Here is a 242,543-nt window from a genome sequence, read left to right on the forward strand (position 1 = left end):
ACAAGATTGAAGAACTTGACAAAACACGAGTTGGACAGTTGTAGGGGAAGGTGTAAGTGTTTCTGTGCAAAAATTGAAACTGACCCAGAGTTTGTTTCAGCCACCAGTGTTGTTGTGATTCCAACTTCAACCACAATCCTTCGCAGGCGTGTGTGTAGACAGTGACCAACTCCAATTTTCCCTGCAAGAAAACTTGATCACACACACTGCCTTTTAAAAACCAACTTTCTCTATTTCTCAAATGTCTGCTTCAATGTGGAATATTCTAGATTAATTCCCAAAGTGTTTCTTTGAGACTTTTTATTTCAAAATCAGCTTTCAAAAGGTGTTCTCTTTACCCGCCAGTGTGTTGTTGGGAATATTAATATCATACACGCTTCCATTTCTGGAAGTAATTTGACTGTATATTATCAATTTTTCTTCATTTTCATTTCGATGATGCTCTTCCTTGCTAATTCATTATTACTGGGGTTGGGAAATAAAAATAATAAAAGTCAATGCATACTGCTTTGAATAATAACCCCAGAATAAAAGCTAAAGGCTGTTGACCTGTCACTCGCCAGCCCTTCGCTGATCACTGGACGGCAGGCTTGCCATGTCGGATGCAGTCCGGTGATTGGAGGAAGAGAAGTGGGGGAGGGATTGATTTGGGTGGGGAGAGGGAAGATTTGAGCAGAGTGTTGTGGAGCACAGCGTCGAAGTGTTTGGAATAAAGCGACGACATCTGGATTGAAAGCCTTGTTGTGTACGTCTTCAGAAGGGATTTTGAACAATTGACGGCATCCTGCCGGGAATTAGCTGTTTGGCTGGAGTAAGCCTATTAGCCGACGCGTAGCATGGACGGAGGCCGAGGACCCACGGTAAAGTTGGAGGAGATGTCTGACGGGGAGGGAGGTAGTGCTTTCGACTGGTCCAAGGAGATGGCTGATCAGTGTGTCAGATCTATGCACGCAGCTAGAGACGATGGTGAGAGATGTTGCAGTGAAATTGGCTTATGAGGCTGGCCTGACGTCATTGTCAGAGATTTGTGCCACTACTCACTGCCCCGCAAGTGACTGACAGGCAGGTAATGACTGAGGTGACGGAGGTGATGGTGTGTCGCATCCGACCATTGTCTCGGCCGTGAAGGTCCCCAAGTTCTCTGGCAGGTCAGATTGGGAAGCTTTCCAAACCCAGTTTGAACTGTCAGTCAATGCAGAGGTGTGGTCAACGTAGAGGTAAGCGCTGCAGCTAGCTATATGTCTCAAGAATGATGCGCTGTCCTGCCTCCTGCTGTTGGACCCAAGTGAGAGGCAGTGGTACAGGAAGTTGGTGGGGGCCCTACAGAAGTGTTTCAGACACTGCGGGTTCCAGGGCTACTGTGTAATGAGCTATGCTATTGGGGCAGGAAGTCTGGCAATCTGCTACAGGTTTTGGTTAGCAAAATAGAGAACGTGACACAGCGAGCCTATGGCCACATGTTATCAAATGAACAGGGGGACCAGTTTAGTAAAGGTTTTCACCCTGCGGGGCGCCCCAGATACCGCAGGCAGCCTATGAGTTGGCTTTGGAGAGGGATATTGTATGGGATGGGGTTGATACCATTGGTCAAGACGAGAACCCCCCTGCCGTATGGACTTCGGTGGCAACCCCCATGGAGGGAGAGACGCCGGTATGGGTTGATGAGGTGTTGAAGGCTGTGGCACTACAGCCGACCCATAGGACATGCCTGGAGCCCAGGGTCTGCCGGGGGTGTGGCACCCCTGAAAATTTGGTCAGAGAGTGTCCCGGCTCACGTCAAGTTCTGGGAAATGGTACGGCCCTCATAGACGAGGACATGTAGACCCTGATGATGGCATTACCCACCACCGCAGAGAGGGGCCCCTGATACTGGTGGACGCCACGCCTACATCCATGATGAGTTAATTGCAGGGAAAAAATTTCCCTACGGGGATCAATAAAGGATAAATTATGAGTCGTCATCTCAGTTGTGAAGGCAATGCTTAGTGACCAGAAGTTTGGATATGAGACAATTCTAACAGTGTCTGAGCTGTCAGTGAAAAGTCTTAAGAGATGGTACCAAATAAACCTGAAGAACAAAGACCATGTACAGCAGCTTTGCACTGACATCATCGCATACCACCGACGGAACCCAGCTTCCAGGAAACCTAAAAGCCTGGTGCTTGCAACTCAGCCTTCTACCGAGGATATTATGGCCTTTTGAAATTTATGAGGTCTCTATTCCAAGGTTGGAGTGACTGGAAAGAGGAGTCACTGGTAACATCAAGAGGTGTCTCACAGTGGCCTCACCACCATAGGCCTCTATGAAGACACCGTCCTTAAGTTGCACATGTTACATATCTAACAAGTCTCACAGAGGAATTCAAGCGATGATACGACAGCACATGATGCTGTTGTTCTCCAGAGATGTAGCGGTGCGGAAAAACATGGCAACATTGAAAACCGGGCGCAAATAGTCAGCGGCAAAAGCAGTAGAGGAAGCTACAGCAGCTCTCAGACTGAGCATGTCCTCTTTCTTGTTGACATTATGGGACATGCTCAGCAAGAAAGAGGATGCTTCAGACTGGCTCCTAAGCGACCAGGCTGGAGCTAGGCCATTGCACCCAAGCTGAGGAAATTTGTGGTCAAGAAAGGAGGTTGTATAGTGGGCCAGGGCAATGTGCCATGGTAAACAGGGAGAGTGGACTCGATTGGACAATGTAGAGAAGAGGAGGATCAGCTGGAAGGACCTCTGGAACATGGAAGTGAGACCTCTAAGCTTTACCATCAGAACTACGTTCTATGTTCTTCCATCTCCAACAAATCTTCACTGGTGGTTTGGTGAAGACCCAGCATGTACCCTTTGGTCCACACAAGCCTCCCTCAAAAAACCAGCCTCACCTAAGGATGCTAAACTTGATGTCACAACCGAGTCCTCAAGGTGCTTACAGCCACCTAGGAAGAGAAGCGACCATCAAGTACTTTGTGCACGAAGGAACTAGGCCGACTGTGCGCGACTCTAATCCAACTGAACAAGGCCAGTTGGGCCAGGCCCCTGATTGGAAAATGAGGCCTGGCATTGGCCACCAGTTGGTGTTTCCTCACGAAATTGCAATCACAACCCCCATACCTGACCCGGTGCTCTGGTCACCTTCTCTGAAGAAAGCATATCTTAGTTTTCAAGCTTACAATAGCATGGGAGGATTCAGTTGAGGAACCTAATGAAAGAACACAGCTGTATCAAGCTGGCAGTCCAAGCACAACACCACGGCTGGAACACTGAAGTGTGTATTCCGGGGCAAAAAGCAGGGCACAGCCATTAAAGAACTGTGGCGTGCAGCAGAGAGGGGAAGCCAACGGCTCTAATTGAAGAGAAAAGTTCCCTGCTGGGCCCCAAAGTGAGGGGCCCAGAGGTATGCAGTTGACATTAATTGACTCAGGGAGGAGGATAACTTTGTCTTGCGTAATCCTGGCAGACATTTTTCGAGTGGGCAACTCCCCTGACCAAATTGAGCATGAGACGCAAGCTCAGGACTGATCACCTGCAGCTGGACACTCTCGGTGAGGATGGCCAAAGGCTAATCTATTTTTATACATCAAAAGCTTTGTTTTTTTATCTGACGCTCATCAGATCCAAGCTACGACCCCCCATCTGCTCGGCACGTTCTGTTCAGGTTCACTCACCCCCCTCAAGCCCACCCAGGCCTCCTAAAGGTGCGTTCCTCACTCTTGCCCCGATTCTTTCATCAGATTCCAGACTCTCACCAAACCTCTCAGAAATGACAGCCTCTGGATGGGTGCCGGTAAATCTGCTTTATCTTGATAAATTCCTCTCTTGCCAAAGGATTTATGGTCTTGCTTCCACTTCTGCAGTCCCACCTCACCATTGAAACCCAGAGGGCCTTGTTACGTTCACTGAGAACCCATCAGTCAAGTGACCCGTGAGAATGTCTAGTTGCCTCCTTAGAGTTCACCAACCTGTTTCTGGTTTGGTTAAGATGAAGTCAGACCATGTCAGAGGGTAAAACAATACTTTTTAGAGCAAAGGGACTTTTCTTTGGCTGGACGGCTGATCCTGTTGACTCTGAAAATAGGAGCAGAAAGTCTTTTGGAACCTCTGGGTCCTTTGTGACTCCTCATTGTTAAGTACCAGGGATCTCCGTGCTGATATGGCCCACTTCTGCACTATCGACTGACAGACCAAAAGATCAACATTGTCCGCCTACTTTGAACACAGAAGAACCTCCCAAAAAACATAGACTCAAACAAAAACCTTTTAAACCCACGTCCTTTTCACAAATGACACATAGAACAGCTTGCTTTTCTCAACTCACACATCAAATTTTGTTGAAGGAGAATAAAGCAAAGATGTCGAACAGCTCTTCCATCATCTTGGTTCCTCAACGGTTCTTTGTCATGTCTTGTTTTTGCAGCTGTATTTTAAAAAAAATGATTGTTAATGGGAAACAGGAGACTGGAAACAGACAGGCTTGCGATGATTGACCAAAAAGGAGCTTTCTACTGGTAAGGTCTGATTTAAATTTGGTCAAATCAGTGATTTCAATCAGCCGTTAAAAAGAGGAAGAAATTCCCTGAATTGTGATGTCAATATCATCCAATATGTCTCCTATATTTTGAATATCAACAAAATGCTAGACTTCTTGAGCCACTGACTTCTTGCCCCTTTGACTGACACTACTCTTATTGATGACCCGTTCAAACTGAAGCAACATCTCGAAAACCCACCACAGTGCCCCTGGCAGGATCACATCTGTGCGCACTCTCATGCGTCGGTTCACTTGCTGCTCCCCGACCCTTCTTGACCAGGATGTGGCCTCAGTTCAGGAGTGCAGAACTATGGCATCCAGACACCCGTTTCCGGTCACCATGTCCAGAAATGAAGGTCCATATCCTGCGAGGAGCTCCTTGAAAATGCTGTCCTTCTCCACTAATTGTCTGTATTTTAAATGTTGTCACAGGTGGCGCCCACAAACTTATATGAGACCTGTTTCACTTCACTTTCATTCTTTAAAGGCTTCAAGGGCTAAAAGGAGTCCATAGTGTTACTCAAGGAATTTACCTGCTGAATTGGTCTGTAACCTTCAATGTGCTAGGATGTGCCTGCTGATGGTTCACATCAGGACACTGCCAAGAACATTTGACAACAGACACCAGTTTATATTGATGACTTATAGTCATTTTGCAATCTGTGAAGACCCTGGTTTCACACGACCTAAATTCCATCTGAGACAAATACTAACAGAACTGCAGGTACAGACAGTACTGGTACATGCGCAGTACAGTGAGATACTTTGGGAGGCTCTCCACAGCTTGAACTTGGCCTTTCTTTAAGATTTCGTTTTTTCTCTGAAGATTAAGTTTTCATTGAAATGTAGCCAAGGCATTAATGAATAATTTTCTGTACATGTCTAATTCTTGACTCGCCTCTTTCAGTTTTGCAATGACAAACCAGCACTGTAGGATATAGATAATCTACTTCCTGTTTTTCCCTCTCCCAGGCCAAAGGGGGGCAAAAGCTGTTGCAGTATCACATCCACATATCATTGTCATTGATCCTGAGGAGGTTAAGAGGCACCAACGGGCCACCATGGGGTTTTGCCGGGCCGGTAGGTTGTCTGTTATTTCCGAGATGCAAAAAAAGAAAAATTGGCACAAATCTCAATGCCATTATTGGTGGTCAAAGGATGCCAGAGGCAAAAATTATTCGGTCAAGGTCAAGTCAAATTTAGAATTAGAAATTTGATGTTCATCTGACAGGGGCAGTACTCATTCTTATCGTTGGCCTGGGTGGATATTTTGCAATTCAAGGAAAGTGCCAAGCATGGTGAAGGTGGGGTCATGGGGGGCAAGGAATGCTTGTTTGTTTGTCTCTGGACTGGGCTCCATCATCCTCTGGGCTGAAGCTGTTGTATAATCTGACCGCATCAGCTGTCAAACTGCAGAAGAAGAAAAAAAGTACAAACATGGATCAACCTGACAGGGAAAGACCGCGGACATGTACATCCTCGGCTTCCAGGCTTTTGATGGAGGAAAAAAAAATAAAGAAGGCGGGGGGGTTGTTTTTCTAGTTTTTCTACCTCCTGCGAGTGAAACTGAAGACCGATGAGGATTTGATGATGGTTGGAGGCACTTTCTGCTGACGCACCTGTTTGTTTGGGGGGAAAAGGGCCTGTGCTTCAAAGCTTTCAGCAGGATTGTTGGTCAGAAAGAATGGCAGACAGGTATTGCTGAGCTGAGCTGAGCTCCACCAAAGCTTAGGTTATGTTACGTTTTTTTTCCAGATTCATTTGTACATTGGCATAACTCGAATTCTGCACTTAGGTCAATGAAATGAGGCAGGAGAGTATCACTTTGTTTCACTTTGGTATGACGCTGGATCCGAAAATTAACCTTTTCACACTTTCCTGTGAATTTCTCGATGGACAGCTCCAAGCAGAAAAAAAAATTCAGGAAACACAGCTCGCAGGTTTCAATTATTTAACTCCACTGTTGTGATTTGGGCTAAAATCCTTCATTCATTAGGATTTTATTTTCTAACAAAGCCACAGAATTGGCATCAGCAAAAGGAAACAATTTTCTGAAATCCCTGAGTCGGTGTCAAGAGATTCATCACTACACAAGTGACCAGAGTTTTGATTGTTTGTTTTTGGTCTGGGTCCCACCGATAGGTGTTTGAAGTCTCTATTGCCATAGAAACTTCTTTGAATCAATCTGACCTGTGGATGAGGAGCAGCAAACTATCTCTCTACATGCTGCTATGAAAAAATTGATAGGTCTGGTCTGAAGAGCAGAGCGATTGACTGTTGACCTCAGATATAATAGACGCATCCCCACCCCTACAGGAGAAAATGTCTTTCACTTGTAGCCAGAAACATAAAAACAAGGCTTAAATCAGAGCAGCACATAACTCACTTTTTTCTGCAAAACAAAAAATAAAAATGAAATAGGTCATAAACTTTATAGATGTGTTGAGCAGCAGATTAAGCCTGTTCATGCTGTAAATTTTTGTTTGGTAAAGGCAGATGTTTTTGTCTCGGTGTCTCTCAGTGTCTCGGTAAAATATTTTTGAACTTTATTTTCAGATTTCACCGGTCTGTGATCAGTTCACCGTGACCTTAAACCTTTTTGATGGGTATTTACTGATTCCGTTTTTTTCTATTCTACACAGTTAAAGTGGGCTTTTCTTTCAAAAAAATAATGACACCTTAAAACAAAAGTAACTTATGCTTCTGATCAGTTCCATGGGATTAGAAGGGGGGTGACTGAGCCTATCCCAGCTGTCATTGGGCGAGAGTTGGGGTACACCCTGGCTTGGTAGCCAGTCAATCCAATTAACCTGCAGGGAGGAACCCCAAGGAAATCCATGCAGACACCGGGAGAACATGCAAACTCCACACAGAAAGGTCCCCTTGTCGGACTCGAACAAGATTCCTTCGTGTGGTGAGGCCGACGCATTTACCACCACACCACATGATACTATTAGTTCTATCTTATTTTATCACAGCACTTTAAAAAAAACATACAATCATATGTTATGTGTGCTTGAGACTTTAACATTGAAAAAAATAATTCCATAAAATATTCCTCCATTTCATCCTTCATCCTCAATTTCTAAATATTCAGATTTGTTCTTTAAACAACTTCTCACATTGGTCATTTAAGTTTTTCTTGATTTAAGACATCCTTATCAAACATTGACCTTTCTGATGATCAATGGACCCCACAATTCTGTCCTAGCCTGTTTAGGCACCCCATCATCTTAACAGCAGTGGACATTTATCGCCCCCTGTCAGTGGCTGCTGGCAGGCGTTATGGCGGGGCCTTGACACGACAAGGCTTCTTCTTCGTTTCCCTCACTCGCCATCCAGCAGCTATAAATCAACCTGAACCTCACCGTTTCCGGCAAGGGCAAGGGACCTCGGCAGGGCATCTGTCCGGCCAGCCGCAACGGCGGGCCGTAGCTTTGGCTCCAACTTCAAAACCTCTTTCAAAACAAAACGTCCGAGGAGAGAATTCAAGTCCCAGATGCTCAGGAGGGAAATCCACCCGCGAGCCGGAGCAAAACACAGCGATCCTGCTTTGAGGAAGGAGGAGCTGGAGGGGGGATTCGGGGCTGGGGGTTGAGCTGGGGGGACAACAGGGCTGGCAAACCAATGAGATCTACCACTGGTCTTGTTCAGGAGCCCCAGCCAACCCCCAACAGGCCCAGGATCCAAGTTTAGTGTTTTAATTGGGTCTGATGTTTCTTCACCAGAACCCTCAACATGAATAAGTATAAAATAGTTTCTATTTATCATGGATTTTAACCAGATTAATATATTTTGGTAATTTTTTTGTGAAATACCTTTTTTACCCTTTTTCCATTTGTTTTTAGAAATCACTTCTTCATATCTTTGTCTGAGAGTTTCTACTAATCAACCAATGATTTTTATAAGTAAGTGATAATCAGTCATTTTTGTCAACAAACTAGGGGGAAGCTGCAGCAGGGAAGGAGTTTCTTCAGAATGTCCTGACAAATTAGATTTGAAACCCACATGAATTTCGTACTGAAACTAGATCACCAACTATTATTCTGGGATGTTTATCAATACTCCTGCTTATGAGACTTGGATGAATTGCACCACTTCAGAGGGCTACATTGATGGACCAATGCCCTGCCAGTAGCTTTGTATTTTCAGGTTGGATATTTCGAGTGATTCTCCTGTTTTTGTTTTCTTTAAATTCCAATTAGACTTACAACATTTATACAGAAAAAAAAATTACATTCAAAGGTTATTATTATTGCTATTATTGATTTCATGATTTTAATGTACATTCTGGCCAGTGGTGCAACATTCCTAGCTATTGGCTGGGAATTGGGCGGTGTTTGATCATGAGGAGAGGAGCCAATCAGCTTATGCGGAGTTGGGGGGGGGGACCATTGTTCTGCACACAATAAGTATGTTAAACAGCTCGAGTTTCACGCCTGTAGGGGCAATAAAAAAACCCTCACAGTTTCCAGGCTGATTAGCAACTTAATAATCTGGCAACCGAGAACACTGATGGCTCAGGTTTCTTGTTCCACGCGCACCTGCTTCTGATTCTCCTGCACATGTCACTTCCCCCATTCCCCCCCCCCCCCCGGATCGTGGTCCAGACCGGAGAACGGCTGGATCCAGTCACGGAAAAAACAGCCAGCCCTTTTTCAGGAATCCGTCAGGCTGCACTTCAAAGATGCACATGATGGAAGAGGCAAAGAATGTATTGCGTTCCAGCATCCACCAACCCTGCCGTGTTGAAGGATCGGACAGTTTGAACTTTGCCCCTAATGTCCTCACATGTGGACATGACATTTACAATCTTCTGTGCAAGCAAAGGAAACAGCAAAGATCAGTTAGAATTGTCATCACATTACTCGAATAATATGCAGAGTTTCGACAAAAGTCATCTACAAATTATCACAATAAACACAAAAATGACAAGAGTTGACTTAAGATGACAAATCTGGATTCAAATATGACACAATTCACGCAAAACTCGGTAGGTAGACATCCGGCAAAACAACAAATAAAAGGATCATAGGGTAGCCTATAAGAGCAGAGGTAGGAACACACAGGTGAACCATATCTTGTATAGACAATGTAATCAGAAGATCAGTGACTGCAAAGTAGTAGTAGATGATCGACAGCATATCCAGACAGCATAGGATGGTGGTTTGTAGGATGACTCAGGTGACAAGAAAGGTGAAGATGAAAAAGGCAAAGTAGAGGACAAAGTGGTGGAAGCTGAAAAAGGAGCATTCGTGAACCCCAGTACGCTCTCATGCTAAGTAAGTATGCTACGGATGCAGTATTTGCCTTAAGAATTTCAATAGAGAAGTACAGAGAAAGTCAAAGGGAGCTACATTGTGCCTTCAGAAAAGGCAAACGACAGGGTGTCGAGAGAGTAACTATGGTACTGCATGAGAAACTGTACCATACTGAAGTATGTAAGAGTTGTGGGGAACAGTGGACTATAAGTTTGAACAGAGGAGTCAGAGGTGGGGATGGAACATAGGGAGGAATCTCCATGGATTATGATGTTTGCACATGTCATTGTGATTCTGTTCTGTATATTTCCTGTGCATCGTGTATTTGCAAGTGTATTTGCAGTCCCTATGTCCTCTATAGTAAGTCGCTTTGGACAAAAGCGTCTGCCAAATGCAATGTAATGTAATGTAATGATAAGAACAGGGAGCAAATGGAGGAAAATGTAGAGCGGTGACGGTATGCCCTGGACAGGAGGGAGGTTAGTTGTAGCAAAACAGTATACATGTCAGAATGAGGGGGACCCAAGGAGGAAGGAGAGGTTACAGGAAGTAAAGATAAAGACGGTGGAGGATTTTAAACATTTTGGGTCAACAGTCCAGAGCAATGGAGAGTGGGGAAAAGAGGGGAAAACACATTCAATCAGAAGGTAAAAGGTAAAGAAAAGCGTCAGGGGTCATGTATAATGAAAGAGTATCAGTCGGAATAAAAACAAATGATTACAAGATGCTGTATGGTTTAGAGCAGGGGTCTCAAACTCGTGGGCCAATTGCGGCCCAGGGAAGAATAGTTTGTTGCCCCCAAACTGTCGTCCCTGGGTCGTAATTGGCCCGCAAGCCACAAGTTTGAGACCCCTGGTTTAGAGGCAGTGGCACTGAGGTAGAGACAGGAAGCAAAGTTGGAGGCAGCAGATATGAAAATGTTGAGGCTCCCTTTGGGAGCTAGGTCCATCGGAGAGACAGCACATGTTAAAGTTTTTGGAGATAAAATCAGAGGCCAGACTGAGGTGGTTTGGACCTGTGCAGAAGAGGGATAGTGAAATATTGATGGACGGATGCTGAGGTTGGAACTGCCAGCCAGTGTGCTAAGAGGAAGATTTATGGAGGGCGTGAAAGAGGACGTGAAGTTAGTTGGTATGAGAGAAGAGGATACAGAGCAGAAGGTTGGATGGAAGCAGATGATTCATTGTGAGGATCCCTGAAAAGAGCAGCTGAAAAGGAAATTAAGATGTTTTAATTATCTTTTTTATTGTTTATTTTTGAAAATGATTTACTTTTCTTTCATATTTTTTGCTATTTTTTTTTTACTTTTTCCAAACTCATATTTTGATCCCTTTAAAAAAATTAGGAATTACATCCTGAATGACAGATTTCAAATCAATGTAACAGGCTAAAAAGAACATGTTGCCGTGGTACCGTGAGGATTTGTCTGCTAACAAACTTGGCATTTTCTCATCCCGCCTCACATCTGATTTTGGAGTGTTTGGAAATTGAAGAGTAGGAGAGATTTAACTCAGAATGTTCCTTTTTGGGTAAAAAAAGATCCTTAAAAAAAATCTGTTTCTTATTTTCAGTCCATGTCCTCAACACAGAAAAAATATCACAATAATCCCAACATTTTGTTCATCTTGTGACCTCCCAAATGTGGCACACTCCTCTCCTCCTCCACGCTCACTGGAATAGAATAGAATAGAATATGCACCTTTAGTTATTAATTGTCCTACAATGGGGGAATTTCAAAAATAGAGGAAAGGAACGACCCACTGACTCACTCAGGTTTAAATTGTTCCTAATCTGTTGGAGAACATCAGCACCGGTCCCTGCCTGGACCTGCAGCCTCCCCATGCCTGCCAGGACAGAACCGGTGTGTGTGTGTGTTTGTGACTCAGCAAACAACCTTGCGGTGAGTGGGCGATATTGGCTTTTCCTTATGGGTGGGCAGGAAACGCCCAACGCCCATTTCTGCATGAGAAACAAAATCTTATTAAACTGTATCAAAAGAAGCAGAAATTGACTGACACCTTTGCTGTTTACTAACAAAACTGGGTAAAAAGTCAGAGACAGCGATTGACGCACCCTGGCCAGTCGTTGAGCCCTGCTACTTGGAGACTCGTAACTATTTGGAGGTCGACCTTTTGAAGAAGATACATATCGAAAGAGTCGAGCGCATTTGTCTTAGAATGACAATTCCCAGTTTGATACCCAAGCTCCCCTCGCCTATCAAACTGTTGCTGAGCACGACACTGAACCCCTAACTGCTCAGGTGTTGCTATTGGCTGCAAACTGCTCAAGGTTCATCCATGACGGGTTAAAAAAAAAGACAAATTTTGCTGATGGTTTCACGTCCTACATTCTTCATCTCAGTTGAGAAAAGAAGAGTAAGTTAATCATGTCCTAAGTAAAACTGTCTGTTCTCTACCAATTTTGTCTTGTTGTATGATATGACATAGTTTTGTTAGAGGTTCAGCTGTGTGTTTTTTTGAAGTATTTCTTGCTTTTCCAGCGAGGGCAGCCACTTTACAAGCCATGGCTAACATAATGGTTTCTCCGAGGTCATGTGGGAGCAAGGCATCAAGGTGGGTGCCAGTGGCTCTCTTTGCAGCCCGAAGGAAGTGGTTTTGGCCATTTGAGGCTCGATCGGCTACTAAGATCACCCTGTCAAATGTCCCCTGTTCATCAGCTATGAGTTTCTGTGCAGGGAGCTGTCCAAACACGGGAATTTTGTGTCAACGGTTGACAGCTCCCTCCTGGATGTACTGTAAGTCTCTACTCTCACCATAGACAACTGTTCATGGTACTCGATGACCACAATGAGGAGTGCAACATCTGCTGATACGTCAAGGTCAATTATTCTGATTATATTTCGTTTACAACCTCCTCACATGAAATACTTTGGTCATTGTGACAAAGCACATGGAGGAACATCACACCAACATCAATCCCTGGATCGACCCATAGAAGGAGGGCTGAACTGAGGGATGTGCGCGCTCCTGTTGTGAGCAATTAGGGTGAGGCATATCTGCCTATGCTGATGATATTGTCTTTTGAATTAAGGATCAGGAATGTTTCGACTCATTGGCAAAACTGACTGAAATGTTTTCTGTTGAGTGGCATGAGCCTCCCTGGTTTTCCCTGGAATCTGCCCTGGAAATGAGATGGGTTGAAATATCTATATCTGTTTCTGTGCCATGATACTGTTGCAGGGAAAAACTTGTAATGCCTTACACAAGGAAGGGGCCATATTCCCAAATGTCATATGCTGTATAGGCAGTGTTGGTTTTAAATTACCTGGTAGCTTATGGAAAGCAATGTGGCATTGGCCAGCTTGTTTGGACCCTCTGTCAGGCCTTTTAACCCAAATTACAGCCCAAAATTGTCAAGTTTTTCTGATAAGGCTTACACTGCGGGCAGTCAATCAAGTCAGATTTCTATTTGGGATGAGGAGCTCACAGCCTTGTCCACCAGGCCTGCAGAACAGCCACATTTGGAGTTTGCTCATTGGCACCTTACAAGACCTCCAGATTTAGTCTAGAGGGGTATAGCAGCTGTATTTTTATGCAGATAAATAGCCTTGGGCTGGTTGCTACCCTCTTTTAAACTGCTTTTATATTGTTAAAGGTCAATAAAGTAATTGGTTGAGGTTTTTATCGGTTACATTAATGGTGTTATACCATGTTCCCATTTGTAAAATAAGCGTTTTGGTTTTTTTTTTAAAAGAATACATTTCTTGTTTTTCTTCCCCTTCTTCTAAAACTTCTGACTACCAAGTGAGAGCTGTCATTTTGCCTAAACTGGTTACCTGTCAGTCACACAGCCACATACAGAGACATCCAACCAGTCAAGATGGTTAAGTTGTCACCTCCAAAAGGTTCAATGTACTAACCCAGTGGGTGACTGGGTTCTGTGTGTTCTCCTCTTGCTTGTGTGGGTTCTCTCTACATCCTCTGTCTTCATTCTGCAGTCCATAAGCTGATCCAAATACAAGGTTCTTAGCGTTTCTTTTGATGATTGAGAATATTCTTGTAGTTCCGAAGTTTGGCCACAAGGATCATAATACACGACGACCCCTTACCCCTTGCATTCAGGTGCACTGATATGGTAGTTCCATTCCCCAATTTGTGAAAATGTGTGAGAAATACTCCAACAGGACCATGGTGGAGAAACAGCAAAAAAAAAGAACCTGGAAAATTCAAGACCTTCAAAGAAGAACTGTTTGCTTTCCCTCAGGGGGGAAACTGTTAGATTGCGTATTCCATATCAACGTGCAAGTGAAAAGTAAACATTTCCACCACAATTATCAGGTATCTTATCAAAGAGCCTAGGCTCATTATGCCACAATTGCAAAAATTATGTTTTAGTCACTTCTGAAATCAAATTAAAGGAAATTATATTTTGACATTACAGTTTGACTGATGTATTTATCTCAAACCAAGAATCTGACATTTTCACTTTGTTGTTATTACTGTGTTGCTACAGCAGAATTGTGGTAATTTTATACAACACACAGTCCTTTGTGTATGTTTTTTCAAAGCACCACCTGGTGGCAGGAACATTTCTTAGACTGCCACGAGGATGATTCTTCTGAAAGATTGTTCAAATTGTTATTATTGTTGAAATTGTAAATTTTATTATCAAATTCTTGAAAAATACGACATTCAAATGTAAGTATTATTTTTTTCTGTTCCTCTGTGAATTTGGGTAGCAGGCCTTTGCCACATCCAGCCTCCCCTCTATATTTATAGTAGATAGATGTCATGTTTGTACTTTGGCGTGAACCCCACCCCCTGACTGGCATATGAGGAAGTGCAGCGCCTCCTAGAGGCAGATGAGAGTGATTCAGAGGCTGCTTCGATTGGCTGTTAAACCCCAAAGGAAATATATCAAGCGGGGATTACCACAAAGTAAAGGTGATGAAAGGAAAGGAGAGGGTGTGTCAGGGCGAGTGTGTGAGTTTCATGCACTTTGCTCTGCAGGTACATGAGTTGGGCTTCCACGTACGCATGTGTGTACCCGTGTGTGTGTGTGTGTGTGTGTGTGTGTGTGTGTGTGTGTGTGTGTGTGTGTGTGTGTGTGTGTGTGTGTGGTGAATAAGCAAGCCCGCCGCCCCCCCAGCCTGTCTCCAGTGGGGTTTTTATGGGATAATAAAGCTGGTCATTTGTGTAAGAGCTATGACGACCCAGCGTTTTTACCTGTGCGGGTAGGGGTGGAGGGGCTGCAAGTTCTTACAGCGCTTAATACTAATTGGTGGTTGGGTTTTATTCCCAAAACAACCGTCCTGGGATGACGCTTGCGTCAGCAGACTTTCCCTTCCTGTCGTGACAGGAAATGATACAGTGGCGCTTCCACCCTAATTTTTTGGTCTGTTTGTTCACCTTTTGGTAGGATTAAGAGCAAAAACTGTTAAGGTGACAGAAGACTAGGCTGAGGAGATGGGGGGCGTCAGCAGGTTAACTGTCCATATTTCAGTCTTGGAACCAGTATTGTTTGGTGCATGAGGGACCCCAATTATGCATGTAAAAAGGATGGGGGTACAGGAGGGGATGGGCATGTGGAGGCTGATTCAAGTGGCCAAATAGTGGAATTACAAGCTCCACATCTTGTCAAACAGAGGACAGGTTCAGTCCTCAGTGGCCATAGAGGAAGAACAACGATACGTCTTGATATCAAAGAAAACCATCAAAGGTCAAAAAAAAAAATCGTGCAATTGAAAAAAATGCAAACAATCCTCAATCTCAGCGTGGGAAAAACGCAAGCTCTGTATGCCCTCCCCCCAGGAGAGGAAAGGTTTGCTGTGTTTGCAAAGGAGCCGAAGGTAAACACTTTCCCGGCCCGTGTTCTGTCTGTTATCACCTCACCTTGAGCTGAGTTCACTTGACAGCAGAACCAACTTTAATTTGACTTTATTTATCCCATGGCGCGATTCATTTGCACAGGGAGTCAAAGTTTCAGCACTTCAGCGTCTCCAATGGTAGACTTGGTTCTCTGTGTGTTCTCACCAGGTTCTCCATCTTCCTCCCACTGTTCAAAAACAGTTGAGAGGTTGATTGAAGATTTATTTGCCCATAGGTTTTAATGAGAAAACAAATGGTTTGGTATCTCTATTTGTGGCTCAGGGACTGATAGGTTCTGCCCATCCCTGCATGGGTCCTCTCAAGGTTAAGACCCCATACAACAGGAGTGCCAAACCCATTTTCACCACCGCAAAAATATAATCCAAAACTAATTATGACAAAAACTTTATTTAAAACCTTTTTTGTCACAATTGAGATAGGCAGAATAACAGAATAAGTACAACCAACAACTGTGAGCTGCTAAGAACTTGTGTAGCAGACGTAGAATTTTACAAAAACAAATGGTAGCACACAACCTTTCTTGGGATCCAGGGCTCGGGGTCTATGTGCATTTCTCTTCACCTCTGTTCTTCACCAGAGAGCCTGATTTGGATGGCAGTCGGGGTCAGCGCACACCTGCGGCTCACCAAGCCTCGACAGGCGGAGGATAAGAGGAGCCTGCTGCCAGCCCTTCAGCTCCAGATTGTTGGTTGGTCCTTGTCCCTGTATTTTAGGCCTCACTAGTTCCTTTGAGCCCAGAAACAACCTGGGCCTGGGCCCTTCTGATGGTCCACTGAGACCAACTCAGCCTTCCTGGATCTAAAGAAGAGGTTCTCCCAAGCACCTGTCGTTATCCAACCCGAACAGCCCGATGCAGTTCTATCACAACACGCAGACTCCGATGGAAAGCATCACCCATGTGCCTTTTTCTCTCGCAGGTTGTCCCCTGCTGAGAGAAATTATGATGTGGGGTATTGGGAACTCCAAGCCATCAAACTTGCTTTGGAGGAGTGGCGGCATTGGTTGAGGGACGCTGAACATCCTGTGCTGGTCTGGACAGATGATGAGAACCTATTGTACCTAAAGTCCGCAAAGCCTCTCAATTCGCGTCAGTCCCGTTGGTCTCTTTTCCCGGTTCAACCTCAATCTCTCACACCCAGGTGCCCAAAACACTAAGCCATATGCTCTGTCCCGCCAGGTCTCTGCAGACAACAACGACAAGACCCCTGGCACCTATCCTGCCTCCTAACTGCACCGTTGGGGCTCTTTCCTGGGACATTGATGATGTCATCAACCAGGCACTGCAGACAGAACCAGACCCTGGCACTGATCCACTAGGCAGGACATGCATCCCAACCTTGATCCACTGTCGTCTCATCCACTGGATCCACTCTTCCAGATTCTCTGCCCATCCTGGTATCCGCTGAACCGTTGCCCTAATATACCACTGCTTCTGGTGGCTGTCAATCCATAAGGACGTTACGGACTACATTCTCACTTGTCCTGTTTGTACACGAAAAAGAGTCCACCCACGCTGCACCCATCTATCCACCTGGGCAGAAGGTCTGGCTCTCATCGCATGACATCCCCTTGAAATCCACCTCCTGGAAGATTCATCCCCCCTAGATTCACCCTTCCTTCCGTGTGTACTAGGTCAAGCTTGTCCTTGCTAGTACCTTGTGCCCTCCTTCTGAGCCCCCTCCTCATCTGATGGATTGCCGATTCCTGTTGGCGGTGGCAATATTTTGTGGATTTGGTGAGCTATGGTCTCGAGGACCACTCTTGGGTGCTTCGTTCCTTCATCTTGGATCCGTCCCTCAAATCTGAATACCGCTCTTCCCTTCCGTCTTGTTTCTCTGGGTCGCCAGGGGGATGGGGATCTATGCATTTCCCTTCACCTCTGTTCTTCACCAGAGAGCCTGGTTTGAATGTCAGCTGGAGGCATGCACATCTGCAGCACGTCAGACGGACAATAAGAAGGCCTGCTGCCACCCTTTCAGTGGCAGATTGTTGGTTGTTCCTCACTAGTTCCTGAGACTCAACGCCTCTCGTCGCAAGATCCTGTAACCCCAGAAACAGCCCAGACTCAGCACAGCTCTCCCTTCATCTTCCCTGTCAAATAAACCCATTAAGATGCCTTACCTCCTGGGCGTCCTTGTGTTTGGGTCAGGCACACCCTCCGAAATTATGACAGCCTTCCAGATTGGATTGCATAAATACACAAACCTGTAAACACTGAATACATCACTACACATAAAGTTGTATATGTAATAAACTCAAATTCAGGGTTGTCTCAATTCACAACCATACTAGTCAAGTTTTTAGATGAAGTTGATGAGGAGATTCTGCCAGTCCTTGAACATACCCCCTCTCCACCTTTCTCATCCATTGATCATGCTATAAAAATAAAACAATCAAGTTCACGGATTTTATGACTGTGGTCAGGATATTCTCCAGCACCTTCCCACACACGGCTTCTTGATTGATAATGCATTGTTAAATAATCAGAGGTGTGTGACAGTTGTTTTTTTTCCATTGTCCCTCATTAGTCAAACCAAGCCCGCTTTTCCTCCACACATTGCCGGTGCACAGTCTTTCGTAAATCCCACCAACTTTTCCCAGGGCGATGCATTTTTATTATGGACTTCTCCACTACATTAAAAATGTCATCAAGAGCTAATGAAAAAGCTATATAGCTGCTCTTCGGCTTGCTGTGTTGCCAGGTTTCCTGCTAGTTCCGTAACTTGGTCCACGATGATGTTTCTTGATAAACTGACATTTTTAGAAGTCTGTATCTGGTCGGGACACACCTTCTCACAGACCTTCAGCATGCATCTGCAAAAGACTTAGAAGCTTGGGCGATTTCTTCAGCCAGAATAAAGCTAGCTTTCACTGCGCCAATGTGTTTGGATGTGGCTTTCGTGAACATATTCTACTGCCATCATAGTTCAGCTTTTAATCCTTGGACTTTTTGTTGTTTTACTGGAAGGCTAACTTTGGCATACTTTGCTCCGTGTCTGTTGTCAAAATGCCGACAGATTGTACTCCTTGACAACTGACACTGCCTCATAACAAAAGACATACCGTTTTTCTCCTTGAAGAACAATCATGTATTTGCCTTCCCATCTTTCTTGAAACACTCCTCCATCTGCATCAGCTTTTCTCTTCTTGGACATTTAGGGATCATGAGTATTTCTTAATTCCACTTGTGGAAAATAGCATTGATGTGGATTCATTACAGTCCAATAGCTGTCACTTCGTGAGTAACACGATTGGCATGGATTGTGGGACATGTAGTTTATGATCAATGCATGCATTTGACTTACTGTCCATATTTTAAGACAATCAGACTTTTTAAGCGGGCCACATAAAACGATGTGGTGGTCCACGTTTGGCCCACAGGCCTTGAGTTCCACACATGCACCAAACAAGGACACTGCATCAGTCGCTCATAAAATCTCCATGACTGCTTGGATTGATACAAGCTGTCACATACCAATTCTAGTAAAACTGCAGTAAAAACCTTCAATTTCCCACCAAAAAATTCTGTCCTTCAGTATTCATCCCATATTCATGTTGTAGAGATCTTGATATTATTGGACATTCATGTCATCATCATCACATCATGATAAACGTGTCCTTTATTTATAGTTTTTAATTTATTTTTCGTCTTTATCTGCCTCTTGTCTGATTCTGTGAAAAATGTAAATGATTTGCAGGTTGAAGGGCAACCGGAGACGTGGCACTCGATGTGAGAACACAGGGGTTATTGCTGAGAAACTGCAGACGCTCTCTTCAGATATTTTTTTCCATATTTGCAGCCTTTCTAACTCTGGCATTGGCTGACAGGCTGCTGCAGGTCAGAGTAAATGCCAGCTATGATTTACTGTTCACTGATTTACTGTGTGTGAGAACGTGGGTGCCGTCATTTTGCAAAATCGGTGCTGAGTAGGATGGAGGAGGTATCCCACACTGGGATAGCATCGGGAGTCCTTGGTAGTTGCTTATAATTGTCAGATTCACCCGCATTGTTTAAAGCTCTCAACAGAAGAGGCCTGTGCTTTCCATTCATCGGGCTGCCGCCGCTGATTACCACTCCCGCTGATTTCGCCACCATTGAGTTATGGTGGGAACCAGTTACATTTCCTCCCTCATACAGACCTGGGTTCCTGTTGATAACGAACAGCCGCACAAAAGCCTCGGTGAGTACATGTTGTGGGAGTGTTGTAATCGGCGGGCGGCGCTATTAATAGATTTGCGAGACATGTAGGCCCCTTATATAAACCAGGAAGTACACATTGGACAAGGGTTCCGCCTTGTGCCACTTTTTTTTTTCTTTTTTTTTGTGATTTGGCCTTAGCTCCTGGCTAGCTTGCTTTAAGCTCACAGTATGCACTCACAGTATGCACGGTATTTACGGCAGGAGAAGGGGATGACACCTTGGGGAAGTAAAGTTGCAGTCTTTGAACACCCAATGCTAATGTTTATCCTAAAAACAAAAAAGTAAATGGTTTTGTTGTCTTTCAAACCTCCATTGGCCTTCTGACACCTCGAGATATTTTTAAGAAAATCAAATTCTGTAATCAATTTAAGAGCCTCATGACGAGCTTCGCAGATTAGCTCAGTATGCAAGTCAGTTTTCCAGCTCTCAGGGTCAGGGCAGAGCCGATCATTTAACCGAACATCCAATCACTCACCCTCTCTTTCACACCTGGGGGCAATTTAGTCTGCCATTGGCCTACCGACTGTTTTTGGGCTGAGAGGAAGACAGAGAACCTGGAGAGAACCCCGGCAGGAGAACATGGAGACAACACACAGTGAGAACCCAGGCAGGCAGCAGGTTGTCAGTTAACCAAGAATCTTCCCAGGGACTTGTACGCTAACTACTGCACTAACATGCCTCCCATTTAAATATGATTCATATAAATATTTGTATGAATAACTCATTAATTTGTCCATTTATTAATACCATCCCTTTCCTGTACAGCTCCAGCAACATTTCCCGTTTTTGGAAGGGCATCTGAAAAACTGGGTGTGCGGCCAATGAGACGGACAGTCTGATTGGCTTTTAAGCCACTCATGATAGAAAGTAGACAACAATCCTATTCCATGGAAAGGGGACTATTTGTTTTCGTTTGTTCCACTGTCAAAAGTGTTGTTAAGTTTTTTTCTTTGTACTATTTTCATATCAGATTTAAAACATTGTGTTGAGAGCCCTTCCTGTTTTACTTTGGTAATTCGTTAATTAGTTTCTTTTGTGCCACCGCCTGTTTTTACTTCCTGTCTTTGTTTGCTTTTCTTCAGCTATTTTTCCCACTTTTTTGTTTACTGTGATCAGCCGTGTCTTGTCAGTTAATCGGTTTTAATCATCCTTGGAGCTACATGGGCTTTACTATATTGTCTTTGACCTTAAGTTTTGTCCATTTAGTCATTTTCCTTTCCTGTTCTCACAGCTTCGTCTTCAGTTCTATTCGGTTCTTAGTGGTGGCTCAATGTTCACAACTCTCAGCTCACAGCAGGGAGGCTCCATTGTCCATTCCAGTTGACTAGGTGCTCTCTGTTTTCAGCTTCTCCTAGTTCCTGCCCAGGTTCTCTCCATTATCTCCATCTTCCTCCCAAAGGCCAAAACCAGTCAATAGTTTCATTGAAGACTGTAGTGCAGATGGTGGGTGATTGCACTTCGCTAGCGAATCTGAATCCTGGCCATCACATCTGCTCTCCTGCACTGGGGTCTTAATCCTACCTTCAAACTAGAAGAGAACAGAGCAGCAAACGATGGATCCTGGCTCCTGCCTCTTCAGATCCAAATCCAGTGTGAGTCATTTATTTTGTATTTTGGTTCAACAGTCTAATGGTGGAAAAAAAGGCACACACTCAGTTGTCAGTTCCTATCTAAAATCAGAACTTTTATATCTCAGTTTATTTGTTGTCAATCAACATAAACCTGGGATCAGAAGGTTGCGTGTCCTCCGGTCACATTTTTAGGTTCCTCTTCGACATTTTGTCCGAAGCTCTAGGCAGCAGTAAAGTCTGATGGAGTGGAAAATTATAGTTCTGGATGTCAGGGGAAGTCCTGAAGGAGCGTAATATAATCTAGCGGACATTCTGCCACTCAGCTCCTCCCTCATCAGGATGCCATCCACCTGTCTTCTCCTACACTGAACTCAATTGCAAAGCAGCCGTGCGTGAAAACAATGTGCGTGGAAACACAATGGGGCACGCTTACACATCATGTGAGCACATTCAAGAGAAAGTTTGGCAATGTCATGACAAAACTGCCACGCCTCCTGCCTGGCAGTTTCAACCTCAGCATGCGCTCTAACGCTCTGGACTTTTGACCCTAAGTACTTAAAATCCACCACCTTCTTCATCTCCACTGCCTGTAACCTCACTTTTCCCCTTCAAATTCAAACACACACACACACACACACGTATATGAATACAATACATATAAAGTTGACCGCTGGGAACTTAATTTTCACTATGATATAAAATGTCATTTTCAAGTCCAGAATCTAAACATCGCTAACATTCCTTTACAATCTTTAAATTTAATGTTATTCTTTTTTATATTTCACATGTATTTAGTGCTCTACATTTATTCTTTAATTCGTTAGCAAAACTACTGGTAGATAACAATGTGGTATTTTTCCAAGGGTACCTCACTCTTATTCTGGACAAATCACTTGCAAGATCCAAACAGAAACACACACACACACACAAACACACACACAGTTTCACATTGGCGCAGGCTGAAAATAGCTCCATCCCATCGGAGTGTGAAGTGTTCGGCACTCTGAGCAAAAAGATGGCGGGTCGCAGAAACAGGTTGGAAGTGCCAGAGTGGGAGGGAATATCCTTTAAAGAAATATTCCAGTGCTATAGCACAGCTCATCCAACCTGCTTCGATGGACTATGGACTCACATAACATATCTATGCTGGGTAAACCTTTCCTTTCATTGTGGCTGATACTCAATTATCACAGCTTACCCATGACACCTTTCTCCACCCATTACAACCTACTTGCATTTGTTTCCTTGCCTCTTTTTCGCGCTCTCCATTGCTCTAGACTCCATCCATCCATCCATCCATCCATCCATCCATCCATCCATCCATCCATCCATCTTCCCTTGCTTATCCGGAGTTGGGTTGGGGGGGGGCTCAGTTGGAGCAGTGAGGCCCAGACCTTTCTCTCCTCCACAACATGGTCCAGCTCCTCTTGGGGGACCCCAAGGTGTTCCCAGGTCAGCCTGGAGACATAGTCTCTCCAGCCTGTCCTGGGTCTTCCCCGTGGTCTCCTCCTAGATGCCTGGAATAGCTCCGGTGGGAGGTGTCCAGGAGGCATCCTGATCAGATGCCCGAGCCACCTCATCTGACACCTGTCTATATGAAGGAGCAGCAGCTCTACTCTGAGCTCCTCCCGGATGACCAAACTTCTCACCCTGTCTCCAAAGGAGAGTCCGACCACACTGTGGAGAAAACTCATTTCAGACGCTTGTTTCCGCGATCTGGTTCTTTCGGTCACTGCCCACAGCTCGTGACCATTGGTGAGAGTGGGAACATAGATCGACTGGTAAAAGGAGACCTTTGCCTACTCTCTCAGCGGGTAGGGGAGGTGGTGGGGAGACTGGCCAGGGGAGTCCCAGTGTCCTTTGCGAGTAATGCTGACTGTTGGGAGCTTCTCGTGGTTATGTGTTAGCAAACTCCATTGTTGAATAGCTGTACAATGTCGTGCTTGATGTGTGACACTAACCTGCACCGTGAGTTGTCGTAAATTGGCAGTGGACCCTCTATCTAACTGTTAGCGCCAAGAAAGAGGCCCCACCTCTCGGATTTCCCTGTTCGAGGACTGATGAATTAAAAACCATCTTCTAAAGAGCATAATCCTGAGAGTCAAGGTATCCTTGACTCTGACTGTTACTTTGCTTAACACCAGTTTGCCACAATATATCAATATATATATATTTAGCGGGGCGGCATCGCGCAGGGGGTAGAGAACTCATCCTTGCGACCAAACATTCCTGGTTCAATCCCGGCCCCTCCTGGCGCGTCGAAGCGTTGGTGAAGGACACTGAACCTCTAACTGCTCCCCTGGTGGATTAAATGCAGACAGGAATTTTCCTGCAAGGGATTAATAAAGCATATATATATATATATATATATATATATATACCAAAGAAAACATAATTTTCTTTACTCTTATGAATGTAATTATCTGATAAATAACAGATCAATAATTGTTATTTATGGTATACACAGAAATAAAAGGATGTGAAAATCGTAGGAAAAGGGTTAAATAACTGTCTCCCCCTCTTCTTGTGATAAATGCAGCTTTTGATGCCATTGCATGCGGACGAATCGGTGTATTTGTGTCACCAAAATTACTTTGTTTTCTCTAAATTTGATTTCATTTATATTTTCATTTCTTTTTCTCTTTAACCTGTTTCTCTGCTCTCACCGTCATCTACCCATGGGCTCCAACATGCACTCAACTCAGCTAATTTCTTATTTATCAGTTTCCTTTCTGCAGGGAGGTATTTCACTGTGACACCTCCCAGCCCCAGTGTCTTGAATGCGCAGACAGGTAAGTTTTGAGTCGGGGTTCGCATGACCTCTCCAATTTATTTCTTTATTCATTATTTTCCAACACTCAAGATTGTTTTTAAACACCATATTTTGGAGCAGAGCGGTAATTAGCCTTCTGCTGGAGTCAGGTTGGAATAGAGATTAAAATTTAGCTTGCTGTTTTGCAAAGTGCAAAGCCCATGGCAAAGCCCACTGTTAAATGCTTGTAGTTGATGTTGAAGTGGGTGACTGACGAATCCTATGTTAAGTCTTCAGGGAGCAAGAACACAATGATCACAATGTAATAAATCTTTAATAGAAGTAACAGGAAACACCCTTAGCCTGAGAAGCTTTTAAACCCTCCCACAATATCAAAGGAAATAGTCAAACACCAATCAAGTGTACTCAATGCGTAAACAATGGGATTATGTATCATCGAAGGAGCCAAAAATACAAATGATTAAAGAATAAAACTACTTGATTTCTGTGCCCAAGGCCAACAGACTGTATAAGAGCAGTCTGGACAGCACACAATTCTGATTGGCCTGGGGTGCATCTGTGCTCACTACCTAACCCCATTCACATGTCATGCCCAAACTCTACTCCCAGCCCGCACGCATCCTGCCTATTTTGGTTTATTTATTTTATTCTTGCCATTGCTATTGTCACTTTATTTATACTGTCGTTTAGTTTTGGTTGTCTATTTTTCACCCTTATAGTTCCATTCTGTTGTCCATTCTTATCCCTGATGTTGTTGTTGTTCTCCCTGCTGTCAATTTATTCACGGTTGTCTTCCATCTTCGCTCTTCTAGCTGTCTCTCTCTATTTATATTTATTGTCATTTTTATGACAAAAGAATTTCCCCTTATCTTGGCAGTTCTTGCAACAAGCGTTGAAGTTATCTTCTGGGACTGGGGAGGTCCAGGTTTGAAGCTTAGGGTCTGTATCCCATTGCTTCCTGTGTGCACTTTTTTATTTCTCCCACTTTGACATCATGTATTCCTAGCTTTTTGACAAAGACAAGGCTTCAATTGTGAGTATACCGTTGGGACGATTTCAATGACAGTAAATGGAATGATGGCATCAAGTGCAGAGGCGGAGCCTCAAAGGGACTTTCCAGTAGCCAAAAACTGCCATAACAAGCCCTGTCTTATCAATGTTATTTGACAGAACTCATGTCAATTAAATATTTGTCTAATTTGACATTATAAGAATAGGAAAAAAAATCCTATCTTAAAATATTAGAATATCATGAAAAAGTTTTTTTTTTTTACTTTTTCACGATATTCTAATATTTTGAGATAGGATTTTGAAAAAGTAATTTTTTAACTTTTTCATGATATTCTAATATTTTGAGATAGGATTTTTGAGTTTTCTTAAGATGTAAGACATAATCAGCAATATTACAATAATAAAATGCTTGCAATATTTCAGTTGATTTGTAATGAATCCAGAATGTATGACATTTTTGTTTTTTTAATTGCATTACAGAAGATAAAGAACTTTATCGCAATATTCTAATTTTCTGAGACAGTCCTGTAGACTGATGCAGAGGTTGGAACTGCCAGCTAGAAGGTTGAGAAGAATATTTATGGAGGGCATGAAGTTAATTATTTCAAATCGTTCGCTCGTAATGATTTTGTGATTACCTGTCACCGATGACGGACAAGCTTTAAATATGGACACGTTGATATGTTTGATAGAATTTAATGTTTTATTCCTTCCTTTCTCTTTTCATTTTACTTACCATTCTTGTTTTCATTCTTTTGATTTTTGTTGCCCACGGACGTACCTACACACATTCACTGATCACACACAGAGAATATAAAGCGCAGAGTGGTTTCTGTACATGTTTGGATGGGACAGTGACAAAAATCAAAGGATGTGATGCATCCCTCCTGGATCCAGGCTTCTCCTCCTTGTCTTTCATGTTCACTACCTCGCCCCGGTCAGATTGACCCCCACCCCACCACCCTTAATGGCTCTGTGTTGTTAACTTATCCTTCCCTGTTCTTAGGCATGTTTTGGTTCTCAAGTGGTGTCTTTTATTTTGAAAGGAGGCGTATACGTTGGCTCACGGCGGAGCTTGGGGGAGAAAAGGAAGAAGGGTGGGAAAAAAAAAAAGAAAAGACAAAATAAAATTGACATAAAGTCAGATAATGTAGTCTCTCCTCACGTTTGAAGCATAATTTCGAGAAAGATATTTAAAAAAACCCGTTACACAAAACCAAATAAAGATGCAAAAGTTTTTTTTTTTTCAAAAACTGTAAACTGAGCTTTGCATCAGAAAGATGCATATGAAAGAAACCGAAAGGTATAAGAGCAAGAGAGAAGAAAGATTTCACTTCATTTGTTTTATTTTTGGCAGATTTTTACTTTAAAAGAATGAAATAGATGCATTAAAGGTTTTCATCAAAATTTATATCCAGAACAGAGAAACCTTTTTTAAACTGGGTAATTAATCAAAAACATGGAACATGAAATTTACTTCTGACCTGAATAACTCTTTTTTGGCAAATAAAATCAATTGAGTTGACTCTGATTTCCCAGCACTCCCAGATAAACACACAGACACACACACAGACACACACACACACACACACACACACACATTCACTTACAATTGGTGTCCTTATTGATCACTCGAGCCTCTGAACAGCAGAATAATTTCATCATCATTCTTCACAAATGTACATATCCATAGACAAGTTACTAAGTAGGTGTTTAAGTCCCTTTCTGTTAACCGTGAGAGTGTGTGTGAGGGTGAGCATGTGTGTGTGTGTGCGCGCGCGTCCGTGCCTGCATGCATGCATTCATGAGTGTCCGTGTGCTTGTTCATTAAACACACGAATTCACACAGGCGCTCAGCACAGCGTGTGAAGCAGCCCAACGTCTGACGTCTTCATGCAGGCCGTCTGGGTTTTATTGCCCCTCTGAGTGACCCTTGGGGTAGTTCGTAGGGGGTGGGGGTGTCTTAGGCTATCATTAGCTTGACCTTCAACCCTCTCCGTCACTCCGCTGACTCTCATTAGTTCATTACCTGCCACTGGTGTTTTTGCCCATATCTTATCAAGGATACCATGTTAACCCCCCCCCCCCATACACACACACACACACACACACACACACACACACACACATACAGGCCAAGCCCTTAATCTGCCTAATGTGTGAGTAAACATGGCCCCTGCGTCCAGATAGCAGTTGTTTTAGCATCAAACGAGCGCCGACCCTGAGAACCTGCTCATTAATTACCAGCTGATTCACAGTCTTGTCTCGCCACCGCTCTGTCATTAAGACTTTCCCAGACTTCCCATCCTGGCCGCTCCCAGCACTCCCAGATAAACACACACACACACACACACACACACACACATACACATGTGTGCGCACATGTACGCACACGTGCATACATTTGTGCTGCGTCCCAGAAACACATACAGTAGTGAACAATGAATTTTTTTATGGGTAATTTTAGAATTTTAATTCATTTTGTTTCATTTAGTTTTCTTATGATTTTTAATTGTAATTTATGTAATACGTAAATTCATAATATGTAATCTATTTACAGTATTTCTTTCTCCAATTCTGAAAGAAATAGGAAATATTTCAGTTGAAAAGGAGGAAAGAACAGTGTTGATTAAAAAGTGTCCTTGTTTAATATCAGCAACAAAAGCAGTAAAACGGGGTAAATAAAGATTTTTACATGATATTTTGTTATTTTTGTTTTGATATGAAATCAAGAGTGAGAAGAGTGCATATTAACCACCTGAGTCAGAAAAACAAATGAAAATGAAGCAATAGAAATATGTTTATTCAAACAGAAAAATTAATTCGTTTGGGTGATTTTTTTTACTTGGTTTTTGTTTTTTCTTTTTAATTATAATCAGGATATCTCTGATTTCATCACTTATTGCACCACACAATGCCATGTGGTGGGATTGAGTGTGCTCTGATGGGTTGACGCTGACGCCGGGTTGATTATGCGAATTACTTCTAAATCTCAGAAAAAAAAAAGCGTGTCAGTACATGCCAGCCCTTTAAATGAACAAACACCTGTGAGAAATATAAACAGCATGTGTCTGAGGAACAGAAACAAAAAGGAGTTTCGGTCTTTACATTCCAACTTTCAACCTTCATGTAAAAAGAGTTTTTTCTGTATTTCGTCTGTACAGGAATTCTTGAGGTTTCAGACGACCAGCTGCCATTCGGCAAGGCCACCGCCGCCGTCGTCTGATTTACAACTGCAGTTGCTGCGTCACTGGGGTTCCTGTAACAGGCGTGGAATGGAAGACGGGGGATGCCAAACTTCTTTAATGCACTTCCATTTGATTTTAATCTAAGATCCTCTTTGGACTCATGAGTCTAACCCAAACTTAAGTAATTATAATACCACTAAATAACATCAATAAGTCAATAAGACATCACGAAAAAGTTTTTTTGATTCATTGGCTTTATCAAAAAAGTCTGTTTCATTGTTTTAAATGGAAATAGATTAAAGTGAACGGTTTAATGTCTGTATATTTGGCCCTGTCATAAACAGATGACCTGTCCGAGCGATACCCCACCCATCGCCCTAGAAACAGCTGGGCTCTGTCCTTATTGGCACAATAGGAGATAATGAATGAATAAATGCTATTATAGATTCATAGACTTTTGCTGAAAAATAAGAAGGAAAAAAATGGAAACAAAAAAAAAAGAATCATTTTGAAAAATTCATAAAACTGATGATTATTTTGCTATATTCTTGGGAAAAAAACACAAAACATTACAAAAAGAAAAGTAGCAAAAACCTTTTTGATGAACATTGTAATGATATTATTTTATATGTATAAGAATATATATATTATATATTATTTGCATAATATTGTCTAAAAAGATAAGATCAGATCCAAGATGCATGGCACTTTGAAGGGGTTGAAGTTGTAAATAAAATTGGAATTCCTCATGTTGCTGAGGAACAGCCTCCTGGAAGTACCCCGTGGCCCCCAGTCGGGCCACAGATGACGGATTGGGAAACTTTCTGTCTCACTGAGAGAGGCCACTTTCAGGTCCTCTGCTGCTACTATTTGGTAAAAAACAGACAAAAACTACAGCTGTCTGTTCTGCTTTGATCCAAAACCAAAAATACCGATTCTTGCGGCTTTTAATTCGTCATAGGAACATTTTCTGGCCTCAATGAACTTCCGTAGATTTTTTTAGTTAGTGTGTTTTCATCCTGAATATTGTGAGCAATGGCATTTTTTTTTTTCTTGGTGTATTGCTTCAACTGCCTGACTGTAGCCTGCAGTATACAAACAAACACACACAAAAGGGTTTTTACAGCATTGACACACGCATACACATCTGCTTCTTCTTCTCCTTTGGCTTTTCCTGTCAGATGTCGCCACAGTGAACCTTCTCCATCTAACCCTATTCTCTGTATCCTCCTCTCACACCAACTCTCTTCATATCTCCTCTCATTACGTCCATAAATCTTCTCTTTGGTCTTCCTCGAGACCTCCTGCCTGGCAGCTCCAATTCCAGCATCCGTCTACCATATATTCACTATCCCTCCTCTGTACATGACCGAACTATCTCAGTCTGTCTTCTCTGACATTCTCTCAAAAACATATGTGCTGACGTGTGCTGTCTCCATAGACTCATTTGTACACATGCATACACAAATTCAGGGAGATCCACAGACAAACACAAGCATAAAATTGACATAATGAACACTTTGGTCATGTGACAAACACCTTTCAATAAACCATTTGTATTTCATTTCATTTATTGGAAATAGGGAAATGTGATTAGGGATATGGGACACTATGCTGTGATTAGAACAACAGGAAATTCATTGTAAATATTGAACTGATCCTCTCTTTTACAGAGTTCTTGCTCATTATACAGGAATGTTTGACCTGGGGATTCCCCTGTGTCCAATTTTGATTTTTATTTCCTTTTTTTCCAATGAGAAAAACAATTACGCAAACTGAAAAGGAGATTTTTTAAAAAAAAATGACTTTCAGTATTAACACTATTGCCACTAAAAGTTGAAAAGTTGATTAATCACCAGTTAATGCACACACACACACACAGGAAACACAGAAAATTAGAATATTTTGATAAGGTTCTTTATCTTCTCTAATGCAATTACAAAGACAAAAATGTCATACATTTTGGATTTACTACGTATCAACTGAAATATTGCAAGCCTTTTATTATTTTAATATTGCTGATTATGGCTTACATCTTAAGAAAACTCAAAAATCCTATCTCAAAATATTAGAATATCATGAAAAAGTAATTTTTGTTTTTTTAATTGCATTTCAGAAGATAAAGAACTTTATCACAATATTCTAATTTTTTGAGACAGTCCTGTATATCTTCTTCTCCCCCAGTATTTTTAGGTGTCTATGGGATTTTTGTGTGATGAAGTGCTTGTTGTCATATATACAGTCCGGAAACTTGTTTCCCTGTACAATCACAGTCCTTACCGTCCACAGTGCAGCCAGTTAGGCAGAAAAAAAATGTGTATTAAGCATTTTATCGCAAAAAAGGTAAACAGTACCAAACGGATGAGCAAGTTGAAAGAAAAAGTGAAAACTGAAATATTAAACAGTTGTGTTCACAGGATGTGCACGTTGAGAAAGTGCAGATTGACATCTTAAAAGTTGAGTGCAGCTTGAGTGTTAAGGTCATCTTTTCTGAAGTGCACACAGGAATTTTACAAGAACCTCGGCAAACCTATTTCCAAACAGAACCCCTCTCCATTTTCACCGAAAACCCATGGACATCAAAGAGCACTTCTGAAAACATTTGAAAAGAAAAAACAGATTTTCATTCTATATTTGCAGAAACGAGTAATGTTGGCATTTCGTACTCTTTAATAAAAAACAATTGGTCTAGTGTTTTGTAGTTTCCTGCTAATTATGATTTTTATTGAAGAATAAATTGATTTCTTGCTGATTTTATTTGCATGTTAGAGTATTTTTTCCCTGGTTAACAGACGTTTTGAAAAGTCTTTGTCATTAGTTTTATGAAACTTCCTCATTTAAAGAAAACTATGTCAATGAAAAATAAATAAAAGTCAGAGGAAAAGGAGAAGGCAAAGAAACAGATTGGAGAGAAATAGTCGTAAAAAAAGTTTGTTTGGTTTTAGGACGCCGGGCTGCTCCCCCTCAGCCTTTTTTCCTTTTTTCATTTTTTGTCTGTTTTGTTTTTTGTCCCACTGTCCTCGCCTGCACCTGCCGGCTGCGTTTCCCCCGGCGACGCCACTAATCACTGCCTGGAGGGGTAGATGTAAACACACATTTGCTCTCTGGGCTGGAAGTATGAGGCGGAGGCTGGATGTATGGACTCGACCTCCACCAGTGGACACCAGCCCGCTTGGACCACCTCCTAGTGGACGGGTAAAGTACTGAAGTCAAAACAGTAATTGAGAAACAGCTAAAAACTACAGAAAAGTGTTTTGATGGCCATCAATCATTAAAAAAAAATGCTCAGATTAAATATCTTTAACTTGATAGTTTAAAGAATTTGAAAAATGGAAATTAAAGTGTATTTGCTGCCTAGGCTGCTGCAATTGTGGTCTCAACAGCGAGTCAAAGGTCATGTGACCGGGGTCGGGGGAGTATTTGACCTCTGACAGGGTTGTTGCAGACGGTCGCCTGTTCCCTTCTCTTCCATCACCGTTTCCTCAGTTTTGCCAAGGAGACGGCAACGTCGAGGTGCATAACTCATGGAAAATCCTACTTTATTCGGTTAGTAGTTACATGAGTGCTGTCTGTGTGTGTGTGGCTTGATTGATGATCGTGACCCCCTCTCCCCCCCCCCACACGCACACACACATGCAGGCACCCAGTCCGACCGGAGAGTTGTTTGCGCCTCTGGTTTTACCTTTTACCCTGTCGGGGGTCAGGCTGCATGTCGGGCCTCCGGAGATGAACCCTTAGGGTTGCTATAGCTGCCACAGGAGTGATCTTTAATGAAGACATCTGCAACAGTGTGTGTCTGTGAGAGAGTTTTTGTGTGCATTCATGTTTGAATGACATGCCTTATTTAACCCATTTGCAGCTGCACTTCTGTGTGTGAGCATATTTATTGTTTTTTCTTTTTTTTAACTCGACACCTCTGGTCCTCGTTTGATTTGCATTTGCCGAAACCCAAGCGTGTCTATGAATGCGTGCACGCATGTGTGTGTGGAGAGGGTGCATGATGTTCTGTTTGGAAGTTGCCCATTGAATCACTGAGCAATTAAAAGAAAATATTAACAAAAAGCTTTAGTCACCCAGAACCTAAGTGTTTCTTCCATCAGAGTGACGTTGCTAGTTCGCTATTGAAACAGCGCCATCTTCGTTCATGTTACTACCAAAAACGTAAGCGAGGCAGGTTGAAGTTGGAAAACCATCTGCTGGTGAAGCAGGATAAAACCCAATGAGCTGGTGTTTAAAAGTCGATTTGTGGAGACCCCGCCCCCAGCTGCCTCCCCGCTGACAGAACGTTGCGGTGAAACGTTTTACTTTGATAGCTTCCTGTGTGCTGCATTCAGATCTATTTCCTGTCTTTGTTTGCTTTCACTCTCATGGGTTTTTCCGTCCTCCTTCCTTTGCTGTAACTTCCTGCTTCTTGCGAACCCCTCAACTGACCCCTCCCATGTTTTCCCCCCCAGTCTGCCAGGTTTTCTCCAGGTTCTTTGTCTTCCTCCCACAGTCCAAGAACTATCGGGAGGAGAAGATTCTTAATTGTCCAAAGGGGTGAATGAGAGGATGAAAGGCTGGATGTCTCTCCATGTCCCCCCCCCGAGATTTGACGACCGACCCGTCCACGTCTATCCCCGCCCCTTGCCCCAGTGACAACCGGGATTGGCTCCAGAGTTGAATTTGAAATGTTTATCGGAGGCTCCGGGAGCAAAGGAAACAGAAAAGCGACCACTGTGATGAGGAAACAGTAAATATAGACCACGTCCAGACTCCTTTTAGACCATTCTAATTTTAAATGGATTCCGTTTTCCTTTTTTTTCAAAGGTAAATGGCGTCGTACTCCATTTGCTTCCAGTCCAACCGTGAAATTGCCAGCTTGTTTGTTTTGGGAAATCCAGCGAGGAGCGTTGTTGTCCGGAGCCAAACACACCGCCGCTCCGTCTCTTTCACAATTTTTTCTTTCTCCTTTTTTTCAGAGGTGCAGACGTACAATGAGAATGAAACACACAAACACACACACACACACACACAGCCAAGGATCCGCCAAATGTCTGCTGGCTCTGATGGACTGTTCCCGTTGGTCTGTGAGGCCACAGATTAGACATTGCAGATGATGACAGCTAACAACTGCTCCTCCCACACACACACACACACACACACACACACATACTGACAAACAAACACATGTACCCTTTCACACACACACACACACACTATCCCAAAGACATACACACACTCAGTGTATAGGAATTCAACAACCTTGGCTCACACAAACTAACTCAGGCACAAATGCATGTACACACTCACACATATTCGTGGATGGCAGTTTAACAGTGGCATATATACTCTCTCTCTCTCACACACACACACACACACACACACACACACACACGCACACGAGTGACACCCTTTGACTTGCCCTGACCTCCACATGCTTGAACTCAGGGACCTCTCCGGCCTCTGTTCGGCCCCATTTCCACGACAGCACGACACCATTCCCCCCACCACCACCACCACAACCCACTGCGCACACACACACACACACACACACACACACACACACACACACACACACTGCCAGCAGCCATAATGATGACTGCGGCCTGACGGCTCAGCGCTGTGAGCTCACAGAGGCTTGTGTGGTATAATGGGCTAATCACAGTAAAACAAACACGCTGACTGACTCAAATTCACCACTGCAGACCGTAACCCCCCCCCTCCCCGGTGTGATTCAGGAGGCTGGTGGTCTAGTGTCTCTCTGAATCCAGACGGTGGGCCCTCGGGGTTCTTCCGAAAAACAATTCAAATGTTAATTAAAAGTCAGAGAAAAGTGGGAGCAGCAAAGAAACAGTGCAGCAGTTTTGTACAGCAGTTTGAAATCTGCTGCACAAAAATGAGAAAGTGGAGGAAAAAATTAAAATGGTATTTAGAAACAGGGGCTCTCCCCGGGTCAGACCGCCAGCATCTCCTGCTTATGTGCCGGTGCTTCCCTCATGTGGTCAGACTTGGTCACCGCGCCTCGGCGCAGGAGAGGCGCTCTTCCAAAACTGCAGGAACAGAAGTTCGAACTACCGAGAAAGATATATTTTCGTCACGGTGTGTTTTTGTATTTTTTCGACCCCCTATCTTGACACTGTCAGCTCTTACTCTTTTCCTCGAAGTAGATTTTGAGGATTCATTCCTGGAAGAGTTTTTTTTTTTTTTACAATACATTTTTAAAATGTATATAATATTATAATATATATATAATATAATATTATATTATAATATAATATAATATTATATAATATTTTATCATATATTATTTAATATTGTTATATAATATCATATTATATAATATATAATATAATATAATATGATATAATATAATATAATATTTTCTACGGAGAAACTTTGGTTTAAATCACAACAATAATCTGTTGCGGATCAGTAATGAATATCTGATACATTTCTTGGTCTATTTTTTCATTTATTCTTTTGTAAAAAGAAATATCTAGTATTTTCCCCGTGACATTTCAAACACATTTTCCGACCCATTTTGGTTTTTGTAAACATTTGGATTTAGACTTAAATCTTTGGTCATTTTTGTGACCAGGAAAAAAAAAAACGTCTGAATATCATTCAGGATTGTTTAAATTTGTCTGAATATCAATTGATTTCAATATGAAGAAAGTTGTAAGTTGGTTCACAAGACGATGGATGGATGGATGGATGGGTGGATAATTTGATCCAATAATTTTTGGTTTATAACGTGTTTATAGAAGTCGATATAATACCAAAGAATTATGGAAAACTCAAAACACTGCCAGTACTTCCGGGTTGAGCCACGAGGGGACGCACTGATCATCCAGTAGCATAATGTAATAGCGCTTAAAATCGGATGAGAAACACGTGTATGAAATATTCCTGATTTATTTATTTTTTTAATCTTTTTGATAAATCAGTTTGTAATTCGGCCATATGTGTATTTTATATTGTATTTAAATTTCAAGAAATGAAATATTTATATCTATATTTATATTACAAATATATATTGTGGAATTCTTGTTAGTAGTGATTACATGTTTGGCATAATTCAAACATAGATACAGCATATGGGCAGAGAAGTAAAGGAATACATTTAAAATCCATTTAAAATTACCTGCAGCAGTTCTAATTTTTATTTTTTTAAATTATTAATTAAAAAAAAAAAACGACAGCGTAATTTGCCCACAGACACCCATAGATGTAGCTTTTTTTTTGTAAATTAAACAAAAATAATCAACTAGCTGAGAAAAATATGGCTGATATTTTTAACATGATCCTGCAATGCAGCACCAGGATATCAATAGTTTAAAAGACCTCATTGTTGCACCAAATCTCACAAACAATAAAAGAATGTAAATTATTCATTGTTCCTCACAAGATGGCAGTGCAGTGCCAAATTATTAGCTCCATGTGGCGTCAACCTTACATTCTCAACTAGTTAACGGACCCTGTGGCCAACCCACCCGTTGGCTGAAGGCTGCAAAACGTGAACATTTTAATGCCATAATTGGAATCCGTGAGTCGATAAAGGAAGTTGTCATGTTCAAAGTGAACCTCATGAACGGCTGTCATGGGAAGACTTTGCGTCGGTCAAGAAGAGAAATGACACGATAAAGACAATAACTGCAACTCAGGCTTTAAAAAACAAGTTACTCTAGAAAGTTAGCGCCGCCTTATGTGAAACAGGAAACTCCTTTTTCCCTAAAATGGATGATTCATAATCTAAGGAGTGTTGTTGTTGGAATTCACCGACCCTTGATCCATCGCGGAATCGAAAACTCCCCATTAACAGCAAATCACATCCCCTTATCAAAGGGAAACCATTGTGAATCTGTGTTGGGTGGGGTTGGGGGGAGGGGGGGTGAAAGAGGACTTCTCCCTTATTCATTTACCCCCCCCTCCCTTCCACCCAGCCTTTTGCCGTGCACACGACTGTATTCCACGATTTTACCCTGGATTTCATTTCCCTTCACAACTGCACGTCCTTTGTGAAGCAGTGACAACAGAGATGAAAGAACGCCTGATGGCTGAGTGAAAGAAATAGAGTGAGTCTGAGCCTTCATCTGATGGACTAATGCCAGTACCAAACTTATATTAGCACCAAACCAACCCCTCAAATAGTCTGAGCCACGCAGCACCAAAAAAAAAAAAAAAAAGGGAAAAAAGAAAACGCCAGAGCTGAACAGTGTCATTTCTTTGGTGAGGCGTTCAGGAGCCCCCCTCATGGAACATTAAAGTGTCTGTCAGCTCAGACGGGAGACAGCAATTTGGAGAGAAAAAAGAAAGATGTCTCGTAAAAAACAAAGCGCCGATGGACAGGAAAAAGGAAACCTTATCCTTTAGAACGGGAGGTAAAGCCGTTAAAGCCACGGTCGGGTGAAGGGGAATTGGCTTTGGACTCGCTCGCATGAATATTCAAACGGCGTCTCTCCTCATCTCCCCCTGCAGAACCCTCAGGGTTTTAAAAGAACGTTTATTAAAAAGTGAGCACACAGCGTTCTCGAGTTACAGATCTCCACTGTAATAAAACTGTGTTTACCGTATGGTTTCCACATATAATGAGACTAATTGGTTGGGGATATGCGTGGAAAAAAAATTGCAGAAGTTCTCTGACTCAATTTCATGCAGATATCAAGGTGGCATAGTGGCGTACAAGTTAGCACTTCCACCTCACAACAAGGACTCAAAAGACCCCGTAGGAGACGAAGCAGCTTGGAGTTTGCACGTTCTCCCTGTGTCTGCATGGGTTTCCTCCGATTTGCAATAGCCTCCCCCTGTGGCCCCTGAGTGCAGGTGAAACAGGAGAGATAATGGATGGATGGATGTTTGCTCCTCATTCAAGCCTTCCTTGGTTCTGACTAAATATGGGGAATATCAGGAAATTAATCCTTATGGAAGAACCATGTGATCCCTGAACTCAGTGCCAGGTGGGTCACCTGACTGAGGATTTGTATGGCAGAGCTTGTTGATCCACCCCTTCATCATGTGATTCGTTAGGGCCACCTGAGTCTGAGGGAAACCAGGTAGATCTGCCTCCGGAACACTGGAAGAACCAAAATTTCACCAGGGAAGGTGATGTCAGAAAACATTTTCTGTCTGTGCAGTACTTTTACCTCCTGGTGAACCATCTGCTCCCTCTGAGCAGGACTGAAACACTCCAATCTTTGAACTTTGATGGTGATGGAATCCTGGGATCTGACTTAAAGTACTGGTTCTCCTCTTTGGTTTGGTTCCCCTGATGTTACATGTCAACGTGACAGCTTTCGGATGGTGTAGTCCACTTTTCCAACTTGCGTCTCGGTGTTCTATCTCAGTGAACAAGCTTCTGTCTCCATGCTGCAGCAGCTGGTTCCAGGGCTGGACGTGCAAAGGGATGTAGTGGTTCTTGAAGTTTCTCCTTGTCTTTTGTTTCTTTTTTCATTTATGATAAAGGCCTGATGGAGATAACTTCAGGGTTTAGTGCGTTTCCTAGTGTGTATTTGTACAATTTTCCCGCAGATCTTGTAGGGACAGTCTGTGCCCAATAGTGGAGCATTCACCCCACCCTTGCTTGTGTTCTATAGAGGCCTGACCTATGTGTGGGTTCCTGTAAATATCTGTGTTGGGACTCAAATGACAGAGTTAAAGAAGGCCAACCCGTTCCCCCTAATTCCCAGATTTTTATCTTTAGCCACAAATACACACCAGGAGAGCAGCGGTCGGGAACCTCTGGCTCGTGAGCCATATATGATTCTTCTGGTGACGGCATATGGCTTCAGACAATTTTGAGTTGAAAAAGAAAAAATCAATTTGGAACTGATTTTAATATACTTGTGATATTTCTTTGTAATACTGTGTCATTTTAAAGTGCACAGAAATTCATTTTTAAGACATATTTCATGGGTCACCCGTCAGTCGGGTCGGGAACCATTGGGTTCATATCATGTCCGGGTCATTGTGAAGGTGAGGAAATTAATTCTATCAGATAGCCAACTAGTTTTTCCGCGTCAACCCTCATAACGGAAAGAAGGCGAAAAGAAAAATAGACGATGATTGAGTGGACAGAGGATTCCATTTGGATCTGCGGTATGTCTAATATGCTATGATTAAATTGCATCGATGAGATGGTCAAATATAAAGCGGCACTTCGAACAAATCCATGTAGCAACAGAGGTCGCATTAAAAGTAAGACATATTTGATTTATTATATGTTAAAAATACTATATGGCTCTAGATGAAATATATTCAGAAATATTTGGCTTTTATGACTCTCCAAGTAAAAAGCTTCCCAACCCCTGCAGCAGAGGGAGGTTGGTTACTGTAGGTCACAGTCATGAGCCCATCCTGCAATCTGGAGGACGTTACTAATTGATCCAGAAGTTGGTTCCAGGGATTGGTTCTTAACCATTGCCACAGCCTCTTGGGTAGGAGTGCACGTTAAAAGCAATGGCTCGACAGAAGAAGTAATTTGTTGGCATAATCCTGTGATTGTTTGCACCTTGTGTGAGGTTCCTGCCAGAGGGTTGCAGAATTTCCCCAAATAAAGTCATTTTCATAATCCATATGGGCATAATTGCACATTTAGGATAATGTTTTGACAAAAAGATCATGATTTTAAAAGATTGAGTTTATGTTGAAATTCCAGGTCATGGCGTGAAAACACAGGACCGCCAGAAAACACCAAGTGAGCAAGATTTCATCAAGCTCATTGGTCACATTCTCAGGACTCAATTTGTCCCTTCATCTTCAAATTCCACACAAATAGAAAGTGGTAATTTTCAGTTGCAATGCCGCTTTTTATCAAAAAGAGAGTAACTTTGCTCCTCTGGAGTGCTGGAGGCTAATGTTCCTGGTGGCGTTAGCCTGCGCCGCCAGCCCAAATTCCTGCTTCCCATCTGATGAAAAGCTTTTTATGAGGAAGGAGACGCGAATTCGATCTGTGTATCAGGACAAGCCGCTGCCGCCATGTCGCAGTGAAGAGCTGCAGCTGCGCCTTCATCCCGCCTGTTAATGTTCCCCGGGTTCTCTCAGTTCCACATGATTCATTACTTTATTTTCGTGTGTCCGCCTAAAGTCACAGAGGGACGTGTGTTTTTTCGACGAGGTTCTGTGGAACAGAATTTAAAATCATCAATGAAAATTGACCGGAGGATAAAGAAAACCTATCAAACCGAAAAAAAAGATGAAACTACATTTTGATGAATATCTTAAAAAAAAAAATTCTAAGAGGAAAATCAACGTAAATGTGTGAAGAAAAATCTTGAAAATTAGCAAAATAGACCAGCAGCACTTTTAAAAAATATTGTTTAATATATCAAATGCAAAATTAGTGTCCAAAATTCATGATAAACTATTTCCCAGATTTGCACGACTCTTCCCAATGACGCCTCAAAGAGATTGTCCCCCATAAACATACTGGTTCCTTCTCTTCCCAACAGAACCTCCCATTTGAACCAGCCAGCGGCATCGGCGGCCAACTCGGAACTCGAAAGTGTCTGGAGTATGGTCTCCTCCAGCAGCGGGGCGCCATGGTCCCAGGGTCGAGGCCCTGCGGGAGCTCATGTCCTGCCAGGGAATTTGGTGAAATTCTTAAATTTCCAAGGAAGGATTTCCAGTGGAGTTCAAGGTAACCCGTCCCGACGCTCCCACTCACTCCCAGGCCGGACAGGAAGCAGTGGTTCCAGCACTTCCTTCCTGCCGGGGAGTCGCCTGGAGACGTAGGACCAACACGTGCATGGAAGCAGCAGCGTCACACATGACAAACAACTTTATAATTACAATTATTTCATTGCAGCTTCACCGTGTGATCTCATAGCGACACATTCATTTACACTGACTTCTCCATATTTCTGAAGAGCAATTGCAGTAAATCCTTTTTTTCAAAGGGAAAAAGGTACAGGTGCTAAATATCATAATGAAATTCAGAGCCGTTTGTTTCTCTGCAGTCTGATCTTTATTAATTTATTAATTGCGTGTTTTGGGGATTTTTATCAAATGATTTCATTTGTCTTTGTTACAAACAGCCTTGCCTTGGTAGTTTGAAGTCTGTCTTTCATTATCATTAACATTGTTTTTTTTTTTTTTTTTTGGATGAATCCAAATAGTCACATAGATTATATTCTAAACTGGATAAAAAAAATATGTCCTGTGAAAAAAATTCTGCATTTTTCAGCCAGCTGTTACATATACTGTAGAGGCATCCAGCCATTCACCCTTCCATTGACAAAAATGGACAACTTAATCTTCAATGGACCTACTGACTGTTTTTGACTGAAGGGAGAAGTTGTAGAACCTGGAGAGAACTCACAGAGAGAGCTCAGTGGAACAGGACCAGAGATCTTCTTGATGCAAGATAAAATGTTAGCTGAATGCAAATCCCTATTTTGAAAAAAAACAAAAAACAAAAACAAAAAAAAACATTACAATCACTGCAGAACATTCTTATGGGCGCCCTGCGAGACCAACACAGACGATTTTTAAAGGTGTCTAGACGGTTTGATTTTTAACGTGATCCTTTATTGGATCGCATCAGGTCCCCTTAAATAAACAAAATACAATCTAACTGGTTTCAGTTCTGGATCACCCCCCCCACACACACACACACACACACACACACACACACACACAAAGCCTGATGTCTCTGCATCCAGGTCCGTGCCTTAGACGGTGCACCGATACCGATGACCCAATCGGACCCCTGTCTCCTGACCCGCCTGCTTCTCAACGGCAGAGAATATTGGCTCTATTAGCAGAGTAATAGGAAGCTCGGGGGCCACGGCAGTGACCGCAGCCTGATTAGAGAGAAGAAGAAGTAGAAGAAGAAAAAAATACAGGCAAAGGATGAATCTGTAAAGAATTTGGACGAAGCAAGTCCACGTCGGTTTGAGGAGGTGGGGGAGGGCGGCAACCAGAGCGGGAGTCTCTGTGTGTGTATGTTGGGGGGGGCTTGAGAGGGAACACAGAGTTCCTTCCTCCCCCTTGGTATTTCTGGAGAGGAAATAAAGTCTGCTGGCTCACAAAACCCCTCATATGGAAAATAGAATTATCAGAAAATAATTGAAGAGGCCAGAAGAGAGTCCATCAATCAGAGCAGGTACCTGAGTTCCCAACCCATGAATCAGAGCACAGCCGACCCACTGAGATGGATCCTTAAAAAAAGAACAACAAAAAAAGAAAAGAAACAACCCGTCCTTCTCCTCCTCTGTCTCCTGTTTCCTGTGAAGTAAAAAAAAAATTGAAACTTTGCACAAACATAAACAAATGCGGCACGGCTCTGGTGGATGGTCAATTTTGAGTTCTTTCGCGGGAAAGACCATTTTCTCTGTGGCAAACAATAGCTAATGAGGCAGAGCTTATTAGCATATTGATTAGCTGGCCAAACCAAAAGGATTAGCAGCAGACAGGTAGCTGATGGAAAGATTTAGTTGGCTTGTTTCATAAAGAGCGCAATTTCTTTATATTTAGGCTTTTCTCCTGCATTGTTTCATCCCGTTGTTGTGTTACTGTTGAAAATTTTAAGAAATGAAGGCTTCCTTGGAACTAACCCCGGAGCAATGGCTAGCTGCTTGTGTCAAGACATTTCAACTCATTAAGGCATAGAAAATGTAAATTTCAGCAGCTCCCAATTTTTATTTTCTGGCACAAATGTTTAAAAATTCTAATCTATGCCGTTAGCTGAGCAGAACTTACAATGTAGATACTGTACACCCTGTACTGTGCAGAAGAAAACACAAGTTCACATCACTGCCTGTCTCAGCAGAATAGAACACTAGCTCATTCAAGCTAAACAACTGAGCAGAAAACCAAAGTGCAACGTTGCTAGTTGACTGAATGAAAAAGTAGTTATCACAACTCAATGCTAATGTAAAAATAAAAGAAAGTAAAAGTATCTGTTTGAGCAAAATGAAAGATACGCTCTAGTTTGATCAAGGTAGCCTGCTTACTTAACAGTGAGCATCATTTCCAAGGTTGCTAGTAAACTGTGGATAGTTTAGCGCTAATTTGACAGTGCACAAAATTAGGTCAAATAGCTATAGGTCAGCTGAGCAGAAGCATTATTAAAATTAGTCAAATTACATAACATAAACATTAATTCTCATGCAATTTCTGTCCAAGTAATAAATATTCATTTTGTTTTTATTTCTTGCCAAATTTTTTTTGTTTTGTTTTTCATTTCTGCCTATCGTCAGGTACTTTGTTACTGATTTTCTAAATGATTCCTTGTTTAGCATTTTAAATTAGCAAAATGATTTTCAGTTGATTTTGCTGCTAATTTAGGGGATAATTTCTCGCTTTATTATTTTACCTTGTTTCCTGCTGATTCTCTTTTGATATCTCACTAGTTTTCATGTTTGCTAAGGTTCACCTCTTGTCACTGTAAGGTTTATTCTTGTTCATTTTTAAACTATTTCTCACAGAATTTTGCTGAGTTCTTGCTGATAGTCAGGTGATGTTTTTATTAAAAAAATCCTTTGGCTTTTTGTAAACTAAGTTTGCTAGTGGGCAAAACTGCCTGGTTTCTTGTCTCTGTAAAACCCTTGGTCTCAGTCATTATTGAATTTCAACACCAAATAAAACTGGTAAATCGTCCAGATTCACCTCCATGGCCTCTTCTCAGACAAAGTCAGACACTTTTTCTTTCAACTCATAAAACTGATTCCATTTTAGATTAATCTTCCTGACGGCTAACAGTTTGATCAATGAAAAATATACAGATTAGATATCTGAAAACGAGCGGGGGGACCATTTATTGGACAGCTCCTCGGTTCATGTTCAGGTTCAAAATTTCCAAATTTGCCCCAGTCACACATACATTTTATATATGGACCATTCTACTGAAATTGGTTAGAATTTAAAGTTGGAATCTGATTAAAATGTGGTTGGCTTTTCATCCATCCATCCATCCATCCATCCCTCCATCCATCCAAAATTTCTCATTAAAAATATCGAGTTCCATTCAGAATAGAAATCATTGTTTTACCTTTGCATATTTTGCTTTATCCCCTGCTATACATTCTTTTTTCTCAAATTACATGTAAAAAGATTTCACAGAAAAGTGTATTTGAATTATGTTTGCTCAGATGTTTAATGTTACATTGTTATGTTACATGGTTATCTTCATCTATGCAGAATCTGATTATGTCCCCTTCAGATTTGTTGATTATTGAAATTAGACATTCACCTAAACAATGATTATCATAAAAAGTCAGAGATATTTTATTTTTGACAAAATAATCTATGTTTCAGCAGTACCTGCACTATTTTGGTTGTGACCACTAATGCAGTAGAGGCCATCATTTTCTGATAGACAGGTTATATTACCGTACCTCAATTAATTTTGCTACATTTTTATCTCATCACATAATCTGTTTGAAATTCAATGAAAAATGGGAACCTTTATATCAGTCAAATAAAATACACTATTACTTATGGCATAACCACCTGATTCAACTTCCATTTCCTTTGATTAAGATGGACAAAAAAAGAAGCATCACTAAAAACGTTCAATAAAAACATTTGAGTGGACATATAAATTATTCTATCATGATTTGTTTTTCTTTCATATTTCAGACCCTTGGTATTTTATTGAGTTATTTTTTCTTTCCTATTTCCTTCCTATTTCAAATAGTTATCGTATTGGGTTATTTCTGGTTATTTTCAAGGGTGGTGAAGAGCTCAGAGAGGGGAGCATCTGATGAAGATCCCCCTGGGTTCTGCATGGTTCTACTGTGTTCTGTCAAGTTCCGTCATCCTTTTCAGGTGAATTCAAACCATGGCTGCAACATGCCGAAGCTTGTCGCTCCTGTAACTCCCACAACTTTCTGCTATTTCTGCCACTCAAATTGCCTCTCGGGGACAAATGAAGTTTCTCTGAATCTGATTCTGAAACATTAACTCTTGGTTTTATCATTATTGTTCTCACGGAAATTCTGTGAGTATTTTCTCTCTGGTTCTCCTCCATCTGTCATTGTTTTTGTCCACAAGAAATGTAAAGGCAGGAATAGCATTTTTAATGAAAAATGAGAAATATCAATGACTAAAACCAAAAAAGAAAAAAAAAGTGCTGTAGAAAGAAATATCTGGGAGACAGATGAGCCTTTATTTATAATTATTACAAACTATTACATTGCGGAAGCGAACGGTAGGGGGAAGTATGAAAAGGTGAGGCCATTGGGTAAGGGGTCAAAGGAGACACTTCTTTCAAACATTAATCAGAATCAGAATCAGAATAGCCTTTATTGTCATTGCAGGCAACAGATTTGAATACAATCTAAACCTTTTGGTTCAGAAAAGTGAAAGCAAGAAAAAGCACAGCAATGTACAACACTGTATAATAAATAATGAGGGAAATTGTATGAGAAAATACAGTGAAATGTGCTTTGAAAAGGAATGCTTTTATAGGCAGGCTGAGGTAGATAGATTGCACTTAAATTACATAACACTTGGAGAAAGTATGTAAATATAGATAAAATGTAAATAAAATATTCTTGATTCCCTGGGAGTTATAACACTTGAATAACACTCAACTAAGAACGACAGCATCATCCTCCTACTGGAAAAGTTTACTGATTGATTTCCAAGAAACAAAATAATCCAATTAAATAAACACTAAAGAATCAGCAAGTTTTGAATGAGGTAAAACGAGAGTGAATTAATGAAATCAAATCAAATAAAATAATAGACGAACTGTGCATTGAAATAAAATGTGATCAGAAATGTCCCCAAAGGTTTAATGATGAAGTTGCTAAAAAAAAGCCAAAACATTACAATCAAGAATAATACAAAGATACCCTCGAAAATCAGGCCTGAATGAACCGGAAAGTTTGTGGGAAAATGCCTTCAAATCATCTTGAAGTTTCTCGAAGATCAGGAAATCAATTAGTTCAGTAATTTGCACAATCAAGAGTATAAAATCTTAATAAATCTTGATAATGTTTTTTTTCTTTTGTTCCGGTTTCGAAGGTCAATCCGGTGACGTCATATCAGATAAATTTTGAATTAGCCGGCGTAAAGTCCTCCCCCTCTCCCCTCTGCGGGGGCGGGGCTCATGACGTCATCACAGTTAAAGCTTAAACCTGTACTTGGAGGAGGGGAACGACGCGGGTGCGCGCACGCGCACGGTAGGTGTGTGTGTTTTGGGGGGTGGGGGGGGGGTTGTAAAGAAAAGGAGAAGTTCTGTGCGGGATTTTAACGCAGAGGAATTATACTCGAACCTGTGCGGTTTCGCGTCCACACGCACCGGTTCCTCCGCCGCCGGTGTGACTGCGGGAACGGGGAGGAGGAAGGGACTCGGTGAACTCCGGTGGAGTCGGCGGATCTTCTGCGGGACCCGCGGCAGGTTTGTGTGACATTTGTAGTTTGCAACAAAATATCAAGACCGTTTATTATTCAGAAATGATTTGCCGGACTGGAAGTAAGAAATTCGTTGCAGAAAAAGACATTTTGTAAGAACAATACCTGGAAAAAAAAAAGTTGGTGAAATTTTCCTCAAAAACAAACAAACCAACAAGCAACAATCTTAGACAGCAGAGATCTGACTGCAATGTGAAATCACCTAAAAATCAGCTGGAGAGTAAAATAAAAGATAAAATTGACATCTGAACTACTTTACAAATCACCTGATAAATGTCTGTCGACTTTATATAGAAAAATAGAAACTTTATAAATTACTCTTAAACCAAAGAAAAATTCTCTCAAAAGCGTTCAGGAAAATGAACCCCATTATTTCCAAGAAATAACGGGAAAGTAAAACTTTGACATTCCGGGTTCCGGTGGAGCCTGGCGGGAGCTTTCTCTCAGGAATGAAAACAATTCCAGTTATCGGGTTTTGAAGCTTTTCTTTTTTTCGTCTCCTGATGGTTTGCGGTCAAAGAGATGTGAATATAAGTTAAAGCCAATCTCATGTCCTTGTATGAGGACACCGGCCTCATTTAATTCAATTAATATCGCATTTAACATTGAGCCTTATTGGTCCATTTTGTGTGTTTCCAGGAGGGGGTAGGGTCTGTAAATGAGGCCCCTGATTTGAATGAAGTAAAATTTAGTGCGTTGAAAATTAGGGTAACACCGCCTGGAATATTCTGGAGGGTGGGAGCTGGGTATAAAAAAGTTGAACATCATTGAACATTTCTGTTCTTGGCAAAGTGTGTGAAAAATAAATTTGAGTGAGAGATAGTCGGCACATTAACTCCCATGAACTACTAATTGCCTTTAAACCAGTCGCAGCATTTGCTCTAAAAAGTGTCCTCATATGTGGACAGTGTGTGTTGTGTTTTTTTTTTTTTTTTTTGTAAAACTTACACCCAAAAAAAAGTGTTTAACAAGACCTCTGGAGCTTTGCGTGTGGCCTGCTGGGTCTTCGATAGTCGAGGGTGGAAGGTCAAATGTCCCCATTTCCTGAAACGAATACTTCTTAAGTAAGTCATGTCAGAACAGCGTATGCCAGATTTATTTGGTGGGCTTCTTTAGTACATTATTTAAGCAAAACTTTTTTTTTTTTCTCGACCTCCTTAGTTACACCCTTAGTTTGGGATCACAGGTTTGACCTGAAGAAGTCCCGCTGTTCTCAAACGCCGTTGTGTGTTTTTGAAAATTTTCAAATGCGGACGTGAGAGCAACACGTTATTATTACTGAGAACAACGCACAGGGTACAACAGCAGGAACATCCTTGTACGACGAAAAAGGATCACAAGAGTTTCACATCATCAAATTTTTTTTATTTGAGAAATAATGGAGAAATACTGAAAGAAGGGGCACTGGCTTTATTTTACTGAATAACAGTTACGCAAATACTGCAAAAGTATTATTGTTTTTTTTACCTCAGTTGGGCTTCTCAAACAGATACATCCTGACGAACAGTGCGGTAGTTTGATTCAGTTGTCGACATTTCCCCATAATTCCTGGTTAGATTGCAAATGTGTGGCAGAGTGAACTGTAAGTGAATATGAAATATGGAATGAGCTCGGACGTGGACACGGGTCTTCCCAGTTTTATGGACCATGTCGAATATGAGTTAATCAATGAAGCTGATAAGTCATTTTTAAGTGCAAGGGAAATTTGAGACAAAAAAATAGATTCATTTTCACTGAATTATTAATCTTGTCAATTTCCCCTTCCTCGTAACCCGCAGATTTTTTCGTATATTAATTATTACTATTTTCAAATTATCATTACTTTTATTATTTACATTTTCTAGTTGTAGATTCTTAAATGTGAACAAATTCTCTGCTCATTTTTCACCTTGTTTTTGCCTTTATTCTGTCAAAATCTACTTTTCACAATTTTCACTGAGAGAAAAAGGTCGCCCCCCCTTCCCCCATGTGCTCATCTGTACATATGAAACTCTTCTTTATTTCTGGGATGTTTATTGCACTCTCCGCCGCACTGAATATAAAATATAAAGCCGAAGGTTTTTCATTTTAATCTTTACGATGCTGATAGTTTTATCCGTTTCCCAGCTGAGAAGATGCCCCCCCCCACGCCCCACCCAGCCTTGAACGCGATCTAACTGTGCAAATAATAACGCGCCTGTTGCTGTAAGTCCCAGTATCCTCCGTCCGGGGCGGCGGGGGAGTCGACGGTGGGGGCGGGCTGGTGGGGGGGATCCTGCCGTCGCTTCCACAAATAACTTGACTTTTCTGTTATCCGGCTTTTTTTCCTCGCTGAGCTTCAAGTCGGCGCCAAAAGAAATCCCTTCAAGGTCACGCCGTTCGACGGGTGCAGCTCCCCCCCCCGACTCCCACGGGCTGTCCGTCACCCGCGGGCCAATGTGACTACACCCTGGAGGTGTGTGACTACAGCCTGGGGGGTTCTTTTTGCCCCGTTCATGTGTTTTCTGTTTTTATGTGATTCATTGTAATTTTGCTCTTTATTTTGTTTTTTGTTTTTTTTTTTCCCTTTTATGGACATTTTTTCAGCTGATTTTTAATAAATCTGTCGTTTTTTTTTTGTTTTTTTTTTCCCAGAAAATTCCTTTTAAAATTTATGATTAGATCTATTTATTTTTATATTTGAGTTGAAAATCTTTCCATGCTTGGAATCTGACCAGAATTCCCATCAACACCCCCTTTTAACTTGTTGAACTGTGAAATAGAAGATTCTGAAATCTTTCTTTTTACAAAATTTAATTTTTGTGTCTCTTTCAAAATGTTGTTCTTTTTTTTTTCATCATTTCAATTTGAAATCTTAGTGTTAAAAACAACATTGGGTCTTATTAGCCTGCGTTTGGTTTCTGACCTTAAGAATGAGTAAATGAAAGTGGGATAGAACCTCTGGTCAAGAGTTCCACTCTCAGGGAACCAGCCATGAATGAAATGAATCCAGAACTTGAAAAATAAATCAGTAGGTGAAATCCTTAAATTAGAAGAAATTGCTTTAAAGAATAAAGCAGATTTTTTAAAATTTTCCACTATTTTCGAATGTACCTTTTAGAAAAAAATTCCTTTGAAAAATTTATGGAAATTAAGCAAAAAAATTTGCGTTAAATGACCTGGAATCTTCAAAAATCCCAAGAACTTAAGAATCTCAAAGAACTAGGCAAGAACTGGTGTTGGTACTCAAACAAAAGCAGCTCCAACTGCCCTTATTCCAGTTTCCTTTTTATTTTCTTTTGGCTCGACCTTGAATCCTTGATGTTTTACACACTCGAGTCACTCTGGAATTCAGGCGAGTGAAGCTCGGGGTAACGGCAATGTTCCGTCTTTGTCAGAGGTCGGGTTTTTGCTTTTTCCCCAAATGTGGAATAACTGGTAGGAATCTTCAGTCCCCTATGATCTTTGATAAAACAACGGCACGTTAAACTTGAGGCTTTTAGCGAATTTTGACTTTGGGAGTCATTCCTGCTGTTCAAAGGAATCGTATTTATGTCTGGTGGCAGGGGTCAAACTGGTATCTCTTCCTCGCCTCACACGACAGTTGTGTTCACATTGTTCATGAACGTAACATGAGAAACCCTTTCTCAGTAGGTTAGACCGATCAGGGGTAGCAGACCTTGAATAATTCGATATCTAGTCTCCAGGATCAAGGGGGGGGGGGCTTCCTGTGAGGAGATGCTTTCTGCCGTCCACACCAAAGATTAATTTTAAAGAGCCAGAATGAACCATTGACAAATTTAGTGCACAGGGGGGATGAGATCCATTCAAAATAATGTGATATGGACTGTAGTTGGATGTTCCACCTTCAAGTAGGAGCTTTTTTATGGCCTGTAAACCAAAGAGTCATTCAAAAGACCTTGATCATTCATGAAAATAACTTTGTTGTTGAAAATCCTGGTTCCCGAAATGAATCTTTAAGAATCAAGGGATTTATACCAAATGTTTTACTGCCCTGCCTTTCGAACTAAAGACCCGTTCAAAAAACGACTGGTGACTCTACTTATTCAGCGAGTTGAACTCTTTTGAATCGCCCTTTGCTTGGAGTCTGCACGAGGGCTTCTCCAATCGGATCTGTCACACCAAAGAGCTTTTCCAAAGAATCACTCCATAACAGAACTACTAGCCTGCCCTGATGCAGATGGTTCACCTTTAGGAGTCTGTTCCTGCTGTTTCACCCAAAGGGTGAAAGTCTGAAATCCAATCATTCCTAAAGGTTCTGCAGGTGCTAAATACCCTGTTTCACCAGGCAAATGATCAGGAATCACCAAATATCAGAATCATACAGCCTGATAGTCAGCAAGATGCTCTCGGTATCCGACTCTCAACAGCATCACTGTGCCATAAGGTGAAATTATCACGTTTGCCTATCATATGGAACTTTTGTGCCCAAACAAGGCATAAAGTGAGGTCAAACCAACAAACTCAAACGGCTGTAGTTTCCTGTTTGGTCCATCATTCTCCACAAATTTTATGTTTCTCTTATCAATACATTTGGAATTTATTTGCTATTTATTTGTTTCAGTCATTTTTTTCTCAGTGTGGATTGTTAGAATTAAATGTAAATCAGATGAGCAGCCATTGAATCTGGCATTTCTTAGAGTTCTGTTTTCTTTCAAGAGGAAATCTAAAATGAGGTTGATAAACAGTTGAAGGGGAAAATAACTAGAAAACAAAAGGAAAAAGTACAATCCAAGATAGACGAAGAAGAGACAAACTGAACCACCGAAAACGTTTTCTCTTTTTTTTTTTTTTTTTTTTTTTTTTCTTCCCCATCTTGAAAAATAAATCAGTCAATGAGCCAAATAAGGACTCTGCATAATAAAAATACAGGCATAAAACCACAGGGAACAGGAAACATTAAAAATAATAATATAATGAGAAAAAACCCCAGTAGAATTGAAACACTTGAAAGGGACAAAGATAAAAAACAGATTTTTATATTCATTTCAAATGATAACGAAAATCAAATAACATCATAGTATGGAATTAAAATACTGCAAAATAAAAGCAATTTCATATAAAGGCAGCCTCATTTGTCTCAGTTAAACAGTGAACCATCAGAATAAAATCATTTACACAGGAAAACCTAAATAATTGTCATGAGTTTTGTAGTAGGAAAAAAATCAGTGAGAGGCTTCCTCGTCCTGTTCAAGTGGGAATTAACTGTGTTCTCCTTCTTCCTCTGTCAGTCAGTTCACTGACGACTAACTAGTCTATAGGAGGGAATGCAAGAGAATGGCTGGATGATTGACAGGTGACCTGTCCATGTTACACCCCACCTCTCAGTTCAGTGACAGTTGTGATTTGCCCCGAGGGATGTGTTTAATGAATGAGTGTAATATCTTTTAACAGTCAAACAGAAAGTTAAGACAGAAAACTTTGATAAACTCTTTCAGGCTTCAGCCTAAGGATCTCCTGGTGGTCAGGTGGTCATTGCAGGTACATTTTCTATTGTCAGGAGAAATAGACAGGAAAGGAGATTAAAGAAAGATTTAGTCATCACATTATTTCAGAATGTGTTTCATCTGCAAATTCATTCTGCAAATGGTAGACTAAAGAAATACATGATTTTTTTTGTATCATTAAATGATTATTTATTTTAATGGTTGAGTTTAAACCGTTAAAGTCCTACTTCCCTGTCACTTTCGACATTTGATCGATTGACAGACCAGAGGAACTCCGGCCTCCTCCGTCACCATATCAGTGATCGATAAATTTACTCAGCCCATCACGTCATCCTTCTACGCTTACTCATGTCCTCTTTCACCTGTTGAAGCTGGCTCATCTCCCCCTCTTCCTCGTAATCTACTTCCACCTCATTTTCCTCACGTTTTTTCTTTTCCTTCTCTTCTTCTGCCTCGTCCTCTATCTTTCTCTCTCCCCCTCATCCTTCTGCTCTGTTTCCTCCTCATGTTCCACCTTCTCATTCTTCCCCTCCTCCTCTACCTCACCTCCCTCACTCTCCCAACGCCGCACACTCCCTCCTGGTCTCCTCATTCTTGTCTTCTCTCTCCTCCTCCTCCTCCTCTAACTGGTTTCTTGCCAGTCCTTGATCTCCTTTTCCTTCTATGCCTTTTTTTGCTTGTTGTCACCCTGGATATACTCATCTCTTCCTCCATCTCCTCCTCATTCTTGTGCTCCTCTTCCTCTTCCTCCTTTTGCCCCCCTCCATCTCATTCTTCCTTCTCAGACTCTTGGCTTTGTGTCAGTGAGTGAATGGGTGAAGGGGGGGAGGGTTTGTAATGGTTTCCTTGAGGATCTTTGTGGAACGGTACATTGCACTGGCTGGGAGCTGGCAGGGCCTCCTTTATAACACAGTATTAAAACAAACTTTTTTTTTTTTTTGTGATTCACTGCCGTTTTGAAAACCAAAGAGTTTTTTTTTTTTTTTTTTCCATTTTATTTTCAACCCTGTCTGGTTGTTGTTGTTGTTTTTGTTGTTATTGGAATCTTTCAGAAGAGGCTACAACCTCATGTTCCGACCCAGAACTGTGAGAAACACACAATTTCTTTAGAGGCTTGATTTAAAAAAAAAGAAAAGGAAAAAAAATAATTTGAGCATAGACTGACTGGTAGATTTATAAACAAGTAGGCCTGTTAATGTGATTTACATCATATAAAACATAAAGACAAGAGAGAAATGAATTTTAAATCTCTTTGAGGTCTGGTGTTAAAAAGAATAATTCTTTCATTAATTTTGTATTATCTATACTGCTTATCTCAATTTGAGTTGAACTATGTTCAAAAATATATACATTTTGATTGTTCATGGCTGAAGTATTTCTCTGATTTTCTTTCTTTACATATATATATTCATTTTTTTTAATTTGACCTCACATTTTTTAATTTGTGTTTACATTCCCATTTTTCGAATCACAAATTTAAAATTGAGTGATATTAAAAAATGATTTTTTGGCTTTTCAAACCTATTTTTCTTAAATATTGTCCTTTAATTTATTTAAAACCATACTTTTTCAAAGTTATTGCTTCCCCTTTTCATTCAACCAATTATATTTAATTTTTTTTCTTTTTTGTTCTCTGGAGATGAAAAGGTGCCACAGCCAGTGGAGAAGTACCATACTTCTTTACGTTCTATCAAGATGTTCCTTTTTCCAAAACAAAATAAAGTTTTAATTCCTCTTTCAATAAAACCAGGGAAAGAAAAACAGGATAGATGACTTATTGATCTCCAGACATCCTGCCTCCATCCCACAGTCTTCCTCAGGTGTTTGGGGTTTACACCTGGATGGGGGTCACATGACTCGCCAACTTAACAGGTGACCTTAACTTCTGTTCAAGCATTCAGTCATGTGACCCAGCCTGCTACGGCAGATGTTCACCGTGAGCTCAAATGTCCTGAGGACGGTGACATGGCTCCTCAGGCTCTACCCCTTCAGGCTAAAACTGTGAGGACTGAGCAATACTCCGGAAGGAAGGTGAAACGTTCTCAGGAGTCGAATGTGATCGGGTGAGAACCGCAAACTTGATAAGCGGGAACCCTACGAAGAAATCAGTCCCAGCTGTCACCGGTATGAGGGGCATGGCTTAACCTGGATGGTTCAGCTGTCAGTCATTCCACCATTTAGTCTGTCATTCATACCTACAGAGTAAGAGGACAATGAATATACTGCCTGTTTTTTGAATGTGGGAGAAAGACAGAGAACCTGGAGAGAACCAAGGCTGAAAAACATGGAGAGAACACACACAGAGAATCCTTTGACCTTTTTTTTTTTTTTCCCCTCTCAAAAAAATTATTCTATGATAGAATCTAAAAAAAATATGTATGTGATCCCTGGCTGAATTTAGGAGAATAAATACTTCGATGATAATTATGATAATTAAAAAAATATATATAATATATTAAAAATATATAAATATATAGATCCTTATACCATGTTTGGTGGAACATAAACGTTAAATGGCTATCTGTTTTCCTAAACAGTCAACTGACTTCTTTTACTTTATGTAAAAATGAATGGTCAGTGAACTCAACCCCCCAACCCCTCCAGTTAGAAGAAAACTGAGCTGAGCTGTGCCAGAGCTGCGACCTTTGACCCTGCCGCGTTTGCGCCGGTTTGCCGTGGACGCCTGCCATCACTGCCAGTCCGGCCAAAGCTCAAACTTCGGCAGTGACGGTTCGAACAAAACAGCTGCAGTCGGCCGGCGGCTTGGAGTCCAGACGTAAGTCTTCGCTCGCTGCTGCCTCTGAACCCCCTGCAGCTGCTTTCGCACCAGGATTTTCTGAATCGCGGCGATGGATGGCGTGCATGTTGGAGAAAAGTCCCGCAATTTTAGGCGAGAGACGGAAAGTTAGTCTGGCTTATTTCAACAATTTTACCGTCAAGTATAAAAACTGTCTGACATTGAAGTCCTTTGTTTATTTCCTCTGCTTGAGATGACTGATTTGATTGTTAACCCTCCGGATCTCACAGCTAAAAATATCCAGCTGGCCTTGGTTTTTTGGGTCGCCCCCTATTGACTTTTACATGAAATGCAGGCAGAGATTTATATCTTTAGTCGGGGAAAGTCATATGCGGCCCTGCGATTGACTGGCGACCAATCCAGGGTGCACCTTGCCTCTCACTCGATGACAGCTGGGAGAGTCTCCAGCATCCCCTGAGATCCTGAGTGCAGGATGGATAGATGGATGGATAGATGGATGGATGGATGGGGGTGTTCATTTCTGTCTCATTTAGTTTTATATGGACTCCTTTTTTTGTTGAGTTTTAAGTGCTCATTTTTTGGTAACTTTTTATTCATTTATTTCTCATTTTTTATGTATTTTGTATTTGTTTCCTGCCCTTTAGATATTGTCCTATTGGCTGTCATTACATTTCTAAAATTTTGAACAGATTTTTTTTTTTCTTTGCCGATTTACTAACAAATAACTTGCAAATGTCTCTGTTCGATGCCAATCGATATTGAGATGTCTGGTTTTACTTTTGTTGCCTGCTCATTTCTGGTTTCTCCTCACTGTTGCTAGTGATTTTCATTTCAGTCCACCTGGTGATTGTTGATGCTAAAGGCTAGATATACCTTTCCAATCACAACGCTATATGTTCTTATTTTGGTGGCTATACTTCTCATTTCAGATACTCGGTGAGGGAAAAACTTCTGAGCAACACTTAGGGTTGATGGGTTTATAACATGGTTCCTTTCAGAGAAACCAAACCTGTGCACTTGTTTTACAGCCTGGCAACCAGATCAGCAGCTCTGTTAATAACAAGCCAATGAATAACTCAATATCACAGGGGGAGCACCAAACACTGATGCCTAATGCAATATTCGCGTTTCACCGGTCTGTCTGACGACTTTGCCTGATTTAATTCGAAAGATGAACAAAATCCCGCCACAATTGTGTTTTGTTATGAAGAAAATGAAAGTTCTTTTGACATTCAGAATCGGCAGCAGACCACTTTTTTGCTCTGCCTCCTGTTGGTTATAGCTTTCATTATTTGTTTCCTCTATTGAAGGCGCCACTGTCAGTTGCTATAGCAGTGTTTGGTCTTTAGGTTCTGAGAGACCAGGTTATATCCAGATGACCAAAGGTCTCGGCAGCCAAATAGCATCAAACCATGAATGGTTATTTGTCTCGACCTCGACTTTGGTCCCGTTGTCGTCTGACTTTAATTGAAAAACTGCGAAACAAAGCTTGTAATTATCTGACCGCCTCCAGTGGGTTAGAGGTCAGCACTGTCACCTCACAAGGAGTAGCTTCCTGCTCCTGATTTAGTGGTCAGCAGGGTTAAAATCAGGTCTCCCATGTTCTCGTACCTGGATTCTCTGTAGGTTCTCTGTTATTCCCACTGTCAGTAGATTGGTTGAAGAGTCTAAATTGTCAGTGGTGTGAATCAGAGGGAATGGTGGGATGTCTCCGAATGTGACCTTGTGACTGACAGCCGACCCATCCCAGTTTAACCCTGCCTCTCACTGCAGCGTCAGCTGGGATTGGCTTGCCACCCCGACCCTTTGAGCAGGATATGTGGTACAGATGGCTGAGTGAATGAATGAGTATTTGCGGACTAAAATCTTGACTTCTTTATTTGTAGAATCAGGTTTGTTTAATTCTCCATTTTCGTGTTAACTTAGACGCTTTATCGGAACTTCTTCCCGTCACATGATCCTTTATCGAAAACCAGTGCGGGAGTCAAGACTCGGGTATTGAAAAGAACCAGAGGAGATGAAGCGTCGCGCTCATCCGGGCCATCAAACTGGCTGGTCAAGGTGCTTCCGGATGGTCCATCCTGGCAGAGACCGGAATGATTGATGCGCCCACTGGTTTCTAAGCTGGGAATTTAAAATGAAACCAGTTCCAGGAAACCTTAGTTTACAGTACAAACACTTATTGTTTACCGTTTACACATGATGGGGAAGTAGAAAGAAACAAAATGTGGTGTAAAACACATCTAAGTCCGCTAGTTGAAAGATATCGGAAATAATATTTCCAATATTTCGGTCAACTAATATGTTTTGATTACAAAATTGATTCAATTCGTGTGATAATTTTTTTTTTTTTTTTTTTTTTTTCGAAGGCAATTGCAGAGTGTAATATTTATTTAATTTGCCAACATGGATGATGACATGATCAGCTGCTTTGAAATCTCTTACTTCCTGAATGGGAAGGGCTTTTCAAGGAGAAAAAGACCCCCTGTCTGTCGTCCAGAAGTCCGTGAGCTGGCAGGAAGAGGCTTCACTAAAGGCCGCTTCGACCTGACCTGTGAGAGGCTTATTGACTGTTCATGTGATTGACCCTCCGACTGTTTGCGATGGACATTCTGTGACAGCTGGGGTTCAAACCTCGGTCTAAACTGGCTGCTGGTTTACTAAAGTCCAGCTTGGTCCGGGCCGTGTCGGCAGACTTCAGGAAAAGTAAATGCAGAAGCGCTGGATAATCGATGAAGCAAGCAATGCCACAGGAGCCGGAGTCAGATACTTCTTATTGTAATTTTAAAATTGAAATCTTTAGTGTCTTTTCCTACTTGAACTAAACTAATCTATTATTCGATAAATACAAACTAGGCTAATCAAGATTTTCTTGATTGATTTGAGCTAACCTGCCTTTGTTTTCTTGCTTAAACTCAGTGATGGCAACTCAGAATTCTTGCTAAGATCTCAATTATAGAAAGTGACTTTGATTTAAACTTAACTTAACTAGACCAGGCATTTGCTATATCCTCCAATAAGCTAGTTCACTTTTTTTTCTCTAAAAACTGAGCTAAGCTCACTGTAATCAAATAAATATGTTGGTTGAATTCAGCACCATTTTATACCATAATTTTAGCATTACGTTGCTGAATTTACTTAATTGAACGTTTGCAGTCACAGAATTTTATACAGCGTATTATTATCTATATAATATTATATATATATATATATATATATGTGTGTGTGTGTGTTAAATAGTGTATTATTATACTTATACTGAACTAGTTATTCTATTTGCAGAAGACAAAACATCAAGACAGACAGAGAGAGCTGATGATATAATTGTTAAAAGTAAATCAAACTATATATCATTAGATATAAGGTTTTGTCCATGACTCTGAAGAAACATTTCAGTAGTGTGTGTGTGTGTGTATGTGTTGTGCATTTTACATGTTAGTTGTATGAATTATACACACATTTTGTGTACTTAACATTGTATGCATGCGGTATATGTGTCTGTGTACACTGTGTGTGCACATATATGAATTTATCATTCATTTATAACAGGTGTTTGTATGTGTACAGCTCACACAGGTGTGTGTGTGTGTGTGTCATACATACTGCAGTGAGTCAGGAATGTTGGGGTTTATGTTGATGCTTGTTTTCTGTGTGATTTTGGGGGTGTGATGTGGGAGAGGTTTGGGGTGCAATGAATTCTGTTTTTTTTTTTTTTTACTGGAATTGAGCAGGAACAGTTAGTTGTATTGCAGGCTCTTGAGGCGTGGCTGTGGCCAACGACAGCTATTGCTCATTAAACAGACGTTTTACCGTCACCCAGGTGTTTCTTTGACCAAAAGGCTACAGTATATATAGCAATATATACATATTTTTACTTGTACTGATTAGTGTTTTTGTTCTCTTTTGCAGGGCAGTAAAGGGTTGAAGTTTTTTTCCTTTGAACTGATAGCGGCCTCCTCGCCCAGACACTTAATGGCAGCTGCTGTTAATTCTGCCACTCATTAACCAGCTACTCCTGGTAGAACACGTTCCTGGTCATGTGGGGGTTGGTGTTATTTTTGTCTGCTGTCTGACACGCAGCGTGAATGTCCAAGGGTAGAACTCTTGTGTACAACAGAACAGGACCTTTCTGACAGGAACTTACGATTACTTTGTCTGAGTGGCGACTTCTCTCCATTCCATGGTGATGGCACGGAGGTTAAGAACTGTCAGCTCTCAGCTGGTAGGTTCCATGTTCTAATTTGGCCAGCCTAGGTTCTCTATGGGTTCTCTGCCACCTATCAACAAGAAGATTCCAGGTTGTTATCCATTGGTGGACCACACTCTTTCTTTGGGTTCTCTGCAGGTTCTCTGTCTTCCTTCCACAGTCCAAAAACATTCAGTAGGTATATTGAAGGTGTCTGAAGTTGTGAATAAGTTCTCGGATGTCTGTTTGTGAGGTGAAGTGATTGACAAGTGATCCTGTGATTAATCCCACCTCTTGCCACAGTGACAGCTTGGATTGGCTCTCAACACCCAAAGAACTAACTCCATTCTTCATGTTATCAACATTCAAAGAACTATATCATGCAATGCAATGCAGGTGTTATTGTGTGCTAAAGACACATTTTATTGGCCTTTCAGTATTTTTCTAAATGTGTGCTTTTTTTAAAAGTACTATAATATTACTATAATATTAATTTGTTGTTAAACAGTAACAGTCATCTTTTTGCCATGATAATGAAACGGACCAAAATTGTATTTCTGATATTAAAAAAAAAAAAAAAAAAGGGGTCAAAATGACACCAAAGGACAACAAAAGGCTCAGAAATAATCAGCTCCTTTTTACTCTGTAAATTAAATTATTCAGTACTTATTTGTGGGAAGAAACAACAGGAATTCAAAAGATTTTTTAGGCCTTCTTGAGACCAGGATCTGAAATGCAGGTAATTTTCTATCCCTTGTGTTGGGGAAGTCTCAGCAGCGGGTTTTTCTCCTCTGACTACGAGAGAAAAAAAGTCAACCCTTTATCTGCTATTTTCTCTGTTGCTTCATGATTGACCTTGGAGGGTAATAATAATGGAATGGCAGCAGCTACACCGCCCTCATCAGATGTCAGCAGAGTTGTCCAGATGTCTCCAAGAAATGATGCATTTAAATAAGGCACAACCATTAGTTTCTGTAGGCTAAAGAACTTTTACAAGTTTAGTCCCTGCCTCCTTAAAGGCATGAGCTCATCAAGGAAGTAGTCATGGTCAGGTGACCGACCGCGTAAATGATGAACCACCAAAAAATATCAACAGAGCCACCATGCAATGTTCAAAGGTCCAACTGTGAAGGAAACATGAACATCCACAGAGTGATCACGTTTGCAATAAACAAAATCTCACACCTCTATCTTGTTTTTTCTGATGCCAGTCAATAGGATCTGCTTTAGAAAATCGGTGTCAATCACTGACACAATCGGATAAACAGAGACATTCTTTTCCAAACGGGAATCTGTGAATGGGAAATCACAGCTGTCATTGTAGCGCGGGGCAGGGTCTAGCCTGGACTCAGCCAGCTGTCAATCATAGGTATATCCAATCTCTCATCCACTCTTTTGGGCAATTTATAGTCTTTTTAATGAAATTGTAGACTGTTTTTGGACTTTGGGAGGACGACTGAGAACCTGGAGAAAACCCAGGCAGACATGGGGAGACCGTGAAGAACCCCTCAGCTTCAGAACAATGCAGAATAGATTTTGTTCCATGATATTCAGACTTATTGGAATCATACTCAGAGAGACGTTACAACGTGTATCCACATTTTTCGATCTCATAAATGAGAAAAATCTAATAAATGAGAAATATCTAATATGGTAAAAAGGTTTTGTATAATGACACCTGATGTTAGCACTTCGCAAAGTGATGCATATCGGCTTTGCAGCCACATGGACTGTATGGTTCAAGCAGCACCATATCTGACATTCAATTCTGGGAACCTTTATCACGACAGGGCAAAAACATTTTATCGCCTTCTGTATGCTATACAAACATGCTTTGTAAAGTCTTTCTGAGCTGTAGTCTTGATCTGTAAAGCACAATGGCCACGGTTGCCATGGTTTAATTAGGGATCATTGAACGTAATTGTGTGTCTTTTTGACACCTCATGGTGAAGTATTAGCTATTTTTTGGTTGAATGTTTCAAAAAACAACAGTGTTGTTGAACATCTTTTTTGTTCTGATATTCTAGTAACGCATGTAGTCTCATCTCTCACACTTAGCTTGTTGGAGGAAACGTGTGTGGAAGACAAAACTCAAAAAAAAACAAGCAAAAAAAGAGGTGCGGAAGAAAGAAAATGCTTGATAACTAATGGATAGGTTTAATTCCTTTTTCTATTTTTAGACATAAGACGTCACCAGTGGAACATGTGTTGGACCATCTGATTCCTCACTGCTACCGCCACTGCACAGGAGATAGCCTTGAGATGTCCTCATCCCCCAGGATGGACCTCGCCCCCATGCCAATGCTCCAGCTCCAGGAGGTGGACTCCATCAAGGCCTCCGAGAGACTGAGTCTGCCGGGCCTCGTACCAAGCGTGTACAGCCCCCCCCCGGGTGTGGACACTCATGCTATTTGCATCACCTCCCCCTACACGGACAATAGCCAAGATTTTGGACACGGGCCCCTTGCCTTCTTTGGCCCCTCTGTGCTGAGCTACACCCGCCCGGCCATCAATGACAGCCCTTCTTCTCTGTGCCCGTCTCTGAGCCCCTCGACCTTCTGGCCATCCCACGGTCACCCTGCTGAGCCACCTCCCCTGTCCCTGCGCTGCCCCCAGCCTCTGGTCTACAATGAGCCCAGCCCTCACGCCCCGTGGCTGGAGGCCAAACCCCACGCCAGCAGGTACGTGCCAGGTGACAACCCGACGAACACCCTGAAAGGGCAAAGCATGTTACCTTCCAACACCTCCAGATTTTCGAATACCGAATATAGCCGACTCCTTCTCAGGGCACATGAAATTTTGGTTTGGTCAACCCTTCTCTGCTCTAATTGAAATAGAATTAAGGTACTTTGAAATTTGACCATTTATAAGTTGCATTTCAAACATGTGTAGGTAACATTTTATGGACCCTGAAGTATCTAGGGCATAAATCAGATGTTGGCTGGGGGAAGTTTACAGTGTCCCTGGTCAATGAACAAACAATGTGGAAAACTGAACATGAATGTCTACAGTTTTCTGTATCATGTGCCACTGAGCTGATTTTAAGAAACATAAATTTGAAGCCATATCCATCTCCGCAGCAGTGATGTGAGGTGAGGTTCATGGCTGGTGAGGCACTGTCATCATCACAGTCAGATTTACAAACATATGAACCCTACAGAGTAGCTAGCTTATTCACAATTTATTGGCAGCAGTTGACGTGTTTTTTTAAAATATCAGCATTCTTTACATATACAAACTGTAGCATAGAAAAAAAGCACATTTAAAAAAAACGTTATTATCCCTTACCTTTACTTATAAATGAAGTCCATGTGCCGCTCCTTCTGAAGACAAGTATCGATAACTTGCTCGTAGAAGTCTGCCTTATCTTTCTTCAGTTTTAAAAGTCTTTGTCTTAATGGAAATCATTGCCAGTGAAGACAGTCGTCCTTGATCGGTCCTGTTCCGACTGCATATTTTAAGACTTTTCAGTCCTGAGAATGAGCGCTCCACCGATGCTGTCGTAGCTGGAACGGTGACCACCAGCCGGAGCAACTTTTTCGCCTCAGGAACAGTTTGAATGAGATCCTTCTGAGCCAAAAAGTTGAGAAGCTGCCCAGGAGATTTACATTCATCCCTCACCGTTTGTGACCTATACAGCCCGCTGAGATCGGCAAAAATAACTGGATAGCTGCATTGGACTTGCTAGCTGTTTACTGTAGCTTGCTATTGCTTATTCTATTATTCTGTAGCCGGGTAGTAAGAAGGATCCTTGGGCTCACAATTGCCCCCTACCGTGAGGCACCGTCACTGCGTGCCTCACTTCATGTCTCTTTGTCGTCAATGATTACGAGAAACACGTTACAGTTGTTGACGAAAAACATTAGACACATCAGCTAGGCTATAGAAATTTAGTGCATGTATTGAAGTGTTTTTTTAATAGTGACATCCAAAGAGACAGCAATACGGTCTCAGCGCATAGCATGGCAGCACAGTTAGCGGAATCATTGCGCAATCCACAGTGGGTTCAGCTGGTTGCCTTGTCACCGCACGTCTCTTCTTCATATTTGAACGGTACATGTGAATTGTTTTTTCAGCGATTTTGAAAAAAATAACTAAAAATGGTGAAGGTAAGTGGAAAATAACTTTATAGAATAAATCACTGAATAAATATAACCATTTAATTTATTTTTTCATTTTGCATTTTTTTTCTTTCCATGATGACAGGGGAGGCCCGGCCTCCCCTGCCTCTACTAACTGCACGTCACTGCTCTGCCGCCAGCTCTAATTATTTAGAACTTTACTGTAGCTAAAGCTAAAAGCTTTACTTTTTCGAACAAGAACTGAACTTTTCAAGTTTATTCTTTTGTCAAGAAAACTTAAAATAAGAGAGGTACTCTGCCCTTCAACAAGTCATGTTTAATGCTAGTCGCTTATTGTAACGTTGTGAGCAGTGAGTGACAGTCGACATGATGCACAAGACCGTTATCTCTGGATCTCTGTTCAAATTTCACTCGTCCCTTTCGAGGGTTGAACTACCGAAGAATGACAGATTGAAAAATCCCGAATGTCACACCGTTCTTTTTCCCTTGCTGTCCCTGTCACCTCCCACAGCTCCATCATCAGCTGTAACAAGCTAACAGGGAAGAGATCAGAGGAAAGGGTTGAGGGCGGAGTCAATCCCCCCTGTCTGTCTGCCGCCGGTAAATCCGACATGCACTTCTGTGCTGTTTGCCATGACTACGCCTCAGGGTATCACTATGGCGTCTGGTCCTGTGAGGGTTGCAAGGCATTCTTCAAAAGGAGCATCCAAGGTATGAGATGTTTCTGACTTTTTTTTTTTTTTTTTAAGTTCTCGTCCTCCATCAACACGGTTGTTTTCCTTTACTTGCCAGGACACAATGACTACATCTGCCCTGCTACCAATCAGTGCACAATAGATAAGAACCGGCGCAAAAGCTGCCAAGCCTGCCGCCTACGCAAATGCTATGAAGTCGGGATGATGAAGTGTGGTGAGTCCTTACTGTAAATATTCTGTAAAACACTTAATGATAAAGGTCTGGGTCACTGTTACAAGCTAACGGTACCTTGATTGGTTTTTGATGCAGATGCAGATCTACCTTAATGAGTTTTTCAATTATTTTAACATGGAAATCTTCTAAGTTTGCTCCATTCAAGGATGGAAAACCCCCCAGTGTCACGTGCTACCACATTAGTTCCAGGAGAGTAGTTAGCTGAACAGTGGAAACGCTGTATAGAAAAACGTACTGCCTTTTTAGGAACCGTCTTCAAACATATATTTATTCATTCACTATCTATAGCACAATATTGCACTCAGGGTCATAGGGGCCCATCCCAGCTGTCACTGGCAGGGTTCACCTTGGACCAGTCCCAAGTCGATCACAGGGCCGCATCAAGAAACAACCATTAACTCTTTCACTCGAAACTGGAGGAAATCCACGCAGACGTGGGATGAACCTGGAGATTCTGCACAGTTTTAAACCAGGGGCCTTCTTGGTGTGAGGTGGAACCGCTAAGCATTGTGCCACTGTGTCACCTAGTCTGCAAACTTGTTTCAACTATTTATTTCATCACAGTATTATCATTAGAATAGGTTTTGCTTGCAGCATTTCACAGATTGACCCTGTTGGTTTTGTTGAATTACCTGAATTGGATTATCTTTTTGAATGACTGTCCGTCACAATAACAATGATTTGGCACTAATCTGGGTGTAAAAAGGGTTAGCTGAGGCCTTGGAGCTAATAGCAACTAATTAATGGTCAGTCTCAGTATATTCACAGTATTAATATTCAGAACATCAGTTTATACCCCAAGAACATTCCTGAGTGTCTTGTTTTGGTTTCCACTTTTGTCAAATATTTTGTCAGCTTGTGTCAAACTTTCAATAACTTTTCTTATTGAAAGCCTTCAGTCTGCATTCACCTTAAGGAGAGAGACTAAAATAGATGTTAAACACTATCAGTGTTTACCAAAATCCAATCAGAGCAGATGAATCGATCCATTCACCTTAAAGGGGTCATTTCAAGAGTCTTTGATAGTCCTTTATAGTCTTTTATAGTCCTCACTTCAATATGATTTGAAAGGGTAAACCCAGTGACAGAAGCCTTAGTCACAATTGCAGTGTTGGAACTTTATTAACTCAAGATTGTCAGGAAATGTTGCTCTGGGCTGGGTCCCTGCCCCGAGAAAGGGGAAAGAAAGGGGTATTTCGAGGGTATTTATGCTTCTTTTCAAAGTTAATCCAGGGTTTTCAGTCGATGGTAGAAAACCAGTGTTTACAGATTTACTTCCTAGAAGGCTGGTTTGTGTATGAAGCCTGGCCTTGACTGTGTCTTGTTGCCTGATGGGTTGTAGTTACCAGGTTCATGTACCAGGCAATGCAAGAGGCATTTTGGAACAAAGATGCTCAGTAATTTGTGGGTAAGTGACAGATCTCTGATTCTTTTTTCCAAATCGGAAAACTAGTGTTTGTGAGCTGAGCCTGTATTCATTCATTCATTCATTCATTCATTCATTCATTCATTTACTTGACTACAGGAAATGTGCAGTTCACTTTGGGTTAAAAACCAAGAGCTTGTTTTCAATCCCAAGACCAAACATGCAGAAATTTGAGCAAAAACCAAATAAAATACCGATATGTTGGTTCCTGGAGTCAGATCTGAATTTTATAAATGCACATCAATATTAAATCTGTCAAATCCCCTTAAGACAGTCATGTCTGCTGTAGAACACCCCGTTGAACAAATGTCTGATGACACCAGCTTGACCCGAAAGGAAAGCAGGTCAAGTGTCTTTCCTTGAATAGCAAGAATGAAACTGACATTTCAAACCGTCTTATCCAGTCTGTCGTACAGGATCCAAGGTTTTGCTAGTGGGATCGTACAAGTTTCAAGCTGCTGGATTTTTTTTAAGGGACATGGACATAAACAATATTTTCTTAACTAGGACGATCTGCTCCATTTTGTCATTCTGCATTCTGTCATTCTGGGAACCAGGGACTTTGCCAGTCCTGCCAGGAGGGTTAGTGGTTCGGGAGTGGGGGGTGTCAGTCTTTTGTGTTGAAAGAGCCTTCACCGTATTGAAGAGGAATCTAACAGCCACTAGGGAAGTCCTTCTGGGTTTGTAGAAAAAACTGAAGGAGCTCAGTCCAGTTTATTTACTTTTTAGAAATATATTTATCTACGTCTTTTATATCTTAACATTTTAAAATGCAACTGCTTTTTCATATCTTGGGTTATTTATTTTACCTGATTTTACCTAAAAAAAAAAAAAAATCTCAAAACTTTCAGCTCCATTCTGGGAGCTGTAGGTGGTACCAAGTGAGGAAGAACAATGGGATGATTCATGTTTAATGTTGCGTTTATAAAAATTGGTCTTTACTGACATGGTCTTTATTCAGTTTCCATCTGCCTGATTTTAAATGTATTTTCAAATATCTGACGTTTTTTTCACATCCGGAGGGGGTATTCAAGTTTGATAAAGAAAAGTGCAGTGGAAAGAAACTCAGAGTAAGGCTGATGACTCCGAGAGTGGCAGTCTTTTCCTCTCTTTCCCTGGTGATGGGAAAAATGGTTCCCGATGACACCTGGCGATATCAGTGTCGATGGAGAGACGGTGCCCAAAATTCCTCCAAGACACAAATGGAAAGGCTGTTTTGGATGGAATTGAATCACATAGTTGTCATATATACTATATACATATACTATATACTATATACATATATACATATATACAGTACTGCTTGTACTGATGAACAACAGTGTAACTGTAGAAAAAGAAATTCTATATAATATTTTGCTGTATGTATAGATAGAAACCCATTGTTCTTTTTCGTCAAACAGGTGTCAGGCGTGAACGCCGCAGTTACCGCGGAGCCCGCCACCATCGCCAGGGTGGACTCCAGTCTCGAGACTCCACGGGAAGGGGTTTGGTTCGGCTGGGTTTGGGCTCCCGGGCCCAGCGGCACCTGCACCTGGAGGCGCCCTTGGCTCCGCTCTCGCAGGCCGACCAAGTCCACCCGTCGGCAATGAGCGCCGAGGAGTTCATCTCCCGCATCATGGAGGCGGAGCCGCCAGAGATCTACCTCATGGAGGATCTAAAGAAACCCTTCACCGAGGCCAGCATGATGATGTCGCTTACCAACCTCGCCGACAAGGAGCTGGTCCTCATGATCAGTTGGGCCAAGAAGATTCCAGGTGAGGCCAGGACTGATGATAAACGCCTTACGTGCAGTTCTACATCTTTGCGCAAAATATCCCTCTTGGTCATTTTACTCTAAAGTTATATGTGAATGTACATGACATTTCAAAGGTAGCCTTATTTCATTAAAACGCAGTGCACAGAAAAAGCCGACTGGACCCGAAAGATCTAGAGGCAAATTTGCAGTTTCACGGTTTCGATGTGAATTTGCATGTTCTCCCGCCTCCAGGCTAGTTTCTCTGTGCATTCTCACCAGGTTCTTCATCTTCCTCCGACAGTCCAAAAACAGTCAGTAGATTCATGGAAGTAGGTGTAAATGAGGGAGTGAATGGCTGAATGATTGACAGCTGAATTGTTCATGTAAAAGCCCATCTCTCAGCTCAGCGACAGCTGAGATTGGCTTCAGTCCCGTTGTGACCCTCTGTGCAGCATAGGCAGTGGAAACAATAAAGGATTTTTTTATTTATTTTAGGAACTGATTCTAGACAAATGTATTCATTATCTTGAAATTTTTTTTTTTTTTCCAAAATTTAAAAATGAAAAAAGCGATTTCTCGCATTCATTTCTTCTCAGCAAGGGGTTAACTCTCGCCACTTGCTTAGCAGAGATCTATCGGCATATCTACATTATTTATTCAAAACAGTGACTACTTCTGGGTGAAAGAACCATTCCAAGGTGAAGGCCAGGATAAACATTCCTCGCTGGCGGATTCGAGGAAACGCACAACTGGCATCAAAGTCACGTTTGCCAACGGAAATGGACAGAAGGTTGAAGGCAGGACCGCGTCCGCCAGTCTTTGAAGGCGCTGTCTGCCTTGCACTCAGGTCCGTCGTGTCTGGAAAAACAAACCCCGAAAAGAAACAGTGACAGAATGAATGAAGTGGAGAAACCTCGGTGAGAGGGGTTCACGTCCCAAATAATAACCCGCCCTCCTGTGGCGTTCCCCTTACTTTCGTTTCTCCTTTTCATGCGGCTCCTTCCCTCTTCTCTCCTCCTCTTCCTCACCACGGGGGCCTTGTTCGGCCCAGCAGGTAACTTATCAGGAGAGGTGTTAAAGGGAGAGGGCTCACAAAGACTCGCTGTTTTGAAGTAGCCCAAAAAAAAGACCATTATCCATCTTTTTCTGCGCTCAGGCAGGTGAAAATGAACGCGCGTTGTATGATTTCCATGAGCACCGACAGTCGAGCGAAGAGCCTGGCAACAGCAAGATATACTATCTCCACATCGACATATTGAAAGTAAACCAGAACTTTTATTACAAAGTTATTGTACTATAATTACTTCACATGGTAGGTTTCTCACCATCCGAGAAAATTTGGATGTTACGACCTTCAATATGATTGTTTTTTTTGTATCATACCTTTAATTGCACTTAGCTACACTCAGTTAGTTATCTAATATCACTCATATCTGTATGACTTCAGCACAGTTAAAGAATAAACTTGGATTTGGCTGGTAGCTTGCTGTAATTTAATCAAAATTGTGATTAAATATCAATCAATAGTCAACTTAAACTACCTGGCGGAACTAATTTGCTGCCTTAAACCGCAAGTTATATATACCGGACAAATAGGAAGGAAGAGCCATCGAACCGTCTAAGAAACATGAGCCCTATATCTTTTTTGATTTGACCTCAACTTGTTGAATGCAGCAGGATTCAGTGCCAACAATGCTGCGATTTTTGGCTCGTGTTTTGACTGGAATGAGGCAGAAACAAGAATTTATAGCCTAATATGATACACTAAGTAAAATAAATTTATATTTTACTAAATTTAATTTTCTTATCCATACATTTTATTTAAGGTTTGTATAGAATTAGTTTTTTTTTCTGTGCTAATCTATGCAGATGATATCATTTTCATAATGCCCTTGATTTCTTGAAAAAAAATGCCTTTTTTTTTTTTCCTCTTGTGAGCATATTAACTTTTGCCAAACATGCAGTGTATCACAAAACATTCAATAAGTAGCCAATGTTGCACATCGGGCTCTAAGGTGCCGTGTTCCCTCAGGCTTTGTGGAGCTGAGCCTGGCTGACCAGATCCACCTGTTGAAATGCTGCTGGCTGGAGATACTGATGCTGGGCTTGATGTGGAGGTCCGTCGACCACCCGGGAAAACTCATCTTCTCCCCAGACTTCAAGCTCAACCGGTGAGGAGGACCTATACACACTATCACACCCACCCAGATGTTTTACAAAAAAAATTAAAATCAAGTAACAAATAAAAAGTTTGCCTTATTTTAAAGAGCCTCAGAATCCACCTGAAATGAGTTCTTTAAGATCCAAACATCCACCACCTCAAATTTCACTATTTCATGTTTTCACGCATCCAAAAAGGTAATTTTTTTATTTCAGAAAATGAGGGTTTGATGATGAAGAATGGCTGCAGATTAAAAAAAAAAAAAAAAGACATTAAAATGAACGAACTCTGTGTCGGAACTAATGTCTTTTACATGGATAAAATGCCTGGAAAAAAGTTAGAAATGACAGAGAAAGGTGTATCACAATATACATAATAATAATAATAAGAAGAAGAAGAAGAAGAAAAAGAACTTAGACTTTGATTCTTTGATTAATTTACCTTTAAATTGGGCTAATGTATATTGAAATGAACCTAAATGACCTCAAATTAGCATGAAAATATAGAGTATTTAAGGAACTGAATTCTAGATAGTTTGAAGGAAAATAAATTTTAATATTCTGATCAATTAATCCCGAATTATCTTTTGAAAAATCTCATAAAATCATTGTTATATGAGGAAACAAGTTGTAATATTTGGCAGTGAATATTTCCAAATTTTAAGATAATATAGTAAAAAGCAGACGTAAAAATTCACCTCAATATTTTGATTATAATGTGAGGCATTATCTTGAAAATTATGTCTCAGTAATGGGAAAAATATATAATAACATGATGATAAAGTTGTCATCACACAAGTAAAGTTATAAAGTAAATAATGTCATTTTATTTTAGGATTTCACATGATTTTTACTTCAAATTTTCTTGCTCAAATGAGAATTTTTTCCAAGTAATTTTTCCAGTATATTTTGTTTTTTTAAAAAAAAAGCAGCTTTTTCTTTTCCTTTCTTTTTTTATTGTAAATCAACAAAGCACCAGCAGCTGCTTCTTCCTGTCGACCTGCCAGTCGGGCAGGCTGACAGCAGCGTTTCTCAGCTTCCATAACAGTGGAAACCGTCATGATGCACTGAACTCAGCCTTGTCCATTAGCCGGTCAGCTCTTTTCTCCTTGGACACACCAGGAAAACATCCTGTGGGTGACTTTGGGAGATTAACGGGGGACAAATCCCAACCGTACGACAATTCAGTTCACTAATCTGAGTAGCAGAACCTGAGGGGGAACCGGATCTTTCCTGAATGGTTGTTACAAACCCGCTGGACACAATACTATGAACCAGTAATGATTCTAAAAAAATAACCCAAAATCATTGAAAATTTTGCTTAAGAATTGTCCTGTATTAACATGGAAATAAACAGAACATCTAGTACAAAATTTCAGACAATATTTAAGAGCGGTGACGGGAAAGTCATTAAAAAAAAAAAAACTACTTAAGATTGAGAGAAAAATACTCCACAGCATGGAGGTGCAGTGGTAAGTGCTGCCGTCTCACAGCACGAAGGTCCCCTGGTTCGATTCCCGACGGGGAGGCCTTTCTGCGTGCGGTTCGCATGTTCCGTTTCCATGCAGGTTTTCTCCAGTTTCCTCCTACAGTCCAAAAACGTGCTGGAGGTTAAGTGGAGTACATTGATGTGCTCAGATGTGTGAATGGTTGTTTGTCTATATATGGTCCTGCGATTGACTGGCGAGCGGCGCAGGGTGTACCCTGCCTCTGGCACGATGACCCCTGGGATAGGCTCCAGCACTCCTGTGACACTAACTGTAGGATCTGTAGGATAGGTGCTAGATGATGGATGGATGTTTCTTATTATTCACCACCCCTCATTTTTCTGATCAGTGTCATTTGAGACCACTAGCAAGCGCCCGTAGTCAGTGAAGTGGCAGAGGAGCTGTTTTCTTCCGGGAGCAGGCTTTATGTGTGTGTGTGTGTGTGTGTGTATAAAAAAAAAGTTTGTTTATATGTACTGTTTTTAAATAAATGTGTGATAAAAGAGTATCAGCCAGAATGAAAGGAAAGGTGGTGAGACCAGTGATGTTGTATGGTTTAGAGACTGTGGCATCGAGGAAAGGACAGGAAGCAGAGCTGTGGAGGGAGCAGACATGAACATGGTGAGGTTTTCTTTGGGAGTGTGGAGCAGGGATAGGATCAGGAATGAGTCCATCAGAGGGACAGCATATGTTAGATGTTCTGGAGAGAAGGTCAGAGCTGAGATGGTTTGATAGTTTGGTAATGTACAGGTATATATTGGTAGAAGGATGCTGAGCTGTGTGTGTGTGTTTGTGTGTGTGTGTGTGTGTGTGTAATCTGCAGGGAGGAGGGTCAGTGTGTTGAGGGTATCATGGAGATCTTTGACATGCTGCTCGCCGCCACGTCTCGATTCAGGGAGCTGAAGCTGCAGAGAGAGGAGTACGTCTGTCTGAAGGCCATGATTCTGCTCAACTCCAGTGAGAGACACACACACACACTCACACACACACACACACTCACTCTAGTGTAGAATCAGCAACTTTAAGGACAAACTTGGTTTTATTATGTATTAGAATAATTAAGGAATAGGTAGAGGGAGTCAATACGACACTGATGAATATTTGAATAAATACACGACTACATGATAAACATAATTTTGAATTGAAGATAAAAATCTGTTATTGACGTTTTGCCACCTCACGTTAACACAAGAGGGAGTAGATTGAGGGGTAGATGGGGGGCTTCATTCAAGACATTTTACAAAATTTTACTTATATATTTTCACTATTCGAACAGTGAAATTACATTAAAAAATGATATAAAACAAGGATCATGTTCAGGCTGATTTTCAGTTCCATCATGTTTGTAGGTTTTTTTTTTTTTTGCATTTTTTTTTGGTTTCTTTACTGGCCGTTCTGTGTACTTAAGGCCGGGGTAAATCCCACTGCCCTGACCGTTGACCTTTAGCCTCCACCTAGAGGGGGGGAACATCCACACGGCTTCATCGTCTCAATTGATTTTAAATCCAATAAAAACCCAATGTCGTTTTGCTAATTCAAAGATATGTTCGTTTCAAGAACACAGAGCGCCTCCTGCAGGAAGCAGATGGATACTACCTGCTTTTCAGGAATTTTCTCTTAGGTAGCTTGTTGTGGAATTTGTTCGCAATTTTATGTCAATTCCTTTTAATTTTTGGGGGGGTAGTGATATAAATCTATTATCTTGCACCATATTATTTCAAATATGTATTTGATAATTTTCAAATACGTTAAAAACATTTTTTTCATTTTAAGTTACTAGCATTTCTGTATTTTTTTCTGATATTCTTATTCCAATTTGTATTTACTTTCTTGTAATATTTAGGTAGGTCATTTATTTCTATTAATTGATTATTACGTTTTTCATCCAAAGTATAATTAGTTTTAGGAAATGTATTCAACTGTTTTTATTTCATCCCAATTTTTTTTTTCTTCAAAGGATTACAAGCCGTTTATTAAAAATATTATTTAGACTTTTATAATAATTCTATATAACTCCATTGTAAAAATCTGCAATTTTTTACGGGCTATACATGTTTCAATTTAATTGATTTTCAATTTTGTATGTAATTTCTTTCATTTTTTGTGTCACTGTGTTAAGTTTTTCCCAAAATTTGAGAAACAATTTGGGGAAAATTTTGAGGAATTTAATCTGTTGATTTCTGCCTAATGTTTAATTTACAACCCTTTCTTAGTGGGGAAAAATGATCATTTCTTCTGAATTTTTTTCACATTTTTGTTTTGGTCTTCTTTTCCTTTTTAATAGAGATAACTTCATTTTTATACCATATTTCTACATTTTGTTGTGATTTCTTTCGTTTTTGTTAATTCATTTTTAATTTCTATGTTTTTTTCACATTTCCTCAACTATAGATTAATCACTTTACTTTTGGGGGATTTTCTTTTAAGATTTTGATTATCAGGTTGCTGTTTTTGATTTTGATGCATTTCTTTCAAAATCAATTTTAAACCTGTTTTAGAGGTCTTCCTTATTTGGAAGGCAATTTTTTCCTATCAAGTATCCTTGATTAGTTTTATATAATTCTAGAAATAATCAGTTCTTATTTCAAATTTTCAGTTTTTTCATGAGATGTATTGTTTTTCTTCATCAATCTTTTAAATATCAGATTTTTTTTTTTTTTTACATTTACTTCGTTATTAATCCATTTCCATTTTCAGACCGTTTTTCAGCTGATAACACTCAGCGCTGGAAACACACAACCCCGCCTGATTTCGCTCATCTGCAGTGAAAAAGTCCAAATTGCGCAAGACATGATAGCAGAGAATCCAGAAAAGACTGGAAGTAAATTTATGATTCTGTTCTGTGGGACAGAACTGTGGACTCCCTCCCCCTCCACCAGCTCCAGGATTAGATGTTCCTCATCGGGTCCAGACCAGATGTCTGACTCCGGCAGGTTTAATAAAGCCGTATTTGACTGGAGCAAATGTCAAGGCATCAATTTGCCTTTCAGGCAGAGAGAAGAAAAAAAAAACAAAACAAACAAAATGAAATTAGAAGAGTGCTAATTCTTCTTCCCTTTATGCTCGTTTCCCCAGTAAGAGAGGTTCTCATGCAGATTCTTTGCTGTTTATTGTAAAATCTAGTTGTAAGAACGACACCTCTTCATTTAAAAATAACACAATAAGCGGACAAGTCTGGTTGTCACGGTAATAAGTACAACGACCAACGACGCCTGAAAAACTTTGCTGTGGAACATTTTGTGTGTCAGATCTGTGCAGCAGCTCCCCGCAGACGGCCGAGCAGCTGGAGAGCAGGAACAAGCTGCTGCGCCTCCTGGACTCTGTGATCGATGCGCTGGTCTGGGCCATTTCCAAGATGGGCCTGTCCAGCCAGCAGCAGACTCTGCGACTCGGTCACCTGACCATGCTGCTGTCGCACATCCGCCATGTAAGGTAGGTCTGATAGAGGTCTGCAGAAGATCCTTGTTGACATCAGGGCAACATCAAACAAGTCAAGAGAAGCAGATCCAGCATTCTGTCTAGATCTTATGGACAAAGGATTTCCTTCAGAAGCTTGGAAGCACAGGAACACCAGAGTACAGTTTTTTATTGTAAACTTAAAACAAAAGGCCAGAGATTCATTTTCATTCTGCTTCTTTTTCTCATTCGATGTTGACAGCGGCTCTCTGAAGACGCTTCCTTTAGCAGAACATTCCCAGGGGAATGGATGGGCAAAAAAACCTTTTTTTTGTTTTTTTTTATTTCTCTGGCAGCAACAAGGGCATGGACCACCTGTCCACCATGAAGAGGAAGAACGTGGTGCTTGTCTATGACCTCCTGCTGGAGATGCTGGACGCTAACACGTCGGCCAGCAGCCACGCCGCCTCCTCCTCGCCGGGCTCCGACTCCTACTGTGACCAGTACCAGTTCCCCTCTCAGCCCCCGGACCAGGACGCCGGCCCTGCCCAGGCCTTAATCTTGGACCGACAGCTGCAGATGTTGCCCCACCGCTGCACACCGCCGACGCAGGGTCTCGCCGCTGCTCAGCCGCCCACAGAAACCGCTGAGTGAGTCTTAGTAATGCATTTCCTGTTTCAGAGGTCATCTCTCGTAAATTAAGTTTTCTCATCAGAATAATTTTCGCGGAAAAAAACAACTTATTTATTCATTTCTAAATTCAATAAAAATGACCTTCAATTTTCTCCTGCAACCATCCTTTCAAAAGAAATTACTCCTATTCCTGCTATTGATTTTCTCCAATGTTCTCCCCCCGCAGCTTCATCCATCCAGAGAATTGGTCACTCGATCCGACTGAACCAAACGACTTCATCCTCCCAGGGCGGGTCATCATGGAAACCCCTCTGGAGGGCCGAGTGGACTGAAACTTGACGCTTTCCTCTTCACCCAACGATTCAAAATCAAAAAGACAAAAAAAGAGAACGGTGCCGTCCCTGTCAAACCTTCCTATCGTCTCTTGTTGAGATGTTTCCGATGTTTTTCTTGGATTTACAAAAACAACTTTTGGATCAGAATGTATATTTTATTGTGCATCAATTGGTATTTCTTTGTAAATGTGCACTACAGCCGGCGCCAGTGAGGTTCACCACCGCCCGTCCGCTTGGTTTTGATATAGTGTTTGTTTTTGTTTTTTGTTTTTCACCTGGATGTAAAAGATCTGGATCAAAAATTGTTCTCTATTAAGGAAGACTGACGAAGGTAATAATACACCTTCAAAAAAAAAAAAAAAAAAAAAAAAAGGTAAAAGAAAAAGGCAGTTTCTTGTCACGTTGTTTTCTCTGCTCGGTTGTAGCTCCAGTGTTTTGACCTGTTTGTCCGGGACTTTTCATATTTCTACTCTTTGTACAAACCACCAGGTGGCAGCATTGAGGTCACATTTTCTCACAACACAACAAAAAAGAATCTCTGAATTCGCTAATTCTTCTGTCCTGTCTGGCCACACTGAGGCTGCCGTTACATGGAAAAATGAGGCGCTTGGAGAGTTTTTGATTTCGGACACATCGGAAGTGTTGAATTAGCATTCACGAAAAAGCGAATGCTAAAATTCAAACTGTGAAAACACTTTTTTTTTTTTTTTTTTTTACATTTTCAACACTTAATTTATATTAGCATCCTGATAGCCCAGATGGGTTGTTTGCAAGTGTACGCAGCAAGCTGATGCTAGTTTGATTGTGTTAAGTATATCATTTGCACATGTTAGCAACATACTAAACTAACAAAATGGACCGGACGCCAGTCCTAATGCATTAACAAGTGCAGGAAGAAATACTGGAAAAAAACATCTGCCACTTTATGCTTCCCAAGTCAAACTGAGTTATTGCACACGTCGTTAAATGTACTAACCTAGCCAGTTCACCAAATTTAACAATTTTTGGGACGTGTAAAAAGTGAGTTGTCAACGACTGTCAGTATTACCAGTTTGGCCGGTTGCGAATTCACAGCTCAAGATAATGGAAGAGAAAAGTGTACCCCCTTTTTGGATAAAGAAAATCTGTCAGTTCATGTGACTTGTTCCCAGCAGTAGAAGTAAAGGGCTAAAAAAAAAAAATTCAGTGTAAAAGCTTAACAATTTGCATTCATGCGAAAACCTGGAAAATAGAGCCCAGTAATTGTACGAGCACTGAGGCTGTAATTTTTAAAACTTGGGAAAATTAAGAGCATCGTTTTTCTTTTGCCCTTGAAACAGACTGTGTGTTGGACTAATACTGTTAAAAATCTATCGGCAATTTTTTATTTTTTATTTTTTTATTTTGTTTTTGCTATTTCAAGCTGTTTTTTAATTCGCTGCATAACTTCATGTGCAGCACTTTCCATCATCTCTTGGGTTTTTCTAGGCACGATGAGATTTTCATGAGTTCTTCTGCGCTTGGATGGTCTTGGTTTTTTGACAGAGCTTCATTTCTATCGATGTTAAAAAAAAAAAAAAAAAAAAAAAAAAACGCTGATGGAAAACTAACAGACACACACATTTGCCTCCTGATATGTCCATCCTCCTGTGTGGTGGACAAGTTACTTCAAATTGTCCTTCTATTGGTTTTGAACCCCTTCCCGGCCAGAGCAGGACTTTCTTCATTTTATTCCCGAGTGTAAAAGCAGCCTCTGAGCCAGGCAACACTAATGCTGATAGCGGACAGATATATGTTCACAGTTCTCCTTCCTGAACTCTGAGGTTTTGTGCATGCCTAAACACCCACCCACCCACCCACACACACACACACACACACACACAAACACATTTTTTTAAAATATGCATGTAAAAGCCAATGTCTGGTTTGTTTTGTTTTCTCTCTGTATCGCAGCAACAGAAAAACATAACGATGGCAAACTGATGGTAAAAATGCTGTTTATTGTCAGTCCGAAAAAAAAAGACAATCGCTACATCCCATAAATACATGTTCACAAAAATAAATCAAACTTTACACGCTCTTGCTGTGTGGTTTTGTTTTCTGTCAGGTCTCAGGACAGACGGCGGAGAACCAGAGCTTTATTTACAGGGTTTGCAGCGCTGCTACGCTGACTGATTGTGCATGTCGACATACATTCATTGCCCGTAGGATTTCTCACATTCATGTTCGATTCTCTGAATTGGTCCTTTGCCTTTTATTGTTAATTCTTCATGGTAACTGCAAGTGGAAAGAGCATTTCAAAGCAGCAGTTAGGGTAAAAAAATCAACACTTCATGTGACAAGTGACAACAATACTTTTAGAATATACTTTTTAAACCTCTATGACAACTCTTGACAATAGTTAAAAAGTTAGGTCTAAGGAAAGAAAGATCTTTAAAAAAGTCCGCAAAGGATAAATTCGTTGTTGAGTACTAGACGCTGGAGTGAAAATGGCTTCTGAACATAAAAGCTCCTTTCCATGTTATTTTTTTTTTAAAAAATACTGCACTGAGTAGAAAGTTGTGAAAGGTTGATTTTAAATTGATCCCAGCAGCTTCTGAGCCCCCGAGGTTTGGTTCTGACTTAAAATGCCCAGTGCCACCTGTCAAATCACTGCTAGCTGGTTTAGCCAATCAGTTTGAGCTGACTGTCGCGTTCGGGTTTAAGAACCTCGAACTCATTTCAGCAGAAGACACTGTAAGCAGCGGGCGATGAAGACGACCAACGTCAGAGGCCAGGTGGAGCAGAGAGGACGATGTTCACTACATGATATATAAACTATATATTTTCCTAACGTTAGCTATGTTGAAATGATACACTTGATGTTGCAGAGAAGAGGTTTGGTCCGAAGGCCAAATCACATTGACCATCCATTTGAGGAGAGCGAAAAATTCAACTTAAAAGAAGGCAGGAAAACATTTGCACCAAGGCCTGATGGATAAACTTTTATGCTAGATTTTTTTTGTGTCATAACTTCATGACTGTCATCCTGGAGAATGCGAATGGTGATGAAGTAACAGTCTAAAACTTCACAAAAGCTAAAGTACCAAAACAGATTCATTACGTTTATGGATTGTTGGCTTTATGGATGGATGATACTCTAGTTAGGGAGGTCAAAATATTGAGGTCTGCTGTCTGTCATGTATTTGCACATTTTGGCCACTAGGGCACATAATCTCACAAATCTCTCTGGTTTTACATTTTACACGGTCTGTGTAAAATGTGACACGGATCAGACAAAAATGTCTGTTTTGGTTTGGAACACTGTTAAAACTCTTTGAAAAAAAAAACAAGCCAAACATTTTGACAAGAAAAAAATGTGACTAAAAACAAACATAGCTTCAAACAACTCGTGCAGTGAAAAGATAAAAGTTGAAATAAATCTTTTTTTTTGGCGTTATGTTTCCACGATCACTATTAGAAAACACACCGGTCGGTGGAGGAAGAAGCCCGGGAGCGACCAGGTGTCACAGGTTTCACACAAAATTCATTAAAAAAAACTTATATAATAACAATAAGCTTTGCCTAGGCTCTGAGGATTCAATATTATGTACAAAATTCAATAAAATCATTTTAAAAAGTTAAGGGTCATCTGATATTGTTGTGAACCAACAAGGTGTGCCTGCAAACTCCCGCCACTGAATAACAAAACAATGTCAGATCTTAGAAAATTTTGAGAAAATTTTCAATTTCAATTTTTTTTTTTTTTTAATTTTAAAATCACAACTAAGAGCCAGAAAAGAAAAACACACGCACATCCGCTGCCCAGTTAGGGATGGGTGTGTGTTTTTCTTTTGGCTGGATTTTGTGCTGGATAAAAAAAAATAATAAAAAAAATCGACTTAGTTGAGTTTTGAAAATATCCGCACACAAAAATGCACATTTCTCCGGTAAGCATCTGAGGAAGAGTCTAGTCTTTGCTCGAAACATCATGCATGCGAGATAAAGTTTTTTGTGTTTTGTGTAAAATAAATCATCTTTTCCTTTTGGAGCGTTTTTGATGTGCAGATTTTTTTTAACACAACAACAAACCCAAAGTGTGATCTTTGCTGTGTAGGAAACATGCAGCAGACAACGACCCCAGCCCCTCGCCACCCAGAGAACAGAACCAGGTAGAAAATAGCCACCGGTTCTCTCCTTGGGATATGTTTTGGTAATCACTGGCAGCTGCAGGTTCTAACTGCCTTGAAAGCACTGTAAAAAAAATTAGGAAACGTCAAGTCGGTAATAAAAAAAAAAATCCTCAGCATTCCTCCTTCAGGCAGACGGGGTCACCATGTGTCCAGGTTGGTTTGAAAAGATAAATTAAAGAATCCAAACTGGTTGCATATGGCTTTCTGAGCTCCTGAAGAATAAATAAATACCTTAAATTACAAAAATCAAAAAAAAAAAAAAAAAAAAAAAAAAAAAAAGAAAAATTGTCTTCAGATAGGAAGGGTGGTGGTTCTTCAGGTGGAAGCCTCCAACCTCGTCACCGAGGCAACGCTCACGTGGGTGGGGGTCCATTGGTGTAATGCAACATGGGGTAGAAGGAGCGGGCGAAGTTGTTGGACAGAGTGCAGCTGGAGTCGTCCTCTGCGAACGGGACCAGGCAGGCCAGGACGAGCAGCAGCAAGAACAGCAGGTGGAGGGGAAACGCCGCCCTCAGGAGCCGGTACAGGAAGGGACGGCGCGGGGCCGAATCCCGCCGCTCCTCCCTGGCCGGGGGGGGGGAGAAGATCAGGTTGGTTGAGCGTTTATGTTGTTACAAAAGGCATTTCATGGAAGTGGTTAATGGAAAAGATGTTCCAGTACTCATTCATTCATGTATTAGAGGCAGAGCTTAACCTGGCCAGGTCAACCATAAGGACACCAACTGCCTGCTCTCTCCTTCACACCCGCGGACAACATATAATCTTCCTTAAAAGCCCCGATGTCTGTTTTGGACTGGAGGAGGAAGATGGCGTGCCTGGAGAACCCAGTCAACCACTAGCTGAGAACCTTCCTGCTGTGAGGCTTCGGTTCTAACTTCTTTTGCTTTGATAAATAAGAGCCCCGTGTTTCTTTGAGGGTTTTTGTACTGCATATTTTCAATAACGTCCACATCTTTTGAGGTCTCCTGTCTTGCATGCGTCACTGCGAAGGAATGTGCCAGAATATCCAAACCTTACTCGGCACGACTCGCTCTTTCTCCCGGGTTCTACATTTCGTACTGTGCCTGGGGTTTCCAGCGCCGCCTCTCAGTGAATATCAGAGGAGACGCACAATCTAGAAACTTAATATTCAAGAAAATTTTTTTAGGGGATTTTGGGGTCGAGACTTTCCTGAAAATGAAATATAACATTTTTTGTGGTGATTGTGAAAAAAAAAGACACGCAGCTAGAAACGCTGCAAGTAGAACGACTGAGGGAGTCTGAGGTGGAAGACCTGTGTCCCCTCATGAGCAACTCTATGAAAAACTTTATTTCTAACTTATCAAACTGAGACATTAAGAAGAAAAAAATGCATAAAGGTTTAAGACAATTTCAAGTGGGATACAGTTCTGTTTGAGTTTGGATGAAGAATAAAGGTTATTAAAAACTTTTAAATTAAGGGATGAAACGTACCTTCCGCTCACTGGTGGTCTAATGGCGGCTGCTCGTCTGCTGGAGGTCTGAAGGGGTAGAGATGATATTAACATCAAAACACACCTCCTCCCAATTTTGTTTCAACAAAAGCAAACTTCTTGATTATTGAGGCCAGAATGAATCTTAAGTACATAAATTTCAGGGTGTGTTTTCTGAACCCTTCACAGGGGAAGTAAAGACTTCATAATAGCCTTTATGGTTCTGGGTGTCGACGTTCCAGTGTGAAGTCACCTTGCAACATTCCAAAGGGGAGCTTACAGATTCAGGTCCAATGTTCTCCAAGCCACTCAGCCGAGGTTCCTGGGAAAACAGTAAAGAAACGAACCCTCAGATTAAACTGGCCGGGATCAATTCAGCTCCCAGGACAAATATATCAAACAAAAAAATTCAAAATCAAAAAAACAGCTCCCACAATCAATGACCTTCATGTTAGAACACCAGACTGAATACCTGTCCACGGCTGGAGTGAACCAGCCAACCACGTCACAGCATATCAGTGCCTAAACATGGTCGTTCTCAGTTCTACAGTGAATCGTGGTTATGAATCTTACCCTTTGCTCAGATCATATGTTCTTCATGTTAAAAAAAAAAAAAAAGCTAGTTTCCTCATCCTTGGAGATAAATGCTAATGTGCTTGCTATACCAATGAAACGCTCACCAGCGTTCGAAGCCCGTGTAGGTGTGACGCCACCTGTCGCAGCAGGAGGCGCAGTTTGTTGCCAATGACGTGGACTTTCTCCTTGGCCTCTATGCTGTCCTCCATGTTGGCCTCCATTAGCAGGTGGGCAGAGATTTCCTGCAGTGAAGATACCTGGTGCTGGCGGGCCAGCAGCTCCTCCTGCAGCGCCTGCAGCGAGAGGGTGGTAGAGAGCTCAGGGCTGTTGTTTAGAAATAACAGTATACACTTCATCAGAGCAGGCTGAACATCCAATAATTCCCAAGGACAAAATCCTAGATCTCAACATCTCAATTGAGGTGGGATTTTGAAGTCACAGTTTTACTGTGCTGCTTCCCGGAACCGGAACCTGTGAGAACTAAAGATAAGCATTTGTAAATGTCCTTGAGAGAGGTTGCAGAGATGAAGATGTTGAGGTTCTCTTTGGGAGTGACCAGGATGGATAGGATCAGGAATGAGTCTATCAGAGGGACGGCACATGTTCGATGTTTTGGAGAGAAGGTCAGAGAAGCCAGACTGAGATGGTTCGGGCATGTACAGAGAAGGGATAGTGAATATATTGGTAGACGGATGCTGGAATTGGAGCTGCCAGGCAAGAGATCTCGAGGAAGACCAAAGAGAAGATTTATGGACGTTGCGAGAGAGGACATGAAGGTTGTTGGTGTGAGAGAGGAAGATACAGAGAATAGGGTTAGATGGAGAAAGTTGACTCGCTATGGCGACCCCTGACGGGAAAAGCCGAAAGAAGAAGAAGAGGAAGAAGAAATGTCCTTGAGAAAAATCCAATTTTGGATTCAAACTGAATCCAGCATCTACAAAACATTAAAATGAGCTGACCGTTACATGCCGTCGATCCGGATTCTGCTAAAACAGAAGGGTCACCTGACAAGCAACAAAAAAAAAAAAAAAGCAGTGCACTTGAAGAATTGGACAATGGTTTATACTCTTAATTATCCTCTTTGTGACCCCTGCCCTCACATGAGGATATTTTCATTTGCTGCACCTAAAGGCTCGTCCTTCCCAGCTATGACTTGTTCTCTTTCTATAAAGTGATTTTTAAGATGAGATATTTTGACTGTTCTATCGGGCTGTTCTCCAATCTGACTCAGTCCCGAGTCCTTACATGGCCATGTTACGCCTTTGGGTTCTTGGCTCTCTGCTCGGCTCTTTGCTCTCCCTACCCGCAAACCTGATGCTACGAGCGCCTCCTGTTGACAGCAAAGGCTAGTGAGGAAACCATAGCGACGGTTGTGCCGCAGATCTCGTGGCTAGCATGGGCTGGGCTAGGTAATGACTGTATGTATATCTAGATTTGAAGAACAGCAGGTTATGACGCTGGTATTCAGCAGAGCGTCAAGTCTTTACAGAACCAGGGCAACATCAGCCTCGAACCATTGACCAAATACAGGGCGATCCTCACTTAAAGACGAGGTTACGTTACAAGGGGTCTGTCGTTATGCGAGTTCGTTGTCAGGCGAAACACCATTTCTAACATACTACTGTACAGTATTTCCATACATATTGGCCATTTGTAACGCGCTATTTTACCTTTTCTTTTCCTTTTAATGTTTACATTTGCATGAATATAGGCCCATTATAAGAGCATACAATACAAACTCACTTGCAACTCCACTGCCAGTGCTTATTTTAATATCATCGCAAAGCCCGTCGTAACTCCAAGTTGTCGTTAACCGAGTATGTCGTTTTATGAGGACCACCTGTAAAACGTTCCTCACTTGGCGGCCCACCAAAATAAGGTTTGATTTTTCAAAATATCTATTAATCTAACTAATTTCTCTAGAGATGAAAAAAAAAACTGACCAAACCAAAATTCTGTTAAAGACGTTTCATCCATCCATCCATCCATCCATCCATCCATCCATCCATCCATCCATCATTTGTCACTTATCCTGAGGGTTGTGGGAGATGCTGGGGGAGCCTATCCCAGCTGTCATTGGACGAGAGGCGGGGTACACCCTGGACTGGTCGCAAGTCAATCGCAGTGCCACATATACAGACAGACACCCATTCGCTCACTCATTCGGGGCAATTTTCCCATTTTTTTTCGATAAACCTGCTGCATGTTTTTGGACTGTGAGAGGAACCGGGAGGACCCGAACGTAACCCACACAGACACAGGGAGAACATGCGAGCTCCACACAGAAAGGTCCCCCTCGTCGGAATCGACCCCCCCACCCACCCCGACTCTCCTCCCGCTGTCGCTTATCGCGGTTCAGAAATTTCCGTCGTCCCGCGAATCCAAAGCGTGGATTCTGGAGAGCGATATACGGCATCGGCCATGTCCTCACCGTCAGCACCTTCTGGTGCTCCAGCAGAGCGGACGGCGATGTTGACAGATGGCTGACGGCGACAGCCCGCAGTCTGTTCTCAGCCTGGGCGAGCCACAGCAGCAGGGAGTGGAGCGTCTCCTGGAATTCCTACAGAAAATTATCATTTGAGGGGAAAATAAAAAAAGGTCAGAAGTAATTTCCCTCTCGGCGCAAAGTCGTTTTGGAAGGAGATCATGTGTAATTTACAACATTGGTTGTGTATGACCATTAGAGTGTCTGGGCAGAAACCAAGCCAGAACTCGATAAAATCACTGACTTATTTATCAACTTTTACAACAAGTCAGCGATTTTTATTTTTTTTTAGTTATGATTTTCTTACCCCTTAACCCTTTCATTCACTTTTATCTACAGCAGCTGTTTTGATGTTCGTCGATTCATTCAGCTCTCAGGGTTATGTGAGGCTGGAGCCAATCTCAGCTGGCTTTAGGTGAAAGGGGCGGGTTTAACCGGGAAAGATCAGCTGTCAATCACAGACACTAGTCACTCTCTCATTCACACGACGGACAATTTCAAGCGTTCAATGAGCTCTGCTGACTGTTTTGAACTGCGCAGAACCTGGAGAGAACCACGTCGGGAGAACAGGGAGAGAACACACTGAGGGAACCTAGTTGGAAATGAACCAGACACCTTTTTGCAGCACGGATACGATAAGACACCAGACGAGAAGATCCTGCAAGACAGGCCGAGCTACATTCTTGAGGCTACCTGGCACTGCATCAGCGTGGAACGCAGTCTCCTCTCCCAGCCCTCCAGGCCACTGCAGGCCTGCGTCCAGCTGTGATTGGCCGAGCTCAGGGCCTCGTGCAGCTCCCGCAGCTCGGTGCTGTCACCCCGCAGGAAGTTACGGCTGCTCAGGTTGACGGAGATCATCAAACACTTGTAGCTGTTGAATGTGTGCTGAATCTCCTGGACAGGGTTGTGGGAGCCATGACAACCAAGATACTTCAGGATAAAGTACTGTATTTCACAGTAAAGTAAGATATGAAACAAAAATACTACAAGTCAAAAGTATAAAACGGATGATTCAATATAATGAGGTACTTTTGGAAAAGACATGACAGGTTAATAAACCAATGATACATGTACAGGGTTATTGCGATGCAACAAGATGTGTCACAGTTTTACATTCAACCAGCTTGGAACTTCGCTACCTGGATTTAAATCAAATTCAAATTTGCTTTTCAATGATTCCCTTTTACAACAGCACCTGTTAAAAGTTTTCATTATTTCATGTTAGTTCTCTCTGTTGGGCGCCCAGGTTCTAGGAGGAGCTGCAGTCGGACGATGATACGAGGCAATACACTTTATCTTCCAAAGTCATATTGATTACTTCCATTCTTTAGCTTACCTTGAGCGACCGGATGTTGGCCTCGATGTCCAAGATGCCGGCAGTCGGAACGACCCGCTGCTGCCTCTCCAGCTCAGGCAGTACCCTACCCAGCCAGGAGGTGATATGGCAGAGGTCAGCATTCAGCTTCTGCCACTGCTCCAGGTCCTGGCTAACGTCCGCCTCCTTGTCCAGGCCCTGTGCCCGCAACAACTCCCAGCGCTCGATCACACCTGCGGAGAGGAAACTGCTGTCTGAAAAAGATTTGATTTGTCATCGCTAATGATGCACTAGGTTGCTCCTTAAGTGGCTCTGTACTCTACCTATGCTGGTCTGCTTGTCGACAGTGCTGCTGGTTAGACCCGGTCCATCCAGCTCCACCTCGTCGTTCAGGATCAGCTTCACCCGCTTGATGCTCTCAGCGCCGTCAGCACACTCTGACATTAGCTTCACCTAGAGAATCACCAACGGCTTCAGTTTTTCCATGCAATGTTTGCGCCGGAAATGGAAAAACATAAACACTTGGTGTTCCTTACATATCCCTGCAGGTGGAAGGGGGTGCTGGCACCACGTGATTGACCCTGCTTCCTCTCCGGCGATACTGGCTGGTGCCAGCTGGGAGGGTCGGTCACAGACTTGACTGGGGAGAACACAAGAGGAAGATATAATCTCATACCTACAAACAACAGATGGATGATGGAAACAACATTTGACAGCGTCAAATGACGACGGTCAAGCGGAAGTAAAAATATACGCTGTTAAATTCAGGCAGCAGCGGGGGCTACAGTGCCGCCTGCAGAAGAAGGGAGGTGCTACCTGACAGAGCACTGAAGAAGCTGGCATCCTCATCGTCCTCATGTGAGGACGACCCTCCCACATCCACCGTGTGGTCCCACTCCAGCGGGATAGAGTCCACGCTGACCGGGGTCTCCCTTCCGGACCTCTCCAGGGGGGGCGCCAGCAGGTGGCACACGGCTTGCCGCCCCATCAACCCCCCGACGGCCACTGGAGCTTCCTCTTCCTCCTTCTTGTAGCTCTCCCTCCACGAAGCCCCGACCACCAGCTCCGGGGAGTTGTCCAGGTCCGGCGGTTGCTGGTCCTCCTCTTCCAGAATCTGGACCCCAGAGAGGAGAGGAGAGCAGAACAGCTGAGTGTCACAAAAAAAAAAAAAAAAAATCTCTGAGAATAAACTCTTTATTTTGGAAAAGTAGGTAGGATCAGTTTGAAGATTGCGACTTGTGAAGAAAAAGAGAAATGCAGCCAGAAGCCTTATTTTGACACTGGAATAGATTTATCAAGTGCCTCTTACATTTTTTTCATTTTTCAATCGGTTAATTCTCATAGTGAAACTAATTTTAAAATTGAAACATTTTTGTATATTTCCATTTATTCTCTTTTATTTTCCTTAGTCTCTTTTATTTTTCAATATTTATTCTGCTTTTGTTTGGTTTTATCTTCAACTGCGCTGTTAAGCATTGAAAGCTCCAGGTGCAATGCCAGTCTTTAGGATAAATGAATTACATACTTATATACTTACATGCATATATACATCCTTTCATAATAATCCCAATTTTTTCAGACATCAGGGATCATCAGAGTTAGAAAAAATTAAAGTAAAATGGAAGAAAGAACATTTTAATTTAGTCTAGCAGTCCCCTCAACACCTACAAGCAAATGTTCACCTTCAGTTCCTGCTATTATCATGTGTTATTATGATTACGTTATTAGTTGGCGTGAGAGAGGAGGACACAGAGAATAGGGTTAGACGGAGAAAGTTGACTCGCTGTGGCGACCCCTGACGGGAAAAGCCGAAAGAAGAAGAAGAAGAAGAATTGTGATTACGTTATTACAACACTGACCTGCACTGATCTTGCAGCACTGATCGGTCGTCTGTTGACCAGGCGGTGGTGGAAGCGGGCCACCCTGCCAAAGACCTCTTGGCAGTACGAGTGCAGCTCCTCCAGTTCATCCTCGATCAGCACGGCGTCCAGCGGCGAGCTCTTCTGGATCAGGTTCTCCCCGAAGACAATTAGTGCATCGATCTTGTTGGCATTTAGGGTGATTTCCTGCTGAAAGGCCTGAGGGAGGAGACACACATTATCTGACCACTAGGTTTAGGCATTAATTTTGGAAATAATTCTCAGTTTCTGAGAATCCTCATCTTTGTGTTTTTATATCAAATATTAGCAGCAGTGTGAGTAGCGAAGTCGAGAGAAAGACCGACTGAGCTGCACCGTGCTTTTGTAGATCTGGAAAAAGCATACGATAAAATACATGTGAGTGAATGAGAAGGACCCAAGTGAAGCAGTGAGGTTATAGAGAGTGGAGACAAAGAAGGTGGAGGATTTTAAGAACCTGTGTTCAACTGTCCAGAGCTGTAGAATTTGGGAAAAGGGGTGAAGAAACATGTGCAAGTAGGTCGGGATGGGCGGAGAAAAGTGTCAAGTGTGAGTAGCCAGAAAGAAAGGAAAGGTGGAATAGACGATGGTGAGACCAGTAATGTGAAGGTTTAGTGGCAGTGGCACTACGGAAAAGACAGGGTGTTGAGCTGGAGGTAGCTGAGATTTTTCTTAATGTACAAGACAAATAATATTCTATAAGGAACAGTATCGATCAATGTTAATCATTATTGTATTATCTTATACTTAATAAATATTAATAATCTCTTTTGTCATAACAGGCACAGAAGAATTACACTGATTCTTGAATTATATTTTGAATTGTTCATAATATAATAAAAAAAATTTATACTTTGTTAATCCCCCATGGTGAAATTCCTTCTCTGCATTTAACCCATCATGGATGAATCATGAGCAGTAGGCTGCCGTCCATCAGCGCCAGGGGAGCAGTTAGTGGTTCAGTGTCTTGCTCAACAACACATCGACACACTAGAAGGAGCCGGGAACCAGGAATGGTTGTTCCAAGGACGATCACTCCTGTGCCATGCAGGCGCCCGATATGTCATTTCTGATTACCACATTACATGCAAACCAATCTTTTAATTCTTGAAAGGTAGGCTCACAGTAAATATAATGATTGTAGTAATGATATAAAAGCAATTTTTTTTAACTATCTGAAACTAGAAGGAAAAGATAAATAGATAAATACAAATTCAACACGTACTTTATAGTGCAATTCTCATGTGCAAACTATGTTAAATTAGAGCACGGACAGGTTTTTGACAAAAACTGTGTTTATTATTGATCCTTGTTATCCCTGTTCTCTCTTGTTATTATTAGTGGTCAAAACTGAAATTCTGTTCTGATTTTTACATACCAATTCTTGCATATTACTGTGTATGTGTCAGTTTGTATCGTAAAAGCGAAGACGGTCACCTTTAGCTGTCTCATCTTGTCCTCAGCGTCACTCTCAGAGAAGTGTTCCACGTTGGTAAGCTGGAGGTCCATCTCCGTCAGCCAGACCAGGATCCCCTCACGGGTCCCCTCGAAGTCCTCCCGCTGGGAGGTGAAGTGCTGCGGGGGGGGGGGGGGGGGGGGGGGTCGGATAACAGGATCTCATTAGTGTCAGACGCACACAAATGCACGCTCACTCTCTTACTCACTCAATCACGCACCCTTGGACTCAACCCAGAAGGTGCATGGAAATCTAGATATGGGTTCTTTCCATTTCGTTCAGGAGCGAGACCATTTACAACACAGCTATTGCCTTTTGTAAATGAAAAATAAATGAATGAATAAATGCAGTTGCCCAAAAATGTTTCTTTGTGTATTTGTATTTCCTTTCAAATACATAGAAAAAAAACTGGCTTCAATTTATGAAGATGAAATTCTAATACTATGATGTCATTAAAAAACAAAATTGTCCACATTTTTTCACATTTTAAAATTGTGATGTATTTCCAGTAAAGATTAATTTCAAACTTTTTCAATTTTCCTGGAATGTGAGATGATATACTGGAATATCCTAAGGAAAACATATACAGGGAAAAGGTTAATCTTTGTATTATAAAAAGATAAATTCATTAAAAGGAAATTGTAAAAAATGAAAACATGGATGAATCAATAAAAAAAAAAAAAATCACTTCAACAAGGGAGCGTAAAATCCATTCAGATCAATATTTTGTATTTGTTTTTTCATAAAATGATGAAAACAATGCAAAGTAGACTTTCAGGAAACTGTTAAAAGCAACAATAAAACACACTGGGTCACGATTTTTACCCATCAGGACCAGGGAAAATGTTCCTGGCAACGGCAAGCATGAGGTCTAAGCTTTGTTACTGTGTAATATCTTGTAATAACCATATCCAGTGGCTGTTTTCAGACACTGATGGAACACCTCTGACCCTTCCCGGATGACAAGGACCCAGATTATATGGATGGAGCAGGCGGAGGACAGGCGATGCTGGCAAGAGTTCATAGATTACAGCAGCGCAGCAATGCAGACATCCCCCATCTACTCGCTGTAACATGCCGCCACGTGCCGATACCCTCGCCTCATGCCTCGTCACCGTCTGACCGGCGACCTTAATCTCTGGGTTTAAAGGGGGCGGGGTCCCAGGATACGAGGTCAGGGGGGCGGAGACATTCTGGGGGAGTTCAGCGGGAGGGGGGGGGGGCAGCGAGATGGACAGTGACGTTTGATACCTGGATCAAAATGTTAAACCGAACATCTAACGGCACATTTTCTCAAAGAAAATTAACCAGGCAGTTTTAATACCAACCGGGTAGTTAAGCAAATGAAATGAAACAAATGAAAAGGTAGATTTAATATCCACTAACCAGGTAGTTTTATCACAACCTAACCAGGAAATTTAACACCTCCAACTAACAGTAAATTTACAAGATAGGTAGTTTTATTCCCAATAACGGTATGTTTGATCACTAACCAGGGAGTTTTATCACTTTTGAGAAACTAGGAAGTATTGAGGCGTTGCTGTGTGATGACAAGTTATCTGTATTGACCTCAACTAACCAGGTAGTTTATTAATGTCAACTAACCATATGGTTAACAGCATCACCCACAAGCTTCCTCCACTATTCTGCACTTTGCATGATTGCTTTTTTTGCATGGTTACAGTACAATCCGTCAGGCTGCTTTTGTGTTATATACTACTGTATATACAGACTTTTTTATGCCTTTAAATCCGCTTCATTTCCCCACCTGCTATCGTCATGCTGCTATTGTATGGTATTACTTACTGCCTGGTTTTTGCTACTCTCTACATTGAAATTACATATATTTATACATTTCAGGTTTTGTGCTGTTAAATCTCTGCCATCCTTCACCTCAGTACCTGTACACTGCATCTGCATGCACTGTATACTTTACACTTTAATATTGCACTTTTAATAGTTCACTTTATTATTGTTAGGTTGTTTTCAATCATTTCATGTCATCGTGGGAAAATGAGAAACGTCTTCGTCTCCCCTGTATGTCTAGTACATGTGGAGAAATTGACAATAAAGGTGACTAACCAAGTAGCTTTACCGCACTCACCAGGTAGGTTTATTACCAATGAAACAGGCAGTTTGCACCTGCAATTGACAAAGTAGGTTTATATAAACACACTAGGCTGTCACATGACCCCCCAAAAATGGTTGATTTATAATGTGAAATTAACAAGGTAATTCTACCACCACCAAACCAGTAAGTTTATGACCTGTGACCAACCAGATACTTCCATCAACAAGTAACCATGCAGGATTACCACTTTCAACAAACTAGAAAATTTTGTGTCATTGCCTTGTCTGAGCGTGGGGTTCATCTCACCAGGTAGATTATCAATGTCTATTTCAAATTTAAAGTAAAATGACGCAGTGGTTTCCTGAAGTGCATGCGGTATCACAAATGCTGAGCCAATCGATGCTCTCTTGGGGCAGGTATTTCGCTCGTCCATTCATGGTTAGCCAGGCCCGGTGGCAACAGCTGCCAGGAATGAGGTGGTGGCTCTTACCTTGAGGCGGCGTAGAATGGCAGCGACCCGGCGCTGTAGGCTGTCCCATCGCTGGTTCCCCTCGGACACCATCGTCCGCAGTCGGCTGGCGGCGTCGGTCCGATTCTCGCGGGCCAGGCGGCGGTACTGCTTGTTGACCAGCTCCAGCTGAGTCAGACGCTCGTGGACCTGCCGCTGAAAGGCCTGGGAGATAAATACATTAAAATGGTTGTAAATTCACTGCAGGATAAGTGGTACTCCACATTGTTTATGTTCATCGTTGTGTACTCCTGTTATAACTCTTTTTTGAGATTTTTTCAGTTAGTTAGCCCTCACTAAAATAGTTAAAAGTGCTAATGATAATGGTGTTAAGAAGAAGTTAAGAATTACAGTCGATCTCTAGTGGGACGTAATAGCTAAACGTGAGAGTGATGATCGTGTTACAGAGCACATCTGGATTAATGAAAGCCAGCCTGCTGAAGATAGCATTAGCGAGGGTCTCATATGCGAGAGGGCCTCATTTTTCGATGCTGATTTAGTGAAGGAAACGCTGAGTAAAAGTGCTGGCAAAAAGAGAAAGAATGCAGTAATAATTAAAGTCGTCTTTAATTCCTTTTTATATTTTTGCAACAAATAAACCCATAATAAATTAAAAAAGAGTACAGTGCTCATTTTGGAGCTGGAGAACGCATCAATGGGATTTAAAATGAATTCAGTGGGAAACATTGATTCACTTCGCGAATATTTTGGTTTGCAAACGGACACAAAAAATTTATTAAATTTGTAAACCGTGGCTGTACTGTATTTAGTCGTAGCAAGACAGAGTATATGTGTGTGAATGAGAGGAACTCAGGTGGCACGGTGAGGCTACAGGAAGTGGAGATCAAGCAGTTGGAGGATTTCAGGTACTCAGGGTCAACAGTACAGAGCAACAGAGAGTGTGGAAAAGAGATGAAGAGACGGGTTCGAGCAGGTTGGAATGGATGGAGAAAAGTGTCAGGGGTACTGTGTGATAGAGGACTATTGGCCAGAATGAAAGGAAAGGTGTACAAGACAGTGGTGAGACCAGCGATGCTGTATGGCCTAGAAATAGTTACAATGACGAAAAAACAGGAGAGATGAAGATGCTAAGCTTCTCTTTGGGAGTGACCGGGATGGATAGGATCAGGAATGAGTCCATCAGAGGAACGGCACATGTTAGATGTTTTGGCGAGAAGGTCAGAAAAGCCAGACTGAGATGGTTTGGTCAGGTACAGAAGAGGGATAGTGAATATATTGGTAGACAGATGCTGGGATTGGAGCTGCTAAGAAGGAGGTCTAGAGGAAGACCAAAATGAAGATTTATGGATGTAGTGAGAGAAGATATGAAGGTAGTTGGTGTGCGAGAGGAGGATACAGAAGGCTGATGAAGGCTGATTCGCTGTGGTGAACCCTGAAGAGAAAAGCCAAAAGGAGACGAAAGAAAGAAGAATTTCTACTGTATTTATTTCTTTAATAGATTTTTTTGTATTTTTATATATTTACAAATAAAAGTTTTGTTTTTGTTTATTTCAATTTTTTTTACCTATTCTTTTCTTTGTACCTATTCTTTTCTTTTCTTTATTTAAAAAACCCTCCTGCTTTGTGAGGGAAATTAATGTCCAGAAGTGCTGGTAAATTGATTGGCTTTACAAAATCTAAACCCCCAAAGAAGAAATGTCTTTTTTGAAATTGTTTAACTTGCTTTTGAACGGCTTTTTATTTCTGTGACATTCTTTTAGTTTTGGGGTAAAGGGTGAAGATATTCTCAATATTCCACTCGTCACTGGACAAAATCGATGAGTGGCCCTTGGTTATTCACTTTAATCCAGCAGCCGCGAGGATTAACAAACTTTTCCAGTTAAGAAGTCAGAATACCCTCAGCATGAGATGGCTCACGCCACCCCCTCCTAACCCAGCCCGCCAACAGTATGTAGGTCACTGGTCACCAGTTCAGACATCGACTCCCACCAGTGACCAGCAGAGTCACAGATTACCATCTAATAATCTGAGACTAATCCTGGGACGCATCAGTGGTTCACTGATGGTTTTTCACAGATCATTAGGACGAAGCATGCAGTAGTTAAGCACCACGTTGCTCTTTATCACAATTATAACTATTCTGTGTTGTTATTAAAATCTCTGCGTGGTTGAGAGCTTGCACACACATACATACATACAAACATACATACATACATACATGCATACATGCATACATACATACATACATACATGCATGCATACATACATACATACATACATACATACATACATGTGTGTGTGTGTAGGTGTGTTATCATGCTAACCCATTCTCAAGCTTTCTAGTCACTCAAATCATGCTAACTTTATTAATGTTCCTCTGGATTAAAACGATTGTTGTAATAAGAATGTAATTACATATCCAATTTAAGACAACAACTTTAAACAATTTTGTTATTTGTAATAACAATTGTAATAATTTTGGTGTTTGGAAATAGTAAAATAGTGGTTTCTAAAAATACGATGACTATGAAATAACGATTTTCTAAAATTAAAAAAAAAAAAATCAGAAATTCTTTGTGAAATAAAAATAACGGCCTTCTCGTGGCCTAGTTTGCTTTTCGAGTTACCTGTATTTTCCGGATTTAATGAAAAACCCTGTCTTGTCATAACAACTTAAATATTATGTAATTTGTTGACAACGATTTGAATTCTTTTCATAACAGATTTACTACTCTTTCATTTCTAGGCAACAGAGTTTGTAGTCTCATATTAACTGCAAACTTATTTTGGGGCAACAGAGTGTCCGGGTTCTACCTCGAACTTCTTCAGCGCCTCTTTGGCGCACGTGTACAGGATGTCTGCCGAGTCTGGGTTGGCGGCAGTGACCTCGGCAGTCTTCAGCCAGTCCTCGAAGCGGGAGTAATCGTCCAGGAACTTACACCAGAGTCGCCAGGTCTCCTCGATCCTGGAATGGGGTGACGGGGGGCAGTACAAGTTGTCACGACCGAACTTTATAAAGTTGAAGAAATTTTCAAAACGCTCGCTGATCCACAGGCAGTGATGTCCCACTTCATGACATGAAGAGTTTAGAGGCTGAGCGGTTATGGCTAAGGGCCAAAAGCACCAGCCCATTGACTCCGAGGTGAAAAAGCTGCGTTCAGGGTCCCAGATAATGAAGCAATGGCTGATGAAGCTAGACTTAAGAAAATTGATTTAACCCCAGTGAGATGGTAATCAGACACATATACTCCCTGCTCACCTCATGCGTCTCTCCATGGACATGGCGCAGATGTTCCTCCAGCGCCGGTCAAGGCTACGGGTTGTCTGCTGGATGGAGTCACTCTCCAAGTCACTACTGCAGGCATCGGCGTCATGTAGCAACACATCACACAGCGTCAGCACGGACGCCACACCCTCCGAGTGCTGCTCGATGTCCCGCTGAAGATCCTGCAGGGGTCAAACAAACACGGGTCACAGAGGGGTCAAACTCAGGTCGATCAGAGGTCACACAGGTTACTCTGAGATCAGATCATTGTTTCCATTCACTTCAGAGAATCTTTGTATAATTTGCAGCCGCTCCAAATTCCACCAGAAAGGAAGTGTAGTGTAACTACAACTGGAGAGTCTCTCAGTCACAACATAAATGAAAGAATTAAAATAAGAATGTTTTTCTTTAATATCTTCAAAATATTTTTGAAGCATATTCGCCTAAACAATGCTACTTTTTCAAACCTGTATTTGGAACTACAACCCCCCCGAAACGTCTACCTGGCCAAGTATCTGCTAAAAGTTGGTATTTTCCCAAATTGCCACGGTGACACGCAAAAATGTCAAAACCCCTCAATGCAGGAGTCATAGCTATGCCTCAATTCACAAATGGACATCCCCGCTGCCTCACCCCCTGCCCCCATCCTTCTTTGCTCGTTTCCCTCCCTTACCTTTCTATCATCCGGCCCTGCGTCACATGTTCCAAACCTCCTTCAAGCAAAACCGTGTGGGTCATTTTCAAATTTTCTTGGTTTGTTCTGTGGGCCTCACACTCGGTCAGAAGCCAACCCTACAGGCCTCCTGCCAGGGAGGTTACAGGTTCTAATCCAGCAACGGATTTGGTTCTACTTCTGTGTGTTCCCCACGTTCTCATGAAAAAGGAGTACTGGGAACGAACCACATGTTAAATCAGAATAATCAGTTACCGGCCCCCGCACTCCCCCCGCGCCTCTCTCTGTACCTCAATTATTACCCTCTTATTCCTAAGAGGCCCACCTCTTCGTACATGTGGCAGCTCTCAGCCCAGCTGGGGGTGCCACTAGAACTCTTTTTCATTCCAACCCTTTTTCTTTGTCTCCTCTGAGGAGACAAAGAGCCTTTCTGCCTGAAAAGTTCTCCCAGGTATCTGCTGGGTTCTACCAATTTTGCGATGGGGCTTGGATGCTGTTGCTATGGAGACGAGACAAGCTCACAGGTACGCCAGTCTATGACCTCTGGGGCAGTTTCTCCTCATCTCCTGCAGACGTTCAAGGTGGAACGCTGCTGGACACCATCATCAGCACGAGAACACGCTGCTGAACAAGCCGTGGGACTGCCAAATTACACACACACAATCTCATATTCTCTGAAAAACACACTCGCACATGAACAAACATACACACACTTACAAGTACACAGAGACACACCCATACTCTCTCATACACAACCATATTCAAACACATAAATGGGTAAGGAAACTGACACACAACCTTTATCTCTACTCTCCCTCTCATGCAGACTCATATACTGAGACACAAACACACACACACTCAGACTTAGACACAAAGACGAACACACTCACCATCTTTCTAAATCATACACAGACAGACACCTACAGATTTTAACAAATAAAGGTTCTCACACACACACACACACACACACACACACACATTCAGTAAGAGTATTAAGAGAGTAGTTTCATTCATTCAGAGGTCATAGTTTTGGCCTTGGTTGTTTGTTGTTGTAGTTTTCATTTTGACCACATGGCTATGTTTTCTGTCACGGAGACTGAAAGGAGAGTCTGTCAGTTAGTTGAAGGGATAAAAGGGGTCAGAGGTCACCTGCTGCTCAGCCAGCTTCCTGTGGATCTCCTCAGCGTGGCAGATGCCGTAGACCAGCGGCTTGGCGAGCTCCGCCTCCACTCGTGACAACCACGTCCTCAGGTTGCTCATGTTCTTATCCAGCTGCTGCACCGTCACCAGAGTCTCCTTCAGCTTCCTCACCCTGGTCAGAGGGGATCAAAAAGCAGCAACTTATCAAATACACCTGTATATAATCTGCCAATGTTTCAATGGATAAAGTTTGACTTTATTTAAAAGACTAAAACCTCACCGATGTGCTTTATTGCCTTTGTAAATTAATTAAATAATGTAACAGAATATCATCCATCAATTTTTAGATAACTAAAAATCCCCCTCCGTGAGCTGCCACCTTACCGTGGTAGAGGGATTTTCGTGTCCCAGTGATCCTGGGAGCTATGTTATCGCGGGCTTTATGCCCCTGGAAGGGTCACCCAAGGAAAACAAGTCCCAGGTGAGGGACCAGACAAAGTGTGGCCCAGAATACTTCCCATGAAGACAATCTTTGGACCCAGTTTTCCCTTTCCCAGACAAGGGTCACCTCAACGCAAGACGTTGTAGATAAGTGGCCGGAATACCTCCGAGACCTCCTGACCCAGTTGAAACACCTTCCAATGAGGAAGCAGAGCCAGGGGACTCTGGAGCGGACACGCCCATTTCCGGGGCTGAAGTTGCTGAGGCAGTCAAAAAGCTCTTTGGTAGCGGGGCCCCGGGCTGGATGAGGTCCGCCCTGGGTTCCTCGAGGCTCTGGATGCTGTAGGGCTGTCCTGGCTGACACGCCTCTGCCACATTGCATGGATGTCGGGGACAGTGCCGCTGGACTGGCAGACCAGGTTGGTGATCCCCCTTTTTAAAAAGGGGGATTGGAGGTTGCGCCCCAACTACAGGGTATCGCACTCCTAAGCCTCCCTGGTAAGGTCTATTCAGTGGTGCTGGAGAGGAGGGCTCGCTGGGTCGTTAAACTTCGGATTCAGGAGGAGCCGTGTTGTTTTCGTCCTGGTCGTGGAACAGTGGACCAGCTCTGTACCCTTGGCAGGGTCCTCGAGAAGGCATGGGAGTTTGCCAAACCAGTTTACATTTGTTTTGTGGACCTGGAGAAGGCATTCAAATGTGTCCTGCAGGCAATCCTGTGAGGGATGCTTTGGGCATATGGGGTACCGGAGCTTGGTCTGCATTGCCAGTTGTAAGTCGGATCCATTTCCAGTGAGAGCTGGACTCCGCCAGGGCTGCCCTTTGTCCCCGATTCTGTATCTAACTTTTATGGCGCAGCCAAGGCGTCATGGGGATCCGGTTTGGTGGCCACAGGATTGAGTCTCTGCATTTTGCGCAAGTGGTGATGTGGTTCTGTTGGCTTCATCAGGCCATGATCTCCAGCTCTCACCTGAGCATTTTGCAGCCGGTGTGAAGCGGCCAGAATGAGAATCAGCTCCTCCAAATACGAAACCATGATGCCCAACTGGAAACGGGTGGAATGCCAACTCCAGGTCGGCGAATGAGTTCAAGTATCTCGGGGTCTTCTTCACGGGTGAGGGGTGATGGCACAGGAGATCGACAGGTGGATTGGTGTGACGTCTGCGGCAATGTGGACTCTGTACCGGTCTGTTGCGGTAAAGAAGGAGCTAGCCAAAAGGCGAAGCCATCAATTTACCGGTCGATCCACGTTCCCGCCCTCACCTACGGTCATAAGCTGTGGGTAGTGACCGCGAATACAGGCGGCCAAAATGAGTTTCCTCCACAGGATGGCCGGACTCTCCCTTGGAGAGTCCTTCCACCCAGATGATGCCACGGTTTCGACTTGCATCACAGCCTGCCTCTCCGAACTGTCATCATCAACAAACTTCCAGAAGCAACAAGACAAGCATCATCTATCTCAACCTTCAAGAAACAGGTAAAAACTGTTCTCTTTCAGGACTTTTTACCGCGCTGATGCCCCAGATCAGGTTAGGCAGCAAGTTAGGCTATGCATAGTGTGTGTGTACATTTGTGTATGTCTTTGTCAAAAAAAAAAAAAAACAACTCACTAACCCAAGCTTACTGTTCTGTATATTTCCTGTGCATCGTGTATTTGCAAGTGTATTTGCAATCCCTATGTCCTCTATTGTAAGTCGCTTTGGATAAAAGCGTCTGCCAAATGCAATGTAATGTAATGTAATGTAATATAGGGTGGGAAGTTCGGTCATCCAGGAGAAGCTCGGAGTAGAGCCACTGCTCCTCCGCATAGAGAAGAGTCAGAGGAGGTGGCTTGGGCATCTGGCCAGGATGCCTCCTGGACACCTCCCAGGGGAGGTATTCTAGGCATGTCCATCTGGGAGGAGACCACAGGGAAGACCCAGGACACGCTGGAGAGGCTATGTCTCCAGGCTGGCCTGGGAAGTCCTCAGGGTACCCCCACAGGAGCTGAACCATGAGGCGGGGGGAGAGGTAGGTCTGGGCCTCACTGCTCCGGCTGCTGCCCCTGCGACCCGACTACAGATAAGTGGGAGAAGATGGATGGATGGATGGATGGATGGATGGATGGATGGATGGATGGATGGATGGATGGATGGATGGATGGATGGATGGATAAAAAAACGACTGCAGAAGTAGCATCTGATGATGAAAGATCGGACATCTGCACGATCACAAAAGGCGCTGACGACTAGTCACCCGGTCAGTCAGCACAGCGGTCCGGAAGTATACAGTGAACAGAGGACAATAAAAAATGGAGCATCACAACACTGTTGCCACACCAGCGACCTTTGCCACCTCCTGCCTCTTCATAATTGTTCATCTTCATTTTGAAACTCATTATGACTTCTGTCTTCAGCGTTCAGCAAGTTCAAATGGTAAGGATTGCCGAGATGACATATTTTTCAACCATAGGGTAAAATCATTGTGACAAGCCCATCTCATCACAGCACTACCCTCCCTAACAGTATTGCAATGTAAACAACAATGGTGGTCTATGAGTGAAAATTATTTTTAACAATTTAATACAAACTAAGATATGTTAACATTTATTATTATAATGTTTAAGGAGCCGGTACAATTTTTGATTCAATAATACAATTGCTTGGGAACTGGGATATCTATAACTCTTGAATCAAGTAGATGAGTCCTTGGAAATAGAAATAGGTTTCCAAAAAAAACATGAAAATAAACCACTTTGTGTGTATGTGTGTGTGTGTGTGTTTGCGGCGTGTACAGCATCAGCTTGATGACGTGGAGGCAGATGGCAGAGTGAGAACACATGGCAGCCATGATGGAAGGACACAAGACACACACGTACACACACACACACAAATGCACTCATACACACACATATAAACATGTTCGCATGTGGTTGCTCTCTGTTCACCTCCGCGTCTAAATACAGCGGCACACCGCCACACAATGATGCTTTCATTCTGTTGACTCACAATGAGCTGCTGCTCACAGCCCAGAGCACCCCCCCACTCCTTCCTCCAGCAAAATAAAACATGCGACCTGCATGCAACCCCCCCCCCCCCCAACTCACCAATGTGGGCCAGCTGGTGGGGGGGGGGCTGGACCCGACGGGTTACTTCAGAGAGGAGGCGAGTCCTCGCCGATCCATTAGCAATCGCTACCCCAGCCCCCCCATACCCCTCCAGATCTTCATCCTCTGCTTCCCCCACCACTCTGCCCCCTTCCTTGTCCTCCTCTTCTGCTTCCTCTGCCACTCTGCCCCCTCCCTCTTTCCTCCTCCTCCTCCTAGAGAGGAAACATCGCCCCTCCCCATCATATCCAACATTCACGTTCAATTGCTAATGAAAATGCATGATCAATATCAATACAGATCTGCATATCAGAAGTGCTGCAGCCCGGAAATTGACTTGAGCTGCCTACGACTTTGAGGAGAACCAATGTTCAAATGCTGACAATTGTTTACACTTTTTGTCATGATGTCATCCAGTACTGCACGTCAGTACCAGGGCAATTAGTATTACAATTACCCACAAGTGAAGCCATACTGAATCATTCAGGTTACTGGGCCAGCTGGCCATCTACTGGGGTTAAAGGCTGAGCAGAGCCCTGATGAGACAATGGATGAGGGGTTGGAGAACCTTTATGAAAAGAGTCGGAAAGAGACAAAATTATGTTGCAATTCTATCTTGTTGTTATTGTGTAGACATTAATCGTCTTCAATGTCTCCTTTTTTTGTTTCAAGGTGCTTCACAGTTTCATTCGGGCAACAGCCATTAAAGTCACATGACCTATGACACTTGACTCCTGAATAGCAGCCAGAATGTGGTGGTTGACTGGTGGATTTTAGCTAATTTGCTAAATCTTACAATTCATCCAAAATAAACAAAATTTATTCTGATTCTGATCTATGATTAAATGCATTTATTCATAATTTGGGGATGATCTTGAATTTACTTCTGCTTGGAGATTATTGAAAGATTTCTAGTGATTCTAGATTTTTTTTGGCCCGAGTTATTTTTGGATACAATTTTAGGAGTTACGTTTTTAGACACAATACATCAAAAATCATTAAGTGAACATTAACTGTCAGAGGAATCGCGTTAAAGCTGCATCGTTTAATCACGGGATACTCTGCTGGACCCTTCTTTGTGAAAGTCTCTTTTAACGCGGCACAGATAAATACTAAGTGACGGCAAAGGCACCACAGGTATAAGGAGCTGGTCTTTGTGGAACAAACATTTGCCTCACTGCATCTTCGTCTTCAGTCTAAAATGAGGAACCCCACTCCTCCCCCACCCAAACTTCCCCCGTCTGACAACCTCCCTCAAGGCCCAAAGGGAAAACTCCCCACCAAGCCCCTGGAGGCCACAATAGCCAGCAGGCAGTAGCTGCTGGGCCCAGTGACGAAGCACCCGGTTTGTTTAGGGGGGGACAAAGGCAAGTGTCAACACATCTATTCCACTCCCCAAACACACGCGCATGCACATCTAACAAAGACGGCTGGCAGTCGTCTGTCGGGACGTAGCGAGGCGTGGTTGGCTGCAGTCTCATCCCTCAAACCGCTGACCTGTGTCACAGCTGTCTTATCATGTGACACCAGTCCGTCTCCTGCAGCCAATGAAAACTATGCAGTGCAATCTGGAGGACAGTTTTCTAGATGCCAAAATAAACATAAATCATTCTGAAATGTTGTGAAACTTGTAAAAATTAACAAAAAGTGTGTCAGTTCTGGAGAGGGGTCATCCGACATTTTGATGACATCACCCGACATATGATTTTAAAAGATGTCATGCTACATCTTGTAAAACTCTCAAGACACGCAAGACATTTGCTGGATCTCTAGAAAAATGTCATGAGACGTTTGCTGAGTTGGTTCCAGTATAACGTAATCGATATTCCCCGTTAACTTTTTCTCAAGTCTTTACGAAACTCTTGTCCGATCTCATGAAACTTCTGCGAAGCCCCAGCTAGTTGTGCTATGAGACCTTTGAAGAAGTTTAATTTCTAAAGGGGCGATGTCCAATAGTGGTTTTAGAGCAGTGATGTCATTTTGATGTTACAAACGGCCAAATGGAAACAAATCTATCAGTGCATTTTGATTCTTCATTCCTAAACCTCTGCATCCAAACCTGAGAAAACTGTCTTATCGGCTCCCTTAGCTGGTGGGGGCGTTTCCTCAGACGGCGTGCGAAGCCTGTTTGGATTAGCTTCTCCCCCCATCCCTCGGGAAGGTTAAATAAGTCCTGAGGCTACTTTTAGCTGCTGTTCGGTCTGTGTCTTGCCCTCCAATGTGCCTGATGCTACCCTGTCTGAGCTCACATCCAAGGGGGGCAGTGGGGAAGGGTGGCACTGGTTCACACCATGAGCCAGGAAGATTCTGGAGGTTTAGAAGTTTGCCTGGACATCAAACATCACACCTGAGACTTGAATGAGGTCATGAGTGAGATACAATGAGCTCTGACTACCATGAGGATCTCCTGAGAGGTTTTAAGGAGCTTTTGAAAAACAGCACCATCAGACCCCCCCCCCTTCCATGGGTCTTTATCTGATTAGCAGTCATTTAACTCCCTGGACAGTGTCTGAGCTACAAAATACTGTAGGTCTGAAAACTCCAAGCAGATCATGTTAGCTGTCTGATGCTACTTTGGTCAAATCTGAATTAGATAGTCTTATATTTGACTTCAAGCTGCTGTATTTCCTGAACTTCGTCTCGACCCCTCCCCCACACCATGCCCTAAGCACAGGGAGGATACAGTGGATGTTTAGGCCCAGAATCTGGCACAAAATTTCACAAATAGAAATATAATCCAGGAGTGAATAAGAAAATGCAATGGCAAAACAATAGAAAAAAAAAGAAAACCATGGGGAAACTCAAAGATCTTGCCGTTTTCAGTATTTTGCTATAGTGTTTAAAATTATTGAGATATTGTTCTCAACATTTGGGTTGTTGCAGCAACAAGACACAGCAGATATAACTCAGACAACAGACAAGCATCTGCTAATTTTTGAGCCCCAACGAGATGATTGAACATTGCTGAGTAAAGGGATCATTGTTTGCCCACTGACAGCAAACTCAGAGACGATCAAAGTGTAAATTTACTTTGACATTAAAGTTTAAGGAAGAAACACGATTGGTTGGTTTCTCTTCCCTCGCTATCTTATAAAGGATTGGTTCAGCAGGTGACAAGACTGGATAAGCAAAGGAATGACCGGAGGGCTAACACCAAGCAACAATGATGACATAAAAATATGTGACAGCTAGTCATACAATCTTTGACCATGATGATGCATTCAGGTGTCCTTGAATAGTTTGACATCACTGGGTATAGATTACTTTTGCATGTTTTAGCATAAGAAGCTATGTATTATGGGTCTCAGAACTTTGGATCATTAACAATAGCTTGGTTATGCTGGTCAGTCTGGAGGGGGGGGGGGGTCTCCACTCCTGCTGCCCCTCCTCCCCTTCTATTATGGAAAATGGAAGCCACGCTGCTGCTCTCAAAACCCAACAGTGAGGACAAAGGGGGGTTTGTGAACCAACTGAACTAATTTAACCGATACTTCTACCATTTCCCCACCCCTGCCCCTTCTTCCACCGAGCGCTGGAGGCTTCTGACACTGGGCGTCCTTGGGTTGTGCCGACGCCCCTTTGACTTTCCGTCACTGCCGCCACATCTAAGCCCACCTTCAAGGTTTCTGAGGTGGCGAATGGCCTGAAAAAAATTGTCTGATTGAACAACTCTAGCCTGAATTCCACGGTTTCACTCACTGTTAGTCAAATGTTTAAAAAATAGTGGTCATTTCCTTTTTGTGCATTGACAGATCAGTGTAATTTTAGTTGAGCCGTTTGTGTTTCTACATCTTCAGGGGTTACAGCTTACAAGGAAACACCACCTATGATTCAGTCTTGTGGGTTCTATCTTGACAGTCGAACAGAACACGAAATGTTTTTGTTTTTGGCCCCTTACTCCAATCAACCTGTGGTGAACAAAACAGTGCAAAGTGCCGTCCATAAAGCACTCGTAAGTTTTTGTTCAAAGAGGAGGCATGAACAACTTGTGTTTCTGCCTCATGAGCCAAGTTCAATTTCAGGTGAACTTGAATCCATCGCTTGTGACTGGATCATTCGTTCCACTTACTACATGTGTAGATTCTGTCATCGGACCAGACTAGTACCACATCGTAGTAAGAAATTAATTGCTAAGAATCAAAACTGGGAAAGGACTTGTTTTGTTAAATTACTTTCATCTCAATTCAAGTAGCTGAAAGATGTTAGCAGAGATTAGCAAAGTTATTATCATCTGAGAAGGCCAGGGGATGTTAGCTGGTATTATCGGGGGGTAAGATTACGTTTGCGCCCACAACTTGAAAGACAAAACCTGGGTAGCAAACCGATGTTTTCCATTTTTTGATTTTAACATCATGTGACCTAAACGCTCTGCCTCCAACAACTCATACAGGATTACATTTTGCATTGATTATCGCAGAACTTGCCTGACGAAGTCACTCTTGAATCAATCTTAGGTCTCCAGAACCTCAAACATGATGATGTGATTGCAGAAAATATCTTGGCTGCTACCAAAAAAATAAAACAAAATGATGTTTTGTTTATGACCAGGAGTAACACAGTCCCACTCTGTAGCCATGGAGACACCACACTGCAACCATGTTATACATGGAGAATAAGTCACTTCAGCTCCACCCCTTGTGGCCAGTTCATTCACCTCAGGGTTCTGTTTCAACTGTGTTCTGCAGCTGTTAGCAACACAGACTTCATGAACCGGCCTCCCACTAATTGAGCAGATAATTATAAGGAACTACAATTTTAGACCCCACCTCCCTGCTGTTGAGAGATTTCCAGAGACTGGATAGTAATTGTTCTGCACTCCAGCACTCATTGTCCTGTGGAGCCAGAGAGTCAAACCGAGAGCAGCCAGAACACAATGTAGGATTGTGATTTACTTTGAGGGATACTTTGGTAATGGTGCTAAGGAAAAAAAAATGTTTATTTCTGGGGTAAAAAAAAAAGAACAAAACATCAAAACCTGTTTCATTTGTGATAGAAATACCAAAGGAAGTCACCAGTTTTTGAAAATTCAAATCAATCATCATAGAAGCCAAAGGAACATATGATTAGAATCAGTAGAATCAGCAGAGCCAACTGCCGAGCAAAAATATCTCTGATCTCTGGAGAGATGCAGAGAATGAAGAGGGTGAATATTCATTCAATTATTCACAGTCCCCGACACATTCTGCTTACAAGGCCAGCGGGGTTGGGGGTTGGGGACAGATGTCACTGGGCTGAGAGGCAGAGTTTGACCTCTTAGCTATCATTTACAAGGCCACATACAGAGACATCCGAAAATTCACTCTCATTCATACCTACCTACTAACTACTGGGAGGAAGATGGAAATGAGGGAGAACATGGTGAACCAACACAAGGAAAGCCCAAACAGGAGGACTATTTCACCTGTTGATTCTTCCACCAACCACAAGAGTGACTCATGGTCGTCTTCTCATTTACATCCACATGGCGAACAGACAGTGAGGCTGCTGGACATGTTGGAGGAGGCACTCGCTCTGAGCGACGCGCCCAGATTTATATGAACGGATTAATAGCATCAGTCAGCTCTTCAAGCGCTAATCCCCTGCGGGGCAACAGCTGGGCCCAAGAGGGAACCTACAAACCTGCAGATAAAGCTGCCGTCGGCTTTAGGACAAGTCAAAGGTCAACATTGAGGATCAGCATCCTCAGTTGCACGCAAAAGCAAGTAGCCACAGCAGCCAGGCAACTACTATGCCCATTTACCAATAGTCAAGAAAACACGTGTTTAATCGCAGACATTCCTGGGTCACATGACTTCACCAACATCCTAATGCGACAAAATGTATTACAACTGCTGTTTTCTCCAAAATGTTCACTGACCACTTTGTCACTTTGCTCCTGTCATCGCTAAGCAGTTTATCTATTTTTATTTTTCTACTGTTGCTGTCTATGTCTTTTTAAATGCCTCTATTTGCATTTAATGCTATTGTTTAATGTCCTTTGTTACCTGCCCTGTGCTGCTGCCACACCCAAACTTCCCTTATGGGGATTAATAAAGTATTATCTTAGCTCTTATCTTGACCAAAGGAAAAGACCTAGAGTGGGTTCTATGCTGTGTTCCACAATCTATCAGATTCCCAATCTGGCAGTTTTTATTCTAGTTTATTTGTGAGGGGGAGCATGAAATTTCCCAAAACAATCAATCAGCCAACTGTGACAAACAACTCACTTCATTGTCCTTGTGCCAAAAATGACTTAACACCTGCCCATTTAAGGGCAAAGTTTTTCCTTTCATTCTCAGAGCTGATGAGTTCAAGTTTTGCCCTCAAGGTTCGTCTCACCCGAGAGTCAATGGCAGAAGACCTCAAATTGAGGCACCCCTCCCAGCCCCCACCCAGTTGAATCTGTGCCATTGCAGTGATGACATCACTCCCCTCCATTGACTGAAACAGGTCAAACTCCTCAACCGTCGAACAAAATATTGCATTTCTGATGAGAGATGGGGCGTAAATAATGAGCTGGGAGTGAGAGATGAGCAAAGATAAGGGTAAGAGAAAGAGGAGTAAAACAGTAAACTACAATTAGAAATATTAATAATCATAAAAGAAAGAAATCTGAGTAAGAGGAGGGATGAAAAAAGAGAGGAAACAAAATCAGCAAATTCTAATGCTAGTTTTATGATGTGGTGAAGGAGGCCCCTGATGTGGACCCAGAGGTAAATTTGTCTGGATGTTGTAGAAAGCGGTTATTGAAATCTGCAGCTTTCGAAATGTGCTAAAAGCACGGCCTGCAGCCTACCTGGCCTCGATGTGGTCGAATAGATGCCGCCAGCGCTCATTGACGTCCTTCAGCTTGTCGTTGATCTCTGCCTCTTTGGTCTTGTTGCTGGCGGTGATCAGCTGCTCCCCCAGCTGTTTCAGGTGAGTCTTGTTCTCGCTGAACAAGTTGATCTCCTCCATGCAGTCCTGGAGGGGGGTAAAAAGAAAGAGAACGACTATTCAGTGGCTAAACATTAAAATATGTAAAAAGAAAGGTCATATAGATAGTTGACACACTTACAAAATAATAACAAAGTGAAAAATTCACTTTGTTTCCATTGTTTTAAATGTTTGTGAAAGACTTCTACCAAAATAAACTCTGGGGAAAAATGTAAATATCAAAGACAAATAAAACTCTGCAAAAATCCTTTATTTGTATTTAAGGTTCCGTCTGACGGCGTTTCTGCAGTTGATGGTCACAGAAGGCGATGGAGGCATAAAACCCGTTTTATCAGAATGAAGATCACTCTGGATGTTCACCAGACAGCAAAGAGGGGCCAGCGCAATTTGCACACGCATGCACGCACACACACAAATACACGAAAAAAATATGCACACATATACACATACACACACCGGGACAAATGCTGGGCCTAAAACAGCTGGAAGCTCCCGAACAACCAAAGAATTGACCCGTTCCTCTACACTTTTGTTCCTCTTGCTCCATCAAATACTCCCTCAATAGGACTCTTCTTCCCCCAAAATGTTCCTCCTCACATGCTATACTCTCATCTTGAATGTCCTATTCGCAAAACCGTTCCTCCATCCACATAGTACCCTCCAACTGACTTCATTTATCTGATCTTCCATCCAATAATTCCAATGATCTATGGTCTCTCCACTTAACCGACCATCCAGATATCACTCCACCAAACTGTTACTCTTTGCCAACAACACTTCCTCCACCCTGATCATCAAAATCTAAGACAGACGGCGAATGCCTCTCCCACCTTCTTCAGCTTCTCCACCATCTCCTCGATGTTGAGGTCGGAGTTGTGCGCCACCTTGTTCTCCATCTGCGTCAGCCACTCGCACAGCTCCTTGTTCTTCTCGTTGAAGATGATCCAGGCGTTGAGGCGGTCGGCGATCTCCTGTTTCCGAAGAGACACCTGAGCGGGAGGGTGGGTGGCAGGGAGGGGGCGGTGACAGAGAGAAAAACAGAAGTCATCTTTTAAGACACCCAATAGGTTAGCTTGAATGTCTCTGATAGGATGATTGAATTGACGGATTGAATGGCAACTGCGGAGCAGAGAACGTGTGTGTGTGTTTTTGCGGATGTGTGTGTGTGTGTGGTGAGGGTTAAACCTTGCGTGTACCTCCAGATTACATTTGATGAGATTTACTTTACTTAACCCCATCTAGGATTTTGGCTGTGGCTCTGATTGACAGCTCCAACAAGACGATCGGCATCAATACAAATAAATATATTTACAGATGCTCTTTTATCATTCTCTGTGTATCACATTGAAAATGAAGACATTCATTCATTCAATCTCAGCTTCCTTTGGGGTGGGAGGCAGGATTTCATCTGGACAGGTAGAATGGTTTGACTATATGTGGCATTGTAATTGACAGGTCACCAGTCCAGGTTAAACCTAGCCTCTCACCCCAGCGTCTGCTAGTATTAGACCCCCTGCCTCCTTATGGGAAGGACAAGCAGAGGAGATAAACAAATAAATTGAAATTCCACATCGAACCAAAATTTGACTCCTTAAATAATCTTGTTTGACCTGACTGGCCAGTTTGTGCAGGAATATAGAGGCTTTAAATAAATGAACAAGAAATAAATGAGTCCCAGGCCATTTGGCTGCCAGGGAAAATAAAGCCAATCCAGGATTCTGATTGGCCTGTTGATTCCTGTTATAGATGGCCAGCACCAACACAAGATTCAAAACAAAGTAAAACTACCGATCAAATCTTGCAGTAGGTGGGACTTTGGTATCTCTACTTCATGAGATATAACTTTGAACTTCAAGTGAAAAGTTGAGAAACAAGCACCACAAGCTATACAACTGTAATAGCACAGTTGGCTGGCCTGCTGCTTGAAAGCAAATGTGACGTCATATTCGTGCTGAATGTTCAAAATGGTGATGCCATCTTGTGAGGTCATGTAACAGCTGGCTGAGGGATGGGACTTTGGTTTTGCAATCCTGGGAAGTGTCTCTGATGTTAGATGTTCCCCTGCAACTATACCATTCTGGCAGAAAAACACATTCTGACAATTCCTTTTCAGTCTCGTGAATTTTCTACCCCTAGTCACCACTGGCAATAGAATGAACTGGTGACGATATTACTGTAATTTAGGTGTAACAACAATGTTAGACACCGCCGAACTTTGTACTCAGACGGTAATTAAGGAGCAGCAGGAAATGCAGTACTTTACTGCAAACTGCCTGTCCAACCCGACCACTGACTGAGACAAGTCACTGCCTAGCGACTCTAGCCACTGTCTGGATGGAGGGAGCTGAGCAGTAGCAGGAAGTGAAAGTTTGCTCCCCTCATTTAAATATAAAAGCTCTCCTTCTTGAAGCTCATTTCAGCTGTTCTCTCTGACACCATCTGTTCACTCCATCCCCCACCATCATAACCCCCTCCACCCCCCTTGCGTCCCCCACTCCAGACCTGTTGGTCTCTTTAGCCTCTTTATGGACCCCTCAGATTATCCAATGCCATTGCACATTAGAGGCCCAGAGTTTTAAGACTGGTGACAAAAAAAAATAAAAAATAGTCCCCAAGCTGGACGGCAGCCTGCTGTGAACCTCCAACGCATCAGGTGACCCTTGGACACAAAAGCACCAAAACCATGACCAATAAACTCCCTTGATTCAAAAGACTAAAAAAGGAGGTTCTTTCTCTTAGTCGCGCAGCTGTAAAGTCATACAGCTAGCCACAAGGCAGAGGCAAGCGAGCATGCTCTCTCTCTCTCTCTCTCTCACACACACACACACACACACACACACACACACACACAACAAAAGACAAAAACACAACCCAATGAGCCACCTCCTCTCTGTGAGATGTGTCCCTCTGCACTCGCAACAATGGGGGGGAAGGCAATTTCACAGACAGAGCAGCTGAATATTGACCCCCCCACCCCACCCCCAACACACCCACCACCACCTCAACCATAAAATGAAAATCTTGGAAGCGTTTTCATGATGATTTGTGTATTCAGCCCAAGGATAAATAAAATCTAAACAAATCTTGAGAGTCAAATTTGTATATTTCACAGAAAACACTTTGTACTACCAGTTATGTTAATATTATTATTAATACTATTACTATCACCACTACTACTACTGATAATTATTATTATTATTTCTATTAACATTTTGAAAGCAGGTCTTATCATCAGATAATCCATAATTTTCGGACAGCAAGTGAAAGCAGGGCCAACTCAACTGTTCATATATATTACATTTATAGATATATTATTTATATAAAGTTAATGTTTGTGACGTTAGTTGTTTCACTTATTTATTTATTCATTCATTTGGATTTTACATCATTTAAAACCTGCAGTGGAGACATTTTTAAAACCTCCCCGCTGTTTCCACGGAAGAACTTCACACGGACGGGCTGTGAGTGGAAATAATAATAATAATCAGGGCAGCAGCGGCGAAGAGAGAGGATCGCTTGTGTGCCTGTGCGTGGGGTTAGAAAGTTTAAAAAACTACAGCGTTGGTTTTGTTTTTAAACGAAGTCACAGTAAAGTCACTTCTCGCGAGGTTTTAAAAAACAGGTAATGTGACTTCCATCCAGGTTGGACAATAAAACGAGATAAGACACCGGCCGACTCAGCGGAGCGCATCCTCTCGTGGCCCGGGGAAAACACGTACATGCACGGCGGTTCCGGTTCCGGTTCTGGTTCTGACCTTCAAGCAGAGTTCGTCCCACTGGCCGTGCAGGTGCTCGGCCTGCTCCCGCAGCAGCAGCGCGTCGTCCGCCATGATGTACTGGGAGAGGTCGGTCCTCAGGCCGCGCAGCGCCGCCAGGCCACCGGCCCAGTCCTCCAGAGCGCGCTCGTCCCCCTGCATACCAGAACACTGCGGGTCAGCCGGGCAGCGCAACTTCCTCCTCCTCCTCCCCCCCCTCCCCTACACCCGGATCCCGGGTCCGCGATCTGACCGCCGTCGGCCTCGTCCCGCCCCGAGGGAAGGGGGTGGGCCGGCCGATTAAGGGCCGCCAGGTCGCAGAGCCCGGTGACCGGAGAGAGGAGGGGCCTCAGAGGAGAGGACGAGTCAAATGTTACTTCCACTGTTTCCTCCCCTGGAGAGATCCAGCTGATATTTATGTGACACTTTGCTTCTGTTTAGATCGCGTTTATTAGATTTCTTATTCGTATTTAGGTCACTTTTCTAATATAATTATGCATTTATTTATTCATTAATAATCTATTCCACCTATCCTGCACTCAGATTACAGGGGGGTCACCTTGGATCAGCCCATCACAGGGCCACATATAGAGACAAATAACCACAAATTCTCACAGTCAGACTGCAACATGTTTTTTGGACTGTCGGAGGAAACACATGCAGACACGGAGTATCCAAACCATCGACACAGAAAGGCCCAGTGTCAGAATCAAATCAGGGACCTTCTTGCCAGGACCCCCATATCGCCCTGAAATAGTAATTTTAACTGTCCTTTTTTGAAAATGTTGAATGAAGTTCCACCTGATTTACTTTTTTACTATGACAATTAGTTTTACTTTTATAAAAATCCTTTGAATTTTCTCTTTTTTTGTCAGGCTAAGGCTTCTGTGACTGGCTAACTATTAAGTGACAAATAGCCAATGTTTAGACATTTGTGCTCATTCTTTTTCTTCTCCTTTTGGCTTTTCCATCCAGGGGTCACCACAGCAAATCACCTGCCTCCATCTAACCCTTTCCTCTGCATCCTTATCTCTCACACCAGCTAACTTCATGTCCTCTTTCACTCTATGCATAATTCTCCACTTTGGTCTTCCCCTAGGCCACTCTTATCTTCATTATTCAGGTGAAATCTAGTGGTTGGCAAAGTGACTACCCACTACATGACTTTCTGCCATATGACATAAATCATGTGATGTTGAGCTACTCCTAAATGTAGTTGACTTTTAAGTGACATTGTCATGACTCGAAGCTAACTTTTGGATTTATTGCTAATGTCATGGCTTTTTTTTTTCCCCCTGATTTTTTTTGAAAATATGGTGACAGAAGAGCCGGGTGTTGATGCAAATGTTCTTTGTCTGTAAACAAATGGGGGAACTGCAACTTTACTGTTTTGACCCCAAAAAGATTTCCCCTTTGTACATTTGCCACCCCATATCTGGAAAATGAAACTACGAGGTTAGTTTGATTTTTTTGTTCCGCTATCATTTTGATAGAGAAGATACATCTGATTAAATTATTTCAAAACCATCGGCGTGATTGACAGCTAAAACCGCTGACTCGGTATCCTCTCCTATTTATACATCCATTTATTTAGGGAAGGTGAATACTGTGCCAGAGGCTTTTAATCCAAAGAGAACTTTGTCACATAGCAAAGAGAGTCCTCAATCTTTTGGATCCCACAGTTTGGGTACGAGCCGCTGGGATTCTTACTCCCTCCAGGACTCTTAGCGAAGGAGCCTTTTAGGGTAGATGGCATTAGTTTCGAAGATTCCAGCCACCCTACCTCGCAGTAGCTCTGCGCGTCTGACAGCTCATCGTCGCTCTCCGGCATAGAGCGGTTGAGTCTGGTCTTAACCTCCTTCAGCTGCAGCACGCCATCGGCCAGGCCAGCCTCGTAGCGCTCCAAGTCCTGGCAGGTGGGAGACAGACCCTTGGTCAAGGTGGAGTGGAAGCGTGAGAACCAAGGGCGGTAGGGAGGCAAGAAAACCGAGGACGGCGTCATCAATCAGCGCAGATTGGATTAGCAGGCATGTCTCGGGACAGATGGAGGAGGAAGGATCAAGACGTCGGTCCAGGAGGAATAAACAAACCCCAGACTGCCAGTCACAAGACACACCTCTCTGATCCAATCAGAACACTCACATACGTTTCTGATCCAATCAGAATGTTTCTGTGTCAGTTTCTGTTTTTTAGTTTTCTGTAATTTTTTTTCAATTTCACATCACTCCTCTGTGCAGATCAGATCTTAAGGGAATTTTCTTACTGATATTTCCATCATTTCTATCTATCTATCTATCTATCTATCTATCTATCTATCTATCTATCTATCTATCTATCTATCTATCTATCTATCTATGAATTATTGTTGAATTTTAACTATTGTTTTTCCTTTGTGCATTTCTTTCGTAAATATTAAGTTTTATTAAGTATCTAAGTTTTAATATTTCATTCTCAGATCATTGTGTGACGTTTAAAATGTTTATGAGTAGTTGTTTTAGAGTCTTTATTTGCTCCTGACCTTTGAGGAGATTCAAAGAGAAGCAATCATGAATGTTCTGACAAAGAACAAGAGACAGATCCATAACCAAATCACCCCTTTTTCTGTAATTCTAAATAAATAGAGGAGATCAATGGATTTTGAAGGAAAGAGGGGGGAAAAAAATCCAGTAAAATTTCTTCTTAACCTCAGATGAAAATTGCATCCAATTTTTGCAAGAAAATATTTTATGATAGGAAATTTTCTAGAAAATAATTATATTTAACTTGGTGAAAAAAAACACAGTTCTCCAGGAAATGAGCCCAAAGACAGGAAACTACAGATGTGTATTTTCAATGGGCCCACAATGAGCCCACTATGGTGGGCTGGTTACCTTAATGATGACCTGGGTCAGGTCCAGACGTCGGCCCAGAAGGCTGTGAAGCTGCTCCCACTCCTCCTGCAGTGTCCCCAGCTCCTCCTGCAGCTGGACCTGGGCCTCCTGCTCCGACATGGAGAAGAGTTGGCGGCCGATCTCCAGGGTGTGGATAAAGCTGCTCTGGTACCTCTGGAAAAGCAGTTTGGTGCGCTGGAGCAGGAGGTGGAAGAGGAGGGTTTGATCAGAGAGGTTAGTGACGCCATCGTGTCTTTTCCTTCCTCCCCCCCTTTTGATGGTTGACAGTTAATCTGCGACCAAACGTAATTGAGCATGAAAACAACATTTCAAGGGACTATTCAGGGAAAGGACTTGGAAATCAGTATAAAATCATCAAATAAATGCTAGAAATTAAATGAAAGAGTAAAAAGAATTCCTGTTCACAAAGAAAGGTTTCAAAGGAAAGGTTTTAAAACGAGGGAGAAATCAGTTCAAACAGCAAGAACCAATCAGAGGAGCAAAGAAATTACCAGTTGGCCGAGGAGGACAGAGGAATCAAATCAATTTAAATGAAACAAACAAATCTCTCCTTATATTTGAAAAAGCCAAGGAATCAGGTGGGATGAAGTTAATGCTCCTCCTGAAAAATTGTGGAAAAAGCAATTAGAAAGTATTAGATAACAGTGATTTCTCATCAGTATCCAGAACTGGCGGGATTCTCACTGAAGTCCCTTGTGGCTGTGGAAGGAGACGCAAATTGATGTGGAAAAAAGAAAAAGGAAAAAGTGCAATGTAAAAGAAAGAAGAAAAATAACTTGTAAAATTTGGCTTTAACTTGAGATGAAAATTGTATTTTCAAAGAAACAATTTCATGAAATAAGGATGAATCAACTCAGAAATCAAAGGGTCAAACAACACTTAAAAACTGTGAGGAAATGACCTTGAGATAAGAACAACATTGATTGAATCAGCAGGAAAATCACCTTAAAACTTAGCAAGATATAAGAATGGAATTAGACTGAGACATCAAGAAAAATAAGTAAAAGTAATAAAAAAGAAAAAAAAATGCAAAAGGTATCCATTTAAGAATTGCAAAAAAAATGAAAAATGTGAGAATTAATTAAGATAATTAATTAAAAATATATACAAAACTGATTACTCAATTTTAATAGAAATATAAATAAAACATAAAAAATACATATGCAAAAAAAAAAGAAATACATTTGAAGTATCTTTCCTGGACTTTACTGTAACTGCCGGCAAAAATCCCTTTAAATCAGGAACAAGAAAACCCCCACTTCAAATTCGACCCTGTCAGAAATTGCAACAGGACAATTCTAGAAAAATAGAAAGGAAAGGTTCTCCACATCTGACGATTCCTTCTCTCCTTTGTTGTCAGATACAATCAGCTACTTCCTCTCCATCCACCTTAAATCCCATCATCCGCCTGATAGACTTCCAATAACCTTCATCAGGCTTCTCAGGTGTGAATAAAAAGAACAAAAATAGCAGATTGAAAACTTTTCCAGGTAAATTCTACAATTTATCACCGCACAGAGGAAGTGACATCAAGTTAACGCTTAATTGTGCTGTTATTACCATGTTATTAATATGCCGCCCGTTTTTTTTTTAATTCTTCACTGGATCAAGGCGTGCGAAAAATTAAGGAAAATTTGACGAAACCAATAACCAACCAATAAAAATGTTAAGAGAAATGACATGCCTACTCCACCAAAAGTTGAGCTGAAAAGGTCGGCAGTCATTTGATTGAAATTCTAGCAACAGAGATTGTTAAAAAGCAGTGATGGGCCGTCAGGTCCTGCAAGGCCTTCTCTGCTGGCCTAAAAAATATTTGAATCACAGACTGATTTGAATGACATTTTGTCAATGAATACTTATTGAATAATTCCAAATGGTCCATCTACTTCCTTTCATAGCTTTTTCTCTGGCTGTGCTGCTTCTAGACATGTATTTTCATATCAAAGCATTGAACCAATCACATTTCAGCCATTATTTGTTGCCAGACAGGGTCAAAGAACTCTGCAAGGAGGCCTGCTGAATCAGATTCACAGGCGCTCTTGCAAAGTGTCAATGAAACTGTTGCTTCAACCAATCAGATCTTGAGTTGCAACAGCAAGGCCTTCTCGAAGGGTACAGTAACATCAGCGTGTCAAACACAATCTGATTGGATAGTCAGAGAGTGTACTGGCAAGAGCTAGCTGGCTGCATCTGTAACGTGCAGCACAAACACAAATATCGGTATAATAGCTATTGATATACAGTAATAGCTATTTGTCAACCCAACACAGAATAAATTGATGTGGTTGAAAATTTATAAACAAAGCCATTTTCCAGACGGACTTTTCAAGCTAGAAGGCCTGTTACAGCGGGAACATGATGAAAGTGCTGGATCACGAATTACTTCGGTGATGTAACTTCTCTTTAAACTGCATTTCTGCATAAGATAGTTTATATAGCCATAAAACACTTTTTGAGGGGTGGATTGATAAATAGAGCAGTACTGTTGGCCAAGGCTTGATATGCACGACCTACCACTGTTAAAAAGTCATGAAAATGAAAGGGAAAAAAGCTGAAATTTAAAAAGAAAGGTATTCACCCAAAGATACAAGAGGAAATCTAGGAGTATAAAATATTGAACAATGAACGACTGACGAATCACCAAGAATTGTCTTGCAATGTCTTTTTTTTCATGTAGGGAAAAGAAGAGTGGATTGACGTGATTGAGGGGGCCGAAAGATTGCAGTACCTGGAGATCCTGTAGGGAGCGCTGCAGTTGCAGCAGGCTGCCCCTGGGCGGGCCGGCAGGGGGCAGCAAGTCTTGGGTGTCTGACAAGAAGCGTTGCAGTTTCCTGAGGCTGCGGTGGTAGAGGTGCCAGCGTCTAACCAGGCCATCCACCAGGGAGCGCTGCTGGTCTGCACGCTGCACGGCACCCTGCCAGCACTCCTGCAGCTGGGATAGCGTTAGGATGAAGTCGCTCCTGGCAATAGAACAGGAAATCACAAGAACATATTTCTACTATTTATCTCTTAGTGTGAAGAAACTTGGGTAGTTTTCCGATAAAATCTGAAAACTGCAAAATAAAGGATTTTCGCAACACAGTGTCCTCATGTGAGACCTCTAGTTCTTTTTCATTTACTTTGACAACATTCAAACCAATTGTCCCCATATGAGGACAGATGTTCTTTTTCTTTTGTTTGCAGAGCTACTTTTTGGTCTAGAGTTATTGGAGCTATGCTTCCTAACTTCCTCTGCGTTCTGATCTTGTGTGAACAATATAAGATGTCTATAATGATTGAGCTATGAGCAATTCTTCAAGAACAAAAAGAGAATTGACTTGGAAGGACACGTAACCAATTTATGTTTCCATGATGACACGGGGCATCATGAGAGGAAAATGAACTAATAAACTATCATCAGTTTGTCATCAAACTTAAAAAGGAAAGTTCTCTTTATCTCTCCATTTTTCATCACCGATGATGAGTATGGAGAGGGCGAGTGGATTTAGGAACACATGAAAACATAATTATGGTCTGATTCATTTTATGTGTCTTTTATTTTGAAAGATATTTGGTATGGTTAAATGTTTTCAACACGATTAGCATCACTGATTTGAACCAGAACGACAAATAAAATAGAACAGAAAAAATAAAATCACACGTATTTTCAGAATAAAATGATGCATCACCTGTCCTCCACCTCCCCCCTCTGCAGCAGGTGCAGCGCCTCCCTCACCACCGAATGCAGGATCTGGTGTCCTGCCGCTAGCTCGGCCTGGAAGCGCTACAAAACACCCAGGAATCAGAAACCCAACCACGTGTGTGTGAGAGAGAGTGCGCGTTTGGGCACATACCTTGTGCGTGCACAACTGCTGCCTGAGGCCAGAGTAACTTCCTGCCAGGTCAACGATGAGACTCTCCTCCATCCTCTGCAGAAAGGACATCCAGCTCTGGCACTGCTGCTGGAAGTCCTGCTGCCGCAATGCCTCAGCCTGCCGCTCGCTGCCATGGCAATAGAACACCCCCAGTCCAACCACCAAAATTAAATCACTATAGACCCATGACGCCACTCCACAATGGCAAAGAGATATTTCTAAATCCAAGAAAAGTTGTAATTTTTTTTTGACTCTTCATGTTCGTTTGTTTTCCTGATCATAAAATGTCTGGTTATTTTTAGATAAAGTTTTTTTTAAACCGATCACAGAGCCACATGTAGAGACATCAAACCATTCACTTTCTTACTCCCACCTATGGACGAGTCTTCAATTAACCTATTGAATATTTTTGGACTGTAGGAGAAAGACGAAGATCCTTGAGAGAATCCAGGTGAACCCAGTGAGAACCCCATCTACCACAGGATTAGAACTAGAACCATTCCGCTGTGACAGCTCTGACCCCTCTTGCTTAAGTCCGTAATCATGTAATATTTACTCCAGTATTGTAATCACACCCACACCCACACACACACACACATGTAAACACACACCTGCAGATCTCCTCTGCCCTGGCGGAGGCGGCGGCCCAACGGAGGTTGAGACGCTGCAATCGGCCAGCCCGCACGTCACCTAGCGCCACGCAACAGCTCAACTCGTTCAGGATGTCCAGGTCAGCAGACAGGGCGGCGCCTTGATGCAGGTCGGACTGACCGCAGGAGGGCAGAAGATCAGACACACGCATGCACACAAATACAAACACATGCGTTGAGTTTATGCTCTCAGGCGGGAGATTTTAGTCACTCAATGGTTGAGGAAATTCAATTTGTTATCTTTAACATACATTGCTTTTTAAAATTCAAATGCTAAATTCAAAACCACATTGTTACCTCTCTTTGTGTTTTTAATTTGAATCAAACTCATATTTTTTAAAGGACTCTCCTGGAAAACTGTATGAAAAAAGTCCTTCAATATAATTTTTACCCATGTCATACTTTCATGTTTTGTTCATGATATATAAAATTAATATAAATAAACCAAATGATTGTAATTTTTCACAATTTTGATCGTAATTAAAATAGCAATGCAAAAGAAATACAAAAACATGTTGCAAGACAAATACCTCCAGACCATACATATTTGCTGAAAGCAAAGAAAAAAATCTGGACAAAGTAAAAAAAAAAAAGGAAAATCTCAACAAACAACCAGCATGTCAAACCAGGAAATTTATTTACACAAGCTGTCAATCTATAGAATATTGATGAACTGACCTGCTCTTCAATGGGAGCCTCCAGACACTCCAGACAGTGATCCAGACTGGACTCCAGGGCCTCCAGGAGTCTGCTTACCTCCTGCAGACACTTGAGCTCCTCCTACACACACACGTTCACGCACATGCACACACGCACGCACAGGAACATATGTCTGTTAATTAGTAGGTCAGTGTGTCGCTGGCAGTGGAAACAAACAAGATGATGAAGAGGAAAAATCTAAAAATAAACACTAACCTGTGGCTATCTCTAAAGACACTCTCATCTGTGCTGATGAATGATTACATTGTGAACCATGTGTTGTAAATGTGTTCCAAAAAAAAAGAACACAAAATCAAAACCTTTAGTTTTTATTGTGGTGTTTTTATACCTGCAGGCGACGCCGCCTGGCCGACAGCCCATCAGTTAGTTGTGTGAGGTGGCATGCCATCATCCTGCTATGTGACTGGACCAGACTGGACGCCAGGGGATCCAGGAGGGCTGTCAGCTCCTTGGAGGCGTCCAGTACTCCCAGCATGTCGGACTGCAGATTATCAGCTTGTTCCAAGAGGCTCTGAAGACGACGGGGAAAACACACACGTACACACGTGCATGTGCCAACACACTTTGCAGATTAATTTCTTGACTTTTATTCTTTTATTCCAAATTTTTGGCCTGCAAATATTGATATGGATTTTTTGATGTGTAGGTTGATTTTTCTTTTTTTTTCAGTCTTTTTGTCCCTTATTCTTTCATTCTTCTTCTTTCATTCTGGTATTTCTGCAAATTTTATCCAATGTCACTCAATTTTAGCTCAATTTCTTCCTTCCAGATATCTAAAATATGTTCTGAAATAATTCTGATGTAATTTCTCGCTAATTTTCTGAATCACTCTTTCCTGTTTAGTTTCTTGATAATTGTGATTCAAAAAATTCACACAAATTAAAAGAAGAATATAATTCTTCATCTTCCTCCATGAACCCGATTTGTTTATCCTTGTCATGGGTTACATTGTTTTTACTCAAATGTACTCTGTACATACTATGTAAATAAAACCTTTTCGCGGGCTGTTTTTGAATGATGGTTTTTGGCGTCTTTGAGTCTCCGCATGTGAGGGGATGACTTCGGGTTCTCACCTTGATTCGCCGGATCCTGACCTCTGTCTGCAGCTCAGGGTCAACTGGCTCGCCACCCTGGTCCTGGTCCTTGTCCTGGTCCGGGTCGGAGTCGATGTCATCCTGCAGCTCCTGCAGCCTGTGAGAGAACAATGCCTCCCGATGGCCGAAGACATCCCATACTGCCAGGACGGTTCCACTCCGATGGAGCAGCAGCTTCAGTGCAGAGGTCACCTGGGCCCACCTGCAGGATGGAGCCAGGGGTCTGCTTATTGGCCCATGTGTGTTTGTGTGCGTGTGTGTGTGTGTGTGTGTGTGTGTGTGTGTGTGTGTGTGTGTGCCCTGCCTCTCTGTCTCACCTGCCTCTCTGTCCATCACATTGCTCAGTAAGGAGCCCAGCGGCATGAGGGCTAATGGCATCCCCCAGGGACATGAGGGTTTGGTCCAAGTCGGCCCAGTCAGCTTCCAAAGGCTCCACCTCCTTATGGAGAAGCTGAAACACAAGTCATGGCTTGTTTTCCGAAGATCAACCCTGGAAACTGATAATTTTTTGAAGATCGGTTGGGAATTATTGGAAATTCTTGTCAGTTCTTTAGAAAATTTAATAGTTTTCAAATTATCTCAAGGGATTCAAGGGGATTGAAAGTTTTTTTAATGTCATTCTACCCTAGGAGAATGGAATGAAATCGGTTTCAAGATGCCTGGTAGACAGCCAGTAGCAGTGATACAGATATAGTGCAATAGATATGTGTAAGATTTGCACAGTATATGGAATAAATGATAAGTTATAAAATTATAAAAATAAGACAAAATTAAAAAAAAAAAAATCTGTATTTTTTTGGTAATTTTTTGTTGTATAAAATACCTGTGACCATAGTACTCCTTGTATGCGGCTTTGTGTACGGTGTCCTTGAGTGTAAAGGAAAGCGCCTTCAAATAAAACGCATTATTATTATTATTATTATTATTATTGTTATGCAGTCAAGTGTACTTCCAGTTGTGGGCACTAGGGGACTCTTTCCGTTTCTTAGGCCGACAAAAGCATTCCAAGTGAGACTGAATATTCCAAGAAAGAAGGGTTGCTCTTTCCACACCTGCAGGTGGCGGTGCCGCTCTCTGTGTGCGGTCAGGGACAGGCAGGGGCCGGCCAGGATATCCAGGGACCCAGAAGTTCGGACCGTGGCAGTTGCCAGGCGCTTCAGATTATTGTTGGCGTGACGCCACAGCTGCCGTATCTCTGCCAGATGCCGCTTCACGGATTGAGCCTGAAAGAAATTAGAACTCTGTTCTCAGATCCTGGAGAACAGGTGCCCTCTGGAGGCCCCAGTGAACTTGAAGGAAAACGTGATCCGAGATGTCCACTGTGATTATTATGCATCCATCCATCTTCTGCCGCTTATCCTACATTCAGGGTTGCAGGGGATGCTGGAGCCTACCCCAGCTGGCAAGAGGCAAGTACACCCTGGACTGGTCGCCACATACAAATACAGACAACATGCACCCACTCACTCATTCAGGGCAATTTTCCCCAATTAACCTGCTGCATGTTTTTGGAAATGTGGGAGGCAACTGGAGAAGCCGCAGAGAACACGCAGAACCCATGCAAACTCCACATAGACAGGTCCCCTTGTCGGAATCAAAACAGGGCCCTTTGTGCTGCGAGGCCAAAGGGCTAACCACTTTGCCACAGCGCCGTCCTGTGATTAGTATTATTGTTATTATTGTTGTATTTATATATACAGAGCAAATATGTCTTCATGCATATGTACAAACATTTATTTCTAATGCTGTTTTTTGTGTGTTTTGCCTTCTGTAGGTACTTGTATGGTTTTGTGAAAGAAACAATGTATTTTGTAAACACTGGAGCATTTTTATTGGAGTGAAGTGGAGTGAATCTTCATTCCTACCAGAGTTCTCCTCACGACCAACATTGGTGTCTGCAGAGATAAAGAGTGAGGTAAGCGCCAGTTTTTTTCACTCACCTGAAGGTGGACTTCCGAGAATGTCTGCAGAGATTCTTCAATGCGCGGGGCAAATCCATCTCCTCCCTCAGTACCATGCTTTCCTTGGAACCCCTGAAGAACTTCAAATTTCAGCTGAAGCTTCTCCTCCAGCTCCTGGTCGACAAAAATACAACTCAGAGTTAAACCATTGGTTGTTCTTCAGTCAAACAGTCCATCTGAATATCAGGTCCATAAATACATCCATCTACCCATTCCTACATCCTTGCTTCCTTCCATCCCTGTACTACCCCCCACGGACCTGACATCTGATGATGTTACTTTCCAGCTCCAACAGACTCCTGGGTCGCTGAGTCGACTCCATCCAGACCTTCTTGTCTGAGATCCAGTGCAGGAGCTGCTCCAGCTGGATGTCTTTCTCTGTCCTGATCTTGAGCAGCTCCTCCACCTGTTGGATCTGAACAGGAGCGCATGAGCATAAACACACACACACCAGACAACCTTGTCAGACACACATAAAGGAGATCTTTATCTTCATGTGCATTAGAATTGTCATCAGACACGACTACCATTTTGTATCACAATCCTTCGAGAGGAATTTCTTTTGCTTTTGTAACCAACCTCTTGAAGTTAGGCAGGTGTTTCCCTTAGCTTCACATGTGACAATCAATCAATCAATCAATCCATCTACAAAGTCTATCCCAAGTATCCACTGGCATTAGCATTAGCGTGGGTAACAGTATCAATGATGTCACACGATGTCACACCTCTAACTGACCTGTGAGCTGAGAGCACCTTCCAAATGCAGCCAGGAGTGGTTGATCTGCCCCTGCTGCTCTGCAAACTGGTTATGCTCACAGCGCTCCTTGTGGTCCCAATTGGCAGTGCAAGCCTGCAGTGGCTGGTTGACGTAGTCCAGTGTGGGGTGGCGAGAGGACAGCTCTGTCTGATGCTCCTGGGATGGAAAAACAAATTGAGATAAGATGACAAAAAGATTGAATTATGAAGTGTGTCAAATTGCAAAGACGGAATCAAGAAGATCTTAAAGTCGAAAGACATTGAAAAAAAGTTTTCAAATAACTTAACTCCTCAAAATGCTGACACCACTGTAGCTGGCTGACACAGCAAGAAGGCTGACAAATGATTTCAAGTGATATTGAAATTCTTTCATGGGATCATTTTGCATCTGTTAAATTGGTACATCTCATAGTATAATATTCAATTTGTGAGAAGTCCATATATGATCGTGAAAATATTCTCCTAGAACCAGAATTTCCCGCCGACCCCCTACCATGAGTTGGCGATTAGCAAAGTGTGACACATAGCCTTGGTAGGGGGCAGCCAATTGACTTGCCAGCTCTGTGCTGAAGGTTAAAACACTGCTACTGCAAAATGGAGAGCACAGAGTCAAATAACTAATATGATAGGATTGATCAAATACTGTATATTATCCTGTTAAGTCCAGCAGCTACAGAGTCAAGAAAAAAATATAAATAATACAGTCAAATTTAAATTTGAAAATAGATTATTGGAACAGGAACAGGAGGTCACCTGGCAGTGTTTCCGTAGCAGCGCCAGCTCATTGCTTGTGGGCAGCACCTGACTGCTGACATCAGGCTGCTCTTCCAGCTGTGACTCAGTTTCTGTGAGCAAAACCCGGAGTTCATTCAGTGTCTCCTGCTGGCTGACGGCCTCCATCCAGCGCTAGAGGGGAGAATGGAAGTCAAAACAAAGGTCTTGACCAGAGCTCAAGTGTAGAAGAAGAATGCACCGAGACAAGCAGAGAGAGCAGTGGCTGCCCTGTGGGACTAATATTTTTAGATGCTGGTGAAATTCCCTATGATCTAAATGCTCCTGAACTAATCACTTGAAAAACAGGCCACCTCTGGAACATCCTGGATTTCATGGAGAACTTCCTCACCTGATGCAGATTGTGTTGGAGATTGGGAACCTTGGCCAGTATATCTGTCCAGTCTAGCTCCAGCTGTCTGATCTGTGTCTGGACTGAATCCAGATCCAGTTTCCCAGGTTCTCCTTCCACCTCTTGGAGCTGGACCAGCTGCCAACCAGCACCCATCACAGAAACCTTCAGACTAGTTTTGTCCTCCAGCTGTTTCATGAACGTCTGAAAAGAGTGACGATACGGTTTAAGTTTTTCGTCTGACATCAAACACACAACAGATTTCCGGCTGAAGCGCACGCACTCAAACACGCACACACAAACTATGGAGTAGCTGTGTTTCACAGCCACCAGACATTTGCTTTTTAGAATGCATTTTTCATGTCTTCTAGCTATTTGGGCATGTGTCCTTACATGGGGACAATGGGATGTCTTTTAATTTATGATCATACCACCAACCTGTCAAAATGTTTATATTGAACCTACTATTAGGTTCAAATGTGCTCAAATGGTTACTCCATTGTTAGTAGCACTTTTTAAGTAATTACTTGCTAAATCTTAAGTAACTCGATGCCAATTTCGGTCCAAACCCAGTTCACAGACTCTACTGTTGTCCTCCTGGGTTTGTGAACTCACCACAAAGTTGGAGTAGTTCTCTCGTCTCTGCTCACGATCTGGTACCTCTTCATCGGCAGGGTTTGAGAGGAGGCTCAATTTGTCGATCACCTCTCTGGCTCCACCCATCCAGTCAGTCAGGACGGTAAAGTCCCTAGCAAATCTGGTTATTTATGAAAATAATTTTTAAACGTTTCAAAAATCCCCCAAAATGCATTAAAAAATGACCTGTATTTAAAATCTTACAATGATTGTTATCCCGTGCTTTTAATTTGGCTGTATTATTTCAAGCCAACATTTGTTCGTTGAATTATCTGTTTCAAACATCTTGAAACTATAATAAATAGCATTTAGTACATGTAAAAAAATATCTAAATCTGATTGTAAAAATATCCTTAAAAAGACAAAATTTTACAAAAGTATAATCAAACCACCGCGAGATTAAAAGTTTTAAACATAGAATATTAGTATTTGAAATTTCCATCACCTTTTCTGCAGCTTCCTTTTCTTTTCCACATTACTTCGTTCTTCTTTTACCCTCTGCTGCAGACTTTTCCAACGCATCTCTAGCTTGCCACTGGCATCAACCGCCTCTCCACAGCCCGCCCTCTGCAGTTGAAGGCCCGTCTCCAGCAGCCGACCAGCCCTTGCGGTACTCGACTCAAGAATGTCAAACTGCTCCTGAAAAAAGGCAAAACACAACTTCAAAACAACACAGCATTGTGTTTATTCAGCTAAATATCTTTAGTGTGTGTAGAAATGATGCAACGTCAAAGACTAGCAACCTGTAATGATACAGGACACTCAGGTGGTAACCGGATCTAGTTAAAGTAGAAACATCCATTTTTAAACACTATTGGAACATGCAGAAATAACCTGTCTTCACAAGCTAGCTAGCTGCCAGCAAAATAATTTAGAACTGACCTTTAGCTTTCTGAAATATTACAAAACGGTCGTGCCATGAGATGGATAGCAGCAAGCAGGATATTTTGTAATACACGCTAATATCTTGTAAAGTCTTAAATAAAAGTTTTTACACTTCAATCAAATATGCATGTTTGCTCAGTAAAATTAGCTGTCAATTAAGCTAACAACCTTCGTTAACTCAACTGGTACTAGCTGGAAAAAAATGATAATTTCTCAACAGCGTCATGGTCATAAAACCACGTGAACATAATCACAGTTCAAACTCTTTATATAGGATTTTTTGGAAATCATATTCAATTTTATCATTCGATAATAGTTGCCACAGACTAAGCAAGTATATGAGGATGGTAGGCAACTGCTAACTGCTAACAACATAATTGTAAATAGATTGAAATCTTACATCGAATCAAAACGTGTAAATCTTTACAAATAAACAGGCTGGTTAATATATACACATCAGATGAACGTAAATTAAAAGTGTAATCCTATGCTAATAACAGGGTAATTTTCAAACTACGACATTTTTTATAGATAAGATATTAAGATATTTCTCAAGCCACACAAATCAAAAGACTGCAACTGAAACTATCAATTTTTATTTCTCTGTTTTTTTTTTTTTGCAGATAAATTAAGGCATATTTCCAGCTAGCATTGCAGTAAAAATCAGATAATCAATGTTTCAGGCAGAATGCTTGAAAAATGTAAAAAAAAAAAGTTGGACCACCCAAGATGTTTTTTACGCTCTGTCCTACTCCTTCTCCTCTCCATTACGCCAATTTAGTTAAGCACCACCTTTTCAATAAGAGACAGACTTCAGTCCCACGGCAGTGACGTTGGGAAGCCCAAATGAGCTATGAGCTGTAGCTAATAACCGCTGAAAAACCCCAGGTACATCATGTACCCCGATGGAGAACAACCTTTTGGCTCCCGTGTAATTGAAACAATTATGTTTTGAGTGGAATAGACAGAGTAGAACACAGAGTGAACTGCTAATGGTCCAGTATGAATGAGAGGAACAGAGCGTCAGAAATGTTTAATATTCCTTTGACAGCGGGACGGGACATACACATTAATAGGACTTACCTGGTAGATTGAGAGGCTCTTCAAAAACAGTGGTTCTGGATCCTGTCCCGGTTTAGGAAGAGAGGCTTCGACGCCTCTGAGGAGGGAGTCGAACCAGTTCCTGTCGTCGTCCCACTGCATCCACATCTAAAGAAGCGAAAGCGGAGGGCGCAGATCACGGAGTTAAAGGAAGGTCTTCTAATTTGTAAAGTCTACCTCCATCTGAGATTCAACCAAAGGTTTTGTAGATTCTCCTCAAATGTTCCAAGCCTGAAGGAGGTGGAACAGAATTGGTATCAAGCATTTTAGGATCTGTCTTTAAGTTTAGCACGAATTTACTAAAAACAGCAAGACCTTGTTCAAGGGGGTCCTTTGCCCCTGACAGTCTTAACCAAGGTTTGACAGTTTTGGATTCCTGCAGCACCTATGGGGTGACAGTCCTCAGTCAAGTTGCCAACAAGTGCTGCAGTTCTCTGTATCTGAGGTCTGTTCTACTCAGAATTCAACAATTTATCCTTTTAAACTGGGAGTGTCGAAGTCTAATACACAGCAGGCCAAAATAAAAAAAAAAAAAATGGTCCAAGTCGAGGGCCTGACAAGATCATTTCAATACGTTTTCAATAACCATCTAACCATTAGATATTTATTGAAAATGTATTGAAATTCTCTTGTTGCACATATTGAATCTGGAACTTGCAGAACCTATTATCTAATGTCTATAAAACAATATTAATCATCAAAGACATGATGGAAAAAATGAAACAAATAAAATTAGTTGTATTTATTTCCTATGGCTCTATCTCTATTCATGATTAGCTGGCGAAAAATACTGGGAGCACATTGTGGGATTTAGTAGTATTATGGTCGTGCGGGCAATTTACTGGTGGGCCACCTCTAATAGTAATTAGACACTATCATGCAGGCCAAAGATGATTAATTCACAGGGCATATCCCATGGGCCTTGAGTTTGACACATGTGATTTTTTTACCCTTTTTTGTTTACCTTAATTGATTTGAATTTTGAGGTGATCATTTTGCTAAATTCAGGTGATCTTTGGGGACAAATAGATGTTAATCAATGCTAAATTACAACACTGTTTTTAATTGTAAATGGACCTCAGCTGCCTTTTTCACCTTCCAAACTGTTGCTGGACTTTTCACCAGGAAATCTTACTTGGATCAGCCTTTGGCTAGTTGGACAGATAGAGGTATCACTTCAGAACAGAGCACAAGCTCACTTCACTTACCTGTAAAGTTTCTTCCATCTGGCATCTCTTCTCCAGAGCACATGTCTGTAGTTGGACCTCCTTGTCCTGAAGGGTCTGCATTTCAGCTTCCCAGCTTTGCGGGGCACTGTCTGGGGCTCTGCTGGTCAAATACTGCAAGATGTGGAAGTGCTGGCCAAGGAACTGGAAGAACTTCTGCAAAGACATTTTGAGATAACATTTAGGAAATGCCTACCACCACCAAGGCCCAGGAGGTCAGGGGTCAGTATTGATCCTGATCACATGTCCCACTGACCGTGTGACTGGCGAGCTGCTCATGCAGGTGCATCCTGCTCCGAAGCGCGGGGGGTCGAGAGAGAATCTCAGATCCCAGGCTGATTAGCTCCTGTATGCTGAGGATGAGGTGCTGGTATCGACACAGCTGCTCCTCACTGCTCTTCAGCTCCTGGCAGCGGGAGCGGACACCATGGAGGGTCTCGTCCAGCTCACCCTGCAGACAACAGGAGTCTCTAATGTGTGCACAGTCCAGAAATCTTAACTAATATTTGAATATCCTGGTTCCTATGAGTCCCCAGTTGATTACCAGCATACCTGCAGTTGTGTGGCCTGCTGGATGAGGGATGTGGGCAGGTCACATTGCTTCGCTTCTTCCAGCAGGGAGTTCACAACGTCGGCCTGCTGCTGTAGGGCGTCCTGCATTGGCACCACAAACTGAAACATTTTCATTAAAGTAACAGATATTAAAACTTAGATAAGATAAGATAAGATAAGATAAGATAAGATAAGATAAGATAAGATAAGATAAGAACCAAAAATGGTTGGATACAACATCTTTGGTTATTTTTTACTTTAAGTTCTTGTCACTAAGTACATTTTCCAGTTTCAGTAAAAATAGACTTTAAGTTTATCAAGCCCTGGAAAATAACAAACTATAGATATCAAGAGACACTCGAAAGAACTAATACTAGAAAAATACAAGGTATTTATTTTCTTTCTACACATCCTGCTCATCACATCACAGGATCAATGTGTCCTGGAGCCAATTACGGCTGTCACTTAGATGACGGGCGGGGCTTAACCTGGATGGGTCAGCTGTCAATCATCCAACCGTTCACTTTCTCATTCTCATCTAAAAACAATTTAGAGTCTAACCATTTTGAATTGTGGGCGAAAGATGAGGAACCTGGAGAGAAACCAGGAAGGAGAACGTGAAGAACATACTAAACCCACACACAGATCCCAGTCAACCAACAGGTGAGTGTGCTGACACGCTTGAATATGATATTAAGATTGGGGTCATGTGACAAACAGGCAGAACATCTCATAGATGGGTACCTGCAGCCGCTGGCTCGGATTGGAGGCTCCTGCCAGACGGCATGTTAACATCCGGAGGGCAGTCTGGTTAGAGGTGAAGGCTGCATGCAGCTCTGAGATCAGTCTCTGTCAGGTTAGAGTGACAAACAGTGACCCGACGCCATGCAGCCACACCAAGGGAAGACCAAAGGAATAGGTGAAGATCAGAATAATAGAAAAAAAGATTGAAATGAAAAAGAAATAAATTCAGAATTTGTTTTAAAATGTTAGCTCAAAATTTGTAAACATATCATTGGAAAACCTGCAAAAAACTCCTCAGAGGTTAAAATAAGCTAAAAAGCTAAATTGGAAATATAGGAGTATTTACCGGTTTACTTTTTAGAAAACACAATAAAATACAAACTCATAAGTAATAACAACAAAGAAATGTTTCAAAAATAAACCAGCAATCACCAATACAAATGTGCAACAGCATTATTGTAAAATAACAGAAAAGACCAGGAAATAAATCCTCAAGTGCCTGGTCTGACTGGTTATGCTACCTGTTATTGTCTTTAAAATCGTTATTTTGATGCTGAACCCTCATGGAGCACGGGTCACAGGACTCACCTGCTGCCTGGATGCTTCCTTCTGCTGCTGACGGAGCTGCTCCTCCCAGCTCTTAACCGCTGCCTGCACCACCGGCAGGATCTTGATGGTTGCATCCATGCAGGACCTGCTGCCTGCCGACCCCAGCGCGGCGCTGATGTCTGACCCACGAGCCTCCAGCTCTTCTTGGAGGGCAGATGCTTCCATCCACACGGTCTGGAGGTTTTTTAAAAATGCAGTGAAGCTGCAATGAATCCTTCGGGCCTCAACTGAGATAAACAAGGTCAGGAGATTCGGGTGGTTCTATTGATGGGGGCGTAGTCTGCTCATGCTCATATTTCATAGCTTCATGAATGTTTTGACTCAACAAAACGATCCTCAAACAAAACACAGATCTGACCAGATTAAAAAAAAAGGAAAACAAGGAAGCGCTAAAATAAATCATTTAAAAAACAATATGTAGAAAATGAATGTATTAATTATTTAATTAATGATTTATTTCCTGAAAAACTATGAAAGTTTTAAAAAATATGCAGGAAAACCAGAAAGCCAGATAGCAAAAAGAAAGACAGAAAAATCCTGTACTAAAGTTTGACAATTTAACATGATGGTTTAACAGTTTTGAAGAATTTGAAAAATAGATGGACATTTTGACAATTCGGTGGCAATTTTTGACAGACTGATAACTTCAATGTTTAATATTTTGACATTGTAAGGTTTTGATCATTTAACTATCAGTCATTTACAAAAGTTGACGGTTTGAAAGTTTAAAAAGTTGAAACGTAAATATCGTATTGAGAGTTTAATGGTTGTACAATTTGACTTTTTGACAAGTTGACAGTTATAGATGATTAATTTTAAAGAAGTTGAGAGGTTAATAGTTCCTCTCACCTGCAGCAGTGACATAGTCAGGGCATCATCCTCGGGCGTGTTCCCACCAGCCGAGTGCACCAGTGTGCCAACATCATTAAGGAACACACAGAATTGGCTCAGCGCATGGAACCACAGCTCGTCCAGCGCCCCAGGGTCCTGAGAAGTCGACAAAGGTGGTTGTGAAAAGGAGTTGTGATGTCACAGAAACCTGAGTGCAATTTCATCGGTCCTATCCCCGTGAGGGACGACATACTTTTCCTACTTGCTGCTATGTGATGTCAAAATGAAAATTGCTGCAACAAGAAAAGACAGTGGCAGCCATGAAGCTTCTGAGTCAGAAAATAATTAATTTAGACCTTAATTGTCACTCTCAAGGATTTGGTCCATCTTTCTCACCATAAAAGGGGGACCTGAGGATTCAAAGACTCTCTTCTCTTCTCTTCTCTTATGAAATAAAACCGTTGACACAAATCAAATCGATCTGTTCCAGTAACTTTGCTTTTTCTGCAAAGTAGCGGCTGAACAGATCAAAAACGGGGAGGGAATTAAATGAGATAAAATTTGATAAAATGTTTCTGTTAATCAAAAAACCGTTTCTGGCCAAAAATGAATTTAGAAAGATAGAAATACGCATTTTCTGTCAAAACTGAACAAACTCATTTTTAATTGATGAGGACAGGTGTCTGTTCTAGTTGAGTGTTCAAGAGATACTCCAGTTAGCCAAAGCTTCATGTCTGGTTAGCTGAAACACTACAGTAATTTCATGTCACTTGTGTTAGCTAAAGATAAATGCAGAGGGTTGCGTCAGGAAGGGCATCCGGTGTCAAACTTTTGCCTAAACCAATATGCGAATCAAACCTAATAACCAGATCATACCGGATTGGTCAAGGCCCAGATTAACAATGACCGTCATTGGTACCGATGACCTACAGGGAACCAATGAAAACTGGGCTACAGCAGGTCAAAGAACGAGAGGAGGAAGGCGTGTTCTGAAGCAGAGAGAGAAGAGGAAAGGAAAGCGTCTGGGACTGAGAGTAGGGACTTTGATTATTTGGACTATGACAGGAAAAGGTAGAGTGTTGGTCGATATGATGCAGAGAAGGAAAGTGGATGTACTCTGTGTCCAGGAGACCAGGTGGAAAGGTAGTAAGGCTAGAAGCTTAGGAGCAGGCCTTAAGTTGTACTATCATGGTACTGACAAGAAGAGAAATGGAGTAGAGCTAACTTAAAGGAGGAGTTTGTGAGGAATGTTCTGGGGGTGAAAAGAATGTCAGATAGACTTATGAGTCCTAAACTGGAAATTGAAAGCATGATGCTCAATGTTGTTTGTGGCTATGCCCCACAGGTGGGATACGAGTTAGAGGAGGAGAAATTCTAGAAGATGTTAGATGAAGCGATGCAGAATATACTCAGAGATGAGAGAGAGTGGCAATTGGCACAGACTTCAATTGTCATGTTGGTACAGGCAAAGAGATGATGAAAAAGTGATGGGCAAGTTTGGCATCCCGGATAGGAACGCAGAAGGACAGATGGTGGTAGATTTTGCAAAAAGGATGGAAATTGCTGTAGTTTGCACTTTTTTCCAGAAAAGACAGGAAGATAGGGTAACTTAAAAGAGTGGAGGTAGGAGCATGCAGGTAGACTACATCTTGTATAGACGAGGTAACCTGAAAGAGATCAGTGACTGCAAAGTAGTTGTAGGTGAGAGTGTAACCAAATAGTATAAGATGGTGGTTTGTAGGATGACTCTGGTGACAAGGAAGATCAAGGGGACAAAGTCAGAGCAGTGGACGAAGTGGTGGAAGCTGAAAAGGGAGGTGTATTGTATGGTTTTCAAGGAGGAGTTGAGAAAGGCTCTGGGTGGTCAGGGAGAGCTTCCAGATGATCGGACAACTACAGCTCGTGCTATCAGGGAGACAGGTAGGAGAGTACTTGGTGTGTCATCTTGAAGGAAAGTAGATAAGGAGACTTGGTGGTGGAATGAGGAAGTGCAGGAGTGTATACAGAGAAAGTGGTTAGCAAAAAAGAAGTGGGATGAGTACAAACAGGAGTACAGGGAGATACAATATAAGTTAAAGATAGAGGTGGCAAAGGCAAAACAAAGGGCGTACGATGACTTAGATGCTCAGTTGGATAGTAAGGAGGGTGAGAATGATCTATACAGGTTGGCAAAGCAGAAGAATAATGATGGAAAGGATGTACAACAGGTCTGGGTGATTAAGGATAGAGAGGGAAATGTATTGACAGATGCTAGAAGAGTGATGGGAAGATGGAAAGAGTACTTTGAAGAGCTGATGAAAATGAGAGAGGCAAGGAAAGACGCGACAATTGTTGACCTCGAAGTAGCAGAGATTGATAAACGTGAGGTGACGAAAGCAGTGAAGACGATGCAGAGTGGAATGGCAGTTGGTCCTGATGATACACCTATGGAGGTGTAGAAGTGTCTAGGAGAGGCAGCAGTAGGGTTTCTGACTAGATTATTCAAGGATTCAGGATCTTAGGGAGAGAGAAGATGCCTGAATGGTGTGATGGTGGCAATTTTTTAAGAATAAGGGGAATATGCAGAATTGCAGCAACTATAGAGGGATAAAGTTGATGAGCCATACACTGATGTTATGGGAAAGAGTAGAGGAAAGTAGACTGAGAGCAGAAGTCAGCATTTGTGGACAGTAGAATGGCTTCATGTCTAGAAAGAGTACTACAGATGCAGTATTTGCTTTGAGGATGTTAATAGAGAATTACAGAGAAGGCCAGAGGGAGCTGCATTGTGTTTTTGTAGACCTGGAAAAAGCATATGACAGGGTGCCAAGAGAGGAGCTCTGGTATTGTATGGGGAAGTCTTGAGTGGCAGAGAAGTATATTAGACTGGTGCAGGACACGTATGGTAGCTGTGAGACAGTGGTGCGGTGTGCTGTAGGGGTAACAGAGAAGTTCAAGGTGGAGATGTGACTCAATCAGGGATCAGCTTTGAGCCCCTTCATGTTTACAGTGGTGATGGACAAGCTGACAGATGAGGTCAGACAGGAATCCCCATGAACCATGATGTTTGCAGATGACATTGTGGTCTGTAGTGAGAGCACAGAGCAGGCTGAGGAAAATCTTGAGAGGTGGAGGTATGCTTTTGAAAAGAGAGGAATGAAAGTTAGTTGCAGCAAGAAAGAGTATATGTGCGTGAATGAGAGGAACCCAGTTGGAATGGTGAGGCTACAGGGAGTGGAGATCAAGAAGTTGAGAATTTCAGGTACTCGGGGTCAACAGTCCCGACCAGTAGAGAGTGTGGAAAAGAGGCGAAGAGACGGGTACAAGCAAGTTGGAATGGGTGGAGAAAAGTGTCTGGGGCACTATGTGATAGAAGACTATCAGCCAAAATGAAAAGTGTACAAGACAGTGGCGAGACCAGCAATGCTGTATGGCCAAGAAACATTTACAATGAAGAAAAGACAGGAGGCAAAGCTAGAGGTTGCAGAGATGAAGACGCTACGGTTCTCTTTGGGAGTGACCAGGGTGAATAGGATCAGGAATGAGTCTATCAGAGGAACAGGAAACGTTAGATGTTTTGGAGAGAAGGTCAGAGAAGCCAGACTGAGATGGTTCGGTCATACACAGAGGAGGAAAAGTGAATATATTGGTAGACAGATGCTGGAATTGGAGCTGCCAGGTAGGAGGTCTAGAGGAAGACCAAAGAGAAGATTTATTGACATAGCGAGAGAGGATATGAAGGTAATTGGTGTGAGAGAGGAGGATACAGAGAATAGGGTTAGATGGCGACGATTGATTCAAAGGTCGATTTGGTGTGGCAACCCCTGAAGGGAAAGCCGTAAGGAGAAGAAGAGGAGTAAGAAGTGAGTAGCGTGAGAGGAAAGAGGATACAGAGAAGGGGATGAGATGGAGGACGTCGATTCACTGTGGCGAACAAGAAGAAGAGGAAGAAGGCGACAAAGACGTTGTGTTTCATGGCGGGAAGACTGCTTCACAGAAACTACGCATTATGTCTAGTGGAGTTTGACGCTTCTCCGTGGTTTTTCGTTCCCTTCGTGTGGAACTGGCGCCCACAGCTGGCCGCTCACCTGAACAGCGCTCAGCCTCCCAACCAGGCTCCGAAGCTCCATCAGGCTCCGGCTGTCAATCAAACGTCCGGCGGTCCCCCCCCGCCGTTGTGTCGCCTTGGAAGAAGAAAGAGACGACGAAAAATACAACATGAGAGGGAGATGCTGAGGGGGGAAAGGGGGTGCCATCGCGGTGAGGAGGCGTCAGAATGGCCGCCGCTCAGGAGGAGGTGATAATCAACCGAAGCGGAGACTCTTTTTTTCTATTAGAAGGTGAAAATCAAGCACTCCAGTCGTTACCTTGGAAGGAGGGAGCAGCCACTTCTCCTCCTCCGCCTGCAGTCGAGCGCGGAGGCGCTCCCACCTCCCTCCAGCCCTCGCAGGAGGCCGCCTGGAAGAATTAACACTTCCATTATCAACCTTTTTACAGCTTTTTCCTCTTCCCTCCCTCCCTCCCTCCCTCCTCCTTTCTCTCTTTGATTCACTTTCTTTCCTGAACTTCTGAACTTTACCTAAATAAAAAAAAGCAAAAAATACTAAAAACTAAACCTGAAAAAAGAAAAAAAAATATGTATATACGAATTTGAAATAGAATATAATTAAAAGTAAAACATTCAATTTGATGCAACATGTACGTTACGAAGGCTAATTTCGTTCAATAAAAATGCATATGACAAGTTGTAAAAATTTGATTTAAAATTTCAATTTTACTGTATTTCCCGTAAGAATCAGAATTGCTTTCATTGCCAAGAAATATTTCAACTGCAAGGAATTTACTGTGGTAAATAGTGTTAAACAGACAACATGTAACAGTCATTAAATTAAGAGTGAAATCAGGGCGATTGTGGTCGGTGGTGCAAAGTGGCAAGTTGTGCAAAGTTGTGCAATTGAAGGGTTGGGACAGTGTCATTGGGGGCCGATTGATGAGACAGGCTACACATGGGAAGAATTTTCTTTAATTAATTACTGACGTTATTCCTACTGAATCTCAATTAACTGAAAGTGTTATCAAAAAATCAGACGTCCCACAGACGTTTTCTGAAGGTGCCCTAATTTTCTAAAATCTGTTAAGAAAACAAGACAAACTAATTTGAAGAAAATGTGAAAAAAATGATAACCAGGTTGGTCATAAATCCCAGACAACCAGCAAAAACTTAAAAACATGAAAGAAATGTAAATAGCAAAAAAAAAGAAATATACTTCAAATTAAGAAACCAACTTAGCAACATATCATTTTTTTATAAATAAATAAATAAATAAAAATATAAAATCAATAAGAAATATTACTAATTAACAGAAAGTTAATAAAAAAAATGAAATAATCAAGTTTATCCCCAAATATGGGTGAAAGGTTGGGACAATGGAGGAGGCAAAATATAAAATGACTTGTGCTCAAACAAATATAACCCATAATATCAGTGAGGCGGCGGTATTACTGTGTGGATAGTGAGCTGCGGCTGCTATTGGGCTCCTGGCTGGGAGGACAATGCCCGCCACCCTGCTTGGCAATGGCCTGGATCAAACTCCTCTGCTCCTCCAGGTGCTCCTCCAGCTCCTGCAAAGAAGACACCATTGGCCTTTTGAGCCTTAATATGAACTTGAGGTTTTCTAAATGTTTCAGAGTTTTTAGGGGAAGGTTCCTCTTCACCTTCTGCTGCTGGAGGCTGCTCTGCCTCAGCAGCTTGTTCCTCTGGGAGGAGAAAATCTCCCGGACGCAGCTGCGGGCCTCCCCCTTTTGTCCCGCATCCCCTTCCCTGCCCCGCTGCTCCTGCAGGAGCTCCTGGAAGGAGAGCAGGCTGGATTTCAGCAGCTCCAGCCTGGAGGAGAGCAGCTCTGCCTCCTCCAGCCCAGCCGGCTCTGATAGGCCTGAGACCTTTTGCTCGATTTCCTGGAACATTTCCTGCAAGGTACACAAACGCGCACACAAACACACACACACACACACACACACACACACACACACACACACACACACAAAATATATGATCTGCTTATCAGTAGTCTGTGTGAAAACCACATTAAATGATATTAACCAAAAATAGTATTTACAAAAAACACAGCAAAACATTTTTTCTGGAGAAAATTGGTGTCACAATTGCATCCGGTCCCCTGACCAGAGTCACAAAGGCAGTTTACTTTAATAAGCTGAAAATGGATAACAGACTGAATAAGCTGTACATGGAGCAAGACTAACACAGTCTTGAACCCGTTATGTATTTCAAATGTATTTCAAATGTTATGTAAATATCAAAGAAAAAAAACATAACTATCTTGAAAAAATATCCACAAAAAATGAATGCAGATCATATAAAACTCAAGAAATATCAGCGAGATAAAACGTTGATTGTATACAAGGCTTTGAATTGGCTAATTCTGTGTTTGTATGTATGAGTGTGTGTTTCTTCCTCTTCCAAGGAACCCCGTTGCCTCAAACGTTTGACTTGTAGTCAGAATTTGAAAAGGCTCTGCGGTTCCTCCTGTACTCGCCTCGAACCCCGCCCCCCCAGACAAACACTTGCAGTGTGCAAGTCAAGCATGTCCAGGTGTGACCGGTGGGCAGGGCTTACCTGGCAGACCGCCAGCTGCCGCTCTACGTCGTCTACCATGTTGGACCCGAGGCTGCTCCGGGCCTCCTGTAGGCGCCGCTCCAGCAGAGCCACGTCCTCCGGTCGCACATGGAGGATCTGGTCCTGGTCCTGGTCTGGCTGTGGCCCCCCAAAAGCCTGAAATGGAAACACAACACCAAGGCCACCTGCTGCAGGTTAACAAGGAGGTCCTCAACCCAAGGAGGATTTACTGAACTGACGGCCCCTCTGTCTCCCTTGACTCTGCTGCCCCCTAAGCTCCACCCCCTTCTGTGACAAACACCACTTCCTGGAGAGACGGCAGGTTCTGGTGACACCTTTGTTGCAGCGAGAGAGAGAAAGAGAGAGCATATGACAGCCTGAGGCTGCAGGTGGAGGTGAGTCATAAGGGTGTGGCTAAAGAAAACACTTACCTGCTGCTTCCTTACACAGACAAACTGTCAATCATCCACCTGTCTGGCTTCACCTGTAAAGTGGCGTTTTTTTTTTTTTTTTCCTTTTGTTTTCACTTTGTTGTCGGTCCATAAGTGACCCCCTCAGGTCACATGACCTGAGGAGTCGACCCAGTAACCGATTACCAGTGCATCGGTGAGAAATGATTGAAAATGAGCTTCAGGAAGCCATAAAATATTAAGAAATTTGTGAAAATATTTAAAAATATCAAAATCAAGCAAAAAAATGTCTACATTTTTTTGCAAAAGATTAATGTCCTCATACAGGGGACAATGGGCCTATTTTACTGTTTTTAGTTTGTTATAGGTCTCAACTCTCTTGTGTCACATGGGGATTGTGGGGGGGATTCAAAATTAAAACCAAGCATCCACAAACAGGTACTGCCTAAATAAGCATTACCATAGTGTCTTTTTGAAATTGCTCATTAGAACTTATGATTTATCATTTCATCTTATCTTATTTATACTGTTTCAGTTGCTCGTCCTTCAGAGGGAGCTCAAAGGAGCTCGATGTAATACTGATATAGTAATGAATAGTAAACAGTAAATATATAAAATTGTAGAAAAAATTGGTTTGGAAAACTCAACGTCCTTATATGAGGACAGTGGGCCCCAAAAGTTGAATTATTCTATAACTTAGTTGTACATTAGTCTGTAAGACTTACTGTAAATTCACTGTGACCAACACTGGCGCCCAAGGGAAAGCTGCAGTTGCTACATTTTATTTTGACATATGTTTGGACAACAAAAAAATAGCAACAATGTGTTTTTCTTAATTTCTTTGTATAAATGTTGTGTCAATACATGTGCTTGCACGGATGCACTCTGGACTTTTTTCCAGTTTTACTGCGATTAGACTTTGTCAAGCTGTATACCTGCACTGCAGCTTGACTTCTGAAGTACTTCCTGCCTGTGTTCTATTTGTAAAATGGTGGTACATAAGACCATTCTGTAGTTGTTCAAGTTCAACTTGCACACAAGTTTTTTGGTACACTGAAATATTCCTTTGAAGATAGGATTAGAGGCCCAAATAAGATCTTTATTAATTTTATCTGTGAAAGCCTCAGTATAAACACGAAATTTAATTTAGAAGTACTTGGAAGGTAAACAGTGCATTTTCTCTGATTAGTGCACCATAGCACACTTTAATTAAAGTGTGCATGACTGTGTGTGTGTGTCTGTGTGTGTAGATGAGTGGCGTTTACAATCCTGTAATAACCTTTAAATGAAAGTTTCATTCCCACTGAACGAGTTGACGAACCTGCTTTTAATTTGATGCTTCGCTCTGCATTTGCTGTCATTCACGTTCCTCTTCCATTAATAGAATTGCAAGTAAAATCCATTCTTTTACAAGCAATTTTATTTTTATTTCAATGTCTTTTTTTTATTAAGAAAAACACCTGCCTGGATTTTTGCGCTTGTAGTTTTTAGTGTCTTGACCCCTCTAAATAATATAATAATGATAATAAAATATTCTCAAATTAAATAACGAGTTATTTTTTGTGCAACTTTCCTGTGAGACGTTAACTTCCTGTGGAAGAACAAGAATATATCAGGGACAATTACAGTTTGTGGGGACATTAAAACTGGGTAGTTCAGTTCTCCTTCCTGGCTGGATTTGATTATGAATGAGTGAACTTTGTCAAGCTGGGATTATATCAGAGTGTAAATGAATAAATTAATTGGAAATTAGGCTGGACGAGAGTGGCCTCAGTCCAGCTGTGAGTTATGTGAGTCACTGACACTGCATCCAGGGACTCTGGGACAGTTTTTTTTTCAGGACATGTGGCCACTTTGTAAACTTCCCACAAGTACCGCTGTTTGCATTGACATGGCAATGCAATCACTGATGTTTTCGTCACGGTAACCGTGTTGTCGTTTTCCCTCTGTTTCGTGGCAAATTAAAGCAGGCAAAAATCAAACCTAAAACAGCCCAAATAACCCAAAAGTAACGCATATCCAGATGTAGCACCGATCAGAACACTGGTCCTAGAACCACGGTCCTGAAACGGCAGCAATCTAACACTGTCCCGTCCTACAGGTTAGAGGGTTAGATGGAGAACATTGCTCTCGCTTCATGCAAGAGATCCCAGATCTTCATTGACGCTCGGTCTTACCGGGGCACCTGTGGGTGGGGGGCGCTCAGTGAGGTCCCGGCGCCAGGGCCCAGGTGAGGAGGCGGGGGCTGGGGGAGGCTCCGAGGCCTCAGCTCCTGCACTGACTGCTCCTTCCAGGTCGGCTGACTCGGCCTCCCCTAACCTTCCCTCTCCAGACCGAACCTGCCTTTGCAACAAGCGCCCGTCGACGTTCGGTGCCTCGCCGCCACCTGCACTAGCACCCCTACACTGCTCCTCGACCCATGTGTGCTCTCTAAGCGCGGCGTGAGTCTTCGGCCCCTCCAGCCGGCCGCCATCCCCCCGCCATGCAAGCCCCCTCTGTCCCATCATGAGATCCTGACACAGAAAGAAGAGAGACGGAAGGGGTTGGATCACCGATGTGGGTTTATTTGTATTTTAGTATTTTGTTGTTTTTAATAATGTGCTCATTTTGAAGACAGAACAGGAAAAAAAAGACACTAAAAAAAAAGGTGAAACAACGTTCAAGTACAGCACATGCCGTAAGACATCTCAGTACAGCTGCGTTTGGGTGAAAACCGCCTAAACAAAAGCTTATTTTGAATCAATCTATTTTTTTTAAGCATATTAAGTCGAGTGGAGCAAAAATACAGTGCAATTTAAAAGGTGCATACATTTTTCTTTTCCTAAATCTGGAGTCCAGTGGTGTTCACCCATTGTCAGCTGAGTTAATTGGTAACCAGGTCAAAGCAGTGCAGTTTCATTGCCTTCCATCAACAATCTTATTTCTATTTTTAGTAGAAATTTGTTTCCAGGTTCCAGACCCAATTATACGTCAGTTCTCCAGACGTTCTATTATCGTTAGCTTACCGGACAACGGGTTTGGCACAGGATGCACATTAGCAAGCAGACAAGGGATCGGGGGACAGAGAAACTGATTGGCATCTCTCAGCCAATGTTGATACAATGCAGAACACAATATCTGTCTATTTGTACATTTAATGTACATTTAGAACGAGCAACAAACGACCGGCTTTTGATCTAGAAAAGAAAAAGAAACAGAAGAAAAAACAAAACTAAACTAAAGCATCAGGAGTCTGCGTGAGAACCGCCCGAGAGCTGTCCAGCAGAACGGAGCTATGAAACCCTGTTCTGCTTGCTCAGGCACCCAAAGTTCTTCATGTAAACGTCGGAGTAGAAAAAACAGATAATTGGTGGATGCTTTAATACTTTGGCAGATACTTCAAATACTTTGTCATAGCAAAAATACATCTTAAACAAAGAGGCAGTAATTGGAAAAAAATGCTATTTAAATGCTCCGAGGATTAGAGGTTGCAGAAGATCTCAGGAGATCTTGTTTGAATATGTCTGTCGATCGAGACTTGGCTCTGAGAGGAAAAGAGAATTCTGGGATAGGTTTGGAGAAGAAGTATGCTCAAAAAGAACTGCTGGTTCTGGAAAGAGTTTTAAGGGTCGTCTTTAAGATTTTAGAGCAGGACTTTCAGAGTAAAATATCCAGTCTGTGTTGTAATTCAGAACAAGTTGATGTCAAAAGGTTTGGTATGGAGAAAAAAAAATCATGCACCACTGCTACACTACTGCATTCTAGATCTAGGTGAAAGAAGTAGAGATAATGAATTTTGTTTGAGAGAAATCTCGGGGCTCAATTATTAAGGCGCTTGAGAGTCCTGTAGGACGAAGTTTTAAAAAAGAGAAAAGGAACTGATCTAAAAGTCAGACAACATCTTTCTGTCTTTCATGAAAATATCAATGATGCTCCAAATCAAGAGTCCTTGCTCGAGATCCAGGACCAAATACTGAGCTTCAATGCACTGGAGGGGATAATCATTGCTCAACACGGTTCCTGTATAGCACGATTACTTCTTAGGCACGTCTACAACTAGTAGCAGAAGCTCATTATCTGGGGTTGGCTCCAGCAGAAGGTGAACATTTTAAGGATTGATTTAGAAAATAAAATCTACCACAGTTATTGAGGAGTTCCAGGATTCTGGAATGGCAAATAGCTTTATAATGGAGAACACAGAGCTTTTTGGTTGGTTTTGGATGTCAGTTGACATTCCACAATTGTAAGAAAATGACAAGTCCCAAATTGCACTCTGGAGGAGCTCTTGCTCACAGGGGCATCCCTATACCTGGCTCTAGACAACACTGGAGGTCCTAGCTGGAGAAGAAGCCAAAGGTTCTGTGTAAACTAGCTCTAGATCTAGGATACTACGCATCTCTGCTGCGGCCCGGTGGCGGGCGAGGAGGCGGGGGAGGCAGCGTTTACCGCGTTCTCGGGCGGAACCTGAGTCCTGACTGTGGCCAGGGGTTCTGAAAAAGCCTCGGAGGAACCGGCCCCAGTGGTTCCAGAGATGCCCTGAATATCCTGAAGGAAACAGGGTTAGAGAGATCAGTCAGGTCAGTTGGTTAAACACGCACTCCTCTTGAACCCTCCTCCGTGTTTGAGTCTCTGACATTTGCAGTTACACAAAAACATCTGAAGTGTATTTCATGTCAAACACACACACTTTACAAGAACAATGCAGACATGCCGTACCAATTCAGACTCAAATACTGTGAAGTAAAAGTAGAGCAACCCCCAACGCAGTCCAATTAACAGTGATTGTGTTTGACTAGTGTTTTCACAAAATAAAACCCACATTTTTTGAATGGAAGCAATCAATCAATTACCGATAATAATGATTTGAATTTCCAGGGTTTTGATCAAATCATTTTGATTGTGATTAAGGTGGAATTTTATTAAAAGCAGTGATTTATACATAAATGTTCTGAATGTTCATCCATGTATTTATCGTTATCACTATTACCTAATACTATACCATTATACGATTACAAAATGTTTTCATTCAGGAGTTTTGAAAATGCAATCCCTGCCACACAACAAACTAATCACTACTAAAACTACATTTGTATTAAGGACGGTTCACCGTAGAACATCTTCAATTTGTGATCCAGTTGAGCACAGGTGTCCAACTCATTTTAGCTCATTGGCCACATGGAGGAAAATCTATTCTCATGTGGGTCGGACGTTAAAAATCACGACATATCAATTACTGTTCGATTCACACCTGAAGCCTCATATCTTTTAGCTTTGCAAGCCAGATTAAACTTGTTTGTTGCCCCGATCTGACCGACGGGCCTCGAGTTTGACACCCCTGCAGTAAAGCATCTTGAATTTGTGATCAAATTTGCGTGGCTTAAACTACAGTGAATCCCAAGATGTTCCCTCTGTAGAACTCAAGAGATCCTTGCTCTCCATGCTCACATCTGTGGTCATGTGACCCCTGGAATTACCTCTGTCTCCTCCACGGGCTGTTGTTCGGACTCCTCACTGCTGAAATCGCTGGCTGACTCTGTCGCACTGGTGACAATGATTGATGGAACCTGATGGCAGCAGCAAAACAGCTGGAGTAAGTCTGAAGGCAAAATGGACTGGAGAACATGTTCTCAGGCAAAACCTTGTTCCACACTGCCCCCTACGGGGAGAAGACAAGTACAGCAAAGGTACGAGGGAAAGGAGACAGATGGATTCGGGGAGCAGAGAAGGGGGTTTAAGGACGAGGAGGATGGTAGATGAAGGGATGAAGGTGAGAACAGAGGGACCCGGGCTCAGGAGGTCAGATTTTAGTCAGCGAGCCCGGACTGGATTAATGGGATTAATGACAGCAAGATTATTAGTTATGGTCTCAGGTGTTTAACTCAATTTAACTAAGTCTTGTTCAAATTCTTTCTCATAATGTGTTCTGAAAAAATGAAATCCCTCCGCTCTTCAAAAAGAAAGAGATTTCTGTCTCAGCTCTGCGAAGAACAATTATTAATCCATATCTTTTCTATTTTTCTTTTCGGATCATGCAGTTGTCAACTACTTTGATCAAAAATTGTCAGCTCTCAGTCAAATGAAAAAAAAGAATGAAGCTTGAGGACAAAACTCTTTTGACCTTTGCCCTTTCTATGAAAGGAAATTGAATATTGTGTCATTACAAAAAGGTATCATTGTTCATTTCCCCGCTGCTTTCGGACAATTTATAAAGCAACCAACTCATCGAATAAAAGGAACATGAACTGGTGATTATTGGGCTATTGGAGCTGTGCTGCTTGCTTCTGGTATTTGCAAATGGTACGTGGCATCAGACGACGCTACCTCAGCAGTCAAGTGGAACTAAAGGAAGAAATTTGTATCAGGAGCCAAGGTGTTTGATTCCGTCTGTCCCGGATGTGGGATAATCCATTCCTGCGGGTGTCCCCCGTCATTTCCAACATTTGTCAAAAATAAGTCTGTCTCTTCCTATATTCAATGGTCAGATAAAATCTACCATTTCCAATTCCAGAATTATGTTTTAATAGTGATAATTTAGCATGACGTGACTGATCACTGAGTCAATCCCGAACCGAAACAGCAAAATCTGTGGCTGAAAAGACGGAAAGCGTTGTGTTGGCCCAGAGACGATCATTACCTCTGGAGAAATGCCCAGGAAAGCATCCCAGAGCCACTGGAAAACACCTCCTCCAGCCACTTCCTGTTTCACATCACTGGCCCCCAACAGGCCCTTTTTGGCCCTGGGCATGGCATCATGCCCCTGCTGCTGACACGAAGACACGAAGGTCAAGTGGCCTTTAATACTTCGCTATCAATGTGCACTGAGGATTTTCACCTTGAAGGAGCTCTGTTCAGCCTTTCATGAGATATTAAAATTGGCTTTGGGTTAAAGAGTGTTTTGTCTAGTATTAGCAGTAACCTTTGGCGATCGATACTCTTTTGGAACATCCAAGAGCCTGAGACAAATATTTGTTTTAAATTTAATAAAATCCCTTTCAATATTCCATTTCATTATCGTAATAGCATGGAAAATATCTGCCCACTTAAATATCAGAACCCTAAACAATCCTGGTCTATTCCCTGTACAGGTACTCTCTATCGTAAAGTCGTAAAGTTAACTTGATATTTGACACACTAAATCTTGAATCTCATTTTAAATTTGTGTCAAATTTCAATGCCTTCCTTCAATAGATACCAAAAATGCACTCTTTCATGTAAACTCCAAGACAACGTCTTTGAGTCCAAGTGAAAGTAGTCTTTAGTCTGAATTTTTAGACAGATGACATGAGAAGACTATCCCATTGCCTGAAGTTTTTTTTTTTTTTAAGTTGTTTTTCCTAAAAAATGCAGCATTTCCCCTCTGCAGCCCAGGCTCTACCAGCCAGGAACTTTTTTCTTAAGCCAGGGTGGTAGATTTTGTTCAATTTTGCCAAGAAATAGTCCTACCCTTCTCTCCTCACACAAACAAACAAAGAACCTGGCAGGGAAATTATTAGTATCAAGCATGTGTTAGAACACAAAAGACAATGTTAGATGATAATTAATAATCAGTTAATGACGCATGTCCAAGGGATGTCATTCACAGTCTGGAATTAAGAACAAGGTAACAAACATTGGTTCCATCTCTGGATTTCATATTCAAATACAGAGACGCTTAATTTGCAGTGAAGACAGACAAACTCCACCTTCCTTTGGCATCCAGTCCCATCCAGCCTGGGTACTGATACGCCTGTCCTCACCTGGATGACCCCGAGGGTCGATGGCAGTTGCGGCTCGGAGGGGGAAAGCCCCTCTGTTTGCATGGAGGCCGCGGTTTCGGTCAGGACGCCTTCCTTGACGTGTGCAATCTCGATCCGAACCCGCTCCTCTCCCTCCTAGCGAAACGCAGTCATTATACACAGACTCGATGGAGGGAGGACTGATGGATAGAACTAAGTTGTGTGTCTGCAACAAAAATACTGCATTTTGTACATAGCACTTCACTTCTACTCCATGGTCCTGAAAGGTCAGGAGGTGGCGTTTTAGATGACAGAATCCCACAGTTCCCTCAGAGGACCTGTCTGAGGATGCTCTAAGATGACTCAAACACTGCTGGAAGGGGCGGGGCTTCACTAATCTCCACTGAAGCCAAGTTGAGATGAGCATAGATTCCTAGACTGCACCTCTGACAAAAAAGTAAGCGGCCCCTCAAGCTCTCACCTGGGGTTTCTTTGCTGCAGAGGTCAGAGATGGTGGTTCAGGGGTCACCTGCTGAGACGGTTCCACCTGGACGGTGGTCGGCGGCTGCTGGACAAAGAGTGCCGGGACCGTCTGCAGTGACAAACTGTGCATGAAGTACCTGATCGGTTATTGATTGTTATGAATGCTTATCGATTCTCAGACCTTTTCCAGCCCCAATAGAAGATTCTGGATCTCGGTGATGATGCTGAAGACGGTCAAACTCTCCTCAGCGTTCTCAGGCAAACGGAGGTTGGCTTTTCTGCTCTGGACCTCAGTGATGGTTGTCCTGATAGAGCAGATTTTCTTCTCCAGTGTCTGGATATGTACAGAATGGGCAGCAGTGAGACTACGTTACTCTGTGAGATGTTCAGAACCACCAAAGCGTGCTGTGAGTGTTTTACGTGTAAAGTATGAACTCCTGGAACTACCCAGCACCATACCCCCTGACCTGTTTGACGGCCACATCTGGCCCATGTACTTAAAACACAAGTAGATCGTGTTTTTGATCACATGTAAAGAATGTTTTCAGGACACCTATACAAGTATAGGTAAATAGATAAATATACAGATACGTAAGTGAATCAGAGCAATTAAATTATCATATGTAATTAAAAAAAAATAACCAGAAGCTCAGCACCTTCAGGAGTTCGCTCTTTGAGCTGGAGACGCCCTCTGGAGAACACAGGAAGTTTCTGATCTCTCCCACATCGCTCTCCATCCTACGGACCTCACGTTCAATGACCTCCACTTCCTGCAGGGAGCAGAGGTGAGCGGGCATATCTGTCCACTTTGTATTTACATATATTTACACTTTTTCATTTGACTGGAAAATCAATTTACACTTAAGAACCCTCCTTTAGGCATGGGCGTTTGCCCAACCAGTCTACATGTGTTTTGTGGATCTGGAGAAGGCATTCGACCATGTCCTGCAGGCAATCCCAAGGGGGGTGCTCTGGGAGTATGGTGTACCGAACCCCGTTATACGGGCTGTTCGGTCCCTGTATGATGGGTGTTGGAGCTTGGACCACATTGCCAGTTGTAAGTTAGACCCGTTTTCAGTGAGAGTCGGACTTCGCCGGGGCTGCCCTTTTCACCGATTGTGTTCAGAACTTTTGTGGACAGAATATCCAGGTGCAGCCAGGGTATCGAGGGGATCCGGTTCGGTGGATCGAGTCTGCTTTTGGAAGATGATGTGGTTCTTTTCGCTTCATCAGGCCATGAATTCCAGCTCTCACTGGAGCGGTTCGCAGCCAAGTGTGAAGCAGCCAGGATGAGGATCAGCACCTCCAAGTCCAAGACCATGGTGCTCAACCAGAGAGAGGAGGAGTGCCCCCAGGGAAGAGGTCCTGCCCCAAGTAGAGGAGTTCAAGTATCTCAAGGCCTTGTTCACAAGTGAGGGATGGAGGAAGGATGGAGCGGGAGATCGACAGGCGGATCGGTGCAGTGTCTGCAGTGTTGCAGTCTGTTGTGGTGAAGGGCGAGCTGAGGCAGAAGATGAAGTTCTCAATTTACTGGTCGATCAACTTTCCCACTCCCACTTATGGTCACGAACTGTGGGTAGTGACCGAAAGAACAAGATCGCGGATACAAGTGGCCAAAATGAGTTTTCTCTGCAGGGTGGCCGGACTCTCCCTTGGAGATAGGGTGAGAAGTTCGGGCATCTGGTCAGGATGCCTCCTGGATGCCGTCAATGGGAGGTATTACGAGCACGTTAATCTGGGAAGAGACCACGGGGAAGACACAGGATATGCTGGAGAGACAATGTCTCCAGGCTGGCCTGGGAACGCCTTGGGGTCCCCCAGAATAGGTAGAGCATGCGGCAGGGGAGAGGGCGGTCTGGGCCTCACTGCTCCGGCTGCAGCCCCCGTGAGCCAACTCCAGATAAGCGGGGGAAGATGGATGGATGGATGGATGGATGCCTCCTTTTTCATTCACTTCATTGAACTTCATTAAATATATATATTTTTTTATATTCTTATTTGGAATTTTATAATGGTAATTTCATTCATTTCAATTTACTCTGAGTACATTTCCGAATTTCTCTTAATTTTTCCCCTCTGCCTTACAAAATCAAGCATGAGTAATATTAAATAAAGGATTTACAGAATTTTTTTACTGTTGAGGATTTTAAAAGAGGCCAGCGGGTGTCAGACTCACGGCTGCAACATGCTCCAGCTGTGACAGAGGGGCGGTGAAGTTGTCCTGCACCATCGCCACCTGCTGGTCAGCATCAGCTAGCTGCTCCCGCAGGGCTGTCACGTCGCAGACCTGCGACATTTGGTCCAAGACGGAGCTGAAGCCCTGCAGGGTGACCCGGATCTGAGCCGAGTCGCCCAGAACCGTCTGAAGTGACAACGGAAAAAGAAATAATGACTAAGTGATTGACTGACTGACTGACTGGTAAGTTTAAATCTTCCCTTCCCTGTAAATGTGTGCATTTTCCGGTTAGAAACAACGCAATGTTTTATTGAGGCGTCTATTTTTTCCAAAATAGATCAGTAACATGAATCTTTAAATAAAGTTGTGGAGTTAAAAAAAGAAATTAAAAAAAAAATCTGTTAATTACAGAAAACAATTTAAGCAATAACAAAATGGTATTATTTTTAATAACAAGACTAATAAAATTCAAATGACAAAAAAATATTGTGGAGGATTTTCGATTTTTCGAGTTCCTTGGATCAGTGAACACACCTGCAGTGCTTGGACGTGGTTACTGAGGCACTTGGCAGTCTTGTAGGTGCAGGGAGCCGCCAGCCACGACTGGGCTTCTGACATCCAGCTCCTGGAGCTGTCAATCATCTCCCGGTGCTCCTGGAGCCACGTCTGGATCTGAGGGAGCAGGAAGTGAGGAGATTAGTTAACCAACACTGAAACAACTGAAAGACTCCCAATTTATAAAAGCTGACCTTGTTATAAATGTAAATCTATCATATTTGAACTAACTCATGGTTGTAGGAGTTTAAACCTCGAAGAACATTTATTTTCAACCAGCATCTCAAAGGAAGGCGCAGTTTAGCACAGAGGCAGGAAGGGGAGGGCCCCAATGCTAGTGCTATATATCAAGTCTCCTTAAAACCCAAAGGATTTGATTTATGTAACTGTAAAAAGGTTTGGCTGCCTGAGTTATATTTGACTTAATTTCCAAAGTCTTAAGTGCTGTTCATGGTGGTTACTTCTTTTCCTTAGTTTACTGAGTTACTTTAATTTAGCTCCTTCTGTTATCAAAAAGTTTCATTCCCTTCACATTTAGCTTATATAATTCCCTAACTTTAAAGTTCCCTAACTATTTATTTTACTTATCTCCATTAAAATTCAGTTAATTTTTTTACCTAAATGTCTAATTCCCTCTATCTAGTTTCTCTTTTGATTAGTTTACTCAGGTCTCTAATGTTAGTTTCCTTGCTTCACCGGATATTCAGTTCTCTGGGTTCCTTGATTGATTTGTTTATTCCTTAATGTTTAGTTTACTAAGTTCACTTGATGTCAACCATACCTTGTTACTCTCCCAAGTTGAGTAAACATATACTCTCTTTAATATAGTAAAGTACATGTTTAGTTTACTTCATTCCCCAGATATTGGGTTCCCTGACCTTGCTGAGGAGGGTGGTTCTCTGCTCCGCCTGCTTGGACAGCTGGGAGTGGAGCTGCTGCACCTCTACAAGCCTCTCTGTCACCGACAGCGCCTCCTCTGGCTTCTCCAAGTCGTGCACTTCTCCCTCCAACGCAGCCAGACGTGAGTGCCACATGTCCAGCTCGTCCCAAGTAAACTTTATGCACAGCAACACACACACTTTTATTTCTTTTAACTGACTTATATTCCCCAGACGGCAAAAAGTACAAAGTAGTATCTGGCTTCATTTAGGGAAAAATCAGTAGAATTATATTGAGTAGGAATTTTATTGGTTTAAAATAAATAGTAAAATATAGTCAAATATTTTGAATGTGCTCCCCGACATTACAACGCAAGTCACTTTAAATTGCTATAAAACCGGTTGTTTGAGTTTTCTTTGCATAATGTTAAAAAGGAATTATTTACATTAATTCATTCAGAAATTCATAGATTTTTTTGCCGACCTTCTGAGTGAACTTAGCCTCGGTCACGGTTGGACTCCTCTGCTTTAGTTGCTTCTGGAGGGAGGTCAGGCCAGTCTGGATCTCGGATAGTCTGGCTCCGAGCCTATGGATGGGACCGCTGCTCTCAACAGCCTCATTCACCTGACCCAGGTGGACCAATGGGGCACAAAGACATCAACAGAGGAGCTTTTGAGTGTCAGAGATGGATACCCAACCCAGAGATAGTTTGAAAAGACACCAGGCCCCAAAGGAGTCTGGATAAAGAACCAGAGCAGTGATGCAGTAACATGGGAGGGGACAGCCCTACTGAAGCAGCAAGAAAAGGGTTAAACCCTCAGGTCACCACATTCCATTAAAAGACAATCCAGAAACCCTGAAATCACCCCGGCTTGTATAAATAGAGCAGGATGAAGCTTAAATTTAACGTATTCCCCAAAGAGTGGAACTAAAATAAATTGAGGTAGCTGTTCAGAGAAAAAACAGAAAACATCTTTTCCGTCAGATAGCATTTTTTTTTTTTTTTTCGAAAATTTATGAAAAGTCCTTCAGAGTCACAAATCGATCCATGACGTTTTGAAAGTCTACAAGTTCTGCATTATTAAATCGTATTATCCCCTGCTAACTGAAGGGCTAATTTAACCCTGTATCACTACGCAGGTTAACTGCAATGAGCCAGGCTTCACCTCTAACTCTGTATCCAGTTCTCTTTATAGAGAATGGATAGAAAAGGCAGCAAAAACGTTGAAAGACGGTATTCACAGACCGTTATCCTATTTATTTTTATAAGCTCATCCATGAAACCTCGTGAAGACCAATATTCAAACACCATGGCCGGATTGAGTTCCTGTAGATCCATGTGCACTGACGGAAGGTGCATCTGGCTTACGTTATGAGTAAGAAGGGCAAGAAATTCTTTTGATCAATGGTGTAATTAAGAAGTGAACCGCAAAAAAAAGCAAAAATGCGGCAATGGTGAGGTGACAGTTTGCCCCAGTTTCCATGTAAACAATTTTTTTTAGGTTTTCTAATCTATGCAATTTCAGTTCCATGCTGGAAGCGAACAGGGTTTTACCTTGTGTTCCACCTGCTGCAGGGCCTGTTGAACCTCCTCAAACTGGCCCTCCCACTCAGCCAGCACCGCGTCCGAGTACTTGGACTTCAGGCTCTCCATGACACGCTGGAGAAGAGACTTCTGGATGCAGAGCTGCCTGTGAACTTCCTGTAAGCCCCCGGAGGAGAAGAAGACACAATTTGAATAACTTGAGGTGGTTGGTCAATTTGATTAGTGACCGAACCCTCTGATCAAGAACTAGAATCAGTGCCTAAATTCAACCAAATAAAACATTCTGAGAAAAGAAAAACAGGTGAGCAAGAGGAAGGGAGGATACCTGAGTCACAGAAGAGCTGTGAAAGAGGGAGGAGCATCTATATCTGAAACTGAGCCTTTGTGTGTGTGTGTGTGTGTGTGTGTGTGTGTCTTCCTGAGAAAAGAGATTTGCGTTGTGGAGCCTACTGCTCATGGCTCAATCATGATGGGTTAATTGCAGAGAACAAATTTCCCCATGAGGGATTGATAAAGGATAAATTATTATTATTAAAAATCACTTGAAGCGAGACTATCTGGAAGCAAATCACCTTAAGAGACCGAGGAGGATTTTCAAACAAAAGCCCCCCAAACGCACTGAGCACTGCCATTAAATCCATCTGCAGTAGCTTCAGTTGTTTCAGGTTGTACGAGGAAAATGAACTGCTTTTATATTTTTCTTATCGTGTCTAACAGATACACACGATAGAAATGATGGGTACAAAAAAAAATCAAATTTTTTTTTTTTTTTAATCTTGTGTGGGGTTTATCTATCATTATGCTTTTCATTCTTTATTTTTAGTATTTGTTCTCTGAAAATGCAGTAGAGTGCAATGCAAACAATATGTGCACTTTGTATTTCTTGGATGACAATAACCTTTTTGAACCTTGAATCTCTTGAATCTTCTTGAATTTTTGGATTATTTTCTCACAAAGTTTTGAAATGTTTTCCTAAAGAGAAAATCAATGTGAAAACAGGATCAAGAACAAAACCCTTTCAGCTACAGGGCCGCAGTTTGGAGACCAGTGTTTGACTACATACCGATGGTAACTTTGGCGAATAAGGTAAGAGTTGATAAGTTTACCAACAGCACAATTCGTCACCACAAACTGATCATGTTTCCTTACAACTCTGGGAAAGTGTTCCACAAACCACTTGTCGAAATCTTCTCATTGTGGCAACTGGACTTGCAATTCAAGTTTCTAGTATGTGTGTGCGTGTGTGTGTGATAATAACTGAAGTCCCCTGGAAGATCTACTTACAGCCAGAAACAAAGGTGTCCGGTCTAAGGGGAGAGAAGGAGACATGTGGAGCCACTGGGGGAGTGGAAGTCTTTCAGAAATAATAGACTCTCGGCATGGGGAAAGGTGAGTGAGTGTGTGTGTGTGTGTGTGTGTGTGTGTGTACAGCTCAGGTTCCAGGACAAAGGCCAGAGTGATTCTCTAATAGCCTCTGAGCCAGAGGCCAATCTAATAGACTGGTTCAGATACTTCGTATTCAAACAGACCCAGGAATGAGCATGACGGGATGAAAACATGTGTCAGTCTTAGAACCAAAGAAGTAGTTAGGTGGAGAGACCAAATCTATTTTAAAAAAGGTTTTGCAGCACTCAAGTTTCAGACTCCCTTGGTTTCCTTATTTTTACCAAAAGACTCCTAAATGGTCATTCCCAGAGTGTATGTGTGTGAGAAATTTGGTGGATGAAGTATCTTAATTCCCCCAAACATATATGAAACCAACGCAAAACCATCCCAAGAATACATGCAATTGGTCTATTCGGCGCCCTCCCCCACCTGGAGCCCCTGGTGTCCACCGCTCTGTTTCAGCTCCAACATAAGGGAATCAGCAGCCGTCACCCAAACCCCTACTCCCTGCAGCTCCTGGCGCATCCTTTCCCTCTCCTCAAGCTCCAGCTTGATCGCCTCCAGACCCTCCCTGCTCCTCTTCTTCACGCTGGGGAAGAAAATTCATACATTCATTTGTTTTGAGATTTGATGGAACTACAGCAAATCCCAACTATCATTGGTCAAAAAGCGTGGTTTGACCTTGACAGGTCACCTGTCAATGATCTCGAGACATCGGAAGCTGACTCACCTACTGTAGCTGCCCTGCATGGCCTGGAGCTCCTGACAGAGTGGAGTGGGTGGAGCCTTCTCCAGGTGGGCAGGGATGCCCAGCAGCCGGGCAGCACGGAGTTCAAGTGCAGAAAGAGAGCGGTGCTCGCAGTCTAGCCTGTCCTGGTACTGCTCCCAGGTCTGTTGCAGGTCCTGGAGCTCCTCCATGGACATGCTAGACCCAGAGCTGACAGGAAGCTCAGCCTCCACCAGCCTCAGCACATCTGAAGCCTTCTCCACCTGCATGTGCACGGACACAGAGTCAACATGTTTTCAAATCGGATACTTTTATCTAGATAAAGACAGAACCACCCACGCTGCAGGCGATATCGATCCACTCCACGGTTTTCTGCTTGCTGCGATTCATCAGCTGCTCGGTGCAGTGGCGAAGCCTCGCCACACGTCTCCAGACAGCTGCCACCGCTGTCTCCCGGCTGCCGCGGCACCGCTGCTCTGAGCACCACTCCTTCAGGTTGCCCAGCTGCCGCCACAAGACCTCCACATCTTCAGATAGAGCCTGGATCAGAGTGACAGAGATTAGCCATCTGGATGAGGTTCTGCTAAACCCAGAGTAAAGGTGTTGACTCTTTTCCAATTCACCCTCAGCTTCTCCTGCTGGTTCCTGCAGTCCGACTGACATGTGACCTTGTGCAAGATCAGGTGCGAGAGGCTGCTACCGGCACCTGTCAGACTCTGCGCCACGTCTTCCTGGCAGGCAGTGACGTTCTTGTGATGCTCCGCACACCTGATCAACATAGCAGGAGAAGAATTTAGAGTAATAACACAAGAGGCCATATGCATATCAATCTAAAGTACTACTTTATGTTCTGTTCCTACAAGCTATCATAGGTTCTTGAAATGGTTGGTTACTGTGAAGGGTTGCAACTGGAACCCAAGGTGGACCTGAATTTGCTGCGGACCTAAACCTTTTCTTCAATAAGTTTGACAGGCCAGTGAGCTCTGGGCTCCCATATCCCTCCTCCTTCTCACCCCCGACACCTCTACTGTACGCTGTGCCCCCCCCCCCCCCCCCCATCAACACCTTTCCAACACCCCCTCCTCCAGCCCACCAGCAGCACCTCCTAAGGAAAGTCCCCCGCACCCCGCCTCCCCATCTCTTCTAACCCAGACACAACCACTACCTGCCCCCCTCCCCCTGCCTACCGGCACCTGCCATCGACACCCCCCCTCCTCCACCCCACCATTCCACCCCACTGAGTACAGACATGGTTACCCGCCGCCCAACCGGAAGCTTCCACAGACAGCCCCCCCCAAACGGCCTCTACATCCATGGGAACATTGACGAACACGCAACCAACGCTTTCCCACCTCCCCACCGTCCATCAGTAGTAAAACTGTTAAGCTGCTATGACAAAAGAATTTCCCCTATGGGGATCAATGAAGTTTATCTTATCGCATCCTAACGTTCAAATACACCATTAGATTCACCCAATCCTGCATACCCCTCTTTTAAAATGTTGATTTTTGTTCTTTAATTTTCTCTCATGGAGTGAGTGGTTTTTTTGAATGTTCATGTTAATCAATATCAAATCATAAAATCCCATTTTCCTCGTACCTCTTGAGAGACTCCACTTGTGACTGGGCCTTGGTTTGAATCACAGACATCTTCTCCAGGAGCCGGGCCAGGATATTCTCCTGTAGTTGTTCTACCTCCTGAGGGGAGAAGTAAGGGTGCAGAGGAACCATTCCCTTCAACTGGTCCACGTGGGTCAGGAAGTTCTCCTCTAATGAGGCTGAGACCCGCTGCATCTCTTGGAGCTTGTCACAGCAGAGGACAGACGAGCCCTGAGGAGACATCAGAGAGACCTCCGCGTCCCTCAGGAACTGCGCTGCTGCTCCCACAACCGAAATGTAGCTCCTCAAAGAACTTCTCGCCTGACTGATGTTCTCCTGAAACACAGTGGGTGACTGCTGTTGAATCACTTCAAGGACAGACCTTTCGCATGTAGTAACAAATGGTGTACATAACATTATTCATCCCGGGGAAGATGTTCTGTCATTTATGACGCAAAAGCTCTTCATCATTGATGAGATTTTCCAGTAACCTTTGTTTCACCAAAACAAAACAGTGGCTACAGATATTCAGTCAAAGTAGCTGCCATTTGTGTCACATGTACAGACAGCTGATGTAGTCGGCTGTTTTCATGAATTCCTGTTTGTGGTTTGATTAGAAGTACTAACATGTTCAGTGACCAAAGAGCTCATTGGAAAAAAAAGTGCATTTAGCCACTAAGGCGTGTCTTCAATTCTAAGTAACAAGGAAGTCCAAGGTGACGAGTGAGAAATCCCAAAAAGCAACATCAGTGATCAGTTTAACTAAAGATCCCAAAAAGGCTAAATATCTGGTTCTGAGGTCAAGACCGTCTAGGATTAGAGGCAAATCTTCAAGAATCTACCCTGAAAAGCTCCTCAAATCAGCTGTCTGAAAACACAAAAGAGGTGACTTACCGTTTTTGATTCACATTCACTGAGGACTGCCTTCTTCAAGTCCACCAGGTCTTGGGATCCATGGGCTTTCTTTTGCTCCAGAATCTCCCATCCTCTTATCCGCGATTTAATCATCCAATTAAAAGTCATTATTCTCTGAAATGTTTTTTCAATGGATGCTTCTTTTGGTTCCAGCAGTGGAAGCCCCTGAAGCTCCTGCAGAGTCTCGCCGAGGAAAGTTTGAACTGATCTCCTTTCCATGTCCAGGTCTAGATCCTTGAGAACATCCCATTCAATGATGCTGAGGTTATTGTAGATGGTTATCTCAGAGGTTTGAAGACTGCCTTCATTCTGCTTGAGTCTCTTTTGTTCAGCTGTGAGCTGTGAAGGGGAGAGGTCAGCAGAGATCATCTGGAGTTGGGAGCTGGCCTCCTCACAAAGGTGCCTTATCAGCGGGAACTGGAGAAGGAGCTTATGACAGATTTTAAACTTCTCTTCCACACTTCTGCTATCATCTTTGGTGTGACAAATTCTCTTTTGGAGACCCTCCTTGAGGTCCTCCAGACCCTGCCTCGTGTCTAGGTATTTCTTATGTTCTTGGGCCTTCAGGTATAAGGTATCCATCTTTCTGTGAATTTCAGAAATGACTAAATACAACTCCCTGGACTTGTCAGCTGTGATCCAGGGTTGGAGTTGGTCCACTCTGGATTGGTGCTCCAAAATCATGTGCTTCAAAGGGTTCAATGCTCGTAGGGATTCAGTCAGTATGGGGAATGGGCGTTTGCTCAGATCTACTAGCATCTGCCTCATGCTCTTTTCAATAGCAACCACATCCCTTTGGCTTGAATTAATGGACTTCATGAAATCATCCAGTTCCTTTTTCTTGACCTTTTCCCAGTTGCTGACAGCCTCGATGTCATTCTGCAGCCCGGTGAGTTTGTCGAAGAGGTGGCAGTTCTCTTTGACACTGAGCTCTGAAATAAAATCTTTACTTGTCAGTATAAGGGTCTCGCACATAGTGGCCAGCTTCTCGGCCTCAGCCAGCGTTTCCTGAATTTGACGGTCTCTTCGATCTGGTTCACCTGTTTCCACCTCAGAACACCTTGAGGCCTCCCGGTGCACGTGAGCCTCTACCCAGGAGTCCAATTCAGCAAGCTGCTCAGACAGCTTTTCTCTGGTCTGCAGCCTTGATTCAGTCTCTCTCACAGCCTTGGAAAGCATCTCTGTGGTGGACTTTGACAATTCTTCTAGAGATTCTAGAGAGGACCGCACCACAGGCACCTCCTCGTCCTGGTCCATCTGTGGGAGGAGCTCAGTCACCTCCTCTACTAATAATTCCAGCTGGCCCTGTTTGACAATGACCTCAGACTGGAGTTTCTTCAGATCTCTAAGATGTTGGTGAACATCCTCTGGGAGGAGAGCCACCCTTTGCTTCCTGCCGTCGATATCGCTCTCTGTCTGTTTTGCCCAGGCAAGGCCATCCTTTGTTACCATGATGAATTTGTCCATTAAGGGATTACTACTCTTCTGGGCTTCATTAGACATAAGTTGCTCCATTTGACTAAGCTTATCTTTGACTTTTTGCAGACCCTGCTGTATCTCTTTGGTTTCTTTCCACCTGGGACTGAGGACTTCTGACATTTCCTGAAGCTGCTGGTATTTCTTCCGAGCAGCTTTGGACTCAGCGTTCGCCATCATCCACTGCTGTGCTTTTTTGCAGCTCCACTTTGAGACATCAGAAGACATAGCTTCAAAGTCTTTGCTGATGGAATCTAACTGTCCCTGAAGACTTGAAATCCCTGACAGGAGGTGGCTGATCTCATGAAAATGAACTTCATTGCAATGCAGTGCATTCTCCACAGCGTGCACCAGCTCTTGCCACTTCCCCTGAAGAGCTTGCAGATCACTGTTTGCTGTAGTTTGCTGACTGTAACTCAAGTGAGAGCAGAGCTTAACATGAGTACCAAGCAACTCATCGAGTTTTGTCCTGCTCTCTTTTATATCATTCCGCATGGAGGACAGTCGCTCTGCCTCCGTGCAGCTGCTTTCTGCTGGAGAACTGAAAGAAAAACAATGAAGTAGACATGTTGAAGTTGGTGAAAGAAAAAGTACACAATTTCGGAGATTGCCCAAATAGTAAAAGGATGGGGAGAGACTTGCAGAAGCCACGTGTCTGACAGAGCATCTGCAGCAGCACGTAAACTGATGATACAAACAGTACATGTTGTTGCCACAATGGACCATCCTTGGTCTTGACGACCGGTTGGATTGTGAAGCTAATGGTATTACGGTGGGCTAGCAACCCTGCTGTGGCTTTAAAACCCACTGCATTCACAATTAAAAGGAAAAATCAAGCGAACATGAAACTACAGTAGTTCCTCGGATTTCTTGCGACCAACATCCATTAGTGAGCTCTGGCCCTGCAGTCTGATCTACAGACACAGACATGAATAATCAACGTGGCTAAGGCATTGATACTTCATATTTTCCGTTCTGTTGCCTGTTCAACAGAAACCGGACGAGAGCTCACATTCTCAGGGTGTCCAGTTCTGCGGTCAGTTCTCTCAGCATCGTCTGCACCACTGCAGTCTGCTGACAGAAGTCTGTCACCAGCTGTAACTGAGCTTCTTTGCTCAGAACAAGAGCAGCCGCATCCTGAGCCACAGCGTTCCACTGGTCCTCTGCTAACTCTAGAGCTTCAGGCTTCTCCACTTCAGAGACCCTCATTTGGGCAACCTGGCTCTGGGCCATCTCCTGGCACTCCTGTGGAGAGTTTTCTTGATTCAAACCCTTGATTTTTCATACATGTTCCCCTCACCAAGCTTTATCATGAGTAATCAATCATGAGTGAGTTATTTGTTGCTGTGTTTTTGTTATTAGCCAAATATAAGTCTTGGCTACAAAGTTCAACCCTATTTTTTTTTTTTTAAAAATAATCCATTTGAAGTCTCACCTGGGCTTCTTTCACCTGCTGGACCATGAGTTCAACGTCGAGTTCAGGCGGCCGACTCTTGCAGCTCAGGAGTTTAGAGACCAGTTCTCTCAGATGATCTTCCAGATCCACAGTAGATATGATCAGAGCCGCTGAGCAACCCCCGAGAGCTTTGTCCTATATCCGAAAATAAGATGTATTTCTCAAGAAATTCAGAGGTAAAATTCTTCAATTAAATCCCATTAAAGAAAGAGATCCTCGTACCTCGATGAGATGACCTATGGGTTCCAACCCTGCCAGTATCTCAGAGAAGATGTTTTTCATTGGAGACTCTTTTGGTTCTGCAAGAACCATTGTTACAGTTTCTACGGCACTCAATTCTTTGGCCTGTTTCTCCTCAAAGGCCAGTTCTCCCTCTGCAGCTTCCTCATCCAGTAGGTTTGCAGACTGGCCGGGGTCGTGTGCCAGTGGCTGCCATTGACCGAAAACATCACAGTTAGCAGAAAATTCATGTTCAGTGCTCACTTAAAGAGCAGGACCAAAATAACATCATCAGTTCTTAAAACTCTCAAGTACATTTGAGATATTGCTCGCTTGTCTGATAACCTTGATGATAAACAAATAGAATTTTTGCCTGGTCACAGATGCCTGAAAAGGACAAATATTTATATATTAAATTTACTATGTTATTCCAGAATCTTGTTTTTTTTTTTCCTCGGGATGTCAAGTATTGAAATTATGATAACGGTGGTTTCCAAAAAGAGATAGAAGGATAATTAACTTGTCATCAGAGGAAAGCTGAGTGTGTTAGCTCAAGTTCTGCCCCCAGGAACTGAAACCTTGCATTCTCCATTTTGCATTTGTATGTCACCGAAAGTAAAGTAATAACTGACAGGATGCAGCCTTTGTGGACGTTTTAAATCCACTCATGCACGTGTGAATGTGACTTGTTGGACAGCAGGACACATCAGGGCCCCAAATGAAACATAATATTTATCCACCTCTGCCTCTGAGGGTTCTTTTGCCCTCAACCTGGCTCCAGTATGTAATATTATCTTTACATTCTTTTGGGAAACCAGAAAATAGAACAGACTGGGTTGGCAGTTTTCGCGTTTCCGAGACACGGGGCTAATTTGCTAATTTTTGTGTACATTAACCTTATGGGTCAAATTTTGTTGAAATGCAATGACAAAAGATTTGTACTATTTCTGAGAGACAGGAAAGGATTTTGCTTGACTACTACAAAACCTTATAATTTGACAGTTAATTGATATTTGAGTGGACTTGACTCTGCTCTTACCTGTGACAAATCCACAGCGCATGGTCCTGCCCCCATGCTCATTCCATCTGTGGTTCTGTGTTGTTGAATTTTGTTTATAGCGGGCTCTCTATCTTCTTGAAGTGCATTATTTTCTTTCTCATTGTCTGGGATCTGAGTGGAGTCGCATCCTACCACATTCTGTCTCACTTCCATGGTTGTAACTTGCTTGTTCTGATGTTCCTCCAGACAAGGTGTTGAATCTGGTCTTTCCTCTGCTGTTTCCAACAGCCCTTTCATGGAAACAGTCTGGTCCATCTCTTTCATGTCGTGCGTCTGTAAGTTAATCTCTATAAATTCCATTTCGTCTGGCTGCAATTTTGTGGTAACTACAGAGCAGGGCTCAGCTGAGTCTCCTGGAGCTGGATTTTCATGGCATTCAGTCTTAACCATCTCTTCCAAAGCAGTCCCATCTTTGCTTCCAGAAACGGATTCACTCTGAACCCTTGTTTGAATGATATCTATCCTTGAGTCTTTTGCCACCACAAAGGACAGTATCCCTTCCTTTACATCTTCCTCTTGATTCTGAATGATGATTTGTAAGTCACACACCTCTTCTGTTCCCTTTTCAACCCTGTCTTTTCGTACAACCATTTCCTCTCCGATCCTCAATGCATCATCCTCCACATCACAATCTCGGACCTTTTCCCCTTTTTCCACTGTGGTTTCCTGATGCTCCACCTGAGACTGGGCTGGCTCCACGTTGTCCTTTTTAGATAAGCTAATTTCTATTAAAGCTTCCGCATCATGCGGCTGAATGGCAGCAAAAACAGCAAAGGCAGGTTGGGTGGAATCAGTGGACATGGCTTGACTTTCAACCTCATTTTCTTGCATTTCAAATCTGCTTTCTGGCACTTTCACTGTGGTCATCTCCACCGTGACTGCCTCTGGCAGAACATCAGGGACATCCATGCTTTGTGGTTCTGCATCAGTTTGTCTACAGGACCAGTAAGGATTCATCTTCACCACCTTTTGGATTGTTTGAATTTTGGCAGGGGCCTCTACTGTGTCATGTTGTTTGTGAGCAGGTTCCTGTGTATCATCCTCGAAGTCTTCAGTAGCTCTTGCCTCTGTGGATTTTAAGAGCATGAATTCATCAGCTGTTTGACTTGATTTCCTTTTGTCTGTCTCACATGATCTAAAATCTGCCTGTGAGCCTGTATTTGGTTTGTGTTGATGGGCGTGCTCAGACACACATTCTGCTTGGTCTCGGTTTATCGTCGCACCTGTCTCAGGGATGTCAAGGACCAGATACCTCTTCTGTTTTTCTGTTTTGTTGGTCACTAAACTTTCCATGTATCCTGGCCTATCAAGCTTGTCAGTTTTTCCTGAAGGTTCTTCAAAGTCAGGACCTTTTGACTTCCTCCTGACCAGTACAGCCTTCGTCACCTCAGTTTGCTCTCTTGATTCAGATGACACCAGTATGTTGGGCTCTTGGTTTGTTCTTGGCGTTTCCTTGGCAGCAAGTTCCGGAGAAGGTGATCTATCCTCAAACTTTGTTTTTGCTGCGGACAACTTCGGACTGTCACCTTCTTTCTTTGTTTTTTTAGGTTCCTTTTTAGAAAGATCTGGAGCAATTTTTGTATTCTTTGATGTTCTTTTGGGTGGGGAAACTTTGCCTTCATTCCCAGTAGCCATTCCAGAATGTCCTTTGGCCATATCTGGAGGCTTTGGACTGCCAGGTTCTTTATCCATCCCTTCCACTCCTTTTACAGGAAATTGTGGTCTAGTTTTTGAACTCTTTGGCTTCCTTTTGGGTGGGGAAATTTTTCCCTCCTCAACAACAACAGCCTCAGTACTTCCTGGTTCTATTTGCACAGGAGAAGGGGCTTCCACACCTTCAGTGTCTTGCATTACTACCTTAGATTTAGAATCAATGTTTCCATCAATGAAGCCCTCAGACTTGCTTGAGGATGGAATTTGAAGTGTTACTTCCATGGCACTTTCTTCAGGTTCATCTCTAGAATCATACGCCTTCTGACTGCCAGCAGAAAGTTCTGGGAAAAGAGTAAGATCTTCTGCCTTTCTATTGGTCAGCGAGGGCAAGTCTTCTTCATTAGTTCCTCTGGGCGTTTCTGAAGTTGAAGGCCTCTGCTTGTCAGGGTCTTCCATTTGCGTTAGATCTTGAGAAACCGATGTGCTCTTTGACTTTCTTTTTGGAAGTGACAGTTTACGTCCAGGACCCGAACCTGAAATTGGAGAGGTCTTCTGAGCAGCAGGTTGCCTCAACATACCGGCCGTTCCCCTCTTAGGAACATTGGGAGAATCCTTGGACGTCTTTGACACTCTTTTGGCCGGTGAAGTCTTACCGTCCTCCTTGAAAACAGCTGCAGGTTCTCTTGTGACAACCTCTGTGGTTGAAGACGCTGTACCACTTTGCGACATAGATGCAGGCTCAGGTAAATCCAGTACAATTGTTGATATATTCTTCATTTCTTCCAAAGAAAGATTATTTTTAGATGTTTCATGCTCCACTTTGGTCTCGATATCAATGGAGGAACTCCTGGACCTTCTCCTGGAAGGTACCGGTGTAGTTTCTTGGACAACAGCAGTAAGAGACTCCTCGATCACTTTTTGGACAATGTCCTTAGCAGTTGGTATAATATGTTCTACTGAGTCCACAATTTCAGACACATCATCAGAGTTAAACGGTTCTGATACATTCATGGTAACTGTTACATTCTTCATTTCATTCACAGAAACAATTCTTGTCTGCTTGGGTGACCTTGTTTTAAGATTACCTTTTGCTATTTCTGTCTCCCTCTTTTTCTGGACAGGTTCTGTATTTCCGGGAGAGCCCATGGACCCCCCCCTGGATTGTAATGGTGGTTGTTCTTGATTAACAATAGAAATAGAGTCCTGAATGACTGTTTCGATCAATGCTTCCACAGCAGGCTCAATATGCTCAGCCAAATCATCAGACATGAGTGGTTCTGATATATCTAAAATAATTGTAGATATATTCTTTGGTTCTTCCAGGGAAACGTTTTTTCTCTTTGTGGGTGACCCTTTTTTAAGAATACTTTTTGCTACTACAGGTTCGCCGTTAACTTGAGCAGGTTCTGTATCCGTGCATGGACCCTTGGACTTTCTCCGACAAGGTACCGGCATAGTTTCTTGACTTACAATGGAAACGGACTCTTCCATGACTTTTTGGATCAGTCCCTCAGCTGCTGCAGATTCTAAGTCAGACACAGTTGCAGAAACAATTGGTTTTGATACGTCGAGAACAATTGTTGATTCGGGCTCATTTTTTTCCATAGAAATGGCTCTTGTATTTTTGGGCGATGCACTCTTAAGAATTCCTTTTGCTATTTCGGGCTCTGTATCAGTGGTTGAACCCCGGATCTTTCTCCTGGATGGAACAGGTGTAGTTTCTTGACTAACAACAGAAACAGACTCCTCAATGACTCTTTGGACCAGTTCTTCAGCAGCAGGTTGAACCAGCTCAGTGGAATTAAGCTCTGATTTCCTTCTTTCAGCCATGTTTTCAGGTGGGACCTGCATTGATACATCTAAGATAATTGTTTTTGTGTTTTTTGTTTCTTCCATAGAAACAGCTCTTGTCTGACTGGGTGACCCTTTTTTGAGAGTACCTTTTACTACTTCATGTTCCAACGGAGTTTGAACAGGTTCTGTATCAGTGGAGGAACCGCTGGACCTTCTCCTAGATGGTACTGATGTGGTGTCTTGGCCGACAAAAGAAATAGACTCCTCGATGACCCTCTGAATAATTTCCTCCGTGACAGGCTCAATGAGCTCGGCAGAGTGTGTAAGGAGACTGGTAAGCTGAGCTTCTTCAGAAGTTAAATCTCCCAGAAGTTTTGTTGGACTCCCAGATTTAGTTTTTGCTGGTTCTGGGTTTTCATCCTCATTGAATGGAGGTTTTATGATCGAGGGAAATGATCCCTGGACTTCAACTGATTTTTTCTCAGTCAAGCGCTTATTTTTGCGTGGAGGGGCTACCAGAGGCGTCTTGGACTCCCCTAGATGACCAGGTTTGAGATCAACGGAAGATTTTTCTGTAGATATTTGTTTGCTCCTCTCATTTAATTCCTATAATAAAAGCATAAAGGTAATTATACCAGCCGTATGACAAAGAAACTTTTAGATTTAACCTTATAGAAGGAACCCACGCATTGAAGAATCATTAATAAAGGTTATGATTTGTTCTGATTTCTCCTTTTTGACAAACTTATCCTCCCATTTGTAATACTTGGTCTCACTGGACTGCATGAATTTCCAAAGGAAACATGGGAATTTTCATCATTTTGTATCCAAATATTTGAACATTTATTAAGTTCTCAGGTGGTTTCAAAGGTCCTTGTCTTTTCAGATCAGGTCTAAAAGAACCCCCAGTCCAGGTGTTCCCCAGTCTAGGTGTTTTCTGGGTCAGTCCAAACATGTCTGATTTAAATACCTCCAAAGTCCCGCTGAGAGATGTCTTCTGTGCCTCTGCATCTTTGAGCGCATCTGAACCGTCTCTTGTCAGTTTGTCCAACATGTTCACCGTCAGGCAATCAGACAGAAACTGATGGTCAGACAGTGCCTCCTGGAGGGCTACCTGCAGCCTGTTGCCCTCATCCAGTGTCACCTACAATATCAGCCGGGGAGAACCAAGTGTGGGAAACTTCACATTCAACAGTGTGTTGGCAGGTGCCTGACAAACAAAATGAGAAATCAAACCTGCACAGACTCTACAGGGCCTGAAGGGTTTACATGGTTCCACTCCTGCATAGCCTGCAGCAGGTTGGCCAAACAATGGGTCACATCCATGGAACAGGCTGCCTGGTGCTCAATCAGCCTGGATTTCAAGCTGTAGGAGGAATCACCACACATTCACTATTTATTCACATGTTTATAGCGCATTGGGGGGTAATGCTGTGACAGTCGTGTTTGAAGTTCCTCAGAGTCCAGTGGTAACGTTTAAAATTGTATTACACTGTATGTGAACATTTCCAAACTCAGATAAAGAAAAGCAATCTGACATGAAACCCATATCGTGGTACTTAACGAAAATTAATAAATATTTTGACTCAAGTTTCCTTGGTGCATTTTTGTTTTAAAAGAAAACACAGATGCAGAATTTCAAAGAAAACCAAACCTCTAAGTTGCAAAACTTTTATTTTTCTTACGGGATGTGATTGAATTTTTTAATCACACTTTTATTTATCAGAGAAAAGTGAATAAAAAAAAACTATAAGAAATGAGTGGGTGTCACCTGTCATGCTGCTGCTGCAGAGCGTCAACTGCAACAATGATTTCAGCAGGAAGTTCCCAGGTGGCGGCTATTGATGTCACTTCCTCTTGGAGCTGCTGGACCTTGGATCCCAGATCCCCAAGGGTCTTTTCACATGTCTGGTAGATGAAGAAAGACAAGGTTTGACAGCCATCTGTTCATTACCAAATAGAAAGGCCGTGTTCATCGTTCTCAGATGAGGCTGACAAACTCCACAGTGGCAAGGAGTCGAACCATTCAACAGAATCAGTAGCAGACAAGTTTTTAAAACCTGTCATCATGGAGATCTGCATAACCACCGTACTTTTATCGAAAAGGTGAGGAAGAAGTATGGAGGAACCAGCTCGCATTTCCAGTCCTACCCTCAGGCTGTTCCAGTGTGGCCGCAGCTGGGCCATGTTGTTCCGCAACTCACAGTAAGTGAGCGCCTGGTCCAGAGACCGGAGCTCCCACTGCAGCACTGCCACACGCTCCTTCAGGTCCGCTGCCCGCTTGGCTTGTTGCTGCTCCACCTCCTCCAGCCGGGCCTCGCAGGCAGCCAGCTGCTCCCTGGCATCGCTCCCGGAGGTGGAGCAGAGGTTGTGCAAATGGCTGATACCTAGGGTCAGGGTGTCTTGCCCCCCAGGGGTGCAGAGGGGGAGCAGCTCATCCTTAGCAGCGTCCAGCTCCGTCATCTCTCGCTGCTCGCGGTTGACCGTCAGCAGCAGAGCCTGGAGGGAACAGACCCATCAGAACCGCCTCAGAGCTTCAGTGTGTTCCTTTGTGAAATTCTGATCAGATCATAGTAAAAACTTCAATGCTGCAGTTTAGGGCAAAAAAGGCTGGTCTTAAATAAAAGCCTGGTATGGTTTAGTTTATGAGATTATTTTGGCCTGTAGAAACGCAGCTGAATACACTCTGGTTAGCAAAAACAGCTCCCTATCATTCATTATTACATTACTGCATGGTTATAACTCAGAATATCTTCAAATAATAGAATATTGACTGTATTATTCATGCATACGTGTTCCCACTCTCTGGTCCCAAATAGACATCTGTCAGCCTCAAAGCAAACCAAAAGCCAGAGCCAAGTTTTAACATTATTTAATTGCGCTATTCAGTTTAATTATTATTTTGACCTACAAAGTGTGGCTTCCTAACTTTGTGTAACAATGCAAATAAAAGCATTGGGGTTTTTCTGATGTGACAAGCTTTTTCACACCTTCAGCGTATTGATGACCCCTTGCAGACCTTGGTGGTCTTCGGGTGGAGGCCCGAGGCCTTTGAGCTGCTCCCTCAGCCAATCCTGAGCCATCTCATGTTGTTCCATCAGCTGGGTGAAAGTCCGCTCCACCAGGATTCCCCGGTCCAGGCGTGACACAGAGTCCTGAGGGACAGTGAACGCCTCATCACATTCAGACACCATAAATCACATGACACTGGATATTTGTCGGAATCACACGATCAAACATTTTCAGTATGGGATGCTGGGCTTGTTTTCAAAATATTGATTTATTTTCATATTTGTCCAATTATTGGTCTTGTAGATTTTACATATTAAAAAAACAATGCATATAAATAAATATGTTCCCAAATCTAAATAAGCAACAAATGTTAAAAGGTATTAAAAAAAAAGTTATAATCAAATAATGAGTTAGATTAAAACCAATTAAATTCTTCTTCTCCTTCTGGCTTTTCCCCTCAGGGGTCGCCACAGCGAATCAACCTTCTCCACCTAACACTATTCTCTGTGTCCTCCTCTCTCACACCAACTACCATCATATCCTCTCTCACTATGTCCATAAATCTTCTCTACGGTCGTCCTCTAGACCTCCTGCCTGGAAGCTCCAATTCCAGCAGTACAACACACAGAAAGGTCCCCTTGTTGGATTCAAGCGTCCTTCAAGCTGTAAGGACAAAGCGCTAACCACTGCGCCACCGTGATTGCATTTAGTTTTTCGTAAAGTATCTAAAAACACTGTTGTCTATTAACATTAAATAAATTTGTTTTGATTTGAAACCTTCCATGGGAGTGATTTTAGTTTGACAAAATACAAACATGCCTGTCAGCCAATCGCTTCTATAAATCAATGATCAACGATAAACAATGTTTCAAAAAAACAACAACAAAAAAATTTGTTGTGAACTTACTGTCAGTTCACTGAGAAGAACAGGGATGGCGTCCTCCCTGCCACGCCAGGAAGAATCTGACCAGCAGGGGTCCTCAGTGGTCTGAAAGAGCTCCTCAGCCTGCAGGTGAGAATTAAAACATAATAATAATAATAATGATGATACATACATATGACATATACGATATGGCACGATATGGTAACAGGATTTTCACCTTGAGTAGGAACTCACGTACAGGCAAGAAGTTGAAGGGCAAAACGTTTCCAAAAAAATAACACAAACCAACTAGGGGTGGCATGGCGCAGGAGGTGCTGATGGACGGCAGCCTAATGCTCATAGTTTATCCATGATGGGTTAATTGCAGGGAATGAATTTCCCCACGAGGTATTAATAAAGGATTATCATTAAAACTAAAGTATCAAAATCCAATATGGCCTACAACCGGCGATTGTAAACAAAGCTCCACTCATCAACTAGTTCCCACAAAAAAAAGTTTTAACTTCGCAAACACCATACGTCGGAACAATGGAGCAGCTCAAAATCCTAGAAGACCTCTGGCGCCCCCACCTGTTTGCGGAGGCGTGTCAGGGTGGGGCTGAGGGCGGCGGCCTGCTCTCGCAGATCTTGGGCTTCCTCTAGCGTCTGTCTGCGTTCCCCCAGGCCAGGCCAGGGGAAAAGCTGCGGCAGAGCGGAGGCCCGGCTCTGAAGCTCTGCCAGGTGGGCATCGGCCAGAACCTGCTGCTGGTGACAGGAGGACAGTTGTTCCAGGATGCCCTGCAGACAACTGGTGAGGGCGAGGGGCAGGAGGGTCGGGGGCATGGATGACATGAAGACTCATGTATACACTGTAAACTTGTTTGTGTGTGTTAATTTGTGTACCTGTGTGTGTCCTCAGCAGACTGCAGCAATCCCCTCCACTGCTCCTCTGTCTGTCGCAGCTTCATCTCTACCTCCAGTCTCTGATCCTGGTCCAAATCATGGTCAAAGTCCTGGTTCTGGAACAGGATCTGGGCACGTCTCTGCAGCTCCGTCAGCCGGGACTCGCCAGAGGACTTGCAGTTCAGGATGTTCTGTCGACAGGAAAGCCCCCACGGTTACAAACCATCTGGCACTGAATATGCACATCTTTTTTTATTTCTATCCACATAGCGATAAGTATAATGTAATTAGTAGATACAGATATCAAAGAGAAAGAAGTGGAAGGAAAGACAATATTTGTACGAATTTTACGTGAGATAAGGCAAAAATCTCCACATGTATTTTCAATCTTGGTGACAAGGGGATCCCTGTGAGCCACTTGCAAGCTCCACCTTTGTTTTGAAAATTCCTTTGAAGAACATGTTTCTTTTTATGAAAAATAAATCCAGATTCTTGAATGACAGACCTCAAATCACAGGGAATTTAAAAAAACCTGGAGCATCAGTGGCGTGATACCTGGGCAGTGTGAAACCGGTCCTTTATCTCATCCCAGCTGCCTCGACTTCCTGTCCCCTTGGAGTCCAGCTGCTCCCTCAGCTCCTCCACCCAGCTCTTGACACTCGCCTCCTGTGCGCCGAACAACTCCATCTCCCTGCTGAGTGAATACCGGACCTCGGCTCTCTCCAGGGCGTCCTCGGCTCCCTGTAGGATCCTCCCCCACTGTTTCTCCAGGTCCGCCTCCGTCAGCTGGGAAGCTGCATGCTCCTGCTCCTGCTCCTGCTCCTGGTCCATCCGGCTCATGCTTTGGTTCTGGCTCCTGAGCTTGGCCAGCCGGGAGTCGCCTTCAGGCCTGCAGCTCAGGATTGCCTTCACAGAAATAGAATATAGTCACATCTTTGTTCCACCGTTCTCCAGCAGAATGGGGGCTTTGTGGAACTGTGATGGCTCCAACAACTGATACTTTGACGATTGATCGATCAGCTGATGGAGTAGGAGGGTTTGGAAAAGCTGGCATGAAGGCCGCGAAATGAGCCTGACGTCTCACAGCTGCCGGTTATCTGATCATTTCCATCTGATGTCTTCGGCTAACACTCGGAAAACGTCAGCAAGAATTCATGGTTACTTGTAGAAACCAGTAAATCGTGATTCGGTTTTATGAGTAACTCTCAATATAAATGATTAATGGAGTTCTTTAAAAGAAAAATGTGCGGGTGTGTATGGGTGGGCAGTGTTCTATGAGCATGTTTGAAACACAAATCTGTCCCAGATGCCCTTGCATAACAGACCTTGTAAATCCTCTGATGGAGAGTAGGTAACGTAAGCAAAGAGAGAACCAAAGTATAACTAATATCATTAGGAAAAATTCTGAATTTTGAATGATGAAGTCAAGAGAGGGGTTGTGACTACGATTGACCAGAAATAATAGCAAAACAGAAAAAAAATGAAAGAAAATAAATATGTCATTAATGAAGAAAACACTGATGGAATATTTATGCCGTGTCACATTTTTTGAAATCGAAAATTATGTAAAAGGCTTTCTCATGCAACAAGTTTGATATGTTTGTAATCAAGATGTATTACACTTGTTAGAATTCCTCTTTTTGTGTGATAACCACCCATATGACACACACTCTTTGGAACATCAATTTTTTTAGTATTTTTTTTTTTAGCCAAACACTCCAGCTGAATCTTTGAATTCATTTGTAGTTTCCCTCAGATGAAGGGATTCATTTACTCAGGTTAAGGGATTAACCAGCTGTTTTACCTTCAGGTCATCAAACCGCAATCAAACGGACCTGTGCCACTTCTATTATCATCTCCGAGTCTTTCTGATGGTCCAGAGAGTCCAGGAGCTGCTGCTTCTCTTCCATCCAGGCACTGGTGCTTTCCCTCAAGGCTTCATGATCCCTTAGAAGAACCTCCAGAACCAACTGCTTCTCTGTCTTCTCCAAAGCCTCCTTAGCATCCTGAAACTTCTTTCCCAGCTGCTCCTCTGCATTCTGCACCTTCTCCTGGAATTCGTCCTTCTTGTGCTGCTGGAGGTTCAAGTCTGACAGACGGCGTGTTCGTGTCTTCAGCTCCCTCAGCCTAGACTCCCCCTCGGGCCTTGAGCTCAAAATATCCTGGAGATAGAGGGACAACTGTGTCCAACAGCTCTGCACATGGAGAACCATTCTCTGGGTTTTTCTGCCTCTGACCTATGGCCTCACCTGAGGTTGTTATCACAGAACTGTTGCTACGGTTGCTTTCTACCTACTGCAGTGTACATGCATGATTACGGCATCTAGTAATTTTATTCTTATGAGAACCTCCGTCCCACCTCTGTTTTTATTTTCGTTATACACCTCATGCATGTACAAATCAGAATATCAGACATGCTCATCAGCTAGCATGCTAATAAGCAATCAGTTTCTTTTATTGGGTTGCCAATGTTAATACTTTGGCAAATTCAATTCAACTGGCAAAAAAACAGGAAAAAAACGCTCTGCAACACATGCAACATGAGCCTAACCTGAATCCATAAGGAAATGCATTTCCTCATGCTCTTCAGAAGAGTGCGACATCTGCATAGCTCTTCGAGTTATGGACGCCACACGTGCAACATGGGTCCTTGTAGCTTAGTCCAAGTACACGAGGCACATCAAGATAAATGCTCTCCTACCAGACTCCATGATCTCTGGCGGGTGTACTAGCAAATCAGGTTAATGGGCTACTTTCTTCGGTTGTTCGTGACGGGTTCAAGTTTCCAAATAGAACACATTTGCCTCCAAGCGATGAAGTCAGATGCTCAGATTGATCCTCAACAACATGCAGTTATCTGTGTTGAACACTGGAGGGTGGGATCACATCGAATATATCACATTTTTGCTTTGTGTACTCGTTCATATACCTGGATTTCATGATGATGTTATGACTTTGCTGGCAAAGAAAGTTGTGAAATTGCAAACAGTGTTTACATTTCACATCAAAAAACAGCCTCTCCATTGTGGTTTCAGGTGGCATTTTGGCTCATCCGTAAAGAAATACTCTTTCTTGCATATCATGGGATTTTGAGACATATGTTGTGTTTCTTTGCGGCTGTGTTACAGAATGTGAATGGGACATCCACTCAGTCCTTTTGGAACCTCCGTCACTTGCTGATGAAACTCCACGATTCTTCATGCTAATCTGTTAGCATTCTAAGATATATGTGCAGAGCTTCCTAGCAAAAATGAGTGGCAGAACCACAACCAGGCTATTTCCGTAATGATTGAGCAAATTAAGGGAATCAAGACAAATTTCACCCGGACTCCAGGCACCTCCAGATCCACCCATTAAGAAGTGCATCTGCTTGTGTTGGATGCTAGAGGACTCGAGTCTGGAGCTGATTTGTTGCTGTTGTTTGTATTTTGGAGGAAAGTTTGTGTCTGAAAGTTAGCAGATTACTCAATCTGACTTCAAGCTGAGAGAGAATGCTGTGCTTCACTGACAAACCCAAACTAATTGTTGCAATAAAAATGTGGTTAGCTTGTTAGTACTTGTTAGGGCCCATCCCATGAGTTGGGCACTCTGGCTCACCTGGGCAGCCTGCAGCCTCTCCTGGGCTTCGGGCTGGTCGGCCAATGAGTCTAGTCGCAGCTGGAGATCCGAGAGCCAGAGGCTGGTTTCGTGCAGAAGCTTGTCAAACTCTTTCAGCTGGAGGGGAAAAAAAAGGAGGTGCATCCTCAGACTTGAACGAATGGGAATTGTCCTTGTCTAAAAGGTGTAGGTGACACAGGTGCTGTATGCTTGCAGACTTAGTTCTCCTCCATTGCCTTAGAATAAGATAATTAAAAAAAGAAATTGCCGCCTCCTGAAAATAAATGTTCAGATTCTGACAAAAAAAGAACATTGGAGAAATAATGCTAATAAAGTAGCCTTGATTGAAGGAAAAAATATTCTAGAAAAAAATGTAAAAAGTAAATAAAAAGAGAAAAAAATGTCAATAGCATACCAGTAATTCCAAAAAACATGTTTACAATACATCAAATGAAAATGTGCATAGATTTACGTCTCATTTTGCAATTTTAGTCCAAAACAATCCAGAACTTTAAAGTGAGGGCATTTGTAAAAAACTATGATGATATAAGTCTTTTTTAATTACATAATTTCAAAATATTAAAAAAGCACAGCACGATGGTGTTGCTATTAGCGCTTTGACCTCACAGCACGTGCAGTTTATATGTTCTACCTGCTTCTGCATGGGTTTCCTCCAGGTTTTCTGGTTTCCTCCCTCAGTCAAACACATGCAGCAGGTTAATTGGGGAAAAACTTGGAAAAATTGCCCGAATGAGAGAGTGATTCAACTGCTGTTTGTCTGTATACAGTATGTGGCCCTGCGATTGACTGGTAACCAGTCCATGATGTACCCCGCCTCTCGCTCGATGACAGCTGGGATAGGCTCCAGCTTCCCTGAGTGCTGATATCCTGAGTGCAGGATAAGCAGCAGACGATGGATGGATGGACTATTTATTGAAAAATCTAAAAAATATATTACTGAGAATCTACTGATTTTCAAAGTCAAATTTAAATCCCTAAGCTGGAAACTCAGACTAATATTGACCGGTTTGATAAAAAGCTTTTTCACTGACGTTTTCAGAAACAACCCTAGATATCTCACCTCCGCTGCCCCCCTCTCCGCCTCCTGGACTACCTGGGCCTCCGCAGCCTCCTCCATCCTCAGCGCCTCCTGTACGACTCTCCTCCACTGCTCCTCCATGTCTTTGACCTGCTGTTGTACCCTGACCTTCCGGGCTTCGTCCACATCAACCCTGTCACACAAGCTCTGGCCTCGCCGCCGCAGGTTGTTCACCTGGCAGTCGCCGTCAGGTTTGGAGCTCAGGACAGTCTGAAGAACAAAGAAAACAAAATGGACCTTAAAGAAGAGGAGGGAACGTCACTGTATACTGACATAAAAATGGAAATAAACCAATCTAGACTTTAGGAAAATGCCTTATAACGTGATTAATGTCTGTTAAAATCTTTGACATTATGAGAAGTAGTATGTTGACCTCCTTCAATCAGACCCAATTCACTTGCGATGAAATATCTTAAATAATTAACTTAGAAAACTCAATTAAAATTTGAAAACTGTTACAAAAAACCAATAGCTCAGCCAGAAATTGCCCTCAAGATCCTAGAAATTGTTTCAGTGATTCTAGTTGCTCCGCAGCCTTCCGGCCTAAACATGAGTTTGAGGAACATTGATTTCAATGTATTATGAAATATTTCAAGATGAAGTTTAGAAACCTCAGAGTCATTTTCCTGACTCAAGAACAGACCTGGGCGGCTGCTTGTCTTTCCTCCGGGGGAACCAAGGACCCGACCGCTTGAAGCTGCTGCAGCTGGTTCCTGATCCAGATTCCGGTGTTTGCGTTCTGGGTGTCGAAGTCGTCGGACAGACTTTTGACTTCTGCCTGCACGCAAGCCTGCAGGACAGCCATCCACTGATGCTCCATCTCCTCCAGCTGTCCTTGGACTTGCAGCCTCCTGCCTTCATCCAGCTGACCTCCCAGACGTTTGGCTCGGGTCTTCAGCTCCAGACACCGGGCCTCACATTCGGGCTTCAGTGACATCACTGCCTGAAGTTAGAGGCAGACAAGTTAAGTCTGTATGAAAAAAAACAAGATACTTTCCTGTTTGTTGCAGTCAGTGTCGTTGTCTGGTTCCATCGCAGGGAAAGATGACCCCAAAAAACAACAGACTACGTGGAAGCTGTAGAATTCTAGTGTGAACCAACATAAAATAAGTTTTGTTTACAATGATTCACATGTTTGCTGATGACTTTCTGCCATGGAATTTCCCTTTTGTGGGACTAAAAAAAGAGATATCTTATCTGATCTCATCTTATCTTATCTTCCCATATTTCCAAATTCTCACCTTAGATCTACATGGTTTGCTTTCTCACCTGTATGATTAGCAGCCTCTCATCATAGGTCATATGACTCCCAAGCGACAGCAGCTCCTTCCTCTTCTCCCTGATCCAGGTCTGTGTCTGCTCGCTCTGCTCTTTAAAGGCAATGAGTTCTGTCTCCGCAGCATCCTCATCATTGGCTCTGGCGAGCACCTCCCGAGAGGCCTCCATCACCCCTTCCCACTGCCGCTCAGTGATGCCCAACGCTTCCTTGAACTCTCGCCTCAGTGTCTCACCAAGGTTTTGGTTGTCACAGAGGGACATGCATTGTGCCCTCAGCTCCTGAAGCTTCGACTCCCCGCTGGGCCTGGAGCTCAGAAGCACCTGGGAACATCAAGCAGGTAAATATAGACCTCAGGTTTCCGTTATTCATAAACGACCACAGTACGTCTCACTCACTTGTGCGATTTGTCGTTTTTCCGCCGCCTCCATGTGACCCTTGATAGCCTGGAGGCTCTGGTCCAAGCCCCTGATCCAGGACTGGGCACTTTCACTCTGGGCTCTGAAGGCGTCCACTTCCTGGTCCAGACAGGCTTGCATCTCCGCCTCACTGAGAACATCCTGCGCCTCCTTCAGGGCCCCGCGCCACTGGATCTCCACCTCCCGGACCAATCGCTCGACTTCTTGCCTCTGCTCCTGGTCCAGGTACTCCCGCTCCCTCAATGTCCTGCCCTCTCGCCGCAGGTCGCCCACCCTTGAGTCACCCTCGGTTCTGGAGCTCAGAATTGACTGGTGGATAAGAAGGAGGTCAAAAAAACTTTGGAAAGATTTGGGTTTTCTGTTACTAACAGACAATTGAGTTCTATAGAGGGCTTATAACTAGTTTCACAAACATAAAGAATAGAATCGAAACAACACTATTTCTTTCTGTTCATGTTCATAACAGGTTGAGAACCTTTTTTAAATCAAAGAGAATTATTTTAGATTTTTGTCAGTTAAGAACTTTATGTCAGTCTAAATTTCTCAGGCGTTCAAGTTTTGATATTTTATGCTTTTATGTTTTTATGCTTTATTTGTTTGGTTTTGAAATCTATTTTTTGGGTTGATACAGGTTTAAGTAAGAGCTGTTTAAGAGCAAAGGAGTTTTGATTTACTGGATTTTGTCATGAATGTTTGTTGTATTGATTGTCTCCACCTGTTCCCCATTCCACTGTAGCTCTCAATATATTGAGCATCCCTCTCATGAATGTTTTTTTGTACTGGTTCACTGGTTTCATATTTGTTTCTTAATTGTCACTGGTTTATTTGTTCCCATGCTATGAAGCTAATGTTCTTGTTTTCAAATTCTTATCATAATTCTGGTCCGTTCTTATCATACTTCTAGCCATCTTCTGGCTAGCAACAGAAGATGGTGCTAGCCAGCTGTTAGCTACGCTGGAACTCCAATGCAAAATTTCGGGCCTGAAGGTCTCTTTGCTCTGGATTTGGAAACTGACCTGCGATTTTAGCGTCACTTTTTCAATTGCGGTGTCTTGCCCTGAGGATGAAAGCGGCTGCAGAAGCTCAGTGATCCAGCTCCTGATGCCCTCAACTTGGATTCTGAACTGGTCCAGCTCCCCCTCCAGAACATTTCGGGCTGCCGCTTGGTCCTGCAAGCGGACCAGCATGTTCCGATGTCGCTGCAACAGGATGTCCCCGTCCTTTAGGATCTCATCGGCTCGGACCCCCTGCTGACGGACGGACAGCAGCAGCTCTCCAAGGGTCTCTGCTCTTTGACTGGGACATAGGTGACCAAGACAATGTGTTATGCTTTAATGAGATTGACCAAAATGGTCACGTAGTTTATACCACTTTGATCATTTAATGAAAACACTTGCATTTAAAAAAAAAAAAAAAAAAGGAAAAAAAAAACCCAGGTGCAGAACATCTGAGGTCACCTTTCTTCCTGAAGTTCCTTAAGAAGACGCTGGACTTGGCTGGGTTCTGCTGACAGCTTCTCCTTGCTCTGCAGCCAATCACGGAAGCTGTCGTGATGCTTCTGGAGACTACAGAAGTCAAGGAAAATGTAAGAAACATATTTACGGTAATTTCAGGATTATTAACTGCTATTTTTTTCACCTGCTTTGAACACTGCAGCTTGAACAATGATATGATAATTTATGGATTTTTACGGACTTACGAGATTCATGGCGCCAAAATATTTAGCCTCATCACATCAGAGCAATTATATGACATATGGACACTGCAGAACACACACGTGTGGTTTACACAAGTGATATTGTGAGCGACAACGAAAGAGAGACTAAGGAAGTGTGTGATGGAGGAGTTCTGAGGCTGCTTAATTACGACACTGAAGAAGACAACTTTAGTGGTTTTAGTGTGCATGATAAGGGTGAAGATAGCGATCAATGACTTTTCCTGGTAGCCTGCGGTGTTATTTAGTTTTTTAACCAGACGATTTACAGGCGCTGCTCGGAAAAAAAGCATTTATGCTGGGTATTTGATTCAAAAGAAGTTCAAATTTTTTTTCTTTGTGCCACATCTTTCTGTGTAAATATCTCATACTATAAATGGACACTTGAGGCTTATAGACAAGTGCGGCCGATATATGTACAATTTTTTTTTCTTTTCAAATTTAGCAGGTGCAGCTTTAGTCGGGTGTGGTCAAATTACAGTAAATTCTCCAAATTTGAAAAGATCAAGTGCTGGTTCTTCACCGATACGTGTTGCTGATATAAACCATCCTAACACAACATCGGTGAAAGCAAATGACAGTTTAAGGTTTGTTTAAATGGTTTGCTGGGCTGTCGGAACACGTGTTGCTTGCTTTCCATTCAGTTTGTATAAGTGGTTGCGTTACTGTGAAAAAGGAACATGCTAACCTCACTAGAAAAACCCAGGTTGGCTTCTAAACTGGTTTGCTGAAAAAATGACACAGAGGGGGTCAAACCACCGAGGAATCGTTTACTCTGCCTCACTGTTCCAATCCACAAAACTCAGGTGATCATTTTCACTTTTCTTCATGATGTACAGTTTTTTTAATAACTTTTTTCTCAATACTGGTTCTTTAAATATTGGCTTCTTGACTTCTTCGTGTTTAATAATGATTTTTTTGTCCCATAGGCTCAATGAATCCTGCTGTAACAGTTATGAGATTATTTATCATTGGACTGCCAGCACAGATGGGGTGGTCTGACCTCGTCCTTCTCTGAGGAATATGATTAAATTTTTGTGAACAAGAACAGGTGGATCATTGGCACAAAATTGCAACCATTAAAAGAGCAAGGGATTCCTCGCCTGTCGAGGTCGCTGAGGAGACTTTCCATCTGGGTCTGCCTGTTGAGGCAGTGGGTCCTGAAGGTTGCCATCTCCTCCTGCTGCTCCCTCAGCCAATCAGAGAGCTCCAACAGCTGCTGGGCACCGACCTGCAGGCCGCCTCGCTCCAGCTGGACATGCAGCTGCTCCAGGCGCCGCTCCACGTCGTTTGACTTCAGAAAACCCTTTTGGGTAGACAAGAAGATCTGCATGAGTTCGTCAAAGCAAAATGTGCGAGTCTAGTTGCGGCGAATGCCCTCTTACAGCAAGTCTCTGCAGAGACGTTTCAACATCCAGTCTGCTCTCTGGATTTTCAAAACACTCGTTGACCAGCAGCTGCAGGTCCTGGAACCAGTCCTGGAATGACTGCTTTTCATCTGCAGGAACACAGAAAGTAACAGGGCCATCAATCACTCTCAGCAGATTTCTGTCTAAAGCATAGGAAAGACTGTTACATCCCACCATCCATTATGGCTGTGTGACCTCTGACCTCTGAGGACCTCCAGCAGCCCCCTGTCCCGCTCCTCTCTCTTCAGGTGGAACATGTCCCTTGTGCGGGTGATGGCGTCTCTCAGCCGGTTGCAGTCCAGCTCGAGCGCCTCCAGCACCTGGGGGTTGGCCACGCTGGACACCAGACCCATCTCCCTCAATATCGCCTCTGCCTGCTCCTCCTGCGCTTCTAGGTCTTCACACAGTTCCTGTTGGCGATGGGTTCGGGCGTGAAACCAGACAGTTAGTGAACTAAAAGAAGACTCGAGGAAAGGCCGGAGTTCGAGATTCAGTGTGTAATTTCTCCCATGGGTCTATCTTACTTAAACTGTAAAATTCATGGGTGAGGTATGTAGTCATACCTGAATGCGAGTCTCCACCTCTGGCTCAGAAATCTCCACCTGGCTGACTGACGTCTGGATGTTCTCCACAGCAACTTGACACTCCTGAATCTTTTCGGCAAGGTGTTTCTTGACAGCCATCAGCTCTTCAAACACATCGGTGCAGTCTGTGAAGAGTTCCATCACCTGTTCCATCCTCTTCTTCAGCTGGGTCTTCATCACCTGATAGTGTCAGATGATGCTACCGTCATTTGATGATCCATTCATTTGTTACCACAGGCACAGGGAAAGGATTGGAACTTGAGCCAACGCTAGCTGCATTTGAAGTGAGGGTCAGCGTTTAACCCGGGTGGGTCGGTGTCAGATACAGACCATTCACTCTGATTCACACCCATAAATAATTCAGTCTTCAATTAACCTAGTGATTGTTTTGGTACTCTGGGAAGAAGAAGAAGATGGGAGCATGGGAATAATCCTAGCAGGAGAACATGGAGAGTAAACTCAGAGAGAACCACTGGGCGGAATCTTGCCATCATGGATTAGTTATGACCTCTGACCCCTTGTGACGCCCTTGTTTTACATATATTACCAATGTAGAAAAAGTCACAGAAGTAAAAGAAGAAAAATATTTTTGATTCTTTTAGAGTAAGATTCAGTGTAGATTAATAATGACATTATAATATGAGATGCACCGCAAATTTAATGAAAAAAACTCAAGTTGTACTGAATTTAGATATTTTCGTTCAGAGACGATGACTTAGTTATCGCATTTGATCCCACAAATTAAAAACAGGGCCAGAGAAAACAACCCCAAATAGGATTAAATCATCCTTTAGAAGGCTAAAAGAAAACCAGTGAGTCGCCTACACTCAGTAAAGACTTGAGAATGAAGAAAGCACACAGGATTTGTCACAGATAAAAACAAATTTGCTGCAATAACACCCTGTGACATCCTCCACTGCAGGTCACCAATCTGATCCCCCAGTGGGTGGACTGTCCCTGAAGTATGCCTGTCCATACACACACAGCTCTGTCACACAAGCTGCCTCTGTTTATAGCATTCATATGGTTTATTTGGAGAGACTTTTTTTTCCCATGTTTTGCAGTGTTAATTTCACTTTGATGTTGTCTGTCAGAGCGGCCAGTTTATGGCTTTAAATCTAGGTCTCAGGTGGAGATCAGGTAGAGCATCTGTGGGGTTCGGTCCGTTACGGTTTTGTTGTTGGATCCACACACAGACACAAGACTCATCACCAGAGCAGATAGTGCTCAATGAAGGCAAGTTGACTATGAGTCTGGTTGCAAAGGAATATTACTGACAAAAGGAATTGGCAACAGGAGAACTCCAACTGAGGTTGCGGCTGTAGGCGAACCGATGGGCTGAGCTGCTCGGAGAACTGGTGAGCAGCTGGATGCTGAGCTGCGGCATCGGTTTTGGGAGGACTCTGGCCTCCACTGAGGTTCCAGCAACAGGGGAACTGCTGTGTCCCCTTGCGGATGATAGTCCGTGAGGAGGAGGGTCACTGGGTCTGTGTGGGACCGGGTCATTCTGTTTCGCAATTTGCTCCTCCCCCACACTCTCCGTCTCTTGTATCACTCTTGCTCTTGTCTTTTCTGTTGGTCCTCACGGATGACTATGTCATCGCTCGCCCTTGTTTCTGTTTACTGTGCCATCTCAACCCTTACGTGGGTTCTGTTTCATCTCTCACAACTGGCACACAACTCAGTGAGTGCACCTGTGCTGCTTCCACAATTCCACAATCTCATCCATACCCCATTCACTTCCTCACCCATTCATGTCATGTCCTATCACTGCTGTCTCTCTTGTCCTTGTTGGTCCCAGCCCGGAGACATCCTGCTTATTTTTGTTTCAGTGTTTTATCCATTTCTATTTATTTTGACACTCTATTTATATTGCTTCTTAGTTCTAGTTGTGTATTTTTCACCTTCACTGTTCCTTGATGTTGCCCATTGTCATCCCTGATGTTGTTGTTGTTGCTGTCTGCTGTCTATTTATCTGCTGCTATGTATTTGTGGATTTTTGTCTTGCTATCTTTTGTCCTCCGCTTGCTATTTATATTCATATTCATATTCATCTCATATTTTTCATAAATGTTACACTACTGTACAGAAATTTCCACTATCAGGATCAATAACGTTTCTTATCTTATCTTATTTAATACCAACAGTGCTTCTATACGACATTTGGGAGCGTAGTCACTTCGACTTTGCCAATTTTTTTTTAATCAATTTTCCATGCCCCAATAACAGGCCAAGATATTTCAATAAATCTTGCTTTGAGGGCAGTTTCCAAAGGACAACAAGGAGGCCTCTATTGCACTCACCAACAGCAAGCACTTCACTTTTGTCCCTGCTGATCTTGGCAAAGGACACAATAGAAAACATTTCGGTCATTCTTGCTAATGAGTCAACATCTTCCTGATCCTTAAGTCAAATATCTGCATCTTCAGCCTAGGCAGATAAAATAATAAATCCATAACCTATCTTTCACTGTATGATGCAACCTCAGCACCTCATTCTACTAGTTCTGTCTCAGATTACAAGCTTCATTCACCTGTTTTGTCTCATCAAACCCAGTCTCACCTTTATTGCTTCTTGTCATCCACAATGGGAGATAAACACCAACAACTCAGAAGCTGTTGTGTTTGGCGAAAGTGGAGACTTTTAATAGTGGAGACTTACATCCAGAAATGACTTTCCAAATTGGTGTCACCACCCAAACGTGTCTAGACAGCTCTCTACAAAGAAATTCTTCAATAATGAATGAGTGCACATCAACTGGGTGATCTTACTCGCCGGATGACTAGGCAGTAGTACCGGCACTATTGTTTGATTCACCAAAATCCCAAACTCCACCAGTCAGTGAGCCTGCTCCACTTTCTCCAAAAGCAAAACCACAGCACTATTTACATACGCATCAGATTTGACTGATCCGTGGCCAATTAGGTTTCCCATGGCAAAAGCCACTTCTTCCACACTGCACAGAGATCCATCAGCTCCCACCCCGATGGTGTGTTTCCAAGTCAATGTGAAGGCCAACTTATTGCTAGCTATGCCATCTGAAGATGACGACTGTCCAGACAACATTTGACCGGCAGAGAAAGTAAAAACCAAGAACCCCCCCCCCCCCCCCAAAAAAAAAAAAACACAGTACTAAACTGTTGACGTAACCATGTCATATCACACAACAAGCATTCACCCAAGCTAAGGTTCACTCAAGCTAAGGCAGGAGGAGGAGGAGAAGGAAGAGGGATGGGTGTTACAACTGACCTGCAGCTCCAACGGCGCTTCGAGACTTTGCAGCAACTCCTGGATCTCAGCACACTTCCTCTGGAAATGGTGCAGGTTCTCCTCATGGGCCTGGATCTCGTCCTATAAAACACCAGGATGTTCGCCTCCGTCAAACACTCCTTTTCAGCAGTTCCAAAAACTATCCGGGGGCCCTCTGACTCCAGCGTCAAATTCAGGGAAACAAAATTGCTGAACTTAATTATATTTATTCATGAGATATCCATCCATCCATCTTCTCCCGCTTATCCTGCACTCAGGGTGGCGTGGGATGCTGGAGCCTATCCCAGCTGTCATTGGGCGAGAGGAGGGGTTCACCCTGGACCAGTCGCCAGTCAATTGCAGGGCCAAATACAGTTGACAGACAACATTCACTCACTCAATCATTTGGGGCAATTTTCCCAATTTTTTTCCAATTAACCTGCCACATGTTTTTGGACTTTGTCAGGAAATGGGTTCTCCTATTTCCTCCCATAGTGCTGTGAGACCGAAGCGCTAACCACTGCGCCACCGTGCCGCCAATACATGACATATAAATATATCTATAATGTACAAATAAATATGTCACCTAGATAAGACCTCAAAATATTCCTGTGCTCGACTCAAGTTGCTGAAATAAGTTGGATGTCCTAATCAACATCCTGTCTTTTTTTATCCAGGCAATTTCCCATGGATTTGTTCTAATGACAGCAAACAGACTCTGTTGGTCAGTCAACCCAGCAGTTGCTCCAGGCTGCCTGTGTCTCACCCTCATTGCGAGGACCTGCTGCTCATTGTGAAAAGGGTGACCCTCAGCAAACAGCGCCAGTTTGGCTGTCACCCAGCCCTCCATCTCGATGCCCAGCATCAGCTGCTTCTCCCACAACTCCAGCGCCACCCGCAGGTTGTCCGCGTAGGCATCTGTCTTCTCTGTTACCTGGGAGTCCAGACATAGGGACAGGGTCAGCAGCTGCCATTTAGTTCAGCTCCCCGCTGCAGCTTGGACCTCCTCTCTTGCTGTGTGCTGAATGGTTACTCACATCCAGCCAGCTGTCCATCAGTGTATCAGCCTCGGCTTCGAAAGGTGAGTTGCTGCAGTCGGGGAAGGCCTTCAGCTGGGACTGAAGCTGCCTGCAGACCCCCCTGAAGTCCTCCATCCTCTGACCAAGACCCCCTAGCTCTTCCTTGATGTCATGGACCTGAACACAAATTCACAAACACATATAAAGTTATGGGTCATAAAATTACATTTTCTATCCATTATATCAGGGGTCAGGGACCTTTTTGACTGTGAGAGCCGTAAAAGCCAAATATTTCTAAATATATTTCACTGAAAGCCATACAGTATTTTTAATGTATAATAAATTAAATATGTATTTTAATGCAACCTCTGGTGCTGCATGGATTTTTTCGAAGTGCCGCTTGATATTTGACCATTTCATCGATGCAATTTTATTATTATTATTATTATTATTATAGTCATACAGCAGATCCAAATGCAAATTCCTCTGTCCACACAGCCTGGAATGCACTGTAATCATCGTATTTTTTTTTCTTTTCGCCATCTTTTCCGTTACAAGGGTTGAGGCAGATAAACTAATTTGCTATCTGATAAAATTGATTTCTTCACCTTTACAACGACCCGGACATGCTCGGAAGCCATTGGTTCCCGACCCGACCGACGGGTGACCTGTGAAATTTATCTTCAAAACTAATTTCTGTTTACTTTAAAATGACACAGTATTATGAAGAAATATCAAAAGTATTTTAAAATCAGTTCCAAACTGATTTTTTTTTTTTTTTAACTCAAAATTGTCTGGGAGCCATATACGGTCACCGGAAAAGCCATATACGGCATTAGATCAATCCTGCAGGGTGACGGAACCAGATATGAGAACCTCCTAGTTCATAATCTAACAGAAGCAGGAAGAGAAATAGCAGGTGGAGTAGGAACAGGAGGAGTGGAAGGAGGAGCAGCAGCAAGAACAGTAGGTGTAGGGGTAGAATTTGGATTAGGAGAAGGAGTGACTCATCTTGCCAAAGCTCCTCTGCAGGTTCTTCTTGCCCAGGAGGAAGGTGAGGGATGGGAAAGGTAGGAAGAGATGAAAAAGGAGAAGAAGCAACAGTGAAGTGAGGAGAAGGAAGAGGTGTCCCACCTTGCTAATGCTCCTCTGTAGATTCTCCTTGCCCATGTAGGAGGCCCGGTCTCCAATTGTCTGTTCTGCTCGCTGCAAGATGGCGCCTAATTGGCTGCGACCGCTCTGGAACCGCTTAAGGAGCTCCAGCAGGTCGCTGCACTGCTGCTTCCTGTCAGGGGAGGAGCAATGTGCTGGGGCTGGGGATGGTGAGGAGACGGTTTCGGCTGCCATGGGATGGAGTGGTTACATACCCGTCAGTCAAAGTTCTTTGCATTGCGTTAAACTGAGCCTCTGCATCCTGCAGGACATCATCACCTCCCTGCTTCCCCTGAAGGTCACATAGGTCCTGGAGCTCAGAGCTCTGGGCCTGCAGTTGCTCCTCCAGGTCTGACAGAGCACGAAGTCTTGGGGACACACAAGGTCCTCACTGAGCAATCTTACAAGCGTACTACACTCATTGAAAGCTCACCACCCAGTGGATTTGTCAGAATCTGGATTCAAGTTTCCTCCCAGGATTTAAACTACATCTCCTCTAGGATTAAAACATCTTCTGTGGGATAATTCACTTTCAAAAATCACATTTTTTCAGGGGTGGGTGCAGGTAATTACCTAACAAAGATATTTGTTTACATTTGTATGAAAACAAACAAGACAAAACAAACAGACCCTGCACAAAGACACCTCCTACCTGTGTTGCAGCGCCGGCATGGTGGGCTCCTTCAGGCCAGTCTTCTCTGTGGCCTCCTGCAGCTTCCTCAGCTCCCCCAGCAGTGCCCTCCTCCTCAGGCCTGCAGACTTGTTCTGGGTTTCCTTCTTCAGGCTCTGCTGCTGCCCTGCCAGCCCGCTGTCTGCCTCCTCCTGCCGCCTCAGGAGGGCACTCACCATGTCCAGGCACGAGGCCGGTACCCCATCCCTGGTGACAGTGAGCCGTGCCCCCTGCAGGAGCAAGTCCAGCTGTGGCGCCTTCTCCTTCAGGCTGTCGATGCTTTGCCTGATCATGCCCAGCTTGGAGCGGCGCTCCTGCAACACTGCCGCCTCGCAGCAGGGGGCACCTTGGACCCCAGAGATGTCCTCGTCCACTGCACGCAGGGACATAAGGAAGCGGTCGAGGGCCCGGGCGGCAGCCTCGCTCTTCCTCACCTGTTGGCGGAGCTGATCGAGGCTTGTTCTGTGCGTCTCCACCTCGCAGGTCAAAGGGAAACAGTCCCGCGGGTCCAGGCTGCTTGAGTCCAGCTCCAAGCGGGACAGCTGGTCAAGCTCGCTCTGGATGTTGTCATCAAGCTCCTGCGATGTAAAATTGTCATGTTTATAGACCAGATTAATCCATGACTGAAAACATCCTTATTTGCATATTACTAAATTTGCTCAAATATGATTTTGATTAATTGATTTTTCAGTAAAAAACAAATCCCTCAGAGAAAAATCACTTCAATTCTTTCAACACGAAGGACAACACCTGGTAAAACAAAATGGAAGTACCAATAAATTTAGAATAAAATAAGCGAATAACCTGGGTAGAAACAGACAAGAACCCACAGGGGGACCTCAGGAGCACTACTGTATTTTAGACAAGTGCGTAGGTGGAAGTAGGGTGTGGCATTCACTGCGCTGCTCTTCTCTTTGGTTTAACCTAGAATGCCAACATTGCCCAAAATGATGCGTGGTCTGACCTTGATGTCCCGCAGGATGTTGGTGTTGGCCAGGCTGAAGGCAGTCACGTCCTTGGGCTGCCTCAGGTACCGGTCCAACCGTTCGGTGAAGTCCACCATGTGGTTCTCTGTCGAATCGATCTGCCGGAGGGCAGCGCCCAGTGAATTTCCCCTCTTCTGGAAACTGGCCTGCTGCTGGTGCCACTGCTCCTGCAGCTCCTGCTTCTGCATCTCCTGCTCCAGGCCAAGTTGGGAGCAGTGGAGGGTGTAGTCCGACCACAAGGACTCTGTCTCCTGCCGCAGGAACTGCAGGGAGAATTTCAAATGATTCACACACTATATATATATATATATATATATATATATATATATATACACACACACACATATATATATATAGGATATATATATATATATACATATATATGTATATATATACATACACACACATATATATATACATATATATATGTATATATGTATACACACACATATATATATATCCTGTATATATAGAGGGTTTTTTGCACTGAGCACGCACAGACACAGTACAGCAGGAAATATGAAGTGCAGCGAAAAAAATCCTCAAACACCCTTGTGGGGATGATAAGAAATGCGGTGAGAGACGGAGATAATGAGACAAACGAAAGTCACCCGAAAGCTGAGATGGGGAATGACAATATGACATGTTGCGTTTGGCTTCATTGTGACGAGGGTGGAAGATGAGGAAAGACTGTGTTTACGGTGTCTAAAAATATTGGTAGTGGACAGCATGAAGCCAAATAAATTAAGGCGTCATATCCCTTACCATATGTGTCCTGTAATAAATACTTTTAAAAATTTATAAATGTAGAAGTGAAAGAAAACACATTTTGGAATAAAATAAAAACATTTTACGTGAATTTTAACAGATTTTGAAATAATCCCAAATCTTATTTTAAATTTAAAAAAATCCGAAATGTAGAGCAAATACTCTGATCAATACACAATTTAAAATATTTTCTAAATTAATTAAATTCAAATAAAACATTTTATCGCCACCCCCAGCCTCCCATCCCCTCCGAGCAACTACAGCCCACCTGTATTTCCTGGAGCCGGCTGTGGAGATCTTTGAGTGAGATAGAATCCGAGGGAACGTCTTTGATGCTCTGTTCATTCTTAGCCAGCTGAGCCTGAAGAGTCTTCCTGCAGTTTTCATATCTAATGATCAGACAAGCAAATGCTCTGAATATTAAAATTAAATTAAAAAAGAGCAACATCACTTTGTTAAAGCAGCGTTTTATCATACCTTTCAAGAGCCTCCTTTTTATTGGCCATATCCTCCACAGGAAACGGTTTCTCAACCTCCTGCCTCTCAACGGTGACAGTTTGTATGGACATTTGCGACACCTGTACAAGGACATTACCATGAAATTAGTCTCCTGGCGCATAGGAGATATGTCATATTTGGAAGAAATTTGGGGGGGGGGGGGGGGGGCACACCTCAGCTGATACCGCAGGTTTGTCACCCGGTCCTGTTGGCTCCTTTTCTGCCATCTTGTCTTCTGCGATGGGAGCCGGAATCCTTGTGAAAACAAATCTAGCCAAGTCAGAATCTAGATCTGGATGAGCAAAAGCACTATTTGAAATTACAGATTGGTTAAAAAAAAAAGAAGCAGGAAAAACAAAAACATGAGGCTTTGTTTCTGTCCTGAGGCATGGGATTCTCCGCAGTTACAGCTGCGTCCCAGAAATAGTCTAGACCATTCTAGGCTGAGTTGGCGGCCTGGACTACTACAAGAGGCAAAATGACAATACCCAAAGCACCAGCACTCCCCTCCACGGTATCGTTACTACTGTGTTCTGCAGCAGGGATAGTACTTTTAAATAACTGACACGAAGTGAAAGGATGATAATGTCACAAACACACTGCCCAGGCATGTGACAATTGATCAGTGACTGTCAGATACTCTAGAAGACAAAAACGGTACCTCGGATCAGCGGGTGCTGCCTCTTGCTCCCCACTGAACTGGCGCTGGATGGCAGCCAGCCTGGTCTCGCACTCCTGGAGCTGGGTCTGGGCCAGGCGATGGGCGTCCTCAGGGCTCAGCATGTCACACAGCTCCCTCAGGGCTTCCAGGTCCCGCCCTGCCTGGGCGAGGCCAGCGTCTGCCGCAAAGCAGGCCTGTTGGGGTCACAGAAGAGAGAGAAAGGGGAGGTTGATGAATCCAATTTGAGCTCTTGCTCTCCCAGCCACCGGCCCATGAACTCTACCGTCTCCATCGGCAGCTGTCAAGCCCATTTATCCCTTCACCCATTCACCAACAGGGAGGTGCGTGCGTGTGCGTGTGTGTGTGTGTATATGTATTTCCACCTTCGGGTGCCGTTCCCTGCTTTGATGCCTTTATTTTCAGAGGTCCTGACAATTCTGCATTTGAGTAGATTTACTAAAAACTAGTGTAATAGCTATACTATCTATAATGTTCTTTTCCGGGTTTTTGTCCGATCTCTTCTTATTTTCATGATTTCACATTTTTCATAAACTTGACATAACTCCACCCTTTGCATTTGGTTGTCTAATGAGCAGTTTATTCAAAACGTTAGCTGAAGGAGGAAAGGCAGAAACCCTTCAGTTCTAAAACATCAAATCACCAACCCTCATACATTGACAATGCTCATAATTGTTGTTTGTCTTTGTCATGGCTGAAGTGTATTATTTGAACCAAAGTTCCCTTTGAGCTGAGATTGTAGGAGATTGGAGGAGAGCAGGTCAAAGCTAACAGGATAGCATGCTAACCTCAGCAGGTGAGGCCAAACCCCCATACATACGTCTAGATGGACAGGACAGCCCCAATCACCAAATGACAGCAGTGAGCAGATTTAATGCATGCAGATGAAAGAGTGCTGTTTCTATTCATTTGTTTTTGACCAGACAATGCCACTGCTTTGGTGTACATTTTTTTATAATGTTTCTGCTGTTTTCAGCTGTTAAAAGTAGAGTGCAGAATAGATTGTACAACAAAACTATTCTGATAAAAACAGCGACCCTCAGAGAAGGAACATCTACTAAAGCACAACTGCCAAGAGCTCTAGGAGAAGAACTACCTCGACTTGATTTTCTAAATGGGACATTAAGTGCATTTCACACCGCAGGGCAGCTGAATTAAAGTGCTTCCTTGTTACTTCAAACTGCAATTGTTGGACAAAGCCTGAGGTCTCAGCTCTTAGGGCCTGAGTGACATAAATATTGGACAAAACACACAAGAAACATTAGAACACAGAACACAGTATGCCTGACATTACAGAGAATGAGGTTTTACACAACCATATTTCAAAAATTCTGACAGACACAATTGATTAACAGGATTTACATTCAGTTTATTTCCTACCTCCCACTGAGACCTGACAGATTGGGTGAAGTACTGCATGTCATGGAGCTGTGATGGAATACAGAAAGCCTCCATGCCTTTGGCCGCTCTCAGAAACTCCTCCAGCAACTCTGGGTCCAGAGTCCTCAGGGTTTCCTTAGGGATTGGGGAGTATTTGATCAGCTGATTAGTTGGCTACAGTTAGCCAACAAGATAAACTAATAAACCGGTATTGGAAGTTACCGATGTGTAAAAATATGAAGTTAATGTGTCAACTAGCCCCAAATTGGAAACTCATATCATTTTTTTTACTGTTACTTAAGGTATAAATGTGATCAGCGATTACATTTACCTCCTTCATTGACACTTGCTCAGATGAAGTACATCTGTCCTTGAAGATGCTGATAGCTTCCAGGATGTGTTCCTGTAAGCAGTGCTTTGCCTCCTCAAACCCATTCCTGGCCAAAGCCTGGGCCTTGGCATAAGCCTCTGAGTAGGCCTGGGGAGGAGCCTGAGCCAGGACCGGCAGGATGTCGGGAGACTCGGCTTGGGATTGAGGTAGCACACTGACCTGGGAGAGAATGGCGATTTGGGTACGTTCAGGTTGTGGAGGCGACTGGGTTTGAGTTTTTTCTTGGCTCCGCACCTTGGTCTGCTGTGACAACTGAATCTGAGACTGTGGCAGCGATTGAGCCTTGGGTTTTGTTGTTGACTCCATCTGGGACTCAGCCAAGGACAGGGGCTCAGATTGAGGGGTTGTCTCACCCTGAGACTTCGGCTGTTCAGATGACTCCACCTCAGGCTTGGCTGATGACAATACCTCTGGCTGAGATGGTAACTTGGGCGGAGGCATGGTTTGTTGAAGCGATTCTGACTTGGATTGAGTTGGCAGCTGATCTTGAAACTGTGGGGGTTGTTGTAGGGACTCAGGTAAAGGTTTGAGCAGTGATTCCGTTTTTTCCTGGGATGGGGATTTGACCTCAGGTTGCGGTGGTAACACAGGTTTCGTTTGTGGCAATGATTCAAGTTTTGGTTGAGTTGGCAATGAATCCTTCAGTTGGACTGGTGAGTTTACCTCAAGCTGTGGTGCTGAAGGCGCCATGGGCTTGGGTTGTTGTGGTGGCTGCTGAATCTGAAGCTTGAGCTGTGGTTGCTGAGGTTCTGCCATCAGACCTGACACAGATGCCTGTGCCAGAATTTGCATTGGAGACTGTGTCTGCACCTGGGGGCGGGGCTGAGGCTGTGAAGGAAACTGAGGACTGATTTGATGTGACTGAGGAATTTGAGGTTGAATTTGAGTCTGACGTTGATCCTGAGTTTGGAGCTGCTGGTCAACCACAGAATACTGCAATGGTTGAGGGTGGGGGTAAGGAAGGGACTGGAGATGAGGGGGTGCCTGTCCCCATGTATGTTGCTGTGCTGGGCTTTGTTGGGTCTGGATATGAACCATTTCGTAAGCTCCTATCTGAGACTGCTGTTGAATGGATCCCTGGGGCCCAATTTCAGATTGTGTTTGAGGCCAGATTTGTGGCTGCATCATGTCAGAATACCCACTGGGGCCCCTTGGCAGGTTTCCTATTTGGTGCCAATGAGGGAGAGCCTGAACTGCAGGACAGCCCTGATTTGGTGAGCTTAGATCTCTTTGCTGAGGGAACGGTTGGGGGATAAGATGCCCCTGGGCGGGAGTGGCTTGATTTTGAAGCTCCTGGTTGGATGTCCATTGTTGAGATGGGGATTTAGCTTGAGTAAAACTCTGGGGGTAAATGTGGGGTTGTGTGATGGCCTGTGGGTGTTGTATGGCCATTGGAGATGAGGTTCTAACTTGACTCCAAGCCTGCAGTTGCTCCTGAGGAACATACCCTGAGTGATGGACCGCTGCCTGAGCAGGCACAGGATATTGTGTCAGAGGATGCCCCTGAGGCTGGACTGGATGAGTTGGATGAGGTTGGGTCTGATGTTGAAGAGAAGCTTGTGGGGGACCTGGCAAGGTTATTTGGTGAACAAGGGTTTGAGTCCGCGGTGCGACCTCACTATTGAACTGCGTTTTAGCTATTTGCTGGGTGTGCATTACTGACGGTCCCATCGGTCCCATATTGTTTTGTGGTTGGACCTGGGGCAGAACTTTCATCTGTGCTTGAGTTGTCAATTTAGCATGGATTAGAGTTTGGGTCTGTGACTGAGATTGTACATGGATTTGGGGCATTTTCTCAGGTTCTATCTGGAATTGGGCCTCTGACTGATGGGGGATCTGTGGCTGCACCATTGACTGATCATAGCTTTGAGTCTGAGACATTACGTGATCTGGTGGTTGATAATGAGTTTGAGGTTGGGACAGAGGACGGGGCGCACCATGTGCAACTGACTGAGGAGTGGTTTGAGACTGGACCAAAGACTTGGGATGGGTTTCAGTCTGGACTATATGTGCAGGTAGGTTGGGAGAAGGTGGCCTCACAGGGGCCCATGACTGTGGATGAGGGCCAAGTTGAAAGTGAGAGGGGACGGGTGCCTGAATTTGGTTTTGCAGAGAAGCCTGCATTGGGGATGATGGTCTGATTTGAGACCAAGCTGGCACATGAGCCACAGCTTGTCCATGTATTACAGTGTGGATATTACTCTGAGACTGAACCACAGTTTGGGTCTCTGACTGGGCTTCAGCCTTCATGGGTGCTAGAGACTGAGTCTCAGTCTGGGGTTTATTCCCACTGCCTGGATCTTCTTGTTTCTGTTGCTGTTTCTGTTTTCTTTGTTGCTGCTGCGGCAGTGATTGTTCCTGCTGTTTGTGCTTCCCTTGCTGCCTCTGCATCTCTATCTTCTGCTGTCCTTGTTTGTGTTGCTGCCTGTTAAGACCCTGAGGTTGTTTGGATTTTTTCTCTTGTTGCTGTTTTAGCTCAGGCTGAGGACTAGCTTGACTGGACGATGCTGTTTCTTTGTCTAGTGGTGGCTTTGTGGCCTGCACTTGCTTTTGAATGGAATCCTCCTTGGGTTTTGAAGATTTCTTCTCACCAGAGCCTTGTTTCTGAAGCCATGGTCGGTTCTTAGCAGCCTGAGCCTTCCTTGTTTTGAGTTCCTGGGAGCTGAGAGTTTTCTTCCCAGCTGGTTGTTGGGGTGAGGCCTGCTCACTGACCTCAGACATCTGTTTGACTTGTTGTGAACGTGTTTGTGTCACCACACACTTCTGATCTTCATTCTGATGCATTTTGACCTGCACTTGCTCCACCTCCCCTTCTCGTTTCTGCTGCTGTCTAAGTTGTTTTGGCTCCAGCTTTTCCACCTCTGCTTGCAATTGCCGTTGGCCTGGTTCTTGTTGTTTCAATGTTCTTGTCAATTGTTTTTGCTGTAGTTGGTGTATAACTACTTGCTCCTTAGTGTCGTGGGCATCCAGCTCTGATGTCAATGTCTGTGCCTGGGCCTCCTCTTGTGGTGGCGACTCCAAGCTTGTCTGCATTACCTCATGTGTGTAGGAATATGACATTTCTGGAGAAGTCATCTTCTCCTCCCTGTATTCCTGTACAATTATCTGTGGCACGACGGCCTTGGAAGATGACTGGGACATTGTCGGTAAGTCTGGAATGAGATGCTTATCTTGGGGCTGTTCTTTAGCAGGGATAAAGAGTTTCGATGGGGGTTCTTCTACGGGGCTTCTGCTCCTGTCTCTCCTCGCTCCCAGGCTGCTAAGAGTGCCGACCACCTCCTGGAATCGCAGTCACAAAAGGGGCAAAGCTTTTAATAATGCATAGCAACCTGGCTGTTAATATGTAATACAGCTTTTCCAGCTTTTCTTTCCTAATGAAAGATAAGTGAATGAACAACACCCAGAAAAAAAAAAACCAACATAATACTTGTGTCTTTGGAAACCTGCATTAGCACGAATTTCCAAGGAAAGTGTGTGTGTGAATCGTAACAATCACCAGCACTGCAAGGATAGAATTTCCCTCTTCTTCCCCGAAACATTATTTACTTGTAATTACGAGATATAAAGCTTAAAAGTCAGTTGCATGTCAGAATAAAGTCACCCCTGACCTGGGACTGAGCGACAGCCGCTCGGACTCGTTCCTGCATGGCAGATACATGGAGGTACTGGATAGGAGAGTTCTTCTGATTGGTCATGACCATCATCTGAAGGTCCTGTTCCTCTGTCACGACCTGACCCTCCAGCTGAAGACCGCGAGAAATCAGGATCTGTGGAGACCAAACTGTTGCTTAATAAAACAATGTGTTTGTAATCAGTCCTTAAGTGTTTCATACTTGTTAACACAGAGACTCACTGTCCCTGTGCCAGGAAAATTTTCCTATCTCACCCGAGCTCGAGGGTCTTGGCCCCGCTGCCGCTGCCGGTCAGCAGCCCTCAGCAGCTGGTATAGCTCCCTGGCCTCGGCCTCCCAGTACAGAAGCTCAGCCAGACGACCATCTAGACCCGACACACTGTGCTGCAGCTCCGCACACACTTGCTCAGCCTCGCCCAGCGTCTGCAGGACCTGAGAACAAATGGTAAACCATGGCTACAGACCGGTGGAGATTCAAGAGACTTACAACAATCAAATACCATAAGAACATTAAACCTCATCGGTCTAAAAATGACATTTTTCAGGACATCATTGTCTTTCAGCAGAGAAGCGCTCACAGACACTAAAGGCACAACTCCAGTCGATTTATTTCTAACATTTCTGTGCTCATCGTTGGTGTAATTGGACATTCTGGTCAAAGGTGCACCCACCTTTGGCGTGGAAATTTCACCCCACTACCAGGAATATTTCCTTCCAACCTGTATTCACTGTGCAATAAACTGGGAAAAAGTCAACTACTGGTAGGAAAAAACTGACTTTCTACATCCCCCTCATTGTATTCCACAGACATTCCATACTGGAATCTTTACTGCTGCTGACCGACTTCCAGCTCCTCAGAGCAGATTGTGACACCTTTAAGGCAAAGTGAAATGTGGCAGTATCCGGTTTTATATCAACAGTGGCTGGTGAACCAAGGTTACAGGAATCTTAAAGTAAGATTATCCAAAGATGATTTTTTTTTTCTCCATGAACTGTAAACCCTTTTCCCCCTTGAGTTTGCCTCATACATTATGATGGTGTTTACATTCCATCACAGTCCAACCTGAGACATGATGCTACGTGCCAAGCAGAAATACCAGGACACCTTAGTTAATGTCCACTATGACTTTTACAAAGGAAACCTTAACCTTGAACTTCCCAAATAGTAATTAAACATCCAATCAGATTGGGGAATATTTTGGATCACTGTTACAACACATGCCACTCCCAATACTTTGCTGGGACACTCTGACCCCATCTTGGTCCAACTGATCCTGCATACAGGCAGAAATAATCGCCCTTTAAACCTGTTGAGAGGACATCAAAAAAGTAAATCCGCGAAGCTGTAGGGGAAATTCATGCATGCTTGGACTGTACTGACTGGAATGTTTCCACATCTGCCATCAGTCATCTGGATGTTAATAGCACTTTTTGTCTGAATTGTACTTCTTGTAAGTTGCTTTGGATAAAACGTCTGCCAAATGACTGTAATGTAATGTAATGTAATGGATGTGTGCACAGAGCCTGTGACATCATGGTTACTAGCAATGACCACAAGGCTAGCAGCGAGATTACCAGACTGTCCCGTTATTTGGGAGAAGTAGCAGTGTTATATCCGAGAAATGTCATAGTGAAGCTGGAAATGCCCTTTTCTATTTTTTTAATATATAGGGGAGTGTTTTGACAGTTTAAAAAGGTTCACTAAAACACTACAAATGAATTAAGGTGCAGCTCAGCCTTTAACTGGGTAATAACAGTTTATACTGCAAGGACAGACAATAGAATGCAGGGTCCTTACTTCGGGAATTGCCTGCTTAAGTCTCTGCAGTTGATCTGCTGGACATTCAGGGGAGGAAACAAGTGCCTCGAGATCCACCTCTTTTATCCTCCTCATGATCAGCTGTCGAAAGAAGTGCACATATCACTGACCCCTCAAAGTAAAGGCATACGTACAAAATGAACACAGACTCAAATCCGTATTATATCTTGACAACTCAAATCCTTGTCTTGACATCAATATTGGCAACAATAACAGAGCTCTTGCTCCTAAGTATTTCAGATGTAATAATACATATTGAATCAGAGATTCATGCGTCAGAATAATTGACTATGAAAGACCAAAACGGCCATGACGAACTCATAAAAAAAACAAAACAAAACAAAACAGATGAAACCAGAAAACAAATACAACATATGAACAGAAATTCAAATGCAAACATACAAGATATAGTTATTTCTGTATTTATTAATTCACAGATTTGAATCCAGACTCTTCAAAACGGTTTGCTTATAATTCTATCTTCACTTTTCATTGTGGCCTTGGTGGTTTTATTCGGTACAGGTGTGCTTTAAAACTGGGTCTTTTGAGCTTAGATTTTTATGAAATTATATTTTTATATTCTAAAAAAGAAAATAAACTAGTATCTAGGGAAACAGATAAAAACTGAAACATAAAAATAATAAAAAAAACACACATTTTGGAAATGATTCACAGGATCAGAACATTGATGAGACAAAGACAAATCAATAAATGTTGATTATATTCATCAGATTAAAAGATTAATACAATGTATTTTTTTGAATATTGATTTTCCCATTTAAGGCCGAATGTACTTGATGTTTTAAGCTTTTTATTGATATATGTCTTTAAAAGAGTTGTAAATGTTAATGTATGTATTTTATTTGTGATGTCAGTTTGACTCCTCTGTATTTGGTTCCTCTTACATTACTTGACTTATCCCTGATTCTCACCTGCAGTCTTTTCCTGTAGATGCGTATAGGGCTGGCCATTGTCTCGAGAGGCTCCTTCAAAATAAGAGTGGCCTCTCTGATAAGAGCCTGGAGGTCCAGAGGTCCAGCCCGCGCCCCAGCACCAGACTCTGCTAGCGTGTCCTGAAATGAGCCGTGGAGGGAAAAAACAAGACGTCAAACCAACAGATCAGCATGTGTTTGTGATGATTTTTGAGTTAAAATAAAAATGGATGTTTTTTCAACCACTTTGTAACTGGCGTACAATATGGTTTGAGTATGCAGCATGCAGAGAACACAAAGCTATATGATGAAACACCTCCAACAAACTTAAAGTTAAAATTTGATCAACATTAAATTGGTAAAAAGTAAAGGCAGGGTCCCGTCAAACTGGAAGACAGGTGGTCCGTCAGACTGATTGTCAGTCAGATGCAACATCCTTCTCTGGGCCTGGAATGACTTACAAAATACATTCCAGCCAAAACCTATTTTGGCCTTCACAAGTTGGTTTTTTCGGTACCATGGAGAACTCAGTACAATCCCTCTTTTCACTTTCTGCTGTCCCAAATTTCCAATGAAAAATATAATCTCTGAATGCCTGGCTGGCTATTTGACCAATAAATTAGTCCCAAACTACTAGGAGTGCAGCATCCTTGTTTGACAGAAGTCCACAAGGTCAAGAGGGTCCATCTTGGTCCACAAAGGTGAGAGGGTTGGTCTAAGTCCACAAAGACTAGAGGGTCTAGGGATGAAAATAGAGTGAAGTAGATGTGGGTATTCAAAGACAAAGTGATCTATTTTTTTGAGGAAGAGCAATGGAGTCTATTGTTGGCAGACAGATACTAGAGGGTAGGTCTTGGTCAACGAACACGAGAGCATGTGTCAAACTCCATTAAACTCCATTATTTGATGATTAATGTTGGTTTACAGGCCATAACTTATAGGCTTTGTTAGTTCCAGGTTCAATATGTGCAATAAGATAATATTCAATATGTTTTCCACAACCATCGGATCAGTCCAGCCCCTAACTTGTACAATTTTTCAAAATTTGGTCCACTGTGTATTTGAGTTTGACTCCCTTGGACAAAAGGGTTCATCTAAATCCACAAAGACCGAGCTGTCGATCTCTCCACAAGTCCATGTCCATGTAGGCGAGAGGGTTGCAACCAAAAAAAAAGGGGAAAAGGTCGATTTGATCACACAAAGCTCTAGGAGTCCATATCAGTGTATCATGACAATATGACTTGGTAGCCCTTCTTTGGACACAAAGACCGAGGAGTCTGGGTGCCCACCGAGCGAGTCCAGACCTTAGAGGCCCGGGACTAACTGTAGCGACTGTCAAAGAAGAGAACACTGAACTTACAAACGAGTTCCTCTTGAGGAACTCGGCCCAGTGTGTGTTGAGCCTTTGCAGCTCCTCAGTCAGAACCTTGCTGGTCTGGGTGTCCATGATCTCAACCAGGAAGTTGCCAAGCTCATTGAGACGGGCCTGCTGGGACCCCCACTCAGCCACCGACTCGGGCGGCTCCTTCAGAACAACATAGAAAAGGAAAACGTTATCCTATATAGGGAACTTTCTAGGGAAAATCTTCAGAAGCCCTTGTTTGTTCTGTGGATGGAACAGCCGAAATCGTTGTTGTTCGTTAATGGGCAATAAAGATTTCGAACATATAAATTACATTTTTCTTGCGTCCTGTCAGCAAAGATGACATCATTTCTTTAAAAACATGCAAGTCAGCCATACGTTGGTTGTTTTGTAGCTGATAAAACTTTTTAGAATTCTATATCCTCATATTGTTTGAACACACCTCTGGTCCGCGGGCATAGCCGTGTGCAGCGGCACCTTGAAGCAGCCAGGCCTGCATGGAGCTCAGCCCATCACTGTAGGAGTCCCAGGCGCTCAAAACTCGGCTCATCGTCGTCTTGGAGGAGGTGACCTCCTCCAGGATCGCAGCAATATCCTCCTCCAGCTGCTTCACCTGCTGACTGACGTGTTGGTAGTCTGTAGCTAAGGGGGCAAAGCACTACTCAGTTATTCTTTGAATGTGGAGGTCTTTGAATGCCATAACAGATGAAGTAAGCTCTTCTGAATCTGACAATGAACAGAAGGTTTTAAAAATATAAAAATACATCAGTTAAACATATTAAGGTATATATAGTTTTTCACAAAATTTCTGATAAATGAGTTCCTCCTTTTTTTCAGTATTTATTGGAAATTATCAATTTATGTGGAGATTTATATTTCCTTTTTTTCAAAATAAATATGTCCAAGGATACCTGGAAAACAAAAATGGAAGCAATAAACTTTCAATGATGGATGAGGACATGATAAGAAATGTCCATGCATACATTGCTATTCATTGAAATGCTCATTAGATTTTTATGAATGATATAATAAATCTGACATATTTCATTTGGACCTTTCTTTCAAGCCCTTTATTGCTTTAGATTTTAGTGAATCAATTTGAATCAGTACTATTTATGTGTTTGTTTTAAATTTTCATATTTATATTCAGTTCTGAAGCTTTCACGCTACGTACCTTTGGGCAGTTTAACCCAACACAGGCATCAAGAAGGTCATTATTAACCACAGGAAACAATTGAGGACATTTTTTTTTGGTTCCTTTTGCTTTCAGTCAAAATCTTGTGAGATGTTAATAAACAGTTAGTAAAGAGTTAATGAAGGGATAATAAATCATGAAGAACTCACCCAGAGCAGATTTGCTAGAATATTTCTCTGAAACCCGCTTCAACTTGTGAAGGGCTGCTTCCAGCATGACAGGCAACTCCTGTGTGTTCACCAGCTCCTGGTGCACAACGACACACACACACACACACACACACCAATAAACCCCCCACGTAATCTTCTATCCTTGCTAAACTCCTGAATTTGCTCCAGCTTCCTAATGTATTTTCTTGAAATATTTTCTAAAATGACATCACTCACGTTCCACTCCTGCAGCAGAACCCGCAAGGCCTCTGGGGAAAGGTACGGCCCCCTCCAGGCCCGCAGTCTGGTTTGTATCTGAGCCAACAGGTCCAGCACAGCATGCCAGTGCTCCTGGTATTCCAGTTTGATGCTGTGGTATTTGGCTGACACTCGCACGCCCGTGAACCTGGTCCACACACATCATATGATGGTGATGAAAAATCTAAAATTTGCTTGTTGAGTTATTTTTTTGAGAAATGCTTTGACTTTCAAATACTTGTCAATTTCAAAACTTTTGCAGCGCTATAAGGGTGCATGAAGGCGACAAGAAAATAACTATAAATAAATAAATGACTTTAAATATCTTGAAAAATGATGTAAATAAATATAAACATATTTATATATGAATTTAAATAGACAGAAAATAAATAAATAAATGAAAAATACATTCATAAAGATAAATTATAAAATTACACTTAAAAAAAGACAAATATGCATTTTGAAATAAGTCAGCAAACATCCTCTTCAACAATCTGATAGTGATTATTTTATACATTTTATTTTTTATATTTTATAAGTGATAATTTTATAAATATGCTAAGTAATTTTCTTAACCTGTGGCTCCTTAGCCACAAGCGGCTCTTTAGTTCATGTTCATGTTTGTGTGTTTTTTACTTGTGCAATCACATGCCGCTCCAGCGTTTTCCGCGCACAGCAAAAAAAAACACAAAAATTGACATGAACGTAACAGCCGCATGTGGCTTGGGAGCCACAGGTTGGACGTAGTGACAGAGGATATGACCGTAGTTGGTGTGAGAGTGGAGGATACAGAGAATAGGGTTAGATGGAGAAGACTGATTCTGTGTGGCAACCCATGAAGGGAAAAGACGAAAGGAAAAGAATGCAAAGTAATTTTCCCATATCATATTTATTTTACTTTGAAGTATTTTTTCCTGACTTTCAGGTAATTCATTTTGAAATATTCAGCTTGTCTCTTTTGTTTTTTGTTTTTGCTGATTACTTGATGTCCAGGTGAACAATTAGGTACAATAAAATCTGATCCACTTCATCCAGGTTATTTTCAAAAAATAATTTTTTTAGCTGTTGACTTAAAAAACAATAGACCTGGCCCTATGGTTGAACCCAGACAGGAAGCCCTTTTTTTTTGTTTTGTGGAAGAATAAACCAGAGGACGCAACCAAGCTACCTTACCTCCTCTTCAATTCCTCCATCTTTTCATTTGGGACCAGTGGGTGTCCATCCTGGTCCAGGTTCTGAAAGGCCTGGAAGGTCCTGAAGTGTTCGGGCATTTCTTCCAGGCAAACCTAGAAACACGGGCAGCTCCGAGCATTAACCCTCTCACTGCTGGACATAATTCAATATTGACAAATCCTATGTTTGGGTCTAATCCTGTCCACAATATTTATCAGAACAATAAAAATATATTTTTACTGTTCTCAACAGTCATAGTTTTTTTTCAAATGATTTAAATTACATTTTTGCTCAATTTATCGGGGTTTATATTTATACAGTGATATAATTACCCTGTCATAGTTCTTTATTTGATATTTAACTGTTCTTAAAGATATTATTAATGTTATTTTAATTAATTCATGCCTTTCATGAAATAATTTCTCTGCATTAAACCTACCATGGAAGAGCAGTCACTTAGCAGTGCCAAAGGAGCAGTTAGGGGTCCAGTGTCTTGTTCAACAACACATCGACAAGCTTTGAGAAGCACGGCAATCGAACCAGGAATGTTTGATTCGAAGGATGACCACTCTAACCCCCAAACCACACCATGCATGATTTTGTTATTCAAATTATATTTCTTGTTTTTCATAGAAATAATGTCCAATATGCCTATCAAGGGGCTTTTTTATATTTCCCATTTTTAGATATTATTATCGTATCTTTTATGTTATTTTCATCCATTCAGATTTTTTAAGGACTTACTTTGAGCAACTCCTGCTTCTCTCTGGCGTTGGCAGCAGCCCCGCCGTGGTCCCCACATCCCCCTCCTTCTTCAGTGAGAATCCCCTCAGCACCCAGCAACCAGCGGGCCACCAAGTCCAGGGGGGCTGGGAGGCCTATGTCCAGTTCCAGACGGTACTCCCTCAGCTGTGGACACAAGCAGGTATTGTGAGACTCAAATACTCACTGAGAGGGATCCCTCAGGGAACGTGGAAGGGAATTCTAAAGTTGATCTTTTAAGTAATCTTTAGAGTGTGGTTAAGGTGATCTCGACAGGGATCATTAAGAGACAAGAAGGGCAATATTCAGCTTCTCTTGGCAATGCTGTGGACAAAACCCAGCCGAGATGGAATCCCTCACTCGATTGATCTTTAATGGAATATTAAAGGTTATCTGTGAGGTGATCTTAAGGGGGATCTTTAACGTTTTCAAGTTGATCTTTGAGCGAAAGGGTCTGTCTCTGCCTGGTACCGCCCCGCCTCCCTACCTTGTTGCTAAGGGCATCCCAGGCCTCCCTCAGGCCCCGCTGCTCCTCACTCAGCATTGCACTCCGCTTCATGGCCGTCAACAGGGGCATGATGGGATGCCGCTGCTCGTTGAAAGAAACCAGGAAGGTCTGGAACACCTGAGAAGAAGCGTTACATTTTTATTAAAATCTCATAAATCATTAACTAACAGCCAAGAAGGCTGTTTTTATCATTTTGTTTGATTTTCAAATTGAGCACAGTAGCTCTGGACTTACATGATATCTCTCTGAATATGTTTCGCCCTCCGTGGAGCTCCAGCCCTCCAGCAGCTCCTCAAATGCCTGAACCAGCCAGCGTGTCACCTCCTGCATCTTCTGGTCCGGCGTTGCCTGTTAAAGAAGAGAGGGGGTCACCCAGAGTCTATTCGCTACAAGGAATGTTTAACTGGGTCGGAGCTCAGCTCAAGATCCCCGATGTTGTGACATCTGTGACATCTGCTTTTTAAAAATATTTTCATCGTTTTTCCGTCATTTCTGTTTAGTTTGAACGCAATTTCTTAATAGTGTATGAAGTCTTTCTTGACCTTTAAGGGGATCTTTGAGAAAATCATAAGCGGGATCTCCAGCCTTCCAAGTGACATCTTGAAATTTTCAATCGTTTATAAGCTATTTAAATTCTTGGAATTTTAGATTAGATTTAAATCATTTTTCGGCATGGGGGTATCACAGCAAGTGGTCAATGATGTCAAAGACCAGTGACATCAAATCAGGTGGTCAGTGATGTTACATCGCATAATCAGTGATGTCTGCACCCTCGATTAGTGACGTCATAGAAGGGGGTTAGTTGTGTTATCACAAGCAGTCAGTGATATCACAGCAGGAGATTAGTGATGTCAAATTACACCACCATGCGTATCACAGCAAGCGGTTGCTGATATCACAGCAGGTGGTCGGTGATATCATGGCTACCTGTCTGAAAGGAGAAGTGGAGATGGCGGGAGTGTAGTGGACAGGAAGTGTGACGGGAAAAGGAGCTTTGGGTGGAGTCATATACTGAGTCTGAGGAAAGAGGGAAGTTCAAGACTGAGAGAAAGAGATGATTTGTTGTTGGTAATTTGGCAGTGATTCAACATGGATGTTAGAAATGGATACGCTGAAACAAACAGTTGGAAAAAAATAACCTTTAAAAATCACATCAAAAATACATTTTAAAATCTGGAAATTCTACATCTTCTGGGACCAGTGGTCACATAACCAGCGCTTGGGAGGGGCGGGATGAAACTACATGGGCAATCAAGGTCGTGAACATGTAAATAACAAATGTCATTTTCAGTGAAGTAGGTTGGTTTTATGGATTAAATGTAATTTTTTGTCATATATTAATAAGCATACTCTGACATTATATGATTTAGTGGGACATTATATAATTGCACTGGACTGGTTTTAGAAAAATACATTGCACAATAGCAGTAGAGCTTGAAGTTTTTAATGATTTTATTGATTCTATTGACAATAAACAAAACTTTGCAGACCCTTTTATGAAGCGGACCATTCACAGCTACTGATGCTTGAGAGTAGCCTAGCGAGAAACTGTTGGTTGGTTTCAAAACTACTTAGAAAGAAAGCAGTGCTTGCAGGCTGACAGCTATACCCCTCTCTTTGGGTAACAAAAGCGGTCCTAGGACCATTTCTTTTTACCCTGCACCAATAATATTGCCCCCAATGTCTCCGATGTGATTCTTATTCTTATGCTGATGATACTGTGGTTTACGGCTCTCCACAGCCCCCACACCCCATATGTGGCAGAATTTCTGAAGTTTGCTGCTCCCGTTGCGTGGAATGAACTACTGAGTTTGAAACTGAAAGGCCTGGTCTCGCTAGATGTTTATGAGAGAATGCTGGACCACATTGCGCCAGACACAAGCACTTGTGGATGTTTATTTGGATTAGTATGCTTGTGACCCAGAAGTCTGATTATTTGATTATTATGGTTTCATAGCATGTATGGCTGCTGATCGTCTGTCTGGATAATTGTAGTTACTTTTTTTAACTGCAGCTACCTAATTTGGCTGGGACACACTTGAAAAAGATATTTTTAATCTCACTGTGGTTTTCTTTGTTAAATAAAGGTTATATATTTTATGATTTTTTAATTTTTCTTGGAGCCCCTTGCCATTTTAGGGCTGTTTTGATGGAGACACAGTTTCCTTTGTTTTTTTTGTTTTTTTTGATTTAGTGTGAAAGATGGATTCTCATTTCCCTTCAGGCCCGGAACCTTTAACCGTCAGATCAGACTCAGATTCGCCCGCCGTTCCAGTAGACATTGGCCAGAGAAACAGAGGTTTAAGACCTAAAAGGTTCTGAAGCTCCAGGAGGCTGTTTGGACCACGAGGAGCAGCAGATGATCCAGACACCATAATACACTCACTGTTCTAGTGGAGAAAGTCAACTTGCGGTTTTGAGATCCGGAGGGAGAGAGGAGCAAAGTATAGAACACACACTCACACACACGCACACACAAACAGCATACAGAATATACACATAGAATGGAGCAGACACCCAGCGGAACACAAAAACAAACCAAAACAGAGATTGAAGCACATACACAACAAACACACCCTAGCGAACACACAACAATGCTAAGAAACAAAACAAAAAACACACTATTGTCTGTTTTCTAACTAATTTTCTATTAAACTTCTCAATCATTTTCAAAGTAAAGTGTTTTGCTGAATTCTGGATTTGAACAATTTTGGCAATTCCGGAACACCTGGAGGTGATTTCATAAACAAAAGCAGCAGGCCCACCTGCACGTCTTCATCCAGGGGTGGCAGGTCTCTGGAGTACTGCAGGAACTGGGCCACATAGGTCATGATGGACTTCTCGTCCGGGTCCCGCACATCCACATCTGCATCGTCATAATCCTCCATCGTTATTTGCTCCAGACTACTCTCCCTCGCAACATGCAGCTGATAAGCATCTCGGAGGGGGGAGGCGAACAAGTCACCAATTTATGAGCGGGGAAACTGCAGTGAGGCGTTCAGCTGACTGCGAGCTACTCGCCCTCAAGCTGGCTGCTCTGCCATGGCTCTCAAGTAACCGGAGAAATGGGAATTAATCACAGAGGCGGAATTGGAAACTTTTGGGGATGAAGAGTGACAGATAAATTACGACGAAGACTCAGAACATTACTTCAGAATTTCCGTGAATTTCTTATATTTCTCACTGTTTTAATTTTTATATTTTTCAATTGCGAATTAAGGTTTAAAATTCAAACTTTGTTCATGCTGTTTTCTTGCTGATATTCTCAACATTATCTTGGGTGACGTCTTAAAAATAGTTAAATTCAAATATTACACCTGACAAATCTAAAGTGAGTGCGGGGAGTATAGAAGTTAATAAATTATTTTTGAATACTTATTAACGGTTCCCATTTAGTACATATAGCATCACTCTAATCTTGAAGGGGCCTTGGGCTGATTATCAACAAGAGGCTGTTTTATATGAATATGTGGTTATAAATCTCTTATGAACTGAAACGTCATTAAACCTAATGGAACCATCCTGCTTTATATAGTTTATAACGGAAAGCAGTATCATATCCACGATAAAGACTTTTTCAGAAACAGGACCTCCAGTTTTATCAGATCTGACTCTCTTGTCATCATGAAGGGAATGGAAAGCAGATCTGACCGTCTGGCTCAAGTAGTCGTGGAATCCTCAGCTCCCTTTCGGCAATGACGAATGCCTCCTCCAGGTTCTGCCTGTTGCTCCGGTTGCTGGCCTTGGACAGGTCCACCAGGTCAGGGCGTAGGGCGTGCAGGATGGCCAGGAAGATCACCCCATTCCGCCAGCTGCCCTTAAAGTCCTTCACATTTATTGAACAGCCGGCTCTGCAAACAAAAATGATACATTTTACATTATAACAATATCTAATTAGTCATATGTGTTAAGTAATGTATGATATAATATAATATAATATAATATAATATAATATAATATAATTCAATATAATATAATAGATGGATGGATGGATAATATAATAGTTATTGTATAATTAATAACACCTCAGATGCTTTTTAAAGACAATATATGTTGATATGAATGGTCAGTTTGACGTTTGGGAAACAGGACGGGGATTTGACCTTTTGACTGTCAGGAGACCAGCAGTGCTGACTCCCCCGCCTCCCAATAGAGAGGGGTGGGGGAGTATTTCACATCACGTTTGAACTTTGAACCAGAACTAGCATGCGTTAACAGAGCAGGGTGGACTCACCTGTGGCACTGCTCGCGGACCCACAGCAGCAGGGCCTTCTTGGCGGAGACCCTGAAGCGCTGGTGCAGCGGTGAGCCCCTCTGGGGGCGGCTACAGCTGGACGCTGTGGAGCGAGAGTCCAGACTGACCAGGGACTCCATGGATGACTGACGGGAGGCAAAGGACAGGCCGCTGGCCAGTTCCTCGATCTGGACATGGATCAGAGGTTTGTCAAGCTCCCTGGTGGCAATGAGCAGGTGAACAATATGACCACTTAACCTAGCAGGAACCGTGGTGTCAAAACAACTTCATGGTAAGTACAATTTATAAATAAAAGGACATTTGGTAAATGAGCATCCATGAGCTGCCACCTTACTATGGTGGAGGGGTTTGCATGTCCCAGTGATCCTGGGAGCTATGTTGTCGGAGACTTTATGCCCCTGGAAGGGTCACCTGAGGCAAAACAAGGTCCCAGGTGAGGGAACAGACAAAGCATGGCTCAGAGGACCCTCATGAAGAACACAAACGTTGGACTTGGTTTTCCCTGGCCTTGACGCGGGTCAACGGACCCCATCCCCTGGAGCCAGGCCTAGGGGCGGGGCTCAATGGTGAGTGCCTGATGGCCGGGCCTTCACCCATGGTGCTCGGCCAGGCACAGCCTGAAGGAGTGACATGGGTCCCTCTTCCCCTGGCTACCATCCATGGGAAGGGCCAAGGGGCTCGGGTGCAGTGTGATGGATGGTAACATTATATTTATTTGCATTAAGGAAATAACCCGGGCATCGACATCACAGGGGATGAGCAGGAAATGAATGAAAATATTTGATGATCCAAAATAATAATCCTCTTTTCTATTTGTTCTTGATCTGTATTTTGTTGATCTGTGATAAGAATCCCTTATCCCAGCTATTACAATTATATGAAATTTATCAAAAATAATTTTAAACAGCAAATTTGGTTAAAAAAAAAAAACAACAACTTATGTTTCAACCCTTATCCAAGACATTTTATTATATCTAATTTTCAAAGCCGACATGAATGGAGCTTCACAAACTAACATCAGATAATGGGCGAAGTTAATGACCAGCATTGACCTTCAATAGAAAAAGTAGGTTAGACATGTTGTTTAGCACACAAAAATGATGATTAATAATTTTATTAAATAACCAATGACTCACATGATACTGCAGGATGATGGTCCAGACAAGGCCCAGGATAATTGACGGCCGCCCGTCGATGATGTCAGGAATGTTAATATTGACCAGTTTAATCTGGAGCAAAAATACAAAAAAAAATGTGATTTCACCAATTCAAGTATTCATTTTTGTTGCCTTTGAATTATGAAGGGAAAATCATGTATAGTTTCATTTTCATTTCATTATTTGTTGAGGTTTACTGAAAAATTAGAGCATGTTTCTTGAAGAATCTGGTCAGAAAATAATGGCTCCAGTTTGGGAGCTATTTATCAAAGTAATTCAAAATTAAGAGGGGAGAGTGAAGGTGAGATTGCATTCCAGAACTTTTCTCAAAAATACAAGCAATGTTCCTTTTTGTCTGCCACCATCATACTGCGCTTTAGAGATGCCGATGAAGCCTTGTCATAAACAGAGTTTATCTTTGTTGTTTGCAAAAGAACTTTCTCTTTCTTGGGTCAGAACAAATATTTTTTTTTTTTTTTTTTTTTTCCATTTTCCATTTGGATGTGAAAGATGTTTTATTTCTAAAAATGGACCCGTCACCACAAAAGATGAAGTGCATAAGCTTGTAAAAGTGATTAAAAAAACCAAACATTCTAATATCAATAATTCAGGGCTCCCACCAATTCAGCATTATGGTGAATTGTATTTTTATACACTTTGGATTTGTTTTCATATCAATCAATCATATTATATTGCGTATATACACCTTGCAGGTTGGTGCCTGATAATATCATCTTACTGGTTGGTGGTGCAAGAAGATTGAGGCTCACTGGTTTACACAGTTCCAAGGCATGTTGGCCTTTTTTAAAATTTTAATTTATACAGATGTTCTTGGAAATGTTGGGTAACGAGACACTAGATGTGTCAGGGTGATATGTAGATCTGTTCCAAGTTACCTGGGGCCTTTTCTGCCGATAATTACCTCAATTTGCTGAAAGCAATTAACAAAATAAACAAATGACATGAATAAATTCATAAATAATCATTCAAAAATGACTTTATATAGAAATTCTTCAATCAGCTGCTGACCTATTTTTTCTTTAATGAACAATTTTTGAAATTTCTCCTTCTTTATTGTGTTCAAGAATCTCATCCTCACACCAGATTTTCAATAATCCCAATAAGGTCCCAGTTTGCCCCCCCACCCACACACACACCCACACACACCCACCCACACCCACACCCACACCCACACCCACACACACACACACACACACACACACACACACACACACACACACCCACACAAACATACACTTGGCCTCTCATTACTTACCGACTTGGCCCGCAGGAAGGAAAGGGCTTTCTCGATGTTGCTCCGATGCTGGAACATCCCCCTTCCTCGTTCCCGGCTCTGCAGGACAACAGCGTTGTCGGTCAGACACAAAAGGACAATCCAAAGAAGTATAAAATCAAAAAAAACTCACAATTCTCTGTCCACTCATCACTTCCAGCAAGTCCAGCAGTTTGGAGCCATCTCGGAAGTCGTTGAAGAGGTCAAGGATCCAACTTGGGGGCCTCCGCTGAGAGGATGCAGAAGAGCGCAAGAACCTAATTTTACAAGCATTCATACAGGACCAAAAGGTACCACTTTGCCTTGTGGACTGGAGAACATTGGACTTTGAATGAAAGAATATATCATAATGATTCTTTAAAAAGCTTGGATTAATACTTGTCATGAGTTCAATAAATGGTAAAAAATGTCCACTTATATCGTTCTTTCACACCTTGCCGCTTCAAAGCGGATTCTTTTGTTGTTACAGGCTCCGACAAGACTTACTCAGTTGATCATATATTACACGCCACCAAATAAAACTTGTTTCTTGTGATTCCTACATTATGAATCATGTATGATTTACTGTCTGTCTGACAGCTAAAGGAGGAATCTATGTCTAAAAACCCGGACGGCCTAATCGGTCTTCACGGTGTTCTCACGCACCAGGTTCTCATGTCACTGGTGGAAAAAAAACCCTGACAGTCACAACGTGCTTGCAGAAAATATAAACGTCGATGCTGTTTAAGGAGGAAAAAAATGTTATGCAGAACGAAAGCAACAGCACCCGCGGCTCTGGGAACGTCCCTCACGTTGAATAACTGCGGAAAGAAGAAGTATCCATGTGACGCCAATTAGAACCAGTTCTCCTTGCCAGAGGGTGACAAAGGTCCGGCTATTTCTGGCGATCACGACTTACTTTGACCACAAGAGAGCTGTGAAGAGTTTCACAAAAAGGAGCTGTCAATCAAATAGGGGAGAGTGAATGGTTGCATGTCTCTACACATTGGCTAGTGATTGACAAGTGACTCGTCCAAGCTAAACACGGCCTCTTGTCCCCTTGACAAATTTAACGGGCTGTCGTCCCTGTTACCATAATTATGGAGTTCAGAGAAATTATTTGTCCATCTTATTAGTTCTTTCTTCGTTAATGTGTTTACATTTACATATCAAACTACGTCTCTCACCCCAGTGACTTCTGGGATTGACACTAGACTCTCGCTATCCCTGCAAGCACTATCAGCAGTCTGGATAATGAACAAGTAAAAAACGTTGTATTATTCCCCAGACCAGAAGGAGGCGGTGTCGTCTCTGCTCTGTCTACAAACATTTCTAGGGAATTATAGAAAGATGATCATGTGACTGAGGGGTTGGGTTGCCAAGCTGGCAGCCGTGTGTATGTGTGTGTGTGTGTGTGTGTGTGTGTGTGTGTGTGTCACGAATGACCTTCTGTTGCTGTCTGTCTGGCATGAACCTGCTCTTCCATATTATATTTCTGTCCGCCGATGCTCCGCTGACCGACAGCAGTCCTGCCGACCCCGTGTAAGGACAGTGATTATTCAGGATTTAGAGCGTTTGTTAATTTTATTTTATTTATTTAATTTTAATCTATTTTTACATTTCTCAAAGTATCTCCCTCTTCGGTGACAGGGTGAAAATTGATCGGCACACAATGATCGGAAAATTGATCAAATGTTTGTATTTAGGTCTACTGTAACAACCTCCACCACATGCCCTGGCCCAGCACTGGAGGCAGCAGAGCTATTTTCTGTTCTGTTTTCTCTTTTACTCTAAATTGCATGTTTAGATATTTACATATTTTTGATTAAAATCCTGTAAATATTTGTCTTGTTCTTTTGCAGATTGTTTAGTTCAAATGTACACAGGCAGCCTGGATGTTTTTTGTCTGTTTTTCACATTGAATATTAAGGGGTTACTACTCAACAAAGTGGTCTTATGATGGGATGGAATCTGTTGACTTTTAGGTTAAATTGTTGGCACCTTCTGACCTGCTGTATTGTGTTGTATTGAAAGTATCTAGTGAGCAACAAAGTATTTATTGCTGACTTTCATCAAATTTGATTTTTTTTGTTAATTATTGATGTTGTATTTGACTTCTGATTGTTTTTTCTGATGTGTTTGTTGGTTTGTCTCATTTTGATTTATACCTGAATGAAGTTATCGTTATCGATTCTTAGATCAAGGCCTAAATTAATATGGATTTATAAAGACACAAATACACACGCAGGCACACGCACGCGCACACACACACACACACACACACACACACACACACACACACACACACACACACACACACACACACACACACACACACACACACACACACACACACACACACACACACACACACACACACACACACACACACACACACACACACACGGTGCTGGGCAACCAAAACAAAAGTGCTCATATTTAAACTCTCCATTCTCTGGGTAGCCTGGTCCCTGCTTGTTCCTGTCTGTTGGGGCTGGATTTATGGTATTCCACCCTTGAATGATTTAACTTTCACATGCTGAGCAAAAACAGAAGAGGAGGGGTCAACTTTGTAAAAGTTGGGGTAGGAATTATCCATTGTGCGATGAGAAATGTCTTCTGTGATTCAGAAGCCTGCGGGGGCTTATTAATGTTGTTATAAATATGGGCTGTAGGAACTGTCAGAAGAGTTGGAACATGTGGAACTTTGCAGAAGAAGTTCAATGTTCTCGTTGGGAGCACTTTTTGTGTGTGTGTGTGTGTGTGTGTGTGTGTGTGTGTGTGTGTGTGTGTGTGTGATACATGAAAGCCACAGAGTGCCAAACTCAACCCAATGAAAATCTCTTTCAGTAAAATAGACAAATTAAAAAAACTCAATATCACAGTGTTTCATTTAAAATAATGCCAAAATAAAGCAACGGTCATTTAAATGACAATATAATAATAATAATAATTATTATTATTATTATTATTATCATTATCAAAAACATGAAAAAGGGAAATTATTTTCCTCACTGATTCTCAGTTATGAATAATTAGTGTCACAGGAGCTGAAACCCATCAAAGTTGTCACATGGGTGAAAGGCGGGGTTTAATCAGGAAGAGTAAACTGTCAATCACAAGGTCATAATTTGAGCGATGACTCTTTTCGGTGACATTTTTTTGGTCGAAGTTTGGTGATCACCACAAATAGCCAGACCTCTGCTGTCTTCTGTTGCCCCCCCCGAAACCCCTCCCAAAAACCTGAACCAGTTCAAATTGCTGTCACATGGATATAGCTCTTTTCCAGTTGCTCATTGTGACGGAAATTCCTCGAGCTGTAGGCACCTTAGCTTTCATACTCAAAATGTGATTATTTTTTTTCCTCTATAAACAGAGGTTTTCTTTACATTTTTGCTTAGAGCGCAGTGTAACTGTCATGGGAGCACATGACCAGGTGCCTCACTTTGCTGTGATTGGTGTGCGTGGTTGTCCTTTCACCACAGGGCTGAAAGGAAAAAAAAGTACTAAAGCGAGGATTGCCAGCTTGTTGTTTGGAAACAAATTCTGATCTTTTTTTTTAAGGGTTCCTTTTAGATGAAATGCTCATCCAACATAACGCCGCACACATGCAGTTTGGTGTGGTTCCATGAGAAACAAAAGATCATTTGTACAATTTGCAGTCTTCAGTCAAGCCAATGACTGGACATAGACATAGGACTCAAGAGCCCAGTTGACCACTGGATCACAACCTGGAACATTCCAGTGGTAACCACCGTTCAACTGCAACTCCCAGAATTTTGCCACAAACTGAGTGTTCCTTTCTGTCTAGGTAAGCCTGTTGACTCTTTACAAGCTTAGTCTGCACATTAACATTGAATCACAGAATCTGAATTGGAATTAGCTTGAATGGCAATATACAGTATATTTGTACATGCGAGGAATTTGGCTCCTGTTCAAGGTTAAATTTTGAACTGACATCAAGCTACACCTGTACAAATGTACATTATGTACAGTACAAAATACACATTGCAATGTAGTCAAGTGTTGAGTAAAGTGGTGAGCGAGGTAGTGCAGAGGTGAATGAAATATGAATAAACAAGTCATATGTGACATGTATGACAGAATGAATGATGAGCCGCATAATCCGACAGAAGAAACTAAGACTGACAACTCAAATCGGAAAAGCACGCTTCTTTGACCGTAATGTACTACTTTTTAGTGTCAGATGCTTAATGGGCAGCGAATGGCGGATAGTCCGACCCAACAGATGCACAGTAATATGACTAACCTTTGCTAGCTGAGCATTGACCCAGTTGGTGAACGTCCTCTTCTGTATCTGTTCTTGCTCCACTGTTGGGAAAGAAAAAAATAACACATAGGATGTTCATTTTAAAATCAAATAGTGTAACCAAGAAACTATAAACAACAGTCTGTGGCTAGCTCACAACAACATGAGTCATCTCTCAGATAGCTGACACTGATAAACTTCATAACGCCATTTGCGTGTGTATTCAGGAAGTGGGAGCAGTCGTTGGTCACTGACACATGATTAATATAAAAAGGTGTGTGGTCACATATGTGAAAGTTTGCAGAAACCATGTCCTCCCAGTTTTCCCAAAGGTGCTACAGAAATCTGACAAGCTAGCACCTGTTGTCTTCACTGAGTCACTGTGTTCCCTGTGAAAACAATTCTCACATGGACACAGCCTTCAGCACGTGGGCATGTTTGCGTTGACTAGGAACAGAAGGTGTGTTTAACTCTTTAAAGTTCATGGATTCGTTTGGGCAAAAATGTTTTCAGGTTAGGTTTCCTTTAAAATCCCAAATAATTCCTCATTATTTGGTTTTCTGAACCCACAAATCCCATTCATTCATTTACAGCAAACTGTTTAACGGATTTTAGAGTTGCAGGAATGATAGTCATAAATCTGTCCAGAATCCACAAGAAATTAGGTTTCAAATTACTAAAGCTTTGAATTTGCCTTATAGTGTCAGATGTCAGCCAAAACCAGCATAAAATTCTGAGTGAATGTAAAAATATGAAGGAAAATGTTCAAATTGAGAAACTCCCAAGAACTGATCAGCAAATTAAAACCAGCTCATGCTTTGGGCTTCATTTAGAGCCGGAAAATAAAACGTTTAGACAGAAGTGGTGAAAGATGAAAGAGAGATGATAGAGATGCTATGAAAAAACAACCAATTAGGTTTGACAATCTGCCAGGTCGGCAGAACGTCAATTTAATCAGAAATTTCCTGCCATCACTGAGCGTGCTCCTCTGGAGGAAACCTACTTCCCCTATCATGAAACACAACAAGCCGCACAATGAGCCCGTTGAGCCGCCCAACCCGGTGGTTGCGAAACGAAGAATCACCTGAGGGTATTTTCTTTTGCGTAACTCGCACCTGCTAACCTGTTTACCATCAGCTGGTTGGACAGGAGCGGCCTTCACCTGCAGCTAACGAATACTCAGTAGCAGAGGAAGGAGAAAGCAAAGGTGCTTATTAAGCTGCATCTTTGGCATGCAAAGGTAGACGCTCCACGGCTTGATAATTAAAGCAACTTTTCCTGCCTGAGTGCAACCTTGATAACTGCAATAAGAGAAATGAGAATTCCCTGTATGACCCTGTGTCCTCACATGAGGACATTACATTTTGAGATTTCTAGAGTGAATATTTCCTCTTTGCAATTGTATACAAAAAGGAAATAATATGCAATTGTTGTGTGAGGATGTTATTTTGTTTTTTGCCAGGGGCAGCAAAAAAAAAACAACAGTGAGAGGTTGCCCTTCAGGTCCCGATGTGTGGAAATGGATTATACAATATGGCCATTGTATTAAGGAAGTGCCCATTTGAGGACATATTCTTCTTTTTTATTCTGCATCAACTACCGAAGAATCCATCCAAGAGCTACCTCAATCCTCAAGGACCGCAGCCACAAGTAGCATGGACTGTTCACACTTCTACCCCCAGGCCGGGGTTACAGAGGTATGAAATATTGGACATCAGGACTGAAGAACTCTTTCTGTCCCACTGCCCTGTGACTCCTAAACAGCTGATAGAAGTTCAAAACCATGACCACTTCAGAATAATCAGCTACATTTGACTGCATGTATCAGTTTGTACCCTTGCAATTTGCACGCTCAATGCTGATAGCATACAGTGGTTACCAAACCATCATAAAACAGCCATCAACTATCTCAGAAAACTCATAGACCCCCTCAACTTGACTTTTTACCCCAATTTACAAACTCTCCATTTGCACTTTTCAATTAGCACATTTAATCCGCACAGCTATTGGTGACCCTGGCACAATAATCAAGAAACTGGCATGCAGTTTGATCTATATTGTTTGCATTTCTGGCAAGTTTATATTTCTACTGTATCTCACAGATCATCCAGTACTCAGGTGCCATGACCAATCCTGTGATTGGTGGTCTATTTTCATTTCCTGTAAACAACAAAACTTTCCCCTAAGCTACAAAACCTTTTACAAAAAAAAAACATTGCATGATTTTCCAGTTTCAGTTAATTATCGGGCAACAACTCAACAACTCGGCAATTTATTTATTTAACGTGACTCGTCTACAGCAGTGGTCCCCAGCCCCTGGGCCGCTCCATTGGTCGTTTGGTACTGGGCCGCACAAAAAGAATAAATAACTTACATTATTTACGTTTTATTTATTAATCCGAGACTGAAAAATATTTTATTTTGAAAAATGACGGAATTTCTGTGTTACATCAGTCTATTACTCACTCAACACATGTCAAGATGCTTGTCTCGGATACATTAATGCTAATATTAAACCTACAAGCTAGCAAAATGATTAAAAAAACAGATGTCTTGGAAAGTTTCTTTGCAAAGGGGAAAAGGCCCAGTGGAAGCAAGCCTATGACCAAGAAGAAAAAGAAAGCTGCTTTTAATAGACAGTACCAGCAGACCTACTTAAAATAGGGATTTATCCTGACTGGGGATTCCCAAACACCAAGCCCGCTCTGCAGAATTTGCGGTGGCCGGCTCTCTAATGAGGCAATGAAGCCCTGAAAACCGTTTCGCCACTTGGACACCGAAAAGAAAATCGCAGGAATATTTATGTATTAATATTAATATGTATTTATCCACCGGTCCACAAAAATATTGTTTGACATTAAACCGCCTGTGGCCCAAAAAAGTTTGGACCACTGGTCTACAGTCTTTATGTTCAGGTTTATTTTTGTAAAGTTTTGTATGTTGAAATTATTTATAGAAATCCTGCACGTGACAAACACATTTTGTCTAAATTTAGTTTGTAAACAGATGTCAAGCAGCTTCCAGGCTCTGTAGAACAGCAGCACACCAACTGTGAAAACGCGAGAATGACTATTAAGGAGCAGGTTTCAGGTATCCCTGACGCCAGGAACGATGACAGAAATAGTGGCACAATATTTGTAGCCTGTTTCATATTTGGCTGTTTAATTTCAACCCCGTGATACACAAACTCAGAGAGAAATAAAAACATAACAAGACCCACCAACTCCCATTAGAAGTCTGAACTGATTTAATGTGATTTCTCATCAGCTGATCTTGAAAGTATGGACTGAAGCTATTAAGCGAATGGGCTTAAACTGGACAGATCAGCTGACAGAGACATAGAGAAATATCCAACCTTTAAGTCTCTTATTCACAACTATGGAGAATTAAGAATCATCATTGAACCTACTGACTGTTTTTACATTGTCGGAGGAAGGCGGAGAACATGGAGAGAACCCCAAGTAGGACAACCAGGAGAGCATGGAGACGCCCCACAGAGAGAACCCCATCTACCACCAGGTCAGAACCAGTAACCTCTTGCAGTGAGGCAACAGTTCTGACTCTTGACCCAAAGTGGGTGAAAATGAAGTCAAACCAAATTAACAAATTACCTGCATTCCAACATCGTTGGACCCGGGTTTTTGGACGAGTCTGGGTTGTCATGGCAACACCTGATTCTGACCTGTATACAGATATTCACTTTTATATAGATATGTGTGTGTGTGTGTGTGTGTATAAATTATTCTTGATTTCTTAGCAGAGAATGAAAACATTTTTTCTGGTTGTTGGAAAATGAATGTCAAACCTATTTTTAAATTTGGTACCTTCAAGTCTGGAGCTAGAGTCTGACGTCAGCTTGAGCAATTCTCAGTGTTGGACATTTTTGTATGTTTTTTTCTGTCTGGCATCAAGTAGGAGCTGTTTCAGAGACGAGATCAGATAAGCAAACATCGAAATGCACATTTAGTAGGTTATAATTTATTCCAGCACTGTGTTTGGCCAAGATCTTAGTACAACTAGTAGGCTAAATCTAATGATTCTGGTTCTGTGAACATGACACTTAATTTGCCTGTTTTTGCTTGCAAGCTACTTCAGCAAACTATTCACTAACTATTGTGCTTTTAGTCAGCTTTTCCCGCAGAGTTAGCATCACCTAGCATCCGACGCAGAGACATACAAAGCATTCGGGGCTGAAATGATGGTGCTGCCATAATTTATCAAGTCAACATGCTGATGGGGCTGAAGTTTCCCTCTGCTCTGATTCCATGCTGATGGTAATTGCTTTAATTTTCGGGCTTTAATTCAAGGCTGAGCTGAGAAATTAATAGCCAATCTATTCTTTGATTATTGAAAAGGAAAATTATTGCAATTTGTCCCCTAAAAATGATAATTATCCCCAAATTTAGAAAAAGAAAAAAAAAGAATTAGAAATGAAATTTTCATGTCACTAATCCAGAAAAAAAAGGAACTTTCATACACACAGTTCAGCAAATGTGATGTTAATAATTTAGTAAAAGTTTACTGGACAGATGTTATTATTCTTTGCACTAGAAATATAATGAATACAAAAATAATAACTTTTTAACTACAGAGCACAGACAGTTAGGGTAAATGGTGTTTTATCCAATGTGCTTTTATTGTCCATTAGCTCTCCCCCATGCAACAAGAGCCAGAGTCCAGACGCAAAAAAGGGAAATGATTACATTTGCTGTGACTGTGTCACTCCTCAAGAACGCAGATGCTATTCACGGCCCTGTGGTAAATGATTTTATTGACTGGTGTGAGCGCTTGTCCTTAGAGATTAACATACTGAAAACCAAGGAAATGATTATTGGTTTTAAAAATATGTAGCAGCATTGCAGGGATCACTCTGGTGTAGCTCTCTGTGCAGCATAAGGTCAGAACTACAACATTCTGGCACTTTGCTTGACTCTGTTAATTCCAGAATTGCTCCATTAATTGAACCCCCATATATCCAATGATTTCCAAACAAAACTAATCAGTAGTAACTTTCACACAACAGGTATTAAACACCAGGGAAGCCTCTAATGAAATACTGCGCTGTAATAAATGTGATAGTACTGTGTAACAACTGACAAATAGGGCTTCCTGGTGGGAGAAACAAGACTCACCCATGGCGACTCAGCAAGAAACCCTCTGCACAGTGAGTGTCTGCATATAGAGCCACCAGCAGTGGGTCCGGGGTGCTGAGAAAAAAACTCACCATCTGAAGCCAGAACCTATTCCATTCCTGTCAAACCAGCTAACAGCCAGTAAGGAGGCAGGTGAGTTGCTCTGGACTCCACCCCCGTTCATTCTTTATTCATTTTTTTCTAATCCAGGTGAGCAAGGCTACAGGCCTGCCAGGGCAAGACCTGCTTTAAGCCCGACGGGGATCTGATTGCTGCCATGATGGGTATATAATTGAAGTTTCTATGCCACGGCAAGCAGTCAGTGTCCAGGCAGGGAACCTCACCGCTGTGCCCCCAAAAAGAACCCGCGAACATGCCCAACGTTCTGAGAGACAAAAAAAAAACAAAAACACAACCACCACTGGTTGACAGTTAGCGGATTTTCTTTTGTTTAAATCGTCATGTAACATGACTTGCTCAGATTTAGTTTCAGCCTGACCCCTTAAAAAAAAAAAAAAGTGACAACAAGAAGAGGGATGAGTAAGCAGTTAAAGTTGAACAGCTATTATGTTTCCACAGCAATTGAGCAACTGAGACTGCACACTGTAATGGACACTCTGGAGTAATGTCTTGCAGACTCTTGTGCACTGACCCTGCAGCAGCATGTGGACATCGTCGATGCCCAGGGGGAGGGAAGCCCCACCGCCCTGGCCATCCCCACACTCCTGGTCTGACCACATGGGTTCTCACCGGCAGCCGCTGGGCAGCATGACGTCACTCTGTGGGTGATAAAGACAGAAAGACATTAGTGAGGTTCAAGTCTTTTTTTTTTTTTTTTTTTTTGCTTCCCTCCAAAGACAAAAAATATCACTCGAACCCCCTGGCTTTCGGAGGTCTCAAAAGAGGAGTTTGCATTCATTAAATGTATACTTGCATGCAGCAGCGAGTGGGGCGGACCTGGAGTGAGGGGGCAGAGTTTGACATGGACAGGTTTACATCGTCATCCAACGCTCATTCACAATAATAAAAAATTTTGAACATTCGATGAATCTACTGACTGAAGAACCTAGAGAGAACCCAGGCAGGAGAACATGGAAGATTAACACTAAGAGAACCCACAAGAATTGGGGAAGCTTTTCTGAGAATCCTGTACATTTCAATATTTTGGGATAAATTCTATTCTAAATTGAACAGGAGATGGAAGAATAGCAGCAAACATAAACTACTCATTCATTTTAGGTAAAAAAAAATCTTGTGTGAATTTTCCCAAATTGCCAATAACAAAAAAACTGCAAAACACACATAGTATCACACACAAATGTAATATTTTATATATAAATCCACTGCTAGATTATTTTCCTTGTCTGTACAGCAGTGCCCGTAACTTGTGTGTTTGAAACAGTGGCTGCAATGTATCATCAAAGACCTGGAATAGAGTAGTATGTGTGTGTTCCCATGATTTTGTTTTGCTATTTCTTATCACTTTAAGATAATTTCCAGTTATCAAGGTATATTTAGGACAAATTATAGCAAATTAGAGCTCCATTCTTATTTACTTCACTGTATTCACTTTTCTTAATTTCTTGACATATTTATGGCATGACATATATATATAGTGTACATATTCACAGTATATATATACTGAAGATTGCTTATCTATATATATATATATATATACACACTATACAGAGAGAGTGAGTGTATGTGTGCGATCTTCAGTTTTCAATTACAAGTTCAGTTTTCTTCATTATTTTTTGAGATATTTTGTTTGGTTTATTCAAAATGTTAAATTACTTTGAGAATCGGCCCTGGCTTCCCGATGTTCCGTCCGACCTGTGTGGCATCTCCACATTTTCCCCGGGTCGTCTTTTACCCCCACACCTGTTGCACCCATAAAGCTGTCCGTCAGCGGAGGAAGACGTGCCACCAGGATGAAAGCGCTCCGCTTCAACCTGCCCATTTGGAGACACGTCTAAATGTCACGCATTTCTCGCCAACTCGAGATGGGAGGGGGACAAAACACAGCGGCCATTATCCAACACCAGCGTACGACACAGTGTTTGTCTGGGCTCAAGGGCAAAGCCAGATCAAATCTCAGTGCTAGCACCAACCAGCAAAGCTAACAGCCCCGGTTCTCTGTATCAGTGTTGAATTATATTATTATTTCATACACACATTTTGCCTCATTTGTCTTTTAATTAAACTGGTATTTTGCAGGGAAAATGGTATTCAGGTAAGACTCTGCCTCTTGACCATTCACTGATTGTCCCACAAATTAACTTCATTAAAGATGACATTTCTGCAAAACCGTCTGGTTTCTTGGGCAATTCTTGGTTTATTTCTCAATTCTCAAAACAAACAAAAAAAAAAAAACCTCAAAACACATCATGGTTTCAGTTTCAGAAAAAAACCTTTTTGAAAACAAAAAGATCTTCATGCAGCCTGCAGCCACTTGCTACCACATTCAGTGTCAAAAATGGCGTCACGTGACCGAGGTTCGTCTTGATCAGTAAATTTGTAAATGATCAGTACATGCAAATAATGAAAACATCGACACCCTTTGGCATTAAGGAGTGTGTGTGTGTGTGTGTGTGTGTGTGTGTGTGTGTGTGTGTGTGTGTGTGTGTGGTGGTGGGAGGTTCTATAAAGCGGTATGCGAATTATCTGAAGGCTTCATGTCAGCTGGTCAAACGAGTGACGAGGGGAACAGAATGGGGGGCACGGTAGAGGTTGTGGATTGGGGGGGGCAAAGAGAGAAACAGCGATGGGATCAAAAAGAAAAGGAAAAGTTGTGCCAAATATATCGAATCCGGAATTAAAAAAAGATCCCCATTGAAATTAAATGCTCATTGCAAATAAAATGATCAAGATTATATGCAGACATCAGAGAACATCTGTCTTCAGTCATATCTCTCCTCTGCAGTAAAATTATGCAGCATTTTTCTTCATAAACCTGCAATGTTACAGTCAGAAAACGTTACGGTCAGTTTCAGGGTGAGCGGCAATTATCGTGATGCCAGGTGTGAACCCGTTGTTCTTGTTGGAATTACCGACGGTCAAGTGTGAACGGCAGCAAGGAGCTAGAACTGAGCAGTTGAGGTCAGGAGAAAGTGTAGAAAGCCTTCAGTCTCCCCAGCATGACAGCGAGCTGGAGACCTGCGCACCCATAAATATCTTTGCCTGTTCCAGTTTTTTTCTTAATTTCTTCCTCATGAAGTTTTCTGGGATATTGATCTTCTGTAAAGGGAGAGTCAATCTTTCATACCTTCGAGGCTGACAATCACTGTAAGAAACAATCCGTGCAACTGAACAATGCAGGAAGGAACAACTCTAGAGGATCTACAGAGACGAGCAGCATTCGAAACTTTCGAAGGATCAACAGACTGAGAACAACCTGGAAATCAGCGAAAACCTGAACGACCAACGAAAGAAAGCAGGAAAAGTTCTGTTAGAAAGCATCAGGAAGGGTATAAATGCAGATTAAAAATTCTAAAGGTCCAAAAGGCATAGAAAAAGTGAAAAGAGATTTAAACCTAAAAAATAAAGCAGGAAATGAACCAAAATAAAATGTAAAATCCTAAAATGAGTCAAAAATTCCAGAAAAAATCTGTACGATTAAAGTAGGAAGAAGAAACCCTGAGATGGAAAACCCCAAAATAATCACAAAAAATACCATCAATTTTCAGAATTAAAGTCAAATTGACCTTACAAGCCTGACAATACGAATAAAAAAGGGGGGCATTTGAGCATTTGCACGAATAAAACTGCTGAGAAATGAGTGACGTGCAGCAGAGTTTAAGAAACTTTCCTATTTACAATGATGACAAACATCAAACTCCAGAGTTCAGCACCGCACAACTATTTTTAGATGCGCAGAGCAATTAATATCATACGGGGGTGACACCCCATAATGACACAAGGGAGAATCACCTTAGCCTTCAAGCTTTGAGTGTAAACGCGATGCTGAGAAGGCAGTGGGACAAAGGTTCAAAATATCCTGTCATACGGAAGAAAGAAAAAAAAAAAAAGATGTGTTTTTCTTTTATTTGCTGATTCGTGTTTGACATTCAGATGTTCTTTGGCTGTTTATTTTTTCTGACTTATCAAATAATGTTTATAAAATATTTTGGTTGATAAATGACAAAATAAATACTGGATAGTTATTCAGTATTTAAAAAATACTCTTGAAAATTTTGGACACATTCCGCTGAAAATATGTGAAAATTTGATGCAGGAGGGGGAGATGACAAAGTCTTTGCTCTCAGTCTCCCTGTGAGGACGGCAGGTCACCGCTGACTGTTCTAATGTAGGACAGGGTCGCGAATCAACACGTGACAGAGTTATTTTTGGTCTGAAACTTCAGGTCCCTCTGGTTGTATGAAGGGGCTTTCAATTTTTTTTCAAGTAGTTGAAGTTGTACTTGTCGTTGTAGTACTTGTAGTAGTTGTATGTTATCTAGCCATCCAGAGTGACTGCACAGTGACCAGGAATGTTAGAAGCTTCTATAAATAGCATCTGGATTTTCACATCAGCTGAAACGTAAAATTAGTCCTGAGGACTCTTTCTTTGACCGATAAAGAAAATACAATTGTTCTGAAGCAGGAAGTTAAAAAGGATCTGAAAAGGCGTGCGCGCACAAACACACACACAACAGGAATGAGAGCACACCAGGAAGGAACAATTAGTAACGAGCAGGTAATCAACAAAAGACCTCCAACAGCGGAAGAATAATTTAATGAAGAACATAAATAAATAAATAAGCAAAACAAAAAAATTGAATCATAAAATAGCCTGGAAATGTGTCCCAAAATTCCCCTGAAAATTACATGTAAAACCTAAAAATAAGCAAAAGTGAAAATTACAAATTAGGAACCATCAAATTGCGCAAACAAGAAAGAAAAATAAATTGGAAATCTAGAGCGTTCTTTGAATTTGAAAATTTGAGAGAAATTTAAAAGGATATATATATCATCGGAAGTTATATCAACAATCTGACAGATTTTTTTTTTAATTTTTTTTAAATAGCAACTCTTATCTCTGACTCTGGGGGGTTAAAGCTGGACCAGGGGGTATTGTGGGTGGCTGGGGCGGGGGGTTCTTCACAGAGAATAAAAAAGTCTGGTTTCTTACCTGAAGTGGAAAAGGTGATTGTTTTGTTTTTGTTCCTCAGCAGCAAAGTGTCCTCTTCCAGGGGGCTGGCAGGAACCTGAGGGTGCACAGCTCGGGGGCCTCAGAATGAACGAGTCACCGGAGACAACCCAGCCATGGAAAGGGGGTGGTGGGCTCGCTTTCTGCACTAAAAATAGACATGCACACACACACACACACACACACACACACACAAACTGTCACACGGGTCAAAGGTCAAACACCCTGAATGGGTCGGAGTTACGGGCCAAAAAGGACAGATTGCATTCACAAATATAATTATGAGGAGGCAAAAACCAAAGAAAACAATGATTTATAAAGTCCTTCAGAACCCGCGGGGCCGCCGCGGGGGCATCAGTCTGGCTCGGCCCATTGCAGGCTGCCATTCATAGGGCAAAACGTCTGTCATTTGAAAATATCTCCAGTTATTATCCTAAAATGACTGAAACTTGTTTTAGACTGAAAATTAGAAATTAGGAACAAATCCATGAGAAACAGGCAGGACGTGTCCTTGAAAACTGGAACAAATAAGGAAAAAGCAAATCAAAAGTTTGTGTTAAAACAGAAAGATTGAATAACAATGTACACAAATTGCAGAAATAACATTTTCCTAACATAAAAAAAAAACAAAAAGAGTGAGCAACCCAAAATTAAAAAAAAATCTGAAACCAAAATTTAGATTACCTGTCATTTTAGGGTAACAAATACAAAATGTTTCATCCAATTTATAATTTTTTACTCAAAGATTCAGATTCACACAACATTACGATGAAATATCTTTGGAAATTTTAAGCAATTCAGATGCGACAGAGGAAGAAACATCTCAAGTCATCCATTCTCAATTGAAGGGAAGCGCGAGGCTGTTACCATCCTACCATTCGCTGTCTCATTCACAAAGCAGGTTGAACCTTTTAATTTCCTCTTCTGGTTCGAATAATCCCAAGTCTCACATCTGTTTGCATTTAAAATCTCATGTCTTGGAGACAGCTGAGGTTCTAACCCCCTCTGCACTCTTGAATGCTTCCCTGGTGACACAGAGGTCAAAGGTCGCCCCCTCCTGGCTCAGCAGGATAAAACTGCTTATCTCAGTGCAAACACCAAATATCTAGACAGATTATGTAACTGCAAATACTAGAACTTTTCATATTACCTTGGAAATAAACATTCTCGTATACGTGTGTCCGTTGCTTGACATAATATTGTGTCCTCAACGGCTTAATTTTTGGCTGCAGCAGCTCCCTGCTCATCACTGTTCCCGGTGCTCCACTGCTGGTGCACTGGGTTCTGAATGTGTGGAGTCTCTGGGTTCTCAGTGTTCTCCTGCCTGGGTCCTCTCCAGGTTCTACATCTTCCTACAACAAATCTTCCTTCCTGAAACAGTTTGTTAAAGACTTTAAATTGTCAAGAGGTGTGAATTAGTGGGTCAATGGTTGGATATCTGTTAAACCTACCACACTCTCCCCAGAGTTGTTTTTCTAAAACTAAAACAAAAAAAAAAAGTAGCTCTGTCCCGGGAGCAGTGAGTCTGTTTGTGTGTATGTCAGTATTGCAGCTGACCAGCAGAGGACAGTAGAGCTCTATATTCTTCATCTCAGCTCTGGCGTCATTGTGTAGTTCCTTCTCACATGTCAAAGTTCTTCATCCTCAGATCATCAGCGTGAGGGTGAAGATTCTGGTTCCCTCATATATTGACAACCATCGTTCTGCACCCTCAGATCAAGTCATGTGACACAGGGTTCCAAATGTATTGGTCATTTCTTTTATTCTGTGATTTGTTGTACTATTTTCAAAATTTCCTGGGAAATTATTACTGATTTTTGAGGAAAAAACACTAGCATAATGTTCAAAGTTATGATCAAATTACTTTTTTTAAGGTGTATTGCACAGTTCTTAGGGGTTTATACATAAAAGAGAGATATTACATTATTTATTATAATGTGATTCCATCTCTGCTTGCTGATACTCCTGTAGGGGAAAAGTATAGATATATATTTGTCTTGATTTTGGGGGAACTTTCTGATAATTGCAGGTGCAGTGCCTCCATTGCAAATCAATTTGGGTTTGCAAAGAAGCTACAGGCAGAGAAAAAAAGTGGCCAACTCTCTTGTCCTAAGGAGGATATCAACCACTATGTCATAAACACCCACAACGTTTATATGAGAGAGCTGGACCTCGGCCCCTGTGCAGCCTTCATATGCGCACATGAACCCGGGACCCTTTTTAACAGTGATGAACCCACCCTCAAAAAAGTCAGAGGTCATCTAATCTGCCAGAACATTTTCAGCACTGGGCTCAAGGTGTGCCAACCCAGAACCATCTGGAGTAGGGGGGAGAGAGCCTCAGTAGTGAAGATATGCAGAAGGCATCTGAATTCCTAAGGAAGAGAATGCAGATAACATTGAGCAGTTCAGGACAATCTTCCTCTTTAGTGGTGAATAAAAAATCTATTTAGTTTCCAATAGCCCAATGGGATTTCTCCTATAGAACACCCATATAGACACCTTGATGCAGAAGTGTGGGGTCCCAGGGGTTGGGTGCATCGAATACACAGGGGTTGTAACCTGATCAGAGAGGCACGAGAGAGCAAAGGGGACTGGCAGAGCTATGGCTAGATTTTGACAACGCTTATGGATTGATACCAGGCGACCTCACGGAATTGGCCTTGGGCAGACAACATGTTCCAGAGAAGATTCAAAATCTCATCCTCAACTACAATGACACCTTTGGCCAAAGGGTGTATCTCTAGTACTTCAACATCGGCGTTGCATCGCCAAGAGAAGGGCATTATTACCGGTTGCACGATCATCTTTTCTTTTTGGAGCCCTTTTGGTATGAAGATTTTTTTCAAAACTCTTCGTGTAGCTTTACCTGAACACAAGGGCCTAGTCACCCCTGGCTGGTTGGCGCTGAGGGGGTCTGATGTAAGACTCAAACCATCCTATGAACCAGGGGCATCACTGACAATGGGTCCAGGTTGCACCACAAGTTGTATTCAATAAATAAATGTTTATTTATTTTCTCCCCTTTTTTGGCAAAATTTCCAGTCAATTCTACGCATTTTGCTAATTTATCTGATATAAATATTGTTTTTTTGTTAAGAAACGTATTGATTTTTTTTTTTTTCCTTGATGATGTACTTTTTCTGGCTAATTTTTTTTTTAATCAGAATTTACTTTTTAACTCCTATGAAAAAGTTTGAAAACTAGAGAAAAATTCATTTTCAAATTTCAAATCAGGACTTGTGATGAAGATAAGGATGGTTCCAGGCGATGAAGAGATTCAATAAAAAGAAACGAAAAGAAGAAACAAAGACAATCTGGCTTTTTGAAGTCTGATTTTGTTTATCTGAATTTATCATCCGCTTCTGCTGGATTGGCACTACCCTCTTCACTGTCATTGCTCCATTACCTGAGGTTCAAGTTCACATAGCTCACTGATCATGTGACTCTTCTTCCTCCTCTTCCACCCGCTCCTCCCACTCTGCTTCCATCCTGTTATCTTCTCTTGTTCCATCCAGTTAACAGGTTTAGTCATTGATGGAAAAAGGCTTTGGGTGAAAAATCACAATGGAAATGAGATTGGGATGTCAATGCCCCCCCCCCACCCCTGTGACTTAAATGAAGTGCGTCACTAATTCGCTTCCATTTAACAAATTACTTTTAAAGTCCTTGTTGATGTGATACCATTTGTTTTTGTTTTCAATTTTTTTTTATATCACACATAGTGATTTATTTTCCAATTCTGTGCTTCTTTATTATCAAATTAGTGAGGTTTTTTTTTTTTTGTACAACTTTTTGTAGTTTTCAAAAAATATTAAGGGGAACTTTGCTTTTAATACACAAGGTTGTTCTCAGCTAGGATTTATGACTTATTTTTTATATATTTCTTTATTAAAATTTGAGTAGATTAAGATGCAGGTATTTTTTCTTGGGATATTATCAATTCTGTTACTCTTATTAGGTTTTATCAAATGTGCTTGTTTGCTTTATCTCATTCTTTTATTTCCTGCTGATTTGCCAGTATATTTTCACAGTTGTCAACAATTCATTTTTTTGTTTGTTTTTTTCAGCAAATTTTCAGGTACTTTATCAAATCTTCAAAACAATCTTTCAAATACTTCAAAGAAGTCGTCTCCCAGTTTATTCTTTAATAACTACTGAGTGATTAATAATGATTCATTCAGTTCCTAATTTCTTTCTCATATGTGGTCATTTGTTGATTGATTTATTCAGATTTGGGGGGCTTATATATTTTTATATCTCACAAATTTTCTCACCTTTTTAAAGTAATTTCTTTATTTTTAATGGCCAATTTTTCGTGTGATCTTTTTTCTGATGTTTTAAAAATCTCTTTCTGATTTTGCAGAATTTACTGATCCTTTCTCTTTCTTTTTTTTTTTTTTTTTTAAATCACCCATTGGGGCGATAAGGGGCACAATCTATTCTATTTCCTGATAATTTTGAGGTTTTTTTTTTCGCAGCATGTTTAATCTGATTTGCCCAGGATTTAGGAAATATTGAGAAGACTTCAGCTCTGGGAAGAGGGATTAGCTGTAATCCAGGAGGGAAGGAGCTGAGACTCTGACTCCAACTCCACAGGTAAATATTTCTAACCAGTCAGCCGGCGGCGACTCACCTGAACGACAAGTGATGACAGGAGGCCTTCTGGTGGAGGCGCCATGTCCTGCGGGGAGGGGGAACGGGAACAAAGGAGAAATACCAGCCTCATCAAGCTAATGGAGCTGAAGGAGAGAAGGAGGAGGGAGGAAGGAAGGAAGAGGAGGGAAAAATGCTGGTTCCTTCAACTGCAGAGAGCGCCAGGTGAGGAACAGCAGCCTCTGATTGGCTGGAGCGCAGGATGATAAAAAGGTGTCATTTCAGTCCGCAGCAGCTTTCAGGAAAGAACTTTCCAGGCCAACTTGGTAAGACTGTTCTTATTCAGAAAAAAATGAAAATTATTCTTTGTGATCATATTTGACTTAGAAATAAAGAGAATATTTTCTATGCAATAAAATAAATGTAATTCTTCTTGCAAAATCAAAAATTGACATGTCACTCCTGTTTCTTGTTATTTTATGTAATTTTTGAATGTTTATTGATGTATAATTTTTTTAGTTTACTCACTTTCACTTTCTACCTGATTTTCTGGTAGTTGCGATATGACGTCTTCGCCCTGTTCTTCATTTTTTTTTCTAGGTTATTGACAAATGATCAAACTTTGTGTATTCTGGCCCTGTCTCTTTGTGGAATTATTTTAATTGGTAAAAATGTTTTGAATAATTATAAGAATAATAAAAGGTTGGTATTGAATTGGAATTTTCCTTTAAATGTGCTGCAGAGGGAGCAATGGTGAGGAAGATGATGAGAAGGTTGATTTCTAACAGGTGAGAACATCACTTTGTCAGGATTTCATTTTCTATATTGATATTTTTGTCATGTCAAGCTTAAAGTTAAACTTGATTCCTTTAATTTTCTCTTAAATTTAAGCCATAAAATATGTGTTATTTCTGTATTTTCCATTTATTAATTCCTTTGACCTTTTTGAGTTTTGGTACCTTCTCTCTCCACAAGGAGGCCAGGCCTCCTGCTTTGCCTACTTCTTGGGTTCTCCCTCCAGACAGATGTGGCCCCACTTAGGGCCGCAGCCGCTGGGGCCACCGTTGGCGCCACCACCAACCTGCGGCGCTTCATCGGTTGCGCTGTAAGGGAGTTTACCTTCTTTGCCCGGAAGCCCGGCTGCGGAGGGTTACATGTCACAACTGATGCCTGCTGGGGGCGCTGTGAGACCTGGGAGGTACTGGACCACACACACACACACACACACACACACACACACACACACACACACACACACACACACACACACACACACACACACACACACACACACACACACACACACACACACACACACACACACACACACACACACACAGCTGAAGAGTATAAATGTGATTATACTGAGAAGCTTTAGACAGAAATGATCCTCCTGTTTGTATCAGATTTAGGAAGATGGACGAGATGATGTAGAGGTATGGGTGGGGGGTTAGGTAGAGAGAGGGAGGGAGAAAGGGGGTAGGCAGAGTAGGAGGGACGAAAAAGAGAGAAAGATAAGGAAGTGGGGACGGAGAGGGTGAGACAAATGGGGAGCATGGGGGTCACATGAAGGTGACGGGAGCGGGTCAGTAAAAAGAGACGCTTTTGCGCTCATAAACCAATAGAATTAGCATTCAAAGGAAAATGTTTCAGGGAAGAAAACAACAGAAATGACTGAAACCAAATAACATTTCACCTGGTTTACATTTCAATACTTTACTAAATAAGCAAAGGTGATAACAATTGTTATTCAAATTAACAAAAATGAAAATACATTTTGAGATTTTTTTATTACATAAAATATTGATTTTTTTTTCATATTCTTTTGGCTTTTCTTCATATTTCTATAATTCTATTTTCTATACTTTCCCTCAGAACAATATTTTGTGGCCCCCCGCCTGAAATCAAATCTTTGTGTTGGTGCGGCCCGCATGTTTTTCCTCACATGCTTCTGGGTTGTTTTTTTTAGCTAATGAAAAAGTAACTTTGAGATATATTTTTTTGCTTCAAAATTTGAAAACGAAATGACTTTTTGATAAAAAATGTCTAGTGACATTGTTGAAACAATCTTTGCTTGTCTTATTTCTATAAAAAACATGAAAATTATGGCAAAAAACATTGATTTTGACATTGAAAAGATTGATTTAATAACCAGAATGGCCACCATTAGCCTTGTAAACATTATATGTCCTCTTATATATGCTACCAATCAATTTTCTAATAAATTCTAGTGGCAAATTTCCCCACAGTGACAAGATTTTCTCATTTAACCCAACAATATTTTAAGGGTGTGATTTCATCAATTCTTTTTAAATATTCATTTTTAGTATTAAATTCTCATGTATGTTTAAGAGGAACAGTTCATTACATATAAAGATTTTTATAATTTACCTGTTAACCTCCTTTACACTAGAACAAAGGAAAAATTTGGACTTAGTGTTACTTCTGGGTGATGATTTTACTGGTCTGGTCCCCTTGACATCAAATCACGCCATTTGTGGCCACTGGACACTCCTGGTTTACAGTACAGGTCAATAAAAGAATGTTTTCTAATTTTTTCATCTATTTCTAGTCAAAGGATCCTCACATCAACCTATAATGCATACAGACTTTTAATGATGGCAGCCTTAAGATAGGATTAAAATGCCAGAACATGACATTTGAAGTTAAGATGTAGAAAAAATTTTTTTTTTTTTTTAATTTATTTTTAATACCTTTAACATGTTGACATTTGTCATGTTCTCTGAATTTTGTCTTCAATATAATTATTAAAAGATTTAAACAAAAATTCACTTTTTTCACTATTTAACACCAGAAATGGTCCAATGTTAAACTTTTTTTTTTTTTTTACCTTTATTTTGAAGAGGGAGATTCAGGGAAAAACAGCTGGAAGTGTAATTGAAGATATTATTTTACTCTTAAAAGCAAAAGTTTTAAACGGTCTCTCCTCTGGCTATCGGGTTGCAGAAGCCAGTCGTTGACCCACCGTTCATCGAGTCGCACCAGCAGGTTTGCACCTACAACGAGACGCGCCTGGCTTCTGTCAAGCTGCCCAACTGCCTGCCGGACGTGGACCCGACGTTCACCTACCCGGTGGCCCTCAGGTGCGACTGCGGCGTCTGCAGGACAAGCACCACCGAGTGTGTCACTTCCGTCTGATCCAGAATCTCCACCTCACCTGCTGCCAGAAGAAAAAAAAAAAAAAAAAAAAACTGACACAGCTGCTGAAACAGAATAAAACAACTCATGCTGTATCTGTAGCTTTTGGCATTTGGCTGCTGTCAAAAGCTAAGTAACATAAGCAGCTGTGATAGCAGCACAGCAGTAGAGAAAGTGATTTTTTTTTCCCACTCTTTTTCTTGTGTTTAAAAAGTCACCAGAGTTTGGTTTAAATTAATACTCATGAAATGCCATTTTTTGCATCCTCGTCCTCCTCCTAAACTTCCTAAAGTTCCAGAAATGTTCACAAAATATTGGTTTATGTAAACTCCTGAAAGACACACTCTGTCAGGCAGCAGTTACTTCCTGCTTCATGTCTTTCCTTGTGTACTTCAAACTGTACTTGGGGTTATGCTGGAGGGAAGCTAGTAGCTAACTGTCCTCATAGCTTGTATCAAAACATTGATGTGGGTAAAATCTTAGATCAAACCAAGCCAAATTTGCTGCTTTTGATCAAATAACCTTTTTTGAAGACAAAAGTAAACAAGGTATTGAGGAAATTTGATTTCATGAAATGCAGGGTCACGATTTGAGTAGCACATTTAGCTAACATCTAGTGTTTAGCACCACCAAGTCTCCTCCGGCACCACATGTATTATGGCTAAACTGCAAAAGAGCTTCTACCCACTTTATAGCATTTACATTTTTTTTTCTTCGCTGCAGTTAAAAGACAACGCTAACCCTGCAAACACCAATCCACCAAGCCCGCTGTGATGTCATATGATCTGTCTGGCGTCGCTTCGAAAAGCTCTCTCGCTCTGCTAATAAAAACCATGTGACATGCAGCACAGTTTCTTTGTTCCATTTTTCCTTGGTGAGTCCTGTTGCTAAACTGGCAGGTACATTACACCCCAGATACATGTAAGTTTATACCATAAATATGTCACGTCTTTTTCTTTATTGCACTCCAAGGGCATTTCAGTTTCCAATCAACTGCAGCCATGGACAAAATTAATAATTAGTCTCGCAGAGTAATCAGATTTGCTTAATGACGCGGCGGCTCGTTAGCGTTTAATTAACAGGCCTGAGATATGAGGCCAAACTTCCCGCTGATTAGTCATCAGGTTGGGGGGCAATGAGAGGTGGGGGGGGGCAGTATGCCAGTATGCACTTAATGCTATCCATGTGATGGCGGAGGACTTGGGGGGGGGGGCGTCTTGGGTTGCATTGCAGTCTGGACCCTCTGTCTGCTGTTTGGACTTATTATGGTGTTTGACCTAGTTACAGAATGAACAGTTTGAAAAGTTTGTGTGTGCATGTGCGTTTAAATCAGAAATAAAACTGGACTTGATTGAATCTAAAAGCAGGAAAATGAAGCAGAGAGTTACCAACTCGCAAATTTGCTTAAACTATGCTGGCCATGAGACCCGAATTTAATACACAGACCGTGCCATGCCCATGGCTTTTAAAATGTTTGTTTATATTTAAATTTTCTAAAAAATAATTTGTAGGTCATGGAGGGATAAAGTTGATGAGCCATACAATGAAGTTATGGGAAAGAGTAGCGGAAACTAGACTGATAGCAGAAGTCAGCATTTATGAACAGCAGTATGGCTTCATGCATAGAGAGAGTGCTATAGATGCAGTATTTGCTTTGAGAATGCTAATAGAGAAGTACAGAGAAGGCCAGAAGGAGCTGCATTGTGCTTTTGTAGACCTAGAAAAAGCACATGACTGGGTGCCAAGAGAGGAAATACTGGTTTTGTATGAGGAAGTCTGGCATAGCAGAGAAGTATGTGAGACTGGTGCAGGACATGTATGCTAGGTGCAAGATAGCGGTGAGGTGTGCTGTAGGGGTTACAGAGAAGTTCAAGGTGGAGGTGGGACTCCATTAGGGATCAGCTCTGAGCCCCTTCTTGTTTGCAGTGGTGATGGACAAGCTGACAGATGATGTTAGACAAGAATCTCCATGGACCATGACGTTTGCAGGTGACATTGTGAAGAGAACAGGTTGAGGAAAATCTAGAGAGTTCAAGGCCCTGGAAAGGAGAGGAATGAAGGTTAGTCACAGCAAGACAGAGTATATGTGTGTGAATGGGAGGAACTCAGGTGGAACGGTGAGGCTACAGGGAGTGGAGATCAAGAAGTTGTAGAATTTCAGATACTTTGGGTCAACAGTCCAGAGCAACGGAGAGTGTGGAAAAGAGGTGAAGACAGGTGTTCAAGCAGGTTGGAATGGATGGAGAAAAGTGGCAGGGGTAGTATACTAGAAGACTATCATCCAGAATGAAAGGAAAAGTGTTCAAGACACTGGTGAAGCCAGCTATGCTGTATGTTTGCATTATTACATTACATTACATTTGGCAGACGCTTTTATCCAAAGCGACTTACAATAGAGGACATAGGGACTGCAAATAACACTTGCAAATACAAGATGCACTGGAAATATACAGAACAGTAAGCTTGGGTTAGTGAGGTTTTTTTTTTTTGACACACACACACACACACACACACACACACACACACACACACACACACACACACACACACACACACACACACACACACACTGCATAGGCTAACTTGGTGCCTAACCTCATCTGGGGCATCAGCGCAGTAAAAAGTTCTGAAAGAGAGAAGTTTTTACCTGTTTCTTGAAGGTTGCGATTGATGATGCTAGTCTTGTTGCTTCCGGAAGTTTGTTCCACCACTGAGGTAGTAGAACTGAGAACACTTGCCTGAGATCGCTTAGAGCGAGCAAAAGGTACTACTGGTAGGTTTGTATTGGAGGAACGCAGCTCTCTGCCGGGAACATAAGGTCTTATCATTTCGTTCAGATATGCTGGACCTGTTCCTGAGGTGGTTTTGAATGCCAGGGTCAGGGCCTTGTGCTTGATCCTGGCAGCCACTGGTAGCCAGTGCAACTGGATGAGCAGAGGTGTAACATGAGCCCTTTTGGGTTGAGTGAATACCAACCGTGCTGCAGCATTCTGTACCATCTGCAGTGGTTTTATTGCACAAGCAGGTAGTCCAGCTAGGAGGGAATTGCAGTAGTCCAGGCGGGAGATGACCATGGCCTGAACCAATAGCTGTGCCGACTGTTGGGTCAGGTAGGGTCTGATTTTCTGAATGTTGCACAGCACAAATCTGCAGGTCCGGGCAAGTGAAGTAATATGGTTGGAGAATGACAGCTGATCGTCGATCATGACGCTGAGGTTTTTTGCAACTTTTTTAGGGGCTACTGTGGTAGAGTCCAACTTGAGGCCGATGTTGTGATGAATTGTCTCTTTAGCTGGGATCACTAGAAGTTCAGTCTTGGACAAGTTCAACTGTAGGTGGTGTTCTTTCATCCATGATGACAGTTCGGAGAGGCAGGCTGTGATGCGAGTCGAAACCGTGGCATCATCTGGGTGGAAGGACAGGTGCAGCTGTGTGTCATCGGCATAGCAGTGATAGGAGAAACCATGTGTTCTAATGACATTTCCTAGTGAGGTGGTGTACATTGCGAAGAGAAGGGGCCCCAGCACTGATCCTTGGGGTACCCCGGTGGTGAGGGTGAGAGTTGAAGATAATTTCCCTTGCCATGACACCTTGAAGGAGCGGCCAGAGAGGTAGGAGTGGAACCAGGAGTGGACGGCACCAGTGATTCCCATGGATGTGAGTATCTTGAGGAGTATTCTATGGTTGACTGTGTCAAAGGCAGCTGATACGTCTAGTAGGACGAGGACAGATGATAGTCCTTCGGTCCTTGCAGTCCTCAGAAACAGTTACAGTGACAAAAAGACAGGAGGCAGAGCTAGAGGTTGCGGAGATAAAGATACTAAGGTTCTCTTTGGGAGTGTCCAGGATGGATAGGGTCAGGAATGAGTCTATCAGAGGAACAGCACATGTTTGATGTTTTGGAGAGTCGGTCAGAGAAGCCAGACTGAGATGGTTTGGTCATGTACAGAGGAGGGATAGTGAATACATTGGTGGACGGATGCTGGAATTGGAGCTGCTAGGCAGGAGGAAGACCAAAGAGATGGACATAGTGAGAGAAGATATGAAGTAGTTGGTGTGAGAGAGGAGGCTACAGAAAATATGGTTAGATGGAGAAAGTTGATTGGTTGTGGCGACCCCTGAGGGGAAAAGCCGACAGGAGAAGAAGTTTTGATTTAATATTTCTATCTGAATTGTTTGGGGTTTGACAAACAATGCCATGATGTGTCTTGTTATTTGGGTCTTTTTATTTTATTTCTTTGCTTTCAATAATGGCTGTCAGTTTCTCTTCACTCATACAAAAAAACTGTTGGCGGTCAAGCGAGCCTTGCCCTGACCCCCTGTGACAAGCAGATCCCGTAAAGTCTTTCTGATGGCCACCCTGACAGGTAATCACACATCGATTGATCCACCTCCATTCTTGAAAGCCCCACTGGCTCTTGGAGGCATACATTCGCGTGTATGTATACAGTATGTGTGTGTGTGTTTGTGTGCGTGGGGGGGTAATGTACAGGAGGACCTTTAACCATCATCGATTCTGATCTCTTTGAGGTTGAAACCAAAGCTCAGCAGAAACCGGAGGCAGTGCCTTGACGGCCTCCGAGCCCAAAAACGTTCTGTTTTTAGAGCCAATCCCATTGTTGGAGAAAAAGGACTGCCCCTACACCCCCACACACACGTCAGTGGGCAGAGGAGAGTGGGAAGTGTGTGTCGCTCACAGCGGTCTGACCTTTCCAGTATGTGGAGTGGCTTAAAAGGGCATCACTGTGCTGGTAAGTTAAATTAACAGGTGTTTGGATTAAAGTTCCAATGTAGAAGTGTAACCAATGGTTTATAACACTTTCATTAGTTCCAGGCATCCTACTGTTTGCCTCTTTGAGACAAGTCATCATATTTTTCAAAAATTTTCAGTGTCATTATATCAGGTGGAGTGTGTAAGAGAGCCAAGTAAATGAATAAATAAACAAATATAATTGTTGATTGCAAAACTGGAATAATATTTGTTTTCTTAGAATAAAGACAGTAAATAATAAAACAAAAATATTATGAATAACTGTACAGTCACTGTTTCACAATAATCTTGGGATGAGAAAAGAAAATGAAATTTGGATGAATAAAAATCAAGAATAATATTGTAACTTTGACTTTTGACAACAGTATAGCAAACTTATTATTTTTTAAGAAGACAAGACAATTAAATATATACTGCTCAAAAAAATAAAGGGAACACTTGAACAACACAATGTAACTCCAAGTCAATCACACTTCTGTGAAATCATAGTGTCCACTCAGGAAGCAACACAGATTCATTTTGACTTGTTTTAAGGACATTACATCAAAGTTGGATCAGCCTGGAGTTTGGTTTTACACTTTAATTTTGAGTGTGATTCCTAATCCAGACCTCCATGGTTGATACAATTGATTTCCATTGATCATTTTTGTGTGATTTTGTTGTCAGCACATTCAACTGTGTAAAGAGCAAAGTATTTCATAAGAGTATTTCATTCATTTAGATCTAGGATGTGTTTTTTAAGTGTTCCCTTTATTTTTCTGAGCAGTGTAGTTCCATAAGTGCTTAATTATAGGAGTTAACAAAACTACCACTGACAAACTACCACTCTCATGTTTACCGTTAGAAAGAATGAGAATTGTTACTGAGCCACTGTATTCGGAGAGGCTTAAAAAATGTTAAAAACAAATAAAAATCAGTTCAATCATTAACGGATGCTATAACCGCTATATTTCTACATTATATTTCCCCTTTTAGGGAGTCTTCATTTGACCATAGCCGTTTTTTAAATTTTTGGTTTTCCAAAATTTATTTTGTTGTTAGTTTTCTTTTTAACTTTTTTTACATCCCTAGATATAGAGAAGGCGCCTGCTACTTTTCCTGGACGAGGACAAAAGCATTAACTGAGCGTTAACTGTTTCTTGACACTGAAGTCATCGGCTCCTCAGCGGGAGACTCAAGCAGATGGCAATTGCGCTGAAACCAGGGGTGGGGGGGGGCAGAAGCTAGGTTATCGCTGGGTACTATGGAAACAAAAATTGTAGATTGAGAGTTTGGTTAGGTTTATTTCGGTCATATACATTAAAAAGAATAGCGTACAGTCGATGCAATGAAATCCATCTCGCCATTCACCACATTATCCCTCATCACTATGAAAACAATAAATAATAGAAACAATAATTACAAAATCAGTCCAGGTGTGGTTACTCAGCGCTTAGTATTACTGTTTATCATTCTGATAGCCTGAGGATAGAAACTGTCTTAGGCGAGTAGTGCATGCCCTGATGCTCCACAAAGACCTGCCTGAAGGAAGGTGATAAAAAAATGTGTGCCGGGTGATTAGAGTCCTTCAGGATTTGAGAAGCCTTCTTCTTGCAGCAGGTGATGTAAATGTCGGTTATCAGGGGCAGTGGTGAGCCAATGATTTTTTTAAGCATCTTTCACTGTCCGTTTGATGTGATCCAGAACTGAGATATTTCCAAATCAGACGGGAATGTCACATGTGAGGAAGTTTTCGATGTTTGATTAGTAGAAGCGGGCGAGTGATTTTGTGGACAAGCTGTTTTTCCTCAGAAACCATTGTCTCCGTTATGCATTTTTGACCAACATGCTGATGTTCAATGACCAGCAGGAGTCAGTGACGTGCATTTCCAGAAACTTAAATGAGTTCACAAATTCAACAGTGGCGTTGTTAATGCAGATAGGCATATGTTTGGGATTTTCTAGAATCAGCAATCAATTCTTTTGTTTTTCTCACATTAAGAAAAGGTTATTGTTGTAACACCAGCCATTAGCAGGCTCATCATTGTTACTAATGAGTCCCATGACTGCAGTATCATTTGCAAATTTCACAATTAGGTTGACGCTTAGCAACAGTCATATGTGAACAGACTATATGGAAGGGGACTAAAGCAACAGCCTTGAGGTGAACCAGTGCTATGGTAAACTGTGCATGAGCAGTTGGCATTAACGGTCTGAGGTCTGCCTGTTAGAATGTCATAAATCCACCTGCAGACGGTATGACAGTGGTCCAGATATGCATGATAGACTTGCATATCTAAGTATCTGAGATGACATTAGCAGTTGAAATGAGCTGGGTCGCTGCTAATCAGGAAGAACACTGTGAGGGTTGAGATGAGACGGAGACAAGATTTGTGTATATTGAGGTGGATTTAATTTCCCTTAACTTCCTCTGACTTCATTTCATTAAAGTTTCCTGTCGTTAGAAGTAAGGAATCTTCTCAGAACTTTCAGAATTTTCTTGTCGTATTTTAAATTCTTATTCTCTCCCCCTGCCCCACGACTACCCTGGGACATCATTAGGAGAGAAATATATTCTTGTTTTCAGGAGTCAAAAAGGTGACGAAGATGATTTGCAAAAAAACTGTAATTTACTGTAAAAACTTGTGGATTTAAAGCTTGGCCAACACATCTCTGCACCAAGAGGCACTAAAACACTGCAGGGAGAATAAACACCAAACAAATAATTAAGTCTCTCCCAGACACACCTTGGACTCGGTTCTGAAACCTGACCCAGCCGGCAGATGTTGATGGTGAAGGCTAACATGCTAACACTGTACTTGAGGCTCATTTCACCGGATATTCATTGGTTAAAAAAAAAGAAAACAAAGTAATTAAAAAAGCGCTAGCACCATACACAGAAAGGGCCCTAGGAACAATACATTGGACAATACATGTCCTGTACCCCAGTAGAGGAGTGCACAGGGGCCGCTCCAAGGATAGCGTACGTGACACCGACTTTATTTCCTTAAAACTCAAGGTCTTTGCAGATAAAACTGATCTGGAGAAATTTTGTTGAAATATTCTGAACTGAACTTTTTATTTATTTTGTCCCTCTCCAGGGCTGTTCCATCGACTCCTCCCACATTTAATATTCAACACTCACAGCTGTATTTGGGATTTTTTGTCTTTGTTTTCAAGAAACAGGGCTGCACTACATTGTAGCGGAAAATTAATTAAGGACAATTTTGCCATCATTCTGCTAATTCATCTGTTTGTCTCTCCTGCTTCCTCGTCATCGTGGTCCACAGACTGTGACTAATGCTGCTGGTGTGTTTGACACGTGGAGCCTGGTCCTTGGATTCAGCGCCCCACCTCCACGACTCGTCTTTGTGATGCAACTGTCTGAAACCGGGCGCCAAATGAGGGGTGTACCACGAGGAACTTGTGTCGTCGGGAAAAAAAGAAAAAAAAAAATCTTTGTTTTCAGACGCAACAGGGCCTCAGTAGCAAGGGATGCACAGAAGAGGAGATGCTTCACATTAAGGGATGAAAAGATCATCTGACAGAAATCAGATCAGCACAAATTCTTGGTGAAAACTGGTTTAAACTGCAATCAAGATCCTATCAGTTCCGTTTTACATCCAATCCACATCTTAATGGCATTTTTCCCTTTGCAGGGAGAAGCACCCAAACTTTCATCTTAATAAAACCCTTGAGTATAAACAATGTATTTGACTTTTCAGCAGAATCATGAAGGAGCATCTCAACTACAAGAAAAATTAAGAAATAGAGAAACACATGTCTTTGTGTTTTTTTTTCATCAAAAGAAAAAAAAAGAAGGGTTGTCACAATTTTTCATATGAAAAAGTTATTTTATGATGAAAGCGAGAAGATACAGAGAAACATGAGTCTTGGAAAAGAAACGTTGATACCAGATCAAAGTTCAAGATCAGAACCCTCCATATTCCTACAGTGGCAAGTCGTGTTCATTTGTCTCTGTGTTCCCTCACCCCCGACTCCCTTTACTCCCTAGCTTTGTTCCATGAAGCAAATTGTTCCTTAAGTCTACCGTCCTTCACCTACATATTCCCTCGGTCCCACACTTCAGCCCCCCGACTAACACTGACCTCCTAGAACCAAAGAAACGTGGTCGAAATCTGTGGTAAAAAGATGAACCGCTGACATGGGGGAATAAAGAACTTCAACCCCTCCTATTCAGAACACAGTTCTTCAAGACAAATTTCACCAAGTCACAATTCAAGAATAAAAACTTGTTAAAAAAAGAAAATGTGAAGGGGGATACGGTGTCCCACAGAAAACGGGTCTCACACAGACGAGACAGACAAGTCAGATTGTAAAAACTTAAATACAAAGTAAGACTCACTATCAGGTGAAGAGGGTGTTCACCATTATCGAGATGGGTAGGGCTGAGAATGAACGCCGTCTATTCTGTCATCAACGCTTGAAGCCTTTTGCAGTAGAGGTCACATGGCCAGATTCAAACATTCTTCCTCATACATCAAGTGACCACTATCTTCTTCCTGTTTTATAGTTTGCACGAATGGTCACAGCCACCTAGTGTGCTGGAGGCAGAACTGACGTTATCAGTGTTTAGAAAGAGAAAACACTAACACACACACGCATGTGCACACACGTAGCCCAGCCAGACCATCCAAATCATGGCGAGAGGGGCTTTTTACTTTCCTTTTTTTTTCAATTACAATCTCCTTCCACAATTTTAGAACTTCACCCATTCACATGCCGTGGCCTAACTCTGCTATCTGTCTTATCCTTTTGATCACAGCCCGCACACATCTTGCCTATTTTTGTTTATTTATTTTATTCTTGTCATTGCTATTGTTACTCTATTTATATTGTTATTTAGTACTGGTTGTGTATTTTTCACCTCTACTGTTCCTTTATTATTATCCCTGATGTTGTTTTTTTTTTGTTGTCTCTGCTGTATGTTTATTCATGGATGTCTTGATGACTGGTCGCCAGTCAGTCACAGGTTCACATATATAGACAGACATCCATTCACTCACTCACTCATTCAGGGTAATTTTCTTTTTCGGTACATTGTTGCTTAATTTCTTTTTTCATCATTAATTATACTTTGGTATCTGAAAAATTTATCTTTTTAATTTTAATTATCTGATAGAAAGAAAAAAAAAAACATTACTTGGTGATTTTAAAAATGGCAGATGTTTTGGGCACTGTATTGTTCTTGAATTTAAACACACATTTTCACGGTTTCTATTATTTTAGATTTCAATTTTTTTAAAGGATTTTTTTTTTTTCAAGCTGCATGATGTTAAGACAATACTTCACAGATGTTTTTATATACATGTTTTATATATGTTTTTCACTGCATAATTAGTTAAGTAATTTAAAAAGAAGTTTCTGAGAATGCAGACATTGATGTACTTACATTGTTTTAATGTTGGTGAAAACCTATTTGAAAACATTAAAATCAAAGTTATATTAATCTTCATTTTGCTGATGAAATCCTCATTTATTTGAAAGGCTTTTTTATATTTTAACAGAACGTAATCTGTGTCTGTTCCATGTACTTTGTAATTGTAATAATTATAATAATTCCACTTTCAAATTATTGGGCTGATTCAGCAGATCCAGATTCCATGTCAAATCCACTGGCTTTGTTTTCATGGCCTGTTGAAAAATGTTGTCGATACAGATAATTAGGATCATTGAAACCATTTAAAACAAACAAACAGAGATCGGAAGAGGATCCCAGACGGCTGTTTATTATTAGACACTACAGTTCAGGTGTACAGCCGGGAAACAACGCCACTCCGGAGGTCTTGGGGGCAATATGCTGCACCGCTCCCGCTTCAGCCAAATGACAAAAAAAAAAAAGAAAAGAACTGGACCTGTTTTTTAAAAACCGTATGCATCTTCCAGGTCACGGCGTGATCGGACAGGATATTTCTCCTTGTCATGAAAACTGGGCAGGTCAATTTCTTTTCTTTCTAACAGGTCCAACAATAAAAATAAAACTGGTACACTTTTTTTTTTTTACTGAGGCGCCCCGCAGAGGTGACCTGTTCCCCCTGATGTGGGGGCGGGGGGGTTGTCACAGCGACTTTTCTTCATCAGCATGCGGGAGGAAGAAGGGACAAAGAGGAAGAGGAAGAGCTCAGCAGGAGTGAAGTTCTACATTCAAGTGGCAAAGCCAAAGAATCCTGTGTGACGAGTGTGTCTGCACGTGAGTGTGTGTGTGGTGTGTGTGTGCAGCGTCTCCTCGCACAGCCTGACACAGTTCCAGTCAAGTCTTGTTGTCACAAACCTGGCCGTTACCCTGTGAAACGGACGAGGTGGACTCTCCCTCTGTCTCTCGCGCTCTTTTTTCTATTTTAAAAAGTCAACCAGGCTGCCAGAGAGGAGCAACAAGTGAGGAATACGGACAGTGGTCGTTTCCTGTCACGAATATACCGCTCTTTAAATCAGAAGCTGCGGTGGGTAGTTTTCAATTTCTAACCTCTCTTTTTTTCCTAGCGTAGGTATGGGAAAAGTTATTAAAAGCACAGTGGTGTCAAAGAATTATCTTAAAAATAAATAAATAAATTAAATAAATAAATAAAAATAAATAAATGGATTAATATATGTGGGGGGGGAGAATTTACAGGACCAAATTGAGAGGGGAAAGTTCCCTGAATCAATTCAAATTTCTATAAATAACCTCGCAATGGGACGGTCGTGTTTCAGTGATGATAGTGTTGAGAGTTAACGTGATTAAATAGGCAAAGAACTAGTTTGTCATGTTAAAGGTCAGTTGAGTCAGACCGATCCCTTGACATTACCAGTATAAAAAAAAAAAAAAAAAAAAGGTCGAGGGTGGAAGCAAGAGAATCGTGTTTCTGCATCAACTGAGCTCCATTTCGGGAAAAACTCTTAGCGATGCTTAACTGTTTGAGAATAAAATTAAAAAATCTAAATCTAAAGAAGAAAGTCTGAATTGATGATTCATTAATCTGATTGTACACCAACTCATCCTTTGGGATGGATAACATAAATATTATAAAATGCTTGTGTTCAAGAAGAAAGCGTAAAAATGAATAATGATAAAAATATTTGACAATAATAATTAATAATACACACATACATATAGTAAAACATATGACTAAAATTGTAATTTGACAGGAGCTAAATTTCATATGATAATATGATATATGCAATGATGTTAAAGTGATAATTGTTTGGAAAGAAAAGTGACTTTTTTCATCACTGTTTCTAAATACAGTTATTTTACAGTGTCAGTTTAATGGGTAGTATTTAAATAAAACATCATGAAATTTGTTCTGTAACATCACAGGATTAAAAATTTGTTTTGCAAAGATCGAGGTAAGTAAAGTCAATACATAAGAAATAGGAATATAGCTCTTAATTCTAATATGTCCAAAATTCTCTTCCCCCAGCCTCACTGCACATTTTGACATTACCACGACATTACCCAGACCATCTCTAGATTTGAGACTGTCATATAAGTCAATTTGGCATCTAAGAAAAAAGGGAAAGTCTAGATTCAAATAAATTGGGAGGAAAAGAAAATATCAACATGAACAAAGAACTTTGCACGATATAAAGAAATGTTCGTAATCATACCGGATGCTTCTTATTACACAATTTTTTTGGCATTTTCCCACAATACACAGAAGCTTTCTATCAAAGCAGGATATCAGGGTCTTTGGAAGGGGAGGGAAGTTAATTCATTTGTGAGGACATGAAAAAATTCAACATCAACGGAAAAAAATAGCTCTCTAAATTGGTACTTTGAGTTTAAATTGCAGTTTGTTTTCGACCTGCTGCTTTCAATTTGATCAAGCTTTTATTAATTAACTTACTTGTTTAGTATTAGGTTTTTTTGTGAGTAAAGAGAAAACATCTGAAATTAATATTTAGCATTTTGGGATTTGGCATGCTATGTTAGCAGCCTGATAGGAACTCTTGTCAAGATGCAGGACAAAACCAGGGTGTTTCTTTGATGGCATTTTTCAAAGTATTAAAACAATTGTAAAATTATATTTATACTCTGAACTGTGTTTTCTGAAATCTTGTTGTATTTCTTGCCAAAAGTTACCAAACCTTACAGCTAACCTTAGGGCAAAGGTGAATGATATGTACAGCTAATCAAATATCTGATTGACTTTAGCTAATGGTGCAGAAAGCTAAAAAAAAAAGGGTATGTTGGTGCTAACACAGTTTTGCAGCATAAAGCAAAATTTTAAAGTGTAGCTACAGTTTACTGATGATAACCAAATCCAACTCATCTGTTTTATTACCCAAAGCTAGTTTTGATGGGTAAGTAGTTCTATTGGCTAACACTAAACAAGTGGTTTTCATCCATCTTGCTAATGCTAAACATAAACATCGAAATGAATAAAAATTAATTGAATTATTAACATTTTAAAACAACAAGTTTCGCAGATTGTTCGTTCATTTTATCCCAACAATTGGAGTATGCCTTTCAGGGAAACTTCCCCCATTCACTATTTACATCCTGATGGTGGCGCTGCACAAAATCGCCACAGGGATTTAACATGCCAAAAAGGGATAGTCAACTTTTTCAGATTTGCTAGCCTATCGAAGGTTTTCACTGCTCTGTGTAAAATAAATAAAAAAATATGTTTCCTACACGCACTCGAGTTGATGTTTCAGTTACCACAATAATCTCTCATATAAAGTCTGCTAGAACCAGAGTAACTGTTGCATAGCTTTGCATTGTGTTTGATATATAAGTGACACGTGGGGTGATGTGTGTGTGCGTGTGTGTGTGTGTGCTGCTCTGAACAGGTAGCCATCATTAAAATCCTGCAGCGAACTCACTTTCCGACTAAAATCAATCCCTCTCGGATGCCAAACTACCAAAAGCGATGCAGAGGCATCACTGAGCAAGGCACTTACCCCCGACGTTCCCGGGGGGATCCGCTCAGCGTCCTGGTGAGACCGCCAGAGGCGGGTGAGCATGAGGACGGTCGAGACAGAAATGTCAGTGTCAAGCCGGAGTCCAAGTTTGTGGAGTGATCTGCCGTTCTCATTTGGATTTCATTTTTAAGTGAATGCCAAAAGCGGTCCATTCTTTCTTCTTCTCTGGTTATAAATTTGTCAGGCAAGAAAGAAAGGGGGAATTAAATGTCAGAGGGATGGAATAGGTGTCTCCCCGCTTACTGTCGTCATCTGTCGGATTTCTGTCAGAATAGGTAGTCTCATCTTGGCCTGATTGCCGCCGCAGATTAACTTCTGGCTCGGAACCAGACGGTATTTTTCAGGAGGCTTTAGACGTTTGTATTTTCGGTGGATTAATTTTTTCTGCCCCGCCCTTCGCTCACCCTCCTCGTCACGTCACAATGCAGCAACCAGGTAAAAGCAGTCCTACTCCTTTCTCTCGCTATGTTCCTGGCTTCTAAACGCGTGGCCAGCTGTTTGGCGCCGAGCATCCAAAGCGATCGAGTGCAGTTCCTCTCTGCCCGGGACACACCAAAAAATAAAACAACAAAATCGTCCCCGGGCCTTCGAGACAACATCACACTGTGCACGTTTGTGTACAAATGTATGAATACTAGTACACACTTTGGAGCATAAAACTACTCCTTTGCATGCAGGTTTAGTAAACTGATATGATAAAAGTACATTATTCTGTTTCTTATT

General features: G+C 42.3%; 3 protein-coding genes across 7 annotated transcripts; 2 read left to right on the top strand and 1 right to left on the bottom strand.

The window, feature by feature from the left end:
- The first annotated feature begins 45,478 nt into the window (after nt 1-45,478).
- esr2b (estrogen receptor 2b) lies at nt 45,479-76,338 on the top strand. 5 transcript variants are annotated; one of them, XM_086151652.1, is made up of 10 exons: nt 45,479-45,709; nt 60,274-60,774; nt 62,687-62,886; nt 62,968-63,084; nt 65,935-66,288; nt 68,302-68,440; nt 70,740-70,873; nt 73,165-73,348; nt 73,669-73,962; nt 74,172-76,338. In XM_086151652.1, the coding sequence occupies exons 2-10, from the start codon at nt 60,356-60,358 to the stop codon at nt 74,275-74,277; spliced, it is 1,947 nt and encodes a 648-aa protein (XP_086007778.1). In that variant the 5' UTR covers nt 45,479-45,709; nt 60,274-60,355; the 3' UTR covers nt 74,278-76,338. The 5 variants fall into 5 exon arrangements, with proteins under 5 accessions (XP_086007778.1, XP_086007787.1, XP_086007812.1 ...); XM_086151661.1 differs by lacking the exon at nt 45,479-45,709 and adding an exon at nt 53,866-53,925; XM_086151686.1 differs by lacking the exon at nt 45,479-45,709 and adding an exon at nt 53,896-54,053.
- syne2b (spectrin repeat containing, nuclear envelope 2b) lies at nt 76,240-216,345 on the bottom strand. Its single transcript, XM_086147898.1, has 126 exons — nt 215,893-216,345; nt 210,109-210,170; nt 205,993-206,088; nt 205,842-205,919; nt 204,545-204,637; nt 203,388-203,575; nt 202,805-203,004; nt 201,919-202,019; nt 200,081-200,170; nt 199,388-199,501; nt 199,133-199,270; nt 198,628-198,792; nt 197,884-197,996; nt 196,690-196,858; nt 196,453-196,549; nt 195,551-195,750; nt 195,106-195,270; nt 193,746-193,886; nt 192,793-192,894; nt 191,250-191,426; nt 190,972-191,130; nt 187,298-190,642; nt 186,973-187,107; nt 185,575-185,768; nt 185,087-185,168; nt 184,893-184,993; nt 184,684-184,804; nt 183,626-183,910; nt 182,644-183,239; nt 182,207-182,359; nt 181,974-182,124; nt 180,858-181,016; nt 180,587-180,754; nt 179,821-179,922; nt 176,551-176,751; nt 176,190-176,397; nt 175,964-176,076; nt 175,682-175,884; nt 174,322-174,429; nt 173,881-174,160; nt 172,844-173,173; nt 172,439-172,768; nt 171,813-172,112; nt 171,152-171,379; nt 170,071-170,187; nt 168,309-168,635; nt 167,029-167,379; nt 166,474-166,664; nt 166,162-166,378; nt 165,616-165,714; nt 164,687-164,851; nt 163,848-164,195; nt 163,468-163,604; nt 162,933-163,062; nt 162,667-162,840; nt 158,229-162,302; nt 157,193-157,399; nt 156,950-157,105; nt 156,527-156,759; nt 154,018-156,055; nt 153,125-153,459; nt 152,149-152,293; nt 151,865-152,065; nt 151,529-151,788; nt 151,228-151,387; nt 149,422-149,568; nt 148,350-148,490; nt 147,866-148,042; nt 146,967-147,104; nt 146,433-146,618; nt 144,913-145,026; nt 144,438-144,590; nt 144,255-144,365; nt 143,795-143,929; nt 142,693-142,818; nt 141,533-141,622; nt 140,448-140,603; nt 138,257-138,592; nt 135,670-135,825; nt 134,751-135,002; nt 134,539-134,657; nt 133,403-133,493; nt 133,124-133,219; nt 129,075-129,212; nt 128,205-128,399; nt 126,873-126,974; nt 126,577-126,771; nt 126,303-126,476; nt 125,077-125,202; nt 123,554-123,747; nt 123,088-123,229; nt 122,473-122,676; nt 122,103-122,255; nt 121,330-121,506; nt 120,853-121,008; nt 120,573-120,707; nt 119,685-119,855; nt 118,950-119,083; nt 118,612-118,834; nt 117,867-118,049; nt 117,497-117,598; nt 116,780-116,934; nt 116,148-116,295; nt 115,983-116,077; nt 115,043-115,274; nt 112,294-112,488; nt 111,207-111,332; nt 109,424-109,579; nt 106,499-106,657; nt 105,529-105,695; nt 95,240-95,402; nt 93,412-93,599; nt 92,967-93,117; nt 90,174-90,356; nt 87,594-87,731; nt 86,118-86,336; nt 85,075-85,372; nt 84,795-84,898; nt 84,582-84,711; nt 84,280-84,491; nt 83,637-83,837; nt 82,890-83,018; nt 80,563-80,751; nt 80,136-80,204; nt 79,884-79,930; nt 76,240-78,995 (listed from the first exon to the last, which is right to left on the bottom strand). The coding sequence occupies exons 1-126, from the start codon at nt 215,978-215,980 to the stop codon at nt 78,785-78,787; spliced, it is 30,387 nt and encodes a 10,128-aa protein (XP_086004024.1). The 5' UTR covers nt 215,981-216,345; the 3' UTR covers nt 76,240-78,784.
- Nucleotides 216,346-225,616: 9,271 nt separating this feature from the next.
- Nucleotides 225,617-228,879, top strand: gphb5 (glycoprotein hormone subunit beta 5). Its single transcript, XM_086153954.1, has 3 exons — nt 225,617-225,771; nt 225,959-226,181; nt 227,951-228,879. The coding sequence occupies exons 1-3, from the start codon at nt 225,734-225,736 to the stop codon at nt 228,140-228,142; spliced, it is 453 nt and encodes a 150-aa protein (XP_086010080.1). The 5' UTR covers nt 225,617-225,733; the 3' UTR covers nt 228,143-228,879.
- Nucleotides 228,880-242,543: the final 13,664 nt, after the last annotated feature.

The sequence above is a fragment of the Fistularia commersonii genome, chromosome 1 (assembly GCF_037954325.1).
Source record: "Fistularia commersonii isolate RoL2024-O1a breed Wild chromosome 1, RoL_Fcom_v1.0, whole genome shotgun sequence".
Taxonomy (NCBI): Eukaryota; Metazoa; Chordata; class Actinopteri; order Syngnathiformes; family Fistulariidae; genus Fistularia; species Fistularia commersonii.

What these genes read in the sequence shown, in the direction of transcription:
- esr2b (XM_086151652.1), top strand. Translation starts at nt 60,356, where the DNA reads ATGTCCTCATCCCCCAGGATGGACCTCGCCCCCATGCCAATGCTCCAG. An exon ending in CTTCAAAAGGAGCATCCAAG is followed by an intron (nt 62,887 to 62,967) that starts GTATGAGATGTT and finishes TTTACTTGCCAG; the next exon opens with GACACAATGACTACATCTGC. An exon ending in AGTCGGGATGATGAAGTGTG is followed by an intron (nt 63,085 to 65,934) that starts GTGAGTCCTTAC and finishes TTCGTCAAACAG; the next exon opens with GTGTCAGGCGTGAACGCCGC.
- syne2b (XM_086147898.1), bottom strand. Translation starts at nt 215,980, where the DNA reads ATGTGGTCAGACCAGGAGTGTGGGGATGGCCAGGGCGGTGGGGCTTCC. An exon ending in CACACTGGAACAGCCTGAGG is followed by an intron (nt 163,605 to 163,847) that starts GTAGGACTGGAA and finishes TTCATCTACCAG; the next exon opens with ACATGTGAAAAGACCCTTGG. An exon ending in GGAGGCTGAGCGCTGTTCAG is followed by an intron (nt 129,213 to 133,123) that starts GTGAGCGGCCAG and finishes TCGACTTCTCAG; the next exon opens with GACCCTGGGGCGCTGGACGA.
- gphb5 (XM_086153954.1), top strand. Translation starts at nt 225,734, where the DNA reads ATGGTGAGGAAGATGATGAGAAGGTTGATTTCTAACAG. An exon ending in AGAAGGTTGATTTCTAACAG is followed by an intron (nt 225,772 to 225,958) that starts GTGAGAACATCA and finishes TCTCTCCACAAG; the next exon opens with GAGGCCAGGCCTCCTGCTTT. An exon ending in GGCGCTGTGAGACCTGGGAG is followed by an intron (nt 226,182 to 227,950) that starts GTACTGGACCAC and finishes ATCGGGTTGCAG; the next exon opens with AAGCCAGTCGTTGACCCACC.